The following is a 224,417-nucleotide window of genomic DNA, read 5'->3' on the forward strand; positions in this document are numbered from 1 at the left end:
TGCTCTGGTCTTATACTCTGTCTGCTCCACCGTGGTGGTCTTCTGTCCTACTCTTGTGGTCGTCTGCTCCACCGTGGGGGTCTTCAAGCCCGTCTGCACTGCTATGGTGGTCATCTGCTCTGCCATTGAGGCCTTCAAGCCCGTATGCATTGCTGTGGTGGCCATCTGCTCCACCGTGGGGGTCTTCAAGCCTGTTTACTCAGCTGTGGTGGCCGCCTGTCCTATGTCACGATCCCAGTTCTTTCTTTTTTGTATGGACTCTTGCACCACACTAACTGTTGCACTTTACCCTGGACTACATTTCCCATCATCCATTGCACTGATTACACACACTGCTGTAGCCAATCACACACCCTACATAAGCCATGGACTTCCTCTCTCTCACAGCCGAGTATTGCTAGCATTTATGCTGTTTAGCGTAGCTATGTTACGGAGCCAGTTCCCAGTCCTAGTTGGAGTTCAGTTCTAGTCTTAGTCTAGTCATGTCTTGTTTTTTGATTGCCTGTTTCCTGATTATCTGCCTGTCTTGGACTTCTCTCTCGCCTTGCCGTTTGGACTTCTTGGACTATTGCCTGTTTTCCCTGGATTATTCTTTAGCCTAGCCCTCCTGGATATTGTTTGCCACTGATCAACCACGCTTGTCCCTGGAATACTCTTTATCTCGCCTGCTCTATACCTGTTTGCTGTTGCCAACCCATGCCTGTAATCGACCATGTCTTTGATTAATAAAAGCCTGCATATAGATCTGCACGTATCATTTGTTCCCTCTGTGACAGTTGACGTAGGTTTATAAATTGTTTACATTAAAAATCTGGTGAAATGGTGCAGATTGTGTTCCCAGATGATCGTTATAAACAATCCAAACTCAAAGCATATGCAGAGATCGAGTTTCTAACTGAACTGCTGAGACGTGCTCCATGCATGTAAATGATAACAGCGCAACTCTTTGCTATGAAACTCAAAGCGTGTCAGACTTGCGTTACTAAATGCACGTCATTGGAAACCCAAACAAACAGCACATGCAGCGTGTGGAGCAGCATTTGCTGTGAAGGGAGCCGTTCTGAGATGCTGGAAGAAACCTGTAACAAGCAAGCATGTAAATAATTAAAGCATCATGCAGTGCATATATTTAATTGAGTATAAAATTAAACCCTCCAAAGTGGCTAGTGCGGGTGACTAGTTGGAGGGTGTTAATGTCAAGCCCTAATATTATATATATACATATATATATATATATATATATATATATATATATATATATATAAAGGGAATTCCTGGAATATCAAAGCGCTCTTTATGTCTAAAAATGCAACAAAAAATTGAATGCCTTATCATACTTGACCCACTTTTTACCTACATTTTATGGTTAAAGATCTGGTGTAGTAACTGAAATGTTATAGGTTAAATTATCACCAAGGGTTGATCCATAAATTACCACCAGTGTGTCCTTGATCAAGGTATTTAACCTTAGGTTACTCCAGGAGGACTGGGTCTGTTATTGTAAGTGTACTGTAAGTAAGTGGATCAGACAGTGTCCGCTAAATTACTACTTTATCTCTGAAAATTGAGCACCTTACCCGCTTACATCTATTCAGTTAGTTACAATAAGTGCCATACAATCTCTTCTGAGTGCATAATCCTATTGTGTACACACAGAGTTTGGTTATTTACTGAAGTGACAACTGCATTGTACAACTCAATTCACTCCTGAAAAATTGTGAAAACCAGAGTAACACATGGTGTACAGAACTGAAAAAGTAGTTGTAAATGCAGTGTTGATACCTTTTTGTATCTCCGTACATCCTTGCATCTGTTGACAACCATTTACTACAATTGCACAGTGGTCTATTATTGTGTTTTCAGAGACCAGATTTACCTACCTATAGATATATAGATAATAATTTTCTATACATTATTATCTTCATCTTCTACTAATTCATAGGCAGTAAGCCAAATCTGTTTACCTACAGTATATCACAGCAAACTATTATATGAACTAGTAAGCCCAGGCTCATTTGATGTTAATAATAACTTTTTGTATGTTTTGTGACACTTTCAAAGTGAAATGCCCAGTAAGTGGCACTAAAAGCACATTCAGTTTTATCCAAAGCAGATGAATGTCTGGTGAATGGTGCTAAAAGGTTAATGCTCAATCGCATTTAAAAATAAAGTACCACCTACCCTAAACCCTACACTAAACCTAACTGTTGGTGTTTGCAAAAAGCAAAGTGACATAAAAATGTATCATTTTAACAAAAACATGAGATTAAAACATTTAGCTTTCTTCTATTGATCTTTCAGCTCTTTTATTGTACCTGAAAGTGCAATGTTGTATCAGATGACCTACCGAGCAAGTTTACTGTAAATCAAAAAAGTCACACATATGGAGCATGTTACGTGATGCAAACGTGACAATGCATTAGTTTACAAAATCATGCGGTATGGTAAAAGTGTTATTGTGTAAGGATAATAAGTGTTTATTAATCAAGTATATGCCCCTGTAATCAGTAACAGGAGGAGGAGTCAGCAGAGGGGAACACCATGGCGGATCTGACGGTGGGAGGAGCCAGGGTGCTGCCTTGGTGGAAGGTCCGGGTGGAACCTGGGGACCGACCAAAAGAGAGAGCTGGAATATGTGGAGACTCACATGGAGCAGAGAGGCCGATGGACCAGGACGACATTGACGGCCCAGAAGCCCAAGGTGTAGCCGCTGGCTCACGGAATCATGACGGGGGCAACGATGGAGGAAGAGAGGACGACAGAGAAGCTGTGGAGACACAGCTGAAGACCTGGAAGTACGCGCAGGAAGCAGAGCGACGACTAATTGAGGCCAGAGGGACTAGGGAGCCCAGAGGAGTCCTAGAGCTGACGGACCACAATGGAGTGAAGGGAGTGCAGAGCTGGGTTGGCGCCAATGGGTTGACAGGCCAGGGTGGAGTCATGGGCCTGGATGACCGAGTTGAAATTGGGGAATCCGCATCATCATGCCAAGCTGGGGATCGGGAGGCCCGAGGCAGAGCTGGAGAGCTGGACGGAGCTTGCATAGAGGGTGGAATCGAGGAGCTGGACTGCACCGGCGTAGGGGACCTACTGGGGCCAGCGGGGAAGATGGGAACAACAGAGGAGACCAACAGAGACCTGGATCCACAGACCACCAATCTATCAGGCTGTAATCCGCTCTCGGCACTGGGATGGATTGGGTAGTGGGCTCAAGTTCTGCGATGGTGGCAGGCTCTGGCACCATTACAGGTGTGGGCACTGGCTTGTAGTCAAAGAAACCCCTCACACAAAGGTAAGCAGACTCCACACAGATAAGGATGTACTCCCTTCAAGTGTAGCTCCCCATCTCTGGCAGATCCACCAAATGGCCACTCTGCACACTGATCCAATAGATGGTTTTAAGACTTGTCATCCAAATTAGATAATTTAGCCAGCTCTCAAAATTGGAGGGAATATTCCCATAGAACAACGTCTCGGTTACAAAGGTAACCCATGTTCCCTGAAGGAGGGAACGGAGACGTACGTCGGACAGACCGACGAATAAGAATCTCGCTAGAGTGGCCAATCTGCTTCGAGTGTAACTAAACGAGCCAATGCACATTGACATGCAATCATATGCATCAGCTGCTCACCCCACAGCGTGGGTATTTAACGAGCAGCAGGTGCGTTGCATCTTCAGGTTTTTGCTGAGGAGCCGAACAGGTTAGGCGGCAGCATTAGCGGAGTACAGCAACTGTGGCGACGGGACGTACGTCTCCGTTCCCTCCTTCAGGGAACGAGGGTTACCTTTGTAACCGAGACGTTCCATTCAGTCTGTCATGTTCGAATCCCTACCAAAGCACCACAGGGGCTGCCCCCTTCCAGCGCTCTGTGCAAGCCTCCTGTACCCTCTTGCCTATGGACGGTGGGACAGGGCTAGCACAGAGAGTGTCGATCACTGCTGTTCCCCAAAAAACCCATTTAGTGAGACAATTGGATAACACTGGGAAAGCATACCCTTCCACTGGAAGGGAAAGCTGCAGAAGCCACATCCTTCCCCGAAGGAGCTATGTGGAGAGTACATATGGACTAACCCCGTAGGGCTGTACTACATATGGAAGTACAGGGGTGACTCCAATCTGATGAGAGGTGGGTTCTCCCAGAGGGAAAGTCACAGGCTTCATTTAGGAGCAACCGTGGAACTACACATATGGGATACCTGTAGGGTCACACATATGGTACCCAGCCTAAATCTGGTTCTCAAGGATACAACGGAGTATAGGCCTGGCGGCAGACGCTCCGCCACGTCGGCTGCCGGAGGGAGATCGGAGGACTCAACAGGGTCTGCCTCGTAGGGACTCTCTGGAGTAATAAGCGCAAGTAAGCGCAGCAAGCCGACACTAAGCCGGGGCCTCTCCGTGCCTCTGACCTGAGGTGAGAACACGGGAGGAGACCGGCTCGATACAAAGGCTATAGAATCTAGCGAACGTGTTAGGTGTCGCCCAGCCCGCAGCTCTACAAATGTCTGTCAGCGAGGCGCCACGAGCCAGCACCCAGGAGGATGCAACACCTCTTGTAGAGTGAGCATGCAACCTGAGCAAAATGCCTGCAGGCCCCCTACCCTCTTGATGGAGGCCAACGCAACCAGCAGCAAAGTCTTCATAGACAGAATCTTTAAGTCTGCTGACTGCAAGGGCTCAAAGGGAGCATTCTGGAGAGCTTGAAGCACCAGAACAAGGTCCCAAGAGGGTAAGGAGGGGGGTCGAGGAGGATTTAATCATCTCGCCCCCCTAAGGAACCTGACGACCAGGTCGTGCTTACCAACAGACTTGCCAACAGGTTGTGGTATGCGGAAATTGCAGCAGCATGAACTTTGAGGGTGGAGGGGGACAGCCTACGCTCCAACCCTTGCTGCAAGAATGAAAGCACGACTCTGATCGAGCATTTTCGGGGGTCTTCCTGGCGAGAAGAGCACCACTCGACAAACAGGTCCCACTTCAAGGCATAAGCACGTCTCGTAGACGGTGCACGTGCCGAAGTGATGGTGTTAAGTACCTCGGGGGTAAGTCACCTAGAACCTCCGCGTCCCGTCCAGGGACCAGACATGGAGTTTCCAGAGGTCTGAACGCGGGTGCCAAAGAGTGCCCCGTCTCTGAGAAAGAAGGTCTTTCCTCAGAGGTTAGGGTTAGGGTTAGGGGAGGGGCTGTCGCGAGGAGCGTTTGGAGCACAAGGTTTGTGCAAGTAGGCTCACTGGGGGAAACGCATATTTGCGAAGGCCCCGGGGTGTTGCATCTGTCCCGAGTGTATCCTCGGACAGGGAATAAAACAGCTGGCAGTGAGAGGTTTCTGGCGAGGCAAACAGGTCTACCTGAGCCTCTCCGAACTCCCTCCAAATCAGCTGGACCACCTGGGGGTGGAGTCGCCACTCTCCCGGTAGCGCAGCTCGTGAGAGATCGTCGGCCACACGGTTGAGCACACCAGGAACATGAATGGCGCGAAGCGACCTCAGATACTTCTGACTCCAAAGGAGGAGCTGGCGGGCAAGTTGCGACATGCGACAGGAGCGTAGACCACCTTGACAGTTCATGTACACCACAGTCGCAGTGTTGTCCGTACGGACCAGCACATGCTTGCCCTGTGCACGCTCACTGTAATCCTCAGATCACCAGTGCCGCTACCCAAAGCAACCCTCTGAGGAGGATTGGAACGAGGCAATGTACTGGAGTCTCGATCGCAACTCCGAGATGGTCATCTTCCCACAATGGGTACAAGACTCATCCACGAACGCTGCCTCAGCGTGCTTTAAGCCCAGACACGTGATGCAGTGATCGTGACCATCCCTCGGTGCCAGGTAACGACCGCATCCAGAAACACACAAGTAGAATGTCATCTTTAAAAAGACGCAAGCTCTACTTGTGTAAGCTCTTTCAGGGACTTGCTCTTTAAAAGTGCTGAAGCATGCAGGGGAATGGCCGCGGCAACACAGACAGGGATTGTGTGCAGCCTGTCGTGTGCTCTCCTCTCTTTGAAGACGCTGCTCTTACCAGCTGTAAGAACAGCTATTCAGCGCTCAAAAGTGCACCGTTACCAGCCGTGAAAACAGCCCTTTACAGCTGGGAACAGCTTTGCTCAAATAAAGCAAAAAAAGAAAAATAATCAAAAGAAAGAGAGGACTCGACCCCGCTGCTATGCTGTCCGCCCGCACCGAGAGAAGAGCAGTATGAAGAGCTGGACTTGTCTAGAAGACACTTGCTTGCAGAAACACACAGACGCATCTGTTCGGCTCCGAAGCGAAAAGCTGAAGATGCAACGCACCTGCTGCTCGTTAAATACCCACGCTGCGGGGTGAGCAGCTGATGCATATGATTGCATGCCACTGTGCATTGGCTCGTTCAGTTACACTCGAAGCAGATTGGCCTCTCTAGCGAGATTCCTATTCGTCGGTCTGTCCGACGTACGTCGAACGTGACCGACTGAATGGGAACTGGTGGAGGTTGGTGCAGCTACTAAATCCATCCATCTTTTTATAATAATACTATAAACTATATAGTATATACAGTATATATACTATATAGTAATATATAGTAATGTTGGTCAGTTATTCTGTAACGTTTAGTGGTGTAGGCAACCAGCATGAATAAACACAGGAGATTGTAGAGTACACATGAGATGATACATTAAATAAAGATGATAACCCACAGAGGACTGAAATGAACAGGCAGTATATATATGCAAGAGATAACAAAGAACAAAATGAGGTGATAATTATAAGTGACCATAGAAAAAACCAGGACATAATCAGAAATCAAGAAAACCAAAACTAAACAGAGCAGGGAAATACGTACTACGGGAAACAGAACAGAATATCAAAATAAGAGTCTATAGAACCAAACAGTTACCCCTATGACCTTGAGACAGTTTTGAACATTTTTTTTTTTTTTGTACTTGGTAAATAATATATATTTATTGTTTTTTTTAACCAAACACTATTCCTTAGTACATTCTTAACTAGTTTTCGTCTGTTAATAATCTGGTGTTTTAGCTCCTTGCAGTTCTGGCAGTTTTTAATGTGTGAATACATAGGCTGTGACACTATAATAATTTAAACCGTGGGATGTGACCATGGGCTTATAGAAACAGTTCATTAATTCACTGCAGATGGACTTGACTCATGGAGAATGACGACGGAGTCAAGATTAAAAGAAACTACAAATTTTAATGGGCAAAAATAACAAGATAAAAGTTGCAGTGTGGGAGAGTAGAAACTCAACTCCATCCCCCTAAATGAGGGACGTAGCCATTGTGTTTAATAAGCCAACAACACATCCAGGGAAAGATCATGAACAGCTTGAGCAAAAACCAATTGAGACACCTAGACTTTGATTTCACTTCGTGTGTTTCTGTCAATGTTTCACATCTTCAGCATATGTACTGTGTATTTGTATTGATATAGAGAGTGAAAAAAAAAACACTTCTTGTGTTGTAAGTTTATTTATTTGCATGTACACTCCTAAAACAGCTTTTTATTGAGTTATTTTTTTGATAGTCACCAGAATTTGTTTGCACATGTAATGCAAAAAGTCTCTCTCTTCTCCTGTTAGTCATTTACATTTGTAATTATTCAGTATGGGGATTATGCAATGACTCTTTGTAAGGTTGACTTTTTAAAAGAAATTTACACAGCTTATTTTCAGGGAGAGATTTCAGAGAGTTTTTTTTTCAAGATTTCACAGATTTCAGAACAGATTTCAGGGCAGTATGTAAAAGTTTGTCTCATTCATTGCAAGTTGTCATTTGGCAAATAAAAGCACAGTTAGCCAGACGTGAAGTTTAAAGTTACACTAATCAAAACACTAAAGTGTGTTTGTGATACATGATGGTATGTAAATGTATAATATAATAATATGATAAACAATGACTGTTCTTGTCATGTTTGCCAAGGCACAGCACTCGAGCAGCTTACAGTTGCCATGGTTACTTCCTCAGAAGAATGCAGCCTCTGTTTGTTATATCAGGTAAAAATTTGTGCTGACTAACTTTTATGGTTACTGAAACAATTGGAATGATTTATCTTGTTTTTAGTCCAAAATAATGTAATCAAGTTTTATTGATCATGTTGAAATATTTATTATTTAAAAAAAATAAAAAAATAAAACATTCTAATATTAATATAATGGGATCACAGAAGGTTAAGGTGAATCTTAGAAATAAACAATTTTGAATTGCAGTTGTCTTATACTGTAGCTTTCAGGTATAACCTTAACAAATGCCCTCAAAGTCTAACAATGCTGTAGTTTACCTCTGTGGTCAATCTGTGCATTTTAAACAGTTATTTTCTGGAATCCAAGTGGGCAGACAATGAAATTAGTCCTGCAAAGATTGAAATTCAATCTTTTCAGAAGAAGTATAAGAATGGAGAATAGTGATAGATAAACATATGGTGTTCTTAATCCAGTTGAACCATTTTGAAAAATACTGCAGAATGGAGAAGCCATTACAATTACTGTTAGATTTTCTCTACCACACTTTTGGTCATATCGGGGAGCTTCACAAAACGCTTCCACATTCCAGTATATTTTCAGAAAGAATTCATATGCTCATTTTTTTGGCAAATCTTATATATCATCTTGGTTTGGAAGACACAGCTAGTCTTGTGGAATGATTGAATTGTTCTCAGAGAATCATGCCGTCTGCTCACTTGGCTTAATAAGAAAGTGTTTTAGTGAGATTTTCAATAAACAATATTTTCAATAACTTCAAAATATTGTTTTGGTACAAGAAAAAAACCAAACTCAGTACAGTTCCTGAATTCTCCAGTCTTTGATCCAGTGCACATATTCCTTCTTTACTTACGGAGCCATCTTGTGATTATGCTCAACATTAGAATAAGCTATACTGCTTTTCCCCCAATTATGCCCAGGTTTGAAATCATAGTGGAACAGTTTACGAATCTGAATAATTCTGGTAATAATTTATTCCAACCGTCCACTTTATACATTCTACTAACTACAAGTAACTTTGTAACTACATGTCAAGTAACTCTCATTACAGTGTTAGTAGACTGTTAGGATCAAGTTAGCAGAATAAGTTGACGTAGTTGCAAAGTTACTGTATAGTCAGTAGAATGTCTGTTGGGAGCATCAAAATAAAGTGTTAGCAGATATTAAGCAGACAGTCTACTAATACTCTAATGACTGCTAGTTGACATGTGGTTGCAAAGTTACTTGTAGTTAGTAGAATGTCTAAAGTGGACGGTTGGAATAAATTATTACCAGAAATAAAGTGTTACCATAATTACTTATTGGAAATTGACTACTGGCAGGGTTGGGCAAAAATACATCAAAATGTATTTTAAAATAAAATACCAAATACCTTAATTTTAAGTATATCAAAATAAACTACTGTATTTTTGTATTTTAAAAATACTAAAAAATACTTTTACAAGGGAGCATGAAATTTTTTCGCAAACCTTCCATCAATTGGCCCATTTGATCTATCCTTTCACCATTACTGAGTTGATTAAGTAACAAACAATTGTTTGATAGCAACAGTTTTTCTCTGCCCGAGTCAATCAATAAATCTAACATATGCAACCAAAAGGCACAAAGGCACAATATGTAGGATTTTTGGATTAAAATATCCAAAAACCACTAGAACAATGTTATATATTTTGTTGACTTGTGTAATTACATTATCCCAAATGTTTCCAAGAATGTTTAAATCCAGAGAACGCAGTGTCCGTGCGTTGCCTATCAATGACGTCATACCCTCAATTTCCAGTTTTATTTTGTAGAAACCATGGACCAAAGATGCATTATATTCCTTATCTGTCTAATAAAACATATATGTTTTATTAGACAGATGAGGAACTATTTGGATTCATTCATTGACTGAAAACTATATACCTTTTTGTTTACATTTCGTTTTTTTGATTTACCACGAGTACCATGTTTTACCATGACTAACATCGATCTAGCTTACTGCAGTGTGCGACAAGTGTCTCATAGCAGCCGCCAAGCGAACACACAGAGTAGCATTATGACAACTTTCAACACTGAAATGTATCTAATATGATAAACAGCACTGCATTACCTCACATACGCTAGACCAAAAAAAGCGAAAGCGGCGACTGTGGCATAATAAAAGTTCCTCTGCTCTCGAGACGTGTCGTGCTCGTCTCTCATTAGCAATCACTCCAGCGGTCTCGTTCAGATCACTCGTTCCTGCTCTGCTTCATGCTACAGTAACGTTAATAATCTCATCCATGAACATGACTTCTGCCTGAGTCTCATCACAATTCTTTTCCACTGTCTGTAGACGTGAAAACATCACATCCCATGATTCCACAAAATCAAGGATAAGCGACTGAATAAGCGACCTCTAGCGGCGAAACTTACATATTATGACTTTAACAGATCAAATATTCATATGTGATCTCCCAGATGAAGGTTAGTTTTAAAGTATCCAACAGTTTAATTTTTAACAGTTTGCAAATGAGTTACTTGGTGTTTGGTAACGAAGGGCCTACTTTGCATCAGCAACACTGACTCAATGACAAACAAGTCATTTATAAGAAGACAACTGATGGCACCTGTATTCATAGCAACTAGTATCTAACTAATTAATCAATTGATTGCTAATCATAAATATAGGGGGCTGCTGCTCGGTGTAATAGTTTTCAAGAACATTATGTAAATTGGTAAACTATTTAGCATAGGCTACTAAAACAAACACCAAAATTTAACATCTGTTCTGAACTCAACAAGTCTGGGCAAACCACTGAGTAAGCACCAATCAGAGGCCACATTTTTATGATGTCCTCATGTAGACTTCTTACAAAGTATTTTACAGTATTTTAAAACTACAAAAATACAAAACACTAGAGTATTTTGATACAAAATACAAAGCCATTTTCATCAACCCTATCAAATACAAATTACAAAATACTATTTTGTATTTGAAATATGTATTTGAAATACATGTATCATAAATACTGCCCATCCCTGACTACTGGTGCATGTAAACAAAGCCAGTGATGCAAAACGTTTGTTCGCACCTAATCATTTCTACATTCTAATCAAACTATAGCCAACTTAAACCGCCAATGATTTTTTTTTTTTTTTTTTTTCTTCACTTTTTAGCCATAAACCACATGATCTCCACTCATTAACACTGGTAGCTATTCTCCAGGGTTGTGCACTGTCTACCTTTTCACTTTTCCTGTACAAAAATAACTGTACTGCCAGCCATCCTATCCACCAAGAGTGCAGACAACACCATTGTTTCATCAGCAACAGCGATGAATCCATTGATGGGTCCAGAGGAGTGATGCAGTCATCTTGATGCACAGTCTGATGCTCAACGTTCCAGTGAATGTTAAGATGATAATAGCCTGCAAGAGGCAGCCAGCCCACTTTCCCTAATAATTAACAGTACAGTTGGGAAACTAGTCAAGCCACTTAAGTTCTAGGGGACTACCATTTTAATATCCCTTAAATGTTAATATAATGCTCTAGAGAAACTGACTAAAGAGCTTTTTCTTTACATGATTTTGATCTGCAGATGGCAAGCATGTGACTTGGAACACTATCTGCTAGAACAGAAGTGTTACACACAAATCAGTGGTACACGTATAATCAACCTAATGCAGTTACTATTCATCCTACATGTAGTGAGAATTAGCATGTCTTTTCTTTACTTCTTTTTTTTTTTTTTTTTTTTTTTTTTTTTTTTACAGTTTTTCTCAATCAATTTGACACATTTCAGTTAACACAGTGATCTAGACACACTTACCTCAGCCAAACAGTTCAAGTTTACTGCAAAATAGTAAAAAAGTTTCAGTTGTTACATATCATTTCTGTTTATTTATTTATTTATTTTTTTGGTAAGGTGGTACAACCAAATATTTGTAAATATACAGTATATCTACCCATACTTGAAATGATCTGTTTTATCAGTATTTGAGAGATATCTACAGCCCTTTTCACTCTGCTGCAATGATCTGTTGATTTCCTCTGGCTGTTGCATTACAGTATCAGGCTTAACATTATTAACCTGTCAGTTGATAAAATATTTGCAGTTGTGCCACACTGACATTTGAGAATATACAAATCATTGGGCAAAAGTTTTTCAATTATCTCAACAGCTTTAAAACTACAGATATTTATAAAATTTGTTTATATGTATATTCAAACATATATATATATATAAATACTCTAATGAGAGTTTGTTGACATGCAGTTGCAAAGTTACTTATAGTTAGTAAAAAGTTTAAAGTGTCTGAAGTGGACCATCGTGTTACCAGGATTTCTGCTGTTCTCACAGATAAGTTGATTCCACCATCTGTGTGTAACGATCACAAACAGAGACCAGTTGAAAGGTTTATGTGGTGAGGGTGTAACTAGTTGTGATGGTCAGTCAGAATGGCATTTCCAAAACTGGTATATTCCAATATTACTGATAATTTCTCAGCCAAAATTGAAAAAAAATAAATAAAATAAAATATATATATATATATATATGAAAAGGTGTGTTACAGCTCGAGCAGATTCGCGGATGTACAGCTGGCTGTTTATTGTTTGAACATGTTTTTTGAGGACGGCACACTTGGCACTGCTTGAGGATCTCTTAGATGAGCATTTCTTTTGAGAGCATCATGCTTGCTGAGAGCGGCAAAAGAAAAAGGTGTGCAGAAAGCCTTTACATGGACATGGTTTAGGCTTGTTTTATGCAATTACTAACCGGGCATGCAGTCACTCATTTAGATTACTCCAAAGTCATTAACGTTTGAACGAGGTTAAGAATAAATCCATGTGCGTACTCGTGTGTTGTGAATTAGGCAGAATTTTTTCATGAGAAGATCTCCTGTGCATATAAATATGAATTATCCACACAAATATAAGTGAATGAGACCCAATTTTTTTTTCCTCCATTTCTTTAACATTTTGATCTTCAAGGGGCAGTTCATTTATTCGCCCCATCACCTTTATGATTTTGAAATGAATGAAAAAGAACACGACAAACAATGAAAGTCAATGGGGCCTAATTTTGTTTAGACCTTAACACCCCTCAAAACATCTTCATTTATGATCTGCAAAAGAAAGAAATTCTGGTCCTCTTCGTTTAGCGGTCACACTTGGCTCCTTCGCGGTCAAAAGTAAAGTCTTGAAATGTAACTTTTTGTTTTTCAGGAAAACCAATGTAATCTATTTTTGTTCAATAATAATATTATTTAAAATGTTAAGGGTAATTTTCTTATACTATGCAATATTTATACAATTTTTATTAGCTATTTTTCCCCAATGAAAAAATACACTTTTTTTTTTTTCCTAACATATTATTAAAGCAGTATCCCATGTTAAAATAGAGACTAGGCATTTAAAATCCAATTTTTGACAGTAGATAAGTGCCATGGGGGTACAAAAATAAAAACTAATGTAATGCCATTGTGTAACCACTAGATTCCTATATACAGTAGTTCTATATAAAGTGGCTTATAAATTCTCTAGTGGTTTAAGACACAAATACTTATTTTTTTTTATTAAGGTTTGGATTTGGATTTATACTTAGACATTCTCAAAGACTAATTTTTGTCAAGGTTTAGATTTTTGTTTTTTGAAATGTTGATTTGAAGTGTCGGGTTTTGCATCAATTTTACTACAGTCAAACCTGAACACAGAGGAGGGCATTTTGTTACACATAACATAAAACTTCAATAAAAAATATAACAAAAATGAACAGGTATGTTTTATTACATCTTAATAAATCTGGGTCTGATCTAATTTTAACCTCTTATTTGAGTCTTTTGGCTGAATTTTAGCATATTGTTACAGCCACACCAGTTCATTTGTGTGTATAATAGTGCGTGTGTGTGTGTGTGCGTGCGTGCGTGCGTTTTTGTGACATATCAGGACACAAATTTGTATAATGACATGGGTGTGACATAGGTATTACAGGAGAGGGTGACTTATGAGGACATTACCCCATGTCCCCATTTTTCAAAAGGCTTATAAATCATACAGAATGAGGGTTTTTTTTGAGAAAGTAAAAATGTGCACAGTTTCCTGTGATGGGTAGGTTTAGGGGTGGGGGTAGTGTAGGGCGATAGAAAATACGGTTTGTACAGTATAAAAACCATTACGCCTATGGAATGTCCCCACAATTCAGAAAGAAAAAAAACCTGTGTGAGTGCGTGTGTCTATTTTGCACTCTTGACATTTTAGAGTGTAACCTCTTCGTTGCTGTACTTTTTTTTTCTGCACAGTGGCTGAACTGTAGTTTGTACCACCAAAAGATTCTCTGAGTTTTCATATTTTTTCGTATTTACCATTCGTTTCCTATGTCCGTGAAGGAGCCAAGTGTGACTATTTTTGACCCGAATCATGATCATGATTGTATGTGTTCACATAGCTAATGTGACAAAAGTCACCAAGTGTCATCCCATTTTGATGAAAAAAAAAAAAAAGAAAAAAAAAAAGAAAAATCTTTTGGTCATTTGTGACTAAAGAAAACAGGACCAGAGGGTGAGATTGATGAGACACTTGTGTCACTCAGATGTGTGGCGTTACCTAAACGCTGCCTTCTTGTAGTACATGTTAAGGTTAGTTAATGTATTTAATCATTTGGTGAACCAAATCAGAATTTAAAGTCTACACGCCCCTGTTAAAACAGCTGGGTTTTGTGATGCAAAAAAATTGAAACAAAGATAATTCATATCAGAACTCTTAATGTAAAAAAATTCAACCTATACAATGCCACTGAAAACCAATGTGACACATTTCAGAGAAAATAATACAAATAAAAAAACTAACCGCATAAGTCTTCAACTAATAATTAATTGAAGCAATCATTGATTTCATTACAACATTCAGTCTGTTTGGACTGGAGTCTGTCAGCTTGACACATCTTGACTTGGGAATATTTTGCCACTCTCTTTTGCAAAAATGTTCCAAATCTGTTAAGTTATGAGGGCGACTCCTGGCTGGTTTATTCCAAAACATTCATCTTTCTTTGCAGAAGTTATACTTTTTTTTATTTACATGTGTGTTTTGGATCATTGTCATACTGAAAGGTGAAAGTTCTCTTCATTTTCAGCTTTCTAGCAGAGGCCAGAAGGTTTTGTGCTACTTGGAGCTCATGATTCACTAAAGCCCCGTTCAACTGAAGAAAAGCAGCCGAAAGTGTGATGCTGCCATGTTTCACTGTGGGTATGCTGTTCTTCTGCTGATGTGCCAAACATACCTTTTACAATTTTGGCCAAAATTTCAATCTCAGTCTCATCAGACCATAACACTTTTTTCCACATGGTTTTGGGAGACTGGATATGTGTTTAGCTGGGTTTAGATGTTTTGTTTAGTCAGAAAAGGCTTGTGTCTCACAGCCCAGACAGATGGAGAATATGGGCGATAGTCGTCATATGTAGAATCAACCAGTCCTTTCCAGAAAGAGCTGCAGCTCTGTTAATGTTGCTGTCGGCCTCTAGACAGCCTCCCTGACCAATTTTCACTTTGTCTTCTCATCAATTTTGGGGGGGCGCCCTGTTCTTGATAATGTCACTGTGTGCCATACTTTCTCCACTTGTTGATGACTGTCTTCACTGTGTTCCATGCTATATCTAATGCCTTGGAAATGTTTTTGTAGCTCTTAACTTTCAACATTGATATGGCTTTTGTAGTAGCAAAAAAATCTTACAAGAACAGCTGAGATTTATTTTGTGTTAATCAGAGTCACTTCAGGTGGAGACAGGTGTCTATTATTTCACATGAGCTGGATGATTAGTTCATTCTGAACCCAGTTATAAAATGTACTGTATTGTTTTTTATATATTATTTTGACTATTTAATGTTATTATTTTGACTATTGATCACAGATGGATGAGCCCAAGAGGAATTTGTCTAGTGCTCCAGATGGCCAGTCCAATACTGGCTAACTTAATAGGCATATCATTAAATCACAGGTTGACTCAACAGAGATATCTAATCTAAGAACAGAAGCATGCAAAGCTTTGTTAGGCAATAATAGAGCTACTGTTGTTTACAACAAAGAGCGCTGCATGCACAAGTCACTCATAACAAGCACTAGCCATCTGTCATGTCTAACTCCATACAAACACCCCTCCTTCTCCCTAAAAGCTGCTGGGACAATAAATGTTCATTCCCTTCACTAATGATCTGAGTGTACATGTGTAAGTCGCTTCTATTCTTCATAAGAAACCTGGAGTTGAGATATATACAGTAGTTGTCAAATGTGGGTCTCTTAAATCTGTAATGAAGTTAAAGGCGAGCCGGCAGCCGGAGTCGTTCTCCCAGTGGGAAGAGGGACATATGGCATGAAGATGGAATAACTTGTTTTCCTGTGTAAGTAATCCCACGGGATCAGTTAAACAGTAATGGCGGTATTAAATAAATTGGTGATGTCACAGCCCTGCAGTAATGAAAAAAACATTTGTATGGGTGTACATTTAAAGACCTTTCTTTCTTATCAGAAATTATAAAAGAATATATGACATGATGTAAATATATAGGGTCTGAGGGTCTGAGTCAAACTATCCCCAAAAGATAGTCATAAAAGTATGAAATGTATACATTCCATCACTCTCAGAAGAAATGGTGCAAAAACTGTCCCTTTCAAATGGTTCTAATATGTACCATTTAGGTACTAATATGTACACTTCTGGTACCAATATGTACCTTTGAGGCGTAATATGTACTCTTTAGGTAAAGGTGTATCTTTTGTCCCAGTGACTGCTTTTGTACCTTTTTTTTCTGAGAGTGAATAGTGTTTTCAAACAACCTTTCATGAACTTTAAAAGTCACATTACAAGTACATCAGTGCGCTCTAAATAGAGTAGAACAGCACAACAGTCGTGATCGCCTGAGGAGGTCCTATAGTGACAGTACACTGATCAAGTGCTCTCTGTGAGGATCAGTATTGGACAGTATGTCACTGGAAAATAAGTACCGTAATTATCTCTTTATTATAGATTTACATACAACAAATCTAATAACAAAAACATAATGTCATGTTTCAAAAGTTTTAGGATAGTTGATGGTTAGCTAATTGTGCTAGGGGCGCCAGAAGACTATTTGACTTGTGCAAAGATGAACCTAACAGACTGTGCCCCAATTATTACTGACAAAAAGTCTTTTTTTAAAAATCAGCCCCCCTAAAGTCATTATATAATTCTTACACTGAAATCGATGATACAATAATAGGTCTGTGTTGAAAAAACCTCATTAAAATAACACGACATTTCCTTTGCAAACAGTGTTATGAAAACATTTTCTGAAACATTTTTTTGTAACAATGATGTAACTATCATATAGGCACCGGTGCAAAAAAACAACAACCTTGAAGGCACATATTCATCCATACGTTCACTCATACACTGCCACAGTATGAACATACTCTGCCATAGTGTTGTCAAAAATATTGATATTTCGAAATGTATCGATACTGAAATATCTGAAATGGTTCCAATATTTTTTTTCTGCAGTATCGATACACTGATACCAGTTGCGCGCTCTCACTCTCTCTTCTCTCCAACAGTGAATTGACACACACCCGCCTCCTGTCACTCACTCGTCTCATTCGCTATGTTTTAATAGTACTTGTATTGCATATAATTTTAGTAATTCCCACAGGTTTCACACTTACACCAAAAGCGCGCACCACTGATCTATATAAGTGGCACATAAAGCCGCCTCTCAAACAACTTGTGAGTACCAAATTGACTTCTTTTTGTTGCTTATTGCACTTAAATGGTCAGATACACACAACATTATGTCAAAATGCCCATCTTGCGGAGTATTCAGGTAAATACAGTCAGTTTTGGAACGTAAATAGAGAAAATGCATGTTGTGTAACATATTGCATATTGTGTAACACACATGTATGCATAAGCTCTTAAAGTGACAGCAGCCTAATAAACCTGCTGCTGTCTGTCCTGTTAATCAAAGAATAAAAGACAAAAAGAAAATCACTCACTGAATTGACTGAATAACTTTTGTAACTTTAATTATAAGCATTAATCTGTATTTAATTTTTACAATAAAGTCTATCCAGTGTTATTTTACATTTGATTACTTTCATTTGTACTTCTTACTTGAATACTACTGTTAGACCCACCTGAAAAAAACTTAAAGCCATGTTTATTTCATTTGTCTCTTTATTTTATTTTTATTTATTTGTGCTATCATTTGCAATTTGTTTATTTGTTCTTATTTTATTACTGACTGTTTACTTTTTGTAAATGTAGTTCAATGATTCAAATAAAACAGTGCTGTGTGTAAGCTATTACAACAAAATTACCCAAATTATCAAAAAACAAACAAAATACAAAGATAATATCAAATAATCTGTATGGTGCTATAAATAGCAGTTTTCCCTGTGGTATCGGAAATGGTCTCGAATATCGTTCTTTTTGGTAACACTTTATTTTATGGTCTTTTAACTAGTAGCTTATTAGCATGCATATTACTAGAATATTGGTTGTTTGTTAGTAATTATTAAGCACATATTAATGCCTTATTCTGCATGACCTTATTCTACATTCTTAATCCTACCCAATACCTAAACTTAACTACCTTATTAACTATTATAAAACGGTTAGTTTCTGTCCTTGATTCTGATTGGTCAATAGGTGTGTTTTATTCACGATAAAACACGGCTATGACCGCTTCACCCAACGGTTCTGTATATCACTACACAACACCCTTAGCAACCACTCTTAGCAATGTAAACTGTTTGTTCTCAACTGATATTGTTCATTGAATCTTACTGTATTATGTAGAAGAGTATTGTGAGAAAGAGATCGAGTGAGCAAGTTTATTACCTGCATTCAGATTTAGCATTTTCCTTCAGGTCAGTCCTATGTTCATAATAAAACATCTGTTTAAATGTCCGATGTATTATCTTGTCCTTTTAACATTTAAGGGGTTTTCCCATGACAGCGCTAGTCAAAGCATTTGTCAGTTGCGTCTTGTTCTGTGTTCACAACAATTCAGTCTTTTCAATGTAAAAGTCTTCGCTACTGACTGACACACTCATAAAGACGGTCTTTGCTGCCATCTAATGGGGTGAAAATGTAACATCTGTTGCTGTTCACGATCAGGGACTATTTTTACCAGCGGAAGGAAGGCTTTTGGTGAAAGTTTACTTCATGAAAGTTGCATTGATATGTATTTCTTGCTTTAATATTTATATTGTGTGGTAACCGTTTTGTAAAAGCAATAAGGTACTCGAGGCTAGTGCTGTATCGTGAATAAGTCACGCGGTTACTCTGCTTCACGTCATGTCTAACAACGCCCTTCAGCCGTGACTTATTCACGATACAGCACAGCCTCGAGTACCTTATTGCTTACTTAATAAGCAGTAATTAGGAGTTTATTGAGGGAAAAGTTGTAGTTAATAGTTTATATGTGTTTCCTATACTAAAGTGTTACCTTATTTTTCAATGTATCGTATCGAAGTTGAAAATTCCAGTATCGTGACAACACCACTCTGCCCAAACTGAGCAAACTGTGTTCACTGCGAAATATATGAAGGAAACAAAGATCCCATCCTTGAATTTATAGCTCTTTGAATTAAAAGCTATTTAATATTTGGTGAATCTGATATCCTTAGTAAAACAGAAGGTCAGAGTGTCTGTTCAGATGCCAGTCATGATTAAATGTTCATTGCTGTCATGTTACTGTTTTTCTAGAAGTATGTTAATAACCACCTGAGCTGACAGGTGGTGCCCTTCAAATATTAAAACCATGATGCCAAAGACCATGACACACTTCTGGATAAATGAACAATAAAACAGCTGAATATTTTCAACAACTTCTGATAAGCAAACGTCATATCCGAACCCACAAAAACATTTTTGAACCATATTCAAAAAGCATTGAAAAGTCACTTTGTATGTATTCAACTTGTTTCTGAGCCATCCATTAATTTATCTGGTAACACTTTATTTGGTAACACTTTTTAACACTTTTTTTTTATTATTTTGATCAAGAAGAGTGAGCAGAAGAGACTTCTTTCAATAACATTTTAAAATTTCTTCCTTTTTTTTGGACATGAAATCTATGAAATGATTTTTACTGATAGCCTCCAACAATGCTTTATATTCCAAGTCTTTTGAAAACATATGATAGCGTTATGTGATGAACACAATGAAATGTATGTCTTTATTCCCTGAAACATTTCATCTTTGCTGTAGCTCTACAAAAACTATACTGTTTATTATATAAAACAATATAACAGAGAAATTCACCGTGGAGAAGCCATTACTGTGTTTTGCGTCATTCGAACACATGATGAACGAGTAACCAGAGCAGCGTTGATGCAGGACGTTTCCCTTTTGAGACCACCCTGACAGATCATATTACACTTCTGGATAGATGGACAATAAAACAGCTGAAGCAATATTTTATATCATCGGGGCCGGATAGTATCTTCTGTCAAGGGCACGGTCACTAAAATTTGGCGGGAACATTGTCCGCCCAAAACTGCTATGATTAAAATTGATATTAACCATCAAAAATCATGACCTTAGAAGGAAATAAGGATAAAAAAGTGAGAAAATAAATCTCTTAAGAATGGAGCCATTGCGTTGAGCAGCAGTGAAGCGCGTCTGAGTGTGCACATTATCAGCAACCAACATCAGGCAGTTCCCTACAGATATCAGCACATTATCACAGCTTCCACACACACTCTTAATCACAACAGACGCAGAAATCCATTACTTTCTGTCAGTCTCCTCGCAACACACACACATATCCTCGCGCCGATGAAGCCCGATCTCTATCACGCATTTGAATTTTGTGCTCCCTCTCGCTTCTCTTTCTCCTTTTTTATACCGTTATAACCTTTTTAGAGATACAGCTAAGACCATTGTATCTGGTGTAAACCATTCACTGCTTATATCCATTTCAGCTGTGTGGGTGAAAAAATCCCCACACATCACATGCTTATCTGTCAAAGCCTTTAAATACGTGTTGGGCTTCCTGTTAGTAACTGCTCTGACAAATGCAGTATTTCAGTCTGACGGCTGACATTTACTCAAGCGGCGTTTCCACGGCCGTGTTAAACTGTGCTTGTGTATTATAGACTAAATTATGGTGCGATGCTTCTACGTCATTGAGCGTACTTTTGGGGTTTTGTCATATACAACTGAAATGTAAAAATATAAATGGAATGAGTTCCTTTTCCATTTCAAATAGGTAATTTCTACATTCAATGTGTCTCAGAGTAGTAATCAAGAGATACTTACAACTGAAAACATATTATTCTAAAAAAAAAAAAATTGCAGTGAAATAAAGATTCTTGCACTGTATTTCATCAATCAATCAACCAGTTATCTGTCTACAAATATAAATCTTGGTGAGTGAATACTAATGAAGAACTAATGTCAATATATCAGGGGTTGTGAACTCTGGCCCTCGAGATCCACTTTCCTACAGAGTTTAGCTCCAACCCTCACACACACCTGGACGAGCTAATGAAGGTCTTCAGGATTAATAGAACAGTACAGGCAGGAGAGTTTGATCAAGGTTGGAGCTAAACTCTGCAGGAAAGTGGACATTGAGGGTCAGAGTTGAGAAGCCCAATATAGTGTCTAAACCAGGGGTGTCCAGTTCTGCTCCTGGAGGGCCACTGTCCTGCACAGTTTAGCTCCAACTTGCGTCAACACACCTGCCTGGAAGTTTCTAGTATGTGACCTTGATTACCTGGTTCAGGTGTTTATCTAGGGTTGGAGCTGAACTCTGCAGGACAGTGGCCCTCCAGGAGCAGGATTGGACACCCCTGGTCTAAACCATATCTGTGCCACTCAATTAACTTAATTCATTTTTAAGAAAATATTCCTAATTTAATCTTCATACAGTCTATATGTGTGACAAATGTCTGTTTCCAGTGGTGCTGTTACATTGCTGTCTGGTTTCACCGGTCTTCTGTTGTGGACTCTTATTCTGAAGTATAGTTTTGTTCCCATTGTTCCTGTGTTCTTATGCTGCGTTCCAGACAAACGGGAAGTTGGATTTTTCCTACCTCCTTCTAGGAAAGAACGTCTGGAATGCCACTCAAAGTGGGACATTCGACCTCTGAAGTCGGGGTACATCGATCAACCCCGACCTCAGCGAGACGCGTCATTTGACATCACTTTCAAGGTGTCGGCAAGTCCTGTTTCCAATGAAAATAAATGTAAAAACATTAGACATTAAGTTTATGTAATGATACACAAGTTTTTTGCTTTTTGTCAGCTGTTTTCAAAGCGACTGTTATTTTTGTTCTGTTTTTGCCATAACTTACACAAAAACGCGATATGTTCTCCTTGTTTTGTGGCGACCTCACATGGTCAACATGTGAACGTGACGTGTAATGACTGGAACACACTGAGGTCTGAAGTGGGACATTTAAATTGGGATATTCCCATGTCCACCATCTTCTGGAACGCAGCATTACTTCTTGTGTTTAGTTCCTGTTTCCTTTCTTTCACTGCTTGCCTTATTAGGGTGTATATCGTGTACATGAATTCGGGCACTGGTAAGGACAGTAACGGACGCTGGTTCACTACACATTGGGACACTTATGACTCTGTTTCCGGCGACGTGACAACGTCCTCATTGTACAACATCACTACTGGTATTTATGAACAAAAGCAGATATTTCTGACATTACCTGTCATGAAATTTAAAGTACATTATGATAAATACTTTGCTTGTTACATATATGTGCAACATTTCAGCCATAAATAAATTATAAATGTTAGCTAGATTATGTTCATTACCTGTCTACCTGGATTTCACGGTGCATTGTGGGATTTTTTAGGGAGCGAACGTTTCAGTGCCCTGGAAGGATTCTGCAATTGAGACAGCCCTTAAAATTGCCGACTCCCTGATCAGTGCCCTGACTACTGAACTTGTGAGCTGATTGAGACGCACCCTTAGTTTCTATAGTTACCCTTGTTTGTTGCCATAGCAACTAATCACCTTCACCTGTCCCTTGTTAGCCATCATTATCCTGTATATTTAAACCCCAGTGTTTCCCCATGTTCTTGGTCAGGTCTTGTCCTTTATGGGTGTTTGTTGGTGGATGTCTCAGTTCTGTTCCCTGTGGATTTACTCTGTTTTGGGTTTTGTGCTCGGCTGTGTGCATTTTTGTCTTTTTATTAATAAACAGCACAACTGCATTTGGATCCAGCTTTCACTCTTTTCTGAGTTCCCCCTGCATTACAAGTGCAATAAAGCACTTTTTCTTCTTGTACCAAAAATTGCATGTTTTTCACAGCTCCATTAGTGGGAAGCATCGACCGGTCTTTCTCGATCCTCAAACACTGAACATTTTGTCTCCTTCATCAAATGCATCTGAATCAATTCATCATCGTCATAAAATAATGTGATTATTTTATGCATGGCATAAACAAACTTTCTGTATGTGATATCACTTGACACAACACGACCCAAATAAAGCTAGACAAAAGACATTGAAAACAAGAGGGCTATTGACCTTATTCACAGCAGCGCCAGCTTTGATTTCTAACAGGAATGAAAGCGAGGCTGTGAGGGATGGACATACATCTCTTCCGTGTGTTGTACTGTTATTTAATGTGTTTTTGGATAGTTCTGCTGATGAAACACTGCAAAAATATCTTCCCAAGAAATTTCAGTAGGCAATAAACTCCATACAACATGAGCTGGGGAAAATGATAAGTGGTCTTGGAGCTTTATACAGCGTTTTACAGCGAATGCCATTGAAAACACAGCAAGTCCCTCACAGCCTTGCTTTCATACCTGTCATGGCACTGCTCTGAAAGAGGTCTATATACACACAAGGGCTGCTTCTGAAATCACATACTCTCTTGAATAAGTTCTTACTTTGTGACCACTAAAAAAAGTGTGTTCTTTCTGAATGTAATCTGGATGTAATACATTCGCCATGTTGTAATCATTATCATGTGACCTACCAGCGTTAGTTTCGTTGCTTCACTGCCATTTACAGACCTTCTCCAGTGGCCTCATGGGATAGTAAAATGTCCATCAAATGCACACTTCAGAATCTCGCTGGAAGTAGTAGGTCATCCGGGCACTTTTTGCCTACTCTTTTATGAGTACTGTGAATTCAGACATAATTCTTTTGTCTCATACTGTTTTTTGCCTACTATATAGTAAGGAAGTATATGATTTTCAGATTCTGTTAAGAAGTGTTGTCTTATATACAACACGACAATGTGTAGCCACCGCGCTGGACGACTGCGTCTTATGAGGCAGCGGCAGAAACATAGGAGGCTTTCAGTGCTGGAGATTCATGTCCTTGGTGAAGTTGTTCATATTATATGACCCTTTTCTCTGGTAAAGGTAAACAATAGAGGGAAAAAAAAGTGTGTGAGAAAAAAAGGGTGAAACTTGTGAGATAAAAAACAAAAAAAAGATAGAAACAAACTTTGGGAGGTTGTCCCCACAGCTGTTGTCCATGCCTGCCCTGAGAAAGACTATTTTTGCTTATAGAGAAATCAATAGCACTTGAGTTATCAAATCCACTGTGCTTGAAGAAGAGGTTGAGGGTGAGCAGCTGTAAAAATCGATCTGAAGATATTGCCTTATTGAGTAGACGCTGTAAATAGCAGCATTATGATGTTGAGTACTGCTGAAGCTATCGGAGGACAAGAGGAGGGCAGGCAGCACCCGGTCTCTCAAACACAGACAAACTTTTCACATGACCATCTCTATCTAATTTGCACTTTTGCTCACCAGTGGGCCAGGAAGCATACATAGTGTCTACAGATATAAACAAGTTAAATTTAAGACTTTTTAAGATGTTTTTAATAGGTCATCTTTGAGCTGCACAATTCTGGATAAATTAAGATTCGCAAATTTTTTTTGTGGTTTCAAACACGATTCTGAACAGACTATTAAACAAAATAACATGTTACAAGAGGTTCTGACAAATGTTAATTGCTGCGGTGTGTTTAAAATGTTTAATGAATCTGAATGAATTATTTTAAAAATGCTTTGAATGAATGATTAAATCATTTATTAAATCAAGTCACTTATATTAACTTCATTGTTTCATTACTGGATGAATCTGCATTTTTTGAACGAATCTCTTGAATGAATGATTCAATAGCCAGGTTTCCAGCCAAGGATTTTTTTTGTGAAAAAAAGGTTTAGCGCTTCAAAATGTTTAGCGATATAGCTGATGGAAATGCCATTTGTTGATAAAAATTTCTCAAATGTCAACACAATCTTTTTCTGTTAACCTTTAGTGCATACATTCTAGGTCAACACTTTTGGAAACACTTTTTGTCGAGAAAAGCGGCTTTAACGCAAATAAATGTGGTGTCACATGACAGAATTAGCCTATAGCCTACATGCAGCGTCCACGTGTTCATGTGTTGCTCCTGTTAAAGCAGTTTCTCCAAAGTTCGAAGGTGCATCAAGGATGAGGAAAATACTGTCTTGAAAATCTCTGCAGCTCGACAAAAATAAGTGGGGTGTCCGTCAAATTAATGAAGAATGTTGGAATTTTTAATGCTGACAAAAAGAAAGGTAAAATAAAATACAGAAATGTTACTTCTGTATCTGAATAAATAAAAGTACAGTCATAAAATGGTGAGTCTGTTTGATTTCATGATCAGAAGCAGTTCTAGGCTACATGACAAATGAAAATCACAAACATTACACTTGTAAATTAAATAATTTTATAAGTGCAATTTATTCATATAGAATTTTATCTCAAATAAATTAGGAAAATAAAGTAGTTGACTCCAAAAAGCTCTAATAAAATTTTAAAAATGTTATGTGACAAATAATGCAGACCACTTAAAAAAAGGTTAATACACAAATAAAATGTTTTGGTACACAGCTCCATCTGTCTCTGGAAAAAAAAAATAAATAAATAAATTTGATGCGATTTGATGTTTTTTTTATGGGTTTGATGTTGCTGAACTCAGAAACCAGAACGAATAACTTTTTTTGCTTTGAATGATCAGCTTTGAATGCGTTCTCGGCCACGTCAAAACACGACTGGCTTGACTGCATGCTCAAGACTGTTGCAAGCAAAGACTAAATATTTCACTTTATCAGTGTTTTTATGGACCTAAACATTTTTGCATACCGAACAAATGAGCTGCTGCATGTCCAAACCTGCGCTTCGTCAAATAAAGGCAGTAAAGTCCTGTCAGACGAGCTGTTCCACTTCATCGTCCTCTTCTTATATTTCCTATTTAATTATAGGTGAAAATACGCAGTAAGCTACTGGCGAATTTCAAGTGTCTCATTACTCTGTACATTTTACAAATGGGATGCAAAAGATACAAATTTGTGATATATGCAAAATTATGTATGGAAATGACTCAAGGGCAGATTTTTTAAGCGATATAACAAAACTTATGCGACAATGCACACTAATCATGCACACCATTTTATCGATAAAAAGGGCAACTGGATGGAAACAGCCTGGAGACAGCAAATTTTGTCACGTCACAAGTGCACTGCTGTACCAGGTGAGCGACACACACACGGAGCTCATTATGTGATGAAAACATCAAAACATATTAGTTTATAAATCATGCACTATGGTAAAAGTGTTTTTAGGTAATAACAACGTTTATAACATACTTTATTTTAAGGTGTGAGGAACAGCGCAAAAATAAGTCTTTATTAATTGATAATCTGCCCCTGTAATCAAAATTAGTTTGAAATGGAATAAAAGTTGTTGGTGTTTCACTGTCAATAGTGTTCATTTCAGCTGGAAACTGCAGTGATTTGTATGTATGTTTTTGGAGAGTTGGAAAATTGTAGAGGCACGTTTTGCCAATGAGCCTGTATTGCAAAATATACTAATTGTACAACTCTAATGTCTGTCAGTAAAGGACTTGGATGGCTTACTACATTATCTTTATGTAAGTGTGGAATTCTCAGGTGACAATTTTTGAAGCGCAGCACGAGGAGCTGAAGCCTCATTTGAAATACTGTTTTATGAATTTCCTCCATCTGTTGTACAGCTTTGAATAATGAGTCCACGAAACATCTGTCCAAGTTGGGAGCGCCACAGATGGTTCTCAAGCAGAGGGGTCAGTCTCACAACAGGAACAGGACACAATGTCCCGAGGCCTGCGTGGAGGGAAGCTATTTGGCAGGAGAATTCATCCAAAGCCACAGTCGGGCAATGATTAGATCCTATAAGTAGATTTAACAATATACGGATCACACTGACCCTTATCAAAAGACACAGAGAGTGGCGACACAGGCAATGAACAATAGGCAGTTCTTAAGGTTTTCCAATCGAATGACGAATGGACAGAGTGAGAGAAGTTGGCGGGGACATAAACGGGTAATGACAAGCACTCTGGGGTTATTTTCTATCTCAGCTCATTCACAAGTAAAACGACCATTGGGACCTGGCAAGAGCAGCTGCACCTGTGTCTCATATACGCCGTCTCCAACTAGAAACTGGACATGGACCTGAAGAGTAAAGGATGAAAGAACAATGAGAGAGAGAGAGCGTGAGAGAAAGAAAGACAGGCAGGGTTAATATTGGGCCAGAATTACCCTGAATGGTTCCGGGATCTTCGAATCAAATAAGATTATTTTTTGCCAGTTTGTTTGTTAATGTATTCTATTTCTTGTATGCTCCAGTGCAGTACATTTCATTTAGCAGTGTACGTGTTAAAAAAAAAAATAAAGTTCATTACATAACCATGATGTTACTCTCTACTGAGTGGTGGACCTTGGAAGAGACAACAAATTTGCCCCCATTTCTGATATACATCAAAAGCAAAAACACAGAGGTTCATACTCACAAACATGACTCTAAAATAATGCAATAAACATCAACTAAATAACAGAAAATGTAAAACAAAACATCCTAATGTACATTACTGACAACTTATATAATATAAAAAATATAAGCTTATGCTTTAGTTTAGGGTCCACTTCTAGTTGCTTATTATCATGCATATTACTAGGATATTGACTGTTTATTAGTACTTATAAAGCACATATTAATGCCTTATTCTGCATGACCTTATTGAAAACCCCTAATCCTACCCAATTCCTAAACTTAACAACTACCTTACTAACTATTAATAAGCAGTAATTAGGTGTTTATTGAGGCAAAACTAGTAGTTAATAGTTAGTTAAAAGTGAGAATTGGATCCTGATCTAAAGTGTGACCGAAATTAACTACATGTTCTTACTACAGGGCTAGGATTAAGATTAGGGTGTGGTTTAGGGTTAGTTGCATGTACTTATGCACAATTTATAGTCATTACTATAGTAACTACATGTAAAGAGTAAGAAGGATGTTGTAAAATAAAGTGTTACCAAATATAATCATCATGATGTGTCGCACAGGGCCTTCTGGAAATGTTTTCAAGTTTTTGAAAACAATACCGTTATCATCTCTGTGTAAACCACAAAAACGTGGATCTGTGAAAATGGTGACGGCATGCACACGCGTATTTCGTGTTCAGTCTATAGGCATGTGCGTTTGCCGGCAGTGCTCTGTAAAATATTGCGTATGTGCGCACGTGTGTACCATCTACTGACCTGGCATGCATAATACAGCGTTTTTAGTCATTTTCGCGGATCCGTGTGAACTGGGATTATTTTGACAGTGTTGTCATCTGTACAAAGAAAAAACTTTTCCCTTTTTTTCACGTCGTTAACATGTAAATCTTACACTTAACTAATTTACAGGTTTTTACAGTATTTTCCTGTAAAAATGTAACACTGGACCAACACATGCAGGCTTTAGTGATATTTATATTTTATTTGTTTCATTTTTAATTAATCATTTACGCAGTTCTGTTTTTTGTTTTTTTATGCAAAAAAAGTATATATTTTAAATTTGTGTTTTGTGTTCAATTTCCCTGAACACAACACAGATGAATACAGACCCTTCAATCGAAAGAGCTACACTAAAGTTGGAGGGGTCCAGAAGAACAACAACAGGGTAAAGATGGAGGTAAAGACATCTCTTGAGTTATAGGTTACAAGTCATATATCTAAAGGAAAGGAAACACTTTTATCAATAAGCCAGACTGTGTTCATACAAGTCCAGTGAGGAACACCATATGGCCATGGCTGATAAAAGCTGAAATTGCAGGTAAACTAGCAAACTCTTTCAAGATATATCAAACACCCCCATACATGGATGGCTGCATCACAGTTACAATGACTACATACTGGAGTGTTTGACAGATAGGAATGAATCAGATGTGTTTAAATGATGTGGAAAGAGTCAGGTCCATCTGAAATGAAGCACAACTGGACTTTATAAAGCACAACTGAACCTGTCTGTCTGAAATTCTCACTTGTCAATCCATGCTGTTCATGCAAAACTTTTTAAACTTCTGTGTGTGTGTGTGTGTGTGTGTGTGTGTGTGTGTTTGAGTGTGTGTGTTGTACTGCTAATCTCAAAATCCAGTGCAATTTCCAGCTGAAATGAACACTATATGGCAGTAAAACAGCAACAACCTTTATTCTTTTTCATGCAAATTATGATTACAGGGGCACAGGGCTTGACATTAAAGGGGTCCTTGATTATGATTTCACTTTTTTAACTTTAGTTAGTGTGTAATGATGTTGGACAGTACAAGCCGTATAAGAAACGACTGGTAGGGACTACAACGAGCTTCTTCCTGGGTTGGTGACATCACAAAACCCAAAATTTACATAAACCCCACCCCCGAGAACACACAACAAAAGGGGTGAGGCCATGTTGGGCTGCTTTAGAGAAGAGGAAGAGTTGTTCAAAGCAGGATTTGCACAAAAGATTAACATGACGACACATGCTAGTCGATGAGTTGAATCAACTCCACAGCAACTACATACATTTATCCACTAACCGTTCAGAAACGTCCAGTTTCATAAGTTTCATAAAAGTTGTAACTTCTTCCTGAGTCTCTCCATCAGTGTCGACTCCGGTTTGAACAATGTAAGGCTGAACACCGTTACTGACAATCCTCATTTTGGCTGCGTGAGATTCTCCAGCTTTGTTGTTGTTGAGCAATCGAAGCACGTGCTGTTAAAGCTCCGCCCTCTTCTGGAAAGGGGGCCGGGAGCAGCAGCTCATTTGCATTTAAAGGGACACACACAAAAACAGCGTGTTTTTGCTCACACTTAAATAGGGGCAAATTTGACAAGCTATAATAAATGATCTGTGGGGTATTTTGAGCTGAAACTTCACAGATACATTCTGAGGACACCAGAGACTTATATTACATCTTGTAAAAGGGGTATAATAGATCCTCTTTTAACACCTGTCAACCCGACAAATGCGTGTGTATTTCAGCAGTGGTGTGTAACACAGTCACTCCTACTAGCCATTTTGTCAGGTTGAATTTTATACATAATATACACATTTTTCAATTGTGGTCTTTAAAAAAATGCATCTGAAATAATAAACTAATTACAATGTAGTGTTGCCAAAAAATAGATTTTTCAATACATAGATACTGAAATATTTGAAACGCTTCTAATACTCATTTTCCACAGAATAGACACATGATACCAGCTGCTCTTTGAGTTACACACAAACCCTCCTTTCCTTACTCACTTGCTTCATTTGCTCCGGATGAATATTGTTGATGTTTCACAGCTTGGCGTGGGATTGCGTGTATTACGTATAATTTTACACATTCCCACAGATTTTGTTCTCACACCCAAAGTGCACACATTAAGCCGCCTCTCAGTACTAAATTGAGTTCTTTTTTGCTGCTTATTGCACTTAAACAGTCAAACTACACACAGAATAATGTCAAAATGCCGGTCTTTGCATGTATTCATGTAAACACAGTCAGTTATGTTTTAAGTGAATGTAAACAGTTGAGAAAGAAAACGTGTAATGTATAATGGATCCGTGTGTCAGGTCTTAAAGTGACAGCAGCCTAATATACCTGCTGCCAAATTATAAGGTTATATTAAAAATATCTATGTAGCAGTTTTTCCCTATGGTTACATGATCTCGATGTCAAAATTGTGGCCAGTGAAAATGCTGAGTGTCTAGTAACTTTGGAAAACCCTAGATACAGTGGCTTGTGAGCAAAAAAGTTAATGTCAAGCCCTGCAGGGGCAGATTATCGACATATAATGACTTATTTATGCACAGGTTCCTTGCAAAATATTATGTTATGACCTTAAACATTTTTACCATACCGCATGATTTATAGACTAATACGTTTTGATGTTTGCATCACATAACCAGTTCCATGTGTTTGGCTTTTTTAATGTAGTGAACTTGCTCAGTAGCTCACCTGATACAGCAGTGATGTGAAGCGCTCGGGTGTCCGTTAAACTTAAGTCCTAGAAAAGAAGCTAAAGTGGCACGGTTGCTTCAGCAAATGCATCTTATCTCAAGTTTGCTTTTGTTAACACTATCGGTTAGGTTTAGTGTAGGGTTTTTTCAAGTGCGATTGAAAGCATTAACCTTTTAGTGCACTCACTGGACATTTCATTTCTGAACTGAACTATTTTAAGTCATTCATATAAGGTAAACGCTGTCCCGCAGACTAGTCAAGTACATTTTTAGATGTCAAAATGAATACTGCCACAGCATGAACTCTAGCATACATGCAGTTTAAACTAATCCAAAAGAACTGGCAATGAATAAATGTTGGATTTACCAATTTAGGCTTTTTTTTCCTCAGGAAGTGCTCCATCATGGCATTCACTCACACGAGTGTTTCTTTCTGAGCAGCTGTTTGGGGTTATTGATGACCGCATTAGAATTCTGCCTGCAGCACACGCTGTGCAATGGCAAAACTTGCCCATATGCAACCGCACTAACCGTCACCCCGGCCCAGTCAACCACCTCTCTTGTGAGCTAGAATTTCAGCTGCAAACTGATTCTACAGGGAAAGGGATGGAGGAGGAGTTACTGAGGGTCAGCTGTCCCACAATCCCCAAACAGAGGCTTCCCAGTGCTTGTGCGCACAATGTTTAATTACCTTTCCCAGCCACTCATCTGACATTTTCACATTGCAGCCTTTCGCTCATGCTGACAATTCCCTGACAAATAAATTCTCTTGTTTGAGGACCTCCTGACAGAGCGGTTTTAACTGAGGATGTTAACACTCACATCACAGAAAATTGTGATTTACTGTAAACCTATTTCCACATTTTCTTTTCATCTCCAGGGCATGGAATTTAAAGAATCAAAATTGATTTTAGTTACCTGGTCTTATTTTGCATGATTGTAAAGAAAAATAAATCTTTGTCAAGCTTTTATTCCCATTTTTTTTTTTCTATTTATATTTTTGTGATATACTTGTGAATTGTATATAGTGCTAAAAAAAACAGTATAGTTATGTTTTGTCATTGTATCATCTGATACTGATCACAACAGAGCAAGTTTAACGAAGCTAAGTGAACAAAATGGAAGATGATTTAAAAAAAAAAGCTAGTCACAAACATGCCAGATTTCATTGTCTCATTGTAATATAAGCCTTATATAGTTGTGCATATATAATGAACTCAAATAAATGTGGTGTCTATCGTGTTTATGGTGTCATCTGTTTTTTGATGGATTCCCACATTAGGATGCCATATGGAGAATATAAATTATACAGCTAGCTATTTCTTACAGAAGACAAGGTATATGGGTTGATCATTACATTTTAATTGGCAACAGTAAAACAGTTCGGCGGTGATAATGACAGCAGTGCACTTTTTATTGGACATTTATAGGCCTTGACATAAAACACTGAAATTTGAATACCACTGACACATTCATAATATGAGTTGACGTCTATATTACCTGAATCGCAACCAGTACTATAATCAAGACAGCCGTTTTAACAGTATATAACTGCATCTTTTTGTTTCAGTGTGAGTGTGTGTGAGTCTGATAAAACTGGTAAACAATCCAATTTTGCAAGCAGTCATTTAGTGGATGCTTTTATCTAAAGTGACTTCCAGTAGACTTGTTATAGGGTCAGTCAGCCTGGAGTAACCCAGGGTTAAGTGTCTTTCTCAAATTAAAGGGCACATGGATAATAGCTTATGGCTCACTTCTTGCTAAAAACAAACCTGCAAGCTTCTGGGTTTCAAGTAATGAGCTTTATGCACGACACCACAACATTCCTAGTTTTTGTCACTTTTTTGACATCGTTTGACAAAGATAAATATGACTGTTCTGTAGGTGTTCAAAGATGTATCCTTAGTGAGCTTTCTATAATAGACAGTATTTTAAGACATACTGTAGGTGTGCTTACTATTAGGCAACAAAATTAAACCTCCTTGTAGGATACATAATTTTTGACAGTTTTTAAGTCAATGCATATATTTATGGAAGCTTGTTTCCACCACTAAATAAAAAATAAAAAAAGTAATTGCAATTCTGACTTATTCTCCTAAGAATTGCATGATATAAACTCGCAATTCTCATTCATATCTTGGAATTCTGACTTTATAACATGCAACTGTAAGTTATAAACTCACAATTGCGAGAAATAATGTCAGAACTGCGAGTTACTGTATAAAGTCAGAATCGCATGATATTAACTTGCAATTGCAGGTTATAAAGTCAGAATTGCTTTATACTTTTTTTCTCTGAATTGTGTTTATATCTCACAATTCTGACTTTATAACATGCAATTGTGAGTTGTGCAAAAGTCGTCTTTTTTTCCACAGAATTGGACTTTATAACAATTCTGAGAAAAGAGGTCAGAATTGCAAGACATAATTCTGACTTTGTTTCTCACGATTGTGAGTTTGTTAGTTATAATGTCAGAATCGCAAGATATAGACTCGCAATTGCGACAGTATATCACAATTCTGACTTCTCGTAATTGTGAGTTATATCTGCGATTCTTCGCAATTACCCTTTTTATTTTTTATTTAGTGGCGGAAACAAGCTTCCATGATATATCCTACAAAGGCAATCTCAAAATGCATTGCATTTGCAAATTTATTATGCATTTATTACTCATTTATTACAAGTACACTAAAAAAAATCCATTCAAGATGACAGACAAAAGGTTGATTGTAAATGAATTCCAGACTATTTTACCCAGTATTTGTGTGACTCTTTTGGAATCAGCTGTGAGTCTCTCATGCTCTTCTCAGAGGATCGCTGTCTGTGGGGTTCCTGTCTATCACGAATGTTTCAAATAATGTCACTACAGAGGTTCAATTTAGGTTAGTATGCTGCCTTGGAAGGCGGCTTCATAAGACAGTAGACTGTTAAAAAAAATCATAAGGCAAATTGGTTACATATGAAAATTATTTATGAAAAAAAAAAAAAAGAAGAAAAAAAAAAAAGGAAGAATCATATACCTTTTTGCTTATAGTTCATAATAAATCTCTACTGAAAGACTGTCAGGAAATCACGCTTACAACATGACCACCTTGAAATCAATTTAATTCTAGTACTTTTTAAGTGAACTTTTACTTTTTTGGGACATTGAAGTGAAATGTTTTTATGACATTCAACAACATGTTATCGGCAGAGAACACTGCTGCCAAACAGTGGTTTGAAGGCAGAATTAATTGATCTAAACTACTACAGTCTTCGTGAGTTAGCAGCCATCGCTGCCAGCACCATCCAACTGTCACTTCCTTATTGAATATTTATGAGGGCTTCACACGACAAAACATTTGCCTTGTTGTATTTCCCAATTCAGAATGCTTTGCACTGTGTCACACTCTTTCCGGTTTGTAAGTGTGACATTTTTGATATTCAAGGAGCTTGTAGGAAGTGATGGAAAACTTGAGTCAGCAGACAAGAGCTGTGTATTGTACAGCTCAAATTGGCCTTCACACCTCATAAAGTCTCTTCGTATACTGCAAGTCCTTCTGAAAAGTAGTGAGGACTGTAACATCCCTATTTTTTGTGAGGGAAGGGATACAGTTCTTGGTGCTGTTCTAGCTGGTTGAACAGTTTGGTTAAGTGGTGAAGTTCAGTGGAAAAGTAGTGAAGCTGGTGGACAAATCCTGCTCCTGGAGGGCCAACCATCCTGCAAAATGTAGTCCCAACCCTAATTAAACACACCTGAACCAGCGAATACTGGAAGACATTGGCCCTCCAAGAGCAGGACTGGACACCACTGACCTACATTTGTAAAGTCAACATGAAATAGTTTTCACAAACCATTTTACTTTCGTAATTGGATGTATTAAAGAACAGGATATTCAAGAGGCCAAAATGTAGGCTGGGACTTGAGTTTATCCATCGGGAACTGACTGGAAAAGTTTAATTTGTTGAGGTCTGAACAAATTAGATTTGCGTCTTTATAAACTTTTTGAAGCTTGACTTTTTGGTGGACTTTCAATAGAGGGATACAAATCTCTAGGTTTCTCTGCAAATCTCTTGTTAAAATATCTTAAGTTGTGTTTAGAAGATGAATAAAAGCCTTATGGGTTTGGAATGAAGTGAGGGTAAGTACTGCAAGTGATGATGGTCTCCAGGAACGTGGTTGAGAACCACTGTTTTAAAGTGAAACCACTGATCAAAAATTCAAGCTCTTGTATGAAGTGAAATCTCTTTCATTGTCACAGCTACCATTACCATGCAAAGAACAGTTGTTCAAGATTGAACAAGCACTTACACTAGTACCAAAACAAAGATCCACGGACATAACCATGATGAAGAGCAGGACCCGCACTCGTTCTAAAAGAACACTGATTATATAATAACCCTTAGAATGAGTGCGTTTTAAGAATCCATGTGGATTGTCAATTATAGGTTTTGGTAGGTTGAAAGCAGACTGGTCCCTCAGGTCCGTTGCTGGAGTATTTATACAGTGGCCATTTGCATAGTTCATCACATTAGATATGGACGTTTCAGAAATGTTTGTCAGACGCATTGTCACAATACTTTTTGTCTTCAGTTCTCAACACTTCTTATTCTTTTATCATTTAAAACCCAACAAATGTCTATTTTTGAAAAAAAAAAAATATATATTGAAGAGTGTGCATATGACTTAAGTGTCCAACAAGTCCATATTAGAGTGTATTACAAAAGTCACATTGGTTTTCTTACCTAAAATGACTTCTGGTTTCGGCACAATCCATAACTGTACATTACCTCCATAAAGTTCCTTTCTTACACTGAAAATAAATGTCTGGTCTTTCAGGTTTCTTGGACATCAAAAGACTAGCTGTAGGCATTCAGCAACCTTGGAAAAAACACACAAGCACTTTTTCTTCTCAGGAAAGAAGGAAGGGAGGGAGATATCAGTTTGCATTTGATGAGGAGCATCTTCATAAACCAGCAGCAATCCCATGGGAAACAGACACTAAACACAAAGCTTGTCATCTGACATTAACCCCTGGATGCCTTTGTCCATATAAGGGTTTTCCTGGAACATCATAAGTTTGATGACTTTAAGAGTCTCACTTGTGGACTTTTTACGCGAGGGCGCCCTCCGGCTTTCAGTATGAATGAAACAGACATTACATGAAATTGTTTTGCGCTCCATAATGCTCACATCTCCTCATTTTGGGTAAAAATTGAATAAATATTACTTCTCTTTATAGACTATATCTATATTTGAAGTAAATGTATGAGAATCAATATTTATTTCTCCAAATGTGCATGCTTTTGAACTTAAAGACCTGAGGGATGTTGTTTAGTCAAGAACTTTCATGACGACTGTAAAGAAGTTTTTTTTTTTTTTTCCTCAATGGATGAGGCTGAGGCTCATATTTCATATTAAAGGTGTTGACTCTGTTTTTCATTTTCATAACTCCTGACACAAATTAAGAAATTACTGTCAATATAAGAATTTTAGAGTAAAACAGCTGTCAAAAAATAAAGCTTGTCTTAGACCTTTTTAATGATGTATAGTTTGTCAAGTTAATTACACTCTTTTACGTTAAAACTAACAGTAACTTTGAACTAATGTAAACAAAAAATGCTTCAGTGCACGGCGTCCTCCTGCGGGTTAAGAAAATTTAAGCAAACACTGTTAATACACATTTAGTTAACAAAATGAAACCATACACATTTTAATGCTATGAAAGTGTGCACATTAAGAGAAATAAACTGCAGATGCTGCCTATTTCACGTTAGGAGTAATAATATACACAACTTTAACTGATCTTTAACTTTAGCAAATGTGCATGTTTTAATGCTGGTGAATGAAAGCCATGGTGCCTTGATCTGTTGTGGTCTGCGTCTCGAGCTGATGATGTAACACTGAGAGAGGCGTGGTCAGGCCCGTTGTTCACGCCCCAGTGCCTCGACTCCACCCCCATTTCAAAACAATGCCATAAAGTGAAATGCACAGACAAGTGAAGTGCAAAGTGAAAACAGCATCACTGGCTCTCGCTTGACTGAAACACAGAAAAAAAGGACCATTGCAAATGAATTAGTAGTTAATTACAAGTTAATAATAAATGATCTGATAAATGATTGTTATATATATATATATTTTTTTTTTTTTTTTTTTGACCCCCATTGACTCTGTATGGACAAAAACAGTTGAAGCATTCTTCACGGTAACACTTTATTTTAGGGTCTTTTAACTAGTTGCTTATTAGCATGCATATTACTAGAATATTGGCTATTTATTAGTACTTATTAAGCACATATTAATGGCTTATTCTGCATGGCCTTATTCTACATTCTTAATCCTACCCAATACCTAAACTTAACAACTATCATACTAACTATTAATAAGCAGTAAATTAGGAGTTTATTGAGGGAAAAGTCGTAGTTAATAGTTTATATGTGTTCCCTATACTAAAGTGTTACCTTCTTCACATTATCTTTTGTGTTCTGCAGAAAAATTACATAAAATGAAAATCATCTGCTGCCATGGCTGGTTCGTTAATTGCTGATTGTAGCTATGTATAGAACTTTACTTTTGGACTATTGCCGCATATTATTTTTTTACTACACCATCGAACTGACAGATGATAGGGATCTGAACTGATTCAATGACAAGCTGTATTCAAACTCAAAAGGTGTTGAAGTGTCAAGCCATGTACACTAACACTAACAAACATCTTACAGTGAGGAAAAACTGCTGCTCTACACTATATTGGGTACAAAAGCGTTATTGTTGGCTCTGAGGAGACTTGCAGTGGGGATAGCATCTGCAGCCCTGCTGGGAACAATATCTCCGGTTCAGTCACCTCCTGCGCCAAGGTGAACACCTCTATCAGAGCAAGCCTTCTGCTCCGCTTCAGTGCAACGGTACCTTTCACCCATGATTCCACAGAGATGCAGAGAGTGGTGGCTTAACTCATAACAGGTCAGTGATGCATGGCTGCTCAGCTGCAGCAACGCTCCGCAGAGACACCGACCAGACCAAGGTCACACGGATGTTAAGGTCATATGGAGAAACTGCTGGTCTTTCTTGAATATGATACGCTTCCTAGAAAATTTCCTGTTTGCATAGATGTAGATCAAATTATTAGGGAATATATAAGAAAAAAAAAAAACAGCTTCAACCCTTAATTGAATAGATTTATTGAGAATTATAGACGTATAATTGCATCAAAATAAATAATTCTCTATCTATCTATCTTCTCTCTGTCTGTCTATCTCTCTTTTCTGCTCTTCTCGTGGTCTTTTCTCGCCCTCAGGGATTAATTGGTGGTGAGAGTTCATAAATCTTGCCATTATGAGGGAGTTTCTCTTCACTCATTATTCACTCACAGACCCGGCACTGCAAGTCCCAGAGCTCCTTGAAATGTTTGGAGAGACGTCTGAAACCTCCTCACCGTCAAGGTTAAATTCACTCCAACTGCCTATCTGCTGCCCCATTTTATTACTGGCAACTTGAAGGAAATTTAACATGGGTAAATCTTCATTCCTGCTCATGTAAGACAGAACAGCCTACATGCCTGGATTACTGATGCATGCAGAACAGTGAACAACATAGGCTACAGTATATAAGAGGATTAAAGGAATAGTTCAATTCTGTTATCATTTACTCACCCTCATGTTGTTCCAAACCTGTATGATATTTTCTTCCATGGAACACAAAACAAGATGCTTTGTAAAATATTTATGCTGCTCATTTGCTTACAATGAAAGTAAATGAAGACGGATGTTACTGAGGTTCTATCTGTTTGTTATGCCCCTTTTTACAAGATGTAATATAAGTCTCTGGTGTCCCCAGAATGTGTCTGTGAAGTTTCAGCTCAAAATACCCCCCAGATCATTTATTATAGCTTGTCAAATTTGCCCCATTTGGGTGTGAGCAAAAACACGCCGTTTGTGTGTGTCCCTTTAAATGCAAATGAGCTGCTGCTCCCGGCCCCCTTTCCAGAAGAGGGCGGAGCTTTAACAGCTCGCACTTCTGTTGCTCAACAACAACAAAGCTGGAGAATCTCACGCAGCCAAAATGAGGATTGTTAGTAACGGTGTTCAGCCTTACATTGTTCAAACCGGAGTCGACACTGATGGAGAGACTCAGGAAGAAGTTACAACTTTTAGAATGAAACTGGATGTTTCTGAATGATTAGTGGACAAATGTGTTGGCCTTTGCAAATAAACATAGCATTTTTAATGTCTTTCTTTACAAACATGTGGTTATACAGTATATAAACAAGGTTTAAAACAGACGACAGACATCTCGTCTCTAAGACAACAATAGCTTTAGCCGCATTTGTTGTGGAACTGGCTAACAGGCACATCGACTAAAATGGCTGGATCACGAACAGTTGGCACTGATCCATCCTTGAGTAGCAACTTTTTAGCAAAAGCCTGCCTTGTATTGCCCCTCGTTCACAAAGCTGTCTGGAGTGAAATGATTTGCACAGATATAAATTAATTTAAGTAGATTTTGGGGCTTATTACCTTCAAAAAAATAAATAAATAAATAAATAAAACTAATCCACTGCGTCCTCGGTGGCTCAGATGTTGGGAGAAAATGAAGAATCTTATGTACACTCTTACATCCAACAACAGAACACCGGGATTGCTTACGAGACGTTGTCAGTAAAGCTGCACACACACACACACACACACTTTGGATAAAGGCATGTGCTGATGAATAAATAGAAAACTGTATTTCAAAACTTTTCGCTGAGGGAAAAGTCATACTGATTTGGAACATTTGGATGGGTAAATAACGATAAACTCTACATTTTTGACAGAAGTATAACTTTGTAAACATACGCATTAGATCTTCCTCTTGCACATCTTCATTCGAAGCCCCAGAACATTCCAAGAACAGTGTGTCTTTCCTCGAACACTATATAAACGTGGGCTTTAGCAATTCACTCTGCTGCTCTGTTGTTCTTTGAAGTGAGAGTGAAATGCTCTCCTCGCATGAGTCTCTTTATCTGAGAGCTGCTGAGCTCAGGTGGACGCTCACTTCAAAGAGCGCTTCTGCTACAGGCAAATTAAAACACGCCGCACAAGCCAAAGTTCTCCAAAACACTCTGCTCTGTGTTCAGCGCGCCCGGTGAAAGACCACAAACTGACCTTCTCACAGTGTTCGACTGTCAGCAGAAAATAGACAAAGAGAGGAAAACATGGACGGATATGAAAAAAACATGATGCACCAAAGGCAAAATATCAACAAAACATAAGATTTGTAAAAGTTTATTTAATTTTATTTTCTTTTTGTTTCATACAATTTTGTAAAACAGCAATGTTCACATTGTTTCTTCATTCTTTTTATAAAATAGATGTTTATGCTCCGTAAATAGGATTGATTGATCCAAAACCCAAAGTAAATGATCAATGTAATGCTTTTCATACAGATAGAAATGAGAACTTCATGGTTTTTCATGAGTTAGATATGAAGGCATGTGTGATAAACATGGTCTTCACTCTGTGTTGCTGCAAATGATACTAAGTCATTAGTTACAATTAATGTGTCACAGTGTAAATATATGATTAATCCGATTCAATAATAATTTTGCTGTCTATTATGTATTTTCCAACAACATCCTCAAAGTGCTACACACAAGATGACATCGCCTAGTTGAAAGTACAAGTGTAGTTCACCCAAAACTGAATATTTTGTCATTATTTAATAACCTTATAATGGTTTGAAAATATCAGCTCTTTTCCATATACAACAAAAGCGGACAATGGCCATGTCTGTCAAAATCCAAAAAGAGAAAAACAAAGTAAATGTTTCAAAGGTAGTCCAGAGGCCAGTTGCACAAAGCTACTTGAACAAATTGAGTTTCAGAGTAGGTTTAAAGTTGACAAAACCAAACAAATCTAATGTTTGATATAAATGTTCTGTCAACTCCAGAGTTTATGAAATTTAAGTGACTCTTCAGTGAACATTCAATCACATGAAACATGGAGAGAGTCAGTTTGATTCACTTCTCATGAGAGAGTCACTTCTGTGTGGAAGATGAAGAGGTCATTATGAAACATCAAAATTTAAACACAAGCAGGAGGAAACGCTGCTGCTGTTGAGAAAACAGCTGAAAGACTATATCAATGCTGTACGAATATATTAAAGTAAATCAACTGAATTTATTTAGTTCATTTATATAGGTTCACAGCAAACTTAAAAGAAAACATGTAAGCATAGTCATTTTATATTAATTCTAAAGCTCTTATGTAAATATTTTGAATATATCATTAATAATTATTTCAATATTTTACATTAAAAGCTTCATATTCATTGTCAAATACTCATTTGTATGGAAGCTTGTTTCCGTCATGGGATAAAAATAAATTAAATCTCGCAATTCTTACTTTTTTTTCACAGAATTGCGTGATATAAAGATACAGTTGCATCTTATAAAGTCCGAATTGTGAGATATAAAGTCGCTATTCTGAGAAAAAGAGTCTTTTTCCCCCTCAGAAGTGGAGTTATTTCACAATTATCTAAGAATATATCTCACAATTCTGAAAAAAAGTCTGAATTGCGAGATAAACTCAAAATTCTGACTTTTTTGTCACAAATGCGAGTTTATATCTCCAAATTCTGACTCTTTTCTACAAATTGCATTATATAAAGTCGCAATTCTGAGAAAAAGATTCAGTCTTTTTTCCCTCATAATTAGACTTATTTCACAATTATCTGAGAATATATCTCACAATTTCGAGAAAAAAAGTCAGAATTGCGAGATAAACTCAAAATTCTGACTTTTCATCTCACAATTCTGACTTTTTTTCTCTCAATTGCGAGTTCACATCTCGCAATTCTGACTTCATAACTCGCAATTACGACTTTATATCTGCAGAATTGCGAGATGTAAACTCTGAAGTCATTTGATAACTTTGTATGAGGGCCGAAATTTGAGTCGTTGTGTGTCGTTATTGTGCCCAAGTTCCAAGAGCTTTTCTTTGCGTTGTATGGGGAAAAGAGCTGAGTAAACATTCTCCTTTTGTGTTCCACCAAAAACAAGGGGTTCTGAAGAAAAAGTGAATGAGTAAATAATGACAAGTTTCATTTTTGGGGAAATATTCTTTTAAGTTTTAACATTTGATTTGACTCTTTATTCTTAATGATGTACCTTCCTTTAGGGGTCTGTTTTGTAACATTGTATTTAGTCAACTTGTTAAAAGAAACAAGAATTGCACTATGATATATTTGCACTGAAGAATAAGCAAGTGATTAGACGTAGATTTGACAATGTAGAAATCTCTACACAATCTATCAAGCCATTTGAACATTCTGGGAGGAATAAAGGAAAAATAAATAAGCTAAATATCCATGATGAGTGTTCATGGAAAGCGATAGAAATGACACGGAATCGGTCATCATATTCTTCTCTGAATATTCTGTTATACGTCTTATTTATATACATCTGATATGAGTACATTATGTTGCAGAATATCTGGAGGTCTCACACACATCACTCAGTTTTACTATCAACTCCTTCCAACAATGGAACTGAATGTGCTGGAATTTGGGCCTGGGACTTTAAATTATTGTTCTTTAGATCCATTTGAATTGTTTCTTGAGAGTATATTACAATATGCATGTATCACACTCGATACAGCATTGCACAAATTATCAAGAAGAGAAGAGCTGAGGAAAAAAATACAGGTAAAAATCATCGGTATTTAGCAAAATACAGTAATTTTCTGTTCATCTAATATATACCCTACTTTGCAAGAGAGTGTTAAAATTACACAGAATTTGAATAACACATATACAATGAGCTTTCACCAAAGAAACATCGAGTCACATGAAGTTATTCTGGTCGATACATAATTCACCATAAAAACACAAAAATGCTTTTTTTTTTTTTTCTCTTGTTTTTGCTTTTGTTTTCGACACTGTCCGTTAGGTTGACCTCACGGAGGCCTGTGATTGGTCGAGCTGCCGCGGGCGGACAGCGGGTGAAGACTCTTAGCACCTACACCTCATCATGAGAACGCTTAGTAGGGTTTCCCACATGTAGACAACACATGGAAAACCGTCACGGATGTATTTCAACTACCTATGAACTGTCACTAAATGATCGTCTGAAAATTTGCCACGTTCTGGGATGAGAGGGTCCAGTACCGTACATCTGTATTGCAGTTTTGATGTTTAACATGCTTGTATTGCAATTGACTGTAGCCGTCTTTGTTGACTCTCTTTATTGGATTAAGACTCAAATATGCAAATGTGAAAGTCTTTTACCCTCTTCCCCCTGACGTCCTGATCATCTGAGATCTTAACGTCAAGTTCAGATACATAAAGAGAACAGAATGCAGAATGAATATGAGAAATGTTGAAATATCACCCATATTATCAATGGAATCACCTTCAGCTTCTGACGATCACATGGCCAAGATTTAGACAAAAAAATTACAAATGATTATACAAAATAATAAGCAGAGTACAAGCATTACTTCAAATTAACTTTCCATTCGGCCGATTCGTAATTCCATTAAGGCGATTCACCCACAAATGAACATTTTGTCAGCACCTGCTAACCCTCAGGTATAATTATAATTTTCTTTCTTCTGTGAAAAACAAAACGACATTTTAGCCAGAATGTCTGAGCTACTCTTTTCCATGCAACAAAAGCAGGTGGTGATTTATATTGACAAACACCAAAAATAACAATAAAGGCACCATAAAATTAGTACATTAGTACATTATATACACATACTGAGTTTTGCTGAATCTTCATGATAGCTACAGTCTTTCTCTCAGTCAGGGCAGAGCCAGGTTTTGACATCTAATCTTGGACTACTTTTACAATGCTTTTTATCCTTGTTTAACGTTTGTCAGTTTAAATCACCATCAGCTTTCATTGTATGGAAAAGTGCAGCTTGGATATTCTGCCTAACATCTCATTTTGTGTCTCAAGGAAGAGAAAATATCACAGGTTTTGAAACTATATGTGAGTGAATAGGTGAGTAGGTGAAGGATTTGGGTGAAGTATTCCTTTAAAGGGGACCTATTATGCCCCTTTTCACAAGATGTAAAATAAGTCTCTGGTGTCCCCAGAATGTGTATGTGAAGTTTCAGCTCAAAATAGCTCACAGATAATATATTATAGCACGTTAAAATTGCCACTTTTTGGGTGTGACCCAAATGCACCCTTTTTGAGTGGGTCCTTTTAAATGCAAATGAGCTGCTGCTCCCGGCCCCCTTTCCAGAAGAGGAAACTCATGCTCCGGCATACTGGCAACAACAAAATAGGACAATCTCACGCACCAAAAATGTCAGAAAGGGCGTTCATGTGCGATTTTTAACTAGGAAACTCTTGTTTACAATAATTCTGACAGGACATGAGCAGCATCAGTTCTGAATCTGAAGTTTAAGCACAAAGTGTTGGTATTGACCCATCTTTCAGAATCAACCTTTGTGAAAATCAAGCATTGAACGTTTGTGAAGCAGTCCAGCGTAAAATGATTGCCACAAAAGTACAAGACTTCACCTAGTTTCTTCGAGACATTTCTTTCAAAAATGAAATTTAACCACGATGTCCTCAGTGACTCGGGAGTCTATGGAGACTCTTATGTTCATTGGTACATCCCAAAACACAACACTTGTATGCCTCTTTGTACACTGTACAACTCCAGCTGCTACAGAGAGGATACAAAAATGGCGGACTCTGTGCTTCTCACTCAGGGGTGTGTCTATGCTAATAGGGCAGATCGTCACCGGTTGTGGGTGGGGCTTCTCCCTACGAAGATGTCATTGTAGGGGAGAAACTGAATCAGCTCGTTTGAAGAGACTGCTTCTGATTTATGGGAATTATAAAAAAAAGGAGTGGGTGGATTTGTCCATTATAGGCTGGTTGTTTACACACACTGCAGACACACATCGGTGTTCAAACAACTTATAGAAGTGACATTTGCATGATAGGTCCCCTTTAAGCAAATATATTGAGTTTGTTTTTAGTAATGTATGCTTTTTGCTATAAATCTGACAACAACAAGAGTGGAAGATGGAATGATAGTAATAAAACACCCAGATGTTTTCTGATTTAATGTTTTGACGTAGGCCACACCATCTATAAACTCTGAACTTCAAACAAGTTGACATAGCAGATGCAGATGGCAAAAGCCAATATAATCGTAGCTGAACAGATACATGGCGAGAGACATTCTCGCTCATGTATGTCTTAAAACGGTTTTGTTTCCTTTGTATTAGCTCTTCACCATATGGCAAGCTCTGTGTTTTGTGTTGATTCCTCTGTACGTACCGTGTGAAGTGAGTATTCTTCTGTGATTCTCAGGAATAACTCATTTAACAAACACAGCGGAGGCAAAGTGTCACTCGCTCTCTTGTCTGTAGGGGAAGCTGCGTTTCAAGTGTCTAAATCCATTTGGACGACAGATCTTTGGCAACTCTTGTGTTTATCCGTCATTACCATTAGATCTCGCTGTGTTTAAAAAAAAAAAAAAAAAAAAAAAAAACATCTGCTGGCAATGTGTGAAGCACGAAATAAATCAAAATGGCTGCAAGTCTTGCTCAAAACTGCCGTACAGAATTGTTACTCATTTTTCAATTTGTTTAGGTGGCTCCAATGAAATCAACCCTGTTTATTTGTGCATTTCCGTGAGCAAAGGATGCCGCTACACTCTCTGTAGCCTTCGGGAACTTGCAGTCTAAGGGTTTTCTACTATTCTAGCAGGTCACAGCGTATTAAACTAAACTGTTCCTACGGTCCGACGCATACCTGTAATGTACATCGCATTCACAGAGACGTTTGTTTTGCCGCCCCCACCAAAACGCCACAGCATTTTGACGAAATCAAAGGATAAATCGTCAGAACTCTTCGAAATTAATTTGATGTGCTATAAATGATACTCTAAGAAAACTACTCCCATTCGCGTCTGTTCATTTATTGCCATGCTCCAAAAAAGCCTCTTTTCCGCTTTTTCACTTTGTTCCAGTGAGAAACATATATTTTCATTTGATCGGGGGGCTCCTTCGAGTCTTTTGAGTGCCGCTTGTAAACATCAGACTCGGGCGCGGATAGTTTCGCAGACGTGGTTGGCTCTCACAGGAAGGATACCGATCGGCCTCCCTCTCGCAATGGCATGGTGGGATACATTGGTTTGAGGATGTGGTCACTACCTGGTTTGCTGCTACTGCCACCGTTCTGACTGGCCATTTGGTGTCGGATGTCTCTGCGGTTGATGGTGAATGCCGTAATCATCTCGGAGCCGTAGTCCCTGCTCTCCGGCACGGCGCCGGGGACGTGCCTCAGCTGGCCGTCGCCCAGGCAAGTCATGGAAACACGGGCGTCATTGCGGTGTTGCAGCTCATGTTGTCCTTTCCTGGCAGGCGACGGTCGTTGAAGGAGTGTATGTTGATCACTGCGTCCGTCTTCACCATGGCTGGCGGCGGGCGGTGGGGCTTGTGTTTCACCCGTCTCTCGCACGTGAACGACAGTCTGATCTCTTCCATCACCGCACTGCAGAAAGACCTCTTGATGGAAAAAAAGGGACATGGTGGGGGGAGGAGAAAGAGAAAAGAGGAAGTAAGTACGTTCACGTCCGTTTTGGTGCTAACTGAGTGTGTCAGCGACTCAGCAAATTAAATATCTGCTTTTTTAGCCCTGATTTTGAAGTCTCTTATGTTCATCAAGCCTGCATTTTTATAAGAAATACAGTAAAAACTGGAATATTGTTTACAATATTATTACAATTTAAAATAACTGTTTTCTATGTGAATATATTTGAAAATGTAATTTATTCCTGTGATGCAAAGCATCATTACTCCAGTCTTCAGTGTCACATGAACCATCAAAAATTAATAATTTTCAGAGTGCTGCTTAATATTTTTGTGGAAACCATGATATATATATTTTTTTTTTCCAAGATTCTTTGATAAATAAAACATTAAAATAAACAGCATTCATTTGAAATGGACATTTTAACTTTTTTAACTTTTTTTTTTATCAGTTTGATGCATCTTTGCTGAATAAAAATATTGGTAACACTTTAGTTTAGGATCCAAAATTCGCACTATTAACTAGTTGCATGCATATTAATAGGATATTGGCTGTTTATTAGTACTTATAAAGCAGATATTAATGCCTTATTCTGCATGACCTTATTCTACATCCCATAATCCTACCCAATACATAAACTTAACAACTACCTTACTAACTATTAATTGTAAATTGTAATTAGGAGTTTATTGAGGCAAAAGTCATAGTTAATAGTTAGTTAATAGTGAGAATTGGACCCTGATCTACAGTCTAAAAAATGCCAGGTTAAAAACAACCCAAGTTGGGTTAAAAAAATGGACAAATCCAGTGATTGGGTTGTTTTAACCCAGCAGTTGGGTTAAATGTTTGCCCAACCTGCTGGGTAGTTTTATTTAACTCAACTATTGTTTAAAAATGACTGTACTGCTCGCTTAAAATGAACCCAAAATAGGTTGGAAATTATCATTTATTATAATGTTTAATAAATGCACATTCATTAATGAGTTTAATAAATAATAATTAAATAATAAACATTTATTAAATTGCTTATTAATAAATGTTCACATTTTGATTATTACTGTTGTCTCTAGTAATTATGTGTCTGATTTTTAATTTCCAACCTGTTTTGGGTTCATTTTAAGGGAGCAATATAGTCATTTTTTAGCAATAGTTTGGTTAAATAAAACTACCCAGCAGATTGGGAAAACATTTAACCCAACTGCTGGGTTGAAACAACCCAATCACTGGGTTTGTCCAATTTTTAACCCAACCTGGGTTGTTTGTAACTCAGCATTTTTAGATTGAAAGTGTGACCAAAATATTTCTCTCTTTCAGTGTTCAGTGTGTTTTCTTTTTCTTCCTATTTGACAAGCAAAATGATGTTATAGCTTCTAAATCAATGAGACCAAAACAACCCTTAAAATAACTTCTAACATGTGTGGAAAAATAACACAATGTTCCAGTTCAGTAGGGAATAATTCATTTTGAGGTGGGATGTGTGATAAAAATATTCTCATTTTTTAACATGCTTTTACACTCAAATACATGATCAAAGTGGTTTAAATGTCAACCTCCAGCACTGGCATCTTATCTGTGAGATGTGTCTACATAAAAAGGAAGTGATTTGCGATTTGCTTGCTATGCTTTTTGATGTTCGATCGGTTATTCATCTCTTCACTCATTCTGTGATGTTATCAGGTGTGAATGAACACTCAGCTTTAGTCATCGTGCTGAGCGTCTTCATTTCAGCATGTCTAAAATCGGTGACTGCAAGTGTAACGGTACAAGGCCGTTGCTAGGCATGCGCTAGGGCCTTCTGGGTGATTGCTAGGGCGTTTTAGCAGTTGCTGGGCTAATGTGGGAGGTTGCTAGGGTGTTGTTCTCTGAGATTTGGAAGGACATTGTGTGATGTTCAGTTTCAAGTCTGATGTGTTAACCCTGTTATCGCATTTGGATCTGTTTTGACCCGGAGGAGGTACATAAAAATTCATGTGGGTAATTCTCACATTATATGTTCTCATAAATTTCAAATAATGATATATTCAAATAAAATTTCGCATAAATACTGATAAAAATATATCTTTTCTTGCATCACACTTGTTTTTGCTGTAGTTATTGTAAAATTTGAATTCTTTTTAATTAATAAAAGGGGGGTGAATGTAGTAATAGCATGGTAAAAACACAGTAACATAAAAAAAAAAAAAAAATGCACATTAACTCATTAATGAGAAGTTACTAATCAGATACAATATGGTTTTAGTAGAAAAATACTAAATTATGACTGTTTTATAAGCTCCACCGCGTCCAAACAGACCCAGGAATGCAAAAAGTGTATACAGTACATTACAAGGGATAATTCTCACTGTTCAAAGAACACCACTAATAGTTGTTTTTTCTCTATTAGTCAATCACATTATAGTTTCTACATCCAGTCAGCCTCACCTGTTCACGCTCTACAGTTTTTCGCAGTTTGTAGATGAACTCTCCTATAGCCACAAACACCGACAGCACCAGACCAGATGCCAACACAATGAAGATGCCGCCCAGGTTCTGGATGCCCATGGGACCCGTCTCATACCGCTCATCCTCCAGACAGCTGCTGCCGCTCCACCACTTCTCCTTGAGCATGTGAAGACGGCCATCTTCCAGGATGCCGAGGATAGCAATTGTGATTTTATCCCTGTACGGCGAGCCTGGAATAAATTCATTAATAGATGAGAATCTTCATTGGAATATCAAGTACTGAGAAAAAAAAAAAAAAAAAAAATATATATATATATATATATATATACATATATACACACACTATTTTGCCAAAAGTTTTGGGACGCCTGCCTTTATGTGCACATGAACATGGGAATTTTTTACCATTCTTCTAGAAGTGCATTTGTGAGGTCAGGCAGTGATGTTGGACGAGAAGGCCTGGCTCACAGTCTCCGCTCTAATTCATCCCAAAGGTGTTCTATCGGGTTGAGGTCAGGACTCTGTTCAGGCCAGTCAAGTTCCTCCACACCAAACTCGCTCATCCATGTCTTTATGGACCTTGCTTTGTGCACTGGTGCGCAGTCATGTTGGAACAGGAAGGGGCCAACCCCAAACTGTTCCCACAAAGTTGGGAGCATGAAATTGTCCAAAATGTCTTGGTATGCTGAAGCATTAAGAGTTCCTTTCACTGGAACTAAGGGGCCAAGCCCAACCCCTGAAAAACAACCCCACACCATAATCCCCCTCCACCAAACTTTACACTTGGCACAATGCAGTCAGGCAAGTACCGTTCTCCTGGCAAACGCCAAACCCAGAATTGTCCATCGGATTGCCAGACAGAGAAGTGTGATTCGTCACTCCAGAGAACACGTCTCCACTGCTCTAGAGTCCAGTGGCGGTGTGCTTTACACCACTGCATCGCACTTGGTGATGTAAGGCTTGGATGCAGCTGCTCGGCCATGGAAAACCATTCCATGAAGCTCTCTACGCACTGTTCTTGAGCTAATCTGAAGGCCACATGAAGTTTGGAGGTCTGTAGCTATTGACTCTGCAGAAAGTTGGCAACTTCTGGGCACTGTGCGCCTCAGCATGCGCTGACCCGGCTCTGTGATTTTTCGTGGCCTACCACTTCGTGGCTGAGTTGCTGTTGTTCCCAATTGCTTCCACTTTATTATGATACCACTAACAGTTGACTGTGGAATATTTAGTAGTGAGGAAATTTCACGAATGGACTTATTGCACAGGTGGCAGCCTATCACGGTACCACGCTTGAATTCACTGAGCTCCTGAGAGCGACCCATTCTTTCACAAATGTTTGTAGAAGCAGTCTGCATGGTGCTTGATTTTATACACCTGTGGCCGTGGAAGTGACTGAAACACCTGAATTCAATGATTTGGAGGGGTGTCCCAATACGTTTGGCAATATAGTGTAAATATATATATATATATATATATATATATATATATATATATTTCCCAGCAGAACATTGCCCAAAGCATCACACTGCCTCCGCCAGCTTGCCTTCTTCCCATAGTTAAGAAGATGCACACGCACCCGGCCATCCATGTGATGTAAAAGAAAACATGATTCATCAGACCAGGCCACCTTCTTCCATTGCTCCGTGGTCCAGTTCTGATGCTCACGTGCCCACTGTTGGCTCTTTTGGAGGTGGACAGGGGTCAGCATGGGCACCCTGACTGGTCTGCAGCTATGCAGCTCCATACGCAACAAACTGAGATGCACAGTGTATTCTGACACCTTTCTATCAGAACCAGCATTAATTTCTAAATCTAAAAATTGTTACAACCGAAAGTTCACCACGTTTCTTTCGTGACTGTTTCGGTAGTGACATCGTTGTTTTGGTAGGGACAAGAGAGAATACATAATCATTCATTTGGGCGAAATAAACAAAATTTTAGTACAGTTATGCAAATCATTACAATTTTAGTATGTTTTATTATGCAAATCATTAGTGTTTTAGTATGAGAGTTAAAATTCTGTAATGTGATGTGTTTCGCTACTGTCACTACCGAAAATGTGCAGTCACGACCGAAACATGGATGTTTTGTCAAAAATAAAGTAAATAAAGTAAGAATTATCAACTAAGATGTTTATAGCGTTTGGTTCGATGTATATTCAAACTATTGAATCCTTCATCTGACATTAGTATGATAAACTTTATGCCTTTTACAAAGAAAGATTGGATTCAAAATACAACAAATCTCATAAATTACACTTGAAATATTGTTAAAATTGTAATTGTTATTGATTTACCTGTGAAAACTTAAAAAAAAATAGAAAAAATATATGTACAAGGTAGATGTAAACAAAATCTTTCCAATGTAGCCCTTCATCTTAAATTATGTATTATTGTGTTTCGGTAGTGACAAATTTGGGGAGAGGAAAAATATTCCAAAACTTTCTGAAAATACAATATGAGAATTAACTGCACAATTACTAAAAATGAGTACCTTTGATTTTATAAAATTTGCATACATACAAAAATTTGTGGAAATTTTTTTTTTTTTTTCAAGACGTTTCCAACAAGATTTGTGAACCACATCTTTTATGGACTCCCTTTTTGAATTTGAAAATCTAATATACATCAAGAAAAAAAGAAAGAAAGAAAAAAAAAAACAACAACAACTAAATAGATTGCTTTAACATTCTGACACCAACTCCACACTTGAAAGGAGAGGCATTTCAACAAAGCATTGTACACACACACACACACACGGTGTAACTCACTCCATTTCACGCTCAGTTTTTTAATGAATACTGTGTAAAGTTCCAGTCACACTAGGCTTTAGGCATGTAAAATTACTTCAGAGCCCTCAACACTGCAAACTAGGCAGCTTTTAAGTCTTATGAATTCAGCTAAGAGGTCAGTATGTGATTATTACAACCGCTTATATTGTGGTTCAACTGAATTCAGAATCAAAACAATCCGTGTTATAATGGTGGTTTTTACCTTTCGGGGTTCCGATGCCGTAACCTTTACTGTCGATGATGCCGCCGACCTGCGTGAGATTGCAGTTTCTGCGCGTCACATACTCAATGGTCGTTGACTCCATAAGCAGGGCGTAGTCTGACTTTAACACTCTCTGAATCCCATCTTCAATGGACTTGACGAACGACGTGCTCTGTCTGCTGCTCATGAAAGCCCACATCTTCTCAAATGTAGACACTCTTGATTTCTGAAAGAGAGAAGCATCATTTTTCAGTAATCTAAAGGAGCATGTGTTTGTATTTTGAAATCACTCTGGTTTGCTGGTCAGAACAATATATACACACTGGAGGTGGATTATTATGTTTCTTCTTGCATGTTTTGAAACACTTCCAAAATGAAATGTCCAATGTGTAGTGCTAAAAAGCGTGTTCAGTTTTATCTGAAACAGATGAACGTGAATCTGGTACGTGAATCTTGCGCTGGTTGTGGTAAGTATTGCGGTAGTTCAGAAATAAAATGTCTGGTGTATGGCGCTAAAAGGTTAATGCTCGTTTGAATAACGACACTATTGTCTTCTATACAGATGCTTATAACTGAATTGAACTCATTTCATAATTGGATGAACTTTACATAGTTATTGAACTAAACTGAATCAACATTAAAATGACTTGAGCTGAATAATTGTCACATGTCTGCTGTGTTGTATTCCTTAGTTTGACCTAGTTTCTGTCTGTCAGTCTGTTAATCATGTAATTAGTTTCCACCTGTGTTTATTTACTCCCTCATTAGTTCCTTTGTTTGATACTTGTATTTAGTCCCTGTGTTCTCCTTCAGTCTTTGTCCATTGTTTGTACACGAACGGAGCTGGCAACACCGTTCGTCGTTGAGGGAGTGATTGTGGAGCTCGAGAGCTGGGAGGAAAGCTCCGCCCACGACACCACCACTGTAGAAGTGAGTATTTTGAAAGGCCATTATTTTGATGAACTGAAGGATTTGTTTGAGGCTGATTTAATAGACTTTTTCTGAGAGGTGATTCCCAACTCCCCTGTATCTCCAGCGCCCCCTATATCTCCAGAGTCTCCTGTATCTCCAGTGTCCCTTGTATTTCCTGGGTTCCCGCCCAGCCTCCCTCTCCCGCCTCCTCGTTCAGTCAGTTCCTCAGCCCCACCATCGCTGCTGTCCTTCAGCCCTTCTACATCAGCTACTTCAGCTCCACCGGACACCATCGGCCATATGGCTTCTCCGGGCTCCCTCATCTCTCAGGCTCCGCCTTGGTTAGCCATCGACCTGCCTGCACCTACGGCTCCGCCTTCCCTCCAGCTCCACCTCCGTCCTCAGTCCTACTGGCTTAGCCTCTGCCCTCTAGATGTCCGTCTTCAGCTCGGATGCTCGTCGCCATGGTTCCACTTCGGTCTCCCGTACCATCGGCTGCGCATGGGCTCTTCGGCTCATCGGCTACATCTGGGTCTCCATCTTCAGCTGCAACTCCGCTGGTCGTCTCCAGGGTGTTGTCTGCCACCAAGTCCACACCACCATGGCTCCCCCCACCTGCGACTCCACCCTGGGGCCTCGTCATGGTTGGTCTCTGGACCAACATTTGGCTCCTCCTGCTCCTGGCTTTCCCCTGGCTCCTCCCACCCTCCACGGACTGTTTTTGTTTTTGCTTTGGACTCTTTTTGTTTCTCCTCAGTTCTTCGCCCTCCTCCAGAGCCCACCAGAGTTTCCACCTGTGTTCATTTACTCCCTCATTAGTTTCTTTGTTTGATACTTGTATTTAGTCCCTGTGTTCTCCTTCAGTCTTCATCCGTTCTTGTTAATGTTAAACTGTGTATAGTGAGTTCCTGCCTGTTTTTGTTATTAAATATCATTCTTCATATTCTCCTTCGTCCTTGTGCCTTTCTACACACGTTACGTAACAATAATGGCACTATTGTCTTTTTTAGAGCTGCTTTACAGCAAAAACTTAATTTGTCTCATATGTGATTGTTTGCATTCTGTTATCTTCTGTCAGTTTATTACTGTAAAGCTCTTTAAAACAATCTGTATTGTATAACATAAATAAAGGTGACTTGACTTGAAAATAACATACCGCATACACTAAACCCAACCTAGACCTAACCGATAACGTTAACAAAATCAAACATAAGATAAAAATACATGTGCTGAAGCAGCCATATCATTTTAGCTTTTAGCCATTTTAGTCTTTTAACCATTTTATCAAGTGTTGTGACTCATGTTTCACGCGACTCTTACATTCACATCACAAGTGCACTGCTGTCCCCGGTGAGCTTCCGAGCAAGTTTACTACATTAGAAAAAGCCACACATATGGAGCTGATTATGTGATGCAAAGGTTAAAATGTGTTAGTTTACAAATCATGTGGTCTTTATTAATCGATAATATGCCCCGTCATCAAAATTTCTGTAAAAAAGGAACACAATTTGTTGGCATTTTACTGTCACAAGTGTTCATTTTAACACATTCACCTTTTTGCCCTTGATTAAGACACTCCAGGGGGACTGAATTTATAATACATTTATTATGTGTTGCTTTGGATAAAAGTGTCTGTTAAATGCTCGCTGATTGAGCAGAAACTATTTGCCCTGTGCTTATTTTGTGCAAAATAACCAACGCTTGCATGCTAATTTGAATCCACAATATATGCAATTGCATACTGTTATGTCATTTAATAAGAACCTATGAATACCTGTTTAAACTGAAATGTTTTATTTCAACCTCCCTATGTAACACTTCTTTTGTATAAATTGACAAATTTTCACAATTGTCATGTGACTGTGTTTTACTACTGTAAATCATATTATTAAGAGTCGAACATGCAGAAAGTATACTATGTCCAGTCCACAGTAACATACTATACATGCACAACATCCTCAGAAAAGGACATTTTCCTCCTCCTGAGTCTTGGCTCCATTACAGCGACACTTTCCAGCTTCACACTACGGCGTGCTGGTGTTGGCGCTGTTCTCTTAACCTTGAGCACCTGTTATTGTTCCCCCCCCTTCAAACGCTATTTTCCCTGGTGTCTCTCAATATAATTGAAAGTGGCTGGGAATTGGCTTCAGCGTTGAACTGCACAAGAATGAATAAGCAACCGGAGTGATACAGCTGACACTTCCTAGATTAAACAGTCACTGTGTACACTGGATTATGGCAGTTATAATGCTGCTTTCACCACAGCTGTGCTCGTTTTACTGTACGTAAACTTGGCAAACTGAATGCTAGCCTGCCTTTTCAATACTGCCAATTATATTTTTGAAAATAATATATGAAGTTTAATGCAAATGTACAATTTTCAAAACAACAGCATGCTGCATGGTTATAAGCATGGTTATTACACGGTTATTATTTTTTTTTTTTTTTTTTTACAATCCAAGTTTGTGTAATAATGTACATTTTGGTGGTTGGTTAAATAAGAAGTGTGACAAAATGTGTCTGGTTAATTTCTTTACACAGGAAATGGACGGTCAAGTTGAGTACATTGCATTGTGGAAATGAGGTTGCAAAAGAACCTCTTTGGGAATATGTCACTCTGCCTACATTTCTGCAAAACCTAAAATATAAAATGCGTTGGTCCTGGTGCATTTCACTGCACTTTTCATGTGTCATGTCCATGAGATGTTATAAGTGATGTCATTTTTTTTTCTCCATTGCAGATGCATGTTTTATGCCCACTGCCTTTAAAAATAGATAGTGGGTACATTTTTTCAAAATGATATTGCATTGATTGTAAGTTTTGCAGCAATTTCAGAGTGAAATGTCCAGTGTGTGGCCCTGAATTACGTGTTCAGTTTTATCTGAAACAGATGAACGTGAATATGGCAATGTTTTATTATGGTTGTTGTACGTATCGGCTAATGCTCTGTTGTGTGAAAATAGGCAGTGGCTGTTTACACTAAGTGCAAATAGCAATAGATCCTATTTACACTGATTATAAATTGCAACAAAAAGTATTTTCTTTGCACTAAGAGTAAATTGTGGCAGATACTATTTGCACCTCAGTGTATTGTAATATATTATAAAACAGTATGCAATAATAACATATTCAGAGTATATGATTATATTTATTGAAATCATGAATGGATGCTGCCTTATTGGGACATTTCTTGTCCCTCCCCTACACTGACCCCTAACCCTACCCAATAAACACTTTATTCACACTATTAAATACCCATTAGGCACTTCATTTTATTCTTAATTTGTATTTAAAATAAACGCCTCTCCGAGCAGATATGCAATGGGAAAAGAGAGAAGATCAGAACAAGTTCAGAAAAAGGTGGATTGAAACTCGGTTGGTCACATTAAAATCTAACGCTACCCGTCTTACTCTCCAAACCACTGATCCTGTTATCAGACAGGTTTCTTTTGTAATTTTGTCTGGCTCAATCAGACATTGGTAGGCAGAGTAAGTGTAAATATCCTCTGCCAACAACTGGCGGGGTATTTGCACTTGATGTAAATAGGCACTTTGTTGAAAATAACATATCACCTACACTAAATCCTACCCTAAACCTAAATGACAGAGTGAACAAAATCAAACGTAAAGAGATAACACATTTGCTAGAGCAACCATGCCATTTTAGCTTGCTTCTACACGGGACTCGTACATCACAAAAGTGCAACACTGTACCAGGTGTGTTACTGAGCAAATTTACTACATCAGAAAAGCCATATATATAGAGCTGGTTATGTCATGGAAAGGTCAAAATGTATTAGTTTACAAATCATGGAGTGTTTTGGGGTAATACCATAGTATAAAGTCTTTTTTGGCCATAAAAAGTATTTCGTAATTGATAATTTGGCCCTGTAATCAAAATTATAGTGAAAAGGAATAAAGGTTGTTAGTGTTTTACTGTCACTAGTGTTCATTTCAGCTTAAAAATCTTGTGAAATGTATGTATAGGTATATTTTTGGAGTTTTGCAGAAATGTAGGCAAAGACATGTATACGTTCTGCAGAAATTAGAGTAGTATGTTATCCTGAACATTGAGTCTCCTTATAAAGAAATTCTGAATTAGAATTGGAACCAATTGTGTGTGTGTGTGTGTGTGTGTGTGTGTGTGTGTGTAGTTTGCGGTCTCAGGATAATGAAACTTTAACATCACGATTAGCACTCAGTTTAAATGGCATTTCATGGTTTTTATAAAGGAGGTCACGTAAGACACCATAGCTAATCACGGATAATTGTTGGATCAATTCCATGAAACATTTAAAGTGACCCAAGAAAATGAACAAGCGTGAGTGCTCTTTGATTACTCTTGATAAAATGTTAAATTAACATTTGACGTTCCAGGTCTGCTCGCTGAAATACCACAGCTGAAGTTTCAGAAAACAAGCCGAACTGAAGGTGTTCAGGCAGTGACAGATTGATATTTTAATTGCAAACACCTGTTTTTGTGATCTTCATTTTAATGCTGAAATCATATATTCAGGAGACAAAAAGGATGCACAATCAAAGGAACTGCGCGCACTAAATGTCAAAGCAAGCATAATTCATTAGATTCATACATTGAAGTGTAAAAATAGGGTTGATGGAAATTTAAGATACCAATTTTAAACTCAAACATAAATCAAAACAAAAATGCAAATGTATGTTTTTGGAACAAGGTTACTTATAGAAATTGCTTTTGAAAATATGACAACATCAGCAGAAAACATGAAAGCAGCCTATATTTTGAAAGAATGTATGAATATGCAATCACTGGTTTAAGACACCTCGATTTTGTGTCACTCGGAAACCTGGTACATTTTTCTCTGCTCGGCACAGCAGCATCAGAGAGCGAAAACTCAAAGCCGTGAAAAAGTAAAACCCTGCAGGCAAAAGCTAAAACTTTGGAATAATAAAAAAAAAAAAAAAAAAAATCATTATGAAGGAACACTTCAAACATGGAAGAGAAGTGAGAGCACGGGAGAATTTGCTTTTACAGTGGGAATTAAGATCTAACTGGAAAAGTTTAAAAAATTCTTTTGTGAAATTGTATAGATTTTTTTCTCTCTGCGCACCACTCAAGAATAGAGAAGTTCCTCCTTTTTTGAAAAGTTAGCTGAAGCTGTCTTTCAAAAAAATCTTCTGTTAACATTGTGCAGTTGTTCTCAACACTGGTGACAAAATGCCATGCGTCAAGCTTCATGGAATGAACACAGTCAAATTTATCACAAATAGTGAATATAATCATGATAAACTGCCATTGTGATACATCCAAATGATAGACTTGATCATTTCAGAGGGTTGTACCTTAAAGAAGGACATTGTAGCTCCATCTTTGACTACACCATACTCTATTTTGGTCTGTTTGGCCAGATCATCAGCTGAGTCCACAGGCGAATCCATCCTCTCGACGGTGAGGAAGGCCGCCAGGTTGGCTGTGTAGGAGGAGATGATGATGAGGGTGAAGAACCACCAGATTCCTCCGATGATTCGAGTGGAGAGAGCTTTAGGCATCAGTTCTGAACCTGAACAGAAATTAAATGCATCAGCAACTGATTACATAAAAACACATCAAGATTTTTAGTTAACATTTATGTTGATATATGTTTAAAAGAAGGGAATATATCAGATTTTTGCTTTCACTAGTATCTCAATGATCCTGTGATTTGACACTTTTTAAATACATACTGTACATCATTATTAATGAAGTTATAAAGTTTATAGCCATCTTGCAATGATGCATTAAATTGATCAAAAGTAAAAAATAAAGACTTTTACATTTTAACAAATACATTTCAAATAAATGCTTTTCTTTTGAGATTTCTATTCATCCTAAAAATATATATCATGGTTCCCACAAAAATATGAAGCAGCACAACTGTTTTCAACATTGAGAATAATCGGAAATGTTTCTTGAGCAGCAAATCAGCATAATAGATTGATGATTAGAAACATAACAATACTTCTAGTGTTTATTAATCTTAGTTAATGTTATCAACATTTACACAAATACAAAAGTTGTATTTGTTAACATTAGTTAATGCACTGTGAACTAACTTGAACAAACAATAAATAGTTCTATTTTTATTAACTAATGTTATCAAAGATTAATAAATACTGTAACAAATGTATTGCTCATTGTTAGTTGATTTTAGTTAATTAACTGCTGTAGAAGTGCAATTCATTATTAGTTCATGTTAACTAATGTAGTCAACTATTAATAAGAGCTTATTGTAAAATGTTACCGGATCATGTGACACTGAAGACTGGAGTAATGATGCTGAAAATTCAGCTTTGATCACATGAATAAATTACATTTTACAATATACTCACATAGAAAACAGTAGGTTTAAATTGTAATAATATTTCACAATACTGCTGTTTTTCAGTGAGCAGAAGAGACTTCTTTGAAAAAAACATTTTAAAAATCTTACTGACCCCAAACTTTAGAACAGTATTAAGTAAATAAGTAAGTAAATAAGTAATTAAATAAATAATAATAATTTTTTTTTTAAAAATTAAAAAAAAATCACAGGTTGTTAGTTTCACTCAAACATCCTTGTTCACATTATTTAAAAACTCATGTAACTAAAACTTAATGTAACTGAGTTGTTTCTACTAAAAGTGAGTATTGTCAGCTTTTGTCAGCTATTGTGTTTGTTCAGTCAACTCAACATTGCTCAACATTTGTGAGTGAAACACACAAAATAATGTTGAAATAACTAACTGGGCAGTGGACCCGTAGTTCCCATAGCGTTAGGAAAGTAAATTTAGGGATTAAAGTGTTATTTTATGTGTTTTTCAGTAAAGAGAAAGATGTTATTAGTTTATGTTAGTGTTTAATGTTCAGTTATGTTGGACATTTAGAGAAGTTTCTGTAATGTTTTTGAATTTTTATGTTACCATTACGCAGAGTTTAGGCTGTGTACACGTGTTTATAGGATGTAATTCCTGCTCTCAATTAAATTAAGTTTGTTCAAGGAGTTGAATGAGTTGAGTGCATTTTAAGGTAAATTAAGTCAATAAATGTGTTCACCTTACGAAATAAACTTTTGTAAGTTTAACATAACATTATTAAGTAAACTGCACATATAAATATTATGTAACAGTGACAAATTCAAGTGATTTGTATTTACTCAAAGAAATTTTGTCAGCTTTACTTGAATGTTTTTTGTTCATACAACTAAATTGACAAATTACTCAATATAGTTGCGTGGGACCACTTGACACTGCTTTATTAAATAAATCCAACAATTTTGAGTGTATATAAATATTTTTCTATTAAAAAAATTGCTAACACTACAATAAGGTTCATTAGTTAAACATTAGTTAATGTATTAACTAACATGAACTAACCATGAGCAATACATTTGTTACTGTATTTACTAATCTTTGTTAAGGTTAGTTAATGAAAATACAGTTGTTCATTGTTCATGTTAGTTCACAGTGCATTAACTGTTAACAAGATTTTAATAAAGTATTAGTAAATGTTGAAATTAACATTAACAAAGATTAATAAATGCTGTATAAGTGCAGTTCATTATTAGTTCATGTTAACTAATGCAGTTAACTAATGAACCTTATTGTAAAGTGTTACCAAAATATACTTTTTTTTTTTTTTTCTTGGACAAACCTTATCTCTCTAAAGTATCAGTTCATTCAGCAGCTCATTTCAAATAGATAGAGACTCAGAGAGACAAACCAAACCAAACAAACACAGAGATGATGGACAAACAGAGACTTCCTTCAGGATGGGAGCCAGTCAACAGTGCAAAGCGAAGCTAGAAAACTGCAAACCCCTTAGTGTCACACACACACACACACACACACACACACACACACACACACACACACACAGGCTAAAATACAAATACAGGTTTTTTTTTTTTTTTTTTTTAATATAATCATTTTGCCACAACATACAGAATCAAATCAGCTCTTGTGGGAGAGGGTCTTTGCTTTGTTGCCTTGCTTTTTTGTGTTCCTTTATCACGTTTCAGTGTGCAGGCTATTAAAGAAATGCTGATGTCACGGCAAACAACCAGCTGACAGATTTTCCAGCATAACGCTGAAGCTAAACATCTGCTTATCGCTGTGTAAAAGTAGGGAAGGCAAAGTTGCTAAACTGTGGCCGTCTGTGGGTTATTCTCTGTGGGTTTGCTTCAGAGTGATATTAATTATGATGACCTGCTTTTCCCTGTCCTGCTATTTCTTTCAGAAGCACTGAAACACATCAGCCTGGCCGAAGTTAAAGCATTTCCCAATGAGAATAATTACCTGCACTTAACATTCCCACCTTCCTCTCGAAAAGAAGAAAGTCACAGTGCGGCTCAGCGCCGGAGGCTAGTGTTCAGTATTCAGCCTGATACTTCCTTAGCCTTTTCACTATCAGTGTGTGCGAAAGCAATACTGTTTTAAACAATAGCATGGAGAAGAAATAAAGATATGTTCAAGATTAGGGAAACTGAGCAAATTGATAAAGCACAGCAGTCACCAAATTAACATTTTTGCAGGCAGTCAGTGGAAAACAGAAACCAGATAAAATGGTTGGCTGGTTAAAGCTTGTTTAGCTGGTCAGTCGTAACACCTCTAAAACCATCCGACCAGCTTAGGCAGCTTTAGCAAGGGTTTAGGACTTGCAAAAACAGGCCATTTTTCTTGTAATAATCTGCATTTTGCACAATGAAACATCCGTTTTTGTTGAGCGGGCCATGTCTAACCTGAATAATTTTTGGACAGACATGAAAAATGTGCTTTTATGCTTTTATCAGTTCAGCTGAACCGCTGCGCGTGAGCGTGAAAGAGCTTCCTGTCTGACAGGAACTGATGTTTGAAAAATGACAACGAAGAAAAAAATTAAAACAACAACTGTCTGCTATTTTCTGACATGTGGAAACATTTATTTTGTATTCATGCCAATTGTTTAGTGTCTGGTTTTATTTGATCTCATTTTTTTTATCAGTTGTTCCTGCTGTCTTACTTTAGATACAGTAATATTGGATTCTGTCTTTGATTATCCTTCCCAGAGGATCATTTTATTGATCTTACTCTGTGTTTTATTAAGGTATCAACTTTGTCTCAAATGTTTCTCCTTAGAAGAATATAAAATAGACCATTGAGAGACCAGATAAACAAGAAAACCACCTTAGGCTGGTTTAAGATGTGTTAATATGGTCTTGAGTTTAATTCAGCAGAGTCTCCGTTTTCTTTTCATTTAACCTCTTCACGTGCTCTTCACGTGTCGGTCAAAAATGACAGATTTTTTTTATTGTTATTATTATTTCAATATAACGAATGCATTATATTTTGGTTCGATCATGTTTTTGATTTAATATGTTGTAATTTTATGGGATTTTATGGTACTAAATTATATTTACACTGTAATTATAATCCATGTATTAACTTTTTGAGCATAGACCTGAAAATCTAATTTCCAACTTAAAGCACAGGCTTAATTTTGATCTCTTTTCAAAGATGACACTTGGCAAATTATTGCTTAAGTGAAAAAAAGTTTAAAAAAATGTAACTTAAAAAAAGTTACAGAAATTTACATTCACTGTTATAAAAAATGCACAAAAATACTATTTTCAATTTTTATATGAAATAAATATTTTAAAAAATATGTTTTACTCTAAAATAGAGTAATTACTCTAGAAAATCAAAGCCATAAATCTAAAAAAGCTGTACTCCAAATTTGAGCTTGATATCTCAAAAAATGAGCTTTAAGTAAGTATTTTGTTTGGCCGCAGTACCAAAGGTTTTGACTAGGTGAAAATAGTCTCCCATTTCCAGTGAAGTCATTTTTGACCGTGAGGAGCACAAGTGTGACTTTTTTTTTTTTTTTTTTTCTTCAGGACCATTTAACCTTTTCAAATCATGTCCATGACTTTGTTTTTCTTTTTTCTTTTTTTTTTTTTGACAAAACCTTTACCAAGTTTCAAACCATTCCAATGAAGTAAAAAAAAAGATCAAAAATGAATCTTATTGCTGTCTAGAAGAAAGAGTTTTTATAAAGAAGTAAAAAAAAAAAATTGATTTTATACCAATTTTTAATGATTAGTTTTATGTTGTAACTGCTGTCTTATGTTGGCTGCAAAACAAATTGAATTTTTTCATCTTATTTATAACACCATTTAACACTAGTTGAAGCTTTCAGAGTTTTTAAACTGCTAAAGTGTAAATCATTATCAATCATTCATGCAACTGAATAGTAAACCGACACTCAAGGCACATCACATGGCTTTGAGAGTCAAAAGAGAACTTCTATTGGCTCCAGTCAACCAATACACAAATTGCATGGCTGCTAGTTTCAAACTGACAGGTATCACATGCATATCAGTGGAGATTTCATGTGTAATGAAATGTGTGGCAGATTTGCACTCCCCATGAGCAAGGAATCACCATGGGCACAGGAAGAGTCTTTTCTATTTGTCTCCTTACATGAGGTAAAACATTTCATTACTCCCTGGCATGCTTTATTATGCCGTTTGGTTTTGAGGGTATCATTTGCTAATGTGTGCCTGTGAGGGGTGTGAAAACAGCTTCAACCCCTGCGTGTCTTTAATAGCTTCCTCCATCTAATTCTGTGAGGTTGCGCCTCAGCACAGAGCCAAAGATAATATTTAAAATGGCATTAAGGGAAATAATATTTGAGAGAGAGAGTGCCATTCACTTTGGTGTTGTGTTCAGATAAAAACTCGGATTAGGACTTCTTATTCAAAAGTGGTTCCATTAAATGACTAAAATACTGGAACCAAATGATGTTGGTTTCGTTGACGATTCTTGAAAGTTTGCTTTCTCAATGCCTATCGAACAGCGCAAATTCACTGCACCACTGAATCTATAGAGCCGCTGCAAGAGAATGCAAGGGTTTGTGTGAACTTTCAGTCTTATTTGAACGTGATGAGAGAGAAAAACTGCATGACACAAAGTAATACAATAAAGACAATAAATAGATGCAGCTGGATTATGTGTGTGTCGAAGACATAGCACATTTCAACTTTAAATAGAAGAAACAAGTTAAAAAAAGTTGAAAATAATCAGATAAAATACCCATGAAAATAAATGCGTACATAGCTGTTTCCATCTTCTGTGTCTCCCAATGGCTAAAAAAAAAAAAAAAAGCCAAAAAGTGTCTATTCTGTTCCTCAGTTTTATGTTATCCTGGTTATTTACTCTCTCTTAAGTACAGAAAGACAGAAAATTTGGCATTCTTTTATGTCTGTGATTGCAATTAAAAATTTAGCCGTAAGCAGCAATTATCGGGGTTCAAGCACTTTAAGTCCTTTAAGCACATGCATGTTTTACATGTCTTAAAGGGGCTATCTGTAGGAATGACACCCAGTGGTCAAAATAGGTACTGCAGTCCAAATTCAAAATATTGTTTGCCCCGCCCCCTCCTTCAAAGACAAGGGTTGCCAGCTTGAGGACACGCAACAAGAGGGAGCGCAATTGACAATGAAATCTGAGGAGACTTAAACACTGTAAGCCAGTTTTTTTCTGCCATTCCTCACTTTGGAGGTAGGAAAGAGTTCTGAGCCCCACCTGTCCCCAATCGCCATAAACAAAATGGTAATAAACTAGGCTAAAATGTATTTTATAAACATCACATTTTAAAAACATTACTTCAAACAACAGCATTAAAAACTCTGAAATAGAGAAAATAAAAGTGCAATTATATTATCACTTTGTATGAAAAGACTTTGTTCAAAAATAAATAAGAATAATAATTAAATTGAATTAGGATTCAATGCCTTTCATGCGTGAGTTTAAATTAAGATATTCTAAAAAATTTTGAACGCAACCGTTATTTTAAAACTTTTCCCCTTATGTTTCCATGGTGACGCTTCATGCTTGTCACGTCACACAACGCAGCTAATAACACTGTCTGACGCTTTTTTTTTCATTTCTCCTTTTTTATTCAAAATATTCACAAACTTGCTTACCATGACATCAACTCTCTGATATTTCGATTCTCAAATACGTGTTAGTGACTGTTTTGTCATTTAAAAACCTTAATAAATGATCTTGATCTATCACGCGAGATGGGCGCCGCCATGCTTGTTTGCGCAGCTGCTCAGAGAGTCCTGTCAGTCAGATTTACAGCACGTGAATTCATCAGTTTCTCCCAAAATACATGCAAGTGGCTGGTGATCTTCGAGAAAAATAGAGTAAACTTTATAGTTACTTACACTATGTGTATCTGATATGAATAAAACTTATATTTTATTTGAAAACTTAAAATTATATTTGAATTGATTATTATGCTGCTTCCATAGACGTCTTGTGTATTGTACAAGCTCTACATGTATTGTTTTACTAGCACTTATGGATTTTTAAATGTCTGAAGCCTAAAATAAACATTATGTTGTTGAAAACACTGCATAGTTGTGATAAATGACAAGAGCTGCTGAGCGCGCCCGTCTCTGGCTCAGCGCCAGCCAAAGAGCGAATCTGGCAGTTATGTGACGTCACTGAAATCCCATATGTGGGACCGTACTCTCAGGGGCACAGAAATAAAAATCCTATATGTGGGGACGTACCGCTCAAAAGGTTAATAGAGATGGGCACAAAAATGACCAAATTTCCTCCTGTTTGTCACGCCCCACTTGTCATGTCTCTATTCCCCACCAGTGGGGCGCGCCCCACACTTTGAGAAACGCTGCTGTAAGCTGATGAGTTGATTTATATGTGTTTTAATATGCTGTCGTTCATAGAGATTTTTAGATGGATGCAGAGGCTTTTTAGGTCAGGTAGAATCTGCGATTCTCTGACCCAGTTTGTTTGCTGGTTTCCATGGCTGCAATAATACTATTGGATGAACTGGCAGCACTCGGTTTCGCACAGACAAAAACAAACCAAAACAGACCAAAACAAAGACAGACATTCCGACACGGAACGCACATGTCTGGCTGTAGCATTGTTTTTCTGAGAAACAAGTAGGTGAATTTAGCATGTTTCCTAAATATCTGCAAACATATTGGGGTATTTTTATGCTTTATTAAAGTGAAAATCTTACATATAGCCCCTTTAACTAGCAAACCTGTAACCATCTTGATCATAGATAGAAAAGACCATTTACAGCAAATACAGGCAATTTACCATAGGAAATATATAGTTTTTAAAGCTTTATCGAGTTGAACCAAAGACCTAGGACTAGTTTGCCAAAGTTGGTTTTTGAAATAATCTCTAATTTATAATGAAAGATTCGATGGACATCGGTGGTCCTAGAGGCAAAGTTGCTCAGAATGAGGAGTTCTACCATGTGGCACGAATGTTGTCGGCGTGTGCAAAAACACAACACACAATCCTTTATGCACATGAAAAACACGAAGGGGCCCCCTGGTGGCCGATTTCTTTTGAAATACTCACAGGCCTCTAGGGCCGTGACTCATTCCGATCGGCCTCCGTTAATCTTGTCTGACAGCTGCTCAAAATTCATTGGCCAATGGCGGCCATGTTTTTCGAGATACGTCAATGTCTGCATAGACAATCATGGGACCTCAGACAAAGACAATGCATGCTAAGTTGATCAGACTAACGGTGAAGTAGTTATAACCATTTTCAAGTTTTTGGCCTGTTATAGCACCCTTAAGTGGCCAGTCGCCGCATTCTTTTTCATGCGACCACAGAATGAGCTCTTACATATGTGTGCTGAGTTTGGTGAAAATATCTCATTCAGTTCACAAGTTATAGCCATTTTAGTAAAAGTGGCTCCACCCACCTTAAATGATTTGGCGGCTCTTGGGGACCGTGAATCAAAATTTCAACTTTTTTTTGTTAATTATTGACAATTAGACTCCGGGGAATCTTGCTGCACTGGTTTGGTTCCAATCATGCCAAAAATCTAGAACTAGTTCGCAAAAGTAGGTTTTTCAAAAAATCTAAAATACCCGATTGCGTGCCTTTTGTCCGTCTTGAGGAAAGGATTCCAACGATATAAGACACTTGAGTCTACGCCTAACAGTTTAGTAGTTATGAGCCATTTCATACTTTTGACCGCTGTAACGCCCCCGTCAGGCCGATTGGGGCGAGCCTTGGTGACGTTGAAGGCGGTATGAGTAAGTCTCTATGACTTATGATTTGGTCTGCCCGATCACATTTAGGGGAGAATGCTCATCCTTGGAAAATTTAACAATAACAATAGGGTTTCAGAGCTACACACTTGAACCCCTAATAAGCCTATTTGTCATCTTCTTTTTTGGTCTCAAAGCATAGATACTATTGAACTACATGAAGCCCCAACTCCTGGAAAATTAAAAACTGGATAATAATGTGGTTGTTGAAAAGATAAGACGAGAAAGATGATGGAAAATACGTCTGTTATCGCACACACTTACTGGCACATGAAAGCTGAAGTTTTCGTTTGTAGTTCTGCTGGTTGCAACCAACAACAAACACAGAACTGCGAACAAATACGAATGACTCCTGAGACTCGGTTGGTTCTATTTATGAATCAGTCAACATGAGTTAAAAACTCATAAGATATTGGTTTTGATCAGTCTAAAGACTCACTCACTGAATCTGTCAAAGTGGTACTTCACTGATTTGCTGATTAATATTTTATTGATGTCCAACAGAAAATGATCTGAGAACTGTTACTGTCTTCAGTATTATCATTAGGCTCATAAACATCTGCTTTTGCTGGAGTAGATTGCTGGTCCACAACGAGAAGTGGATGTTGTCTGATTTAACTGCTCTTTTCTGACTCTTCCCCGGACAGGAACGGCCTACTCTCGTTTACATTCAAGGCAAAGTCATTGTGATCTTGAACAAACCTGTTAATTTCCTTATGATTTTCATTCCTAACTCTTGTTTCCAATCTGAAGCTGCATGTCAGCTATGGTGAATGAAAGAAACACTGTACAGAGACATGTAATATACAAGAACAAGGTATAGAGAGGGGACATCTGGCCAAACGTAGATGAGATGAACCACAGAGACGCCCCACTGTGCATGTGCTACGATTGAGACACTCTTCTGTCGACTGTCATCCCAACCTCAAACTCACAATCGTGAAGGTCTCTGATGGCAGCTGAGTGTCAGGAAACAAACGCTGCTGTTATCCCTCTAACTTGCCAGTGTGTCTGACAGATGTTTGACACCCCTCATCCCCGCCTCACTGACAAGCAAGATGACTACTTCCTCCTCCTGTCAGAAAAGTCTGAACTCCATGGTTTTGACAGGTAAAGGGTGAAAGACAGTCATATCATGCTGTTGTCAGTTTTTTGGTTTGTTTGACGTCTTTGGAAAGTGCGTTGAGTTTGCAGTAAAAGCGCCGTACCTTGCTGCATGAGGGAGCCCACGCCAAACCAGAAGCTGTTGAGAAGGGTGAAGTTGTTTTCTACCACATCAGAGCCTGGGTTACACGGATGGGCGTCATACCACTCGTACGGGCTGAACCTGTAGCAAGAATCAGAGAGAGTCTCAAACATGACCTCTGCAACAGATTTAAAAGTGAAGAGTTCTGCACCACCAACAACACTAAACTGATCTGCAATAATAATGACTTCCCAAACTCACACATTTGGGGACCATAATATCCTACACTCTAAAAAATGCTGGGTTAAAAACAAACCAAGTTGGGTTAAATATAGACAAACCCAGTGGTTGGGTTAAATGTTTGACTAAACCTGCTGGGTAGTTTTATTTAACTCAACTATTGTTTAAAAATTACTATTTTGCTCGCTTAAAATGAACCCAAAATAGGTTGGAAATTAACACGCATTAATATGTTTGGTAACACTTCAGTATAGGGAACATGTATTCACTATTAACTACAACTTTTCCCTCAATAAACTTCTAATTTACTGCTTATTAATAGTTAGTAAGGTAGTTGTTAAGTTTAGGTATTGGGTAGGATTAATAATGTAGAATAAGGTCATGCAGAATAAGGCATTAATAATAAATATCCAATATAATAGTAATATGCAAGCTAATAAGCAACTAGTTAAAAGTTAATCTAGTTTAACAAGTTAAACTAGTTAATCGCTAAACCTTTTGATTATTACTGTTACTTCTACACTTTAAAAATGCTGTGTTGTTTCAACCCAAATTTGGTTAAAAAATGGACAAACCCAACTGTTGGGTTATTTTTTTAAATTAAATTTGTAACCCAGCGGTTGGGTTTGTCCATATTTGACCCAAATTTAGGTTGAAACAACCCAGCATTATTATAGAGTAATTATGTGTCTGATTTTAACTTCCAACCTATTTTGGGTTCATTTTAAGCCAGCTATATAGTCATTTTTAAACAATAGTTGAGTTAAATAAAACTACCCAACATTTAACCCAACTGCTTGGTTTGTCCATATTTAACCCAACTTGGGTTGTTTTTAACCCAGCATTTTTAGAGTGATGTTTTAACCTGTTTGTCACAGACTACCCAACATTGGGTTACACTGACCCAGCGCTGGGTAGGTATGTGAGCGGGTTCATCATTTGTATTGACAGTAAAAAATGACCCAGTAGCTGAGTTACAGAAAAACTACCCAGCACTGGGTTAAAATATTAAAAATAACCCAATAATGACCTAGCAGGCTGAACCCAGCATTTGGTTTAAAAAATAAATAAATAAATAAAAAAATACCCAGAGTATACTGACTATAAGTAACCTTGCAAGAAGCAGTACAGTACATTACAGTACAGTAGTTGCAAAGTTACTTACAGTTAGTAGAGTGTCTAAAGTGGACTATTGAAATCAAGTGTAACTGTATTTTCCTGTAAAACACTCCAATCATTTTTGTTTTATTTTCAACTTTCAATTTTTTTAGTGTAGAAACCTTTGAGCAAAACCCAAGCCAGATTTGCATGAGCAAACACCACTTAATAAATGTAGAAATATAGTCATTAATGTTTCATTTTGTGAGATTTGCTAATACACACTCTTATGTTACTAGCACAAAGTGTTTTTTAAAGCAGTAGGTTACGACTGTATAAATGACTTTTGACTTCTAATTATGAACTTTTAGTATTAGAGTAGCACTTTACTTTAAACTAGACTTTACAATCGTGCCAAATGAGTTTGTAACCCAAGGGAAATGTATTACAGATTGGCCACTTCAGGGCATTTTGTTCAAATCAAGACAAGTATCTTACTAACTGTGACAAGAGTGTACCATCTCAGCTCTTTTCAACAGCTTGTTAAACTATAACATAATTAACTCTGGACACTCCCAGCAACTGCAGATGTCTGTAATTTCCCTTTTAGCACCTGTCCTTTAACATCTACTGTACAAGGAACGTCTCGAAGCAGATGCTTCAAAAGATGAGAGACGCAGGTATTGTCAAGGGACTTGTTAGGAGAGCACAAGCACCGTAGCTGGAAACTCGCAGAAGACACGTTTCAGGATTACATTTGTCTGTGTGCATGTTTTCACTCATTGCCTCGGAAAAAAAGAATAGGAAAAGTCTGCATGTCTGATAATACATCCGTGTGTATTACTTTTTTACTGTCTTTATGTTAAAGGTGATGTGTTGTAATTGTTTTAAAATACTCTCTCATATTTTATTATACAGAGACATCGATAAATATGCCTTTCTCAGGCTGATTTCCCTGAAGAGTGCAAAAACCGGCGCTTTGAAAACATTGTTCTGTTTGTTTAAACATCCCGACCAGCTGACATAGCAACACTGGCTCGACCAATGGCGTGAGTTTGGGGTTGGGCCATCTGTTTATTCAACCAATGGCAGACAGGAAGAGTGTTTTGGAAGCATGTTTGACATTATTTATTTATTTATAATTCAGTTGGGATATGCTTGTGTAATGCACATTTCACTGAATAGAAGAAATAAGCAAGTAAATAAATAAATCAATCACATTAAAAAACCCTTGGAAAATTAACCCTGGAAAATTGAAACCTGGATTATGTTCCGGTCACTGAAAAGGTAAGACCAGAAAGATGGTAGCCTGTTATTACACACTTACTGGTGCATGAGAGCTGTTTTCTGTTTTCGGTTTTACATCTTGCCCATTCTTTTGAAAATTTAAACAGGACAAAAGCAGTGTTGATATGTGAATCATGAGTGATTCCTGATTCAACTTATTTTACTCTAAAAATGCTGGGTTAAAAACAACCCAAGTTGGGTTGAATATGAACAAACCCGGTTGGGTTAAATGTTTGTCCAACATGCTGGGCAGTTTTATTTATCTATCGTTTAAAAATTACTATATGTCTGGCTTAAAACGAACCTAAAATAGATTGGAAATTAAAAATCAGACACATAATTACTAGAGGCAACAATAATAATCAAAAGGTGAACATTTATTAATAAGCAATTTAATAAATGTTTATTGTTTAATTATTATTCACTAAACTTACTTTGGTGCTTACTACAGGTTTAGGGTTAGGGTGAGGTTTTGGTTTAGGGTTAATTGCATGTAATTATGCATAATTTCTAGTTATTACTACAGTAACTACATGGAACATGTGTAACAATGACACTGTAAAATAAAGTGTTACCATATTAATAAATGCTCATTTATTAAATATATTAATAAATGTTAATTTCCACCATATTTTGGGTTCATTTTAAGCGAGCAGAATAGTAATTTTTAAACAACAGTTGAGTTAAATAAAACTACCCGGCAGGTTTGGCAAACATTTTACCCAACTGCTGGGTTAAAACTACCCAATCGCTGGGTTTGTCCATTTTCAACCCAACTTGGGTTGTTTTTAACCCAGCATTTTTTAAAGTATTTTATTTGCACTCTTAATACTGCAAAAAACATTTTAAAGAGAGCAAACTTGCTTGTATTTTAAAGAACGATGGAACAAGCACATTGTTTTGTAAGCTAAAAATTTCAGGAAAAAAGTAATTATGGTGTACATATTAGGACATCCTCAGACTCCAGTGATTTGTTGAAATGGCGTCACACCTCAGACTAAAATGCTTCATGAAAAACAATGTCAGGTTTCAGATCTCGTACAATTAAGTATTGGACGAAACAACCTCAGACATAAAGGCATCAGACAAAAGGCCTTCAGACATAATATATTATTATCACAAAAAGTACTCTCACACCTTCAAAAATCCATTTATCCCTTGGAGATATATATATATATATATAAGGTACGAGAGGCTGTGCTGGATCGTGAATAAGTCACGGCTGAAGGGCGTTGTTAGGCACGACGCGAAGCGGAGTAACCCCTTTAGCTGTGACTTATTCATGATACAGCACTAGCCTCGAGTACTTTATTGCTTTTATAAAATGGTTACCACACAATACAAATATTAAAGCCAAAAAATATGCATCAATGCAACTTTCATGAAGTAAACTTTCACTAAAAGCCTTCCTTCTGCCGGAAAAAATATTCCCTGACCGTGAACAGCAACAGAAGTTACATTATTACACCATTAGATGGCGGCAAACACTGTCTTTATGAGTGTGTCAGTCAGTAGCGAAGACTGTTACATTGAAAAGACACGTCAGTCATGGGAAAACCCCTTAACTGTTAAAAAGACAAGATAATACATCAGACATTTAAACAGATGTTTTATTATGAACATAGGACTGACCTGAAGGAAAATGTTAAATCTGAATGCAGGTAATAAACTCGCTCACTCGATCTCTTTCTCTCAATACTCTTATACATAATACAGTAAGATTCAATGAACAATATCAGTTGAGAACAAACAGTTTACGTTGCTAAGAGTGGTTGCTAAGGGTGTTGTGTAGTGATACACAGAACCGTTGGGTGAAGTGGTCATAGCTGTGTTTATATATATATATATATATATATATATATACACACTATATATATATATATATATATATATATACACACTATATATATATATATATATATACACACACAGAGGCATTTTTAGTCATTATAGCAGTGCACACTTTGTAAAGGTATAATTTTAATTGAAACTTTATATAAATAACATATTTCTGAGATCTCTTTTGATGCATTTTCGTCTGATGTCTTTATGTCTGAAGCTGTTCACCTGATGCCTACTTGTACGAGACCTGAGACCTGTAACCTGGTGTGTTTTTCATGGGACCTGAAGCCTTTTAGTCTGAGGCTTGAAGCAGTTTCTTCAAATGGCTCAGGATCTCCTAACATGTACACTAAGTCTGACTTCTGTAAAGTCTCTAGTGTCTGTACTCTTCAGTAATGGTCACTCTGAAAACCCTTCAGTGAGAGCTGCTGAAAACACTTCTGACGCTCCTACAAATAATGGCATTGCCACTCAAAAGGACCCTCCAAAAAAACCTGTTTGGAAAACAGTCTTTATATGATTGAGTGGATTGCAAATTGTGTGATATGAACTTTTAATAGCAGTTTAATCTGTGACAGCTTTTATGGCACCCCGTCCTCACTCTCACAACATTCAACTCTGCTCAAATCCCATCAATAAACACATCTGGTAAGCCAACTGCTTTCAATGAGAAACCTTTGGTGTATGCAGACTAACATGAAGGACAAGAAACTTTACCATGATGAAATTATATATGCACTCTAAAAAGTAATTCAGAGTACCTGTTACCACAACATAAATAAATGCATGGTTGCAAGATAAAAATTCAAATTTATTGTTGTAATTAAAACCTTTAAGTTGCAAACATTATTTTGTAGAGTTCTGTTGACATAATAATGTTGACCATTACATCAACCTAATAAAGTCTGTAAAATTTCTGCATTATTTGGCTTTTTTTTTTTTTTGGTTGTTGTGAATTAATGAAACTGTCCTGATAACTTCAGAAATTAGTCAGTGGGTTTCTAGTTCCCAGCATGTTTTGCATAAGACTGGGTAATGAGAATAAATGTTGAAATTAAGTCGAAAATTGAAATTTGTTCCTGGTGCCCCCCGCAGCGTTGGTCTGGTTTCGCACTCAAACTGATTCTGTCGAACTCTGGTGTGTTTGCGTTCATCTTACATCATCACAGATGTGCACGGCGCATGATAGAAAACAATGCGGGTCAATAAATTGTGTTTTTATTAATATGGTGCTATTATGTGCAGCAGAGTAAACGACAATTCAGTTTACCGTATGTGCATCGCATGTAGACGGTTTTCCGCTGCTTGCAAGAAGCCTATTTAGGAGTCAGCTGATTGCCATTCATTTGCCGCTCTCATTGCACTAGCTAAGTGTGAATACACTGCAGGCTCACTCCTGCTCGAATCCAAGGTAAATCATCAGTGTCATCTCTTACATGTTTTATTTTAGTAAATATATTATAACCGGCTAAAACGCATGCGCAGGTTACTTTACTTCCTGAACAAGTGCGCACCCGAGTCCGTGTAGCTTTCATATTCAAGCGAACCGGGGCACAGAGTGCAACCGAACTCAGACCACCTCCTTCAGGTAGTCTCGGGTTCAAAAGACAGCTTTCACATTAGCAATTTTTCATGCGAACCGTGCCCCGATTCGAACTAAACTGCCAGTGTGAAAGCACTCTTAGTTGACATGTAGTTGCAAAGTTACTTATAGTTAGAATGTCTAAAGTGGACTATCGAAATAAAGTGTAACCACATTTCACTCTGTCTCACAGAAAGCTTGAGTTGCAGGAATACTTCTATAGAGCTTAGTGACAAGTAATATTGTGTTCATTAAATTTACATGTTAACTAAGTTGTGTTAGCATATGCTGTGATAGCTGTTGATTTGAACTGAAATAGATCAGATTAATTGGTTCCACGGCTACAACTAGTTGGAGTGACTTGATTTTTTTGAGTAATTAAAAAATGTGTTTATGCTACAAATTATTAAGTTCCTCTAACTCAGTGAGCCTTGTTGGTTGAACGTAAATTCATTCAAAGTTATCATAACTCAACAAATTGTTGTGACTGTACTTTTATCTGCCTGTTACATGTTTAATATTGTTAAGAAGTTGTTAGGTTTAAAGTTCTGTGCTTAAAAACATCTATACTGTAAACAAAATGTTTCTTACCTAAAAATATCAGAATATTTTAAGAAACTTTATGATAATAAAAAAGGGGTCCCCAGTCCTGTTCCTGGAGATCTACCTACCTGCAGAGTTCAGATCCAACCCTGATCAAACACACCTGTCTGTGATTATTAAGTGCTCCTGAAGATCTTCATTAGCTGGTCAGTTGTGTTTAATCAGGGTTGGAGCTGAACTTTGCAGGAAGATAGATCTCTAGGAACAGGATTGGGCACCCCTGCCTTAAATGAAATGTAAATCACTTTTGATTAAAGTGTCTGTGAAATGAATAAATGTAAATGTATGAATATCTATATGTAAAATGTCAACATTTTAATATCCTGCATAGTTTCCCTTAAAAGCATTTGGACAAGCTACACTTAAAGACATATGAATGTCAATAGCAGCATATCAAACCAAGAGTCATCTGCAAACAACTGATGCTACAGCTTTTGTTGGGTTCCAATAAATCTATCTAAAGCATTTTTTTTTGCAAGATGACAAAACTGAATATGGGCCATTTGAACTATGAACTATGATTTATTTATTTTTTTTCATTTTCTGATGAAAAACTCATGTTGCTATGCAGTTGTTCTGAATATTTTCCAACTGCACTGAGCACTTAAAGTGCAGTTGTTAAGGGTTTTTTTAATGGCCACAAAAAACCCACCAGCAACCCACCTCTTTTATATTCTAGTCCCTAGGTAAGGTTTGGTCTCTTAGCTTTAGCAAACACCACTAATAACGCATTACTGTTTGCCCTTTGATGCTTTACTGAGTGAATTCAAAGCAAACATCCCAAGGTACCATGAAGGTTAATAGTCACGAGTGCACAGGTCCACAGGAACAATGGGTTGTCGCTCACCTGGCGATGACGAAGAGCACACAGCTCACTCCCAGGTAGGCCAACAGGATGTAGACCCAGATATCAGGGGTCATGGGGTTCAGGAAAGAGAAGAAGCCAGAGTTGGTGCTGTTGGGTCTACGGTACAGGATACTGATGCCGGTGTTCAAGAAAGGTTTGGAGAAGTCAATAGCTTTCTCCCGCATAAAGGTGATTGTGAGAGGAGCCACAGCAAGGTCAGCCCTCTAGGAGACAGGGGAAAAAAAATGGATCGAATAAGTGTTTGGAAACAAATAACAATACTATTCTTTGCAATTCAACATGAAACCAAACTGACAACCAGTTTTACTTCCCTAACGCAACATATTCTGCTCATTCATGTCCGGCAGAACTTGAATATCCAACATGAATTAACTGTATCATAAACAGTGCAACCCATTTTCTGAAAAAAATGATACTATGTTGCTTCTTGCATGTTTCACTGCACTTTCAAAATGAAATGCATTCATTTTTATCCAAAACAGAATCTGGCAACATTTTTTAGGTATCACGGCAGTTTGGAAATGAAATGTCCAGTGAGATACCCTACACTAAACCTAACCGATAGCGTTAACAAAAGCAAACGTGAGATAAAACACATTTGCTGGAGCAACCGTGCCATTTCAGCTGCTTCTACAAGTCTTTGAGCTCTTTTATCATGATTCATGCTTCACATCATGAGTGCACTGCTGTACCAGGTGAGCTACTGAGCAAGTTTACTACGTCAGAAAAGACACACATATGGAGCTGCTTACGTGATGCAAACATCAAAATGTATTAGTTTATAAATCATGAACTATGATAAAAGTGTTGTGCAAGGAACTGCACAAAAATAAGTCATTACAAATAAATTATGATTACAGGGGCAGATTATCTAAGTAAAAAAGGATTAAAGTTAGTTGTTGTTTAACTTCCACTAGAGTTCATTTGAGATGGAAACTGCAGTACATTTTGTGTACAGATATATTTTTGGGACTTTTACAAAAATGTAGGTAGTGGCACATTTTTCCAGTGATTCTGTGTTGGAAAAGTGGGAGATACTGTACATACACGAGTTTGTAGTTTTTTGTAGAGGACTATGCCTCTCCTGAAACACAACAAAAACTGCAAACGTTTAATTTTTGTTTTGTTTTCTAAAGAAACTGTGTGCAATAAGACTCGGAACGTGTATTAAGAAAGTAAATTTTGATTTCATGTTACATGTTTCAAAAGAGTCAGAACACAATCACTGAATTAGCCAACTAGTACAAATTGAACATGGTGATTTTCTGAAAGAAAGAAAAAACACAATAACTATTAAAACTGATGAAGTCCATTGTTTAAAATCCATTGTTCATTTTTAATGGCCGTATCTAGGCTCTGTACTGATGTTGGAGCAATTACAGGCTGTATAACTGTATGACAAAACAGAGCAATTGTTACACATATGTCATTATAATATAACTGTTACCAGAAATTATGTGAAAAGGTCTTTCTTGTGAGAAATATAGATATGACAGCATACAAACCATCCTATCACACTCCGTAACACGGGCGAATTCACACCCCAGAGGCTCAAAGTCAGTATTGCCAAGGTGACTCAACTGTTGAAACAAGTGGCCTAGTTTCCTCGCTGTCTGCTATTACATTCCCTCCCTCTCTATGAATGGCAAGAGCAGGGAGGCGTTCACTCGCTGATATCTGGCTGCATATTTAGAAGGTCACCATTTACATCGCCTTACCCTGCTTCCTTCTCTCCAGGGTTGGACAGGAGGTTAATGAAACCAGCTGCTTGGTGCACGCTTCGCTGCGTCCTTCCCCCTAACATGATGAAACTCGCAAAGGGGTTCAGACTCTGGTTTTACAAAATACTGCAATCCAACCACCATGAACTGAAGCATTTTCATCACAACATGATGTCCTTTCTTCCTTCTACCACAAGACCGCTGTTACACTTTCTAGGCTTTCTGTGACATTTCATTGCTGTGACCTGTCCTGGTGTTTGGACGGTGAATTGTATTGCCTTTCTTTGTGTTGTTCTGTCTTTCATGCAGCCTGTGCTTTGGTCTCTTTCTTTTGGACAGTGGTTATGAAAAGAGCCACAGTCCTGATTGACAGACCTGAGTGCCTAAAAATATAGTACTGCGTGTGGCTAACAAGGAGAAAAGAAGAAAACCAAGAGAAAAGGAAACCCCAGTGTGTCCGCAGGTAGGGTACCTGCAATCTTATTAAATATTTAGATTAACAACAAGATTTTCTTTTGTCTTCTTGCAGTGACCATTCAAGACACGGACTCTCCTGCAGGGCAAGGAAATTCCCGCTGAAAAAAACTAGCATGCTGGTCACCATGATGTGTTTTGGACAATGGTGCCTAAGCCTCCTTAACTATAGTTTAACCAGCAAAACGTTCTTGGTCACCAGCTTCTCCAGCTAATTTGGTGGTACAGCCTGACATATGAAATAATAGTCTGAAAATTCTAACCTTTAGACAAAATAAAACAAGAAATAAAAATGTTTACATATGTTTTTTTGTTTGTTTGTTTGTTTGTTTTTTTTAAACGTGTCATATTTGATACATCAGGCTTTTATGGCTCATAAAGTATGATATAGGAGAATATTGATCTTATACTCGAGGAGAGAAAAAAAATACCGCAATTTTATTTAGAGGCTTAAACTGAGCAAAAATATGCAATTTGGTGCACTTGCTGATATTCATATGGCTAAAAGGTAATATAAAAAATTTTGATAGTTTGTAATGTAGATTTTTATAACACCATAGCAGACTACTTGTATAAAATGCATATAAATAACAGTTCTGTCAGGACCACTATCGTCAAATATGATTGATAATGCATAGAGTTTGTATTGGCAGTATGGCTCTGTTCTGGGCAAGAACTCCCTGCGCATCCATGCAGTCTAGCATGGGTAAGAGCAGAGAGAGCAGCTATTAGGGTAACAGATGAGAACCAACATATGCAGATATCATTAATGTCAATAATTTAACATGTACACATATTTCAAGAGTTTTTCAGGAGAATCATAAGGCCAATCCTGACTGACGAGAGGAGGAGCTGGGGATGGAGGAGGGTAATTAGCTCCTGAGAAAAGTGATAGCTGCTGATAATACTGAGGAGCTTATATATGGAAGCTGTTATAGGCGTCGTATTCCTATAGGTAGACGTGAGTCACCTGGGAGTCAGCTGATGCAAGCTTGACTGACGTGACATGCCAGAACTGACACTACGCTTGATTTGTTACACCATTTTTCCCAAGAACGTGTCTTATTAAGATGATATTTAAATAGTTTAGTTTAAAGGATTAGTTCACTCCAGAATTCAAATTTCCTGATAATTTACTCACCCCCATGTCATTCAAGATGTTCATGTCTTTCTTTCTTCAGTCGAAAAGAAATTGTGGTTTTTGAGGAAAACATTCCAGGATTTTTCTCCATATAGTGGACTTCACTGGGGTTCAACGGGTTGAAGGTCCAAATGTCAGTTTCAGTGCAGCTTCAAAGAGCTCTACACGATCCCAGACGAGGAATAAGGGTCTTATCAAGCGAAATGATCGGCCATTTTCTAAAAAAAATAAAAATTATAAACTTTTTAACCACAAATGCTTGTCTTGCACTGCTCTGTGATGCGCCAAGCATTATGCTGGGCGAAAAACTCCATCTCATTTTCTCCTTCAACTTCAAAATTGTCTGACATCGTTGTTTTACCTTTTTTGTAAAGGCCGTTTGACTTAGTCTTTGCACATTCGCTTTGTAAACACCGCCTACGTCACACGTGACCTTTCCAACGTGATTACATAATGTGTGGCGCATCACAGAGCAGTGCAAGACGAGCATTTGTGGTTAAAAAGTATATAATTTTTATTTTTTGGACCGATTGAAAATGGCCGATGGTTTCTCTAGATAAGACTCTTATTCCTCGTCTGGGATCGTGTAGAGCTCTTTGAAGCTGCACTGAAACTGACATTTGGACCTTCAACCCGTTGAACCCCAGTGAAGTCCACTATATGGAGAAAAATCCTGGAATGTTTTCCTCAAAAACCTTCATTTCTTTTACACTGAAGAAAGAAAGACAAACATCTTGGATGACATGGGGGTGAGTAAATTATCAGGAAATTTGAATTCTGAAGTGAACTAATCCTTTAATGATCAAAGCTTTGTATTTTATGTTTACTTTATAAGAATCAGTACAGATTTCACAGCAAAAGACACGTGAACCACGAGCTGAAGGTGAATGTTTGTACAATTATACTAAAAGACCTTTTATTTGCTAAAAAAGTTCTAAACTATCAATCAGACAATGGAAGGCATAAAGTAGATTGTGTGAAAGAGATTAATCAGCAGTTTTAGCCTTGTTTGCCTCTAAATGATCAACATGATCAAAACTTTGCTAATTTGCAAATCAAATCAGATACAGTAGGCTTTATTGGGTTATTCATGCTGTCTTAGTGTAGATAAACTGCTTTTTAGGACAGCTAATATCATACAACATTGGTCTCCTTTAACAAGCAGGTTACCAAATTTTATAGCGGGACTACCGTTTTATAAAAACAAATAAATTTGCCTGAGCGAGAGGTAATTACACCGAAGCTACAGCCAGGTTTGAGACATCAGTTTGCGTTCATAACAATGGACAAGTCAATATCTTCTGTGATAATCCTTTAAGGACTTTGTCTTTGCTTGTCAGGTCGTAACGAGAATGATTTAGCTTGGCAAAGTGCTCAGGACTGTGAAATGTATTAAAAGGTCCTACATAGTCCAAGTCAAAGTTAGTACAGCGAGACAATGAGCCAGCGCTGGTACATAACCTTCCGGCTTATCCAGCGGAGCAAAGATTAATTACTATAACAGGAAGAAATGACGTGCTAAGGCAGCCATTAATACTGGCATGGCTGGATGATTAATGAGATCATCAATTATAACTAAATCAAGTATAATAAGCCTGTTGCATCATTTAGTGCCTTCCCCACCGTGACCTTTAGCTCTGGAGTGGGATTTGTGGCCACTTTTAGAAAAAAGGAGAAAAATAAACTGTGATGTCCTACTTGACACAGCAGTCCTTATGACTTTAATTAATATCCAGTTGAGCATTTAAGAAGCGCTCTCTTTCTCTAGCATTACAGCTATCGAAAGCTGCTCTCCACCATAAAATAAACACAACATGAAATATTTAAAGCTCTTGTCTTTATTTTGACATCATATATTCCAGGAGTCTTATATCTAACTCCCGTGAGTGATCCATAATCTCCCAGAAATCTGTCAATGTCACTGCAGCAGTCATAACACTTTTTCTATTTTTGTGTAACAAGACAACACAGAAAGGTGGAACAGAAACTATAAATTGTATATCTATTATTGATTACTGTTGATACATTCATTGCTGATTATTATATAGTGATGCAGATTTTTTTTTTTCCAATCAGTATAACATTTATGTCAATATCTTGTACAGTTTTGCTTCTTGGATTTTTTTTTTTTTTTAGGTTTAAGAATGTTTCAACACAATATGTGTGAAATGTGTGTACTGACATTTTCAAGAATAAATGATTTATCAGTAATTTTCATACTAAAATTTCTTTTAAAAGAAAAAGAAAAAGTAGGAACAACTGAAAACAACACATGCTCTAAAATCACATTCTCTGGGTGGCCTTGTAAACGTGTTGAGTACATTATAGAGAGTGTCAAATGTTTGCTGAGAGTAACAAAAGGCTGCAAAGGACATGTCCTTATATGGATATGGCTGGGCGTGTTTTATTTTACTAATCTAGTGAATACAGCCGCTCATTTAGAATATTCCAAATTTATTAACCTACTATGTCCTTTTCAAAGTCTTGATTTTGGTTTTGTGCTCTACTTGAACAGGTTTTCATGCTTGAATGTTAAAAAAAAAAAATTTCCATATTTGAAACTGTTGCAGCTCCACTCTGTCTGTCAGTAACGCTCTGGGGTGCGTTTCCCGTACAGTGATGTAACTCGTTGCTTATATACCATAGTACGATGTATCATTGAAGAAATCAACTAGCTAGTCACGACTGTGTCCTGAAACCATATTGTCACAAATTTGTTGTTCAACCACATTAGTTAATGATGTCACGCAGGTGGAGGAGTAATAACTTCTTTAAATGAATCCGTTTGAGATCGAATTTTTTGCTATAAATTACGGACATGGCATCTGAGGACTAATTTTGCTTTATTTTCAGATTCAATCATAAGCTAGTTCTTCTGCACTGTAAATAACGTCACTTTATACCACTCAGTAAGCAGTAAAACTAAACTCCTCGTTCAGAAAATGTAATTGTTTTAAGTTGCATCAATGATTTAGCAGACTTTAACTGCAGTGTACTCAATCTTTATGAGTTAGTAGTACTGTTCGGGTTTACAGTGTTTACTAGAGCATGAACGCACATGCACACTCTTCAAAAATGGTGCTTTAAATCTCTTGACAATCTAAAAGACGTAAATGACATTTGTGTATATATTTGAAATGAAAGCTATAGATTGTACTGAATGTCAGCTTGATTTATTAAGTCCACATGTCATACAAAGACTATGCTTCTAACCAAATGTCAAGAGATGTAGTTCCAACCACACAAGTCTGCGATGCTGTTTGTGAATGTTTGTTGGAACTGTGGTTTCGGGGAACACTAGGGTTGGGAACAGAGAACCGGATAGTGTTTTTTGAAAAGAACCGGAACCGTGCAAGATTTCTAAGTTTCGTTTCTAAACCAGTTCTGGTGTGGGGGGGCGAAGTGCGGGGAGCGTATCCTTTAATAGAGACATCTCACATCATGAATATTATAACAGTGAATGCACTGAAAAGCCCTTGTGCTACTCACATACGTCAGATTACAATGCAGAGAGAGAGAGAGGTGCACAAAGCTGCACGATTAATCTTTAAAAGATCGCGTTCTCGATTTCATCACCCACATGATCTAATTCTTAAATGACAATGATTCACCCGTGTATATTAAACCTTTGACAAAAATAAAATCGCGACATTCAAATCTGCGTTCGCGCTGCCGCTGATATAGAGCAGTTGTCATGTTTAGATATAAACAGCTTCATAAACAAGCTTTTCAAACACACTGTATCATTATTTCTGTGTTACAAACTTTGTGCTTTGGAACTTTAGAGAGCTTTTTTATGCTCAAACAGCAACATTACACACTGAAGAAAGATGAACATGGAAAAAAGCATCATTGGACCCCTTTAAGAACTAAGTCATGTGCTTATGCATGTGTATATGAATTTTTTTTGATGAGATGTTATCCTGTGCTCCAAATACTCCATGTAATTATTAGTGAATGTGACCCAATGATTATTGGCAGTGGGATGCCTCTCACTGACATTTTCCAAAGTCTGGATTTTGTTTTTATTTCTCCTGCGTTTCTGTTTATCCTTCATTTTATGGTGCTTGTTGACCTACAAAGACGAATGAAGACGTCTGACTTATTTTGATAAACCTACAAGAGCACCATGCCGTTAAATAGATGTACTAGGGCAAAGGCGTTTGGTAATTCAGTTATGAAACCATGATTTATGTGAACATGCAGGGTGACAGTTAAAATGTATCACCATATGATTTAATGGCACTTTATCAGCCGAAAACAACCCCGTACTAATCCGTTGTTGCTTGTTGTCTTCTTTAAATCTATGAGCCCTCGATGGATGACCCTACACGCACATGTCGCGGGCAGCAATAACACACACTCATCGTGTAAAGAACAATAGCGAAGTAATGAAAATTCTGTAAGAGCTAATAAAAATACTGATGAAAATAAATTGAGCTGATAAATAACTTTGACAAGAGCCATTAATAACAGCCTCTCAGTTCCTCGTGCACTCACAACAAGGGCTCTTGAGCAACCGACTTCTTGTCTATAACTGAACATAGTCCATGTTTCACGCAGCTTATTTTGACGTACGGATGGCGAGGCAATCAGAAAAGCCATTCTAAGTTCATGGAAATAACTTCGGAAATCTCATTCCATTAAAAAAATTTCCTTCTGCGCTCAAGTCTTAAATTGTTTTCATGAAAGGCTCAAGCTGCAACATTTGGTGAGAATCGGTTGAGAAATCACCGAGTCCATAAATCCTTCTTCAGAGATAAGGCTTTGAGTTTACTCACATGAAAACACTCTATCTAGCTCAGCCTCATGTGGCAGGCCGAGGTCAGGTCCCAGAGCTTGTTTCTTAGTTTGCTTTTCAGGTCTGCTGATTCCAGATCAGCTTATCTATATAGACAGCAGCAAGAAGGGCACTCAGCCGCAAAATGAGTGCTCCTAAAAATACACACCGCACCTTCGATACCGTGCAGGCCATCTGATAAGGCTCAAGTATACTACACACCCAAATCCGTCGCATTGAGCCCGAGGCTTAACACATTCGACGAGAAACTAAAACTGGTCGAATTCTTCAGAGGGATATTTAAAGAAAAGCTATCATTAAAAACACCATGAGATCATGCGCAGAGAGTTGGAGTTTGGTTGTGATAACTATTATAAGTGAGCTTGTTTATTATTTTTGACATGTTCATAAGCGGCCGCCAAGCCTATTTGTATTCACCTTTTTAGAGTATAACCTGCCATCAGTAAATGAAGATCTAGCAGCCCTGGTGCGAAAACTAATTCGGCGTGTCTGGTATTACCTCTGATTGTGGGATGAGATGGCAAACAGTTTACACCTGTATTTAGTGCTGTCTTCTTGTAACCAAATCAGCCCCAAAAGGTGCAAAATATAATAATTCTATTGTATTGTTTTCTCTCGTTTACACTCTAAAAAATGCTGGGTTAAAAACAACCCAAGTTGGGATGAAAATGGACAAACCCAGCGAATGGGTTGTTTTAACCCAGCAGTTGGGTTAAATGTTTGCCCAACATGCTGGTCAGTTTTATTTAACTCAACTATTGTTTAAAAATGACTATACGGCTGGCTTAAAATGAACCCAAAATTATATAAGATTAATAAATGCGGTAACACTTTGTAATAAGGTTCATTAGTCAACATTTGTTAACTACTTTAGTTAACATGAACTAATAATGAACTGCACTTCTACAGCATTTATTAATCTTAGTTCATGTTAATTTCATCGTTTACTAATAAATTATTAGGTAACACTTTAGAATAACTCACGCTATGAAGCATTAGTTAAGCATTAGTAAATAGTTAGTTCATCATTTATAAAGCATTAATAGAGATTAGTAAGCAGTTTATAAATACACCTATAAATGCTTTGTTCTTGATTTATAAGTATATCTATGATGTGTTTAATAAATGTATTTTCATACTTTATTAATGACCAATTTAACATTTCTAAATTAAGTATTACATTATTTACAAACCAGTTCTTTAGTTGTCGTCAGTGGTTCATAAGATCATTTATAAAGTGTAAGTAAATTATTAATAAACAATTTAAATGTACATTTATGCATCTTATTATTTAGACATATAGTAATATTTACTCTGTGTGTTAATAAATGCTTTATTAACACAAATTTCTACTGCAATTCATGATTAATTCTGGTAGTTATAAAACATTTAGTAGTTGTCAGTTAACTGTTTTTGTGAGCTCATCTAAAGTGAGGACTATTCATGGAGATTTAAAGGATACAGAACATAGAAATATTTATTTCAAGGAAAAAAAAAAAGAATCTTTACAATAGGTAACTTGATTAAAAATAAACCTCTGCAATTTCAAAGAAAATAAAAATCCCTGTACTCCTCCAGAAAATAACTCTGCAGTAAAATTAAACTAAGCCTTTGCAATCTGATATAAAATAAATTTCTGTAAAGTGTAAACATTGCTGAATAAAAATTTACCAGTGCCAACACTGGATTACAGGAGTGCCAAAATACAACAAATAATGTTTTTTTTTTTTATAAACAATAATAATATAATAAAATATTTCATAGTGTCAAAACTACCTCAGTACTAACTTTAAAACATTAGAGAACAGCAGTGCAGAAGATCACTGAGCCTTTAAATCTCCTTTATAAAAGCTTTACGAGGCATGAATAGTCCTCACTTTAGATGAGCTCACAACAATAGTTAACTGACAACTTCTAAATGTTTTATAACTATCTGAATTAATTATGAATTACAGTAGGAATATGTATTAATAAAGCATTTATTAACACACTGAGTAACTATTACTATGTCTAAATAATAAGATGTATAAATGTATGTTTAAATAGTTTATTAATCATTTACTTACACTTCCTAAATGATCTTATGAACCACTGACAACTCCTAAATAACTGGCTTGTAAATAATGTAATGCTTAATTTAGAAATGATAAATAGATCATTAATAAAGTATGAATTATTAAACACATTATAGATATGCTTATAAATCAAGAACAAAGCATTTATAGGTGTATTTATAAACTGCTTATTAATGTCTATTAATGCTTTATAAATGATGAATTGACTGTTTACTAATGCTTAACTAATTCTTCATAGTGTGCAGTTATTATGAAGTGTTACTGTTAACGCATTAACTAATGTTTAACTAATGAACCTTATTGTAAAGTGTTTTACAGTTTATTTTAAGGTGTCCGTGTTACAGTGTAACTATTACATTTAAGTACTGAGTAATAATAATTAACTACATGTACGTACTATAGGGTTAGGGTAAGGATGAGGGTTTGGTTTAGGGTTAAATGCATGTAATTATGCATAATTTACAGTTATTACTACAATAACTACATGTAACATGTAACAATGACACTGTAAAATAAAGTGTTACCCTAAAGTGTTACCATAAATGCCATAAAAGTATTTTTTTTTTTCATTTTTAGTTCATGTTATCTAATGTAGTTAACTAATGTTAACAAATAGAACATCACTCTAAAGTGTTTCTGATGCATTTACTATTAGTGTCCATTTAAAAAAAAAAACTATCAATACTGCTGTTCTTTGTTTCACTCAAGCTGCAAATCTAATAAACATCCTTGTAAAACAGTAGCTTGTGCTCCTGTAGAATGTAACACTACCATCACAATGTCATCACACCCAGTTATCACCACAGCACAGTTAACACTATGTCAGCACTAGTATGCAAAACTGTTCACACACTAGTCAGAACCTCACAATGTATAAAAATACAACAGACGGGTCCACTGGCTTCCAAAAAGGGCTCAAATTAGAGAAAAGGTACAAGAACATGGAAGCAAGGAGAATATTTATCTGTGATGAGACTTATGCTACTGTAGTTAACCATGTCCTTTCTAGGGCCCTATGATTTCTGTGACGCGGGAAGCGTGGACGGAATTGCAGAATCCATAGGGATGTAATGATACCCTCATGTCATGATTCGATACATATCACCATACTGAACTCATGATACGTTATTATTGCGATACATCAAGACATATGGTAAAAGGTTAACAAAAAATTAACTGCTGATTAAAAAGCTACATTTGGTATTACATTGGGAGTGGAAATGTAAGCTTGGACTTCGTGCAGGTATCCCAATGCACAGGACAATGTTGATACCAGAGTAAAAATATTCATGATTCTGTAAATACAGACAAATACAGACAGGTAACACAAGACATTTGACATTATCAGGACCCACAAATATCCCCCCCAGGATTTTTCTCAGTAATTTTCATTTTGGGTATACACAATACATATTGTCACTATCCACGATAGATATTGTTGCATTTTTGTATTGCGATATATTATGACACAATATATTGTTACACCTCTAGAATCCAGTCATAAAAATGGAATTTACAGTATAATGCGGAATGTCACGGAATTTGGAAATCCATGAAAATCCCCACAGATATTCTACTGACTATAAGTAACTTTGCAAGTACATAACTTATTCTACTAACTCTAACAGTCTACTAATACTGTTGACCATAATTATTACTTATAGTCAACAGAATGTCTAAAGGGGACCATCAAAATAAAGTGTTAACCATTTATTTATTTATTTATTTTTTGTAAAAGTTTGTGATTTGCACATCTGATTTGTTGATCTGTTTCAGTTTTAAGCCACATCTATCGCATAGTGTTTTAGTTTACCTGACTCTGCTGAACTCAGCTGCCCCAAATGTGAGGATTCACCGTTGCAACATGTTTTTTCTCAGTGTGTTTTTTTGATGTAAAGCACTGGATGTCCATATTGTCTCACTGCTCTGCTCCGCTCTACACTCATTAGGTTACTCTGTCGTGTCAGTGCGTCGGCAGCTCTCCTCTCAAATTATGCGGGGGAGAACAGACGTTATTGCTGCAAGGGAGTTAAGGGTTCGAGGCTACAGTCCTGAAAGCACAGGCCCGTCTACAACCCTGTTTGGACTGAATAATTGCCTCATGCATACGACATTGGCTCAATAAGATGTCCCAAGAATCCCTGCAGTGTGCTTTCATTTTGATACTTCAAAAAGTTTCACAGTAAGGTTAATAGACTAACTACAATTCAAACGTTTGTGCTCTATGGGATGCTTTAAATATCTTAAGTTCACCAAGGTTGCATTTATTTGATTAAAATACAGTAAATACAGTAATATTGAAATATTATGAAATATTTTTTTATGAAATATTATTACAATTTAACTGTTATGTGAATTTATTTTAAAATGCAATTTGTTCCTGTGATCAAAGCTGAATTTCCAGCATCATTACTCCAGTCTTCAGTGTCACATGATCCTTCAGAAATCATTATAATATGATGATTTGGTGTAATATTTGTTTCTTTCATGAACAGAAAGTTCAAAAGAACAGCATTTATTCAAAACAGATTTTTTTTGGTAACAATTTAAAATTTTTGATCAACTTAATGCATCCTGACTGAAAAAAAAAAAATATATATATATATTTTTTTTTTTCAAAAAGAAGAAGAAAAAAAAAAAAAAAAAAAGAAAAAACCAGTAGTGTATGTCATAAGTATATCCAAGGATTATATGATGAAAAACAGTATTTTCTCAGTCACTCTAATCGTGTAACATGGTGGGTAGATATGTTGCACTGACATTTGAAAACGTTATTAAAACATTTATGCATATAAGTCAAAACCTGCAACCCACTGACTTCCTTTGCAGTGGTTTAAGCCTGAATTAGCCACAACCCTTCATAATTTGCACCTTGCAGTGTCTCAAATTTCAAACAGTAATGATAGTTATTTATTGTGTTATCATATGAATGACATTTCATCAAATTTGATAAGACAGCAATGCACATCTTATACTCTTTCACCTCCGGTCATACACACACACACCCCATCTCCATTTTTGACTCTTCTAGCCATAATCCCGTTGTTCCCCTCAAGGTGACTGCAATCGGGCCGAATCTGGCCAAAGCACAAGGAAGATTAAGTGCCGCTGCAGTAAGTCACCTCTCCCAACCCTTCCAGCACCTCGCCATTGACTCCCACCATATGACTTCCTCCACTAAATGCCACTTAAGCTATTACAGCTCTCCAGCCCCGGGCTTCTGGTGACCTCAGAGGGTGAGGACAGCGAAAGGGCGATGGGATGAGAAGCCAGCACAGCAGCACCCGTTCCTGTGACAGGGCTTACACCCCCAGCCTGACAGCACTGAGGCTGGAGAGAATGGGCTCGGGCTACATCGAGGGGAATCAGCTTTCAGCATTGTGTACTTCTGCTGACTCGGTAGAGGCGTTTAAACATGTATTCGCTGTGGCAGCACTTGCCGCTGTCTTCGCGGTGTGTCAATGTGATCCAGGTGTGTTCTGTCACCTTTGCAGCACGCGTTTTGTGAGCGGAAGCAGTATTGGAGCGAGCAGCGTGTTTAGATAATTGCATTATTGTGTCATCTTGCGGTTTTTTTAGACATCAGAAAACATGTAGAAAAGCTTTATCAAAGTGAAAGGTATAATTAGTGATGCACGTACTGGTAAATCTGAATCAGCAGAAACAGCATTCGTTATTTAACCGCTATGATGCTGAATACTTACGTGTTCCATGAGTTCCTTTATCATCCCATTCCACTGGCCTTTATCATCTTGAAACCCATACTTTCCATCCTGCACAAGGTGGATCTCGTAGGAAAAACCCAGAATGCTGGCCAACTCCTTAAGCAGGTCAACACAGAAGCCCTCAAAGCGGTCATTGCCGACGAGTGCCTTATCAGACTTCTTAAGCATGACATATGGCTCCTCCTGTACAAACACAAAATATCAAATGAGAAGCAGCTTCAGATGAGTATAGATTCCTCATTCTGTTCACTACACACACATACACACGAGTACAAGACAGCTGACTCTGTGGGTAAAATGAAACTTTTTTTGACATTATTCATACCACAAAATGTAATGTTTCTACATTAAAACTGCAGTGAGAAATTTCTGTCACTAGTGGCATCAAATAAAACTGCAATTTGTTTGTCTGAATGGCCTGAGATAGCAACATTGACTCACCAAATGATGTGAATGTGGGGCTGGACTGCCTCAAACCAGTTTAAAAACAGTAATTATTTTTGCAAATCTATGTGGCACCCCAAGTGGCATAGAAATTACAGTGTAAAGTAGCTTTATGATCTTACACCCTCAGAAAAAGTACAAAAGCTGTCACTGGGGCGGCACCCTTTCAAAAGGTACTAACATGTACACTTTAGATACTAATATGCACCCTTTATGGGTAAATAAGGTACAACGATGTAGCTTTTGAGAGGGCCTTCACTCCTTCACTGTTTTATCTGACAGCGTATTAAATGTCATTATGTATTTCAAATAAGTTGCATTTTAAGTCATGATTTGTTGGGAAACATCAATGACAATACATTTTTCATGCATTCCCATGTTTCAACAATCCCTCCTTATTTTTCAAAAATCAAGACATTATTTTACTCCGATGGTCCCTGACAATATGTGTAGGTCATTATTCTGTCCTGCCTCCTGCATTCCCTTACAATGAAGAAAGCTGTGCTACACTTGAAAGACCCCAAGATGTTCTTGGGATTGGCTCATGCAGGAGAGCTGGCATAAGGTACTCGAATGTTGGATAGAGAGCGGGAGAGAGAGAAAGCACAGCCACAACCCTAGAGACATCGGTCCTGAGGGGCTCTCAAAACTGAAGCGCTGTCCTGTTCTGCTGAGCCACAGTGATAAGCCCATTTTACCCTGGGATGTTTACGAATAAAACATGTTGGCTGGAGATGTGATATACATAGAACACCTTCCATCACCCAGACTTTCCAAACATGTACATCCCAAGTCCAAAATATAAGGCTTGGTGGGAAGGCAGTTCCAGGAAGAGCGGTAACATTGGCCAAACCAGCTGCCATCACCTTACTACACACAACACTAGAACCATTCCCATCATCTCTATCCATAGACATCTTTGCTAAATCCTGGCTGTAATAATCCCAATTGCAAAAGGCTGCGGAAGTGGCTTGTCAATGCACAAACTGTACTAGATCTGGCTGTCTCCTTGCTGTTGGGCCTGGACCAGATTCTGCAACATCTGCAATGATGTTAAGTGCAATACCTCACTGCAGAGATCACTACCTAGTCCTCTTATATACACATGATTGAGATGCCCTTCAAGAGAATTGGAAAGGCATCTGATGGGGCTGCTGCCAAAACCGTCCAGAATATATCTTTTAAATTGCAAATTATACCACCTAATCTACGAATGCGTTCCTATTACAACACAGAAATACTGTTATTATGGTACCATGTAAGTATCCCAGCTTGTGCAGGTTGTTGTACTTCAGTTTCCCGTCCACAAACAGATGGTTTAGTGGTACAGTTTAATCAGACATAAAATCTAAGAGTTCCCTAAGCCGACAAAGGGCTTTATATCTACTGAATTACTCTTTGGACACCAGCATTGCAACTTTCTGTTCTTAGCGGTTGTTATTCCCCTATAACAACCGCTAAGAACAGATAACACAGGCTCATCCGGGTTACTGAAGTCAGCAGCGCTATACGCTTGTTTTGCGTTTGGTGAGCTAATAAAATATTAAAACTCAGTCAAATCAATATTTTGTGTACAGTTATTTAATTATGTCATCCAGTATCACGGACTCGCTCTCTCGTTTCATACAAGCGCAGCTGTTGCCATTTTGTGGCTATTGTTTTGTTCACTGTAATGGATTATAAGATAACAAATTTCATCTCAGATCAATATATCTTATCCCCATAATTATTTATGTGGCGAAATGCTGTATAATATGTAGTATGACTGTACCATATTTCTTAAATGTCCATCTATTTTAAACTTGACGCTTGCTAGCAACTGCTCTCTCCGTGGAAGCTTTGCATTTAAAGAGCTAATAAAATATTTGGTAACACTTCAGTATAGGGAACACATATTCACTATTAACTACAACTTTTGCCTCAATAAACTCCTGATTTACTGCTTATTAATAGTTAGTAAGGTAGTTGTTAAGTTTAGGTATTGGGTAGGATTAAGAATGTAGAATAAGGTCATACAGAATAAGGCATTAATGTGTGCTTTATAAGTACTAATAAACAGCCAATATTCTAGTAATATGCATGATAATAAACAACTAATTAAAAGACCCTAAAATAAAGTGTTACCAAATATTTCAACTCAGATCAATATTTCATGTCTAATTATGTACTAGACGCTTCGCATCGGGGTCCTGATCACCCTGTTGGGGTTTATTCTGTGATAACAACTGGCTGGATATACATTATCCCTTACTTAACATATGCTAAATATTGAGCGTGGCAAGCAGCTGTCATCATCAAACTGTTCATTTTTGGCTTCTTGGTATTGTTCATAGACATTTTCTGAAGATTGGGACCCATGACCCACTGGATCTACCAATCAGGCTGGGACTCAAAGTGGAACAAGAGGAACCAGTAACGTTCTGAGATGACATTCATTTGGACACACAACTTTGTGTTTTAGTACATAACATCTGTGAGGTCTTCAAACTCAAGTGACACATCACGCATTTCACTCTGTATTGAGAATGGCTTCTGATTACTGTTGATGGGTTACTGAGAGGAGGGAATTCAATGGATTAGTCCTTGAAGAATCAGATACCTTGACCTGTGATGTTTTCCGTAATGGATACAGATAAAGATGTTTTAATGAAGCATTATGTCAGCATCAGTAGTTATACAGTTATTTCAGGATTGCTCTATTTATTGCTTGCAGTGCTTCTGATCAAACTCACTCAAGGTGACCTTCACTATCTGTGTCTCATCAAACATACTGTGACACCTTTCTAGCCCTGACATCATTTTCCATTTTAGCCAGAAAAGACAAAATGACAGACTGGATAGAAAACACAAAGTATTCAGCTGGCAGCAGAAAAGAGGACTAAAACTCCTGCATGTTCATCCTTGGATTGAATTCGAGAATCGAAATTCATTGCAATTCTCTGCCCTGTCCAGACTCCTTAAAAATAAAAGATGCTTTACAGTGCTATGACCAGTCTTTCAAGTGAGATCTGTCAAGACCTGGGATCTGTGCATTTTGAAAAGACATGGGCTTTCCACAATTGCAAAATATACAATATATTTGGGACCAGAGCTAGTTGTCACACAGGAAAGTTTTCCCAAGTAATTTTTGCAGCACTCTCAGAAACCAAGCAGGAACATTTTAAGTCGGTTACATAAATAGTCTAATTACACAAATTTGTGCAATAGTTTTGTATATTGGTTTCCAACACCTTCAAACTTGTCATAAATTTGGAATAAAAATTCCATATATATATATATATATATATATATATATATACATAAGGGGTGTAATGGTACACAAAAGTCACGGTTTTGTGTACAATAGGAAAAATGGGGTAACACTTTATTTTAGTGTCTTTTAACTAGTTGCTTATTAGCATGCATATTACTAGAATATTGGCTGTTTATTAGTACTTATAACGCAGATATTAATGCCTTATTCTGCATGACCTTATTCTACATTATTAATCCTACCCAATACCTAAACTTAACAACTATCATACTAACTATTAATAAGCAGTAAATTAGGAGTTTATTGAGGGAAAAGTTGTAGTTAATAGTTTATGTGTTCCCTATACTAAAGTGTTACCAAAAATGGTCATACTAGTTTAGGGTCCAGTTCTCACTATTAACTATGACTTTTGCCTCAATAAACCCCTAATTACTGCTTATTAATAGTTAGTGAGGTAGTTGTTAAGTTTAGGTATATATATATATATATATATGAAAGTGAACACTGAACACACTAAAACTACAGATGAAGATACAATATGAACAAACTGAACTTTGTTCTCGGGACAATAATATTCAGACAAAACATCAGGTTGTCACACATGACATATAATGGAAGTTAATATGAAACATTATATGACATTTTATGATTGAAATGAAGGTCTTTTTAGGTGTCAGCGTGCTTTAAATGAACCTGTCCAATTATCTTGATCAAAAAGTTTTTGGCCAAATAAATAAATAAATAAATCATCTATAACAGTTGTTACCATCTGTTCTAAGATCCACATTCTGTAAAATTCCCTAAGGTTCAGTAGCAAATCCAAGTTTTCAGATACCTTCTCCCTCTTTTTTCAGCAGTAACAGAAAGGAATCATTTACATAGCGTTAGTATTAAACTGAAGAAGTTTAATAAAAGCAGGGAAGTGTTAAATGATGCCTTCATCATTTGAGCAATGACATCAGACAACAGCCTAAAAGTTTCTGGATTTGTATTTGTCAGCTGACATAATAATATGATCATATTATATTTTTACCAGGTCCACAAAATTAGATTAAGGTGAAGGGCAAATCTCAGCACCTGTTTGTGGTATTTCTGAAAGAAGTTTTGGGATGCTGGAACACTATAATTTCTATCTGTCATAATTGGTACGTATGCTAGGTTATTATTCATTCGTAATTTTTCCCCCCACTTTTTACTGACCCTTATTAAATTTCCCTGTTTAATGCTTAAAAAAAAGAAGAATCTTAAGATAACAAAACCCATCGCTACTAGAAAATCACTGATTATATCCTATCAAGACCTTAACTCATAATTATAGCCTTGCAGCTCAATCCACATTTAATAACAGTGTTTATCCCTGTTGATAACTCATAAGCTTGTCCAAAATAAGTCCACAGAGGCTGTTGTCAGTAGCACAGAATCCCCAAACTATCCTGCGACACACATAAATGCAGCCCTCAGGGCATCTGTGAGAATGCAGTGTTGAATGGAACACACATTTATTTTAAGACATGTCATTTGTGCTATTATCTGGCAAATGACATTGGGTAAAGCAGAATTTCACCCAGCATGCATCTGCCTGTAACGGAAATAAGTTAAGGCTACACGTCTATAATAAATCTCTGAAAATATCGTATGGAGGGAAACCAAATTAGAATGGGTCAGTGGCATTATCTAATAACTGAGCTGATGGAATTACTTAAGCTACCTGTACAAGGGTTAGCCGTACAAGCTTATTACTTCTTTTTAGGGCTGTCAATAATTTTTTTTTTTTTTTAATCGAGTTAATCGCATCATTGGCATATTAAATAATCAGCTTAATTGCAGTTAACAGCATCTAATCAATATTTGCTGAGAAAAACTGAACTGTGTTAAACTAAAACAATTCAAAGACATTACACTGTTAGTTGTAGACAAAAGAAATCTTTGATCATTAACAGACATTACAAAAAGTGGCATTAGAAGTTTGTTTGTTTGTTTGTTTTTTTGAATATAAGCCTAGTCATTGTCTATCACATTCCACAGCAATCATGTATTGTAGTATGCATTATTTTTTGTCTTTTTTCAACGCCTTGCTGGCAGAAGCTATTTACGCTAACTCTGCCAACCATTGTCTTTTTAAGCCAGACAAAATTACAAATGAAATCCTGAAGTAGGGCTGTCACGATTCCACGATTAAATTCGAGTACAAGATTTTTACAAATCCTCGAGTACAATTCGCCTGTGTTGAGTAACCGGCAAAATACCGGAAGTGGTGCATTCCACGAACGAAAATCCCCGAACCACATTATTAGACTGTTTTCTAAGGATGTGCAATGTATTAAAACCATTTAAAATGATCATATAGCATAGTGCTATTGTGAAATCACAAAGGCTGCGATTCTATTAAATAAATATAAGCGCTGAGGGTGAAGCGCGACGCTTTAATTATTTACATGCGTATAGGTTACAAGTTTCTTCCCTCTCAGAGTGGCTTCATTGATGTCCACATGTTCTTGTTCAAGAAACTGGCTGCAGCATTTACATTATAAGGAAGTGGCCAAATATTAAAGAGTAAGTAAACATTTGGCCAATGTTAAGGATTAGATAGATTCATTTCATAGATTCATTCTTCTCCCTTTCCCCATTGCATATTAGCTCGGAGAGGCACTTACTAAAAAAAAAATAAAAAAAGAAAGAAAGAAAATATTCGAAAAGTGGAAATAAAGCGGCTAACGGGTATTTAATAGTGTGAATAAAGTGCTTATCTGGTAGAGTTAGGAGTATATGTATTGGAGGGACAAGTATGTCCCACTAAGATGGCATCTATTTATGATTTTTAAAAATTACATACAGCACCTTTAACACAATTTGCACTTAGTGCAAATAGCCTCTGCCATTATTTTAATGGATGGTCTACGCACACGTGTCAGATACAAATCTTTGCTATTTTTTTCTTGCACCATAAGACATTGTGTGAAGTTAAATGCAGCTCAACTCTGAAAAACATGTCTCGAGACCCCTGCCATTCTGCTGCTTTTAAAAGCATGAAGTATCTAGTGTAAACGGCTCTTTACTCAATCTGTGTGGCCTGCTTTTTTAAGTGTGGTTTTCAGACAAAAATAAATAAATATATGTATATATACACACACATATATATTAGGGATGCAATGATTTTTGCTCAATTTACAACCATCGGCATATTGGCTTTAGCAGGAAAAAGGCCGATATAACAAACTGATGGTTTATTCATTAACAGCATGAAAGCACTGAGCTGTACAATGACTGTTGTGTAATCCTAGCGCTGCTGTCTGCGCTTTAATGTTAATCAAATAACAAAAGACAAAAAAAAATAGCACACTATTCTTGACTAAGCAACTTTTGTAACTTTCATAAGTGTAGCGGACCCCATCCGAATGATCACCAAAACTTTACTGAAGTTTATTGCGTCCATTTTTCACTCCAAAAAAAAAAAAACACCATAAGAGCTAAACAAGAAGTGCACATTAAAATCTCTCTCGCCGTTGCATTATCATCAACATACAGCGAATTAAAACACTTATTACAACTAACAGTAAACAAATACATACATATCTCATGCCTTTTCGGGGGTTCTTAATAAACTGGCAAACTTTAAAGTCCCTGTAAAGCCATGTTAAAGTATGTGTTCTGAGTTTGTTCTGAGTCAGCCAAATTTGAATGATTAAAAAAAAAAATTGCCAAGTAAATGAAATAAGTTATCAAAATCGTGGAAAAAATAAGCAGTATTCTCTGCTCTCAAACGCTGGAGGCGTGTCCGCTGTCGGCGCTGAAACCACACCCACTCACGAGAGCTGCCGTCTCAACTTACTTGTCTAATGAAACATACTGATGCATATAAACAGAAGAATCACGTTAGAGGGTTGCAAAATTTAGTAGAGTTACTGTGGACTACCTACTAATTATAACAAGCACACAAGGCAATATACACATTGGTGGGCGCGTACTGCCGAATGTTGTCGACAGATGTCGGCGCCGCGAGACAGGAGGATGAAGGAGGGGACGGGAGAGACTCTGTCCGGCTCCATATCATCGGTTGTCAGTGGGACGGAGGATAAAGGACAAGGCGGAAGATAGTCTGTTAACCCCTATTCACCAATAACAGGGGATTATCTGTGAATCCCAGTTGCCTCTGATGAAAGTTTGTCAAACTATCCGGTGTAAAATGATCACTGCAGAGACTAAATTAATCCACCCCTTCTTCATATCATCGTTTTTAGGAAATTTAAATAAGGAGACTGAGCTGCTTTGTATATTATCGCAACCAGGTAATATGCATTTGCGTGACAAAGGCATTACTAGCTAGCAAAATGTAGGCTGTATAACTAACGGTAATGACACTCGAGATTGAGTGAGCCACTGTAGCGTTAGGGGCGGGGCCATGCTCAGGGGCTCTAGTGCGTCATCGACAGTTATAAAGCGTTAGGAGCGGGGCCATGCTCGGGGGCTCTAGTGCGTCATCGACAGTTATAAAGCGTTAGGAGCGGGGCCATGCTCGGGGGCTCTAGTGCATCATCAAGTCCCCGTCGTCAAGCCTCCGCCCAAAAAATCCCGAACACAGAATTGGTGAAAAACTGTTTAACGATCTAACTTCTCAATTTAGTACTACATAGTTCACAGTCTTTGTAATGTGTTTCAGCAATGCATTTGTAACATTTATAATGTGTTTAGAAACAATTCTCAGAATTGACTTTACATGGACTTTAAATCTGCAAAATATCTCTGAAGAACTGCGTGCTCTTCTTATCATAACCCATATAGAGCACCTCAGAGATGACGTGTTTTTGTATGCAAAACCCAGAAGCGAGTTGGCATCTTAGGACTTCCGGTTCCATCGCCCTAATGTCTATGGGTTTTTTGAATGGGTTTTTGCTAAATCGCCTGAAATAAGGTCTGTGGTTAACAAAGCCTCTAAATATTTTCACGTTTTGATCTATTACATAAAACACACCAGTTATAACCCGCTTGTGATTTTTTAAATCTTTATTGTGTCTTAAAAACAGCGGTTGCTAACAAGTTGCTAAAAGGGACTACTTCCTTTGGCGGGGACTTTAGACGTCATCATGACAAACAGGACATTTGGACAGCATTTCTCATGAAAAAGTGGATAAGTATTCATACACAGCGCAGATCATAATCAGCGAGCATGTTTTTAAATAAAGTTGTTTTCTAAATAAAGTTTGAGGAAGCTTGGTGGTGGTGACGTTGATCCGCGACCATGGTGTGCTGTAGTCCGTTTATTGCCTACTGTTAGCTTTATATATCTGATGACTTTGTTTAGGCTTCAAAATGTATAAATGTTGTGTTAACTTGTAAAGATTATCTTGAAAGACAAAACGTGTAAGTGTTATAACCCTTTGTTAAACACAGCTTATTTTTTGCGATTTTCCAAAAGTCTATGGGAAAAATGCATTGGCTTTCGATCGAGGAAACCCGTGCGCCGCTAACTTCGGGGTTGGCCTACAAAAACACGTCATCCCTGAGCTACTCTATAGCTCCGTAGACTAGAACACCCGTCAAAATAAGAGTCCCGCCTTAGTAAAGGAGATCTCATACATATTTAAACTTGCAAAAAATATTAAAATGTATACAAAAACAAATGAGAAGATTAATCATAATAAAGTCTGTTACAATAAAGGATTAATATGTATTTAAAGAATATGCAGTGCTATTTTACATTTGTTTCCTTTATTTCTGTACCTGAAAACTATTAAATCTACCTAAAAAGCACTGTTTATTTCATATATATCTTTGTTCAGTTGTATTTATGTAGGCCTGCTGAATGTTAAATGGATCCAATCCATGTTCATTAAAAATTATTTGATGATGCAGCAATAAACTTGCTAGTATAATTTAATGCAGGTGTTTTTGAACTTTGCTAATTTAAAACATCATCAAAATACTATCTTTTTTTGATGAAAAAATTTCAAAACACAGGAAGTGACAAATATCGGTATCAGTCAATAATTGTTTGTTAAAATCGGCATCGGTATCTGCCCCAAAAAATCATATCGTGCATCCCTCGTCGCTTCATAACATTAAGGTTGAACCACTGCAGTCACGTCGACTGTTTTAACGATGTCTTTAGTACCTTTCTGGACCTTGAAAGTGTTTATTATATTGCTGTCTATGGATGAGTCATATACCTCTCGGATTTCATCAAAAATATCTTAATTTGTGCTCTGAAGATGAACGAAGGTCTTACGGGTGTGAAATGACAGAAATTTCATTTTTGGGTGAACTAACCCTTTAACTGTACCAAGTTTAATTTCCAAATTCAAATGGCAGAACGAGTTGAGAACTGGTACTCCTTTCAATTCAGAATTATTATTCTGCTTAGTAGGGGAGAAGTCAGGGGAGAAACTTTGTTTCAAACAGGGGAAGACATCTTGTGTTGTTGATTCAGCCAGGTCAATTTATTTCAAGGACTGAGACACTGAAAGGGACAGAGCTATTTGGCATTTCTGTGAGAGGAAATGAGAATCTGGAGCATGTACGTTTCATTACTTGAAAAGCAGCCCATATGCTGACCTAAAACGAGGTAAAGAACACTAGAAAAGAAAGTGAAATTTGGAAAAAGACAGAAAAAAAAAAAGAGCATTCTTCACACATAGCATCTCGATGACCTTACCAGGATGGTGGTGATGACCAGCGAGCGGTTGGAAAGCGAGTCTGTGATGTTCATGCCGTTCTGTCTGGGGACCTCGGTGATGTTGAGCCCCCCAGAAGCACTCCACTTCCCCACCTAGAAAAGATGAAATTTATGTAGTCAGCGCATGTTTCACTTACCTGTGTGACCCATCCACATCGCAATAGCCCATCTGACTGCATTAGCAGCCCTGTGCTGAGCTCATCCAGAAGCATTAGCTGATTGGCTCTTCTGTTTTTATGCCAATAGGTCTGTGCTCAGGCTCATGAGTAGCTAGGCCCTTGCATACACTCTGAATACATTAACATAGAGGAAGGGCAATTCCACCAAAGGAGATTGCTTCTCAATTCAATTTTGCAAAGGAAAATGTTGAACAAAAGAAAAAGCCGAACTTACGGCATGAATTACTATCTGATAACGCTGCTGCATTATTAAAGGTGTTACTTTTTTTTCGGTATTCAAATACTCCTATCCCAGTGCAGCATCGACTATAAACAAGCCATTGGTTAGTTCAATTCTCAGAAAACTGGAAAGGCTGTGAATCTGAGGAACATTAAACATTTATCAGTCTTAATCATTATTTTAGTCTTGTTTTCCAGTAAAAAAAAAAAAAAATGTTTAAACATCCTTAATTTACTTGACAAGCAAAATTCCATATTTACAGTGAATTTCAGTGATTAGGTCAGCACACATACTGGTGTTCGGTTATGAATTGTGTGCAACACAACAATATGTGATGTCAATCTGGCTAGAAGCTAATAACCGAATGCAAGTACGCCCACACACAAGTGCTTGTGGCTATGTTTGCATACTTACTAAAAGTGTGCTTCTGGACTTTAAAATCTGTATCATTATAATACTGTATATTCCTCTAAAATCATCTAGTTCATAATAAACCAGTATGGGAAGACACAAAAGGTGTGTAAGCGGGTTACAATCAGTGTTGGGTAAAAGTAATTAATTACTAGCTACTAATGTTGTCAAAAGTACTGACATTTTAAAAATGTGATGCTTTGAGCGCTGTTGAGCAAATTCATAAACACCTCTGATTGGCCATTGTTTTCACGCACTCAACAGATATGTCTGTGATTGGCTACAATGATCAATGCATAGGAGCGTTTGAATTTGAAAGCGGGAGCGTTTGAAAGCAGGCGTCTATCAGCGGACCGGCCTGCTTTGAAACACTCCCGTGTGTATCTGTGTAAGCGCTCGGTAAAGAGCTTCATTGATGACTATTTACAACATGTTTTTGAAGCGTTGATCATTGTAGCCAATCACAGACATATCTGTTGAGTGCGTGAACACAATGGCCAATCAGGGCTGTTTAAGAATCCACTCAACAGCGCTCAAATCATCACATTTTTAAAATTTCAGTCCCAACTTGGTATCGAAGTCGGTGATTTTGACAACACTGCTAGGTACTAATTACATCTTCAACAGTGTAATTAGATCACTGTACGAATTACTCTCTCTAAAAAGTATTGTTTTACTTTTTACTTTCTAAATCTCATATCAACCTCGACCAGTTGAACAATATAAAGATAGACATGAAACTGCTCTTTTGATTCTTTCAAATAAACAATATACAATTGCATACATTTTATTTGAACTGACTATAGTGTGTAAAGGGAGAAGTTTACATTAAAAACATACATTTTAACATTAAAATTTGATGTTCAATACACTATTGTTTTATATAGAATTGTTCTATAGTCTATACAGTATTTCATGCAATTTCATCAGAAGTAAATGTAATTAAATTACAGAAAAATTAAGAGTAATCCCTTATTTTACTTTTTCAAATGAAAAGTAATCAAATTACAGTAATTACTTTAAACATTTCTGAGTTGTCCAGGAATGCTGTACTGGCAAATTGGGATCTACAGTATGTGTATTTATGGAAACATTAGAAGTTGTTAAAATACCATTTATTTTTATTTTTTTTATTATTATTTTTTTTTTATTTATTTATTTTTTTCCTAAATGGTATAGTGTGAGTCGTTTGAAAAACACTTTTTTTTTACTGTGCTATGGCATTCCAAACTTCTAGTTTTAGTAGTAGTATTCTAATTTTATATATTATATAATAAAACATTTATAATATTTTATATAGAGTTTTTTATTTTATTTTATTTATTTTAATTTTTTCAGCAGTCATACCTTAATCAAACAGATCATAAAACTACAATCATGACAAGAGATATTACTCAATATTGGCTATTTGTTGAACTCTGCAGTGGGACCAATCCAGTTGATTATCAATCAATGAATCTATTTCAGCCGGAGTGCTCTATCTGCCTCGAGGGATATTAGGAAAAAAAATGCTTACCATTAATTAAGGCACACACACACACACACACACACACACACACACACACATATGCAGTAATAGGCAGGCAGTAGAGGGAGTTGAAATAGTTGTACTGTGAATAAGTAAATAATCCCACTAATATCAGCAAATCTGTGCAAATTAAGCTAGTTTTGCACAAACAATCCCCTGCAGCGAGTAAAAGGACGTCCTGCGCATTGTTCAGTCACTCCTCGACAAATCATTACTGCAAACAGCCTCATATCTGTCCGTATCTCTTTGTCTGGGGGCGTGCGGCGCTGCCCCCTCCTGCACCAACATATTCATGAAGCCCAAGAGCGGCAAATCTCAGAGCTACGCAGGTGCAACAAACACCCGATGACACCTGATGCAAATCCTAACATATGCATATGACTGATTCAAATTCAGAGTGATGCACAATTCACATGATATGCTAAATCTCTTTATGGGGTGATGTTTCATTATTGCAAATTGACTGCAATTAACTCAATTCATTAAAAGTGATTATCAGGGGAAGGCACAATTATTTATTCACATCGCCGCCTGGAGACTTTCTTGGCCTCCTCAAAATGAATACAGATTTTTTTATTCTTATTCAAATCTGAAATGCAAGTTCATGTACTTTTTTGTTCTGAGCATCTACTCCTACAACAGCTCTAAGAGTTAAATGTGTGCCTGTTACTGGGAATTGCACGTTTCCCCACAGAATTATGGGTTTTACAATTTTTTGCATGTGCTACTGAATTAGAGCGGGAATTGTTGCATAATGATACAGATTTTGTGGAGGTGTTTGGTGCAGTTTAGTCTGTTTTTTGCCTTCTCTAACAGTGTTTACACAAACACACATTGCCGAAATTTGTGTCCACAGTGTGAGAGTCAAACTTGTAAATGAAAATTCATTGACTAATAAAAACAAAATATTAGTGTTTATCTCGCACTTCTTTTCACAGAAGTGAGTGCAGCCATATTTACTCATTACTGCACAAAAGCATGCTATGTGTAACTTCAGCTGGTCATTAACGGAGGCTTGTAATTAACAGTACTTTGTACACTAATCCAATTTGCTTTATGATCCACTAACTTATGCTTATGTTTAAACACCTCATTTGCTTCCTTGTTAGGAGGTAAATTAAACGTAAGACACAAATTGCTCTTTATTTGCACAGCAATGGTGACCAAATGAGACAAGGTACATGAGGTTTCAGTGCACTAGACTGCGAGATCAGAAGGTTATTTGAGGGGAGTAACAATCCTTTGCAATGACGCATCTCTGTTCTTTGGCTGCATGAAAGGTTCTGGCATAATCGACTATGCAAATCAAAAGTGACTTATTACACATTGTTTAACAGACAAGCATTAGCAGAAGAAAACAACTTTTGATCATTTTATCCTTCCTGCTGTGCAAAAAAGCATAAAGACATAGCAAAAGCGTTATTATTCAACGTGATCTCATGAGAATATGTGTGTATTTTTTTTACGTAAAGTGTGGTTCTACCACACATACATTTACACACAAAAACGTAGAATACTGACGTATTTATAGCACTAAAGCATAAAATACTTACGTATTGACAGCAATAAAACGTAAATTATTTACATATTCAAGTGTGGATGTGTATGAATTCCCATGTATTAATATAAAAATCGTGGCATTAATGTTTTTATTCTGTTGTATTCAATTGTCATATCAATCCATGTTTTGAATGCAGTTTATTCATCTACTTAATATGAAATAACATTTCTGTTCGTGACTAGTTTCGGAGGATTACATAATGTTAAACAAGACTACACTTTGAAGCCTTAAAATAAATAAAATTTCTGTAATTGTTTAACCATTTTGTAATATTTAGTTTGTTTGCTGTGCGACACAGAAGGCGTTTTCGCCTATGCAGCGACTGACAATACAACCATAAGATACTCCAAAGCACAACATAAATTCACAAATCACATCCATTTTATTTGTTCGCTGTACTCCAAATCTTTAGAATCCATATGTTTGTAAGGAACAGATCCAAATTCAGCCCTTTATCCATCAATCTTCATCTTCATTCTCAGCAAAAGCGACCGTCACAGTCAAAGCCCGCGCTCGTTATGATTCAAAGTAGCGCCACCCTCGAGAAGCTTTACTGCATGGTTTACGGCACTGATATCGAACGCTCATTGGCTTTCTCACCTGCTTCGTCACAGATTGCGACATGCCGTTTCAGAAATGAGTGCACGCCTTCAAGGAGAGAAGCTGGATTCATATTTTCCTGGATTAATAAGTTAAATTCTGTTCTGAACCACATAAAGAAACTATTACCGCCAGAGAGGACTGTGACTGCAACTCATCATCATTTGAACTACTTCTGGTACCACTTTTGACATTTAGTTATTCTTTTATTTGCAACAGTACGGAGTTTTAAGAAATGGTTATGTGTAGGTTTAGGGGCAGATGTAAGATTAGCAGCTCAAAATATTGTTTTAATGCTATATTGTTACTAAAATTGTCATTTTCCTACACATTTCTGTCCATTATGTTTTATTCTTTTAATATTCTGTATAAAATGAGTATGTTTAGGTTTGGGGTGGGGTTTAGGGATCTTATATTTATCTACAAAACGACAAAAGGGAAATTATACATCTTTATGATGTGAAAGATTCGTAAATATTTTACGTTTTTCGCTGTAAAAACGTAATAATGCTACGTTTAAATGCTTCCAATATGTCCATATTGTATGTTTCAGCACCTATCCAAACGTACAAAAATGTATGTTTTGTCTTTGAAAGTTACGTATTAATACCTAACTATGAGACCAGGTTGTATTATCATATATGCGCTGTGTTTGGCGAGTTGTGTTGTGTCTGATTTGAGACGGCTGTTGTGTGTTTGTGTGGTGGTTTACCTTTTGAAGGCCATCCTCCTTGAGACTCACAATGTCAAGATCAAAGTCGGTGCGCAGACCCGTAGTTCTGTTGAAGCACAGCCGTCCCGTCAGACCGTCCCAGTGAGACTTCAAAGCAACAGACAGAGATTTTCAACAATTAAAACACACCAGGGTTCTGCACCATTCACAATTTATTTGCCATTTCAATTGCCAATTCAATTCCCCAATTTGAATTTAATTGAAATCAACAAAAGGATGCATGTATTAACAATTACAAATTGAATTTTTAGTTTCTCAATGTAACCTATGTATACACATGTATACAACATATCTGTACATTTATTAAAACACACATATATATATATATCTCCTTCCAACGTGATTACATAATGTGTGGCACATCACAGAGCAGTGCAAGACGAGCATTTGTGGTTAAAAAGTATATAATTTTTATTTTTTAGAAAATGGCCGATGGTTTCAGATAAGACCCTTATTCCTCGTCTGGGATTGTGTAGAGCTCTTTGAAGCTGCACTGAAACTGACATTTGGACTTTCAACCCGTTGAACCCCAGTGAAGTCCACTATATGGAGAAAAATCCTGGAATGTTTTCCTCAAAAACCTTCATTTCTTTTCGACTGAAGAAAGAAAAACATCTTGGATGACATGGAGGTGAGTAAATTATCAGGAAATTTTATTTCTGAAGTGAACTAATCCTTTAAAGCCTTTATATATAATGCATTATAAAAGAATTTGAATGCATTAATAATCCGCCTTATAATGCATTGTATGATCTCATGAATAGTTGTAACCACAGTTATAATACATTATAACACTTATCTATTCATTGTTACACCTTTAGAACGTATAATGCATTAAAACAACCAATTTCAGATGGAACAAGGAATCTGCAAGTATTATAGTGCATTTTAACTCTGGTTAAAATTATTTATGAAAAGATATCATGCATTATAATGTACATTATTTATACCTTTATAATGCATTATACATTTAAGAAACCATGTGTTACCGAACGGGATTGATATTTTGTGATATTGTGGCGTGTTAAATATTTTGACAGCACTGAAGCTGCTTTAGAGAAACCAGCTGACGAAAATGTATTCTACATATTAGGGAGGAAATAGGAAAAATTAATCAAAATGAATGATGTAGCCTAATTTATGTTTTGCTGGACTAATGAAAATCGTCTGTTGTGTGACTGCTGAATTGCAATTCAGTACATTCCTCCTCCTGCCATTTTAATTCATTTCCATTTCAGCATCCTGCGGTGTGTGTCCAAATCCATTCAAATTCACACTCATGAACTGAATGTATTGAAAAGAAGCCAGTTTTTGTCCAAGTATGGTACATATACTTGCGAGTGTGCACACAAACACACACACACACACACACACACACACACACACACACACAAAGCTTCTATTTCCTTTTTAATTACATTTTACATCCCAGCGCCTCAGACACATCTTCCCCCAAGACCTCGTCCTAATTAACGACCATCTCACTTGCAACAATCTCTAGAGACTCTGAAAAAAAATTACATTGCAACTCCTCCTCTCCATTCCTCTCTCGTCCCTAAAGCTTAGAACTCCGCCCCCAAACAACACACACTGATCCGCAGCCCTCTCCATAACCTCTTCCAAATTAAACACCTCCGTTCTCGTTCAGGAGCGAGGACATTTCACTGGAACATGTGTTCTCCTCTATGCCAAAGAGAGACGAAGCTCTCCACGCCAACTCCACAGCCCTCATTTTGCTCTTCTCTCGTACACGGCGCTCCACAGAGCTGTGTTCAACAACTCTAATCTGCCTATTATGAGTCCCAATCAAAGTCTCTCTTGTGAGCTGAAATAAGAGCTGATTATGACGAGCACATTCGCGTGCGAAACACATGGTGATGAGAAAGTGGGACACTGTGAGTTTAGTAGTGCAGGGCGAGAACAGAACCAACTCGCTGAAATCCACTTATCTACTGCACTTCAATGAGGCAATTAAAATGGATGGTGAATGGTGATTGTTTATCAGGTAAGATCCACTGTTAAAGAAAAAGATCGCCTCTGAATAATGATGCAGTATTTATCAGCAGTAAGAGTGTTTACTAATGACTAATTAGTAAAGGTATTTGGACACATTTAGATGTATGGGAATGTCTCCGATTAAAAATACATGAGAATGAGGATCATTTATTTATTTATTTTTACAGAAAGATGGCACAGGTGCACTTTTCAGTAACACTTTATAATAAGTATACAGTAATCAAGAGCTTACAAATCATTTGCAAACTATACTTAATTCATAGTTAATATATTGTAGTCTCTACATTATTACTATATTAATAGGCTATATACAAACAGTGAGTTCTTCATTAATTGTCACTGTAATTAACCAAATTATTGTTTAATTAGCTCATAGTAAAGAGTTAGATAATGTTTTTATGCTTTGTTAACAACTTATTAACTGTAAATAGTTAGATTAGGTCATGGAAATAGGGAAAATGTCGAAATGGGAAAATGGGGGGCGAAAATGTCATCATTATGTGCTTTAAACCAACCATCATTAGACATTAACTGCATTTGTATCAAGTGTTCCTTAAAAAATTGTGTGTTTAAGGTATTTGTAAACATTTTACACATTTAACATGTAACACTGAATATGAATGCAATTAATGTCTAATAAGGTTTAAAGCACTTAATTAATGACATTTTCCCATTTGCCGTGACCTAATCTAAAGTAAAAACTATTTACTCCTAATAACCAATTAACAATTCATTTACTACGAGCTAATTAAACAATAATAATTATTATTATTTGAATTATTAATTAATTACAGTGACAATGAATGAAGACCTCACTATTTGTATATAGCCTATTAATATATTAACAATACAGACTACAATATATTAACTATGAATTAACTACAAACTAATAGTTTCTTAATGATTTGTAAGTACTTTATTACTGTATACTTATTATAAAGTGTTACTGATCTAATTAAACAATTTCTAAATTACAGTGACAGTTAATAAAGAACTCAGGATTTAGCCTATTAGTATATTAACAATTTAGAGGCTACAATACATAAACTATAATATAACTGTAAACTAATAGTTTGCAAATGATTTGTGAGTATTTATTACTGTATACTTATTATAAACACTGTATATGTATTACAACACTTAAATGTGGGTATGTTTCATAAAAAAAGAAAAAAGAAAAATCAACATTTTGCGAGACTGTCCTCCAAAAAACGACCCTATAGGTCGTTTTTTCAAGCACCTTATGACCTATATTTACGTTTTAAAGTCATGCGCCCTCTAACTGGCGTAAAAATAGTGACAGTGTCGTGTTACGTCTGTCGTCATAAAATGACGCATGACAGTCGTTACCAATCAAAATGCGTGTTCATTTAAATGCAATATGTGGACTTTTTACACGGTCCCTTACCCACCATTTGTCCTATTTCCATTTAGCAAAACTCATTTTTTTTTATTAACGACTACACCTACCCCAACCCTAAAGCTACCCTTAGTGATTTATAGTGCATATACACTTTCCCTGGGATCGAACCCACGATCACATGATCACATGATTTCATATTGTTATATTATTGCAATGCTCTACCAGTTGAGCTACGCGAAACCCAAAATATGACGCAGATAAAAGGGTACAATGCATTAAAATGAAAGTGTCCTGTTTTGGTAAATGCTCCTATGGGTCGTTTTTTAGGGAAGTGACAAACGACCTATATGGGCATACTGGTTGGAGGACATGTTGCATTTTGAATAAAAAAAATTGAGAAAATTGTGCTCTTGTAAAAGTGTGCTCTTGTCATCCAGATCAGAAACATAGATCATGTAGATCGAGTCCATCAACAGCTCCAAAGCTTCACAGTCATTTCCTCTTCCTGAGTCGACATTTCATTCAGTAACGTTAGGCAGTTTTGATTTATATGCTGCTGAATATTGATTGTGTTAGTTTGTATGTGCGTAAGCTTCTATTGCCGGAGATTCTGTACTTTTTCAGAAGATGCGTAACAGCGCCCCCTAGCGTAAAACACAAATTGCCGGAAAATTCCATCAATGGCTGGGAAAGAGTCAAGCACTGGAGATTAAAATATTAATTACAGTGTACATTTAAATATTCCATTGAAAAAATTGTATTATAAAACAGATAGTTTTGTCCTTGATGATTGGCTGAGCCGTGTTTAAAGCCGTTGTAAAATACTCTATAAACACACACCTGAACCACTGCGTCTGTGTGTTTCTTGACAACCATTCTGCTAAACATTGCTGAAGAACTACATTGCTTGGTGGAAGAATTATTATTTATCAATATAATAATAATAATGAATTATTAAATTGTAGTTGCTGTGTGTTTATTTTATGAAACCTTATCAGGAATGTGTATTAAATGTTTTATAAAATCAATAATCCGTGGTTTACAGTGTTTTTAGAACAGCTAAGGGGGTTTAGCCACTCCGCTCCATGTCGAGCCTAAAAACAACTCTTCTAAAATCACTGTAAACCGTGGCTTCACTGGGCTTATTGGATTAATCATTGATAAAAAAAGTGTGCTGGTATATGGTGGCCATCGCTTTTTAGGGCTAGCATATACAATAAATGCAGTTTAAAATCAAAAATAAAATGATAACCACTTAAAATGGGCTTAAACAGGCATCAATGACAAGTGTTCAGCAGAGAAACTAATACCATGTTATTTAAACAATATCATATATATCTTATCTTGTCTCTGGAGAGCAGAAGTGTTTCTGACAGCAGTGCCATGAGCAATTGTCATTACCTCTTTAATGAAACTCATGAAGCGTCCTCCGAACCTCCAGGGTTTGTGACGATGACACTGCAATGAGTTGACAGTCATCTGCGGTGCATGCTGGTACGAGACCGACACGATGTGGACAGCGTCGTACGTCAGAGCAGCATCTGTCTGGAATAAACAGGGGGGCGATATGTCAGCTGAAAGGATCTGACAAGCAGGAGGAGTGCAAGACCTGACCAGTTGACAACCCTGTCAAACAGCAAACTGGGCCACTGCTCAGGACCATTAGCACAACTGAATCAAAATGTAAGAAGACCTTTGATTCATGTCTGATGCTAGGAGACACTGTGTGTGAGAAAAACATTGTTGTTTTTTGACGTGGGGGAAAAAAGCAAGCAACATTTTATGTTGTTGTCTGCCCAACTGGTTTATACGTATTGTTTTGATAGCGCATAAGGGTGTGCAAATATGGTAACAAGTAAGTTTATCGCTTTATTTACAAATGAGAAAATTTAAATAAGTGCATTATTGTGCATGCATTCATTGTTATTTAACCAGAGGTGGAGAGTAACTAATTAGAAATACTTTTGTTACAGTACTTAAGTACATTTTGAAAAAATTATTTTGAATAATTAAAATGTGGTACTTTTACTTTTACTTGAGTTGAATAAAAATAAAGTATTCAACATCGCTACATTTATTTTTCACCAAAAGTACAAAGTACTTTGACATGGCAAGCTGGCATTTGCATTTGACAGGCACTTTTCAAACTACTGCGGTAAAGCCCTGCGCTTTAGCCAATAACAGACAGGTCTGACTCGGGTGAAAAACCAATCAAAACCGCTCAGGGGTGGGGTGTTCAAACCACACTTTCACATTCAATCACTGGCACTCGCATTTTGAATCAGTATCGCTAACGTTTCAATATTTTATTGAATGTGAGCTATGCTCATATTCTGATTTTAAATGGGTCATACCATTGATATTACCAGAACACTGAGCAGTTTAAGCAAATAGAAAACTCGGCTTATACAAGGACGCCATTATTGCATAGATGGAGCAAGAAAAATGTCAGTTTTTAAAAGGCATACTCACAGTTCAGTTGAATGGTAAAGCTTGTCCTCTTTAACAATACAGTTAAACTAAGTTTATTTAACATAACCCGTACCCACTTTATTTTTTTACTGGCACTTTTCTATTCACACTGTTTTAATCCCTCATTTCTTTGATCGGACCTCTCACTTACCCTTCGTTGTTTTTGATCTTTTTAACAACATTGGTAACACTTTACAATAAGGTTCGTTAGTTAAACATTAGTTAATGTATTAACTAACATGAACTAACCATGAGCAATACATTTGTTACTGTATTTACTAATCTTCGTTAACATTAGTTAATGAAATACAGTTGTTCATTGTTTGTTCATGTTAGTTCACAGTACGTTAACTAATGTTAACAAGATTTTATTAATGTATTAGTAAATGCTGAAATTAACATTAAAAAAGATTAATAACTGCTGTAGAAGTGCAGTTCATTATTAGTTCATGTTAACTAATGAACCTTACTGTAAAGTGTTACCAAAACATTCAAATGATCTTACGTGGACTTACTTTTCAAACTTAGTCATAAAACAATCACTCTTGGCAAAAGGGATAGCTAGCATGTTTGCTTAGCATAGTGTCAAAGATGACAATTTATGAGATTAATATCATTTTTTTTGCTCCAAAATCACTGTATATACACATCAGTCGTGTTTGAAATAACTTCTGTGCCCATGTTGCTTCTTAACACATAGTGAGACAGAAAATATATTATTTTATAAAATTCTGCAGGCTATGTTGATTATTGTTACATTATAGATAAACATCATTCTTATGAAAATACTCGAGATGGCTTGAAGAACACAGATATATCATCTCTATCATGTTTATTGTCTTCATGTTTCATCAGTCAAAACGTCTCTATCTGCATGTTATTCAGCTGTAGAGACATCTGATGTCCATATAAGGGATTTCCTGGAGCGTCATAAGTTTAATACTTGTATGAATCTCACTTTTGGACTTTCTGCGCGAGGGCTCTGGCTTCCAGTATGAATGAAACAGAAATTACATCTCCTCATTTTGGCTAAAAATAGAAAAATAATGCTAAAGCACTTTGTAACATAACTTGAGTAGTTTTTCAGCAAACTACTTATTTACTCTTACTTGAGTCATATTGAGTCATATTATTTTTCAGTATTTCTACTTCAGTACTTCAGTACTTCTATAAGTATTATTTCTATAAGTAGCAATACTTTCAGTTAGGTACAATTTTTTTGTACTCTTTCCACCATTGCCTTTAACTGATAGCTAGAATTGGTCTAATATTTAAAGAAGAACAGTACGTGTTTGACAACTCATTGTTTCTAACTTTGTGCTGTAAAATTAGAATTCAATTTATTGCTAATATTGTGTAAATAACATTTTAACACTCACTTGTTTTGCTGTGTTTGATTACACATGGGAGTCACAATGTAGCATCAAGGTTCTAAATGGTCGCATTTTGCGACCTTTCTTCATGTTAGCGTGACTAAGTTTTGTTCATGTTTCATCAAACGGTAAACACTCCAAAAGTGGAACGAAACAGCGCTACTCGATCTGTGACAGTTTTTTACATTTATATTTATACTAATGATGTTGTTATGCTTATGTTGTTCATAACAAATACCATAGTTTTCTAGAAAACAGTTATTTTTTACTGTGATTGTGAGGAGCCCTGCATAGTTTTACCTGTGATTACCATGATCTCCAAATGTATGAAACTATGGAAGAACAGTTGTAAATTTTAATGAGCAAATACAAAGCAGTCCAATTCCATGAAATACATAATGTAATATAACATTAATAGCTATACTCATTTGTGAAATACAACAGCAATATAGTGATCATTATTAGTTTCTGTCCCCTCCACCGATGCTACCAAATCAGTGCTATCGTGTTAGTCCGAAGCCCTGACTTTGATGGACAAAGATAAGGGAATCTATCTGCAGAGTCCATCGAGGAAGTACAGCACAAGACAACAACAGGAGATTATAGTCCTCTGGCCATTTTAGCATCTGTAACCACTGTGACTGGAGTCAATCTCTTTCCACAACCTCTGCATGAACAAGTCATGCTTCTGAGCTAAATCCAACCAAGTTCTCATTGAGGCGCACTCAATCTACTGCAGTCTATGGGTAAGCATAAGGATTGTCAAACACAGCTTCCTTAAATCTGTTCTTCTATTTCCATAACACTCATTTCTAGTCTGCTGTATGCTCAAGACACTGTCAAAACATTCCTCAAAACCTCTCTAAACAGAATGAAAAGGCCATATACATCCTCTACCTTGATTCCTAACAAAGTCAAGCAGATGGAGAAATGGGAAGACCTCTACTCAGAACCATACTTTAGGACAGGGATGGGCAATTCCAATCTTACTGTTATGCTCCGTCTTAATAAAAACAAAACTGAAAAATCAAACCAAAGTCTTCAGGATTACTTGAATATCACAGGCAGGTGTGTTTGATTAGGGATGGAGCTAAATTATGCAGGACAGCTTCCCTCCAGACCGGAAATGAACATCCCTGCTTTAGGTTCAATTGGTCCAAAACAGTTTACAATGTATTCCCCTACATGGCTGTCTAAAAAGTTTTATTTCCCACTTTGAAAGATGGATAAGATATATCTTCACCAACTCCAGGAGAAATGCTGGGAGCAGCATAAAACTTTGTACCTCACCAATCGGACCAAGGCTTTTGATCCCCCAAGCTCAGCTCATCAAAGAACTTTAACATCTACTGTGGCTTGAAGCAAAAATGTGTCTGCACTCCAACCCTCTTCGGGCTCTTTTCATACTCTTAAAATATTCCCTCTACATCAGGACACACCTGAATAAGCTAGTCAAGATCTTCAGAATTACTATAAAGCTACAGACAGGTGAGTTTGTATCAGGGTTGGAGTTGAAGGACTGAAGTTCGCCATCCCTACTCTGGATGTACCAGGGGTGTCCAATTCTGCTCCTGGAAAGTCACTGTCCTGCAGAGTTTGGCTCCAACCCCAATTAAAACATACCTGAACTAGGCAATCAAGGCATACTAGAAACTTCCAGGCAGGTGTGTTAGGGCAAGTTGGAGATAAACTCTGCAGGACGTTTCCCCCTTCAGGAGCAGGAATGGACATATACCTTCTGGAAATCAAATGCACAAGAAAAACACAATAATGTTTGTCTACTGCCTCTCATGACCCAAGCAAGAACCAAAATATATTCAACAATATTATATTTTCAGCTCAGCTACTGTCACTAGCCATAAAGCAACAGCGCCAGCATACACTGGACTCATTCTTCCTGCAAAGACTTTGGACAATGAATAACAAGCAAGTAAATAAATGGTACACCATCCACTTGCCCGGCCTCTAACACACCCTACTGTAACAATCTCCTGGAGGGATGAGGGCTTGAAGTGTGTACATTGTTCAGGCAATGTGAGCTGCTCTGAGCTTGTCTGCAGGAAGGATGGGCATTTATTCAGATGTCCTTTGTATCGACCTCGCCATTGGCTTCTTGTAACTAGGCAAAAAAGTCCTTGTGATATGACAGCTGTTGGTATCAAGAGAGTGTTGGGAACATTAGACCACACGGAGAAGCTTTTTCAGTCAATAGCTGGACTGGCTAAACTGTGGACAAATTTAGTTGTTTCAATGGACTGTATTCAAACATTTGACACACAGATGGATGTGGGCAGGAAATATATGCCTCACATCAGTCTTGTTAGCTGTTTTACAGATGCAATAGTACCACCTAAGGTGCATATTACAGGGTTTTCAACCTTGCACAAAAGGAATAAAGCAATCTTGATAGTCAGTATATATGTATATTTGAAACACAAATCCATTTAGCAATGAAATGGTGGCACTGAAAGCATTTCTTTTTCTATAATAACAGTACTCTACATCAAAATAATCAGGAATTCCACAGAAAGGCGTAGGAGTGTTTGAACTACTGTGAAATAGATTAATAGATAATCACAAAAGCCATACAATTGAAACCAGTCTTTATTATATAAAGGTATTCAACAATGGCAGCGTATAAGGCATACATTTGGGATTATTAAATCTGAACTGCTGCAATCTAAAGGATTCTATTACCTAGCCAAAAAGTAGATATTGTATCCACATTGCTCTTAAACATGGTAATTATTATTATTACGGACACCTAATCCATCTGAAACAGTTCACAGTCTTGGAATATATTAAGGAAGAAATAGCTCCTATAAAGGTTATTTTTTTAAGACTTTGGATTAACTGAATAACTATGGCTACGGATTCGATTGGATACAGTAAAAGTGGAACCTATTCAAAGCTTTTGTGTCATTGTTTAATTTGGCATTTATTTTGTGGGTAGCTGGCGGTGACATTCAGGGAGAAAATGGAAGCATACCGTCATGATCCCTTCCAGGAGACCGGAGTCTGGTTTTGGGGGAATCTGCCTCTCAAGGGACCATTTCTCCACAATAGAGGCAACCTGAGGATTGTCCACGTTTAGGATGCGGAAGCCGGTCATATTGACGCCACAGAAGCGGTACGGCTCCAGGTTTATGGCCATGAGGTCCTAGAGGAAGAGCAAGAGAGAGAAAAGATCTCATTTAACCGTCCTGAATCGAGCTTCATTGTTGCAGGGTGAGAGGCTTCTTGTCTCTTTGTCCCTTAATAAAAGCAGGAGATAGAGAGGGGGGTAAAAAGAAGATAGACAGAGCAAAAATAAAAGAGATTAAGGATAATACCATGCTTTCCAGGCCGCCTGGGTACAGCCAGATGAAGCATAGTAGGGACGTACACCTCTTTGCCAGCATGTATGATATCATAGACAGTGAGCCAGGAGTCATTCGCACAATAGCTGATTGAAACAGTTATTTCCTCTGTAATCCTGTCTTCATTGCTCTCATCCAGCGAATTGAACCGTAAACACTTCATACCGCTCTGAATGCCGACCTGACACTGAAATGTATCACTATGTCTGGGCATTCAATGATTTTTAACAGTGTGGATTCTTCAAAAAAGGATCCGAATTTCACATTCTCAAAGCAATGACGTGGGATGAAATACTCTGAAAATTAAATTGCTGGGGTGGAAAATAGCATTAAGATTAAGTGTAAATTAATCGAGATCTTTTCGTCTGAGGTCAAAGCAATAGCAAGAAGGCACAGTCATCTAACATAGGGCTCTGAAAAGCTGAGAATGAATGGCAAAATGAGCAAGACCATGTTCATTGAAAGAACTTCCCGTAATGTGCTGAGGCTAATTAACGCTCTAGAACAATACCAACACACACCCACACTACGCATGCTATTGTCTGGAGTGTTATTCTGAGAACAGTCGCTCTGTTTCTTGTACCATCCTACATATTGCCAAACATGTTGGGGAGGTGGGGGCGGCAAAGAAATGTGCTAGAACATAATAGACTATTTCATTAACACCCTGTGGGGCTGGAGCTGTTGGAAAAGCACATGCAGAAACAGGCTTGCCCCAAGAAACAGCACTTTTTAAACTATAACATAAATGATTTCTGCTTGAATGTAAATGGAAGTCTGTTTTATGGCTTCTATCTTAATGTTTTACTGTATTAATGCTTCATTAGTGTGTAAGCGATGATTGATGCTCAAATGCTTAGAATGTAGCCGAATTCTAATTTGATTATTGTAAAAAATATCATTATGTGAGTAGCAGCATTGTTCATTTTATTATGTCTCAGATGACGGGGTCATCTGAGCTCCCCTTGTATATTAAATGCAGTTTGATTTTGGAACTTGGTTCGGGTCCCGCTGCTGGCACAGCGGCGATCTAGATCATGGGCATCGCAAATGGATTTAGCAGAGGGGTTAGAGACGGGCCCAGCCTTATCTCTGCCTTCACCTGCTAGATCCAGCGCCTTTTCTCAGAGTTCGGAAGCACGCTTTGCGGTTCCTTCCGCTCTGGGTGAGGCGCTGGTGCTTCACGTACCTAGCTCTGAGGAGTTGGATGTCAAAAGCATCGATATGGGAGAGATTGAGGACTCGCCATCCCACTCTCCCGCATATGAGGAGCGGGTGGAGGTTGTGATTCACGCTGTTGCCAAATTAAATCTTGAATGGCCAGCGGAGAGGCAGGATGTTCATCCCAAAAGTAAATTAGACGAACGCTTCCTGCCCTCGCAAGCACAGCCTTCATGTCGGGGCCTCTCGTTTTTCCCCTATCTCCACATCGAGGTGTCGAGATCGTGGAAGAAACCAGCCTCCTATCGAGTGCATAGTGCGCAAACTACTCATTATTCCTCGATAGTGGGGCTCAAAGAGCACGGTTATGGGGCAATGCCTAAGGTGGAAGAGCCCCATAACCGCAGCAACTTGAGAAATATTCAATAATATATGACAAACTGTTACATCCACCAGCTGGAGTGCCCATTATCTCCACCAGAGGGCACTCCTGACTCCCTTGCTTTCCCATCATGAACTTCAATTCCCATAAATCATTGCCTGGACTCATGTTGTGATTAAGTTCAGCTGTTTCTCATTATCTTGTTAATCTCTGCCTATATATACAGTATGCCTGCGTTTTCACTCATTCTTTGCGAAGTCTTGTAGGTGTTACACTGCATTTCTGAGTATGCATCCTCTGGTTACCGTGTTTTGACTTTCTGCTTGGTTTCACTGTTTGCATGTGTTTTTCTGCCCTGTTTTTCTTGTTGGATTATCTGCCCTGTGTTTTGACCTACTGCCTGTTTTTATGGATTATGATTCTGGATTGCCCAAATAAAGCTGCATTTTGATCTTCAACCCAAGTCTCAGAGAAGTTTGTAACACAAATATGTCAGGTTCTGTAGAAAAAGAAGTTAGGAAAATATAAAGTATGCTTTTTGTTATGCTCTTCAGCTATGCATTGTGTTGCGAGGGCATAAGAGCATGTAAACAGAGATAAAATATATGCATTGGGCAGCATTTTTGCTTTCAACGTGGACAGAAGAATTGCTTGTTGCTGAATCTGGTTAAGACGCTGTTACAGTCAAGAAAACAAATTATTTAGTACTGCTACTTTGTATCGCAACAATCTGAGAATAAATACACAATTTACTACAGTGCCTTACTAGATTAATTAGGTCTTGAAGGCCTTTTAGAGGTGTGGAAACTATTATGATGGCCTGTTCTGAGGACAGTCCTGAACTATTAGCTCAAATACATCACTGTTGACTTTTCTTGATTTACTAGGTCATCTCAGGAATGATAAAATAACAACAATAAAATTGTTTTCCCTAGAAGTTCACCTAGAAAGACACGGCATGAACATAGAAAACCCTGGGTTCAAATCCAGACCCAATATCACACCAGCAAGAGTCTCATGATTGTAGTGTGATTATTGTGGTTACACAAAAATTCAATAAGGAAAGAAAATGCGCTGAAATTTGCTCAAGAGAAGTGGTGTTGGCATTTCCAGAAGGCAGTAAGGGTATCTCTGATTTTTAATAAAAACGTCATGAGCATCAATTTAAACTTCATGAGCTTCAGAATCCAGTGGTAGCACACAATTGTCAATCACTTTGTTGCCTTTGTAGAGGCTTTTCAAAGACGTTTTGTTGATTTGAGCTTGAGGGAAGGGCTAATGTTTACACTGGGGTGGCGGAAACTCCATTAAGGCTGTTTTGTCAAGTGAAATTGATATTGCAGACTGGATCCAAAGCTCATCTGCAATTAAAAGCCATTCATCAAAAAATAAAGTGGGAGCAGCACAGGAACAAATGACATTCAATTTGCTGTTAGTACTGCGGTACATTACCAGAGTGGTGAAGATGTAGTGATAGTACTCTGTCATCATCCCCATCATCTGGGCCTGGAGGAAGAGGAGGGGTGGGGTAGGAAAAAAAAAAAAAAAACAATGAAAAAGGTCACTATGTCATGTCAGAGTAATTTGCAGTCATTGTGGCAGCCAACACAAACAATGTACAACAAATGAGATCGAATCAGAATAGCGGAACTATAAAGAAATACTCAACTCTGTTGATCTATCGATGTCTCTCTCTGCCTGTGTTTCTATCATACGGCACAACCGCTAGCACGGCTAACTTCTAATAGTGCTAAGGGCCCTTCAAGGGATACTTCACCCAAAAACGCCAATAAATATATAAATAAATAAATAAATAAATAAAGCACCAAAACATCCTGTCACCCTCGTGCTGTTCCAAATATGACTTTCTTTCTTCTGTTAAACACAAAAGACAAATATTTATCTTCTGCATACAACAAAAGTGAATAGGGACATTTGACAGAAAGATCACATTGAGTTTGGAATGGCAAAAAGTGCTATGAAATCCATTTTATTTTCTTCTTAAATTTGTTTTATTTTTATAAATTCCTTGTTTTCTGTTTTCAGTTTTATGGATACATTTTAATGGTTTAATTCAATTTTAATAATAATAATAATAAAAGATGTTTAATTAATTGAATTCATAAAACTGTAAACAATTTAATTAATCTTTTGAAATGGAATTAAATTAAATATGAACAATTCCTTTATTTTTTATTTTTTGGCATGCAAAGCGCTGCAAAACAGATGTTTACTGTTTAACTTAAAACATGGATAAAATGATTTAGTGTGATATTCCTTAAAAATGTTTTAATTAACTGTCTTATTATTGTTATTATTACTTTGCGAAGTACATTCTACTGTACAGTAGTAATACATTTCTGATATATTTCTTCAAGTTAAAACAAACTTTTATTTTGGCGGGTTGTAGTGAAGCCCTTTGAGTTTCTCTGTGTATCTGATGACAGTTTTATCAAATGAAATGCTCGTGAGCTCTGGAGAGGAAGTTCATGTCCTCATATAGTGAGACGGCAGATGCTGAAAACATCATGAGCATCTCGCATGCTAGTAGACTTGAGACTTGATTTCAATAGCAGTCTTTTTGCAGCTTAAAGGGATAGTTTAGTTCACCCAAAAAATGAAAATGATCCCATGATTTACTCACCCCATAAGTCATCCTAGGTGTATATGACTATCTAATTTCAGACGAACACAATCGGCGATATATTTAAAAATATCCTGGCTCTTCCATGCTTTATAATGGTAGTAAAAGGGGGGTGAGATTTTGAAGCCCAGAAAACATCCATCCAACCAGGGGCGCCATTAAGAGTTTTAAGGGGGGTATGCAAGACATAATTTTGGGTTCCCTTTTTTTTTTTTGGACGATTAATTAGAAAAACGAAAACACCCGCACCTGAAAAATGATTGATTTTAACCCTTTGATGCGGTGTGATTAGAACGTCACTGATAATTCAAACCTGCTTTCGCTCTTTGGCTGGCGAAAAGCCAGAGACGGACGCACTCAGTGCTTTTCATATATCACAACTATTCAGTGTTTTCAAACACATAATGCTTATTTGAGGTTTCAGGCATTTGAATAAGCATTAAAATGAAGTACTGTATTAAAAAAAAAAAAAAAAAAAGAGACATTTTTAGTTTTTTTTTTTTTTTTTTTTAATTCAAATTCCATACACTGATGCCTTTGGAAGCTGCAATAATAGCCATCCTTTCAATTATAATTTGACGAAGTGTTTTATTCATATCAGATACAGACTGTATGAAACAATAAAGTTTACTCTTTTCTTCTCCCAGTTCACCGGCCACTTAGCCTACTTTTATGTATTTAGGAGAAAATGGATGAATTTACGTGATGTAAATCGACAGAACCTCTGAATTGTGGTGCAAACTCATGACGTGTTATATCAACTAACATGATCATTAAAGGTGTTTAAACGACACAACACATTCACTTCCACATATCTGACAATCGGAATATATATCATACAATTTATGATATAGTTAACAAGTTATATATTCAATGTTTTAAATAAAAAGGAAAAATAAAATAAACGCGATGTCTGTGTGGCTGTATGACGCGTCACCAATGAATTAATACGTTCTAAAATAATGTTCTAAATAAATAACTGTCGCCTCAAAAAACTCACACTGGTGGCTGGAATATATAGAGCCCATAGAATATAGAGATATCCCCAGCCAACACAACCAAATTCAGGAATAATGATTCAAAGTTTATCTGAAGAATAAAGTTACGTTTTTCAATTGCGGTTTTGCACCCACACAGAAGACCCACTACAGACTTCTTGAATTAGGTCTTTCCACACATCTGCGACCAACAATCATCTCCAATATTTTGTTTATTCTTATTTTTAAGGGCCCATTTGGTAAGGAAATCTTCATTTTAACATCTCCATCCCTTTTTTTTTTTTTTTTTTTTTTAGATTTTTGCTTCGTGTTCTTGACAGGCGCCCCTGCATCCAACATAAAAGTAATCCATGTGACTCCATGTTGTTTTTGTAAGAAAAATATCCATATTTAAAACTTAATATATGAAAATATCAAGCTTACAGCAGACGACTATACACATACTACGCAAGCTGACTTGCGCCACAAGAGAAATTCCTGAAGCAATGTATGACGCAGGATGTAAGCTTAGACGGCTCTCGCAGTTCAAACAAATAGAGCTGCGCAACAAACTCAAGCTCCTCTTTTATATCGAAATCTTCTGACATTTCTCTTTAACATTTCTCGTTTTAGATTTCTAATTTATTACCTGTGTTTTGTTTTGCTCTATCCTCTACGCTTCTGCATTCATCAGGGGTCAGGGGTCACTCTTCCGCCCAAATCGATGTGTATGGTCGTCTGCCGGAAGCTAGATATTATTGGACTTCAAATCTCGCCCCCCGTTCACTACCATTATAAAGCTTGGAAGAACCAGGATATTTTTAAATATATATCTGATTGTGTTCATCTGAACGAAGATAGTCATATACACCTAGGATGGCTTGAGGGTGAGTAAATCATGGGATCATTTTCATTTTTGGGTGAACTATCCCTTTAATAGTCAAAGACACTGGTCCATATCACGATTTGATGAAGTGTACAGCTCTACTTTTTATTTATTCATCCAAATTTGTCCAAAATCAATGACATTCCATGTTATACAATAAATTCCATTTTTTTATGAGTGGAGTTTTCCACATCTTGGAAATCATAGGGCCCTAATGATTGTTTCATATGGGCCTGTTGGTCACAGCTACTCTCAATACATGTTCATACAAATGTTCACTTTTCCCTTGGTGTTCATGTCTGCTTTAATTATGCCATCTGCCATGAGGAAAACCTAAGGTTATGCTGAGCTCTTTCCCTCTTCTAAACCGTAATCACTCAAGTTTGTGTAAAGTCAGAAACTGTTTCATTTCTTCCGAAGGGCTGCAGAAATAGCCCCTTCTATGTCTGTGCCTGTACTTTCTATATCTCCCAGTCCCCCTCGTGCACACACACACACACACACACACACAAGCATAGACTGCCTTTTAAAGACTACTGGGATTTAGCCCATAGACGTCTCAGACAGGCTCTGTGTCCGACTGCATTTCCTATTTCTCTTTGGCCTGAGGGGGAGTACATGCACGACAGAAGTTCAGGAGAGGCTGACAGAGAAAAACGAGCCGCAGACAGGTTGCAGACAGGTGACCGCAGGACTAAGCTTATTAAGAGGACTTGGGCCACAGAGAATGACACAACTTTTTCGTATGATCAAATGTGAAATAATACAGCCTACAGTTAAACCTGGAAGTTATATGCAGAGGCGTCAATGCTGAATGAAACGAAGAGCAAAATAACATCTTGAGATACTTTGAAAAGGTTTAAAGCAGTAGCTGCTTAGACTGGGTTTTGTCTCAGATATAAACAGAAATACATATTCAGTCCTCATATCACCCGAGGTAAATACGGGTGATATCTGACAAGCTTTTGTTTTGTTGCAAGGACAAGTTTGTGAATGCACTACCCAAATCTTCCCTTCAAATCTACAGTACTGTACAAAAAATACTGATTTCTTTCGAGACCTGACATCCTGATGTTTGCTTAATGTATTTATATTTTAGGCTGATAAAGATAAGAAATAATATATAATGTTGATATAGTTTAAAAGTTTATATAATGGCCCTACAAAGTATTTAGACACTTAAATTACAGTAAACGTATGCTGACCATGGCAAATGATCAGTATAGGTGGTGCGGTCAGAGACAGAGATTTCAATTTTTTCATGGTTGGTTCTATTGTTTTTTTACACACGTCTAGGGTATGCGTATAGAAGGTGTGACGTAAATGTTGTCATCAGCATAGCACATGGATACAGCCTGATTTTTCTAACCATGCATACTCTATGGAAACCCATTTGTGCAACATAAGAAAAAAATGTGCTTTGGTAAATCATAATTATGACATAAATTGAAATTATGAGTCCCACTTTAGGTGTCCTTAACTACTATGCACTTACATCATAAAATAAGTACAATGAACTTATCGTGTTCATATTGTATTGCTCCTATTGAGATGGATACGGGTAAGGTTAGGGACAGGTTTGGTGGTATGGGTTGGTTAAGGTGTAAGGGAAGGTCAACAGTGTAATTATAAATGTAATTACATGCAGAGAGATCAAATGATTCATTTAAATGTAAGTACATAGTAGTCAAAGCCACCTAATATAAAGTGGGAGCAAACTATGAGATACTGTCATACTTGAGAAAAAATAATAAAAAAAGGAAAAATTATGATGTCCTAAGTAACAATTATAAGATTCAAAAGTTTAAATGATCATAATTTTAAGAAAAAAGGTCAACATTTACGATATACTAAGTAATAATTATGAGATAAAAAGCTGAGATTATAAGATACTGTCATAATTATGAGAAAAAAAGTTACAATTATGAGATGACAAGTTAAATTATGAGATACAATTCAATTAAGAGAAAGCCAAAATTAAGACATAATGGCCTGGTTTCACAGACAGGGCTTAGCCTAAGCCAAGATTAGGCCTTAGTTCAACTAGGGCATTTAAGTAGCTTTTATAAACATTCACTAGAACAAAAAAAAAAAAAAAAAACATTGCTGATGTGCATCTTGAGACAAAACAATGGCACTGACTTATTTTAAGATCTGTCAGTACAAGTTGTTTTCAGTTAAAACAGATCAAACATGCATTTTAGTCTAGGACTAGCTTAAGCCATCTCTGTGAAACCGGGGGTAGAAGTAATAATTATGAGATTAAAAAAAATTGAAATTGTGAGATAATAATTATTATAATTTTGAGAAAAAAAAGTCAACGTTTACAACATATTAAGTAATAATTATGAGATACTAAGTCATAATTATGAGGAAAAAAGTCAAAATTGTGACATTCTGCTTACTAATTATGAGATAAAAAGTATGACAAAAAGTAACAATTATGATAAGTCAAAATTATAAGAAATTGACAAAAAATCATAATTATGTCAAATGACAATGACTTTTTATGTCATAATTTTGCCTTTTATCTCTTAATCTTTTACTTTTGTCATAATTTTTTACTTAGTATCTCATAATTGACTTTGTTTGTGTACATTTTTGTCATAATTTTGACGGTCATTATTATGACTTTATCTCATAATTTTGTTTTGAAACAATTTCATTTTTTTTTTTTTAAATCATTTTTTTTTTTTTTTATCTCATAATTATGACTTAGTATCTCATAGTTTTTACTTTTTGTCTCATCATGACTTACTGTATCATAATTTCGACTTTAAAGACATTATAGACTTTGAAAGGTACAATTTGAAAGGCTATGCTTTAGGCTGTCCACATACGTCAAGCATTTGTGTAAAAACTGAAGTAAACTTTGGTCTTTCGCAACATTTTACCATATGATTCAATGTGCTGCCATAGACTACATCTACGCAAAACTCACAAACACTTCAGGTACCTAAAAAACCTTTGATGTTTGGCTCTCTAAAAACATCACAGCAAACAGCATCTTCAAACAAGTGATGCTAGAGCTACAGCAGCTAACAACCACTATGTGACTAAATACATTTACCATTGTCTTCATTTTGAGCAGAATATCTATTATTTTATCCTAATTTCAAATATAAACTTGTGGCATCTTTGCAAATATTACGGGTGCTCCAGAATGAGAAGGGTGCCAAACAAAAGAAAAATGATGTAATTGCTTAAAAATGCCACTTAATTTAATAATTTGTTTTTGCAATGAAATTTATACATTTTTAAGGATAGCTGAAAGGAATAGTTCCTTCAGGTCCACAATTTTAGGGACCACTGCAGATGTTCACACGTATGTGGAGTTTAATCTCCATTCAGCCTCCAGCAAAAGCATATAGCATGTTTAATTTAAAGCGTCAGGTCCCAAATCTAATACAGCTTCTCTAGATCTGGTCTAAAAGTTCAAACCGACACGAGTTCTGACAGAACGTCATCGGATAGTATGATATGAGCGTGCATCACTTTCACAGGGTGTGAACTCACTTGCTTGAGGATCTGGGCAGCCATTATGTGGCTGCAGTCGAAAATAATGCGAAACTCTCTGCTCCTTTTCATCTCTTTGAGCAGAGGTCTGGTGTCCGTGGTGTCCAGAGGGAGCTGTCGGATCTTCAGCCTGATGTTATACCTGGATGGAGCCATAATTAACTCCTGGAGTCTGATTAAACCTGCACAAGAAAAGTCGAGCATCAGAGTCAATTACTTGGTATGTCAGTACCAGCTCAAACCAGCCTTGGGTGGTCAAGCAGGTTTTTGAACATGATAGCTAGTTGGTTGTTGGTCAAATGTGGCCTACCAGCCGTAATCAGCTTGAACGAGATGGTCTACCATAATGGGCCAACATCTGGTCATTTTCAAATGACTTGGATTGTTTGACTTGCTGAGCCGTGTTTGCTTTGCTGATTAACAGCCTTGTGAATGGATAATCAACTTTTCAGAAACACTTTATAGGACAACCTTCGAATATTGTTTTGGACAGTTGTTTTGGTCAAAATGTTTGAGAACCACTGAATATTTGTAGCTACTGAAAGACCGAGATGACCAGTTGATCAAGACCAAGATAAATTAGCTAATGACCAGCTTGGACCAACAAGAAACCATGTAAAATGTGGATGGAGAAAGATTGGAAAATGCATCGGGACATGCCAGATTCAAACCGGGTCCCTTGTGAGCACAAAAACTGCTTAATGTTGAGAGCAAACTTCTACCGTCGGTGGCACAGCTCTGAAAAAATATACTATAAATGCAGACAGTCAATTTAACACAGTTATCTTGGTTGTATTTTTAAAATAAATGTTTTTATCACATATTTTGCATCTCAGATGAATTGTTTTCCATTCCCGTTCCTGTCAGAAGCAGCATCGCTCGATTACTTTGATTCAAAGTGTTTCTAGTATATCGAAGCCTGAAGACTCATTCTGACAGCAGCAGGAACATTAACACACTTCTGCTCCTTATCACTGACATACAGTCTCTAAAACACACTGCTAAAAGTGACGGTCCTGCTTTGGCTTCATCAGGTAACACAGTTTACAATGACACACTTCTTGACATCAAGCATTAACTCTCACCTGTGCTGTCATCATAAACCACGGTGGCTGTCTTCCACTTGAGGAACTGCACCAGGTCTAAGATAGCGTAGCTCAGAGAAGAGTAATCTGGGTACAGGTTGGCATAAAATGAATCCCTGTTGTCCATGGGGTGGTGTTTCCATCGCACTTGAATGTGTGGCACCTCCAGGGCATTGCAGATAGACTGTACAGCATTCGATGAGGAGCTATGAGACGGCCCGAATATGGCAACGACACCTAAAGACAGCTGGTCACACGCTGGCGAGAGCAGACGGGGAGAAATGTCAAAATAGAAATGTCACTGCATATAGAATATTCCTTTGTAAGGCTCTACAAAGCTGTGGAAATTTTTACTGTCATGAACAGTGTTTTGTTTGGACAATCCGTATAAAGAGACTATTAACATATATCAAAGATATAAAACATTTCATTAGTTTAGAAAATGTTGTAGTTGATAACTGATAACCAAAACATCTTAAAGAACCAGTGAAATGGATTAATGAACACATTTCTTTCTTCCTATTAAAATATGAAGTTGGGGTTGGTCATCTATTTTTATTGATTAATTAATTTATTTGGTTAAACTTTATTTCGATAATCCACTTTAGACATTCTACTAACTATAAGTAACTTTGCAGCTGGATGGATGGATGGATGGATGGATGGATGGATGGATGGATGAATCAATCAATCGATCAGTCAATCCATCCATCCATCAATCCATCACTCTCTCAGCAGCACAGCTATTCAACATTGATAATAATAAAAATGTTTCCTCACCTAATCATCATATCATAATGATTTATGAAGGATCATGTGACAATGAAGGTTGGAATAAAAATCAGCTTTGCCATCACAGTAATAAATGACATTTAAAAAATAATATATATATATATATATATATATATATATATATATATATATATATATATATATGTATACACACACATATATACATATATACATACACACACACACACACACACACATACAACAGTTCTTTCTGGTTCTCGAATCTGATTGGCTGATAGCCGTGCGATATTTTAGTGATAACAGCACTCCTACCTTTTCACCGTTTATATCACTCCGCTTGAAGCGACTGTCATGGCGGCCGAGTAAATCCACAATAATTTTTGTGAATGCTACACTTGCTGTACCACGAACTGTAGTTCTTAGAGTTTTTTAGGCGAGAATGTAGTTGTTTAGACCTGTATTATATGATTTATATTTAATCATAGCGCCTATTTTACAATTTGTTTAGACGTTTTCGGAGATGTGAGCTCCAGGCCGTCAGCGGTCATTCAAGGGTCGTATAACCGCCGAGAACTGCTTCATCTCGGCCAGTGCTTCGGGGATTTGCCGCTGGCTCTTATAGTGGTTAAATATGAGACATTAATTTTGGGTACATAAAACGGGCAATTGGTCTTATTAATCTATTACTTGTTCCAGAGCAAGTCGAATTGTACTATGTTAAATTTGATAATTTAATATGGCTATATTCAACTTACATCCTTTAACGTATATAGCATAGCATATTGGCTACAACTAGACGGGAAATATCAGACGAAAACTGTTCTCCGCTCTTCAAATACACAAAACATTACAGTTTATAGACATAGTGTTTCTTGAGCAAAGAAAACGCTTTACATTTTTTTTTTTTTTTTTTTTTTCAAACATCAGCTTTTTATTTACCTTTGCATTGCAAAGAAGCAGAGATCTCCAAACCGCGTGCGGCACTTCATTCACGATAGAGGTGGGGCGGATTTATGAGGTTTGACTGACAGTTTGAGGATCCAATGGAGTTACGAGATTTTGGCACACTTGATAACCTGTCACGGGCACACTGGTGCTTTTGTACGGTTGAATGAACTGTACAATTGTTTATTTCCATTCCTACTGTCATTTTTAATGGCTATTGTTGTTAATTTGTTGTTCAATAAATATTTCATATAAATATGTTGTATTTGGTATTGAGAAAGGGTCCATTAGTGCGTAATATGGATTGAGTGAAAGTTACATTAATACGCCATTAGATGGCGGCAAAACTTTACGAGTGAATGAGTCAGTCACAAGAGACTTTTAAATTGAAAGAAACTTTTGCAAAGGAAGTTGTTTTAGCGCTGTATGTTATGAAAAATTCCCTTATAGCTGTAAAAGGACAAATACAAAGATCGCTTTCCCCAGCGGACATTCAAACGGACATTTATAATGGATATATAAGAATAAATGTTATTTCAGACACAGGTAATCCTCGCTCAGGCGCTCTCTCTCTCTCTCTCTCTCTCTCTCTCTCTCTCTCACACACACACACACACACACACACACACACACACACACACACACACACACTCTGTCTATAATACTGTACAAAATACAATGAGTTTCAATGGAGGGACTCAACGTTCCTTTGTTACTAGTTCTGAAGTGACGTTTTAGAATTAGTAACGGAGGCTTGGTCCAACTGTCAACTTGAGATTTAAATCTGTGGCGGAAAGAAGTAGTGCTGCACAAAAGAGGGTTTTAAAGACACTCCATTGTTATTTCTTATTTATTTACACACTCGTGCCGTCGAACTGTTGTATAAACGCAATATCATACTCGTAGCCGTACGATATGGCAGTATATCAGCACGCTGTGATGGCCTGCGGCCTCGTGTCTACCGACGAATCACAGCCGTGCTGATATACAGCCATATCGCACGGCTACGAGTGTGATATTGCTCATTATATTATATATATATATATATATATATATATATATATATATATATATATATATATATATATATATTAGTAATAATATTTCACTGTTTTACTGCAGTTTTTTGATAAAGAACATGAGGTCTTTAAAATGGGGTTTGGTCTAAATGTTAGGCGAGCAACGCTATGCATTTTGCCACCTTCTCCTGCATCGTTGTTACCAGGCAACGGGGTAAACAACCACTGCTTTGATGATGCAAACGCAACGCGATTCGGACCTAAATAATTTAACGTGAACACAATCTAGTGGGGGAGGGGGGAGCAATCAAACTCAGACCAGACAATCGAACCGAGTGTGAAAGCACCCTAATGGAGCAATCACACCAGAGTTTGTTTTAATCGAACCAAACCTATCCAGTGTGAACATACCTATAGTTAACATTTGCATAAAGGGTTCCTATTATGCCCTTTTACGAAGTCTTGATTTGTTTTGGGGTGTACTAGAATATGTTTTCATGCTTAAATTGTTCAAAAAATGCACATATTTTACATTATTACAGCACCTCTCTTCCCAGTATGGCTTAAACATGCCATTAAGTTCCTGTTTTGATGAAGCCCCGCCTTTCGAAATACGAAATGTGCTGTGATTGGTGGGCTGGCCCAGTGTGTTGTGATTGGCACCGCTTAGCTCGTGCTTAGGAAATGTCACGACCCTTACCCAGTGAGCTCAGTTCTGGTGTAAATAATTAAGGATGGCGTCAATTTCAAACAAATTCAAGATCGCCGACAGTGTTAACGAACAAGAGGATCGTGCAGAACAGATTTCAAGCACGGACTTTGCAAGCACGGATTTCACAGGACATTTCTCCGCAAAAAAAAGGGTGAATTCTGTGGGCTGAGATTATTTAAATGAGTAACATTGTAACTTCACAAGTTCCAGAAAAAAACATGTTGTAGTCCAAAGGAGCCGTTTGTTGTAGTTCTTGGAAAGTGGATTCCGTTAAATAAAATATCTTTTACTTTGAGTTTTGTAACCTTGAGCTTTGTAACCTTGCAGATCTATTTTTTATGCTCAAAGCAACATTACACACTAACTAAAGTTGAAAAAGTGAAAAAGCATAATAGGAACCCTTTAACTGTTTTTGTGGTCTAAACACAGCCAAAAACCTTTATATTCTCACACCACTCACCTTTTCTGGAGGCCTCAAAGCTATCATAGATATTAATCCTCTGAATGTCATATGTTAACGTTGTGTTGGGCAATAACGTCCTGTTTCTGTTGATGTTATTAACAGCGAATTTGAAGGCCAGTTCCTCTGAGCTGACGAGTGCCACAGGTCCATCCATTTGTTCAAAAATCCCCCCTAAAAACACACAAAAAGACAAGAGAAATCACTGTCAAATGAACCAAACCTGAACCCGGAGATGAAGCCTGGCTTCACATCCAAACCTCTGGAGGTGTTTTGCATTTAGAGCTGTCTGAGAGCTCGGTTGTGTACTTAAGGAACCTCTATTCGATCTGCTCAGCAGAAAGAAAGAGTCTCTGGCAGTCACAGCTCAGGCTTTTAAAGTTCAAGGCCATAATGGAGATGAGGAGAGTGAAAGAGAGAAAGAGGAAAGTAAATGGCCTCATCAAAGGTACCTTGCCTCTTTAAGGCCTGCAGGTCACCTTTCATTCCCTGATAAAATAAAAAAAATAGATTCATACGCCAGCCTATAGTTTGTGGATAGGGTTTTTGCACAGAAGCTTGAAAGTTTAAAGCCGTTTTGTCATTTCATAACAATCTGCGGAGAATTTCAGAAATGCATTTTACAGCGAGGAAATTCCACCAATAGAAGAGCTGGAGAAGTAAACTCTGTGTTTATTGACTTTTGTGTGCAATGGAACCCTATAAAAACAATAAAATGATAACATCTGGAGCACGCTGAGCAATCTTCAGCCCTTGAGGATTAATACTGTTAGACCTGCTTCACCTTTCCACAGTATATCAGCGATATGACGGTCTGGAAGCCAAAGACATATGAGCAGAGAGAAATATTGGAAGACCAAAGTTTGTTCAGTTGTACAGAATTCAATTTCACATATTATCGGTTCATGCTATTTGGGATTTAAAATATTACTAGAACTTTCCACAAATAGGGCACATAAGTGTCTGAAACTTAAAATGGAATCTTTTTTTCCCCCTTTTTTTCCCTTTTTTTCAGATTTTTTGATATAATCCAGAAATACATATTAAACAGTATAAACTATAATTACTTGGTTGCAATAAAGTACTTTAACATTGTTAGTTTGAGACCAAATGTTGGTTTATATTTATTTGATAAACTTAAATTTCCAATAAATTCAAGAATACATTTTTTTTTTTATCTAATTTTTCTTACCTTTGACAACAGGGTTAAAATTCTTGAGCGTGACAAGTAGTGTCAACACGTGTTTTGACGGCATGCAGTATTCATGTATTTAATCATTTTTTATACATGGGGTTTATGAATGGTTTAATGAGATTGCTCACACAATGGATTTATTAAAGTGCCCTTATTATGCAATATTAAAGGCTCCTCGTTTTGTTTTGGAGTCTCCTACAACAGGTTTACATGCATCCAAAGTCACTTTCATAATGTCCATTGCAGTATCAGCTCTTTTCTCTCAGTGTCTGAAACAGATTCATAAAAGGATCCGGTCTCTCTAAAAACCAGTCTACTCTCTGATTTGTCAGATGGCCCAGTCTGTTGTGATTGGTCGACCGCTTACAGCATGTGTCAGAAACCAAACGGCCATAGCATATCTGAAGGCTTGTTCGACTTGATGCGGCGCTGCACAGACCGATCGGCGGCTGACTTGAAGCAGTGCATGCCGGTAAGAAATTTTGTCCGACTTGAGACAGCGCTGACGCCATGTGACTGTGACGTATGGCATCAAAGTACCGCGAGAGCGATTCGAGAGTCAGTCAGCGCAGCATCTCAAGAGCGGCTGCACGAGCTCTGATGATGACACAGCTGTTTCACGATTGGCCGGATTCACTGCATGACAACAATTATGTGTGTTTCGTGTTTATTCTGAAAACTTCAGTACCACTAATGCTAATGTATTTTTATAACAGTTAAAGCTCTTTTCAAGTAGTCGCAATGTTGTATTGTGTCACATTTATCTAAATAAAACTGATAAAAAACGTAGACCTCACTACATTGGTATTTAAATAATATTTGCCTATGTTGAACTTTATTCTTGTAAAAACAGATGCTGTAAGCAGTACATAACGTATTGAATGAAAATGTCTCTGAAACATTAGTGTATCAGTCAAATATTGCATTTATTTCACTTCAGCTGTGATAAAGTATGCAAACGCAGTGCGAGCGTCACTACTAGAAGCAGAAAGTGTCCGACTTCACGTCTCTGTTTTCAGCTCCTCCCTGCCCGCACGCGGATAATCTCGCCGATCGTTTGCATCCAGCCGCAGCCGAAGTCGAACACACCTTGAATTTCAGCTCTTCCTCATCACTTGATCCTCAGTGATATGAACAGTAACGATGGCATTGGTTTTACCGTATCATTTCCAGCATGAGTCCTCATCCTTTAGAAGTACATCAAAAAGTGGATTTGCTTTCTCAGCTCAGAAAACAGTGTCTTCTTGTCGACACCATGAACCAAACTATTCCAGTCTCAGCTACAACTACAGTGTTTGAGGGCGGGGCAAAAGAGGCGCTGTTTACCGGCAGCCAATGAAGAGCACAGGCTGGAATTATGCAAATTAGTTACAAACCTACGTAGGTTTGAGCAGGAAGTGAGACTGGAATAACTGACGACTCGTTTCAGCCCGTTCAGAATCGCTTCTTTCTTTTGGGAGACAAAAACTCCATTTATCTGCACTTTTATCTTTGAAACTTTGCAGACCTTTTACCTTCACAAACAGCTCTATTACACACTACATGAAAGGGAATATCCCAAAAAAAACATAATGGGGGCACATTAAAATCTCCCGCATTGTCATGTTATGTTAACTCTTTCCCCACCATTGATGGAATTTTCCGGCTTTCAGTGTTTTCACTGTTATACAGAAGGGGGCGCTATTACACATCTTCTGAAAGAGTACAGAATCTCCAGATCAAATCACAGGCCAAGAAACAGAAACAAGCGATAAAAGCATTGCTTATGTCTTTAAAAAAAAGAGATTTTCTCAGCTTTTTATTCAAAATGTTGTTTTTTTTATGGAGCTTACAAGTGTTCAAGTGTTGATAAAAAAGAATGCATGAAGCTAGAATAAAATGTTTTTGTTTGTTTGTTTAAAAGCAAAGGTTGTGTTCTTTCTTTTGAGATATTGCATGTTCAGATGTTCACACCACAAAAAAAATATTATTTTTACATTTCTTGTGAAAATTATCAAAAACGTTGGCGATGACTGGCAACTTTTTCTTTTTTTTTTTAAACGCTGGCGAGGAAAGGGATAATCTTACATAATTGTCTTATATAATCTAACATGTCATATAGTTTTCACTGCATAAACAGCAGTGGCACACCAACCCTATTTGTGAAAAGTGCCTGCTGAATTTGAGAGAGCGTAAGCACACCAGATAAACACTATGCCAAACACAGAATAACCCTTGGGCTATTTTAACATTCCTTTTTAATATTTCCAATCCTGCTTTTAGAGTCCGTAGCATGTAGATCCATAAACGCATGAATATTTAAGAGTTCTTGAGTTAGACCTCAGCGCAGGTCAAGAACAACCTGAACATGGCTGTTATTCTCCCAGAGGAGAAGAGCTCAAGTGCGAGGCTGCAGGGGAGATCACAGGCCTACAGTCTGGAGAGCAGCGCAGCATCCGTTGAGCCATGCTCGCTATTTATGACTCCGGCGCTGCTTGACTTCTGAAGGGACATGATGCATAAACTCCCTGGAAAGAGCCCGACGCATTAAAATAAATGAATCCTGCCGTTTTGTGGGGAAATCTCATTAGAGTACATTAAGTAATTGCTGGAGTATATACTAATTTGACTATTAAGAGGATAAAATGTGCATTGCTCGGAAGCACTAAAATAGATTTAATAATAAGGGGAGATCAGCTGCGGCGAGGAGAAAAAACACCCCGCGTATAGCTTCGCAGTAAATGCCTTTATTTCCAGATATACAAGCCATAAAGCAAAACGCTTGTGACTTCTCCATCAAACACTGTTTCCGATCAGGAGAATCTCTTCGAATAAATAGATACGACAAGTTAATGGTGCAGGATATTTACGGCTCTGTGTTAAACGGGGCCGAATGTAGATTGAGCTGTGATGTTTGATCTGAGATTTCTGGCACATCTTTCTCTAACATCAGTCAGTTTAAGTTCAGATTAACTCGTTTCCTGTTTTGAAACAGCTTTACAAAGGCGGCCTAATTAATCTCTTGGGTTGTATCCTGATAGAGAAAACATGTGCTCATTACAGCTGCTACCTTCACTAATACGGATGCCAGTAGAGCTCTTTACAATCCACTAGTTTTTAAAGAGCTGTGAAGTAAGGGTGTAAATTGCAACACAATTATTGAAATAATGAATAATGTTGGCCAACAGAGTCACTGGGATCAAATCACTAGCATTAGCTTCAACCTTTCCACACAGGCGTCACATCAGCGCTTTGACCACCACATCACAGAGAAGGGTGATTTTATGAACATCATTGCTAGCAATAAAGCACTGAAAGTAAACCATACTGGTAACATGTCAGCAATTAAATCAATTACTCAATTACTCATCAATTACTCACCCTCATGACCAATTAGGATTGTTTTTTTTTGTTTGTTTTTTATTATTGAAATCTGAGAGATTTCTATCCATCCATTGAATGCTCATTTCACCTAAACTTTGATGCTTTGAACAGTTTATAAATACATTGCAAAAGTAATCCATATGATTTGAGTTTTTTAACCAATTGAATTCATTTCATAGTAAAGGGAAGCTCAAATGTGCTTGCATGACGACACACAATCAATTTACCATATTGTGCATTATGTATGTGTGTTGATATGTGAATGAAAGCCTAATTTAAATCTATTTATCATATAAAGTGATCATGTCTCTTCAGAAGACTTGGATTAAACTGCTTGATTCATATGGATTATTGTTATGATGTATTTATGAACTTTTTTATTTATAAGTTTTGGTGGAATGGACTTTCAATGGAGACAGAAATCTCTCAGGTTTCATTAAAAATGTCCTCATTTATGTTTCGAAAATAATCTAAAGTCTTAGCTTAGCATACTTTTGAAAAGAGTACTTATTACGGAAATAATATACTTTAAAAGAATAAACATATATAAGTGTGAACTGAATGTAATGTTTTCAGACGCATGTTATTTACAATTAAATGAAAAATGTATTTTAGTTTAAATTTATATTAATTGCAATTAGTTGAACTTGAGAGTGCTTTTTTACCCACTTAAGTACATTTTTATTTGTAATTTCAGAATTACTTCTGTTGTCTTTGAAATAAAGTGTGCTGCTGAATGTACTGACAAGCATTTATGATATATCAATAGCAATATAAAAATGCTAAAATAAAAATGTCAATATAAATATATTTAATGTAAATTCTATTGAAACGTGTATGTCTTGTTTGTATTGATGAATTTGCAATTTAGTACATATTAACTTTAAATGTAGTACTGAGTGCTAAGGTTAAAACTATAATTTAAAATTATATACAATTTAAAAACAATCAAGTACTTTACATGTGCTTAATGTTAGTCAACACCACATCAAAATAAGTGTACTTTTTTTAAAGCATGATTATTAAAACATAATTATTTAAAATGTACTTAAGTCAAACTTTTAATTTGACATTATTATTACAAAGCATACTTTTTAAAAGTGTACTTAAGTGTGTTAAAGGAGACCTATAATGCCCCTTTTACAAGATGTAATATAAGTCTCTGGTGTCTCCAGAATGTGTCTGTGAAGTTTCAGCTCAAAATGCCCCACAGATCATTTATTATAGCTTGTCAAATTTGCCCCTATTTGGGTGTGAGCAAAAACACGCCGTTTTAGTGTGTGTCCCTTTAAATGCAAATGAGCTGCTGCTCCCGGCCCCCTTTCCAGAAGAGGGCGGAGCTTTAACAGCTCACGCTTCAGTCACTCAACAACAACAAAGCTGGAGAATCTCACGTAGCCAAAATGAGGATTGTCAGTAACAGGTGTTCAGCCTTACATTGTTCAAACCGGAGTCGACACTGATGGAGAGACTCAGGAAGAAGTTACAACTTTTAGAATGAAACTGGACGTTTCTGAATGGTTCGTGGATAAATTCATGTAGTTGCTGTGGAGTTGATTCAACTCATCCACTAGCATGTGCCGTCATGTTAATCTTTTGTGCAAATCCAGCTTTGAATTGACCCTCGTTTGTGAAGGGTTAGGGTTAGTAAAATGATGGCATGTCAACAACACTCTACTACAACAACACTTCCTCTTCTCTAAAGCAGCCCAACATGGCCACACCCCCTTTGTTGTGTGCTCTCGGGGGCGGGGTTTATGTAAATTTTGGGTTTGTGATGTCACTAACCCGGGAAGAAGCTCGTTGTAGTCCCTACCATCCATTTGTAAAAAGCGATTTATGTAATATAAAATATCTCCTTTTGTATTGAACTTTGATCGTTGTAACTTTACGTTTACGTTCACTAACTAAAGTAAGACACTCTGTGTATTTTCTCCTTATGTACTGTATGGTATTTCATAACACAAAGACTCCAGCCTTTTTGCTGCAAAAAAAACATTAACACACAAGGCAACTTCAGAGCAGCGGGTCAACTGACGGGTCAACCGGCGGTTCTATCGGTGCCTTGTACCCAAATATACTGTACCAGTCTGAACACTTGCATGCACAGCCCACACAGCCAAGCACAGCTCAGCCAAAAGCCCAACAATGAGACAATATCATTATGTTTTGGATGAATGTCTGCGTACAGGCTGAGCTTTTCTAGAGGGAGCTCTTTTGTAGCACACCACTCCCCTGGTCGCTTTCCCAGCATGCCTGTGAATAGCTGCTCTACTCCCTGGAAGCTGAAGCTACTCTGCCACACAATGGCAGAGGAGAAAGCAACAGACAATGGCCCGCACTAAACAATTACGGCAAACAACCAGCATTGTGCACAACACTGACCAATTAAGGGACGCTGTATTGCCCTGTTATCCCGTCCCATCTGTCTATTCCCCAAGGAAAACAAGAGGAGAACTCGCTGTCTGTCTCGAATGAACGAGTGGAGAAGTCAGACATATTACAGCTGGAGAAATAGACATGATCTACAGTGGGCCTTAAACTCAATCTGCCATGAATAATGACTTTCAGTATGAAGATTATACCACAAATTGACTAATGCATTTCTGGCCTATATTTACTTACAGATATAATAAAAAGCTCTGAAAGAAAAGAACGAGAGAAGGACTGTTTATTAGTTTTGTTAGAGAGACTCATGCTTCTGTTTCTCATTTTTATCAATTGCTTTTCTACGGAAGAGGATTAGGGCCAAGCAATGATAAAAATTAAAACCATCTCGAGATTAAAGTCATTATAATGCTCGAAAAAACTCCTTAAATTGAGAAAAAAGTTTAAATAAAATGTAGAGAATAAACTCATTACATTTTGAGAATAAAGTCGTTATGTTTCGAGAAAAAAAACACTTTAAATTTCGAGAAAAGTTTAAGTAAAATGTGGAGAATAAACATTACATTTTGAGAGTAAACTTGCTGTGTTTTGAGAAAAAATATTTAAATAAAATGTCGAAAATAAACGCATTCAATCAGCATCATGTTCATTGCATACTGATAGACAAACACAACTACATGAAACACTATAAACCCTAACGCTCAAAATACTTAATTGTTTTGAGTAGGACAAACTTAAATTGAACAAATTAGTTCAGTTAAATTAACTGCTATGAGTATTCAGAACTTTCTTTTTCTTTTGAGTTCACAGCACGGACATATTTCAAGTAAACTAAACTGAACTGTTTTATTGTTTTGAGTTTTATGAACTCATTTATTTTAATTTAGACTAACTTAAGTTTAACTGAAACTAGACTGGGATTTCTATTTCCCAGCATGTTTTGCCCATGGCACTCGAAAGGGAGAGTAAATGCTAAAATTAAGTGTTGTATAATGTTTTTTGTGCAAGATTAATGGATAAGGGAGATTTAGTAGTGATTAATGTTTTGTTATGCTAATTTAGAAGAGTTTCTGTTAATGTGGGTTTTTGGAGAGTTACCATCATGGTGACAAGTAGCGCATGCGGCTTGGTTTGAGAGCAGGTAAGTTACGTAAGTTACGTAAATTGCTGTACTTATTTAGTAAGTACTATAACATGCTATTGTTAACATGTTAGCAAATTAACAAGTTGACATTTTTTGTATTTTCTTAGGGTTTACAGTGAAGTAAATAACTCATTTGATTTGCAAGAACTCAGAATAAAAAAGTTAACTAAATATTTTATGTTAATTGCTATAAAATTGTATGAGTTATCTAACTAAGTATTTCAAGTTAGGAGCAATTAACATGCATGAGTACTACAAACTTAAAACTTGATAGTTCTGCTTACTTAAAATTGGGAACATCATAACTCAAAAAATTTGATGTAACTGATTACCTCCAATTTTTTGAGTTAGCCCAACTTATTTGGCTTATTTGGGTTATTAGCTTCATTAGAGAGACTCATGCTTCTGTTTCTCACTTTTATCAATTGCTTTTCTCTTCTGGACTTTGGTTGGTATATTACTGAGTATTTTATACTCTATCATATGTACATATGTAGTGGCAAACTAACAATATTATTTTGCCCATATCTCTTATATTACATCTGTTTTTAAAAAAGAATATAATCTTAGTTTGCTTTCTATGTTGTTTACACATTTTCCTTTCCTCTCATTTCACACCTTCGTACTTGCCAAACATTTGAAATGAAACTTTCTTTATGAGTTTCCGACTGAATTTATTAATGACTTTATGTATGACTTCCACACAAATTTGTTCCACTTGTGTTTGAATAAAGCCGATTGTTTTTAATTGCATCACTGTGTGATTTTGGAGAACATACAACAAAAAAAAATGAAACAGCAAGAGTGAAATTATGGTGTGCTTACAAAAGCTCTGGATGGGTGGGAAAATCAACATCTTAATAAAAATAAATACCAAACATACATGCATGAGAAGAGAGGAACTGACTGTGGGTCCTTTATACCTTATTCCATGAAAATAAATGTTTGGGTGTCCATCAATTAAAAATGTCAATCAAATTAATTACATGATACACGCTTATGAAATAATCAAATTAATCACATTTAATTGCCTATATCAATATGTGAGCACAGCCCCAAATGAACATAATTTAAGATAATATATTATTGTGCCATTAAGCAGACCTTACGTGAAGTAAACATATTGTGCTATTTTTTTGTTTGTTTGTTTGTTTTTTCATTATATTTTATTTTATTTATCTATTTCAATACTATGTGCGCCATGTTTTCAAGATGGTGTGTAAAATAGTTTACATGAATAAAAAAAGTTAAAAAAATGCATCTCTGTGTTGGATTTTGTTTTGTTTGCCTGTACAGCAGCTGGCGCTGAACTTAATTAATGAATAAATGTAAAAAGTCACACTATTAATGATCAAATTAAAGTTACATAACCAACAAAAACAGCCCAATTTTTACAGCATCTATAGCGGTTATCTGAAGAGCATTTCGTGTTTTTTTCCTGTTACAGAGCATTTCAAATTACCATATAAATGACAGCAGCCAATCAAGCACAAGTTTAAGTCTGCAGTGATAAAGAGGGTTAAATTAAGATCCGTCCCCTCGGCCACCATCAAAGCCCCGAACCTCTCATTTACTCAGTATGATTAGCAATATTCATATACGTTCCAATGTCGTGATATCTTCTCTGTCAAATAACTGTCAGGTAACAACACATTTGTAAAATCTAATTTTATGCTCAAGTGACTCGTTTTCTCGCTTCTGCAATTTATCACAGCGCTACACAGCCTCTACTACGAGCGGTCATGCTTGCGGTTGCCAGATGTCACAAGCTTAAATCCCCCAATCAGAGCTTTAAATCTTCTGCCTGGTGTCTTACTTCATCTTTGCAATCTGGCAACCAACCGCACACACTCTCTCTACAGTGCGGAAGTGCCACTGATGATCTGAAAACACAGACAAACAAGTAAGCTGGAGTTCAGCCATCTCCACTTGAGATATTCTGCTCAAATGAAAGTGTCGTTCAGTGCTTGCACTGTTTACTGCGACTAAATCTGCGATCAAACATGGATCTTGACTTTATAGTTTGTGATAGTGGTTGCTGAATAAATTGCAATTACTATTAGGAATTTCACTGTTTTAATTTTTTGAGAGAGATTTCTTGTTTTACCAGTTATAATCAATTAATCCGCTCATGACACAGGTTTGCTATTTTAACCAATATTTGGGAAAAGAGAGAGGACATACATTCTAGTCTTCCATCCATGTGCTTCTAGAGGATATAACATCACATTATGCAAATTATGTGAGACTGCAACAAACCATTCCTTTGTAAAGGAAGTTTTCCTAGAGGATAGCTTAGTTGAAAATGTTTTTTCAGACACACATAAAATAAGGTATATCACAATAAACTCTTCTTATTTTTGAAGAACACACCCAAATGTCTTGATTATCTAATCTAACTAAAGGCAAAACTATACAATGAATTTATATCTGAGGTCATTTTCATGCTTAAATACAAAGTAGAATGAGCAATTTTACAAAATCGGACAGCTGAAAACTAGGCCTGTCGCGATAGTCGATATATCGATTTATTGCACGATATATGAACATGACCTCGATCATTTTTGGTGACGCGATATATTGCCCATTATGTTTACACAAAAATAAATGTCACCGACATTTTGCCGATCGTGCTGCCTCTGTCATCTCGTCTGCTCTCAGGCAGCTCCTTCATACACAGAGCTGATATCGACAAGCGGAAAAATGCGGCATTCGAGTCGTTATAGTGTTTTCCTGACAACTACAGACAGTTTGGAAGAATATGTGCAAATGCACTCAGTTTCCGCAATCCACTGGTGCAAATATAAACACGACAGCGTGAAATGGTGCACGCTCACAGTTTCACACAGGACGCGGCAGTTGCGAGTGTCTAGTTCGTTTTCATAGGAACGCGTTTTTGCATTTCACTGCACCGTTTTTCCATGGAAACGTGTTTGTTTGACTGTTGCACTCGCGTCTTTTGCAGCATCTCGTGCATGACGCGGCGCTAAAATGTGGCGCTCAAGTTAAAAGAAGTTTTTCAAACACATCTAGAAAAACAGATACCGCAACATATCTGACTGCTAAATCTGTGTCTTTGTTCATATGGACATCAGACAATAGCGTGCACCCTTACTTTACTGAGAAAATAAGGTCAGGGAAAAACCTGTAGATGGAAAATCTCCATATAAGTGCCTTTTGTGCATTTGAAAGTGTTTTTTTCTACTTGTTATTTTGCAGTTTTTGTTGGCAAAGGTTTATTCATTATTTATTCAACATTATTATTTTTTACGCTTCAATTCCAGTAGCCTAAATATAGTCTAAATATTCTTAAGAGTTAAGTTCATTGTCATTTGAAAGTGTGTAGGCCTACTTGCATTATCATGCTGTTATATTATGATTATATATTCAGTGGCATAAAATGGTCTTAGCATGTGACCGAACCTAGACTAAAATGCCTAGACATTTAGTCGACTAAAACTTGACTAAACAAAAACAGGACAAAATATGCTAAAAACTAAAAAAGCATATTTGACACAGGACTAAGACTAAATAATAATAATAATAAAAAAATAGCTGACAACATAAACACTACTTTCAAACATGAGTAAAGAGACTACAAAAATACAGTGCTGCTATAACAGTGCACAAGCGTATCCACCTCTGATATTATACAGCTCCTTCCGTATCAGGAGAGTTACGCTATTGTTGAATGCAGGTGGTTCGCTCTGGTGCCAGACGCCCTGGTCACATTGTGCCAGGTAACCTCTGCCAAACTCTCCAGAACAATGAAGGGCGCAGGCCAAAAAAATAATGGACCCAAAACACACACACAGAGAGAGAGAGAGAGAGAGAAAGAACCCGGAGCAGAATCTGGGCCTTGGCATCCATATGCATCAAGTGACAAAGGGAAGGTAGCGCCCAGCAGGCGAAAAGCCAGACTTTTTCATTAGCAGACACTTTAAGTACATCACCATGTTCCTGAGCTCAACACTCTCATCACATAACCGGGCCTACATTTTCCATAATAAATTCACACTGATTGGTCAGTACACTGTTCCAGTCATACTAAAGTATACCATATAGCTACTGTGTACAACAGAAGCCAGTTATTAACCTGAGTTTAAATAGCAGGGACTATATCTTCTAGAGAAAGGACATTACTTCATGAATGTGCTTATTATGATAGCAAATGTGTGTTCATAATATTTTTATTATGATGTAACCATGTTATAAAACAAATAAGCGCCTGAAGATCTGCTATGCATGTGCTGTTACTATATTCACAACAAAGCAGAAACACTGTGCCATTAGGGAAGAAAAGTCCAGATTCATGTCTATGAAAGCTGAAAAGGTTTATTCATGTGCAACAAGAAGGTCTATAATACCTGGAGAGAGAGCTATCCATTAGCATTCCCATTCATCTCAATGTCAGTTCCTCAGTCATTATCAGCTGATTGTATACCTGCTTATTACACAGATGCTACCAGATAAATAAATAAATACATGGACATACCATCCACTTGCTTGTAAACCACAGAGAGACAGCAGAGCTACACAAGAAACAGACTTCCCAGATCAATTATGCAAAATTGAGATGGGCAACAGCCATTGTCAAGGTTTAATACAGTAGATGCAAGAAAGAAAAGGCCACAATCAAAATTTAGTATGCACATATTACAACATAATCATCTCTGTTGATTATATATTGTTTAGAAAACATTCTACCAAAAGTCAACGGGAGATTTTCAAAATGTAATCTTGCAAAAACTGTAATGATATCAAGGAAAAATTTGTACAAATTAAGGTGTGAGTTTGTCCTAGGAGAGACAGAGGACAAATAAGATATCATTGCCAAAAATGAGGCAAAATGGCATTATTTTTCCGCTAAAATAGATTACTGCAAGATAAATGATTGTAAAATTAGGAGAGACATAAATCACAAGTATAAAATGCGAGGACACGGTGTTCTGCATCTCTGCTATCATTTTTCTAAAGGCATGGTTTAGCCAAAAATGTCAATATCTCAATATCGTCATTTACTCACTTCATTCCAAATCTTATTTTTTTTTCTTTCTGTGGAACACTGAAGAGATTTTTGAAGAGTACTAATGCTGCTTTCTTCAATACAATTATGGTAAAACAACCATGTCTGTCAAGATCAAAAATAGACAAAAACACATTATAAAATCACCAGAATGAAATATAAAAACAGTTCATATTGTCAGTTGCATGAAGCTAGTTGAATAAACTCTGAGTTTCAGAGTAGGTTGACAGAACCATACAAATCGAACCTGGTTTAGATCTGGTTCAGCAGGCTCACAACGCTCTGTATAAACGGTCAGCTCAGGGTTTGATCCAGGGTTGTGAATAGGGACTTTAAGCAACAGCTGCTGACGGAAGGGCAACCGTGTTATATTGTGCAAACGCGACTTCAACTGCTACTTCGTGAAGTTCTACTGCAGCAAAAGACATGCAATTTTGTCTCTTTTTTCCACTATAAACTGTTTTCATTTGCAGCAAGAGATACAGGGGAAGTGGCTTTATTACATCCTTGCTCAGAGCTGATTGGTCCAGAATTAGTTTGCGATCTCTAACCCAGAATAAAACCTGCTATGGAGCAGGTTAGCCATGTAGCGTAAGTTACCAAGCCAATGAACACCACTAAAAACCAATCCCCCTTCTTGAGCAACAAAAAAACAAAAACAAAAAACAAAACAAAAACAAAAACAAAGATGATGTGAGTGGAGCAAGTGCTGGTTTGTTGTTGTCTCACTAACTGCGTCATCAGGTTCTGCGTTTCTATTGGTCTTTGATTTCACGGTTGTCGTAGAAGTCACACTGCAGGACTGCGCACTGCCAGAATTTCGTCTGAGGTAAAATTTGATTGCAATGGTCATTAATCGGTTGTCAGTGAACATGCCAAACTAGTGATCTTCAGATTTTTGCCTAGGATCAGAGTAATCTTTTAGGATTCACAATATTTGTCTCAAACGGCCAAATTGTGGACAGAATTGTACAGCGTGAACCCGACTTTAGTCTTCTTTGTGCAACCTGGTCTCATGGAAAGACGTACCTGTGGGAACGTTTTCGCGAGTCGCAAAATACGTACCAATATGTACATATCACTGCAGTTTCCAACAGAAAGGAACACTAGAGGCAGTAAAACAGCAATCGCTTTTAATCGTTTTCATACACAGTTACGATTACAGGGTCAGATTATGGATTAATAAAGACTTGTTTTCACGTCTCCTTGCACAATATTATGTTATGACTTCAAAACGCTTTTTACCAAAGTGCACGATTTGTAAATTAATATATTTTGGACTTTGCATTGGTTAACCAGCTCCATATATTTCGCTATTCTGACACAACAAGCTTGCTCGGTAGCTCAGCTGATACAGAGTTGGACTTAGGAAGCAGAAGGCTTGGGTACGAATCCAGGGAAAAACGAGTCACGGTAAAAGAGCTCAAAGATGAGAGATCAAAACAGCATGATTACGGATGCTTTTATGTAACATTTGCTTTTGTTAACACTATCGGGTAGGTTTAGGTCTAGTGTTGGTGGTACGTTATTTTGAAACGTAATGGAGCACTACACTTTTAGCGCCACTCACCGGACAAAATTTCAAATCAGAACTGTGGTGATTCATATAAAAACCAACATAATAAAAACGTACCATATTCACATTTATCTGTTCCGACAAAAAAATGAACATGCTTTTAGCGCCACTCAGTGGACACTTTTAACATTGAAACTGCAGTGATATGTATGCATTGATACGTATTTTGCTCACGAAAACGTTCCCACAGGTACGTTTTTCTAATGAGACAAGGCTCTCTTTGTGCTCTAGTTAGTTTCCTTAGTTGCTGATTATGTTCACCTGTTTCTCGTTTAGTTTACACATGTGTATATATACTCCCTGTTCTCTTCAGTCCTTTGTCATTTCTCATTGTTGGAGGATAAATACACAAACCACATTTACCATGTATTTTTCTGATTATATTCTCAAATATAATTTTCAAATTTGCCACATCAAGACCCTATGGAAGCTTGTTTCTCCCACAAAAAAAAAAAAAAAAGTAATTGCGTAATAGTTTAAAAAGTATTTTTTTCTCACAATTCTGACTTTTTTTTCTTGCAATTCCAAGTTTATAACTTAAACTTGGTTTAATGACGGAAAAATGGTTGGCGCGCCAGGCACATGGTCCAAAAGGGTTGTACCTAGTCTCTTAATGAGTCATGGGTGTGTTTTGGGTGTAACATGCAATAAACCAACCCATTCCCTTTAAAAGCCAGGTGCGCTCACGCCGTAGTGGATTCGCAATTAACATGGCGGAATTTGCAAGCAGAAAGACTGAATGCTTCCTTTAATTTTTAATATTTGGCATTTTTGTGTGCTGCTGTGCGTCACTGTGTGTGTAACAAGCAGAGTGTACACACGTTGTGCACTCGCCTATAGGCGCATATTACAAAAACCAAATACTGCGCCATTGACTTTAGACCAGGTTTTTGTTGGTGAATGGTGCAGTCGTTTTCAGTTGCCTCAAAATATCAACACGCCTGAACACACCTCGTTTTCAGACCAGCACGCCCATGGGCGAACAGATGGGCGCGAGTGCATTTGCTATTTAAATAACGTGGGCACTGGATGTGAAAATGATAACTGCGTCAGGCTGAAACTAGCAAAAAACACTTGCGTCACACCTGGCATTGCATTGCGCCAGGTGTATGATAGGACCCTAAACTTTTTTTATTCCATCAATCACACCAAACACCAATGGTTTTTGTCTCTGAGCATGTGCAAAAAAGAATTGATGGTACAAAGCAAGATTTTTAATGAATAACAACCTCAATTTTTACATTTTAGAGCTTAAAGGCAAGTGCTCACTACTGTTCATAATTTTGTTGTATGAAAAAGAACGGCATGAATAATCTCCCTTTAAAATTCATGGAAGTAAGAAAGTCTTGGAATGACATGACAGTGAGTAAATGATGATAGAACTATTGTATTTATTTAACTGCAAATTAATTAACCATAAAATAAGGACAGAGATGTAAATCAAAGGTGCAGAGTGAGAGGATGCTGTGTTCTGCATCTCTGCAGATTATTTTTTTCCAAGTCGTTTTAAGTGTCTTACAGTTTGTCATTCTATTCAGTCGAGTATTGACAAAACCACTTGAGACACAAGCCACTGTTTAGCTTCACAGGATGGAAAAGGCTTAAAGGTTTAAAATTGAAAACAGCCTCTGTGTGTGTGTGTGTGTGTGTGTGTGTGTGAAAGACAGTGGCAAGGGGAAAGACAAAGAGAGAGAAGGAGAAACTAAACATTGTGGGTGTGTGCGCGCGTACAGGGATTTATTGTAATAGGCCCGTCCATCGCTTAGGGGCATCATTTTCATTAAGGCGACATGAGGGGGTCTTTTAATTCCCAAGTCCTGAACCAACAGCAGAAGGCCTAGACATTACCTGAGGGTCAAACGCTCCCACGATGAAAATGGATCTCCAAATCAGAGATCACAAGGTTAGATAAGCACTAAGCACTACCAATACTCAAGCTAGTGTAATTGCCATTGATTTTACACTTAGGGAAGCAATTAATATTTAGACAGAGTTTGGCCAGTGAATAACAATTCCTATTTTACAAGCAGACAGGTGACATTGTTTACCCATTCCACTTGATTAGCGAGCTATGCTAACCCTGTTTGCGTTTATTGTGTAAGATGCTGCAGCGGTGTGTCTCCCAAAACGCCATAACCAGCACAATCATTGCTCTTCATAAATGCTAATGAAATCATAAGGATCTTAATGACAAATCCTTTTCACTTTAACTGTTGTGTGAAATGTGAAGGTGAAAATGTCTATAAATCTATGCCCACCGCCGCAGAGTCCACATGTTCACAGTGATGAATGAAACGTTAAATGCACAGTGTGTTACTGCAGAAACTGTGCCATCGTCGCTTCAAGATTTGAGTTTAAAGAACAGATTCAGTATTGAAAATCAATGAACAGTCGGCACAGATATGTGAAAGAACCATTGCGGTGACACAAAGGACTTTATTATTGAACTAACACAAATGGCCTGTCAGCCGCAGCAACTGTGGCTTGTATCTTTCGAAAAGACGACGCTCGTGCCGTCACACAGCAGGTGATGTATTGCTATTGGACAAAGTAAGGCTGTGTATTAGTGTACAGCTTATGCACAGTACTGTAACATATACTGCCTGTTTTCAAATGTGAAAGTATGCAGCAGAGGTATGAAGTATGCAGCAAAAATGTTGTAAAACTGTAGTCAAATGACCCCACTAGGGTGCATTTTAGTTAAGATTATCATCCAGTTATCATCTCAGAAACATTTCTGGTTATCAGGGCAATGACATGATGCTCATTTTTCAGTTTGGATCGATTAATTTACTCAAAAATACGTTAAGAAATAAATTCATATGACTTCTAATCCACCTTTTCTGTGAATATCTTTGGTAACACTTTAGTTTAGGGTCCAATTCTCACTATTAAGTTGCTTATTAGCATGCATATTACTAGGATATTGTCTGTTTATTAGTACTTATAAAGCACATATTAATGCCTTATTCTGCATGACCATATTCTACATCCCATAATCCTAACTAATACCTAAACTTAACAACTACCTTACTAACTATTAATAAGCAGTAATTAGGAGTTGAGTCAAAAGTCATAGAGTTCAGATCTCACAATTACGACTTAAAAAAACAAAAAAAAAAGATCATAATTGCAAGATGTAAACTTGCAATTGTGAGAGAAAAAGTCAAAATTGTGAGATAAAAAGTCATAATTACATTTTTTATGTTTTATTCAGTGGTGGAAACAAGCTTCCGTACTGTTGCATTATAACATATTTTATACCTCAAACGCATACCAAGGCCACGTTCACACAGCAGTAGAATACGGTTGTCAGTCCTGTATTTGGGTCCTTAATACGGTTACATTCACACACAATATGGTTATTTACAGGAGTGACAACCGCATTCTATAACCAAACTCACACCTGTAAATTCTCAGGACAACCGCATTCTCTGAATTTTCGCGCTGTGTGAACGGAACCGCACTGGACAACTAGTTGTCTGTCACATCATACAGTGCGAGAGAGTCGGTGTTTTGTGTGTGGTTTCGCTTTCGGTAACTTACAGCAACAGAGATACGAGTTGTGCGTCATCTGAAGGTGTTAGATCCAGTCACTGCTCTCCACCGGAGCGGCCCCGTCAGTTTTGTGTTTCTTTTCCAAATTCAAATACCGTGTCATGCGTGAGACGTCGCAAAGGACGTGACACGTGAGTGCAACGGTTAAACACTCCGGCTATGGATACACTCGCGGTTCAGTTGGTCTTTTGTCATGTCAAAAGTGATGAGATTTTTCAGTTTTATGGACGTCGCCATCTTTAATATTATGTTGGTCACTGTCACTGTCATTATGGTTACTAGTAAGAGAATAGGGGCTTGACTCTCGTTGCACGTTCATACAGACAGTGTTCCAGACGCTACTGTAAGTTGCTGTGTGAATGGGACATTTAGAGACTCACATCTGTAAGTAAATGTGATTATTAATTATCACAATTACATTGAATGTTTTGAATAGCTTTATACCATTGTTTGAAGCAAATGCATTCCATATTTTTATGTAAAAAACAAAACAAAACAAAAAGCTGAAAACACTTCCTATTTTTTAAATGCTATAGCATTAAGCCTCAAATGTCAACTACATTGATTTGGTTTCTTCTTTAAATAATAATAAAAAAGTAAACATATGCATGTAATAATAATAGGGGCTTTCGCACCCTGATGTTCTAGGAACTTTGTTATAGGAACTAGTCACCAGTGTGGTTCCCCGAGAACTAAAGCTCCCCTAGGGACATTTTCCTGGTTGCATTTGCACCGCCAGTAGGAACTCTGAAGTGACATAAACTGCGCTTGTTGTTGTGACTTTTATTTTGACGGCGCCGAGAACAGCTCAGCCAGAGCCTGAGCACACGGTGCTCTCATTCTCCGTCTTCATTAGTTTCTGGTCTGTTTAACAGTCCTGTCAAATACGTTATTAGATAGAGCTGTTATACAAAGAAAGAAGACAGTATATGAAAAAGTATTAGCTTTGGCTGCGTGGTTGATGCCCAATGTCGCAAGCGGAGCAGAAATACATAATCATGTTTCTCTTGGTCTGCTCAAAGTTTCTCCTTAGCATGGGGTTGAGAGGTCCATCTATCACTGTTTTCTATGTTTGTAGAGTTAGTATAGTATAGGTATATAGTAATGTATAGGCTGTGCACACGGCTTTTTAAAAATGGTGTGTGCTGGTGTTTCGCGTGCGTTCGATATATCAGCGTACATCTACGTCACTGGTAGTTCCTTTTGTGCTGGGTTAGACCTTTTATACTCTGAAGTAGTCGTGATTCGCCTTTCACAATGTAACATGCTCTAGACACACCTCTTAAGCATGCAGAATAATGTAAGTGGATATTTTGTTTTGTAATCGCGCCATTGAACGATTACTAAATTGTGGCATCCGTAATCGTAATCGCGATTAGTAATTTGATTATTTGATTGTGCAGCCCTAGTCACTAGCGACCCGAGGTATGTAATAGTGTAAGTATATTTTTTCTGCGCAACAATAATTGAATCTCTGAAAACACAATAAGTGCATTTCAACTTTATTCCTCAAGGTGGCGATGCCTGATACACAATAATGACATTATGTTTTGACTGAACGCAATCAAATATTAGTGTCACTGTCACTTGATGGTGGATCTGGTGAAGAAGCTGTCAGCGATCAAAATATTAATTCTGAAGGCGTTGTAAACAATAGTTTTGGGAATATGTTAGAGATAGTGAATACAAGCCAGATGCTGAAATTACTTTTTTCTAATTGTTATTACAATATCAGGAGAGTTTTATACTACTATACTACTATTTTTTACTACCATGGCGAGATCCATCTGTGTTAGATTTAGATCCGGGTCACTAAAGACCTGATGATTGGGAAAATATTAATGTATTTAAGAGTTAAACTGTTATTATATTTAATTATTTAAGTTTTTTTGTCTGTTTGTATACATGCATGGTACTAAATTTCTATTTTCTTTCTTTCTTTTTTTTAAATGCACTATGATGTTAACCACAGTGATAAAATTGTAGTTGATATTACTTTCGGTTCATTAGTCACACTAGAAACTGAAGGTCAGGTTGAATACATTGTGTTAAGTGATGTATTAATCCACACGGTGTACTCCATACATACCATGTATACAATACATGTTCAAAAAAATAGTAGGTAATATGTCATACTCCAGAAACCACAGCAAATCCACCTGAACACAGCGCAGGGACTGAGCCGACATTAACTCAGGTGAGAGAACAGGTTACTCTGCTTTCAAGGTGCAAGAGGACGGGACTAAATATAAAAACTGGCCTACTTATTACTAAAGAGACCATTCCCATGCAAACTTAATGCAGACAAATGGACAGAGGTTCCAGTGCATGTCATTTGGGACACCCCTGGCTAATTTCTAGGACAGGAGTTACTGAAATGGAAATCGAGCATGCCTTACTTTGATCACTCGCACACCCACTGGAACAGACGCAATAATGAGCGGATGACTTTGGGTCCACCTTCCGGCCCACTCGTTCTGTACTCACAAATAGCAGAACCACTAACATTTTTACTAACATTAAAAATGACTGGGAATCTGGGTGAACAGAACGTTTTTAGCATTTTATTGCAGATTAAAACAGGTCAACTCCACATATGACACTTCTGAATCTCAGCCATATGTAATCAATACAGCTATAGCGCAGTAAAGCATATGGGGTATTCCAGACCTGTCTGTAGACGTTTGAGTTTGACATATGTTGCAGTACCGTCTCAAACACAAAAGGGCTTTCACAGTTTTTCTCAAGCATCTTTACTGCAAATTCGGCAACATCTTTTCAAAGCGGATCAACTCAGGCATGCACAATGAAGTTTAATATAACTTGACGTGATTTAATATTTACGTTCACTGGGATTCACACATGAGTCCTCAGAGACACGTTTCATTACCTGTTCAGGTCAATTTAAACAAGTATATTACTTATCAGTGCTCAACACACTTATGAGGAGACTTCTGCTGCACAAGAGAGAAATGAACGAAACAATATTGAGATAACACAGGGACGCCCGTACCTCCACCCCCTCCACTGCCAGCATTATATGACAGTAATACTAATAGACCCTCGCCCTTGGTGTAATATATAGTTCAACATTTAATGTTGAAATTATTTTGGTATGCCTCAGTGAACGTATTTTGGACGACAACCAGAAACACCATTAGGCCACTTAGGAGAAAAATCCATTAACTTGGAATTGTATTAAAAACCTGCCCATAAAAGCCCATTTTTTACACTTGGATTAAAGAAAAATATATGTAACTACTGTCAATAATAACAATAATGATAACTGTAACAACAATAATATTAGAAGGTATACTGGTCATCGCAAGCTGTCCACGATGACTTCACTTACACATATATATATCAAACAATCAGTGATATTAAAAAGATTATAAAATAGATGGATATGGTCTTGACTTTTGATTTGTCTGTCTGTCTGTCTGTCTATCTATCTCAACATGTCCTCCAACCAATATGCCCATATAGGTTGTTTGTCACTTCCCTCAAATACGACCCATAGGAGTGTTTACTAAAGTTGCGCCCCTATCGACAACAGGACACTTTCATTTTAATGCATTGTTCCCTTTTATCTGCATCATATTTTGGGTTTCACGTAGCTCAATTGGTAGAGCATTGCAATATACAACGATATCCGATAATGCGATTGTGGGAACGCATGTGCTCATAAAGTGTATATACACTATAAATCACTAATGCCAAGTTTACACTACAGGACTTTAAACGTCAGCAGATCGCTGTGCTGTTCAGACTACATGACCTGCTGTGGAGTCTTGAAATCGTTGTGGTGTTTACACTATGTGACACTACGTAAATGATCTGCAACAGGGGTTACACACTACACGAGCTGACAACAACTCTGCCACCCAACGACTTTATTTGAAAATGGACATTGGGAAAAAATTAGATTAAATTTTAAACTAAATTTAATTAAAATTAAATGAACCGTTTCACACATAAGTTTAAAATATTCTGGCTGACCTCCCAGAATTAATGCTGCGTTCACGCCACCTCGTATTTACCGGAATCTTGAGATGACAACATGTGACATTGTATTCAGAGCTGTTCACATCCACCATAAGGCCACCATTAGAACGTTTCCTTTATTGTTTCCATGATGACGTGTCATGATTGTCACGTGACACACCGCGGCCACACTGTATGATAGATGTATCGCTTTTCTCACCATGTCATCAACTATCTGATATTCCGATTCTCATATATTTGCAAGTGAGTGTTTTGTCATTAAAATCCTACATCATGATCTTGATCTTAATCTCTAAGGCGAGATGGGCGCCACCTTGTTTGTTCGCGCTTTAGTTCAGAGAGTCCTGTCAGTCGGATTTATAGGCTACAGCACGTGAATTCATCCATTTTTACTGAAATACATGTGGCTGTGAGAAGAATAGAGTGAGCTTTATAGTTACTTACACGGTGTGTATCTGATATGAATAAACGTCGGCAAATTATAGACTCTTTGAATGGATTGTTATTGCTGCTTCCATAGACATCAGCGTATATTTCATTGGCTGTTGCGTTGCGACACGTGACACCACAGGATATCGAGTCGGCCGACAGCTCCAGATATTTAGCATGCTAGATATTTGTCTGGCATCAGTGAGGTGTCGGCGACGCGTCAGCGAGCCTCTTTGATGCGTCGTTGAGTAGTTCACACATGAAGATTGGCGAGCGCTGATCACCCGCTGATTTTCCCCCGATCACAGCCCGACCTGTCGCCGAGCTCGTTAACCTGCAAATCAGGCTTAAATCGGGCTTAAAATCCTGTAGTGTAAACTTGGCATTAGGGTAGGTTTAGGGGTGGGGTAGGTGTAGTCGTTAATAAAAAAAATTAGTTTTGATAAATGGAAATAGGACAAATGGCAGGTAAGGGACCGTGTAAAAAGTCCACACATTGCATTTAAATGATAGGTTGTAATAAGGTGCTTGAAAAAACTCTGTCTCTCTATCTATCTATCTATCTATCTATCTGTAAATATATATATATATATATATATATATATATATGTGTGTGTGTGTATATATATATATATATATGTGTGTGTATATATATATATATATAATATATCTGTCTGTCTCTATCTATCTATCTCTGTCTGTCTATCTGTGTCTATCTATCTGTTTCTATCTATCTATCTATCTATCTATCTATCTATCTATCTATCTATCTATCTCTGTCTGTCTATCTGTGTCTATCTATCTATCTATCTATCTATCTATCTATCTATCTCTGTCTGTCTATCTGTGTCTATCTATCTATCTATCTATCTATCTATCTATCTATCTATCTCTGTCTGTCTATCTGTGTCTATCTATCTATCTATCTATCTATCTATCTATCTATCTATCTATCTATCTGTCTGTCTGTCTGTCTGTCTTCAAGGCTCTTTTCAAAACATTCAAATCATTTCAAGTCATTAAAATTTTATTTTGACAATAGTTCAAATAGTTAAAAATTACAGCTATGTGAATTTATTTGAATTTCAAATCAGTTTAATTCTACTACTTTTAGTACTTTACACTTGTGACTGTGAATTAGTTGAATTCAATTTTTTTGTTGTGATGTTGCTTGGCAACCTGCCATCGCATGGTATTATCCTTATTATCAAGTAATCAAATAAAAGTTCCACCTGCTAAACATCAGAGCGCAATTAGAGACATGATCTGATCTATAGTGAATGAGTTAATTCCATAATCTATGAACTATGTCAGCACCAAATCCTTTACAAGCCATACAATCTAATGTCTCGGAGCAGATCCTCGCACATTTCCTGGAAGCAGCGGTCATGCTCATTGCACAGCACAAATTGTTCACTCCATTCTCTCTGATCTCTGACATACAGCAGGCTACCAAACTGACAGCTCGGACGCCTGACGCTTGACATGCCGCAATGTTTTGAAAAGTGAAAAAAAATCTCTGCTCAGCCCACATGCAACATTTTATCGTATTAAAAATGAATCAAAACTTACATCTGTACGGTAGTTCTTCTGCATATATTAGTTGATTCCTTATAGGCTATAAGGGGTAATAATGAAGTTAATCGCTACTGTAGCTGTGGTGAATTTAATGAAAGACGCAGTTTGAAAAAATGAAAACAGCTGCGCCTGAAACTATCACAGCCTGCGATCGTCAGGCAGCATAGATGAACTCTGGAAGAAGGGATGAAGTATATGAAGCTTATCACAAACAACTTGTATTGTTACAGACTGGCTAAACAATTTACAAAGCTTCTGCTCATATTTAGCCATGCTTGTTTTGAATGAATGCAATGTTGCTGCAAATATCAGGACAAATGCAAAGATAAGCAAAAAAAAACAAAAGGCTTTAATATTGTAAATCATTTTCAAGAGCAACCCTGCAACTATAATGTTCCCTCTAACATTTATCTGGAGCTTTAACATTTGAGGTAATTCACAGTGGTGCTGCAAACAGCAAACATTATTTGTTTTAAACAAGGGCCAATAAAATACCTAGGGTCTAGCGGGAGTAAGCAGAAAACAGGAATTGCTGGAAAACAAGAGGCCTGGTGTGGCATTTGAGAAATCGGTTGAGGGAATGGAGGGTGAACACAACGCTGAATTGAATAATAACAACCACATCAGGCTCAGAACTCTACAGGCGCAAGGCTGACAAGTTCATTACCACGGGAAGTCGCCTGGCTGCAGGATTTTTGATGGAACACTATTGCTGCGTTTTTATCCTCTGAAATTGCTCTGTGTGCAACCACACACAGGCCACCAACGCCGTAGAGAAATGCAGAAAGATCTAATTTCTCAAAATCGTAACGTAGTCGAGAACAAATACCACAATCTGGTAATGTGATGAAAAGGCCAGGCAAAACTTTTTGTAATGTATTTCAGTTCAACTTAATTCGATAAACATTCAAACATGTTTTCTGGGTGGTTGTTTCTTTATAGAGGAGTTCAGAGTGAAGTGCGGCTCTGTGATCATTTACATGCGTGCAGCTCATGATCCCGCCGAGTTTTCAGTGTCTCTGTTCATGGTCTCTGCATGTCGCTTATAACATGCATTTTGGGATGCTATGTGTGCCACGATCACTTTATTTTCTCATTCACAAAATTTCCAACATTTTTGTGGACGTTTTCAGCATTTCATCAGATTTGTAATGAGAGGTGTTAACTAAACATACACTTGAAGTCACAATTTTTTTACAGAATGTTGTAGCGTTTATTATAAACTATTTATCCGTGCACACCATTTTTAAAAACTTCTTTAATCAATAACAATAGCATCCACTCCCCTGTCTGTTCTCTTTATGATGAGTGGGGATAAATATCCTCCAATGCCATTCAGATCTGCCTCCATGTACTTCCTACGATCCAATCAATCCCCAAGGATGAAATCCAGTCCTTTTTTTTATCTCATTCCAGAAGCAGTTTCACTCATATATACATCACAATAGGGAGGAAAAGACTATCGCAATGTCCGGTTCACGCCGACTTTAAAGGTCTCCCTGCAGGTTTTCACCCAAAAAAGATGGAAGGTTTAACATTTGAAAGTGAATAATTTGTAGTGTAAAATAAAAATTAGGTAACACTTTAGTTTAGGGTCCAATTCTCACTATTAACTAGTTGCTTATTAGTATGCATATTACTAGGATATTGGCTGTTTATTAGTACTTATAAAGCACATATTAATGTCTTATTCTGCATGACCTTATTCTATATCCCTATCCTACTCAATTCCTAAACTTAACAACTACCTTACTAACTATTAATAAGCAGTAATTAGGAGTTTATTGAGGCAAAAGTCATAGTTAATAGTGAGAATTGGACTAAAGTGTGAAAAAATAATTGTCGTTTTTTATTTTAAAGTGTAATTGTATAATTACAATAGTAATATTTCTGACTTAATTTTTTTGTAAATACTACTACTACTACTAATCATAATAATAGTTATTATTATTATTATTATTATATAAATCAAATTTACTGGGTTTCTAAAAACAATAGTGTGAATATGAGAAACTATCACAACTAAAAAGAGGTTTGAGTCCACTTTAAATTCCAGCCACAAAGTCAGTGCAAAAATCTCAGAAAACATTTTCTGTCAAAGGGCAAAAAGGTTTGGTAATCCCTGCATTAGAACATCACTCTGAGCATCAACACATATCTTCTGTCCCTCTGAGATATTATTTAGCATACATATTTATATGTCAGATGAATGTCAGACCATTTTACTATTATGCATTGTAATATTCATCAATGCAGTAACTTTTATAATATTCATAGCTCTTTCCAAATGTTCACTTAAAACGACACTGAATTGAATACGAATGTAGAGCTATTAACCACTGATGAGCAGCTTAAGAACCGGCTTTTTACTGTATCTAAATTGACTTTTAGTGATTAATGAGAGGAAATAATTTGGGGACAAAGACCAGGAATGGGATGAGAACAGCCTGGACATGTGCCTCAGCTCTGACATTATGTTCAGAATGCGAGGCTGTGCTATATTGTAAATATAGTCACGGTTAAAGTTCGCTGTTAGGCACAACATGCAGCAGACTATATTAGATATGTACAAAGCCATGCTTCTTATTTTCTATGCTTCTGTGCTTCTTGTTTTTTTATGGAATATTGCTGTATTTATTATTAATGATTTATCTGTGCACATCGTTGTAAATTCATGTTCCTCGTAATCTTGAATCAGAATAACTTCCCCTCCCTCTTGCAGCAACATCTCTTCTCTTGTCTGATGACGAGGGCGGGGCGACCTGTCACTCACATGACATCCACCAATAGCAAACCACAACCATCCAGTCAGTTCCCCACAGACAAAATCAAGCCTTCTTGTCCCAGAAGCTATTTCACTTGAATATACGTCACAATAGGAAAGAACAGATGAGTGCAACTTTCATTTCATACCAACTATATTAAGGACATATTTTCAATATAACATTATTTTCTTGAGCAAATCCAATAAATGGCAACCTTTCACTAGAAGATGATTAAAGAATTGTGTAGACTTCACAAAAAGGGGCTTTAGAGACCACTGTGTTCTGTTCCATTCTGTTACATCATCCCAGTGTATATTTTTAAAAATGCTTGATTCTTAAGTGTCAACTAGGGGTGTAACGGTAGACAAAAACGGTTCGGTACGTACCTCAGTTTTGAAGCCACGGTTCGGTACGGGTTTGGTTCATCAGGGTGAGAAAACTAAAGTGTTTTTTTTTTTTTTTTTTTAAACAGTGGTTTACTGAACAAACTATGTTTCTGTCTTTAAATTCAATCAATTATAATTAAAATATTAAGGATAAAAAAAAAAATCTATCTCTGCTAATGTTGTAAACTATATAGGGAGCCCTTACTTGCACATTACTATAATATTAAAGGTTATAATTAACAACAGAGTTCATACTATTAAATTCAGTAACTATTTATTTTTTGATATAACCATCAACGCTCAAATAATAAAAAAAAGTTGCATGTAAACATGTAAATTGCACATAAAACAGTTTTTGCATTAACTTCTATATCCAATTTGTTGAAATATAATCATTTAGCCTACACAGTGGCTGTCATAACTTATGTCTTCATAATGGATTTATTTAAACATATATTAAATGATTAAGATATCACTAACAGGTTAAGTAGGCCTAAAATATATATAAGCTAATAGTGCATATATTTACCGAAAGAGTTCATTTCTCTGGCGAATTAACAAGCTGAGGACACAGAATAGCATTTCTGAGGTAAATGTAGCCTAATACTACTGGTTACAAACTGTTTTATTGACGTCTTTCCGCGGTTAAAACACTCATTAAGTGATTACACGAGATATGATACGTTTCACTAAGTTGTACTGTATCTTTCAACATACCTTGCGATGCTCATTCATGTTCATTTTGTAACTATAGTGAAGAGGAAGAGATGAACGCTGATTTATACTTTCGCCTGGCTCCGCACCACGAGCCTCCGCTGACTGCGTGCGCATCTCCCCAAACGGATGAGACGTTTATACTTGACATGCTCGCCATTGTTCTCTTTTCTTTGAAACGACAGGGAGCGACTCAGAGAAATTGTTCTCTAAATCAGCAGGAAGCAGCGGTGAGAAGTAAGGTGCGTGTGACGATGTTTATTCTAGCAAAGAACTTATTCGGTTGTTAAGTCTGACGTCACGTTGCAGCGCTTCCGGGTTCAAACGCTCTATCTCATACCACAAGAAAACAACAAATGGTGCTAATATACACACATAAAGTGGTGTAATACTTCCAAAAAATTATAATCATGATTCATAACCTTTATCTCCATACTAAAATCCCAGATGGCCAGACAGTGATTCATCTTTTATAAATCGTTAAAATATTAATGTCTGTGACGCTGTGAGCATGGAGACTGTTGTGTAGACTGTAAGTATTTAAAATGTTTAACTTTAAAATGTTAAATGTTTAATATGAATAAATAGCGCTCATAAACGGCCGTGGAGATGCCATTCTCAAGTGAAACGAGTCTAGGCTTGGACCCAGAAACGGCGTTCCTTACGTCACGACTTAACAAGGATACTGACAAGAAGTGAAAGCCAATAGAATGCTCCATTGCAACACCGGCGCCCAGCAGCAGCCCTACACTTCCACCATTTTGGGGTGAAAGTGACTCGTCAGTCCACTAGCTTCTATGGCAACATCAGCTGCTGTGTTAAAAAAAAAAAAAAAAAAACGTACATTAAAGCTGAAATCCAACCTGACTGATGACAACACAGAATAACATACAATCACTAGTGATCATCAAATCCTTTTAACAGTTTATTTTACAGACTTTGTGTTTAAGTCTTCCACTTTTTTTTCACAAAACTTTTGCTCTCTAGAAACCCAGTCATTTTGGGTTAAAATTTTTTGAAGTTCAAGTATTAGCATTATAAACACCGAATTAATACCAACATATGAAATTAAATTAAGGACATGCATCAGAAAAATTGGGAATGTTGGACAATAAATATATAACAGAATATAACAGCTTGACAGTAAACTGTTTTTGCAGCGTTGTCTAATATAAATGTCCGCTGTAATGTAATGTAATGTAAACAAAAAAATACAGCCACTGTGTCCAAAAGTGGGAATTATGGGATAACAGACACAGCAATGCATCATGTTCAGCAAGATCATTATGTTTGTATGGTGATCCAGGGGATTAAAACGTACAATATATATTTCAGACCTAGTGGACTAATTTACTATTACTATTGCTCCACTAGGTCTGAAATATATATTGTACGTTTTAATCCCGCTACAAACACGATGATCTTAACTTTATTAATTATTAATTTATTAATGTACTATTAATAGTAAATATGTAAAGTTGCTTAAAATGGAAATACTCAATAAAGTAGGCTAACTACATTATCTCAGATGTGTAATGGTTGGATTCCACAACTGATAATATAAAACATATATAGGTTAAGAGACAATACAACATTTACTGTAGGTGTCATAAAATTTACTGAATTTGAGACATTTTTTCTATTGCGTTTCTGGTTTGGCAGTGAGATTCGCCGATTTTGGGCGCATAAGATGTGATGGATTCTGTTGTCCAGTTAGTAGTTTCACCCCATAATGGTGGCCACGCTACCAAAGCACCACCTAGTGGCTGTTGCCCAAAAAGCATCAGAGTTTCACCTCTTGGGTTCTATACTCTTTGATTCTAGTAACTTGCACTTCACCAAAACCACAATGCAAAAGCAATTTTGTAAAACCCAATAAACCTTGAGATTATTACTTGTGACATTAGAACAAAATAAATGGATATGAGAACATGTATACAACTAAATTAACAAAAAAATTTCACTAAACACTAAACATTTCACTAAACATTTTCATTTAGTTTTGTGAACATTTTTATAAAACATGGACCTTTATTTTCATTAAAAGGGATTATTCCTGGTATTGTAGGCACATTTTGTAAATGGAAGCAACTAATTTAGACGCGCAAACTGGGTGGCGGTGTGGAGAGACATACACGCTCCATAATATTCACCTCACATTCATGCATCTTCGGATGCGGAGCCGCGCAGAAAGCATCCGTTACACCATATCAAAATGCGTCAAAACGGCATTTATTGTTTGAATTTAGTGATAAAATCAACAGAATTTGAAAAAATGACACTTTGTTTCTTATTGAAAGTAACAAAACACAGAGCTGATTGCGATTATTGGTGGTTAATGCTGGTTAAGACATGGTTAGGCTACAATGCATCACTGTGTGCGCCCTCTTCTGGATTGTAGTGTGGATCGCCTGTGACTGACTGTATTCATCGTCTAACTGCATGAACCGAACCGTGACGTCCATACCGTATGTTTCGGTACGAATACATACTGTTACACCCCTAGTGTCAACATATTTTCTGTCATCATATCTCCTACCATCGAAAGGTCTAATTGTTCACCCAGCCGATTTCACCATGTTAAATTACAGGAGTGCAGCAGGGAAGTGGCTTTGACATCCACATAGCCCGTTTCAAGGGTGCTCCTTCGGATCAAGAGAAATGTGAAGATCGAGTCTAGGGAGTGATGAGCAGCAGGCTTGTCATGCTCCATGAACCGGCCTTGATATACCGCTGATATATAGCGTGAATGGCTGTGGTATAAATTGAAGTATTCAACAAGAAGAAAAACACCTCGACAAAGGCTGCTATTATGCTCAACAATCAGAGCTCTTTGTTGGCTTGTGCCAGCACAGGTTGAAATATACAGTGGGCTGAAATGAATCGCACAAAAGCATCAGAAATCTATGTTTGAATCAGGGAAGATTAGGGTGCGCCTTGCAATTGAAATTATGAGCCATTTGGATGCCTACAATTTTCCAGCTGAATGGAAGGCGAAGTGGCACGTCGCTCGCTTTTCTCTGCGCTCTTTGTTCCTGCGCGCTGCCTGCTCTAGATGCGCTGCCTTACCTGCCTCGCCAACACACGTGTCATCACTGATTCTCTACATTACCCTTTTCCAACTGATGTTGGGGGATATTCATATTCCTGCGGTACACATATCCCTAAGAAGCCAATCATTTGACATGCTGTATGTGTGTTTGCGATAGTGCTGAGGTTGTGCTCCGGAGATCTCGGTTTGTGTCTTCGAACACGTCGTGTGGCTCATCTCGACCGGTTTGTCATGTTTTCCCTTTCCTGAGCACCAGTATTCATTAACAGCACAACTTGTGCTCTGGTACAAATGTTTGACACGCTTGACACGCGTCATGTTGATGTTATGTAGTGTTTTCACAGTAGTGTTCACAACCAGCAGTCCACCATAAACATATCTGCATGAGACTTGGCCTGTTCATATCTCAATCTTGTCCTGCATATGAATCCCTACTGTCACAGCAAAAAATTAAGGGATATGTGTTAATTTCAGTGGAGGCTGTGGAGTTTTAAATTAGAGGCACACAAAATGGTAGAGGTGGTTTAAAATGGCCCCCCTTTTTCTTTTTTTTTTTTGTCACTTTGGAAAATATAAATTTAATTTCACTCACCTAGCCTATCACTTGAAGTAAAAATCCATCCTTATGTCCTTTAAATGTCCGTGTTAAAGGATTAGTTCACTTCAGAATTAAAATTTCCTGATAATTTACTCACCCCCATGTTGACCAAGATTTTTATGTCTTTCTTTCTTAGGACAGAGAGGTTTTTGAGGAAAACATTCCAGGATTTTTCTCCATATAGTGGACTTCATTGGGGTTCAAATGTCAGTTTCAGTGCAGCTTCAAAGAGCTCCACATGATCCCAGACGAGGAATAAGAGTCTTATCTAGAGAAACCATCGGTCATTTTCTAAAATAAATAAAAATGTATATACTTTTTAACCACAAATGCTCATCTTGCACTGCTCTTCGATGTGCCACGCATTACGTAACCACGTTGGAAAGGTCATGAGTGATGTAGTTAGAAGTACCGATCCAGTGTTTACAAAGCGAACATACAAAGACTAAGTCAAACGCCCTTTACAAAAAATGTAAAACAACAATGTCAGATGATTTTGAAGTTGGAGGAGAAAATGAGATGAAGTTATTCACCCTACCGTGGCACTTCCGCCTACGTCACGCGTGACCTTTCCAACACGATTATGTAATGCGTGGTGCATCTCAGAGCAGTGCAAGACCAGCATTTGTGGTTAAAAAGTATATATATAATTTATTTTATTTTTTTAGAATATGACAGTTTCCAGCAATTGTTTCACTAGATAAGAACCGTATTCCTCATCTGGGATCGTGTAGAGCTCTTTGAAGCTGCACTGAAACTGACATTTGGACCTTCAAACCGTTGAACCCCAGTGAAGTCCACTATATGGAGAAAAATCCTGGAATGTAAAAAACCTTAATTTCTTTTTGACTAAAGAAAGAAAGACATAAACATCTTGGATCACATGGGAGTGAGTAAATTATCAGGAAAATTTAATTCTGAAGTGAACTAATCCTTTAAAAGAGCACTTTCTGCTGTTTTGAGAAGCTGATTGCTGTAGTATATATCTTAGCTTATAGGCATGGGATCTTCCTTCATTTTTATTTTGTAGCTGTTGTTCAAATGGTAGTTTGGTAAATTTGTTTGCGATCAAATAGTCAATATCTCTACTCTCCATACGTAGTTGGTACATCAGCGGTAGCAGTTCAAACTAATATCACGTAATTTACATCTCTTCGATGATTGGTTGATATACCAACCTCCTCTGCCATGCTTCTTTTCTCAACACTCTTAAATGTTCACAGTAAAATACTCAATGGTGATTTTTTTTTTGTTTGTTTGTTTGTTTTTAAACCAACGGAGGCACAAGTCTCCTGCTATGGATTTGGCTCCACTTCTCTTTCCCCTCAGACTGGCGTTTCACAGATTCGGCACATCCGGGGAAGAGCACGGTGGTGGTTACACTGACAGTGGTGAAATTACAAACAATAAACACACCCTCTGAGACATGAAATGAATAACTGGGAATTTTATTAACATTAAATCGTCCTTTTCCCATTTTCACCTCAAAATTTTGGGTAGGCTGTGCCTCCTATACCTACCCTGATGAGCCGCGCTGGGTAATTCAACTATTATTTTGACTTTCTCTGATGAAAGGGGTGTTTGGAGTGGTGCTTGTCCATGCAGACCTCATTGGCACTATTCTGAGGTGATGTGGGTGATTGCCAGGGCATTGTAATGCGGTTACTAGGGTGTTTTGGGTGGTTGTTTACTAGCCCAGATATAAAAAAAGAGCCCACTTCCATGATTTTATGGTCTCTAGATATATGAGGCACATTTTCAATTGAAGTCGCTTCACATGTTTTTTTGTCCAATATGCGGGTGAAAGAAAGCTGCAATAAGACTTTACAGAAAGATCCCATTAGTTAACATTAGGTATTAGGTATAATATATTTTTAAAGCATTTAATTAATGAAAATACAATCATTTAAACACAATTAATTTAAACTTGTTCACATTTGATTTTAAAAAATGTAATAAATGTTTAGTAAATGTTGAAGTTAGTATTAACAAAGGCTGTGCAAATACAAAATAACAAACAAACACACACACACACACACACACACACACACACACACACACACACACACACACACATCACATTCTTGGCCCAAACAAGAAAATTGTCTCATTTTGCCCTTTGCTGTTTATTTTCATCAGTGATTGTTGTATTTTGTGGTCAACAGCTCAATATGCAATGAAAGCGGGTCACGAATCGTCTGACCTTTAATACTGTTCTGCTACTTACTGGGATTAGTTTGGGTCTGTGTTTTTGATCGGTAGGGCTATACTGAGCAGGAAGTGTGCTGATTTACCTTGTGATATTCTCTCGTGATTTATCACTATTATTTTTAGGGCAAATATATACATTTGTCGGAGCTGGCAGTGTAGCTTCAGGTTCTTGACTAGTAACGCAAACATTTTATGTTCAATAAATCAAAATATCAAACTCTTCATGTTCAAAATGTAATACTAGAAAGCTTACTGAATTCAGCCAACTTTATTATTTTTTTAAACAGTATGTGGAACAGAATACATTATGCAACATTTTAAACACTGCATTATTTATAGCTTATGCATTATTATTACATGTTTATTACATTATTCTGACACTTTATACCCAGAGGCAGTGCTGTTCAAACCTTTTTTTCTTTATATATTTTAAAAATAAATCTGGCAAATGCAATTGAAATATCTCTTATGATTTGTTTCCTTTCTCGTTGATCACAGGCAATTAAACACTGTAAAATAATAATAATAATAAACATGGTAAAAGTTGGCACATTTTAAGTTTTACAGACTGAACTTATATTTACAGTAAAAAAAAAAAAAAAAAAATCATTAACTGAAATAATGTTTTCATAACAAATGACTAAAATTAGAAAATAATTTAACAACATAAGATGTAACATAAAACCCTAATGTACATAACTTACAAGAAAAAAAAGAAAGAAAATAAGAATTTATTTCAATGAAAAACATCAAATGTAACCTGTCAGACATAAAACCCTGGAAAACTCAATTTAATGTGTTTCACAGAAAATTTTAAGATGTTCTTTTTCATTTAAAAAAAAAAAAAACCTGAATTTACTGTCAAATTACATGAAATGTCCCATTAGATCTATTGGAGTTTTTCCCGGTATAGCATAATCAATTAACAGGTTTTTACTGTAGCATTTTATAGCCTTTTAAAGTTAAAATTATGATTATTTTTTACAGCATCAATAGTAAAATTCCACAACTGTGAAAGTAACTGTTAAATAAGTGTTTGATGTTTGAACGTAAAGATATTAATTAGCAGGATCCAGATATGTACCATTTTGTCAAAATAATGTCAAGCTTATTTAAACATGTTTGCTGTGCTAGTCAAGAACAGATTAAACAGAAGAAGAAAAATACAGCAGTTATTTTGAAAAGATGAGTAGCTTGTAAACATGGCATCATTTAAAATTATTTCAATTTTTTTTCATGTTTTCATCAGAGCAACATCTAGGTCATGTTGTTGTGAAGAGAACTGGTGTACTTTTATTAATAAAATACAGGATAAATAAGCCACTCTTATTCTGTATAAGCTTTCAAGTGCCAAAATATCAAAGCTGAAGCTCATTTCATCGCATATTGTGTGAAAAGCACCTAACTTCACTGTCTTGAAACACAAGAGAACATATACAATTTGATCCCATAAGCGAAATCGTTGCTGCCGTAGCGTATCTGCTAGCACAGACATAATGACATGCATGCATGTTCAGCGCTCGATTTGTTTCTCAGGCTTTTCTGCTGAGAAGCAACTAAACAAACTGAAGCTCGCCATCTGTCTGAGCGTCAGGCTCCTGAAGCTCTGAAAACAACATACGCTCTTCTCTTCCACGGGTGACAAGTGCTGGGTTTGTAAGGGACGTTTTAAGGATGGACATCATCCATTATTGGTTTCTCCTGAGAGACATCGTGTGACAGCGGCTGATGAAATACCGTCTACACCTGGCCGGTTATTGTTTGTGTGTCGTGTAATAATTCTCAACACTCTAGTGCGCTGTATTACAGAGAGGACAGTGAAAAAAAGGCATGTTGCAACACATTTAATGTCTCTTTAGTTCTTCTGGGTGCAGAAGTCAAAGTCGTGACTTTATGTTCTGAGTCCATTTTAAGCTTCATGACCGCAGGTACATTACTCTGTGAAAACAGGCAGACATCGCCACTCTAAGATACTCTAAGGAGAACATGTCTATCACAGCAGCGTGTTCATTTTTCCTTCTGAATGAACTTCAATCCAATAAATCATCATTATAGCACAGAAAAGGATAATGTTAAAGTCGGATTTATGCAGGATGGGCTGTCTAAGCGCATTAAAATTGTCATTTTGCAACATGAATATGCTTTCTTTTCATATTCCTGCTGATTTCCTGTCAGTGGCTTCACACGCCGCACACACAGTCGTATATTCCCCTCGTGCGATCTGTCACACGGCTGCATTAAAGACTCCAGCGTTAACTCTGTTACCTGCTGTCACACTCTCCTCCATTTTGTGAAAAACACCAAAACCCAAAGCTGAAAGTCCAATGTTCTCGCCTCACGTAGTTCTGTTAAAAACAGAGCAGGCTGCATTTCTTTTCTAGTTTTACAGTGCTTAAAGATGTAGTAAAATAAAAAAGAAGCCTATTTATTTAGGGTTACATCACCTAAAAACAAATCAGACACTTTAATGTCATTTACTCATGTACAGAGTCCCACTCAGGACAGGCTGGCCAAAACACAAGATACCGTAACCACAAATTTGTCCTCCTAACTTATTAATTCATTTTAAATTAAAACGAGGGAATGAATTAGTACAACATGGCCATAATTTAACTAAAATGAGCGAGCAAATTAAAACAAGGCCACAAATTAGTAAGTCGTGGGAACGAATTGTTAATTATTTTCTTTGGCTGAATTACAAAAGGAGAAGTTAGACAGAAAAGAGGATAGTAATTTATACTGGCAAGCATCAAAAAGAATAATAACAAAAAGAGTATTGATTTTTTATATATGTATATACATTTTTGTTGAATGAGAGAGGTATGAACACACACACACACACTTGCATATGTGGTTTACGAGGACTCTCCATAGACGTAATGGTTTTTATACTGTACAAACTGTACATTCTACATTACCCCTACACCTACACAGGAAGTGTCCTCAATGCATCCATCATGTAGGCATGTAGACATGGGCTGTATCCAAAATCACCCCCTTTAGCCTCACTCACTATTCCTTACATTATACCACTAATACAGTTCACTTTAAGGAGTGAATGAAAACGAGTGAGTGAATTCAGACACTGAGCCGGAAGGACTGCTGCTTTTGCATAGTTTGTGCTGTTTAATAATCATTTGAAACTTAGCAAACTGGCAGCTCCAGTAATTATGAAAATATTTATCTTGAACTTTGTCATGAAATCAGTGAATAAACCTTAATTAAATAATTTAATAATCAGTTAAACAGGAATTTATGCCTGTGTGATATTACGCTGTAGCCACATCGGACCAGTGGTTTGGAAAATGGATGATTCAGCTGCAGACGACATCTTCTGGTCAGACACAGGAATTTATTTCACGGTGAATTATGGGTATTTTCTAGCCATTGAGCGTACATTGGTTGTACACTTGTTATTGCAGTGCATTGTGGGATTGAATGAGTGCACTTGATAACATCCACTATGGTTTCGGACACCACTACAAATGGCTGTTCCCTCAAATAGTGCCCTATTTAAGGGTATAGGGGGAGATTTCGGACACAGCCATGGTCAAGAGGATCTGCTTAAGCTCAAGCTGAGAATCAGAATGGAGAAGAAAGGTGATTTAAAAGACTTTGAACTCGGCATGGTTGTTGGTGCCAGACAGGTTGGTCTGAGTATTTCAGAAACTGCTGATCTACTGGGATTTTCACACACAACCATCTCTAGGGTTTACAGAGAATGGTCCGACAAAAAGAAAATATCCAGTGAGCGGAAGTTCTGTGGGAGAAAATGCCTTGTTGAGGTCAGAGGTCATGATGACCAGACTGGCTCAGCTGATAGAAAGGCAACAGAAACTCAAATAAGCACTCGTTACAACCGAGGTCTGCAGAAGACCATCTCTGAGCACACAACATGTCCAATCTTGAAGCAGATGAGCTCCAGCAGCAGAAGACACACCGGTGCCACTCCTGTCAGCTGAGAACAGCAAACCGAGGCTGCAATTCATACGGACTCAGCAAAACTGGGCAATTAAAGATTGGAAAAACATTGCCTGGTCTGATGAGTCTTGATTTCTGCTGTAACATTCAGGAGGTAGGGTCAGAATTTGGCATAAACAACATGAAAGCATGAATTCATGGTATCAGTGGTTCAGGCTGCTGCTGCTTCTGTATTGGTGTGGAGGATATTTTCTTGGCACAGTTGAGCATCATTGAAATACCACAGCCTACCTGAGTATTGTTGCTGACCATGTCATCCCTTAATAACCACAGTGTACTCATCTTCTGATGGATACTTCCAGCAGGATAACACACCATGCCACAAAGCTCAAATCATCTCAAACTGGTTTCTTGAACATGACAGTGAGTTCACTAAACTCAAATGACCTCCACAGTCACCAGATCTCAGTCCAATAGAGCAGTTTTGGGATGTGCTGGAACTGGAGATTCACATCATGGATGTGCAGCTGACAACTGCAGCAACTGTGTGATGCTATCATGACAATATGGACCAACATCTCTGAGGAATGTTTCCAGCACCTTGTTGAATCTCTGTCACGAAGAATTAAGGCAGTTCTGAAAGCAAAAGGATCCAACATGATACTAGCATGTGTACCTAATAAAGTGGCGGGTGAGTGTGTGTATGTAAAATAACAAGATTCACATCGGGAGCGTGTCTATAATGTCTTAAAATGCTGCTTCCATTGGAATAGAGCATGTGTTATTTTCAGTAGTGAGGAGGTCAGTGTGAATTTATTGCTCTCCTCTTTGACCTGCTTGAGCATGAGGTGCTTCTGTTAGCCCATGTCTGTGTCACCGCTCTTGGACTGAGTTAATCTGTTTTCTCCATCAGCAGTTCAAAACCAGTCCACTCTCTTTTTCATTAAGGGCCTGACAGAGTCCGAAGGCGGAGCGGCAGTGCTGGCAGACAACTCAAGACGTCCATCTCACAGCTCAAACATAAAGGCCTGGTTTCGGGGTTTAGATTAAGCCAGGAGTAGACCTTGGTTAAATTACGACATTTAAGTAGCTTTTATAAATGTGCCTTAAAAACATTACTGGTGTGCATCTTGAGAGAAAACAATGGCACTGACATATTTTAAGATATATAATAACAGTTTCCATAGATTTGGTATGTGCAATCCATTATAAGAAACATTCATTATAATGCAATCATGTTTTATAATAAACTTTAGACAGTAAAAGTACTTTTAAAAATGTAACCACAGTTTTAATACATTTAATTACAGCTTTAAAGGGATTAATACATTGAAATGCTTTCCTATATTTCTTATACTACACTCTTATATGTACAGTATCTCACAAAAGTGAGTACACCCCTCACATTTCAGCAACCATTTTAGTATATCTTCTCAAGCGACAATACTATAGAAATGTAAATTGTATATACTTTAGAGTAGTCAATGTGCTGCTTGTATAGCAGTACAGATTTACTGTCCTCTAAAAATTACTCAACATACAGCCATTATTGTCTAAATAACTGGCAACAAAAGTGAGTACATCCTAGCATTGCCTTAATCCTCCCGGGCATGGAATTCACCAGAGCTGCACAGGTTGTTGCTGGGATCCTCTTCCACTCCTCCATAATGACATCACGGAGCTGCTGGATGTTAGACACATGACGCTTCTCCACCTTCTGCTTGAGGATGCCCCACAGGTGCTCAATAGGGTTCAGGTCTGGAGACATACTTGGCCACTCCATCACCTTCAGCTTCCTCAGCAAGGCAGTTGTCATCTTGGTGGTGTGTTTGGGGTCATTATCATGCCGTTCGGCCCAGTTTCTGAAGGGAGGGCATCATGTTCTGCTTCAGAATGTCACAGTACATGTTGAGATCCATGTTTCCCTCAATGAAGCAGAGCTCCCCAGTGCCAGCAGCACTCATGCAGCCTCAGACCATGATGCTACCACCACCATGCTTGACTGTAAGCAAGACACAATTTTCTTGGTACTCCTCACCAGGGCGTCGCCACACATGCTGGACACCATCTGAGCCAAACAAGTTTATTTTAGTCTCATCAGACCACAGGACATGGTTCCAGTAATTCATGCTCTTGGACAGGTTGTCTTCAGCAAACTGTTTGCGGGCTTTCTTGTGAGCCAGCTTCAGAAGAGGCTTCCTTCTGGGACGACGGCCATGCAAACCGACTTGTTGCAGCGTGCGGCGTATGGTCTGAGCACTGACAAGCTGACCTTCAGCTTCTGCAACCTCTAAAGCAATGCTGGCAGCACTCATGCATCTGTTTTTTGAAGCCAGCTTCTGCACCTGATGCACAACACGAGGACTCAACTTCTGTGATCGACCCTTGCGGGGCCTGATCCTTAGTGGAACCCATCTTGGAAAACCTCTCTCTATGACCCTGGCCACTGTGCTGTAACTCAGTTTCAGGGTGTTACCAATCTTCTTATAGCCTAGGCCATCTTTGTGGAGAGCAACAATTCTAATTCTCAAATCCTCAGAGAGTTCTTTGCCATGAGGTGCCATGTTGAACATCCAGTGATCAGTATGAGAGGATCGTACTCAAAGCACCAAATTTTAACTGCTCTAATACAAGATTCGCAAATTTGTATGGTACTGTCAAGCAGACAAAAACATGAACATGATGAATAGGACATGTGGCTTTGCATGGTTAAAAGACGTAGAGCTGTTATCACTTAGGGTGTACTCACTTTTGTTGCCAGCTATTTAGACAATAATGGCTGTATGCTGAGTTAATTTTCAGAAGTTTAAATCTGTACTACTATACAAGCAGCACATTGACTACTCTAAAATATATTTCTACTCTATATAAGTTTCATTTCTATAGTATTGTCCCTTGAGAAGATATACTAAAATAGTTGCTGAAATGTGAGGGGTGTACTCACTTTTGTGAGATAATGTATTATACTCCCTATATATATATATATATATATATATATATGTTATGAGGCATTTTAAATGCATTATATTGTCTATACAGATTTCTTTTTTTTCTTACAGATTTTTACTTTATTGTATTTTATTGTAATGTTCTTATTATTTTGATCTTCTTTGCTATAGCTGTCTGTGACAACACTGCAATCAACATGCAACACTCACACACACATGCTGAAGATGAAAGGCCTGCAAAGATCCATATATGAACCTCCCAAGCAAACAGCTCCACTATATATCATTCCAATCAATACTCTTGTGAATCTTTTCATCCTGTATGAAGAAACCACCTCTGAACTCGCAAGCCTCCTGCAGAACCACACGAGTACAGAAAACGCGTGCTGCGCCTCCTGCTTGCTGCGGAAACACCCCTTATTTAGCTGAAAGAAAGACAGACAAAGCGAGAAAGGGAGAGAGGGAGGGATGGGTCCTCTCCATCTGTCTACGCAATCTTCCGGGGGCTAATTATCCTAATCCCCGGAATCCAGGATGTGGGTTGGTGGCATGCGCCACGTCCCAGGACACCAGCGTTTTGCCTCCCAGTTAAATGTGAAAATTAATTACTGCCCGCCCTACTGCCGAGGGGAGTACGACCATGACAGAAGCGCTGCTCCCGCTCATCACAGGCAGCTACATGAGGGGGCAGTGTGGGTTTGGGTTCATGTGGTCAGTGCATGTCAGACCTAATAAACATCCAACGGTAGCGCCGTCGAAGCAGAGCGAAACAGTCTTTCAGGACTGAAACTGATGCAAACCAACGACTGTAATCAGTATCACGGACTGTATGTTTGAACCAGTTTATTAATCGTGTTTGCTCTCTAAATCACTATTATTATTGTTCAAATCCCTAAATCTAAGTGTAAACTACCCTACAGACATGAAAGGCTTCATGAATTGCGAGGCTTGTTGAGGAGAGGTGTGCTATTACTTTTCAAAGCAATTGGATTTACAATTTTCACCTGGCGGACAATAAAATGGGTGAACAAATCCAAAAGACGTACACTGAACTGAGACCAGAGCCATATGCAGACATCAAAAGGATATTATGTTGCTTCTTCGCAATATTTTCAAAGTGAAATGTCCAGTGAGAGGCGCTAAAATCATTTTTTATCAGAAACAGATAAACAAGAATATGACAATGTTTCATTGCGTTGGCTGTTCTACGTGTACCGGAAGTTCAGAAATGATCAGTGGTGCTAAAAGGTTAATGCTCTGTCGCGTTTGAAAATAATGTACCAGCTACACTAAACTAAGGTGACCGGATGTCCTCGTTTTCCAGGGACAGTCCCGGTTTTTAGTGTCCTGTCCCTGGAAATGTCCCTATTTTACAGCCTGTTCAAAATCGCCCCACGAAACTTTTAAAAGGCCCAACCAAAATAGCCTTCTGGTTACAGGAGCAATCCTGTAGTGATTATTTTCACCAACAGAGAGGGCTGCAAACTACACTGATTACTTTGTTGTGCACCACCTCTTTAGCCGTGAAGAACGCAACCTGGACAGAGCACTGTAATAATCAAATGTCAAAAGAGACACCGTTATCAGTTTCAAGCCACAAAATAACTACTTATAATGTTAAATTAAAGTGATATTGTTTGTGTGTACAATATAACAGGCCTGAATAGGGTGCGGGATTGTTTTGCACACAATTTTAAATGTTCACTAAAGTTCCGCTGTCACAACACAGTAGGGTAATTCCAACGCACTGAATTAATTGAATTAAAAAATAAAAATTATCAACTAAACAATAACACATGCAACAATGACATTTGCAGAAAGTACATACAGTACTTTGTGCTCAAAAGGAGCCTAAAATGTTAAATAATTAGCCTAATTAGGGATAGATAGGATACATTCCAAAAGTGCAAACATAAAACAACATTGGTATTATTATTATTATTATTATTATTAATATACAGTATATTCACAGAAAAATGAAAATACTAATTAAAGTTAGAAAGTGTTAAATATTTGTTACAATTTTATTTATATAGATTTTGATTTATTTTTGTAATATGGTTTTGTAAAGTCAATTTTGTTATACTACATTTTTTGAACTGTTTGCTTTTTGCAATGGTTACTATATACACTTCTTTTTAGAGTGTGATTTTTGGTGAACCGTATTAAAGGGGTCATGAATTGAGAAATCAACTTTACCTTTTGATATATAAGATGTCATTGTACTATAAGAATATCCTGTAAGTTTCAGAACTGAAAACTTCCTTGTTAGTCCAATAAAAGCTTTTATTGACACCAGGCCCAGCGAATGACTGATCCTGGAATGTGCCTATAGATAGGTGAAACCCCGCCTCCACAGAAGAAATCAACGCCTACTTCATCATTGCAAGGTTAGCCCCGCCCACTGGTGTGTTAGTGAGATGAGAAGGAGATAAGAGCGATACAGGACTAAAATAACATTACCTTTCAAAGGATCCTAATGCTAGGAATATGATAATTTATTTTCAACAATGTGAATGTCTCAGTTGAGCTTTATTCGGTACATTTCACTGTGGATTTTTTGGTAAATCAATCGCATTTCAGCGCAGGCTTTGCAAACAGACTTTTACGATATGGACTCGACAGTAATGCAACAACATGTCAGTAACTGTTAATATAATGCCTGATCTGATATTAATGATTCATGTACAGTCAGATGTTCTTTGTCTGGGTGTCAGTAAATCAAACCAGTGACTAAACGCTCAACTTCACCTTGTTTCTCTTAGTAGGATGAAAATAATCTGTTATTTAAACTGTGATTAAATTATATGTAGAAAGCGATCAAAGAACTCCTTTTACAATCGCTGGAGCTGTCAATCAAACAGCACAAGTTTATCAGTGACTGAGTTCTGGACTCACGCCAAAACTCCCATTTTATTTAACAAATCTCTTATTTATGTTGTGTTTGCACTGTTAATTATGATGAAAGCATTAGTTAGTGTTGAAACAGAGTTTCAATGACGAGATCACTGCTTTCATGCGCTCAACAACATGTCTGTGATCGGCTACATGTTCATCACTGCAACCTTTCATGCCACGATCTAAATATAATGCCATAGGTCTGAATGTAATGTTATAATCAACACTTTTCACAATTAGTAAAAACGTGTTAAAGGTTTCGAGAGAGCTATATCATATGCAAAGATGTCAGCCAATCACAGCAGTGGGCATTTACACTGCTTTATAACCAGTTAGGGTCAGCTTAAATCACAAACATCATCATAATTATTAATTATAATAACAGTATTTTGAAACCCACCACAATTTAAAAACAAAAACATGTGAAAAAAAAAAAAAAAATTGTCCCCCCCTTTTTTTTAATTCATAGACAATAACACGTGAGATTTCAATGACATTTTATTTTTTCCATTTCAGAAATCTGGTCACCTTACACTAAACCTAATTAACAAAAGCAAATGTGAGACAAAAATGCATTTGCTGAAACAACCATGTCATTTTAACTGCTTCTACAATTCTTTGAGCTCTTTTATTGTGATTCATGTTTCACAGGACTTATACCCGAGTGCTTCACATCACGAGTGCACTGCTGTATCAGGTGAGCGACTGAGCAAGTTTACTACATCAGTAAATACACACATATGGAGCTGCTTATGTGATACAAACATCAAAATGTATATGTTTATAAATCATACACTATGGTAAAAGTGTTCTGAAGTCATAATATAGTATTATGCAAGGAACCACACCTTTATTAATCGATAATCTGCCCATGTAATCAAAATTTGTGTTACTGCCTCTAGTGTTCATTTCAGATGGAAACTGCAGTGAATTTTACATATAGGTACGTTTTTGGAGTCTTGCAAAACGGCAGGTAGAGGCAGTCTGTATGGGTGAGCGCCAGTCCGTTTATTTTGAAAAATATCTAGTTTGTGATTTAGTCAATCATGCCTATAGTACTGTTTTAATTTCTCAAATTATTCCTGCAGAATGAGCAATAAACTGTATTTATTCTGTCAAATCTACACAAGCAACAGTTCAGGCACAAGACGAAGGTCGCCTTTAACTCTCAAATCATGTTGTTAAAACTAATAACATGACAATTAAATAGTATCTTCTTGTTTTGAGTCTTGCGTCTTCCCGCTATGCTGAGTTATGATCTTGTCCACAAAACAAATATCTGTGTGATTCATCTAATGAGCTCATGCTTAATATTTACAACAAAATACGAGATTTAACTTTTAACAAGTTGACCAAACACGCTACGGATGTGCATGAAAAAATACCCACAGGCTGTTTTCTCGCAAGTCTCTTTTCCCTTTCCCTCAGTTCTTTCCAATTCTTCTTCTCTATCAATTAAGCAAACAGCGCTGCGATTGCTTTAGTCTCTAGCCGACAGTCACGCAATCAAACAGGAGCCGTCCTCAAACCCTGATGCTTCACGTAAGAACATCTGCCCCCTTTTCTCACTTTAATAACAGCTTAGTAAGTCAAAGTGGATACAAATGTGAAATTGCCTCCAAAAGGAGGAGCGTTTCCTGTCAGCTCGACTTATTTTCAGCTCGTGCTCTCAGCGGCCTTCTTCTCCTCCAGACATCGCTCCCTTTCCTGCAACACGCAGCGCGGCCTGTCACCAACCACCCAATCAACTGTGCACCGAATCAAAGAAGGCATTTTTCCCCAGTGGTGCAATTAACCCCTAGCTGTGGGTAAGTCGCCCCCTTTGGCAGGTCTGTCCAGAAACACAGCGGCATGTTCCTAAAGAGGAAACCCCTAATATCACGCTACGCCCTCTATCTTGCCTTCAGCGAGTCCCAGCCTCACATCTGTGTGTCATGTCATATCGAAAGAGATGCGCCTGATGGCTGAGCGGGAGTCTCGCAAAAAAACAGAGGGCCTATTTTTTCAGAGAGTGGACGTGTCTTTTACTTAACCGCTTTGTGAAATTTAATGTCCTCTGAGTAATTGAGAGCTGTAGGGTTTTCTAGAGAAAGCCGTGAAGAAGAGCAGGTGTTGGATAAGGTCGCCTGTCAGCAGGGTCACTCTTAGCCGGGGTGGCAATCGAACAGCCAAAGACGGTGGTGAGCCACATGTGATAATGTCAGTCTGGGTCAATGTCTACATGCAGTGACCATCCCATATCCGACAAGATTCCCACCCGCCGCTTCAATGCAACTTCAAAGTCAACTTAAAAAAATAAACACTGACCCTTTAGTTTCTTCATAGGTCTTATAAAGAAATGTCACATTTCTATGGAAGCTTGTTTCTGCTGCTGAATAAAAAATGAAAAAGGTAACTGCGACTTAAAGGTAATCACAATTCTGACTTTTTTTCTTGCAATTGTGGGTTTACATCTCGCAGTTCTGACTTTTTTCTCAGAATTGAGAGTTATAAAGTCAGTCTTTATTTCCCCAGAATTGAACTCTTAATTGCGAGAAATAAAGTCAGAATTGTGAGATATAAAGTTGCAATTATCTTTTAAATTGTTTTATTCCGTGGCAGAAACAAGCTTCCATACATTTCTCCCCAAAGTAAAATAAATTATATTTCACTTCAAACAAAAATGAAATGAAAATTTTGGTTCCCCTCACTCCTCAACAAATCCTTTAAATTTAACAGTATTTAAAAACTTAAAAACTGATACAAATGTACATCTTGAATGCAGTGTAAGTCAAAGTGTCCGCCAAATGTAAAATCCAATTCACAACGGGTAAAAACAAGCTCCACCACTTCATTATTTCAAGCCAAATATTCACTTTAAATGTGAAGTATGTAGTTTCTGCGACACTAGAGACATCTAGCGGAATTACAAAAATAAAGCATATTTTGCAAATGGCCCTTTCATCCATCACGCCTCCCCCAACTCAAATATCACAAACACAGCTCATCTCAACAGATATAAGTAGGCGACCTTCAACAAAGGTCCAAAACATTAGTAATAATTTTAGCTGTGTTGCTACGTGTCATGAGCAGACAATTAGGTAGCTAACACTCTGTCTTATAATAAACCCATCCAACGCATTTGCACCGCATATTTGACATGATGTGCCACAACTATTTGAGGCTGAGTAAACATTTTAAACTGGTACATTTGTCTGTCTGAACAGGTGTATGATGATGTTGTATTGTAGTGTCCATTGTAGTGTTTTCTCTGATCGGATAGCTATCCGATTGTTAAAAGACCAGGTGTAAATGCCCTCCGAAACGCAAACTCCGATCGCTCAAACCACTTCGGGAGGTGGTCTGGAATGCATTCCAGTCAAAACTGAACATGTCTAAATGCATCTGGTTGTTAAAACCACATATGTAAATTTAACTCCTCCCAAAAATGCTAAAAAATAAACATGTGAGAGCGTGTTATAGGCTAAATAACATGTTATAGCCAGATATGACAGCGCTACTTCAGCACGCTTCGCCGCAGATGAGCAGCTGAGTATCTCTTCAGCAAGATAACGTGCCAACTGCCGCAAATCAAACAAGTCGCAGGCGCTCAAAACACATTCATCTTTATTAAAAGTAATGAGACTAAATGATCTTACCAGTGCTGTGGCCACGCTCTCTCCTATTGCGGTCTTTGATTTTGAAATTAGCTGATGATCAATAAAATGCAGCTCATATTTGTTGCTTTCGGTGACATGAACACCATGAAATCTGCATATAGCGTGGGAATTGAAGATCGGATTTATATCCATTTTGCGGAGACACCTTTACGTGGCCTAGTGTAAATGTAATTGTTTTTATATATCAGATAGATATCCGGTCAGACAAAACGCATAAAGTGACCAGGTGTAAACAGGCCCTTTAAAGGTCTAAATGCAGTGGCTTGCACTTCTGTATCCGAAGTTGAATGTCTTTTTCCATGTAATGCGTCAATCATTGCCCAACATCATCTAAACCCCCTCTAACTCCACCTCCTACAGTAGCCACGCCCCAAACTCTCCACCTGCTACAGTAGCCACGCCCCAAACTCTCTGCCTGCTACAGTAACCACGCCCCAAACTCTCCACCTGCTACAGTAGCCACGCCCCAAACTCTCCACCTGCTACAGTAGCCACGCCCCAAACTCTCAGCCTGCTACAGTAACCACGCCCCAAACTCTCAGCCTGCTACAGTAGCCACTCCCCAAACTCTCCACCTGCTACAGTAGCCACACCCCAAACTCTCACCCTGCTACAGTAACCACGCCCCAAACTCTTAGCCTGCTACAGTAGCCACGACCCAAACTCTCAGCCTGCTACAGTAGCCACGCCCCAAACTCTTAGCCTGCTACAGTAGCCACTCCCCAAACTCTCCACCTGCTACAGTAGCCACGCCCCAAACTCTCAGCCTGCTACAGTAACCACGCCCCAAACTCTCAGCCTGCTACAGTAGCCACTCCCCAAACTCTCCACCTGCTACAGTAGCCACACCCCAAACTCTCACCCTGCTACAGTAACCACGCCCCAAACTCTTAGCCTGCTACAGTAGCCACGACCCAAACTCTCAGCCTGCTACAGTAGCCACGCCCCAAACTCTTAGCCTGCTACAGTAACCACGCCCCAAACTCTCCACCTGCTACAGTAGCCATGCCCCAAACTCTCCACCTGCTACAGTAGCCACGCCCCAAACTCTCAGCCTGCTACAGTAACCACGCCCCAAACTCTCAGCCTGCTACAGTAGCCATGACCCAAACTCTCAGCCTGCTACAGTAGCCACGCCCCAAACTCTCAGCCTGCTACAGTAACCACGTCCCACACTCTTAGCCTGCTACAGTAGCCATGACCCAAACTCTCAGCCTGCTACAGTAGCCACGCCCCAAACTCTTAGCCTGCTACAGTAGCCACGCCCCCAATCTCTCCACCTGCTACAGTAGCCATGCCCCCAAACTCTCCCTATAGGTTGAGCTGGAAAGAGATTGATGGATCTGAGCGGAATGCTCTCGATGTTTTGTACACTTTTGGGGGAGATAAATCATGAATGGCATACTGATAGTATTTAATGAACAATAAATTGGCTTTATTTAAAAGAATGTAATTTAACATAAAATATTATGTTTCACTTGAAGTTAAAATTTTGCCTTTATTTATTCACCCTTACTTTGGTAAAAATGCATATTTGTATAGGTATAATCGTGTATATATATTGCATGATTTCAGAAAACTTACAGAATATCACATGACTTCATTTTTAATACCTTTATGGTATATTCTATTAATTTTTGGAGCTCAACAACCCCAGTTAGATGAAAACCATCAGATGGGTTCGGAATGACATGGGATTGAGTAAATTATGACAGCATAATTTTCAGATGAACTGACCATTTAATTGCTTGCAGAAGGCCATTTCATGTTGACTTTCACACATGCTGCCAGTGCTCCGACTCTGATCCAACTATCTACTGGATTTATTAAGGCTTAATTGTATGACAGAAAATCACAAGCTACTATTGCACCATGAGGTTGATTAAGGTAACAGGTGGTGACGACCTTGGTCGACTGCGAGGACTTTTCTGCACCAAAATGAAATTAGCATTCTCCATAAGCGTGCACACGCTGAGCTGGACAGATAGAGGTGAGATCCCACCCTTAAATAGACCCATTAGGTTTTTTTTCCCTCTGATCATTAGCTGCGTAAGTGCCTTAATTGATGCTCATCCCACAGACAGATGACTTTCTGATTAGCAAATGCCATCTTCTGCTTGCCAGGGGAACAATGATCTATTTGTTCTGTACGAGTCTCAAAGGTGTCATTGCCTGGTAGTGGTCAGGTCGGTTCCAGCTTATATGACACCTTGTCCAGCCGAAGAGAAGCCTTATTCCGGTGAGCCTGTGGCCTGATCACTTACACTGGCCAATGACTGAACCTGCTCTGTCCATTTAGCTGCTATAGCTCAGACTTGCTTTACACTTTTTATTGACATTAAAGCAACATAAGTGCCCTATTACTTGATAAACATTCTAAAAAAGTGCATATTCACATAAGTTTTAAATAATAAAGTGTGCAATTTCTAAGCAGGTTGTGAAAATGATTGTTTTCAACCAGCGTATGCCATTAGTCAGACAAACATATGGCCACGCCCCAAACTCACGCTATTGTTTGAGTCAGTATTGCTGTGTTGGGCTGGTTTCCCAAAAGCATTGTTAGCCAACTCTGGTTGTAAGTTCTGTCACTATTAACATTAACTCAATGATTTAGTGTTTTACAAAACCGTAGTTCCAGTGAACATTCACAAACAGCATCACAAAGTTGTGTGGTTGCAACTACAGCTCTCGACCTGTGGTTAGAAGCAGAGTTTCTTGTTTGTGTGACATATGGATTTAAATAGATCTGCTCTTGGGCACAATAAGCAAGATATCCTGAAGTACATTCTACATATTTCCATGTTACTACGGTTTTGGGAAACAGCTGGGACTAGTTAGTTCATTTCTCCAATGATGCATCACACTATGGTGGTTAGACAGTGAGTTACGTCATTGTACAGGTAACGCACCCCGGTCAGGATACTCAAACAAATAGAGCAATATTTTGATAGTGTCATGGAGACCAACAAATGGCTTACTCAAAGTGGACTGTGCATGTGAAGCGGGAATAGATTAAATTAGCACTGGAAAAATGACTCACATCACCTTCAAATGTCACAAATGCAGATAACTAAAACAAACTTGGAAAATACAACTTTTTGTGCACTCAGCAGCCAGGAGTAAATTCCAGTCTAGACAGTCTAGTAAGTCCACATGGCAACGTCATACATTTTTCCATCCCCACAAGCATTGCAAAAAAATACTAAATACTATTAAAAATTAATTTGTATTTTTTTCTTGCATTTTTTTCTATTTACCCCACGTGCAAAAAGCCTGACTCGTTAGCAGAGGCTATTTACACTAACTCCACCCACCATTGTCTCCTAAATAAAAATGAAGAAAATATTTGAAAAGTGTTGGTTATTTCATTTTAGTTATTTTAGTAATTTTTGTCAGTTATTTAATAGCGTGAATAAAGTGTTTATCGGTAGGGTTAGGGGTCGGTGTAGGGGAGGAACAAGTAATGTCCCAATAAGGCAGCATCCATTTATGATTTTAATAAATATAATCATATACACTGAATATGTTATTATTGCATACTGTTTTATAATATATTACAATACACTGAGGTGAGGTGCAAATAGTATCTGCCACTATTTGTAAAAAATACTGCTATTTTTTCTTAGAATAGCATTTAACGCTTTGTTGTTAGATGCTATTTATATTTAGTGCAAATAGTGGCAGATAAGTCTTAGATAAGTCTTTTTGCATTAAGTGCAAATAAAATACTTTTTGTTGATATTTACACTTAGCCACTGACATTTTATTTATTTATTTATTTATTTTTGTGAATATGAATATGTGCAAAGAACTGTGGGTGATTGGAGGACATGAAGGATACACTTGATGCATCTTTCAAGACACGCCAAATGAAGGACGCAAAACGAAGTCCGCCTTTCAAGGATCCTTCAAAATCCGAACGGCATTGACAGAGCTTGATGACATTGCAGCCGAGATACGCAGCCTTACTTGGATCCAGCTTTCTGATTGAGAAACACCCATTTTATGACCTCTCAGGGCAGGTAAATTGATGGTCTCCTCATCACAAAACAGAATGAGGAAAAACATTAAAGGTCTAAAAATGGCATGGAGAATGTTATTTATTAGCTGGGCATTAAAAAAAAAAAAAAATCTAATTTCACAAGCTAATTCAAATATTACTCCTAGTTTGATACAAATACACTACTGGAAATGAACAGAGTTTAACTGCAGCTTCATCGATACTTAAAGCAAGACAGCTATCCATGCTCAGCAACATACGCTTGTCCCCCATGTTTGCACTCGGGCATTCAAAATTACATTAATTACCATCTGGAGAGACAATCTCTACAACAAAAAGAGCACAACAACATCTGACTGCCAGGTACACCGCAAGGCATATAACACGCTAATGTATCCCATTACACCCCATTTGGCAGAATGGGTATTCTCTTTGTTGAATCCCAACACCGCTCCCAGATTTCGCATGGACTCGGCGTAATGGTTCTGGGCTTTATTCTCTTTCTTTATGAAAGATACGAGGGTAACCCTGCTGAGAGTCATTAGAAGAGCATTTACGCTGGGCCTTTTTACCCTTTTTACCCACAGACATTTGCAGTCTTGTTACTGCGGCACTTTGAAGACTCCACAGAGATGCTCCGCCTGTAAAAAGAGGCCTGGAGCCACTCGAACAACAACACCAAAAAACCATCCAGCTCCTGCCTGGATACCCTGCTAATATTTTAAAGAAGTTATGGACTTTGTAATTCCCCTTAAAGTAGATAGGCTTCGGAAAAAAAAAAATGGAAGAAATCCCTGGCAGCCAAGGGTTGGACATAAAAAAACGGTCGTTTGGCCTGCTTTTGCGGAGCATGAAACATGAATTAGCACGCTGTGACGCTGGCGGTGTGGAGGAAAATCACAGCCCTCGCTCTTGGCTTCTCTTCTCTGGCCTCCACATTACCATTCTGTCCTAAAATTGAATCTGCAACTGATTTGAATTCCACCACTGTATAACCTCTTATTTATTCATTGCTTTTCTCCCCCTACATACCATTAAATCTAATAATTCGTTTTCAATACCGCTACAGCACGGTCGGCCAACTCCACGTCCCGGGGCTTGTGCTCCAGCCATGAAGAGTGAAAAGAAAACGAATGAGAACATGATCAATAATGTTTTAAATATCATATTCCGTCTTTGCTTTGATAGCTAATGTCACGACTGCTCGTGTGAACCCCGTGAAGTTGTAGGTTCGGCCGTTTATTTCGACAGGCCACGTGGATAATTCATTATTATAATGAGAACAGCAGATTCTACAAACATTTTCTTAGACACCTGCTGGAAACAAACTGCATATTTAGGCTCATAACTGACGAAATCACCAAGACTACCGAGACCACAGTTTATGCTGGTAAAAATAAAATAGAACTGAATATGTGTGTATTAATGCTATTATTACACCTAAGACCGTCTCAAAATGTCAGATTGACAATGCAAGTTTTCATCTTCTTCAAGAAGGTCAAAATAAAGGATCCAAATTTAATTCATTCTCAAAATAAACAGATGATCACACAGCACAGTGAGAATGACTGACTTTTTTGATGTAAAAATATCTTCTGTTTGGAGATTAGCAGCATTTTCATTCTAAAAAATGCACCAAAAAATGCTAAATTATTCTAAAACTATGTCAAAAAAAAAAAAAAAGGAATATGATTTTCTGCACACATCTGGTCTACGATGATGTCAGATAACAGATATGTCGGATAGCAGATATCAGACTGACATTTCAGGGACACTTATTCTTATTTAGCTGTGAATTCCTTATGTCAAACTGACAATGCGGAACAAAATATACAAGCTTCCTCTTAAATCCTCATTTTAAAAATCTGCCTGCACGAGTTTCATTCTGCACTCTGGAAATAAATGCAACAGACAAACAATCTACATGCACTGCAGCAAAGTGCACAAAATATTCTCGTTTAAATCAAGACAAATCCATTACGAGTAAACATGTCACATAAGACTTATTCTTCAATTATGACGGCATAAAGCTGCAGTAGTCGCTGTCCGTGGACATTACTTATGCTAAACGCTCATTGGTAAATTTACAATCAAATGATACAAACTAAAAGCAGCTTTACTGTGCTCATTATTATCTGATGTATAAAAGATAATGAAACAATTGAAGTTAGCGGTACAAAGAGCAAATTACAAAACAAACAAATGCTGCTCGTGCATCATTACAGAACCGTTGTAAGAATGAAAGGACCATTTTATGCAATTCAAATTGCAAAACCTCCAAAGAGGCACATGTGCAATTACACTGAAGCATGTTTAGAAAATTTAAATCAGATTTAACACCTGTGATCTTCTATTGAAATACAAAACGGGATTCCCGCTTGAAATATTCCATGAAAGAACTGCTCAATCACACATCGCAGCAAATCAGCCGAGTGGTGAGATCCTTATTTGCTACATAGAGAGCACTATGTGTAATAGACAAGTTTTATTCTTTATATATTCCGAGTTATATTTATACATTCAGACTTGCATTTGTATATGCACTGCCTGGCCAAAAAAAAAAAGTCGATGTTTGGATTTTAATAGGCAAATGCTTAAGAGTCTATGGATGGATCATCATTACAGTGATTATTGTGTTTCTAGCATGTTATATGTTTGGCAATGGTTCTTTTAACCCTGAAAGATGGAGTGTGTAGCGTTTCATTTCTTAAACAACCATGTATTAAGATGTGTCATGGCCATATTCCAGGATGACAATGTCAAGATTCACCAGGGCTAAAATTGTGAAAGAATGGTTCAGAGAGCATGAAGAATCATTTTCACACATGAATCGGCACTGACCTTAACCTCAGTGTAAGTTTTTGGGATGTGCTGGAGGAGACTTTACAGAGTGCTCACCTCTTGCATTATCAATACAAGATCTTAACCAAAAAATGATGCACCTCCTGTTGAAAATAAATGTTGTGATGTTATTTCCATCAAGAGGTGCGTTGATTTTTGGTCAAGATCTTGTATTGACAATGCAAGAGTCCTGCACTCTGTAAAGTCTCCTCCAGCACATCCCAAAGACTTTCAATAAAATTAAGGTCTGGACTCAGAGGTGCCAATTCACGTGTGAAAATGATTCTTCATGCTCTCTGAACCATTCTTTCACAATTTTAACCCTGATGAATCTTGACATTGTCTTCCTACATGGTTGTTCAAGAAATGAAAAGCTACACACTCCATCTTTAAGGGTTAAAAGAGCAGTTGCCAAACATATAACATGCTAGAAACATAATAATGATCCATTTATAGATTCTTAAGTATTTGCCTATTAAAAAACAGCAACTTCTTTCTTCTTTTTTTGGCCAGGCAGTGTATATACACATACTGTAAAATGACACAACAGCTGAAATTGACAGTGGCTCTAGAATGGTTTCCTTGAGGGAAGGTCATCTGGAGCATGGACAAGTGTAGAAGATACAGCATAGAGCCTGTTGTCACGACAAGGTTTTCAGGTACAATACGATATTATATGGTTTACGTGGGAATTGACTTATTGCTTTTTTTAAGCACGCTTGCTGCCTTGATAAGTCACAAGAGGCTGCAGATTATACTGATTTTAACATGGATCAAGATTAAAACCCATTATAACCATCTCTGTTATATGGCTTATTGCTTTTATAATATTTTAACAACTTTAAACAAGGCTCAATTTACAGTCAGAGCTATCCGTTTACTGCTACATGTTGAAAAGAGGTCAAATTAAATGAATAGACATCATCATACCCCTTTAGTGTCATTTTTCGATGTGCAGGTACTCCATTGCTTTCAGTTGTTTGCCTCATGTGTCAGATCAAGATGCATTTAATTCTTTGCATTTGTAAAAGTAGAAATGATTTAATAAATATTTATATTTTCATAGATATGTTGGAGCACCAAACCTCACCCCTACCCTAAACCTACCGACTTCTCAACAATATAAAACACATAACAGGCAAATAAAAGTACAGTCACGGGTATTTATTGCAAAAACTGACCAAAACCAGTATAAAAGTATTACAAACAACTCTTGTTGCATTCCAAGTCTCCTGAAGCCATACAATATCTTTATGTGAAGAAAAAAGTGGATCTTAATGTTTTAATCGTTGAAACTATCAGTCATTCAAAAAGTCATCAGTCATTCTCATTCAAAAGATACACTGACTCTTTAGCATGACGCCATCGATCATGAGACACATGAGAGCCAGTGTCATTTCACAATCACAATCTTCTTCAATTTTTGAATGTGTGCATTATAGATATGTACACGTAGATGCCACATTTGTTCGCTCCAGACCTGTCGGCGCGCCCGCCATCTTGGAACGGTCAGCGTGTTGCCCTGATTACACAATATTGCGCAGCTTCTTGTTGTGAAATAGACGAGATTTAAATTCCCGAATAAATGGGATAATCTTTCACAGGTGAGAATGTGCTGGCTTGTGTTTTTATTTGTATTAACTCAATATTAAAGGTTTTAACTATGGTACTTTTTAATGCTTTTACTTTTACTATGGAAACCTTTTAATGTTGCGTTAGCTGATGCCTTCGTCTTATATTATGTTAGTTTAGCAAAATCATCTGCTGAAGTCTACTGCAGATATAGATATTCATACATAACATGTGTCTGGTTGCAGACGCTCAGGCAACTTGCTCTCGAATGTTCGGCTTTGACCATTCCAACATGGCAGACGGCCTCGAAATACTTGGAATATTTGTACTTTTTGAATAAATTGTGTCGTATCTGCCTGTTATATCCTGTGTTTTATATTAAATAATACACAGATGGGCAGGTTTAGGAGTGTGGTTGGGTTACGTGCTTAAACATGTCTACATAGTGTAAATAAAAAATAAAAAATAAATGTAAATAAAATTATGCCAGCTGATTAAATTGAAAATCACACCCAGACATGTCATAGCCTAATCTATAATCTCACCATGACAATAAAGTTCCCACGCCCATCGTGTCTGTATATGACGCCAAATGTTTGTCATTGAACGTACATAAATCAAACTTCACAGTTTCATTCTTATCTACATTCTGAAGGTTTTTTAAATAACACTTCATTACTGAAAATATGGTGATTTTATTTTTCTGCCTGTTGACAGTATTGTTTGATGAATTAAAAAAAGAAAAAGAAAAAAAAGAGAGAAATCCAAAATGTAAAAACTTTTAATTCTAATATGTCAACAAAATGAGACAAGTTTTCTAAACTGGCTTTATCCAGTGTTCAGATTTCTGTTCTGGAAATCTAAGGCAAATGTGTGAATATTTAATTAGACTGATTTGCATAAACATTTCAGAACGTGCTGCTACTGAAGAAGAGATTTCTGACTCATTTTTAGAAAACGGCCTTTCAAGATATGTACTGTAATCGTACTGAAATTCACTGACACACATGTATAAAATGTAATAAACACTTGAATGTGTATTTCAGATGCTTAAAGAATTTCTACTAGTCTGAAAAAAGACAAGTTATAGAAATGAAATAGGCCAAAACTGACCAGTGCTTGAAACAGCAATAGATTTGCCTGTAAAACCTCTGGTCAGGGATGCTGCGTCCAACCCTGGAGGTCCATACAGGTCAACTGTTTTCATCAGCAATGTCTCCAATACAACCGAGTGCAACCTGGTTTGTTTTAGTCGAGGATTTATTGACTTATTTAGAAGGGACTTTTTAGTTGAGAATGCAAACAAATCTTAAGAAATCAAATCTCACATTCACCAGCTTTGGGCACAGCAGACAAACGACACACAGCTGTTACTCCTGATGCCCCTCTGATTAATATGCCATTCACGAATCTCCATCCATTTTACAGGCCCTCACCCGGTCTTCACTGAGCAAACATGTAACGCTACTGCAAACTGTTCTTCTGCAACTGACTTCCACTTCTTATGTAAATGCAGTTTAGAGAGCAATCGGGATTTATTTTCCTCGCCCTCTCCTCTCTCGCAGCGACACGGGTCTATCATCAACACAGACACGTAGTCCTCCGCACTAGCACGTTTAATTATACAAATTCAGTATTGTCACATTGTAATCTTCTCTGAGGGGACAATAGAAAGGAAATTTTCACAGGGCAAGACAGGAAAACTAGAAAAAACGACTTGCATGCAAATGCATGAACAATACGAACTAGATAATTGTAGAGGAAGAAGCGAGGCAGGCTGCAGGAAGAGAGAGCTCATCTCATCCTCTCCAATGGAAAGAGAAAACGTGTGAAGAGATGCCGCTGACAGAAACATCAGGGCACGGATCCAACTAGACACAATTCGAGCTTTTACCCGAAGGGCTGCGGAGTAGATGCAGAGAGTTTGGGGACGAAGGAGAAAAAAAAAAAAATTAGTACTCCATTTTCAACTGAACATGAACTTGCCTGTGGCTACAGTCACCACTTCATTTAGAGAAAGATTAGATAATAGATGGCAGCCGGTGAAATGCAATTGCACACATCAAGGGGAATAACTTTAAAAAAAAAAAATGCATTTTTACAAGATTTCGAGATTATCCTATAAAACGAAAAGCTTATGCTTCCATTCAAAAGCTAAACGGATAAAGAACAACTACCAAATAGAGTTGCTGTGCATGGAGACAATATACTGCACAAACAACAACAACACATGTTACATTTAACCAGAACCGGCCATTATACATGAGGAAGAATATGGGATGGTTGAAACACTTTTTGCTCTAACTTGTGTAACTCAGCAGGATATTTATCTTAAACTTTGATATAATGTTCCCACAATAGTCTGCTGCAAATCAGTCTACAGTTAGTACCCTAAACTAAATGAAATGACTGTAAAGGACAACGAGTGCTGTTGTTACAACCTAAAATACTGGGGTGAGTTTAAACTGTAGGTTTGATGGATTGTTACTTTAATGGAAATGTGAATCAGTTGAAATTTTATACATCTATTTATTTTGTTGAACAACCTTGTTCAAATTAATTTTATGCCAGCCCCCATCAACCTTTTATGCCATCTCACTAATTCAAGAAGAAGAAAAAAAAAAATGTAATTCAAAAAGGTACAATAAATAAATACAAAGAAATTATTCTAAAACAGCAACAAATTGCAAATATTGAAGAAAATACATAAAACATGGACTAAGAATTTAAAAACTCTCTGTGTGTGTGTATTTTTGTGATTTATGAGGACACAAATTTGTATAATGACATGGGTATTACACTGGTATTACGACGTAAACATGAAATATGAGGACATTTCATGAGTCCTCATATTTAAAATAGCTTTAAAACATACTAAACAATGATTTATTAAAAATATAAAAATGCAGACAGTTTTCTGTGATGGGTAGGTTTAGGGGTAGGGTTGGTGTAGGGGGAGAGAATGTACAGTTTGTACAGTATAAAAACCATTACGCCTATGGAGAGTCTTCACTAAGATAGCAAAACAAACCTGTGTGTGTGTATGTGTGTGTGTGCGCGCGCGCTAAACCCTACATTTTGGGGACCAAATGTCCCTACAAACACTGTAAAAAATTATTTTCATGATTGGTTAACACAACATTTTTTCTCTTGTCAAATCAACTTCAATAATTATTGTGGTTCACATAACATTTTTTTTTTTTTTTTTTAAATTAGTTTATGCTGATTAAATCAATCGCCTTCATTGTATTAACTCAATTTTTGTATTGTATTAATTGTATTATTCATTGTATTAATTTCATGACAAACAATTAAAAAACACATATATACTGTATGGAAGCTTGTTTCCACCATGGAATAAGAAAAAACTAAAATGAAAAGGTATTGCGGCTTTTTATCTAAAAATTCTGACTTTATAACTCACAATTGCAAGATGGTGTATCGTAGTTATTTCTCAGAATTGCAACTTTATATTTTCCAATTCAGACTACAACTTGCAATTGCATGTTTATATCACAATTCTGAGAAAAAAAAGTCAGAATTGTGAGATGTAAACTCGCAATTGAGAGAAAAAAAGTCATAATTGTTTAGTAAAAAGAAGCAATTAACTTTTATTTTTTATTCCATGGCGGAAACAAGCTACCATCATATTGACATGGTGTAACATTGACCTCTCTCACTGGTTAGATATATGTTTATGGTGGATTGGAATGAAAAGGTCATTCTAAGTTCACCTTGAACTGCAAACAGTAACTATAAGTCCAGCACTATTGGCTATTATTAAAGTCAATACTGCAAGTTTATCCTCAAGATTTGTTATCGATATGCAGAGCGCTGTCCTGTATTTCGTGTTCCCTTGCTGTTACTTTTTTCCACATTGTCAAGTGTGAGCATGTTCCTCTATTTGTCTGGTTAATGTCTTAAACGTTCTGACGGATAGTCCATGTTTCAAGGCAAAAGTACACATCACAATGAAATGAAACATCCATGAATACTCTCTCCCACGAGAATAATACACTGAAGAAAAGAACATCGAGTCCTTCATATATATTAACAAAGAGAAAATGGCTTTTTCTTCCTTTCATTTCAACATTCTCTTACTTTCAATCATGTCTCCAAATGAAATTATTGTGAATGCTATTAGAGATATTCTATTAAAATTGCCTTACTAAAAAAGTCATTACAGTGCCTCCATTTTGTGTGGACGGCTCATGTGATAGTTGAGAAAAGCTGGTTTCCATGTCATTCATCGCTCAAAACCTGACAGCCAGATAGCAACTAGCACTTATCTATTCTAGCCATACATTCCCACAATGCTCTGCCCTGACATTAGTGCATATCTGGCTGATGTCAGAGCAGAACACTGAGATTTCATCAACTGAACCTTAAAAGTACAGTACACATTCGTTCAAAGTGAATGTGCTGTTGTGTAAAAAATTAACTCCATGTGCTCATTCTCAATTACGGATGCACAAAGGATAGCGTGGAATGCGCTGGAATTATGCAAATCAGGTAATGATTCAAACACACCCTCAAAATATGCGCTTCATGACATTCACATCAATGTAATTCCTGAGAGCAATGTTGTAGCTGCAATCTGGCATACGTTACTACTGTAGCCCTTCCCAAAATGAAACCATTTGACTCACACTAGGGCTACATATTAATTGTTTATTTTTTGCAAAATATATTAGGCAATCGCTCTAATTTCAGCATGCGAGCTGTAAACAGTCTCAATTTTGAAATCCATGCATAAACATACTAAATATCTACAAATAAATAGAAATACTTAAATAAGTAGAAATATAAATGTTCTAAATAATAAAACATACCAGAATACATTTGTCTTGTAATGTTCAAGATATATTACATTGTTGTGCTTGTCATAACAGAAATTATTAATAGATATTATTGAATTGCAATTGTGGTTAATGTTAAGATTGCATTTTTTTTTTTTTTTTTTTTTTGTCACATTAATAAAATCTGTAAAAAGTTAGTTTATTGTCACGTGTAGTATAACACATGCAACTCAGAATTAATACAGAAAGTCTTTTTTAATAATCCAGGAGAAAAAAAACAAAAACAAACAGAACAACTACACTTTCACGTAAACAACACCAGACAAGGAAGAGGTTTAAGTACAAGGAGCAAACAAAGGGAACTAAACAAGACCAGCTGAACAGAATAATTAATTAATGGGTAACCTAGGTGACAAACTAGGAAATCAGATCAAATAATGACAGAGAGACAGAACAGAACTGAATCAAATCACACACACACAGAAAAGCCATGAACCTTACAGTAACTGCCTTTGAAAATGTACCATTGGTAGTATCCAGAATTTAAAGGTATTACTAAGATCATAGTAGTCACAGGTATATATATATTATTACTATTATAAATGTGTAGAAACTGTAAAAACAATCTCCATGAAATGACATATTAAATATTGTATATTATGCGAATTTAAGTAAATTTAAGGGAACAACAATATCTTTTATAATGCAGTAGTAAATAATAAACAAATAAATAAATATATCTGCCACTACACCATATTTCTACAGTGTTAGTTACTGGAATCTGGTTTCTGTGAGCTTCAACAGGGAGTGTTCTCCCACATAACAGGGATTTACAAATTCAAATGGCCAAATGACTCACAATTTATCACTTCATTAAGAGGCACAAGTGCAGAGTCAAGCCCAAAGTATACTTTGGCCGCCCACTGTTCATGTGACATAATTTTCGTCACCAGGAGGGTCCGTGGATTACAGTTCGCGTACAACAGCGCATGCAAAAGGTGAATGTTGAGACAGAAGAGTCCACTAGGTGGCAATACGCAGTGCAGCAGTCGAAGAAGAGTGCGGAAAGAGTGATGCAAAACAAAGCAGCATATCCTTCTCCATCATTTTTGTGTACAATTTCAGCAGGCGAGCTGTACACAGGCCCTGTTTACACCTGGTATTATGCATTTTGCTCGATCTGATTACAAGTACAACGAGGGAGACACATTAACATTTACACTTGGTGTTTTAATCCGTCTCTTTTGTCCACTTTCAACCACTTCTGTCCTGATTTCTTCGAGGGACGGGTAAATGTATGGGCTTTTTCAGATCTTTCCATCTAATGGATGAAATAAGCTCAAGCACTTTACAATTGAATGTGACCGGAGACTACGGAAAAACATATGGAGAGCATCAGCTTTTGTTTCTGCTCTGACAGCCGCAAGACCTGCTGAACGCTGTGAGTGTGTGTTAGAAATCAGGAATGGTGAGAGAACATTGTGCTTGGTACATCAAACTTGGGATTTAAACTTTGTCGGCTGGAGACCCGTCTGGTTAATGTGTCCCATAATGTTTACGCATTAGATCAGTAGGCGGAGAGTAGGCCTACTTTTGCGCTGTTTGAACACATTCGACTACATGAGCGTCTACACTACGAAAGCAATCTGGTTGTTTTCGACTACCTCTGGAAGTGGTCGAAAGTGGACAAGCTCAAAACGATTTAGACCCCGTTTACACCTGTATTTAGCGTCGTCCACTTGTGATCAGATCGACCAAAACGCATCTTAATACCAGGTGTAAACAGGACCAAAGAGTCACGCTTTTGAAATTCAAGCAAGACTTTGACCATAATGGAATTGCGATGAAAATAGATTTCTTATTTAAAACAGAACGTTTTCCATTTGAAACAACTTCTGAAACAATATTTTAACTGTGGAATAATCAAAGTGCAATACTAAAACACATTACACTACAATATTACTCTCCCACTGCAATCCAAGCACCTGAATCGGCTCTTTAAAATGCTTTCAGTGCAGTCGTCTACATCTGGATATATGCCTAAAATGCTCTTCTCCATCATTTAATGAATGAGTGCGGCCATGATCAATAGAAATTGTACACAAACGTCTCTTTTAAATGAAATTCAGTTTACTGTTTGTGTTCTGTTGGTGGTTATAGAAAATTGTATTTAAGCCAGAAAACTAGTTCTGAGATTTGTGAATAAGGCACAATATATAACAAGCCTAATTTACATAAAAATGAGGCACATTTGTGCTGAAAAGAATTGGAATTACTTTATTTACATATATACTTGGTGGATCGCTATTTCAGCGCATTTAGCACCTGGTTAAACTGGATTACAGGTAGGTTTTGCAGTGAAATACAGTGTGCAAAAATGGTACAACTGTTCAGTAAATTCACTCCTTTGTTTGACGGAAAACTTTGCTTGATTTGCTATAAAAATATGCAAGACAACTGCAAAGCAACCAATCAAAGCAAACAGTTGATGGTCCAAACTCTGTGTGAAGCACGACATGAAGCAGGACAGGTCATTTCTGTCCTGTGATTCCGTTACAAACTCATCTCTTCATCTTACCAAATATTGTCAGGAGTCCACCGGGTGAAACATCTATCACCCTTTGATAATCTACCATGGACGCAACATTTGTGAACTGGGGCAAATTCACACAAGAGAATTGATATACTTCAGGCTCGGCAGGGCAGAGAAAGTCTTCCAATCACGAGGGCTTTGTCAGGTGTACCAGCGCTACACAGCTAACATGTCAGCCAGCACTGCGAGGGCCAAGAAGCCAATCAGTCCCCAGAGGAGTGCGTTCCTTCTGAGGGGAGAGCACTCTGACTTGCCATCAAGACCTGGGGAAGGCAATCAGCGTTTATTCCCTCTAGCTGAGACAAATCAAGCCACTCAGATTACTGGAAAATCACAGAAAAAGGTATTTTCAGCCTGATAGTGTCAGGAACTGATGTCACAGATCAGAGATGCTGGAATTGACTGACTGGTTGGTACAGTAGTTTGGGTGGTTGGTGAATTGGTTAGTTGACTGCCTGATTGGGTCGTTGGATGATCGGGCGATTGATTGACTGACTGAATCACTAATATCACAGACCGAAGTTACTGGGATTGACTGACTGAATCACTAATGTCACAGACTGGAGTTATTGGGATTGACTGACTGGTTGGTACAGAAGTTTGGGGGGTTGGTGAGTTGGTTAGTTGACTAACTGATTGGCTCGTTGGATGGTCGAGTGATTGATTGGCTCACTGCCTCAATCACTAATGTCACAGACCAGAGTTACTGGGATTGACTGACTGGTTGGTACAGTAGTTTTGGGGGTTGCTGGGTTGGTTAGTTGACTAATTGATTTTCTGACTCGTTGGGTGGTCAGACGATTGATTATTTGACTGACTGACTGATTCACTGGTTGATTAATTGTAGCACTGATGTCACAGACCTGGGATTGACTGACTGGTTGGCTATGTGGTTGACTTATTTATTGATTTATTGGTTGGTTGGTTAGTTGATTGAGGGGGTGATAATCATTTCCATATTTCATCTGCTGATAAAGTCCTTACAAATGCACTTGAGTCTGTTCCGTTAAACCCTGCATAGGATAGACCCAAATGGCATTAGGGCCATTACATAAAGATGTGTAATTGGCAATCATTACTCAAATAGAAACATTATAATCCAGCCAGATGAGGCAGGGGTTGGATGAGTAGTGAACAGACCATTGTGTCCCAGTGGGGATTACAACCATTTGCACATGCTGGATAGGATTAAATTTGCAATTTGACAGGATGAGGTCTACTTCGCAGTTGAGTCCCCCACAAAAACACTTTCCGTTTCAGAGAACGTGGGGTGTTCTTCTCAGGACTTTGAAACGCTCTGCCCTGCATCGCTGATCTTTAAGAAAAAAAAAGATGAGAGGCCTGAGGACGAGGATGTGGAGATCGAGGGATGAAGGAATGAGGAAAGAAAGCCATTCTACATCATCGTGAGACCTCTGGAAAAACAAGTTGACGTGTCGAGATTATGAAAGGGCTCAGCCTTCCCAGTTCCACTCGATCACACTGGTCAGGAAGCCCCATAATTGGAGGTAATATCTTCTCAAGTCTTTCTTTTCAAGTCTGTCAGCAGCTCAAACAGATCTCGGTCTCTAATAGGCCCCATCCCGCAGACGCTCGCTGTGTGGATTCTGTCATCTTTGTAGAGTTGCAGCCACACCGGATTCTGCCCGAGCTCTAATGCCTATTTCTATGCACGAGGCGTTCCAGATGTCATTACCGGCTGGGAAAACGGCACAAAGACCCACTGATTGTCCCCTGGCCTAGACGTGCCTCTTTCTTTTCAATCACTGCTTCGTTTCATGTTGTTCAATCACAGGGTTTCATTCATCCTTTTTAAGACCCACAACCTGGAGTGAACTAATGTCAAACACAACCGATGATTTATCACTGAAACTTTAACGTGTTCATGTGTGGATAATGACTTTTACCACTATGGACAAGTGCGCAAATGCAGACACATACACTGGTCTACTTTTTTATAACCCAAGGCACATAACCTCGCAACCACCAATTCAACCAGCTAAATGAATGCCTGCTACAACAAAAGATGAATCTGAATATGAAAAACATCATATTTATAACAATATTCGTGTTTGCTTTCCTTTTGAATTGTTTGGCTGTCCATGACATTTAAAACCAAATCAATTTAGGCATTTAAAAACATTGCTGTTTCTGAGCTTTATAGTGGTCCAATCTTTATGCGGTACCTTTCAAAGTCCAGACGTCGCATTATTGTCAAGGGCGGCAGCAAAAGCCCTTGTTTTCTTCTGTTTATTGGTAATCTTTTAGCTCCCCAGATCAGAGTTCACCTTGCTGCTCTCATCTCCTGCCTGAATGACTCTACACTACCCCTGACATTTCCCGTACTAGCTGTTGGCTTACGGTTCAGTAATAGCTTTGTGTTAGTGGCTTACAAGCTAGTGCACAATGTATAGACATGCCAAGATTAAATGTGCATCTCTCAAAGCAATAAATAATTTCAGTATACCGTTTTCATGAGGTGCATCAGCAGTCTTAAACATTACCTACAAAACTCAGTTGCAGAGTGTTGCGATAAACCGTTTATCATGATAAATAAATCACAAAAATGCAGGGCAAATTAACAGCATTTGTTTCATTGCGAACTGGAGTAGAATGAATATTTATTTATCTTGCTTTTTAAAGTTAAATAATACCCATTGATTGCCAACTGTGTGTATTCATGCAAATTTCATGATCCCAAGTTCACATCTGATGTCGATCAATGAACGGTGTGGTAATTAATTCAGCTAATTATTCTGTTTCACTATCATTCTGTATTCAAACTTATTGTTCAACACAGTCCATTTCCATGCAGGGAATTGTTTTTTATTGGATCTCTACAGTGCTGATGATCTTTTAATCTGCAGTTTATTATTTATTTCCTACAGGCAAAGGCATAAAAAAAACGCCTAAGTCGCACAATGAACAACAACAGGCCAGAAAGTGAGACTCCAAGCAAAGTTCTTATTGTTTTTGACCAAACAAGTCCAACACTGTTGAATGTACTTGCCAATGACTTCTTTTCCAGCAATAAATGTATATAACTTATATAACATCTCACCCTTTTTTCACTTGCAAAGTGCTGTTTCTTTGAAACATCCATTTGAGATGCTCTGGGACTCGTGGGTCTCTTGACCTCCACCACCACTATATCTGAGGTCAACTCTCTCCGCTCCTACTCCAATCTCTCCTGTTATACAAATGCACAGAGAAGTATATAGAGAAAAACTGGACGGATCCAAAAAAAAAAAAAGCTTTGTTACTCTTTACAGGATAGCTTTTAAAAATGGCCATTTTATTAATGGTTATTCAAGCAAACCTAGAATTATCTAACTGCACTTCATTTATGAAAGTTGTAGTCCGTCTTCCTATGCAGATCTTTTCAAATAAGTATCTTTCGGGGAATGGAACAAATCTGATGCAAAGCCCTTTTATTGCATGAAATGCTAAAACACACAATAGTTAAGTGCATGCCTCACAAACCGGAAACTTTCTACAGCACTTGTAGATTCTCAGAAGGACAAAGGAGACGTGGAAGAAAAAAGCTGTTACTCAATAGAAATTCAAAGGCAGTTCTCGTTCAGCTAAGCTGTAGTTGACCTCCACAGACCTCTTTGAGTGCCAATGAACTGATGATCACAATAACTCATGTCTTGCCTGTAGATCACGGGCTAGCGGTTGTAACAGGAGCCTATTAGGAAAGTAGGCCAAGTTAAGTTCCAGTACTACTACTAGATATTTGTTACCATTCCTTCCATGAACCTCATGAGTGGCCATTTTCCCCAAGCTGTTGGCTGTTTTTCGATAAAACAAAACATGTTTGGTTCCTCTTATAATGAGATTGTGTTCCTTGAGCAAATCTTTTCTTTCCAGCCTTAGAGCACGTCCAAGAGGAACTTTTTGTTCCTTGGCTCTTTCATACCTAAAGCGTCTCAAATGCTTCTCGAAAGTTGACGTAAGGTGAGACACAGAGCTACAAAATGTCAATAGCATAGCTCAGATAAATTGGTCATATAAAATGTCATATTTGATTGCAAAATTTGATGTCTTGGCACATCTGAGTACAGTTTGATATCTTTTCTGAAGATGTAGTGATGTTTCTCAGGACCATCTAAGATAAAGGTGAAGTGTGTAATATCTGCATCACCAAATGAATTTGCATTTTTTGAAGACTCAACCTGTCTGATATAGTACAAACAGATAGTAATGCCTCAAACTTACACCACTGTTACCTAGTTGTGTTGTTACTAATTACCTTATATTACCCAGTACTTTCTTAGGTAAGTACACTGTAAGTACACATACTGTAAAATAAAGCGCAAGCCACCACTGGGTCAAAATCAAACAAACAGAAAAATGTTTCTGTGGTTTTTAGGGTAATCAACCAACAAACGGCTTACTTACTGGCATTGACTTCAACTGGACAGTGGATTTCTGATTACAATACTGTGATTAGATCATGGGAGTGTATGTTAACACCAAAGTCATCATGAAACAAAAGCTGCGCTCGTCGTTTCTTCCCTATCGTGACGTATTTCAGAGTGAAACAGATATTGGAACAAGAACAAATGTAGGGCGGGGCTTGATTTTGTCTGTGGGGAATTGATTGGATGGTTGTGGTTTGCTATTGGTGGATCTCATGTGAGTGACAGGTTGCCCCGCCCTCGTCATCAGAGAAGAGATGAGATGCTGCAAGAGGGAGGAGAAGATATTCTGATTCAAGATTATGGGGAACATAAAGTTAAAACAATAATGATGTGCACTGATAAATAAATTATAATAAACACTGCAATATTTCGTAAACAAACAAACAAACAACATTTCATGTTGACTTTAAGTGTTATTATATGTGATTTTTAGTAACAGGAAAGACTTGTTAGTGTTTATTGTTCTGTTTATTTTTGGGTTTTTGTGGTGACTACACAATAATATGGCTTAACTCGACAAGAAATAACTGAAATATTTTAGCATGTGAACAGCTCAACTCATTTTATTAAGTTAGACCAACTATTTTTTTGGCCAAATATTTCACACATCAAAATATTTGCACACTTAACCTTCAGCATTTCAAGCAAATGTCTCTATTTGCTCTCATTTTAATCTCATTAGAACCTATTGAGATAATGAAGGAATCTCTTTTGTGAATTTTCATCCCAACCTAGTGGGAAATGTGTGTCATAGTTTTAGATGCATTAACTATTGTTTAGTGTATCAAATTTTTCACAAGCCAAAGCAATTGCAGACTTAACCTTCAGAAATGTCTCCATTTGCTCTCAATTTAATCTCACTACCTAGTTGAACTAATTGAGGTAATAAAGGAATGTCTTTTGTGAATTTTCCTTCCGTCCTGCTGGGGAACCCACCTCTTCACATTTAAATCAATAAACCTTAATGTCATCAATGCTCAGTGAAGCCGAAGGAAACGGACTGCCACTGTATTATTGCTGAAACGGGTGATCCGTCCACTAACGTGCGTTTCTGCAGGCACTGGGTCTGTCGGCAGACAGAAAAGGCAGCTCGTATCAAACGGGAGGGAGTCTGTGAAGGGGGAGGACTTGAATGCCACACTATTTGAAAAGCAAAGGGGGAAAAATGGGCTCCGTTTTATTTTGCTCCGGGCAATGCACAAAAGAGGCGAGCGCAGCAACGTGGCAGGTTTTTAAATTGGGATCAAAAGGTTCGAGCTAATTAACAAACTAAATAAGAGTCTCAAAAGCTTCGTCTGGCTCCAGCTTTCTCCTTTCACTGCTTCTCAAAGGCCGAGTCAGAGCAGATATTTAGTCCACAGCGTTCGGTCGGAGCGCTCTTCTGGTCACTCGCATGACTGAGGAATGGTCGTATCTCGTCGTGCCGCTAGGACCTGAGACCATGCAGGAAAACGTGGCCGGGTTTTCCCGTTTGGACGGTTTAATTCTGTTTGACTTTCCCAGCAGGGGCCGGTTGACGGGAGTGAGTGGGAATCGGATGCGTTAGACAGGGGCTCGTAATAAAGACAAATGGGTGGACATGAAATTTGATTCTGTCTGCTGGCTTAGCACCTCCCACAACAAAAATAAAGAGTAACGGAGAGCAAGAGTGAGACTGAAAGAGCGAGACGGAGAAAACAACTACATTGACAAGCTATGTGTTTTTCCGAGAGCTGTCATATTCGGAAGGTCACACACATCCAGGGACAACGGCCCACCATTTCTGTTGATGAGATCATAGAGTACTGGCATATTATTTGATTCTAGCCCTCCAAGGAGCGGTACGGTTGCATCGGTGTAAGATTAGTCAGCTTATTATTTATTATAAAGAACATATGTTCCCGAAAGACCTAGTGCTGTGGAGCACACACTTTGCCGTGTGATATGAAAACACCATCTGTTCTGAGAACACTAGAGGGCTCTTGGTGAAAGGGAAGACCTCATGTGTCAGTGAATTAGCTCACTCTCATGCGACCGTCGTAATGTTGTCTCTATTTACTGCTGGCTGTCTTTCTATGACCTTTATACGCACTTTTGGCTCTCCCAATTTAAAAAAAAAATTATAAAATCAACCTCTATGAATTTCAGTTTTAACCATCACAGTCTGTAATACATATAAAAATGTACACAAAATTAAATGTAGACGTTAAGATTTTAATCTGGAACATGTTTGTTTTTTTTGTTTTTATGGTTTTCATCTCTTTTTCTTACAAAATGTCCTTACCGCAACATTACAATAACAGTAATTTTATACACTTTTCTTTTTTAATTTCTATAAAAATGTAATATATTTACATAGTTACTTACAAGATTTGTCCATTTTTGTAAATACAGATATTAAAAAATAATTTAAAATTAGGGGATTTTATGATATTCTTTATGCCATGGAAAATGTTGATCCTAACCTTAGATACCAATTGTTTTAATACATGCCAAAGATACAATATTTCGCAAATATTGTCATTTTAATGTGTAAATCATCTCTACTGAAGGGTTAAAACAGCAGCAACAACAGTCTGATTAATAATTAAAATAAGTCATTGCTGCGGTAATGACAGTTTGTGTCGGTAAGGACACAATATTAATGACGCATGTTAATAATGTAACCTTAACAATAGGTTACTGTAGAGTAACCTATTGTAACAGACAGAAACAGAAGGTATTTTGTCAAAGTGGTATTGCAGAAAAGACTGGGTTAAAAACTAATACTTTTATGAAATTATATTATAACAACAAGCTAATTTGAGGTCTTCAGTATTTTGTTTTGTCTTCTGGTTTCTTTTGTTTATCCTCCACTGTCTTCTTTTCTGATTTGTCAGTTTATCTGCTCTTTTTTAATGCTCTTTTTATATAACTATTCATATCCGTCAGGATCTTTTCTCAATAAGTCTCTGCATTTCTGTCATCTTATTAGATGAATTTGGTATCATCTAGGGTTGATATCAAAATGACATGTTTATATTTAGATTATAGTATAAAACTTGAATTTGTCTCTACCGCAATGCAAGGTCTTTACCGCAACAACGAAAAATGCCGTGGTAAAGACGTGTTGCGGAAATGACATTTTTGCTAATATTGCTGTTAACTGGCAGCTAGCAAGGTCTGATACATCAGTTTTGACTTTTAGCACCACATATACATGTATTCAACAGTGATATAAGTTCATTTTTAAAATGTAGTTCAAAATACACAATTACTAAGCCGAATGGTAAGGACACATAATAAATACTTATGAAGAAAAGATGATCTTTATCTTAGTTTTCTGGATAGTGTGAGTGACCTAATGGGGGTGGCCTAGTCTGTAAGCCATGTGCTCACATGCTAATTTCTGTTTCCATAGAAACTAGATTTGTTTGGCTTTGAACAAATGTCATATTAAGAGTCTTTTCTCAGTGTTGCAGTAAGGAAAAGTGTGGGACAGGTTTATTTAAATGAAAAAAAAAAAAAAAATCATATGAATGATGAGTAAATAAAAAAAAAGAACTTTAAGATGGTGTAAAGTAACATTTATATGAAACAAATTCATTTGAAATAATGTCATATTGTAAAAGAATTAGCTAATTTTACGCATCTCAGCATCAAAACCACAGGTGTGGGACATGAGCAAAAATGGTGTTTGGACCTATAAATGCTTCATAATTGTTCATTAAACCATATTATTCATTCATTATTTTTTAAGTCAAGGTGTGTAATGTCACTGTGTTTATATTTATGAAGCTTTACATGACAAATTTTAACATAAACCTTCGATTTCATGACTTAAAAGTGCCCCTGGTTGCAGAGTTTATTCAAGTGTGCTATTAGTATACTTCTTTTGAAATAAAAATAAGATAATATACTTTCAGTCTACTTTTTGTGTACTTCTCAGGAATATACTTAAAATTTATCTTAAGTATACTTGACTTATACTGACAGAAAAGTATATTTGGCCTATACTTGTACTCAATCTTTTGATCGAGATGTACTTACAAGTATACAGTAATTAAGTATTCTAAGTATACTTGTCTTGTTGTGTTCACTCTTTTGATTGAGTAGCTTCACATAGTTGTACATATTGTTGTATAAACTTACACCGTTTGAAAATATTGTTTCATCAAGAAAACATGTTTCTAATTCTGAGTATGTGAGTTTTTGTGTAGTCCACTGATAGTGTACTATAATTATGATGTTAAGTTCACTTAAAGAAAACCTACAAGTATGCTTGCAGTATAAAACTACTGAACTACTAAACTTCAAAGTATACTTTCATAAACAAAAAAAGTGCTACAAGTATAGTAAATTATCAGTATGTCTGTAAGTTCACTTGTAGTATTACAGTACAAATGAAAATTTGTTGTGTACTCAAAGTTTACTACTGTTACACTTAAAATATACTTGTGCCAATTTAGTCCCAAGTAGTACTGAAATAGTACACTTACAAGTATACTACTAGAAAATTGATATTTGTATACTTACTTGAACTTTACTTAAGTATACTTCATAAAACAAACTTTTGTGAGGGAAGGCCAGCGTTTGATTGGCCGAGTGACATTCTAAGAGCTGAACAGCACTGGAACGTTTCACAGTTTGTATCAATCCGCTTGTCTGAATTCATGTGGAGCAGGGAATGGATCTGCCTGGAGCGAGGTGTAGGTTTTTTGAAAGTTTGTGTTTTCTTTCGCTCCATGATTCCTCACTAGTGAGAAAATGGAAGATTCTGAATGGAGATGGAGCAGAGTGATCACAAAACAGCTCCAGACCACCTTTTAGTATGTGCCTTCCTTGGTTAAACACAAAGCTTCCTCTGATGTACAGTATGCAGGAGTTATCCAGTCATTTAGTACACTTAAATCCCCCACTGCAAACTCATGTTCATCTGCCTCCACATCTCAAAATCCAATCATCAATCGATGCATAGAAGTCCCCGTCCTACATTTTTTTGATAATCTGTCACACCTGGATTTACGTCACAATATGGAAGAAAATATCTGTCGCTACTTCCAATTCACTACGACTTTAAAACTGATGAGCTATTTGATTTGTAAGCTGACAGTAACATCGGACTCAACAAATGGCGTGAGTTTGGAGTGCGACTACACATTTGTCCAGCCAACTGCAGATGGAGATTTTAAGAAATCTGTTTAAAAATGTAAAACCTGTTGAATGCAATTACAATCCTGGTAGTGCACAAATTACACTCTTCACCTTATCTTATTGCTAAGATTTTAAAAAGACTGCACCTACAACATTAGCATAAAATAATAGCTCTTTGCCTATTTCTGAATTAACCAGCAGCCTGCACGGACTAGGTGACAGTCAAAAAGCAAAGTCATTTCAGAGGTTGACATTTATTTGATTTTTTGACTTCAAATAAAAGTGCGATGAGAAAGCTTGTAAGGATCAATCCATGTCTGCTTTTCAAAAAGCTTGATTGTCAATGCTTCGAGTGTGTCAAAGTCATACCATACCCTCAATCTCTTGCAATTACGCTCCACATAATATATACATTTACAGATTAAGCTTCAAACTCGTGTAATGGAGATTTTCTGCTGCATTAACATGTAATCAAATCATGCCACATGATGTGTGTCACTATGCACCATTTGGTTCCCTTTTCATTCAAATCTTTTGTGTACATATTGAATTTATGTGAAAACGTGCAAGTGTGTGTGTGTGTGTGTGTCTAGTCAGTCTTTAAGTGGATCTCAGCTTCAGAATAACAGAGTGACACTGATTTGAGAGAAGAGAGTACGGAGCATTTGATTCAGGGTTTCATGCGAACAAAACCGACATCTGCTCGCTCTCATTAACGGCACTGAAGCTAATCGGCAGGCCATAAGTGTGCTGACTCTGTAAATGGAAGCGCGTGTAACAGCTTCAGTGAAATCAGGCAGCTGTGTGCGTGTGTACCGACCACATGCATTTCGGTATGTACATGTGTGTGTGTGTGTGTGTCTTGTTTGTGTGAGACGGCGCTGTCTCTCCGCATCTCCGCTACAGTAGACAACAGCGGACATCAAAGAACGTGTGCACTGGGCTCGAACCCTTCCGTGCACCGCACCACGTTTCACTCGCACACAAAGCGTCGACGCATCGACCTCTGGTCTCTGCTGGAAGAATTGTGTTTAAGCTCGCCCACGACAGCTTATGGATTAAATTTGCACACAAATTAAAAATTCATTTTCACTCTGCAACTGATGGCCATCTTATACCGATGATGCAATTCTTGTTGTCAGCTTCTTTAGAAATTTATCTCTGCCTCCTGTGCTCTTTTGTCACGCGGGAATTCAGCACGCTTGAAACGTGTTTAGGAGACACAAGCCTCAGAAACTGTGCTTTTAATGTGAAGAGCATTTTAATTGAAAAAAAAAAAAAAAAAAAATGTAATGCAGAGATACTGTTATATAAAGCACCATTATAAATGTTAAAAACATTATACGCCGAACATGACGTGGATTTGCAGATCATCTGTGTTTTAAATTAGTGTAAGAGTCTCTAGTATTACACTTTAAAAAACGTTGGGTTAAAAACAACCCAAGTTGGGTTGAAAATGGACAAACCCAGTGGTTGGGTTAAATGTTTGACCAACCTGCTGCGTAGTTTTATTTAACTCAACTATTGTTTAAAAATGACTGTACTGCTCGCTTAAAATGAACCCAAAATTATTATTATAATGTTTAATAAATTAGCATTTATTAGTAGGTTTAATGAATAATAATTAAACAAACATTTATTAAAAAGCTTACTAATAAATATCTACATTTTGATTATTATTGTTGCCTCTACACTGTAAAAAAAAAAAAAATGTTGGTTTAACTTAAAGTAAATTACCTGGTTGCTTTAAAATTTTGAGTTCACTGAAATCAAAAAAAAATTGAGTTAATACAATGAAGGCGATTGATTTGATCAACAGAAACTCAAAATATTATGTTATTTGAACTAAATTAATTATCTAAGTTGATTTGACAAAAGAAAAAATGTTGTAATAAAACATGACAATAATCTTTACAGTGTAGTAATTATGTGTCTGATTTCCAACCTATTTTGGGTTCATTTTAAGCCAGACATATAGTCATTTTTAAACAATAGTTGAATTAAATAAAACTACCCAGCAGATTGAGCAAATATTTAACCCAATTGCTGGGTTAAAACAACCTAATTGCTGGGTTTGTCCATTTTCAACCCAACTTGGGTCGTTTTTAACCCAGCATTTTTAGAGTGTATGAAACAACCATTTGGGTACAACCATTTTACTATTTTCCAAATGTAATGTTCAGGTAACCTAAAGTTGCACTTCATATGGTAACATATATACAGTATATATACTGAATCATCCTACATAAAGGTCATTTTTAAATAGCTCTCTAACATACTGCATAATTTCACATTATCTTTCTGTTCCAGAAATGTTGACATTTTGTATAAGAATATGTGAAACCGTCTCTCTAGGAAAAAGGCAAAAAAATATAAGTGACATATAACTGTGTGTGAGATTGATTAACTGGTCATAATGAAGCACTGTAACTCTTAGGTAGATAAAGGGATTGATTTTTCAATAAATCTTCCTCTGGCGCTGATTCTCTCATTTAAAGGCATTAAATTTATTCCATTAATCGTATTCTTGAACAACAGATGAGACAGCCTAAATGCACAAGCTTCTCTTAAAGAAATACCCAAAAGACACAACATTTATGAAGACGATGCGTATAAACTTCGAAAAATCTCATTCAATTGGCCCTTTCTGAAAGCCACACTACACAAGACAAATTCCTTAAAATTAGGATTTAAAAAAAGCACAAATCTCCTGAGAGTTAGTCATTATTTTTCAAGACATATGCACTACTCTGCAGTGACATTTGGATGCGATCCAGAGCTGTCCGTGCCAAAACTGGAGTGGATTCTGATAGGCTGCAGCTGCCCTGAACGATATTGAAAGGGTTGAGTGACAGCACTGAATCCAAACTAGACTGAAAAGTCAAGCTGGGTATTGAAAACCCATTGAGTTTGACCTCAAAGGCTGTTTTTGGATCTGCAGTGATTGGACGACTGTCATGTGACATAAGGCACAAAAACACGTGACCCTACTGAGGTCATTTCAGACCTTAAAGAACATACGTGACAATGCACAGTATATTGGACGTTTGCGATTCTTCCCCTGCACTGGAGATGCATTATACATGTCTTATCTACTCCAAGCTTCTCAGGATCACATGCCAAACAAACCATGCCGACCGCTAAATCACTTCCAAACAACACAGACCTAAATAGTTCACAAAATCCTACCACAAACAAACATCGTAATACTGTAATGAGCCACGGCATTGTCCTTTTCAAAGCGGTTCCTGTTTTAGTTTCATAGCAGGAGGGCAAAACAGCTAATAACACACAGGCACAGCAGAAACGCTCGACATTTACAGTCTTGCGGAGTGAGTTTGATCGACCATCTGGCCTCTGAGAAGTGCGTTGTAAAAACAGTGAAATCAATGGAGGCATGTCTACTGTGGATGCCCACCATTACACAAGCCGTGTTGATGGTGTAACACTTAAACTAGCACACGGCCTCCCTTCCGCAACCTGCCTGCTCTCTCCGGACACGAGTCTCTCTAATGAATTTCAGTGCTCACGATGTGGCAAACGAACCCTCCCGCAGGCCCGCTGGTGAACAGTAAGCCCTCTGGTGGTTCCAGGGCGGACACGAATGCCTTTACACACACCGTCAAGCATACAGATTTTAGTTTATTTTGCATGGTGGGCAAACGAGGAAAATGCACAGGCGATACTTATACATGCACTCCCACGAAGTCATGCATACCGATAACCGTATTTCCAGGGTACTTTAGAAGTACTCACTGCACTCTGATCAAAAAAGACACAGTACTTTATTTTAACAATGTTCTGTCTGCTTGAGGATGTTATTTCATTTCTAAAAGCAGATTTGACTCAGCTGTGTGTCAGTTCATACACAGGACCTGTCATATTCCTTTTCTTTCAAATGTGCCGTGGAAATATTAAAGCAGCTGTTGAGAAAACATTTCCGTTTCCAAACATTTCAGATCTGAGCTGTCAAAAATCACAAATCTCCAGCACAATGTCATTGAAGTCACAGCTACAGTCATCAATCACATCCGTAGAGGCGGGAGAACCAGAACATACGGAGGAAACGGATTCCTCAAAATGTTCCTTATTAAAAAGACATAAAAGCGATGAGGAGGTTAACATCCTTCAGAATCACTAAATGTAGTTCACTTACATTTAGTGCCAAACTATAATGGAATTAAATTAAAAATATATAGAACAAACAAAAGTCATGCTGTATAAATGGAGTATGTATAATAATGCTCTATTTTAACTGCATAAATGTAGCACTGTCTCTGTTTTGGGGGGAAGTTGAGAGGCTGTGCTTGGACATGTTAATGTCTCATAATGACATTTACAGCCATTTTTCTGCATTGCATCGAACCACTTGTCAAAAGTGATCTGCCTTCAGACAAAACTGTATTGATCTTTATTGGGCTCCTGTCTCCACGCGGCTCACATATTTCAGCTTCTCAGACTGAGAAAAATCTCTCTTTGTCAGGTTGCATGAGTGCACTATTTTTTCCCGTATCACCGAGGACCTTGAGTCTGGCTACACAGTGCGTAAAGGTGAGGTTTCCAGGCAAACTTCAGCGCAATGTTTCCTAGATCACCTGTTAAGACTGTGAACTTATCTTTCAGGCGGATTTTACAAGAAATACCGCAACGCCACTGTTCTCTCCAAATGTCACTGATTTCATGTGCCACATTTTCAGCAAGTACAATTTTCTCTTCAAATGTTTGTGAAATCACGAAATCAATGCAGCACCATCTGCTCCTAAGACGCGCGGCACGCTGATGCACGCGCAACTACATTTCTAGCGCTTAAACAGGTCCGTGGAAGACATTTAATTCACATTTTCCACAGAGTTACTGAATACAAAATGCAAACTCATCCAGACGAGCACTTTGAACACTCATAACAACATTCGTTTGCTCAGTTAAAGAGTCGGTGTCCGTTACGCGTTCTCTTACCTATCCGTATGACATGGGGCATCCCGAAAGAGCTGTGAATCCAGAAGAGACCCACTATAATCGCGCTCCAGTATTCCACATATTCCCTCCTGTTCTTCATGACTGGAAAACACTGGGATCAATCCAAGGAGCTCTCCAAAAACTGCTCATCAAATTTTAAATGGCTGGGAGTCATATGAGGATTGGACTGACTGCGACAGATTTGCTCTCATTGTAGTTGGTTTGAACACGAGCTCGCTGTATTAATTATTTTATTTATTAATTTGGGCGAGAGAGTGAGTGAGTGAGTGAGTGAGTGCGCGCGCGCTCGGGTCTCAGACGAAGCTCCGGATCGGTGCGCGTCTCCACCTGCGAGTGCTGAGCTGCTGAAATCAGCCTGCAGGAGTCCCTGTATCCCCTCTGTATCTCCTCCTACCGCTGATGCCGCAACAACCGGGCTGGAGTCCCGCGTCAGCGTGGATGGGGACTAACGCTTCACGTTACACTGTCCGTGCTGCGCTGTTCGCATATTGCGTGCTGTCAGAAATGCAACAGCAATGAGAACAGCCGCGCGCATGCAGGGTCATTGTGATGAGCATCGATAAATGTCAAATATTTGGCCTTCACAGTTGGCTACAAAAAGTGTTAGATCGCATTGAAAATCAGTGCTTTTTTAGTTAAAAAAAAAAAAAAAAAAAAAAGTTTTAGGATTTTAAAATGTAAAGATAAAAGTGCAGATGCATGATGTGAATTTAATGTGAAATAATTCAGATGCTGCACAATTTCTAGGGCACTAATCAAATGGAAGCATAGTTGTGATATTGTCCATGTTCACTCCTTTGTATTAAAGGTCAGATTTCTTGGCTGCTTCATTGAAGCACAAAATGCTATTTGGAAAATTCTCAAAACATGCTGGATAATGTGGATCATTGTGGAGTGCAGCTGTCACCTACAGCAAAAGGGCGACACAATATCACTAATATATATATATATATATATATATATATATATGTCGCCCTTTTGTTTTGTATTCATTTGTTATCACAACATTTTTTTCTTTTGTCAAATCAACTTCAATAATTAATGTGGCTGAGATAACATAATATTTTGAGTTTCTGTTGATTAAACCAATTGCCTTCATTTGTATTAACTCACATTTTCAATTAATTTCAATGAACTGAAAATTTTAAGGCAATTAGGTAACTTATGTTTTTAAGTTAAACCAATATATATATATATATATATATATATATAACAAAGTGAAAATGTTTACAGGTATAGTGGTCACCCTTTGAACCATACTGTATGTCTTATATAGTGAAGGAAATGATAAATTCACTGTTTTTAAAGATAGAAATCATATTAATTGTATTTTATTATAATATCACAATGGAGTGAACATGGGGTGAATTTTAGGTAATTTAGCTGGTTTCAGCCATTTTTGCCATATACTTTCTAAAATGAAAAACTTGGCAATTTATTTAGAAATATTTCAAGTGTTTTTTCCCCCCTGTTCCTAAAATAAATTATTTATTTAATTATTTAATTATTTAACTTTTTTTTTTTTTTATCTTATAGAAATGATTAAAAATGTTCATGGATATTCTTTTAATTGACATTCAATGTTTTCCCTCCTGCTTGACTTTTACTATCCCATTAACTGACAAAAGCAAGTTAATGACATCATCCTCCAGGAAGTGACATCATTTTTGGAGGAAAACAAGAGCAGAAACCTTCAGTAAGTATTAGCAACGAATCTGATTAATTTTGTGATATTAGTTCACCCTAAAAAAAAAAATGCTGGGTTAAAAACAATCCAAGTTGGGTTGAAAATGGACAAACCCAGTGAATGGGTTCTTAAAATGAACATAAAATCAGACACATAATTACTAGAGGCAACAATTATAATCAAAAGGTGAACATTTATTAATAAGCAATTTAATAAATGTTTATTGTTTAATTATTATTCATTAAACTTAGTAATAAATGTTAATTTCTAACATACTTTGGGTTCATTTTAAGCAAACAATACAGTCATTTTTAAACAATAGTTGAGTTAAATAAAGCTACCCAGCAGGTTGGTCAATATTTAACCCAACCACTAAACAACCCAATTGCTGGGTTTGTCCATTTTTAACCCAACTTGGGTTGTTTTTAACGCAGCATTTTTAAGAGTGTAGATTCATCTCATTCTAAAACATTTTATTCCGGCATTATAGGATTGAAATGAATAATGCTAAACTCTCACAAGCAATGCAAGCATACTCATTTCACAGTCACAGTGTTGGAAATGTACTACAGAAAAGGAACGAGTCTACTATAAACAATTACGCTTTAAGTGCTTGTTGTTCATTAGCATTATAGTACTTACTTAGTAATTACACAGTAACATGACCATTGTAATGTAAAGTGTGACTCTAGAGGATTTTCTTGACAGTGTCAGCAGGGCAGATGATAATATGCCATTTACCGCACTGATCCATGCTTGAGTTTCCTCTCAAGTGCAGGGCGGCGTGTGAAACTAATTTTTGCATGGCTAGAGTGGCTCTGTTTTACCTCGACAGCTACAGTGACAACACTGAGCGAAAGAAGTCTTGGCATTTGAAAAACACCTCTTTTAAAGGGATAAACATCAAATTTTCATTTTTGGGTGAACTATCCCTTTAACACTATTTGCTGTGTCAACTTAATTTGGTAGAGTTTCATAAAGACTTGATTAAATGATGGTGTTCATAATTGCCTCTGGTGTTCACACTTTGCATGAGACGTTTAGCAGTGATAAGATCGGCCGTGTGCCACCTGAGGCTAGTGCATTATGATTACACAAATGATCCGTCTGTAAGATGCCCTGAAATACCTATTTAATATCTATTAGTATCTTTCATATATGCCTTAACTAAAAAATGAGATTTAATATTGTAACTTAGCTTGACTTCACCCAGTCTATCTAAATGACATTTAAATTGCCTAACGGGGGAAAAAAATGTAATTATAATAGGACACGATTAAGCTGCATCAACATAAAACACTATTAGAGTGACGAACGCATATGACTGAAATGAAACACAATAAGCAAGAGCTAAATGACATAAAACAACCTAAAGAAAATAAATTAAAGAACTTGAACAGAAATAAACTGAACGTCCTCACATGGCAGCTCACGCAAGGACTTCTGGGAACGCCACCTTCTCTGTACAGTTTTATATACAGAATACAGAAAGATTATCGAAGATACACAAACACACTGTGAGCAATTAACTGACAGCGTAATACAAAATAAAATGATTTTGTATGAAACTGTATGTGATTACACTGTCTATCAATTATGGCTAAAGTAATGTAATTTAAAACAAATTAAATATTACTTTCAGGCATAAAGTAAGAGTGCTTTTTATATAATGGATGGCTAAAATATATCAATGGTACTTAGAACTGAGTTTTGGTCACTTAACAATAAAACCGAACCGGTTTGGGTTGCATAACCCATAGTTGAGTTATGCAATGTCGCTTACGTGACATTGCAGTTCTTCATCATCATGAACTTTATTTTCTGTGTGCGTTTAAACAGTTTAAGCTTCTGATATATGGTTTTCTGAGCGCACACATCCGAAGCACGCGCACAGAAAGCTAAATGTCAGGCGGCGCGTCTTATTGTGCTTAAACTGTCAAAAATACACATAAGATTATGCCATAAACACACAAAGTTCACATCAACACAGTCGGCTATGTCTGTGAACGTAAACAGCAGGGAAAGAAATCGCATGTGTATATTAGATCTGTGTATTAAAGTGACAGCAGCGTAATATACCTACTGCTATATATGCTGTTAATATGAATCAAACAACAAAAGAAAAACAGAAAATCACCCACTGCATCTTGACTGAGTAACTTTAGTAGCTTTAATAAGAATACATTTCTTACTTGAATGCTGCTGATAAATGATCTGCCGAGGAGATAAACATGGTGGACTGTGTACAGCTCACTCAGGGGAGGAGCTAAGCTAACAGGGCAGAGTCCGTCGCCAGTCGTGGGCGGGGCCTGTGCAATGTGACATCACATTGCATAGAAACTGCAAGACATTCCGAGACATTGCTTATGATTTATTGGGATTAAAAAAAAAAGGAGTGGGTGGATTTTTACCATTATAGGGTGGTTGTGTACACACACTGCCAACACACATTTATGTTCAAACACCATGTAAAAGTGAGTTTTGCTTAATAGGTCCCCTTTACACAACATTGCATTAATTGTGATACGATTTTCTTGTGTTATGATCAGTATTTTTTATATTTACTTTACTCGCCGTCACTATGCATACATGGTTTATGGATATGGAGAATAGAGAAGGAGACTGATTTTGCTCATTCATACACACAGTAAAGCCACTACTGTGAGCTTCTGAAGTGGACGATTTAAAAGTAAAATACGGTTGTCACTCCCAATCACAGGCTGTGTGAATGTAACCCATGTGCTTTTTGCATAACAAAGGTATTAAACAGGCGTCTACATCCTTAAGCTGATCAGCTTGTTCTCAGAGACAAAGATTAATTCTAGGTGACTGCCCAGTGGAATGAAGAAATACGGCAAACCATTAAAATGATGGAGAACGATAGCGCGGCTACAAGGGAAGAAGCTGTTGACAGAGAACGGCACTTACCGTCTTTATTTGCGCCACTTGATCTGTGTCAGTGAGTACATTAGGCCCACATAACTGCTCATTGTGCTTATCTGTCTTTCCATTTCTCATGTTTTATGTGATGCCGTCAGTCGCACGCCGCAGGTGAATCATGACAGTTTCAGTGCCGAATACATCCCTTCCCCCACCGTAGACTATACCTGTGAGTAGTAACACTGAATAAGTGTGTTTATTCCCATCTGTGACATGAACAGTTCATTACTGACATGAAGCATCTCTAATAGCACGTGTTCAGTCTTCTATAGTGCAGAGTGCATTCATGTGGCCATCTGTTGTGAGAAACAAGACTGATCATAACAACAGAGGCTCTCCCTACGTACAATCCCAGAGGAACACTTTATTGCTTGAGGGTTGCTCTTTCACAGCTCACGAGATTTCATCTTAAGTATCAACTTTGTCTCATTTGTTTTCACTAAAATTCCTTAGGGAAAAGAATACAAAGAAGAGAATGACACAAGTGAGATGTGAGCTTTAATAAGAATAGGTGACACTTTAGAAAACTGTTCCATCATTCATGAATAACTACACAAGAACAAATGAGTAACATTCCAGTAACTATTAACTAACAAAAAACTCTGATTAATGAATTAGTAAGTAATTGTGCTCAGTTGAAGGTGTTAGTTCACTATTAGCTAATCAATAACTACTGTTTTTTTTTTTTTTTTCCGACTTCCCAGAGGACTAATAAGAACTATTATATACAGAATAATAATTAATATGATTAATGCATAATGTATAATTGTTTCTAGAGTGAAGTGTTACTACATCCATCTAAAGGAATTACTAATTATTTGGATCAGCATTCTAAAGTGAAGATCATGGTAACCCACTTGTAATGACTGAAGTATTACCAAGTCCGTCAGAAGCAATTACTATCCAAAACCATCAAAAGCTTACAATGATGTCAGTCATTACTAGAGAGTTATCATGTTTTCACTTTAGAATACTGATCCAAATGAAGAGTTCAGATGCAAAAGCCGCTAAACGCCACCACCATGAAAAAATTAGATCAGTGGTTCCCAAACCTGTCCTGGAGGATCCCCAGCCCTGCACATTTTGTATGTCACCCTTATCTGACACACCTACTTCAGGTCTTGCAGTCTCTACTAATGAGCACATGAGTTGAATCAGGTGTGATAGATGAGGGATACATACAAAATGTGCAGGGCTGGGGGTCCTCCAGGACAGGTTTGGGAACCACTGAATTAGATAATGATATTGAGCGATTGCTCTCCGCACATAATATACGTTCATCAAATACTTTCGCTTCAAACACCATTGCTGAATATTTTCTCTTTAAAACTGCAGTAAACCAAAGACAGTCTCAAACCCACACCCTCGCTGGTGTTTCTGACGTCACAAATTACCTTGTAACCAATCAAGTCAATGTGCCGGCGGGCTTTTGCATATCATTAACCATGACCGCTCTGAAGTAGGGGAGTATCAAAAGAAGGTTATCCCAGTATATTTTTCTGTTGATATGAAAAATCGTGTAGATTTAGCAATATAGCCGGTGTATGATGTATATTACGATGTTATGATGAACTATATGCCTTTCTCCACTGACGTTCTGAGTTGTTCACAGCGTTTGTAAGGATACTGATTGTTAGACTGCAGCTGTCTGACTCTGAGATGGCGAACAGGAACATGGTTTGTGTAGCATTAGCAACACGTTATTAGCAGCTGTTTGATAATGTAGTCAAGCAAAAGGCTAATCATACTAATTACCGTTATGTGTCCGACATTGTAAAAAGCGATACCATTGTGCAGCGTTTACCTCAGTAAGTTCACCGAGTGATCTCTGAGCTCGTGCAAGTGAGTGGAGGCGAGGCTAATTGGCATATTCATATATCAGTGTATACCAAATGAAGCAAGGGTGTAGAGTTACATTCAAGCTATTTTAAGGCATGATTTTTTTTTTTTTTTTTTTTTTTTTTCCCCAAAGGAAAATATGTTTAAATATGTCACTCTGGTGATCAAAGACGGATTTTAAGGGATACAATTATTGACTACAGGGAGACTTTTGAATTTACTAAAGTAACATTTTTAAAAAATAAGGCATTTCAGTTACTGACTAATAACCTTTTCATTGCCATTAAAGTGAAATTACTAAACCTAAACAGGTGTCTGGTAAAAAAAAAAAAAAAAAAAACATGAAAAATGTCAGAGGTTTTTGTGTCTGAACTTTTTAAATAATTAGCAATTCCTTCTGAAGGAAGGTACATCAACTTATTCTACTTACCCTAAACTAACAGTCTGCTAATACCCTGAGAGTTAGTTGACATGTAGTTGCAAAGCTACTAATAGCTAGTAGAATGTCTAAAGTGGACTATAGATATACAGTAAAGTATTACATTTTATCTGTAAAAATTAAAAACAAAATTACAGTCATAGAAAAGAGCAGCTTTGACATTACCTTTATGTTCCACTGGAAAAAGTGCAAGTCTGGATTGACATAAGGATGGATGGATGACAGATTCTTCAGTGATCAAACAAATGGGGCAAAACAACTTAGGAAGTGCTACTTGACCAAATTTGGAGATGTGAACGGATGAATTTAGGCACAGCAATTTAGACAAACATGATGAATGAGCAAGACACTGCTGTACAGCACATCTGATTTGAATGGGAAATTAAAAGTCCATTTACTATAATTAGTGCTTTTAACTTTATAGATATCTTGAATGACCTCAAGCGTGTTATTTTTTTAAGTTTCTGTCAAACCGCTTGTATCACTGAAACTATCTGCAGCCCGCTGGAGTTGACTGTCAATGCATATTCATGTCTCCAGATTTATAACAGCCTGGCACAATATAAGGGCTATCAATGTGAGTTATGCGCCCAATGCTCGCACATTATCAAGATTCATTGACTGCCACTTTCAGAAATACAGAATGTACACTGCTTTGGCAAACAAAATGTTGTGCGAAGGAGCCTGGCCCCTGTGTCTCGGGACTGTCCATTAGCCTGAGCGATAAATAGAGCTGATCAATGATTCTGATCAGTGATTTTGGCAGACTGACACCAGACATCACAAGAGGAGAAATGTGCCATTATCATCATTTGACGCTCCTTGATGGATATGATTTCCTTCTTGCATTAAAAGCATGTGACTACAGTAAAACTATTATGGAGAACAAATGATCATTTATAGCGCTTCTACCAATTCTGTCAATAATAATAATGCATTATTTTGTCCCAAGTTGTAATAATGATCTTTAATAATAACTTCAGTGATAGAGAGCCAACCTTCTAAAACATTTTCCAAACACACACACACACACACACACACACACACACAAAACATTTGTTTTTCTGGGAAAAAAAAGAAAAGAAAAAAGTGATAGTTTATTTTATATTTTATTTACTACCCTCTATCTGGCGCTTCAATAGCTTTTTTTTTTTTTTTTTTTTTCTCTGCTGCTGTGCCTTTAAGATTTCCATGTAATGTCCCTCTGTGCATGTGAAATGATATACAGCGCTCCAGGCTGCAGGTTTGTTGTCGTGTCCAATTTAGTTGGAAAAGCACAATGTTTGCTGGACTTTGTCCATATGTTACTCTTATATAATTGTATAACAACTGGAATAATATTAACTTATTTTGGGGTTTGGAATATCCTATTTCATTACTTCACCACTTGTGAATCATAGGCGTGTTGTTCTTCTTTTTCTTTTTTTATTTCTGCTATTAATTTTATTAATTGAGTAGGCCTATTTAAATAACTTCTAATGATTCAAAATTGGCTTAAGATGTGTTATGGTCTCTGGGCTTCTGTGATAAGCAGTTGTAGAAATACTAACATTATGTGTTGAAAATAAAATTATACTGATTGTCTAAATTCAAGATTATTTGGTTCATGTTAGTGATGATTCTGAGATTCAGATTTGACGCTTGCAGACACAGTGCTATCCAAGCTATTTTTCAATATAGAAAGTAAGCTACACTCTAAAAAACACTGGTAAAAACAACCCAATTTGGGTTGTTTTCAACCCAAGGGCTGGGTAAATATAGGGCAGAATATATGTTGGGTTAATTTAACCCAGCAAAATTGGGTTGTTTATTTAACCCAGCATAATGGGTTGATTCATTTTAATATAATACTAGCTTCTTCTTTTTTTTTTTTTTTTTTTTTTTTTTCTTTTTTTTTACTTCATACATGAATTAATGTTTACGGATTTAGTTAAACACTCTAAACTTTTTTTTAGAAAAACACAACCACTGGATTACATGATAATTCCTTTATTTTTGATCATATTTTATATTAGCATATTTTATATCATTGTAATACATATTGCCTACATTTGAGCTCGTTTTAACAAATATTAGAAGTAAAAATTAAAATTTAGAAGTAATTCGAGTGTAATCGACCAGTGTCCGTTGTGCTGTTTCCACCGTAACGGCGCTGGATCTCGTGCCGGAGATCGCTCGTGTTCGGCGGGGGAACTGCTAACTTCAGACCGCCGCCTGCGTTTCGCTCGTAGCTGAAAAATGCTGTGACTGACTCCATAAATATTCAGTGTACAATTCTGAGAACATATTTAACATCCTAAGTATATTTATATTCTGTATCTTTTTGAATAAAATCATAAACATTTTTAGGCATCAGGTGTTTCCATCACACGAAAAGACCGACGCGACACTCGTTTATGCGACTCACATCGCGCCCCTGTATGTTGCTTTGCATAAAATTAAACGATATACAGAACAATAACTAATTTTCAGATAAAATAAAACGTACACAAACCTGTATTTTGCCGAAGACATGCACCAATTTGATGGAGCTGCACTGCTCTCTCCTGAAGAGGGCGCAAAAAGCCCGTGATAAATAACTCAAACCCTGGGTTATTTGTTACGTCTGACCCAGGAGCTGGATAACACAAAAACTACCCAAACACTAGAAAAAAAAAAAAAAAAAAACACAACCCAGGACTTGGGTAGAAAAAATAACCCAATATTTTTTTAAGAGTGTATATTTTCTGTGAATGTGCCAAGAATTACGATTAATTTGCCACGGAAACAACTAGAATAACAAAATGTTGTATAAAGGGTCAAATAATTTGCACTACAAACCAGTGTTTTTATGGTTACAAAAATAAATTAAAATAATATGATAACAAGTAAGTTTTTAATATAAAGCAGCATAACAGACCGTTTTTGTTCAGCTAAAATAACTGGAAGCAGATGAGACTTGGAAGTCTCGACACACTCAAGTTACAATTGTATACACTGCAATTCAATGCAAGAACGCATTCAATTGATCAAAAGTGACAGTAAACTTTATATTGTTTAAAAAAAAAAAAGTAAATGTTTCTTGAGCATCAGATCAACATGTGATTTTAATTTGTGTCACATGACTGAATTATAAGATTATATTAGAATGTTTCCCTAACAGGATTTTTATATGGTTTCCTAACAGGATTAATTAATTCAATTTCTTATATTTTTATGTCACATTGCTGAATTATAAGATTGTATTTGCTAGCTATCAAACTATTAGCTAACAATAGCACATATTACATGCTAAGCATGAAGTGTTTTTTGGGAAACGCAATAATGTATCAGACCACAGCCTAAGCAAATGCTCCACTCATCTCCACAATGGTAACCTAGTGTAATTTAAATGGTTCTAATAATTTCAACATAATTGAACATTAAACACTATTAAACACTATCAAGTCTCCCCCTTTTCCAATCTTGCTCAAAAACACACAACGGAACACTTAATTTCAACATTTTTACTCTCCTCATTAAGTTTAACGGATGCGTGTGTGTTTCCGGTCTGTAGTGATTACAGATGTGTGGATGACGGTAATCACAGTACGTTCCAGTTAATAGTTCAGACAGACAGCTCACAACTCTCTGAAACATTGACGAGTTCCACTTAGTTGACCGGATTGATCAGCAGGCGTTATTTCGTTCTCAAGCGATTGCAGCAGAACAGAGAAGCGATCAATTCTTGATAGGTGTCCTGAAGTTTCTGCATGAACTCCTGCCCTGTCATCGGCTAGCGGGAGATACGGCTGCAAACTTGTGAGTTTGTCCATAATTGTTTGGAGGAATAGTGGAACTCGTATTGAGCATACAAAAAGAGTCTAGTGAAATATTTTTCTCATTGATTTTCATTTGCTCCTTTAGAAAAATATAAAAGACTTCTCCACCCAACTGAAGATAATGTCAGAATAGAATGCCTCTCTACAAGAAAAGACTAAAATGAGCCCGTCTCTTATGTTTAATGTGGCTGTGAATAGAGTGTCATTCTCTGTCCTGCTTTTGAAAGAATAATTGCTTTGATGGGACTGCACTGAGCTTTTTGTGTTTCCCCCGTTTTTTTTTAAACAATACGCAGTACTTTCAGTCAACTCTAACAGAAGTTTACTTGAAATAATATCTAAAAAACAAACTAGCACAGTGGAACAACTGCGTTTTTTGTCACGTTATATGGACAATGCATTTAAGATGTCAGAAACACAAACACAGTTGCAACTACGTGGAATGCATTGTACCTTAAAGTCATCATGAAACAGAAGTTGCGCTCCTCTTTTCTTCCCTATCGTGACTTATGTCTGAGTGAAACGGCATCTGGAACAAGAACAAATGTAGGGCTTGATTTTGTCTGTGGGGAATTGATTGGATGGTTGTGGTTTGCTATTGGTGGATCTCATGTGAGTGACAGGTTGCCCCGCCCTCATCATCACATAACAGAAGCGATGCTGCAAGAGGGAGGAGAAGTTATTCTGGTTCAAGATTATGAGGAACATGACTTTAAATGATTAGTTCACTTCAGAATTCAAATTTCCTGATAATTTACTTACCCTCATGTTATCCAAGATGTTCATGTCTTTCTTCAGTCAAAAAGAAATTAAGGTTTTTGAGGAAAACATTCCAGGATTTTTCTCCATTTAGTGGACTTCACTGGAAATCAACCCAAACAAACCCACCCCTCTCTTCATTGCTTCGCCTCCAAAACTCACACTCCAATCCTATTCCTAACCACCCCGCTCCGAGTCGGTCTCGAACTGAGGCCCATTTGCTGCTGACAGGCGAGGTGAATGCACTGAAAATGACACTAAACACCTCATTCTCTAGCGGTCGTCAGTGTGCAGTGGTTTACCTGCTCAACTCTCACTATCTGGCCACTGTTACACACGCAATGTGAGAGTGGATGTCTGTTTATCACAGCTGATGCACAACAAAATAATGCTTCACGAAAAATAAAGCGCAGATGATGAACGAATGACAAGGAAGCACAAAAAATGAACGCACAGTACACAAGAGTATATACAAACAAGAGTTTGTTGTTAGTCGCCAACAGCACAGCAGCTCCAGACAATCATGACACACAAACCCAGTGTTACTCATGTGTGGAGCGGAATCAAAGCAGCCTCTACGTCTGTTTTCAGGCCTTCCCGCTTAGCTCTCTCCAGCGCTGGGAAGCTTTTCTAATATTAACGCGGGTCCTAAAGATCTTGCCCTGTCATAACCCTTCATTCCAGTGATATTCATTTGAGCTCTTTTGTATTAGGTCTCATCTCTCTTTCTGCATTTTTTTTTTTTTTTTTTTCAAATCTCCCTCTTGCTCGTTCTGTCTCCTCGACTGTTATAGCTGTGCCCCCTAATGCTGATTGGTTACACGTTTGTTGTTGGTGTCAGCCTGACTAACTTCCAAACAGTGTTTTTCAAAATTTACTTACCGCACCTTTAAAAACCTTAATTTCTTTTCGACTGAAGAAAGAAAGACATAAACATCCTGGATGACATAGGGGTGAGTAAATTATCAGGAAATTTAAATTCTGAAGTGAACTAATCCTTTAAAACAATAATGATGTGCACCGATAAATCGTTCAGAATAAACTCTGCAATATTCCATAAAATAAGAATTGTCCATTTTGATTTGATGGAGATTTTAAGGTTGTGTCTTCACAAACATTTATTTTTCTTTATTTCAAAATATATTACAGAAATCATTAATTTAATGTACTAAGCTGTGCTCAAGACAAATTGACAATTTTTTGTCAAAAATACTTTTTCCTGAGCAAAGAACAATTTAAAAGCTAAAAAAGCTGCATGGGTGACTAAAGATTACCTGTGAATCTAGCAAAACCTGCCAAGAATATATCATAAATCTGCAATAAACCAAAAGATTTACATAATTATATAAAAAAAAAAAACCTCTAACTCTATTACTTGAATTGTGTAATCATATGTTGTACTGCTTTTAATGTAGGATTTTTTTTATATCTACAATAATGAGAATCGTCAATGAGACGAATGAGAATTACTGTAATGCAAGTCCAATGAAGGTGAGCAGAGTTTAACCCAAGTGCAGTTTTATTAACCAAAACGTGAATAAATCTAAAACAAACCAAACTAAAACATGACTTAAACATGAACATACTGAACTAGGACATGACATGACTGGACTCACCAAACAATGGATTACACAAACAAATCTAGACAAGATGCAATGGAAACATGAGGGCTATGTATATACACTGACTAATGGACAAACGAGAAGCACCTGAACACAATGAAACAATGAACCAACCAGAAAGTGACACAAGGAACAAAGAACCAATGAAAACAAGACACATGAACAGGGGAAGCAATGACAAACCAGGAACACGACAATGGGAAAACTTCAAAATAAAAGACATGAAAACATGGACATGAAACAAAACCTAAAACTAAACATGACAATTACAAAGTACAATGATGAGAATTTGGGTGCTAATATAAAACATTATCACAAAATCTTTAAAAAATAGGTGGTTTGTTTCTTTTAATTCTGGAGTGAAATATAAACTGGACTTGTGTGATTTCCTCACCTGGACCTGTGCATTTTTTGAAAGAGGTCATCTATTTTTATCTTGCCAGAAATATACACATTTGTGTTGGTTTGCAGAGTTTCCTCCTTTCAGCAGTTCAGTGTCTGTTTAGTGCACTTTCCTCCTGTCCCTGTGTGGCAGCTCTCGCCTGTTGCTCTAATGTCCTTGCAGCGCTAGCAGACAGACACAGATGATTAAGTGTCTATTTACTCACCTATGGTTTACGAGAGCAATGTCGCCACTTTACCCAATGCTGACAGATTAGACGTGGACTGTGTCCTCGTTCCGCAGCACTCAAGGCAAACTGATGTCTGCAAGCCAGCACATGAGGAATCGTCCTAATTTCCACATTGATCATTGTGTTAGCCTCAGCGCTGGCCCTTTCCAGCCGACCGCAAGAGAGCTCCGATTCATCCCGGCGTCAGGAATTCAACGAGAGGACTCAGGTTAAGAAAGATTGTTAAGGTGCAGGTTAAGAGACTGGCCTCTGTTTATCAGTGACTGGGTGGATGAAACTGTAATAATGAGGCCTGATCGGCTGGCCTGGCGTTATGTGAACAAGTGCAGTTGTAGAGAATAAATCAATAGCACTGAGAGAGGAAGTAGCCCACGGCGTTGACTCAACGGATACCGGAGGATAGGCTACACTACTTCTATGGATTCTTCAATGTTTGGACATAATATGGATGTGGGTGTGATGCTGATATAATGCATCAATAATAAAATGTCACCAAAAAAAAATAATAATAATAATTTATTTGTGTGCATTAATAATTAATAAATAAATGATTCATGTTTGTCCACTTCAAATGAAAAGGGACATCAGATGCTCCTTTTTACAAGATGTAAAATAAGTCTCCCCAGAGTGTCCCCAGAGTGTGTCTGTAAAGTTTTAGCTCAAAATACCCCACAGACCATTTTTATAGCATGTCAAAATTGCCACTTTTTGGGGGTGAGCAAAAACAAATCATTTTTGTGTGTGTCCCTTTAAATACAAATGAGATGCTGATCCCCTTTCTAGAAGAGGGAGGAGCTTCAAGAGCTTGCGCTCAACCCGCATCAACAAAACAGGACAATCTCGCGTACTGAAAATGTCAGAAACTAGCGGTATTCAGCCTTGTTTGAACCGGAGTCAGACAATGATGCCTACGGAGCCAGAGAATATATGCAGCATGGAGCATGGAGAACAGGTATAGTTTAGTTTAATTACAGTTATAAATTATGTTGTTAACTTGCTTTTATCCACTATTAGTACAAGCCTGTTGTAGCGGATCCCATCCAAATGATGGCCAAAACTTTACTGATGAGTTTTATGAAGTTTATTGTACATCACACAAAAGATGCAGCATCCGTTTCTTACAGAAAATCACTTTAAGAGCTGAATAAAACACAGTACAAGAATTGCGCATTAAAGTCTTATTCATAAACTTTCTCCCTCCTTTGCATTATCATCAACATACACAGCAAATTACACAAAAACACTCGTTACAACTAACAGTAAACAAACCTTATGCTTTTTGGTGGGTGCTTAATAAATTGTTAAACTTTATATCCGTAAAACAACTCCGGTGAACTATAATAAAGTGCATGCTCTCACTTTCATTACTGCCATAAGCAGTATCGCTCCAGAGACTAATAGCTGGATCATGAACAGTTGGTACTGATCCATCCATCCATTGGGTATTCAGCGCCTCTGATGTCGGGAGTACATGAAGACTGTTATTCAGAACAGGAAGAATGTTCACTCTTACATCCAACAACAAAACATTCTTGTCTCTACAGCTGCTCCGGCCTGGAGAAAATGGCGGACAGTGAACTAGCTCAGGGCGGGGTCTGTGCTAATACGGCAGAGTCCGTCAGCAGTCGTGGGTGGTCTTATTCAAATAGCTAGCTATCTACGTAAAAAACAGCTGCAAATTGAAACAGTTCACTGGATGACACAGTTTCAGACTCAGACAGCCCATAACAAACTGGCTGCGTGTTTTCTTTTCAGCTTTTCTCAGCTGGCAGACACGTCAGAAACTAAATGCAAAAAAAAAATAAAATAAAAAATAATAATAATCCAATGTCCCCTTTAAGGTTTACTTTCACAGTTTACTAATGTTTTTAAATCATTGGTTCACCCTACATGAAGGTTCACAGGTAACTATACTGGATTTACATTTTTCATTATTAATATCTCATCAAGTTATGGTTGTGCTCTGTTGTTTTATTTTTGTTTTTTCAAAATAAAGTTTGATAATAAGGCATCATGATCTTTTGCGGAGTATTGTGGGTAATTTCTGGTAAGCAACATAGTAAGAAATGTGAAATAAGTCATGAGATATTAATGAGAAAACCATGAATACAACACCCTTCAGTGTCACTATGATAGTCCATTTTTGCTGCATTATGAAATAAATCAGGAATATGGTTTTGAGTGAAATAAGTATGATTAAATATATTTATTAAGCAGGTATTACATTAAAGTCACCTTTTTTATTCATGCAGTTATAACTGCTTATCAACAATTTATTAGTTAGTAGTCATTAACAACACCTTTATAAACCCTTTACAAAGGGGAACTTAATGTAAAGTGCTACTGTGAATTCCTACCTCATTCATTAAAAACAGTTAAAGCGGTCATGATCTGCATTATTATTATTATTATTATT

General features: G+C 37.3%; 1 protein-coding gene across 1 annotated transcript; it reads right to left on the bottom strand.

Moving 5' to 3' along the window:
- Positions 1–40,454: 40,454 nt before the first annotated feature.
- grik3 (glutamate ionotropic receptor kainate type subunit 3) lies at positions 40,455–209,051 on the bottom strand. Its single transcript, XM_051866063.1, has 16 exons — positions 208,263–209,051; positions 130,549–130,722; positions 126,660–126,917; positions 125,575–125,756; positions 119,004–119,057; positions 115,639–115,809; positions 110,206–110,349; positions 105,405–105,512; positions 100,173–100,286; positions 89,806–90,009; positions 75,869–76,092; positions 68,392–68,510; positions 58,416–58,633; positions 52,184–52,409; positions 49,170–49,420; positions 40,455–46,721 (listed from the first exon to the last, which is right to left on the bottom strand). The coding sequence occupies exons 1-16, from the start codon at positions 208,360–208,362 to the stop codon at positions 46,293–46,295; spliced, it is 2,976 nt and encodes a 991-aa protein (XP_051722023.1). The 5' UTR covers positions 208,363–209,051; the 3' UTR covers positions 40,455–46,292.
- Between the last annotated feature and the right edge of the window lie 15,366 nt (positions 209,052–224,417).

This window comes from Ctenopharyngodon idella, chromosome 16 (assembly GCF_019924925.1).
Source record: "Ctenopharyngodon idella isolate HZGC_01 chromosome 16, HZGC01, whole genome shotgun sequence".
NCBI lineage: Eukaryota > Metazoa > Chordata > Actinopteri > Cypriniformes > Xenocyprididae > Ctenopharyngodon > Ctenopharyngodon idella.

Coding starts and splice junctions, on each gene's coding strand:
- grik3 (XM_051866063.1), bottom strand. CDS start 208,362: ATGAAGAACAGGAGGGAATATGTGGAATACTGGAGCGCGATTATAGTG. Junction 105,513..110,205: donor TCATGAGTTTCATTAAAGAG/GTAATGACAATT, acceptor GTTGCTTTGAAG/TCTCACTGGGACGGTCTGAC. Junction 76,093..89,805: donor TAAAGGAACTCATGGAACAC/GTAAGTATTCAG, acceptor CCTGTCTCCTAG/AGGGCTGACCTTGCTGTGGC.